Below are 234,957 nucleotides of genomic sequence, written 5' to 3'. Positions count from 1 at the left end.
AACATGATCATTTTAAACACACGGGCTGGGACTTACTCTTGGAAATATCCTGAGGCCACTTGCAGTATTTACAGCATCCCTCACATCTCTTTCATTCTTCATTGCTGCCCCAAAGGGTAAACTACACAATTTAACCAACACTTTGTGAATTTGCTACGCTCCCTGTCCCACTTCCTCCTCCTCCTCTTCCATAATCCATTACCATCTGGCTTTCATCTCCTGCTCTGCCACTGAACTTGAACATGCCAAGGATGCAAATATTGGCTTGCAGTGTTGCAGAATTGGATAGCTGACAAGCTTTTTTATGCGTACGGATATCATTTTTCATAAATGCATAAATGGGATCATACAATTTTTAAATAGAATGGTTTTATTTTTTACCTTTTTGCCTGACTTTCTCTTCTTCCCCATCACATCCTTCCCAATCCATGTTAATAACCTAGTATGTATCCCTACATATTAAAAATCTAATGAGGTGTAATTTACATTCAGTAAAACTAATTTATTGTAAGTGTACAGTTCAAGGAGTTTTGACAAATAGATTCAATCGTGTAACCAAGATAAGGAACATTTATTTCCCTCACCCCAAGAGAGTTCTCCTGTTTCCTTTTCAGTCAGCCCACTTCCCTTTCTGTGTAAATGGGATCTTGTGCTTGGTAATTTTCACTTAATATAATGGTTTCTGGATGCATCCACAGATGGATGACATTTTTGCCTATTACGAATAAAGAGAGTTTTTTTGAGTTCACACTTTTCTCTGGAAATTGAATTTCTGTTCTGTGGGGTTGACTTTTTCTGTTGATAATCTGCTACATGTGTGACAGAATTTCCCCTTATGTTGTTGTCCATCCTTGCAGTCTATGGTAGCTTGTATCATGTCCAAATTTTTAATTTTATTATGGACAACATGACTTTCTTAGCTTTCCTTAGGTAAGATGATGTCCTCTTGCTTTTGGGGCTATCTTGAAGGTTCATCAAACTTATGTCCTGAATTGCTCTCATCTGGTGCCTCCCATCAAGCTTCGTACCCTTCATTATTTCTTATTAGATAAATGCCGTCACCACTTAGCCACTTCTCGCTTGAGTCAGATACCTGAAGGAGAGCCAAAGCTTATATACTCTTTCCACTATACCACCCAGTCTCATAGAACGAGATGCATAGAAACGTGGGTGCGTGAAAATGTACGTTGAGTGAAAGCAACACACTTATTTACAAACACTTTTGTAGTAGTTTTCTTTTTCCCCAGGGGAAGATCTTTCACAGGGTACTTTGAGAATCTGATCTAAACTCTGGACCTTTTCCCCAGAAAAATAAGCATACATGTGAAATTTTGCACACTACTTCAGGAGGTTTATTGGAAGCCCATCATTGACCCCAGGTTAACTCTAGTATAGGATGAATGGAGGGGAGTAAGGTACCAGGCCGAAGGAAACATTAGGAATGGCTGAGTAAATACAGTCATAAAGTGTGGCTTTTCCTCAGTAGGAAAGTCAAGATGTTTTTAAGATTAGATTTTTAAATATTAAAAAAAAAACCTGTATCTGTGGTAAGCATAAAAATGGCCCCCAAAGATGTCCACAGCCTCATCTCCAGAACCTGGGAATATATTACCTTACATGACAGGAGAAACTGCATATGTGGTCAAAGTGAGAGACCTTGAGATGGGGAGATCCATGGTTATCTGTGAGGGTCCTAGAATCTACCAATCACGTGTATCCTTAAATGTGAGGGAGGGAGTACAGGAGTAGGTCAGAGATTCCGTGAGAGGTGGACTCAAACTGCCATTGCTGCCTTTGAAGAAGGAAGAAGAGAGCTACGAGCCCAGGAATGTGGGTGCTTCTGCACACTAGGAATGGCCCTCAGCTGACAGCCAGGTAGGAAAACGGGTTCTCAGTTCTACAACCACAAGAAACTGAATTTTGCCAACAACTCAAATGGGCAAGGAAATGGATTCTCCCCTGGGGCCTCCAGAAAGGAACAGAGCCCTGCCAATGGCTTGATTTTAGCGAGACCCCTATCAGACCCCTGACCTGTGGAACTGTAAGGTAATAAACTTGTTTAAGCCACTAAGTTTGTGATAATTTGTTATGGTAGCAATAGAAAACTAATACAAATTCTTTTACATTTAAACTGTAGAGATATATAAAGTTACCATATAGTTGTGCTATTTATGGTAACAGGAAATGCTTCACAAACTCAGGGTACAAGCACAGTTCTCTCTCTCTTATTTTTCCAATTAACTTTTTGAACACCCACCAGACTAATCAGCAGAAATCCAGACTCTCCCGCCTTTGAGGTCGTCTCCACTTCTAGAATTTTCCAAGAACTCTAGGGACTCAATGTAGTCCCCAAAAGTTTTGAGTTCAGCTTCCACACCCAACCTGCTGGAGTTACCACCTTGGTACGCTGTTGCATATGCTTCTCACTGCCACATGGTGTCGCTGTTGGAATGGATTCCACACAGCAAAACGGAAGATGCTGGTCTTCCCAGTGACGGCGACAAACTGGCCAAGACTCGTTCGTAGCTTTCCAGGATTCTTCAGTGGGTAGACTTCTTTCTTCCATGCCTACTTCATTTAAGGAAGCCTGCCAAGTTCATTTCCTAGTGCTCAACCCAACTGTCAATTGAGTTGTGAGAGTTTCCTATAAATTCTAGATAGCATGTTTTAAAATGAGATATGTATTTTGCAAGCATTTTCTCTCAGTCTGTGGCTTATTTTTCATTCTTTAAACATTGTCCTTTGGGGAACAGAAGCTTTTAATTTTGATGAAGTCTAATTCTTTTTTTTTCTTTTGTGGTTTGTGCTTTCTGTGTTTTGTCTAAGAAATTTTTGCCTAACTCAACATCCGTAAGATTTTCTAGAAATTTCACAGTTTTTTGGTTTTTTGTTTGTTTGCATTTTCTCCCCAAATCCCCACAGTACATAGTTGTGTATTTTAGTTGTGGGTCCTTCTAGTTGTGGCATGTGGGATGCCACCTCAGCATGGCCTGATGAGCAGTGCCATGTCCATGCCCAGGATCAGAACCGGTGAAACCTTGGACCGCCAAAGTGGAGCACGTGAACTTAACCAGTCAGCCACTGGGCTGGCCCCACAGTTTTTGGTTTTATGTTTAGGTGCATGATCATTTCAAATTATGTTTTGTGTATGGTGTGAGGTATGGGTCAAGGCTTTTTTTTTTTTTTTTTTTTTTTTTTGGCCATATGGCTGTTCAATTGCTCCAGCGCAATTTGTTGAAAAGACTAACTCCTACGTTGGATTGACTTGACATCTTTGTTGAAAATTGACTGACCCCGTATGTATGTATGGGTCTATTTCTGGACTCATGTGTTCTATGTATCTATCCTTTTTCTAATATCACACTGTCTTGATTCTTGTAACTTTATAGTAAGTCTGGAAATCAAGGAATGTGAGACAAAACTTTGTTAACTTTCTTAAAAAGTTTTTTTTGATAATTCTAGTTCCTTTGTTTTTTCCATATAAATTTTAGAATCACATGTTAATTTTTATATGAAAAAACCTGCTGTATTCTTTCTGTTGAGGTTGTGTCAAACCTTTAGATCAGTTTGGGGAGCACTGGCAGCTTAATGTTGAGTCTTCCCGTCCATGAAGAGGCCATTTCTCTCTGATTATTTAGGTCTTGCTTGATTTCTTTCATCAATATTTTATAGTTTTCAGTACACAGATCTTGCACATTTGGGGAGGGGCTTCATTCCTAAGTACTTCTTGTTTTTTGTTTCCGTTATAAATGGTACTGTTTAATTTCCAGTAGTTATTTTTAGTGTCTACAAATATAATTGATCTTTTACATTCCTTTTGTATCCTACAGCCATGTATTGATTCTAGTTGCTGATTGGTGTGATTCTTTGGGGTTTTTCTGTAGATAATCATTGTCATGTTTGTGCATAGGGACAATTTTACTTCTTCCATTCCAATCTGAATTACTTTTATTTATTTTTCTTATTCCTTACTAAATTGGCCTTATTAGTAATTGCCTTATTAAGTATAATGTAGAGTGGTAAGAGTGGATAGCCTAGGCTTGTTCCAGATCTTGGGGGGAAGGCATTCAGTCTTCACTATTAAGTATGATGTTATCTGTGGGTTTTTCTAAGATGCACTTTGAATTTTGTCAAATGCTTAGTTTCCATCTATTGAGATGATCACATGAATTTTCTTCATTAGTTTGTTGATATGGTGAATTACACTTACTGATTTCCAAATGTTAAACCAAACATTCCCCCCTCTTCTGTTTTCCAGAAGAGTTTATCTATAGTTGATGCTCTTTACACCATAAATGTGTGATAGAATTTGCCAGTAAAACCATCTGAGCCTTAAGTTTTCTTCATTGGAATGTCTTTAACTATAAATTAATTTTATTAATAGGTATGGGGCTATTCAGGTTATCTTTTTCTTCTTGTGTAAACCTTGGTAGTTTGTGCCTAAGGAATTTGTCCTTTTTTTTCTAAATTGTCAAATTTATTGGTATAATGTTATTAATACTCTTTCCTTATTATCTTTTTAAGATCTGTGGGATGTGTAGTGATGTGTCCTTTTTCATTCCTGATATTGGTAATTTGTGGTTTCTCACTTTCTTTCTTGATCAGTTGGGCTAGAAGTTCATCTCATTTATTGATCTTTTCAAAGAACCAGCTTTTGATTTCATTGATTTTTCTTTATTGTCTTTTTCTTCTGCTTTCAATTTTATTTGATTCTGCTTTTATGTTTAGATTTCCTGCCTTAAACTTGCTTTTGGTTTAATTTGCTCTTGGTTTTCTAGTTTCTTAAAGAGAAGCTTAGATCATTGATTTGAGGCCTCTCTTCTTTTCTAAAATAAGTGTTTAATGTGGTACCTTTTCCTGTATACACTCTCTATACGCTACTTTAATAGGGTCCCCAAATTTTGATATGTTGTTTTTATTTTCATTAAATTCAAAATATTTTATAATTTTCTTTTTAACTTCCTCCTTGGCTAATGAGTTAATTATAAGAATGTTGTTTAATTTCCAAATATTTAAGGATTTTCCAGATATATTTTTTGTGGTAAGAGCAATTAAGTTCTGGTCTCTTAGCAACTTTGTAGTTTATAATACAGTATTGTTGACTATGATCACTATGCTGTGCGTTTGATCTCCAGGACATTTTTATCTACTATTTGCAAGTTTTTACCCTTAAACAACATCTCTCCAAATCCACCACTCCCCAGCGCCTGGTGACCACTATTCTCTCTGATTTTTATTTTTTAATTTTGTTTTTGGTTATTTATTTTATCACTATAATTGACATGTAACATTGTGTTAGTTTAAGGTGTACAACATGTTGATCTGATATATTTATATATTGAACATGATTACTACCATAGCATTATTATGTAGCTATCACATCACATAATTATCATTTCTTTTTTGTGGTGGGAATAATTAAGATCTAGTCTCTCAGTAAGTTTGATGTTTATAATACAGTACTGTTTTCCATTATTACTATACCGTGAAAGTTCATTTTTTTAGATTCCACATATAAAGGATGTCATACAGTATTTGTCTTTCTCTGGCTGGCTTATCTCACTTAGCATAATGCCCTCAAGGTATTTCCAATTTCATGTTATTCATGTTATCCCCACTATTGACATATAAGTTATGCCTCTTCTTCAAAAAGTTTTGGTGGTTTGCTCTAGACTTTTCAATGTATACCTTTTTTTTCTGAGAAAGATTTGCCCTGAGCTAACATCTGTTGCCAATCTTCCTCCTTTTTTTTTTTTCTTTCCTCCCCAAAGCCTCAGTACATAAACATATATTGTAGTTGTAAGTCCTTCTAGTTCTTTTATGTGAGCCACCACCAGCACATGGCTACTGACAGATGGGTGGTGTGGTTCTACGCCCAGGGACTGAGCCCCAGCCCCAGAAACACAGTGCACTGAACGTTAACCACTAGGCCTTCAGGGCTGGCTCAATATATACTTGTAATTTATCACAGTCTACCTTTAAATAATATTATAGTTTTCTTACTTCACATAAACTAGCCTAATTACTTTGTGGTTGGAGAATATTCTCTGAATGATTGCAATCAATTTTATTATTTAGTTTTTTCTTTCTACTTCCTTTAGGCTTTATCAGCTTCCTGGGGTGAATGCTTAGCTTGCTCCTTGTCAGTCTTTCTTAGTTTCTAAGCATATCTAAAGTTATAAATTCCCCTGAAATTGTTCTTTTATCATCCCTCAAGTTTTATGCAGTGTTTTTATATCTTTTAAGTCTGAATATTTATAATTACCATTATGATTTCTTCATTAGTCAGTAAATTATTTTAAAAGTGTATTTCTAGTCTCCAAATGTGTGGGTTTTTTCACTTTATTGTTTTCTAATTAAGTTGTACCATGATGAAATATTTTGATGTAAATGACAAGTTCTTTGGGAATTGTTGAAAATTCGCTGGTTGCTTTTCTGTTCAATTTAACTGTTTCCTGTGAAAAGAAAAATACATTGTTTATTTGTTGCTTGCAAGGTTATATATCTCTGTGTCATCCATCTATCATCCATCATCATGTAGCTATAAAACAAAGCTTTCTAATTACATTATTAAATCTTCTCTATCCTTACCAATATTTCTATCCCCTTGATCTATTAATTTCTAAGAGAGGTGAATGTGGTATATTGATTACATTGATGGCCCTAAATAATGACCTCTGTGTAACCATGGATTTAACAATGTTACTTTGCAGCTCCTCCCATCAAGAGGTGAAATCCATTTTCCCATGTCTTGAGTTTGAGCTGGCCATCTGTCTTGCATTGGCCAAGAGAATACAGCAGAAGTAATGATGTACCTGCTCTGAGCCTAGATCACAGACGTATTGTGTGCTTCTGCCTTCTCTCTGGAATCTCTACCATGCCATGCAGACAAGCCATGGCTAGACTTCTAGAAGATGAGAAACTTTGTGGAGCAAAGATAAGTCATCCTAACTGTGCCTATCCTGCACTTGAACTAGTTAACTGATGAGTAGATTCATGAATCATAATCAATGACAATTATTTTAAGATGGAAAATTTGAGGGTAATTTTTATGGAGCAACAGCTAGCTGATACATAGCATTAAAACTTTGTACTGTAATTACGTGATTGTCAATTTGTCTTTATGATTTTGGCATTTTTACTTTTTTTATTTTGAGGCTATGACTTTAGGTGCATAATACATACATAGTGGTATATTCTAGTTATTCGTGCCTCTGGTTGTGCTATGTGGGATGCCACCTCAGCATGGCCTGATGAGCAGTGCCATGTCCGTGCCCAGGATCCAAACCGACGAAACCCTGGGCTGCCGAAGTGGAGCACACGAACTTAACGATTTGGCCACAGGGCCAGCCCCCACATCTACCTTCTTAATAATTTTTTTCTCTAACAAGTCTAAACTTGGAGTATCTCTATCCTTCTCCCAAATAAGCAAGGACTTAATGTTGTCTATGATTTTTTAATTCTAACCTTTCTAAACATATACAAATTGTGGTTGTTTTATATTTTTAAATTCTAATTTAGATTACCAATGTGCTTTCCTGGTGTCTACTTATTATTACTTTTTTACATACCGTTCCTTTCTGCTGGGTTCCTTTTCATTCATTCTTGTATCTCAAGTATATTTATGAGAAGTTAGTTTACGCAGGTTCTGTGTGTATCTAAAAATTTTTGTCTCAAATTGTTTGTATTCCACCTTCACTCTCGAAGTAGTAGGTGGATTATATAATTCTAGGTTCACAATACTTTTTCCTCAGAACTGTGCCACTCTTCCTAGCAAAGCACCAGACACCCAGAGATGAATGAATGAATGTACTTTACAGATATTAGGAGGGCAGAATAGTGAAAATAATCCTGGATTAGGACTCAGAAGAACTGCCCTTAGATGCCAGATCTTCTGCTTATTACAACTTGGCTTTGGCAAAGCCATTTATCATAACATCCTCACTTGAAAATGGGAATAATAATCTGTGCCCTAATTCACAGCATCCTGTGAATTTCAAAAGAAAAAGAAAAGAATGAATTTGAAAATTCTTTGTTAATTATAAAATCATACAATTTCTGAACGGTTAATTATTGTGAAATAATTAATATCAATTGAGAAACATTTCCAAAATACTGAATTAAATCTACATCCACTTATTGAGTTTGATAATGTGTCTTGTAAATGATTCCGAATTTTTGATAAGGTTGGTTTATTTTTCATTGCTAAGTGATAGAATCATTTTATTATGTTTCATAGCTGTAACTCTTACTTGTGGAATTTAATGATATCAATTAGTAAAAAGGACGAGTAAAAATAGATATTGTGTATTTGAAGATTCTCCTCCAGTGTGTCAATGTAGCACTTTCATTGTGATGATTTTTGAAGTAACTTTAAGTTGTTGTCAGTGCTGTCCAGTCAGTGCCAACTCCTGGTGGCCTGGGGTACAACAGAGTGGAACCCTGCTGGGTCTTTTTGCACCATCCTCTCACCTTCCAGCGCTGTATCAGACAATGCTCCACAGGTATCCATAGGGTTTTCATGGCCAATTTTTTGGAAGTGGGTGGCCAGGGCCTTCTTCCTAGTCTGTCTTAGTCTGGAAGCTCCACTGAAACTCATCCATCATGGGTGAACTTGCTGGTATTTGGAATACCAGTGGCATAGCTTTCAACATCACAGCAACACGCAGCCGCCATAGTATGACAACCAACAGATGGGTGGTGTGGGTCCCTGACCGGGAAAGAAACCCCAGCCAACGTAGTGAAAGCACCAAACCTTAACTGCTAACCACCAGGGCTGGCTTTAACTATAAATGGTTAATTGGAAAACTTGATATTCCTAGCAGTAATGTTTTCTTGACAGGAAATTATTTATTTGAGATTGTTTAAGGGAATTGATGAGATCTGTAGAGAAGATGACAGATGAAGCTTGGAATGAAGAATGACCCAGAATCTATAATGGTTAGAAAAGTTTTTCTCCTTTTGCATTGCAGTCAGTCACACACAGCATTTTATCCTCGCAGATAAGATTTTCAGAGAAACTACTAGAATCATGTTGAGGGAACAAGATGGATTACTTTTGGCTAAGGACGGAAGTAACTATTCCATGCCCTACCAGACACAAACACACACATATGTTTAAATAGCAGAGTAATCCAGTTAAATTATTCTTGTCTGCCTTGGGTGGTGTTTGCTAGGCTTACTTAGAGAAGCTGCTTTATTTACAGATGTCATGCCTGTCTCTTTTTCACTTTCTGAAATTGAGGAAAAATTATTTCTATTTTTGTCTAGCCAGACTCAGTTATGTTTGATGGGCCTCCTCAGAATTTAAATTGATCAGCCTCCTAATCCTTCACTTTGAAATAAATTACTCAGCCACGATTGGCTCTCAGTGTAGATATTAGAAATGCTTATTGGTCTGTAAAGTTTTCCTCCACACATTGGCACAAACACCTCATTTACCAAAGTGGTTATAATGGTGGAAATAAAAGCTGAAACATCAATTCGTAATGGGTGAAGGAGGTGGGGAGCAGCTGGGTTCAGCAGCTTGATTGCTATTTGTCCCCTTGGGCATTTCCCAGAAAGGCTTTCATATTTATTTCTTGTCATGTTCCAGAGGCAGGAGGCTATGGGATTGCCACTTAATGGTCCCAACTAAAGACCAATTTTCTTTGATACTCAATTGGAATGGACATAGGTACCACTTTACCCCTCAGGTTTTAGGTCTTAAACTATTAATAACCTGTTTATAGTTGCTTTTATATTTCTTGAGCTGATCCTGGCATGTTAAGAAGAGTTCCACCACCACCAGCACAGTGATTGGTATATTAGGGCACAGTAAATATTTATTACATGTAAAATGAATGAAAACTTTTATTTCTTCTTTTTTTAAAAAGAAAATTGAAATGTTATTGTTTAGGATCCAAGGTAAACTTTTAAGCATAAAACTGTTTAAGCTAAAAAGCAGTTAATTCTCTTAGGGCTTATGCGTCCCTAACAGCTTGTTAACCATTTTCGTGTCACGCTATCTGAATTTTAATCTATCCTATGAGTTACCTTGTGTGTCTTTTTTATTAACATTTTATTATTCTTTGATCCCAATGTTTCAGGATCTTTTAAAATTTTATCACTTCTTTTGTAGGCTTCTTTTTGGAATCACAACCTGATAGTTTAAAACTAAGGTTGCTGGCCAAGAACTTTTTAGTTAATTCTTTTATAAACATCCTGGTTTAAAATACCTGTTATCTAAACGGCAATCAATCAGGCAAAGAATAAAAACCCAATGAGATGAATTATCTCTTTGCCCAAACTCCAAATTGATATTCTTCAATTCTGATATTGGTTTTGTCTAATTATTTAAAGCTTTGGCAAAAGTTTTCATGAGTAAGAAAGTTGACGTTAAGTATTTCTTTCTTTCTTTTTTTTTTCCCCCCCGGCTGCAAAAAGCTTTATTATTTCCATTTGGTCCACGGCTTGGCCAAGGGCTCCAGGGTGGTTAAAAAGCTATCCAGCGGCTGCAGGGAGAGGCTCAGGCAGAAGCTCTGACACCGGGGGATGCCAGAGAGGCCCCTCAAAGGCCGCTGGACTCTGGAAGCTCCTAGTCATCCTTGAGGGTGAGCCTTTCAAAGAGATATTCGCCCAGCCCAGCTTGGGGGCCAACGAGCCCCTGGATGTTGGTCAGTGGTTGCCCACTTACTTGATAAGTTTCACTTCCTGGTCTAGGAAGTGGCTCTCCAAGAAGTCACAGAGATGGGGGGGTCTGCATGGGCAGAACCCAGGACATGCAGATCCAAAAGGGCCTGGTTCAGGCTCTTCTCGAGGACAGTGGTGGCTTTCATCGCCCCCAGGGTTGTACCCCACTCATCCTTGGACGGCTTCTGTAAGTCCTGAGAGAGCTGCTGCTGCTGCGCTGGTTTTGCATCTTCAAGAGATGCTTGGTGCCCTCGCGCTTCTCCTCCGCAAACTAGCGGGAAAAGTGGCATGTGCCCTCCAGAGCCACATCGCTGCAGTCGAAATAGAAGCCCAGAGAGAGGTAGGCGGAGGAGGGCCACAGATACAGGCTAACCAGGCAGCCTCCACTGGATGGCGACCTCCACTTCGGTAGAATAATTCTGACTGATCTGGGAGCTCGTGGTTGATTGGCTATAAGGAGCCGAGCTCAAAAAACAGTGTTGGTTGGTCCCGCCTGAGGGAGGGGATGGTTGAGAGGTCGGTCCGAAGGCTGCGACTGGAAAAGACGTTGGAGGGTGGTTGGAGGCTGGAAGAAGGGGAGTCCCAGGGGTCTGTTCTGTTCAAACAGTGTTGAAGCAAGAGACAGATCCCAGGGACGCCGAGTGTGCTGCCAACGTTAAGTATTTCTGTTCCTTCGTTCCTTCATTCCTTCGTTCCTTCCTTCCTTCTCTCTCTCTTTCTTCCTTCTTTCCTTCCTTCCTTGTTTTTATTTTCTGCATTTCACAGGGATTTTCAAGATTCATTCTCCCAATGTCACTTACTGCATCAAAATTTGGATGTGTTTTGTTGCATAAAATACCACCCATCTAAGATCGTTATATTTCCATTTAAAATGACCAGATGAAGGAGTGGTATGATTTAAAGTCCACATTCACTTTGAAATAAGAATTATGCCACTAGAGTAAAATGAAAAACTGTAAATAAGGTTTGGTACAATAACTATATCATCAGCCTGCCAAGGTCTGTTGGCAAGAGTGCTGGTATTCAGGAGCCTCTTCCAGTCCTGGCTCTTCCACCCGTCTAGCATTATTACTTCTTCAGCTTAAAGTCACCTCCTTGAGGTGAGAAACTTGATAATCTAAAGTCACTTTCTTCACGTCACCTAATTCCAATTCTCTACATAGCACTTATCACTCACTCTTGATATTTTCCTTGTTTGTTTCTTTTGAGTATCCTTCTAGAATTTAAGCTTCAGAGACTTTATCATTTCTGAATATCCAGCATCAGAGGTGAGCCAGGAATATGCTATATCTCATCAAATCTAAGATGACATCAATTGTAAGATACACCATCATTTTATGAGTAAAAAGTTAAAATTGACATCAATTTTAAGATACACCATCATTTTACTGTATGAAATAAAAAACACCACCATTTAAGCTATGGGATAATGCCTTGTCACTTTAGACTTTTTATTTCTATGTACTTAAGACCTCTTTTAGATTTATTTAGAAAGACCATAGATTTATCATATATCTTACTGTACACTCTAAAATTGAGAATGTAACCAAAATAAAATTGGTTAAGCTATTCCTGAAACAACTTCTCACTCAGAGTCAAACTCTTCAGATTAATTTTCAATGAAAAGTTGTCACTATGCCCTATTTTCCACACAATATCATTGAGCCATCAAGAGCATTGGTGAAGCAATATTTCTTAAAAGATTGCTGTGTGATTGTCTTTGAGATTTTATTCTTGGATGATGACATTCACTCTGCAAGTTTTGATGCTGAAGGGCAGTCAATGCTTAGTGGGCAACAGCTCTAAGACTCACCCTGATTACAGAGATGCCAAAATGCGAAAAAATTTTACATCTTAAAATTGCGAAAAAATAGAATTGTAGGTATTCAGTAAATAAATAACTTTTGAATATTTGAATAAACAACTGTTGTCAACTCTCTGTGTCCTTGGGCAAGCCAGTTTATTCCTTAAACCTTACTTTTCTCACTTAAAAATTTTAAAAAATTGTAGGTGCTTTGTAAGTGTCTGGAGTTGTATAAATGTAAGGCAATATAGTTTTAGTGAACTATTAAAAAAATATTCTGTCCAGCCTAGTCTTCAAGGATTCAAGGTTCCAGGTCAAACAATAAGAATCCTATCCAAACCTTGAGGGTATGATGTTAAATGAAATAAGCCAGACAGAGAAATGCATACTGCATGATTTCACTCATATGTGGAAGATAAACAAACACCTGGATAAAGAGAACGGATTAGTAGTTACCAGAGGGGAAGGGGGTTGTGGGTGGGCAAAAGGGACAAAGGGGCACATAAGTATGGTTATGGATAAAAATTAGACTACTGGGGGTGAGCATGATGAAGTGTATTCAGGAACTGATAAACAATAATGTACACCCGAAATTACGCAATGTTATAAACCATTATAATCCCAATAAAATTACTTAAAAAAGAGACTCTAAAAAAAAACCATCCAATTGTTGTCAGCGTCATGACAGAGCAAGCTCTTCCCTTAGACACTCCCTCCTAAGATACAACAAGAAGGACGTTCATAGACCAACAGAGGACATTCACACAACACAAAAGACATCTGAGAAACCCAGACAGCCATATGTCTGAAGGTGGAGGTGCTGGAGCCCCAGAGCAAGTGGAAGGAGGTAAGAAGATTGCCTCTCTCTCCTGAATGCCAGTGACCCAAGGTGTGGGACCAGGTGCAGCTCTGAGAAAAGAGGGGGGAAGGGTGGCTCTCTGCAGGAACACCTTGACTCTTAAAATTCCCTCATAGCCTATGAGAAAGCCTCACACAGAGGTGGCTAAGCTGTTGTGGGGGTGTCTTCATCAAGCCAGCACCCTGGGAGAGCAGATAGTGAGGGCAGAGCGAGAATGTCCCCAGGATCGTGCAGGCAAAAGAAAGCACCCCTCCCCCTGCCTGGTGCTTCAGCTCAGTTGGCCAGAGGGCCCACGCGTAGGTTAGAAAAGCAGCAGCTGTGAGAGAGCAAACTGGAAATCACAGATGGGACCTGTCAGCATAGATTTTAAGGACAGGCACAGATTCCAAAGATTGTGGTGGGCTAGGAATACACAGCTTTTGACTCCAGCAGATGGAAGCTGCAACCAGATGCTATCACTATGAGAAGACACAAATTCATGCCACCAAACGGTCTGAAGAAATATACTAATACTACAGACCAGAAGAAAAATGACAAGCACCCAGAAATCAATCCTGAAAGCACAGAAATTTACAATCTAAATGAAAGAGAATTCAAAAACCTATCATAAAAAAACTCGAGTTACAAGAAAATACAGATAGTTCAATGAAATCAGGAACAAAATTAATGAACAGAGGGAATTCTTCACAAAATAGATTGAAACTATAGAGAAAAACCAATCAGAAATGTTAGAGATGAAAGACGCAGTTGATGAGATAAAGAAAAATCTGCACTTTCTCAATAACAGAGTTGATATTATGGAGGGCAGAATTAGAAGTCTGGAGGATAGAAATGCTTCAGATGGAGGAGGAGAGAGAAGTAAGACTAAAAAGAAATGAAGAAATTCTCTGAGAAATATCTGACTCAATTAGGAAATGCAACATAAGAATTATGGGTATTCCAGAGGGAGAAGAGAAAGAGACTGGAGAAGAAAGCTTGTTCAAAGAAATAATAACTGAGAACTTCCCAAACCTGGGGAAGGAGTTGGAAATAGAAGTAAAAGAAGCTAATATAACTCCTAATTATATCAATGTAAAAGACCTTTTCCATGGCATGTAGTAGTAAAGCGAGGAAAAGTCAATGACAAGGAAAAAATGTTAAGGACAGCAAGGCAGAAGAAAATAACTTACAAAGGAACTCCTATCAGGCTTCAAGCAGAATTCTCAGCAGAACCCTTACAGTCTAGGAAAGAGTGGAATGATATATTCAAAATTCTGAAAGGCAAAAACTGTCAGCCCAGAATATTCTATCCAGCAAAAATATCCTTCAGATATGACAGAGAAATAAAAACTTCCCCGATAAACAAAAGCTAAGGGAGTTCATCTCCACAAGACTCCCCATACAAGAAATGCTCAAGAAGGCCCTCATACCTGAAACAAAAAAGAAAGAATTCATAAAACCTTGAGAAAAGAGATAAATAGGCAGACAAAATCGTAAAATTGCAGCTCTCTATCAGAACAGGTTAGAAAACATGTAGTTATAACATTAAAGATAAAGAGAAGGAAAATATCAAAAATAAATATAATCTCATAATTTTAACCTCAAACTCACAACACAAGATGGAATAACTTGCAACAACAGTAACTTAGAAGGGGAAGTGGAAAGGGATGGAATTGGCTTAGTCTAAGGAAATAAGAGGCTATCAGAAAATATAAGATTTTTGTACAAACCTCATGGTAACCACTAAACAAATATTCAGAACAGAGACACAAATGATGAATAAAGAGGAAACTGAGAAAACCTTCATAGAGAACTACCAAGCTGAATTGGCAATCCGAAATACATGGGACAAAAAACAAGGGAAATGCTGAACAACTGGAAAACGAGTGATAAAATGGTAGTATTAAGCCCTCATATATCAATAATCACTCCAAATGTAATTAGATTGAACTTTCTAATCAAAAGACACAGAGTGGTGGGATGGATTAAAAACAAGACCCAATAAGCTGCTGCCTAAAGGAAACAAATCTCAGCTCTAAAAACAAACAGTGGCTCAGAGTGAAGGGATGGAAACCATACTCCAAACTAATGGCAAACAAAAGAAAGCAGGTGTTGCCATACTTATATCAGACAACGTAGACTTGAAGATAAAACAGGTAATGAGAGACAAAGAGGAACAGTATGTAACGATAAAAGGGACACTCCACCAAGAAGACATAACACTTATAAATATATATGCACCCAACACAGGAGCACCAAAATACAGTAAACAACTATTAACAAACCAAAAAGGAGATATTAACAACAACATGGTAATAGCAGGGGACCTTAACACTCCATTACATGAATGGATAGATCATCAAGAGAGAGAGAGTCAACAGGGAAATAGTGGATTTAAATGAAAAACTAGACCAGATGGACTTAATAGATATATTAGAACACTCCACTCAAAAACAGCGGAATACACATTCTTCTCAAGTGCACATGGAACATTTTCAAAGATAGACCATATGTTGGGAAACAAGGCAAGCCTCAATAAATTTAAGAAGGTTGAAATCATATCAAGCATCTTTTCTGACCATAATGCTATGGAACTAGAAATCAACTACAAGACAAAAGCTGGGAAAGTGACAAACATGTGGAGACCAAATAACATGCTACTGAACAACCAAAGGATCATTTAATAAATTAAAGGAGAAGTAAAAAAATATCTGGGGAAAATGAGAATGAAAATACAGCATACCAACTCGTATAGGATGCAGCAAAAGTGGTACTAAGAGAGAAATTCATAGCAATACAGGCCCACCTTAACAAACAAGAAAAATCTCAAATAAGCAATCTTAAACTCAATCTAAGAGAATTACAAAAAGAAAAACAAAGCTCAGAGTCAGCAGAAGGAGGGAAATAATAAAAATTAGAGCAGGATTAAATGAAATTGAATAAAAAAACAGTAGAGAGGATCAATGAAGCAAAGAGCTGTTTTTTTGAGAAGATAAACAAAATTGACAAACCTCTAGCCAGACTCACTAAGAAAAAAAGGCAGAAGGCTCAAATAAATAAAATTAGAAATGAAAGAGGAAAAATTACAACAGATACCACAGAAGTACAAAGGATTATAAGAGAATACTACGAAAAACTATATGTCAACAAATTGGACAATCTAGAAGAAATGGATAAATTCTTAGACTCAGACAACCTCCCAAAACTGAATCAGGAATAAATAGAGATTTTGAATAGACCAATCACAAGCAAAGAGATTGAAACAGTAATCAAAAACCTCCCCCAAAATAAGTCTAGGACCAGATGGCTTCTCCAGAGAATTCTACCAAACATTCAAAGAAGATTTAATACCTATCTTTGTCAAACTATTCCAAAAAGTTGAAGAAGATGGAACACTTCCTGACATATTTTACGAGGTCAACATCACCCTAATCCCAAAGCCAGACAAAGGCAACATGAAGAAGGAAAATTACAGGCCAATATCACTGATGAACATAGATGCAAAAATCCTCAACAAAACATTGGCAAGGAAACCAGATACAGCAATACATTAAAAAAACATACACCATGATCAAGTGGGATTTATACCAGGCATGCAGGAATGGTTCAACATCTGCAAATCAAACAACGTGATACACCACATTAACAAAATGAGGAATAAAAATCACATGATCATCTCAATAGATGCAGAGAAAGCATTTGACAACACCCAACATCCATTTATGATAAAAGCTCTCAATGAAGTATTATAGAAGAAAAGTACCTCAACGTAATAAAGGCCATATATGACAAACCCACAGCCAACATCATACTCAACAGGGAAAAGCTGAAAGCCATCCCTCTGAGAATAGGAACAAGACAAGGGTGCCCTCTCTCACCACTCTTAATCAACATAATACTGGAGGTTTTGGCCAGAGCAATTAGACAAGAAAAAGAAAGGAAAGAAATTTGAATAGGCAATGAAGAAGTGAAACTCTTGCTGTTTGCACATGACATGATTTTATATATAGAAAACCTAAAGAATCCATCTATCAGAAAATGATTAGAAATAATCAACAATGACAGCAAAGTTGCAGAGTACAAAATCAATTTACAAAAATCAGTTGCATTTCTATACTCTAAAAATGAACTAACAGAAAGAGAACTTAAGAATGTAATCCCATTTACAATCACAACAAAAAGAATAAAATATCTAGGAATAAATTTAACCAAGGAGGTGAAAAAACTATACAATGAAAACTATAAGACATTATTGAAAGAAATCGATGATGGCCTAAAGAAATGGAAAGATATTCCATGCACATGGATTGGAAGAATAAATATAGTTAAAATGTCCATACTACCTAAAGCAATTTACAGATTCAACGCAATCCCAATCAGAATCCCAACTACACTCTTCATGGAAACAGAACAAAGAATCCTAAACTTCACACGGGGCAACAGAAGACCCCAAATAGCTAAAGCAATCCTGAGAAAAAAGAAAGCTGGAGGCATCACAATCCCTGACTTCAAAATATACAACAAAGCTATAGTAATCAAAACAGCATGGTACTGGTACAAAAACAGACACCCAGATCAGTGGAACATAATTGGAAGCCCAGAAATAAAATCACACACCTGCAGACAGCTAATCTTTGAAAAAGGAGCTAAGAACCTACAATGGAGAAAAGAAAGTCTCTTCAATAAATAGTGTTTGGAAAACTGGACAGCCACATGCAAAAGAATGAAAGGAAATCATTATCTTTTGCCATGCCCCAAAATTAACTCAAAATGGATCAAAAACTTGAAGGTAAGACCTGAAACCATGAAACTCCTAGAAGAAATCATAGGCAGCACACTCTTTGACATCGATCTTAAAAGGATCTTTTCAAATACCATGTCTACTCAGACAAGGGAAACGAAAGAAAAAATAAACAAGTGGGACTACATCAGACTAAAGAGCTTCTGCAAGGCAAAGGAAACCAGGAACAAAACAAAAAAACAACCCAGTAATTGGGAGAAAATATTTGCAAATCATATATCCGACAAGGGGTCAATCTCCAAAATATACACAGAACTCACACAACTCGACAACAAAAAAAACAACCCGATCAAAAAAATGGGCAGAGGATATGAACAGACATTTTTCCAAAGAAGATATACGGATGGCCAACAGACACATGAAAAGGTATTCAGCATTACTAATCATCAGGGAAATGTAAATCAAAACTACACTAAGATGTCACCTTACACCCGTTAGAATGGCTATAATTACAAAGACAAAAAATAACAAATGTTGGAGAGGATGTGGAGACAAGGGAATCCTCATACACAGCTGGTGGGAATGCAAACTGGTACAGCCACTATGGAAAACAGTATGGATATTTCTCAAAAAATTAAAAATAGAAATACCATACGACACAGCTTTCTCACTACCGGGTATTTGTCCAAAGAACTTGAAATCAACAATTTAAAGAGACTTGTGCACCCCTGTGTTCATTGCAGCATTATTCACAATGGCTAAGATGTGAAAGCAACCCAAGTGCCCATCAACTGATGCATGGATAAAGAAGATGTGGTATATATGTACAGTGGAATACTACTCAGCCATAAAAAAGACATAATCGTCCCATTTGCAACAACATGGATGGACCTTGAGGGTATTATGTTAAGCAAAATAAGCCAAACAGAGAAAGACAAACACTGCATGATTTCACTCATATGTGGAAGATAAACTAACACATGGACAAAGGGAACAGTTTAGTGGTTACCAGAGGGGAAGGAGGTTGGTTGACATAAAGGGTGAAGGGGCACATTTATATGGTATCTGATAAATAATAAGGTACAACTGAAATTTCACAATGTTATAAAGTATTATCACCTCAATAAAATAAAAGAATCCCACCCAGCTGCTCTTTCAGATAATTGATGAGAGGTATAAGAGCTTAGCTCAGAAGACATGTTATGTGAAGTGTGGGGATTTTTGCCAGACTTAGCTCGTTCCTTTCTCTCTCTCCCTCATTGTAACTGGTTAATATACAGCACACACAACACTGCTCTCAGAGAGAGAAAAACTAATCAATGAGAGAATTTACAAACAGGAAGAAATGTATGCCTAGCCTTTCTATGGCTCAGTTCCCAGGATGTAGGGAAGGGATGACCTCTGGACTCTGCCAGTATAGGAAATACCAGGCGGTGCCAAGCAGAGAACAGGCCTCTGATTGCAGCCATGGTGTACTTTGTAGCCAAAACAGGAATATCTGGCCTAGCTGCAGTGACCCAATGGGCAGAGGTTAAAAAATCTTGCTTTTCAAGATTTTTAAATGGTTGTCAAGCAAGATCTGTCTAGACACAGCCCTCAGGGTCCTACAGCTCGAGGTGTGGCTGAATTGACACTTTGTAAATACAGAATTGCTCCTTTATAAGCCTAAAGTCAATGCCTACAAATTTGGGGAGCAACTCCATGATCCACCAGATAACCCACATATATGCACACCATCCAGCTGAAAATCTCTTTAGGCTCAAATGTCGTATAGCCCGATATGGCTACCTACACCAATTAATCCCCATGGCCTTCAATTTGCTAAACATCTCCCTGTGTTTCTGGAGGCCCTATCTCGGATACAGTGAACTCCTGTTCATCACTGAAAGGACAGAAACTAGAATAAGGAAAATTGGGATTGGTTTCTACTTTGTTTCTTCTATGACTGAAAGTGTCTGACTTTATTGTAATTAATTGCTTCCTGCCTGTTTCTTTCTCTAGGTTATGAAATCCTCCCCAGAGAACTGAGAAGGAACAACGGAGTACATTATTAACTAAAATCAACACATTCCTTTTTTTTTTAACCATTCTAGAACAGATAATTTATCGCAGTTCAATGCCTCAGGAAACATTCCATTTTGGTTCTATGACACAGAGAGAAGCTGTCTTAAACTTCCCTCACAGACTTCTTCAGATACTTGGCATGATGCTAACGCTTCACACTGGTGTGAAAATCTTCTCTTCTCAGCATAATTTGAATTTCTACTTCTGGGTCAGAATCAAAGAAGGATTAAGAAGAAGTCCATTTCAATATTTAAAGACCACTTCCGAAATACTTATTGTATCCTGCCGGTTGTGAATGTATCACATTTACTAAAAATTGCTAAGTACCCTGCCAAATTTTTTGTTAATAGTATAATCAAAGGTACTTAGTTACTGGTATTTCTGCAGCTGCTGAAAATGCCATGCAATTATATGCAGAATATATTTTCTCCTTTGAAACTGCAAAGCCCCAGAGGTTCAGACTAATGGCCATGTGCTTCCAGATACATTATTCATCATAAACCAGCTTTCCAGAATCGTACATTATGGAAAACTAATTACCTGTCACATTTGAAACTGCATGTATGCTAATTTATATTATGTGCATTTTGACAATCTTTCACTCCTGGTCAACTGTTGTTTTAATGATAAAGGCACTGAACATTTTTTGGTAAAGCTTAAAAAATAACAAATTAGGGAAATTTGACTAACAAAGAATCTGAAACAATTCATTATTAGACACATGATAAACAGGTAAAACGGAAGATGGGTAAGAGATTTATGTGCTGGATCAACTGTTAGATGTGAGTCTTTATTGCTTGTGCTTCTGTATAGACGCCGGGCCTGAAATGGAGGTGATAAGAGATGTGTCTCCTGATTGAGGACATGAAGGATACCACTTATCAGTTGCAGGCAACAACTTTGAGAGGATCGGATGAGATGGTTTTACTAGGGGACCTGCTCTTCATGTATGGAAGTTTCCCAAAGGATAATAAATGGAATTCTATGCTTGGAGGGGGCTTTTAGGTCACCCAGATCAGTTTTCTGTCCATTAAGTTTATCCTTTGCTATAGTTTTTAGGGAAGGATATTCAAAACTAATCCCCCAAAACACATGTTCAAAAACCCTGCAAAGTCTTGAAATATTATCGTATACAGGAAGAAAATAGAGAAAGGTTAAACAACAACGACAACCCAGGTACAACTGTATTAGCAACATCTAGAGCACAGAGCTCTCCAGTCAAGCTCTCTCCATTAACTGCATCACTCTGCATGTAGACTACAATTAAAAGCCTGCGAGATTCTGTACAAATTGTCCCCTGCCACCCTCTCTGCCGTCAGCTCCTACCACTCTCCCGCAGCATTCCCGCCTTCCTCTGCTTCAACTACCAGAAAGTAACTACAATATCTCTCGTTCATCACTGCATCCCTCACATAGTAAAGGTTTGATAAATATTTACACAAGTCTGCAAAAAATGAAAAGTTATATATATATGCACATACATGTATGTAATTATTTAAATAGTGGTGCTTTCTAGTTTTCAAAGTACTTTTACTTTTTTTCTTTGATTTCTATCTTGTTTCCAGAAACTTTCTATCAGTTTTCTAAAAACTCCCATGTTCTTCATATCAGATTATGAGCACGTTAGCAGTTGTTAGAAGTAATTGATAAAATAAACGAGTCATCAATGTGGCTTGTTGGTGGCACTGAAAAAATAAATGAGTACAGAAATAGATGGGGAAAGTGTGTTTATTGCTGTCAGAAAATACATGAAAAAGTCAGTGGCTCCGGTTAGTGAAGTCAGCCTGAAAGTGAGAATTTTAGCACAGCCTTCCTGGAAGCAAGGTAACATAATGTCCAGACGCAGAATGGAGTGACTCAGCCAGCCAAGATTCAGTTAGTGTAAAGTAAAGAAGCTGCATTTAGGGAAAACCTTGTGAATCATAGACAAGAGCCCCAAACCAGAGCAAAAGGTCACTGTCCTTAGTTTGGAAAGTCTGTTGTGTCTTTAAGCCTCACTTGTATGAAGGTGGCGATAGCACTTTCCATCATGCCACCACTCAGTGAGAGTAGAAGCCCCGGGCTCCTGGGCCCTCTACAGGAAGGATAACTAACACGTGTGTTCAGATTCTGTTTCTGCTTCTGCCGTGAATGGAGGTCATTTTCTCGGTGGAATGAAAACAACCTCACCTGCCTCGTCCTAGCTCCAGTTCCAGCCTACAGCATGAGCTGGGTCTTGACCCATCGATGGTGCTCGCTTGCTCAGCTCTGAGCCTTCCACTCCCTCACTTGTAATATGACAAAAATAGACAGAGAGGACTTACATGTATTTTACACACCTCTGAGGTGGAGCTGTGAAATTAGACAGTTTGGTTTAAAAGCCAGACCACTGTTTGAAGAATGTCGAATGGAGGAGCGATAAGCAAACAGGAGGGGGACACACTCTTCTCCCTCCCCCACCAGGTTTTCATCAGCCAGCATTTAAAGGAGATACCGGCCCAGCTCACCCTGGGACTAATCTACCCTTGGTTACTGTGCGGCAGATTTTATTTTCCAAAACTGACACTGCCAGACACGTGCGAGAGGGGGTTTTCAGTTGATCCGAGCCCTCAGTTTGTTACACAGCAATTGACAACCAATACAGAGTTCATGCCCTTTGCTCATTCACTTTCATTTTGGAGGCTTGCCATAGCCAAATTCTACACGATTTGCCTTGGGCGTCTGCATATATCCTCCACTCCACTTGGAATGCTCTTCTCCTCTTCTTCTACACAAATACACATTCTTCATTTCTATTCTCTGAGGTAACTCAAAATCTCTCCTGCAGGGACTAACGCTTTTCTCTTTACTCTGCAGATCCCTACACACAATGAACTCCTTTATACTATATTTATTTTCATTCATGTGCATTTGGTTTTTCTTTCTCTTTGCTTTTTTCCACAGGGCCAATTCCTGAATGTTTGATTAGACCGTTAATGACTAGAATTTATCGGAGGAGCAGTGCCAGGCGGTGGATTAAGAGCATTGGTTCAAGGCCCAGACCATCCAGGTCAGGACAGTGGCTCTACCACTTATCAGCAGCATGCCCTCGAATAAGCCACTTCATGTCTATATCAGTCAGGGTCCTACCAGAGAAACAGAACCACTAGGAGATATATATGTATAGGTGTATATACCCACACACACATAAATACATACATACACATGCACCTATAAAGGGATTTATTTTAAGGAATTACACAATTGTGTGGTCTAGCTGGGCAAGTCTCAAATCTATTTTCTTTCCACATTAGCTGATAAGATGCAACCCTGGGCCACTCTAGCTGTCTACCCTTTTCTTGCTAATTGGTGCTGGAATAATCTCAGTTGGACAGTGACCAATACACAGTAGACCTCAGCCTGTCTCTCGTCTGCTCCCTCACCCCTTCGTCCCAGTAGCTATTTCCAACCCTATCTCTCTCCCTCTACTCCTTCCTCTTTCCTCAGCCTCGTCCCTGCACCTGGGTTTTAAGTTACAGCCTTGGAGTTTCTTCCTAAAATTCCTCCAAATTCTAGTCCATCTCTTTTATTTTCAAGCTTTCCTCTCTATTTGTTTTTCATCCCAACATGTAAATTTGTTCCCACTCTTCCCTTTGTCGGTCTTTAGTGACCTGGCCTTCCTTTGTCAAATAAAGTTCTTGAGAAAGTAGTATATTTTGCTCTCTTTTACATCTTCAGTTGCCATTCACTCTTCCATCCGCTGAAATCTAATTTCCACCTCAACCTTTCCACTGAAACTGCGCTCACAAGGTTGATGGCCTAAACCAAAGATCCGAGAGATGACTAAAAAGCATCTTTACTGATCTTGTTCAAATCTCAGAAGTTTTGGACACTGTTTACTACTCTTCTCTGCTGAACCCCTCCCTTTTCTTGGCTTCCATGGCACTGCTTTCTCATAACCCATATCTCCTTTAATATTTATAATAATTGCTCAGTCACCCATTTGCTCAAATTAGCAGGATTTCATGTATTTCTCTCCTCTCTAATCAAATGTGTAAGAACCTGAAGGCTTACTTGGTCCAAAGGGGCCAGTCCTGTATCCAAGTGGCAGGTGAAGAAGGAACTGAAGACTCTGATCAATCCACTGGGAGACATTTTTCGGATGCTATTACTTCTGTCTCCGCCACTCAGCATTACTATGGAAAACCTGTGAGACATACAGCCTTCCAGTCTCTTCCTTGAACAAGTAAAATGCTGGCTGAGTTGAAAAAGTGGATTCACCTCCAGAGAAAAGAAGCTGAGAACTTTAAATGTCCAGTTTTTAAAAATCCTGCCTAACTCTGCATCATCACGTTTCACACAGAAAACTTTGCAATTACATGAAAATATAAATATTTCTTAGAATTTAGTCATATCATGTAGTTTAGACATATAAAATATATATTATTTTGTATTTTGGGGGGAATCAAACTAGTTCTACTAGCATTAACTCCCTTGATTACTATTTATTGGTGCTGATTTGGACAGTTCCTGGCTTATACAGTGTTATTAGTATTAAATTTGTGGGCTGTAACCTTAGGGCATAAATTCTACAATACACCATCTGCTATGAAAGTATATGAGATGGATTTTAGGGCTGTCACACTATCAAGTGTAGGGCAGAGAAAGCTAAGGGGCCATATAACAATTGCCTCAAGTGGCTGATGGGTAGCTATAAAGAAAATGCAACCAACAAAAAGGGGACATGAATGCCTTGAGGTGACTAGAGTGAGTCAGTAGTTTTCCTGAAGACCAAGCAAGAAGAAATATTCTGAAATCATAATAGAAAGTAGGACACCAGCTCCATCTTTGCTATCCTTGGTTTCTACCGGAACAAACCACAACAAAAATAGCTGACGTTTCTATCACGCTTATTATATACAAATACTCTGAATGCTTTACATCTATTAACTTTTCAATCCTCACAACAATCCTATAAAGGAGGAATTTTATTCTCTTCATTTTTTATCTTATCTGCTCCATGAAACACAGAGAAGTGAATCGTTTTTCCCAAAGTCACACAGCTAGTACTGGCAAAACAATGCTTTTAATTTAAACTCTCTGAATTCATCATTGCAATAAAGACTCGACAAAGCTCTCTGGCTATATTTCATCAACATGAGTGACCACAGCTGCTTCTGTTTTAATTTTAATATCCTTTTATATTGCCACCTCTTTCGCCACAAGAAAAGGACAAAAAGGGCAAGTGATACTATAGAACAGAGAAGTTCTTCTCCCCGGGATATCTACTATATACCACAAAGACAACAAGAACAAGAAATTACTGGTGCTACTCCAGGGCCATCAAGGAGGTGATGGAGGAGAGAGAGGGGGCTGGCCTAGGAGCTGGGGGAGCGTTGGAGGGTTTTGAGGGCATCTTTCATTCTCCCAAGTCAGTGACATTTCAGATATTTATAATTCTTTCAAAAGAAAGATGCATATTGGTTTCTATTCCACTTTAGATCATTGGAAGCTGCTAAAATAGAAATTACTGTGACTGCTCAGCAGATGTGGAAAAAAAATCTTCTGATAACCTTTTTATTGGCTACATTTAAAGTAATGACTTGCTGATACTCCTTGTGGAAGCTGAGGTGCTTTGATATTTGTGTTGCTAAGGTTATAAAAATAAAGAAGTGGAAAAAATAAGTGAATGAACAAGAGTGCTTCCTAGTTATTGAATATATTTCCATTCTTAAGAGAAAAACTTCTTTTCAGTGATGTGATTTTTCTTCCCCAAATGCAAAGGACTTATTTTACCTTTTTGATCTTTTAGATTGAGATTCCACAAGACTGCAGATCTTGTAAAATGTAAATTAACAAGGAATCTATTTTCATATTTCAATAATAAGCCTCAACAGCCTGTTTAGATACCTCCTGTGACAAGAAACTTACAATTCACAAGGCAGATTATTCTGTTTGTAAAAATACAACTCAAAGTAACAGAACATTGAGAGACAACCCTGAAGACCTAGTGGTTAAGTTTGGCATGCTCCATTTGGGTGGCCCAGGTTCGGTTCCCAGGCACGGAATGATACCACTTGTCTGTCAGTAGCCATGCTGTGGTGGTGGCTCACATAGAAGAACCAGAGGAAATTACAATTATACACAGCTATGTACTGGGGCTTTCGGGGGCAAAAAAGGAAGAAAAAATGGAGGAAGATTGGAAACAGATGTCAGCTTAGGGTGAGTCTTCTCCTGCAAAGAAAAAGTTTCAGGACATTGATATCAGGTAATTGTCAGAAAATGTTTTGATAATACGTAAGCACAAAATATTTGTCATGGTTTGTGGCTAAGCAAATGCCCATCTGACAGAGGTGTAGTTAGGATGTCGTTTTGAATCTTTAAACTACCAGTTTAAGGGACTCTTCACATCCTCTCTCTCTCCCCATGCCCATGTTGGCCCTGTGGTTGCCCTAACATGAGTGCTCCTCCTCTGTGCTCATGTGAGACTGTGACCTGAAACTAGGGACACGCTTCAATACGGTCATGTACTCAATGACAATGCCCCATCGAGTTCTGGCATAGAGCAATTCTTCATGAAGAATGCTTAGAATAGCAAACCTCTATGACTATATTTCCTAATTTTCTGCTTGAGACAGTTTTTAGTTTTTCTGACCTTGAGAGTCAGAGTTCTAGCACAAAGAGCAGGCTTGTTTTGGAAATCCCATTGAAAAATCATACCAGTAAACAAGAAAACTTGCCCTTTTCATTGTAATACTGACATTGACAAGTTAAAATTCTATGACAAGGGCTGTCTCTTTTCTTTAAACATAAAATAGCCACATTGAAGTTCCCAGTGTGGCTCTAAGACAGTGGATCCTACTAAACACTCATGTGGGAAAAAGGGCCAGAGAAGTAATTACTGGAAGTTGATTGTGTAAGACTGGATTTGAAAGTCATCCAAGATGTTAGCATTGTGGTAGAAAGGAACATTATGATATCCCCAAACATCACAAAGTAATATTTGTTACAAGTGGTACTAGAAGAGTATGTGTGGGAAGGAAACATCATGAATATTTTTAGCAGTTTTCCCTCAAGAGTCAGAGTGTAACAGATATGCATTTGAAACAGTGAAGGGATGTACTTTCCTTCCCTCTAAATCATGATGGCCTAGAATTTCCACCTGATGACCCAGTGGGTTTCAGTGCTTCAGAGGAAGGACAGAACATGCTATTGATTGCACAGATGCATTTATGGCTCTTGTAAAAAGTGGCTCCTGAGACGCAAGGTTTGTTTAGAGAGAAAAGGATTTCTACATTTTCAAACTCCTTAAAGATTGGGATCTGGACTTCAAATTCTACTAGAGATTATAAGAAGAAGAAGAATACAGGCTGTGATGTAGGAAGGCTTCCGTTTGCATGGGGAAGAATGGGAGATCTGCAGGGGTGAGTGGAGAAGAGGAAAGAAAGACATGGTCAGATTTATGACTTCTTCCTTCCGCTTCACGTCAAGTGTTAAACACAACCAGATAAGGTTCAGGTATATGGGAGAATAGAGACTTTCTCCTCATTTTCTTGGACACAGGCTGGGATTTCAAGTCTCCTCAGAGAAGGAGGACAGCCAGGAAGGTGCATCCTAGGTGACAGGTTGGCATGGTTGAGAGGGTCCCTCGACAGAGGAGAGGAAGTGTCAGCTTCTCTTCTAACTAACCAAGGCCAAGCTCAGTCATCACGGAGGGACCAGCACAAGGATCTGATCATGAAAGAGGAAAGACTACAAGTTTCCCTTCCTGTGGATTTCAGTAGTCGATACCAGAAAAAATGCCCAATGTCCTGGCAGGATGAGAAACAGCCTCACAGACGTCAAGGAGGGTCAAGAGCACAGTGCAGGACACACCCCCATTGCCCCAGACCTCAGGACCCTTTTCTCCTCATCTCCACACCCAGACACCCTCTGATAAGAGAGACACTCTGAATGGCTGAGCAATTGCCTGAAATAAACAAGGTTAAACCCAAACAGACTTTTTAAAAAATAACATGAGTTACCTTTAATTGGCAAGTTTAATTCCCCTTTTGCTTCAAGCCTTTACAGGATAAGGGCCTCAGATCTAGATGAGAAAGCCTTCTTCATTTTCTGAAAAATAGAAAATGTTGTACCTTCTTTCTTATTTTTTTCCCATTTGACCGTATTTTAGAAATGCTGATTCTTCCACAAAAAACGAAACTCTAGATGTAATTGTTGATCTTATTTGGTCCAGGCACTAGCTCCCATTGAGTAAATTCTAGTTTGAAAAATAATTTCATATTTTCCATGATCACACCAGTACGATGGACTGTGGCAAGGACCTTGCTATATACTCCCCAAGCCCTGTTTCTTTGTTCTCCTGGGCACACAGTTATATTAAATTTAAATTACATGTTAGCCTCCCCAGGAGTAAGGTGGAATCATATGACTACATTCTAGTCAATGGAAGTGATATATGCCACTTCCAGGCCTGGCCCCTAGAACCTCCTATACAGTCCACGTTGGTCCTTCCCTCACCTGGCAGCTAGATGCTGAAGATCTAGGTCAGGACTCTTTAGCTGGAAGAGCCACTAGATAGAACATGCCTGGGTCCCTGAATGATTGTGTGGAACAGAGCCCCAAGCTCCAGCTGTCAAGAACTGTGACGGGTATAGGATTTTATCTTACTCACAAGATAACAAGTTAACCTGTTACTCTACCATGGATCCTGGCAGAAGACACAAAACTCCGGAGTCAGAGACAAAGGACTTATTATTCATGGCAAAAGTGGTAGCCACAGCTTGACATTGGTTTGTATCTGTTCTCCTTGTCTCCCACATTCCCTTCAGGCAACACAGGACACATGAGAGTTGTCTACACAGGCAGTGGGCTACACTACAGGAGAAGAGCACTGAACTTGGGGAACTTACCACTTTTATAGTAAGCAGAAGCAAGCCTGAACTTTGCCCATGGGCAAGATGTTATCTCATCTTTCAAGGTTGCTCACAGCAAGTATCACCCTGAGAATGGCTCTGGTAAAGAATGGTCAGAGTCTTGACATGACCAGCTAAAACTTTGGTGATGCTCCAGGCCCATGCAGGATAGGGCAGGAAATAAACCTCTACCAGGTTAAGCCGCTGAGATCTTGGGTTGCTATAGCAGTTAGCCAATCCTACCTGATTCTATGGACTCATCTGGGAAGAACCTTCCTTGTTCATCCCGGAAATCTAGCAGTAATTCCTCCTTCTCTTCTGCCTGCTTCCTTATGCTTCATTTTCTTTATCTACAGCTGATAAGCATCCAGGGGCTAGATTTTTAGACTAAAGAAAGTATCCATTTTTTCTAGGTCACTTTTTTCCTCAAAAATTGTGACTAGAATTTAAGTATCAAGGTTTCAATTTTATTAAATTCAGTGCTAACTTTTTTATTTAAGCATCTACCTTTGAAAAATTTGATTGGTTGTAATTCTGATAAATTGGCAAAGAGTTTCCAGGTTTCCCAATTAATGAGCTGTTGCTAAACATAATAAATAAATCCTATTACTTTTATTATACCAGTATAGGCTTGTAGTAATAGTTTTTATAGTATTGCTATTATTATTAACTTTTTAATAGGTTTTTTTTTACTCACAAAGGGAAAGTCAAGTGCTAAGAATATTATAATGACAAGTGTTATGGGAAAGAACTAACAGTATGCTGTTTTGCAGTATCTAGGGTAAGCTGGTAAGATCACTACAGTATGTTTCTTCTCCGTGAGCTACTATGGTGACTTCTTTTAACGTTTAATGCTAAACTAGGAAAATTTAAAATAGAACACAGTTTTCTATGGGAAATAGCGTGAGTTAAATTGTTACCAGGTCCCACGTGGTTAAAAAGTACTTTATCTCAAAAACAACAACAATCACATAGAGACAGAGATTGGATGGGTGGTTACCAGAGGGGAAGGAGGGAGGGAGGCAGGCGAAAGGGGTGATTAGGCACATGTGTGTGGTGATGGATTCTTATTAGTCTTTGGGTGGTGAACATGATGTAATCTACACAGAAATTGAAATATAATGATGCACACCTGAAATTTATGTAATGTTGTAAACCAATGTTACTGCAATAAGAAATTAAATTAAATTTTAAAAAACTGTTAAAAAAGTACTTTGCCTCATATCAAAAGTAAAACAATAGTTTACATTTCTTGAAATAATGTTTCACATTTTCCACCACTGATATGAGTTACAAGTACCTTCCGGGTTCTCCCTTTCATTTTAAAGAAAATTCTACTGCCTTGCCACCAGCAGAATAAGCCATTTGAGTAGCTTTCCAATAATAGAAATAGATTCATACATTCTCAGTGCTCCCCCCTTTTCTGTCCTCTTTAAGGGGAAATTGCACGATGCAGCCTGAAAACAAAGAAAATTGACCCACCCGGGGATTGAATACACAACTTTGACCTCATTCCTGGTACATCAGCACCATTTTCTACTCAAAGGAGCAACCCTGTCACAGATCCCAGGTCCCTGCCATCATAACAAGTATGTTCTTAATCAATTTTCTGTTTTCACAGGGTTCCACGCCCCTGCACTATGAGTGCACTACACTGAGTTATATTTCTGTTCAAATATAGAGGCATAGTATGGTTTTTCTTCTTTGAATTGATCATTCTGAGATCTTACGTTTTAGAAAAACAGGATTTTCCTATCTGGATTCCAGGATGACTTAATTTGTGACTATCCAACCAGCTTCAATGACTGATACCTCCTGTGGTGAAACTAGTGACAGTCCATGATATATGGATAGATGCTGTTTGCTGAAGTGATTTGTTGATGTTTGTTTCCCCAGCAGATTAATGTTGTCTATCAAGTCTTCTGCCACCATCTGGTACAATTAATGACTTGTGAAACTTGCCTCTTGTAGCACAAAATCCATTGCATGGCAGACAATGCAGATGGGCATTCCATGAAATGAGATGAGCCAAGATTTTGAAAACAATGGCTCCCTCAGCCAGCTGGAAGCAGATATATGACGAGCCCTTGCCACCTGGAATTTATTCTCCTTCCGCATTCATTGTCCCAGAACATAGAGCAGCAGCTAGAATTTGACTACGACTGAAACGGAAGCTTCAGTTAGCAACAGTGTGAGCCTAGACCAAACCTATGTCATCATCTGAATGTTGACTTTAGACTTCGTGGTTATTTGCCAGTGCCTTTGTTTTCTTGTTCTTCATTCACAGCTCTTTCCTTTTATCAGTACTCTGTTCTCCCTTTTATCTCTTCCCTAACCTGACAAATCACCAATTTTTTCTTTCACCTCTGTTTTTAGAAGCAATACATGCTCATGATAAAAACATTCAAATATTAGAAAAGTATTATAAAGCAAAAGTCTGATATCATGCAAAAGAAGTTAATTTTTACATTCTTAATGGGTTCTTTTGTTTCCTTGGATAATTTTCTATGCATATTACAGTGTAAATAATACATACATGTCTTTGCTTTACACAAATGGAATCATACTATACATACTATTTTGGATTTTTTTCCTACTTAAAATATGTTTCAACTTCTTTCTGAATCAGTACATATAATCTCATCCCATTTTTTATGCAATGAGGGACATTTATTATGTTATGAACAGGAAGTTCTGAGATAAGAAAGCTCTGAAGCTTTCCTCAGCTGTAATTGGCAAGTCAGCTTTCTCTTCCTGCTTATAAAATGGCTGTAGTAGTTGGAGGGACCATATTCTGACATGCCAAAGCACATTATTAAAAGAAGGACTGTCTTTTCTTGTCTCTAAGAGGAAAGAATCTTTTCCCAGAAGGCCTCTGGTAGGTTTTCCCTCACACGTCATTGACTAGATCACACCAAATGCCCACATCTAACCCTGTTACTGGCAAAGAGTGGGGCCACAATGATTGCCTGAGACCAGTTAGGATGTACTCTAGGAATGACATAGGAGTGGGGTGTTCCTTCAGTCACACAGAAGAGGTGAACACAGCTGGAGCTCTGTTAATAAGAATGGGGAAATAGTTGCTTTGTAGGCAGCTTACTATGTCTGTTATATTCTCTCCATGCTTCTTTCTTCTTTTTTTTTTTTTTGAGGAAGATTAGCTCTGAGCTAATATCCACCGCCAATCCTCCTCTTTTTGCTGAGGAAGATTGGCCCTGAGCTAACATCAGTCCCCATCTTCCTCCATTTTGTGTGTGGAACACCTGCCACAGCATAGTTTGATATGCAGTGCATAGGTCTGCACGTAGGATCTGAATTGGTGAACCCAGGCCGCCAAAACATTGTGTGAGCTTAACCGCTACAACACTGGGTCTGCCCCTCTCTATGCTTCTTTTTTTAATATTGTGTCCATTATCTTTAGACATTTATTCCTTCATCTAAATTTGGGAATCTAGTTGTCATATTCTCTTAAAGTCCACCTGGATTTTGATTGAAACCACAAAGAATTTCTAGATTATTTTTCTTTGTGTGTATCTGTGTGTGGAGAAAAATATCTTTACAATCTTATGTTTTTCAACCATGAACATGGTTATCTCTCCATTTATTAAGTTCCTCTTTTAAGTCCTTAATAGAGTTTAAAATTGTTCTTCACGAAATTCTATATATTCTTTGTTAGATTAGTTTCTAGATAATATATAGTTTTATTTCTACTGTTCAGGGTGTCATATTTCCTAGCATGCTTTCTGGTTGGCTGTTGCTGCTGTAGGGGAATGCTGATTTTTCTATGTTGATCTTGTATTAAACAAACTTACTGAATTCCCTCATTCTCTGTACCAATATTGGTTATTTTGTCTCTTTCCTTTCAATTCTTATGCTTATTATTTCTTTTTCTTGTCTCATTATGTTGGCCAAGACTTCTAATACTACTTTAAAGAATAAATGAGATAAATGGTGTCTTAGTCACAATTTTAAACAGAATGTATCTAAAGTTTCTTCTTGAAATCAGATGATTGCTGTGGCTTTGCAGTAGATAGTTTCTATTAAATTAAAGAAGTTCTTTTTCTTAGTTTTCTAAGAGAAGTACACTTTTTAATGGCTACTTAATATTCTTTTGCACCAGTACATCATAATTTATTTAAGTAATCTTGAAAAACATTTTGATTATTTTCTTTTTAATTTTTTTCCTTTTCTTTCTTCCCAAAGCCCCCCAGTACATAGCTGTATATTCTAGCAGTAGATCCTTCTGGTTGTGTTATGTGGGACACCACCTCAGCATGGCCTGATGAGAAGTGCCATGTCTGTGCCCAGGATCCGAACTGGCCAAACCCTGGGCTTCCCAAGCAGAGCGTGTGAACCCAACCACTCTGCCATGGGCCAGCCCTTATTTTGATTATTTTATTTTTTTTAATTGAGGTCACATTGGTTTATAACATTATATAAGTTTCAGGTGTACATCATAATATTTCAACTTCTATATAGACTGCATCATGTTCCCCACCAAAAGTCTAGTTGCTATTCATCACTGTATGTGGTTATTTTCAGAATTTTATTTTTTCTATTACAAAAAATGCTACAGTAAAAGTCTTTGTACATATCTCTTTCCACATTTGTTTAAGTACATATGCGGGAAAAATTTCTAGAAGCATAATTGCCGAGTAGGATGTGTTCCTTAAAATTTTTGATAAATATTATCAAAGAGAGAAATTAAGCACTTATTCACCTTGTGTTGTATGCTATTTCAAGCTGACTAAAGGGCCTTAGTTAATGAGAGTAAGCTGTTTTTACAGAAGAATTCCAGATGAAAATATCGGCAGAGCGATAGCATTATAAATGTACCATTTTGTGGCTTCTAAAGTAATAATTGATTAAACAGTGATCTTTGATGGATGCCGAAATCACCTAGAGGAAAGTTGACGATTATAAACAGAAGGCTCAGACACCATTGTTTCAACTTACTCGTTGGTCTTAACATCAACATAGCTAAACAATGAGAACTTATGAAGTACAAGCACAACATGTGAACTATTCTTGCAAAAAAATTTGAACCTGAATCTAAGCAAGGTTATAAATCTAACTTCCAGTTTAGTGGGAAGAGAGGCAAAGGGGAAAAGTTAAACGGGACCAGTGGGAAGCAATCAGACAACTCCAGAATGGGGAAATTCCACAGAATAACCATCTTACTTCAACCAAAAGTCAATGACACGAGTATAAAAGGGAGAAGTGACTGTTCTAAATTGACAGAAACTTAAGAAATGTAGCAATCAAATGGCATGTGCTGACCTCATTTTGTTCCTGTTTCAAATGAATCTGCAAGAGATATTTTTAAGACAATTGAGGAAATAGTACAAACCACGTATTAGATGATACTAAAGAATTATTATTAATTCTTTTGTTACAAAAGAAAATTGATTGTGATTATGTAAGAATATGCTCTATCTTTAAGTGAAATTTATAAAAGTACCTGATTTTTAAATGAAACCATACTAGGATTTTCTCAAAATACTATAGCACTAAACCCTCCTGCCCCAAACAAAACAAAACAAAACACAAGGAAGAAAAAAGAATACCTAAAACAAATATGGAAAAATGTTGTTAACGGTTTAATCTGGGCAATATGCAGGTCCGTTACACCGTTCCCTGTACTTTTGTGTATGCTTGACAACTTTCATCTCAACAAGTGCTTTTTTAAATTATTGCAAATTAGCTAAAGTCTGAAGGATTTAAAATCTGAAACCAAATTATTTTCCTTTTATGAGTTATAAAGCCAAAAAAGTTAAAAGTCCTAATCAAATTTTTTGGATCTTTGAATGTCCAGAGAAATTATAATTCAAATTTCTTAAATTAAGCTCCCAGATTCTAATTTCCCAATCACTTTTCCACTCAGTCTCAGCCAGATGACTCTCACGCCAATGCCTGTGTGGATTCAGTTTCCTTCACACAGTGATTCTAACTCTGATGTCCAGGCTCCTTCTCCAGAGTTTCTGATTTCATTAGCTTGAGATGAGCTGGGGCAGTGGTTCTCAAACTTTAGCGTGTCTTACAATTTCTTGGAAGGCTTAGTAAAACATGGATTGCTGGACCCTACTCCCACAGTTTGCATTTCTAACCAGTTCCCAGGGGATGTCGAAGGTTCTGGTTGTGGGGATCACAGTCTGATAATCACTGGGCTATGGAACTGACAGTTTTTAAAAACTAGAGCCACCGCTTGAAAATCTTCAGCAGGTACTGTCTTTAATGGATATGGGTGTGGTTCTTTCAGGATCTCAGAAAGTTAATTTAAACATGCCTCATCTTTCAATAACAGGCTACACAAGATAATCACAGTTTCAGACCCCCACACTTACCCCATCACAAAATTAAAAAAAAAAAAAAAATCCCAAGCTTCTAGAGAAGAGCTATCACAAGCAAAACGATGTTCCCAGAACCTAGTATTTGGTAAACTTCAAAGATGGGGACTCTGCAGTACGCGAGTGAAGGAGATAGAGGAAGAAGAGAAAGCCTTGATGTCAGGCTCATCAGGAGCACAAGCATGTTGTTTGGACTCCATGATCCGTGAATGTGAATTCACCAGAGGTAATTATGGTGCTGTTTATTTGCACACTAGGGGAAGGAAGAAACCCACCTGTGTATACTATTATCTCTCTCAAGAACACAGACCTTTCAGTGATGGCAGTCTCAGTCACCAGTCTTTCATGGATCTCTATTTTTGCCTCAACAAGAACATTCAAAACCTCTTCATTTCCATTTACTCTTTGAGTGTAGGCACTGCCTGGCAGCAGCTACCATACTTTTGTGAGCCAACAAGTTCAGTTCATGCCACAGCGGCCCCTGTGACTTCCTCTTGCTAGGGAAGTACCTACGCAACTCGCTTACTCTGGAAGATTTTCACTTCTGTCTAAACTGATGTTTCAACTGGAGAGTCAGCCTCAGCGGCTTCCTGAACTGAGGTTCTCCTTATTGGATCTCAAGGGTGTGCCTCTGGGGGAGTAAGATGGATCGATGCTTCGGTCATATGCTCCTCAAGACATGTTTCTCCCAGCATTTGTTTCAGGCTGGAGTAGCATTTCTTACTTCTCTATCTTTAATTTCCCAATTGTGGAACAGATCCCAAGTATTTCTTTCTCCTCTGCTCTTCCCCTACTTTTTTCAGAAAGGCTTGGCTGAGTCTCTCACATTTAAACTGCTTTTTAAATCATACCCTTTACTTCTCTACTGTAGAAAAATCATTTGTCTTTAATTCTTTTTTTCTTCCCAGCCCATGTGTTTGTTTTCTCATGTACTCCTCTAGAGTTTGTTTTGTGGGGTGTCCCACTGTAAGAGAGACGAGTCATTAAGTTATGGATCTACTAAAAGCATCCACTGTTGAAACAAACCTCATCCGTCTTCATTTTTTTAAATTGGTGAATCTGACACGGGAGGCATTTTTCCATTCAATAAACACCTAATGCAGGCCTGTGCTTGATCTATCGTCCTGCCTGGCTCCCTTTTATCTTGCCTCGTCTTGGCTGTGTCTTTCCTTAACAGTCCCAAATTCCATAAATTTCTTGGCATGTCCCTATGGGGCATGGCTAATGCTTGCCTTGTCCACTTACAATAAACTTTGTGTTACTTTGAAACTCACCCAATAATTCTTTTAATATTTTACTTTATTCTTGGATTCCCCCTCCCTCAAATCTGTCCAAATTTGATTTAGCAACTTTGCATGCCTTTCCCTTGGATAAAGGTAATTCCTACAATGGATCTCACTGTGGCTTCTCTGTACCTTTAATCCTGGCTCCTGTGGAGGACAAAGGGTAGGCCATTCCAGGTGACTGTCTGACACTTCACCTCTCTTCCTTTGTCATATGTATTTGAGTTCCAGTCTTCCTTTCTACTGTACAACTTGCACATCTCTCTCTTTTTCAATCCCTGGAAAGATCTCTTTTTCCATTTTATGTGTACCTATTCTGGCCTCTAACATCTCATGTTCTCTTTCATGTCTGTCTAGTTTTTCCTCTAGGCCACTTCCTAAGAAAATATATTTCTTCCATCCGTTTAATCAACTTGTTTTCTTTTATTTTGTTTTCATTTTTCTGCTGTTTCTATTCTGATAGTAAGTCAGTCACACGAGTGGTTTGAAATGTGTGTGTGGTGTTTGTACTAAGGAGATATCCATATATTCCTAATTTATTGAGTTTTGCAAATCAAGATTACAAAGTAAATTTACTGCTTTACTTTCTGAAAATTCTCAGTTCCTGTTATTTTATGCTTGCTTCTATTATTTCTAAAAATATTCGCTAATTCCCCCACCTAGTATCTGCTTTTCCTAGCTTCCTTTTTATTTTCAAGGAATCTTTCACTTTCTTCCTCTTTCATTACATTATTATGTAGTCCTTGCTCTCCATTTTCAATAGACGGTTTTACTTTCTTTGTCAACTATTTCCATTATGATGTTTTTAATTGGATTATGGCTCAGTTAAAAGCATATTTCTTTATTTCCAGACATGAAATTTTTCCCCATTATATTTTTGTTACTGACTTCTAGGTTAACTGAATCATGGTTGTAGTATATCATTAACATGACTTCAAACGTTTGAAATTAACTAAAAGTTATTTGGGAGCCAAGTCATTGTCAATTTTTGTAAATGATTCATATGTATTTGAAAGACTGTGGTTTGCAATGTTTGTGTGGTGCTCCATATCTATCATTAGGTCAGGTTTGTAGACTGCACCATTCAAATACTTTCCAGCCTCTTTTTTGGTCTGTATTCTGTCAGGTACTGAGGAAGATGTGTTAAAACTTTTCCATTCTGATTGTTGGTGTTAACTTTCCTTTAGGTACATAAAATTTTGCTCTATGTATTTTGTGGTTATGTAAATAGGAGCATATTCCTTTAAAATTGTTACAGTTTCTGATATATTAAACCTTTTATTTCTATGAATAAAATTTCTCTCTAGAATCTTCAGTGAAATGTTATATAGAAGTGGTAAGAATGGACATTCTTTTCTTGTTCATGATCTTAGGGGGCAGGCATTCAGTCTTTTATCATTAATTATATTAGCTGTGTGGTTTTTGTAGATAGCTTTTATTAGGTTGAGAAAGTTTCCTTTTATTCCTGGTTTATTGAATGCTTTATTATGAAAAGATGTTGGACTTTATCAAATGATTTTCTGGTGCCTTTGAGATGATTGTGTTGTTTTTGTCCTTTATTCCATCAATATAGCGTTTTACATTGATTGATTTTCATGTGTTAAGCCAACCTTGCATTCTGCAGGCAATTCCCACTTGGTCATGTTCTACAATGCTTTTTATATGTTTCTAGATTCAGTTTGGTAGTATTTTGTTGAAGATTTTTTGCATCTATATTTGTAGTGATATATTGGTCTGTAGTTTTCTTCTCCTGTAGTGTATTTGTCTGATTTTGTTACTAATATAATATTGGCCTCATGGAATGAGTTGAGAAGTGTCCTCTTCTATTCTAGTTTTTGGAAGAGTTTTTGAAGGATTGGTCTTAATTCTTCTCCAGTTGTTTGGTAGAATTCGCCAGTGAATCCATTTAGTCCTTGGCTTTTGTGGGAGTGGGGGTGGTGGGAGTTTTGTGATTAGTACTAAACCTTTTTTCTTGTGATATACCTATTCAGATTTTCTTTTCTTCTTGAATCTCTTTTAATAGTTTGTGTTTTTCTGGGAATTCATCCATCTCATTTAGACTACTTAATTTGTTGGCATATAATTATCATAGTGTTCTTTCAGAATTCTTTCTATTTTCGTAAGATCAGTAATGATGTCCCTACTTTCATTTCTGATTGTAGTAAATTGAGTCTTTTCTCTTTTCTTTCATCAGTCTAGCTAAAGATATGTCAATTTTGTTGATCTTTTCAAAGCATCCACTTTTGGTTTGGTTGATTTTTTTCTTTTGATTTTCTATTCTCTATTTCATTTATTTCCACTCTAGTCTTATTGTTTCCTTCGTTCTGCTTGTTTTTTGTTTACTCTTCTTTTCCTAGTTTCTTAAAATGGAAGGTTAGGTTATTAATTTGAGATTTTTCTTCTTTTTAAAATATAGGTGTTTAGGGGCTGGCCTGGTGATGTAGTGGTTAAGTTTCTTTGCTTGCTTTGGCGGCCCCAGATCCTGGGCACGGACCTATGTACCACATATCAAGGCTTGTGGTGGTGGGCATCCCACATATAAAATAGAGAAAGAGGGGCACAGATGTTAGTGCAGGGCCAAACTTCCTCAACAAAAAAGAGAAGGATTGGTGTCAAATGACAGCTCAGGGCTAATCTTCCCCCTACTCCCAAAAGTGTAGATGTTTATAGCTAATAATTTCCCTCTAAACACCGCTTTAACTGCATCTTGTAATTTTTGGTGCATTGTATTTTTGTTTTCAATTATTTAACAACATTTTCTAGTTTTCCTTGTAATTTATTGTTACAGACATTGGTTATTTAGTATTATGTTGTTGAATTTACACCTTTTTGGGTAAATTTACAAAATTTCCTTCTGTTACTGATTCCTAATTTCATTCCATTGTGGCCAGAAAATATACTTTGAATAGTTTAAATTCTTGTCCACTTACTGAGGCTTCTTTTATGGTCTAGCATGTGGTTTAAGGTGGAGAATGTTCCAAATACCCCTGAAACAAATGTTTATTCTGCTGTGGTTGGATGGAGTGTTCTACAGGTATCTGTTAAATCTAATTGGTTTATAGTGTTGTTCAAATCTTCTATTTCCTTGTTGATCTTCTGCCTTGTTCTTCTATCTAGTGTTGCAAGCGGGATTTTAACTTTCTCATTTTCATTATTGAATTGTCTATTTTTCCTTCAATTCTGTCAGTTTTTGCTTCATATATTTTGGGGCTCTGTTGTTAGCTGCTTATGTATTTATAGTTGTTATAGCTTACTAATGGATTCTTTCATCCCTAAAAATAAGCCCTTCTTTGTCTCTAGTAACAATTGTTATTTAAAGTCTGTTTTGTCTAATATTAGTGTAGTCACTCCAGCTTTCCTTTATTTACTGTTTTCATGGTGCATCTTTTTACATTCTTATACTTTCAATCTATTGTTTTTGAATCTAAAATTCTAGTGTTTTATATATACATATTTATATTTATATTTATATTTGTAGTTGAATTGTTTCCTCAGTGGTTGCCCTGGGAATTACAATTAACGTCTTAATTTAAAACTACCTAGTTGATATTAGTACCACTTAATTTCAATTGTATAAAAACTTTGACTCAATATAGTTCCATTTCCTCACTGCTTCTTTGTGCTACTATTGTCACAGAAATTACATCTTTATTCATTATAAGCCCTTCAAAACAGTTTTATAGTTATTGCTTTATGCAGTTGTCTTTTGAATCAGATAGGAGAATAAAAGAGTTACAAATAATAATAAATTTATAATGTCTATTATATTTCCAAATATAGTTACTTTAATTGATGCTTTTTATTTTTTTCTTATGGATTTGAGTTGCTATCTAGTGTCCTTTCATTTCAGCCTGGGGGATTCCTTTTAGTATCTCTTGTAGGGTGCATCTGCTAATGTTGGATTCTCTAAGTTTTTATTTATCTGGGAATGTTTTAATTTCCCATTTGTTTTAAAGAATGGTTTTGCTGGATATAGAACTCTCAGTAGACAGTCTATTTCTTTCAGCACTTTGAATATGCCATCCCATTGTTCTCTGACTCTGTGATTTCTGATGAAAAGTATCAAATGTGTGAATTTGTTAATCATCAGTTTTAAAATATTCTTTCCTCCTTTTTTCTCTCCTCTTCATCTGGTATGCCCATTATATGTATGTTTATATGCTTGATGGTTTCCCACAGGTCTCTGAGGCTCTGTTCATTTTGCTTATTCTCTTTGCTTTCTATTCCTAAGTGTTGATAATCTCAGTTAACCTAGGTTAAGTTTTCTGGTTTCAAATCTGCTTTTGAGATCCTCTAGTGAATTTTTCATTTCAATTATTCTTTGCAACTCCATAATTTCTTTTTGGTTCTTTTTCATCATTTCTGTCTCTTTTTTGATATTTTCTATTTGGTGACACATTGTTTGCATACTTCTCTTTAATTCTTTAGATACAGCTACTTTTATTTCTTTGAAAATATTTATAATAGCTTGTTTAAAGTCCTTGTCTAGTAAATCTGATTTCCGGGAATACCCAGGGATAAGTTCTATTGACTTTTTCCTTTGTGTGGGCCATAGTTGCCTATTTCTTTGCATGTCTCATAATTTTTTGTTTAAAACTGAGCATTCAGAATAATAAAGTGTAGGACCAGCCCCAAGGCTGAGTGGTTAAGGTCGTGTGCTCCTTGTGGTGGCCCCAGGTTCACCAGTTCAGATCCTGGGTGAGGACCTAGCACTGCTCATCAAGCCATGCTGTGGAGGAACCTCACATAGAAGAACTGGAAGAACCTACAACTAGGATACACAGCTATGTAGGGGGGGGCTTTGGGGTGAAAAAAAAGAGGAAGATTAGCAATAGATGTTAGCTCAAGCCATCTTCCTCACCAAAAATAAAATAAAATAAAAAAATAAAATAAAATGTATCATATTCCCCTTCTCCCTCCTAAGGTTAATTTTTGCTGCTTGTTGATATGATTGTTGTTGTTGTTTGTTTGTTTAGTGACTTTCCTGGATTAATTTTATAAAGTCTATATACTTTGTTGTGTGCAGTCACTGACATTTCTATTTAGTTAACTTACTGGTCAGGCAGTGATTCAACAGATATTTCCTTAAAGGCCTTGAACCATAAGAATCCCAGCCTTTGCTGAGGGGCTTTTTGTGTGTGTTGGGATATGATTGCTCTGCTATAGGAGGAACCTCACAACTCTGCCTTCGCCTTCTCTTTCTGCTTACACAGAGCTTCAAGATCTGTCAGGCATGAGAGACTAGGGCTTTGTCAGGTCTTCCTGGGTGTGTATACAGCCCTACACATGTGTGCAGCCTTCTAGAGTTCCGGGAATGTGTCAGAACTTTTCAATGCCCCCTATGCTCCTTCTTTTTAATTTTTCGGTCAGCTTCTTGTTAGCTCCAACTGTTATTACTACTTCAGCAACTGTGATGTTAAACAATTGCCACTGATTGTTTTCAAGAAAAAACTATCCTACCCTAGGATAGGGTAGTTTGCACAGATCAAGTCCTGAGTCAGGTAAAATAAAGATAAGCCTTGAGAGCAAAGCCATTTCAGGGAACTGATGGACAGTCAAATACTGACAATCCTCTGGGCATGGGGCTTTTGGGGAGCTCCAAACCTGTTCTGTCCCCTCTAGGGCTTCCAGGGTGCTGGTTTTCACAGCTGTAACAGTTGTGAGACTGTTGGCTTTCATGGCTACCACAGAGCTTGGAAGGTAGATGAGACAAGGGAAGTTGAAAGATCACAAGTCTCACTGCTGTTAATGAGATTCAATCGTTTTCCTTAAATGAATGCCCTTTGGATTCTTTTAAGCCAGTGGTTAACTTCCAGAGTTCTGAGAAAGTTGATTTTGACAATATTTGCTTTTATGGAGGAGCTGATTTTCAGAGATTCTTATTCCAGAATTCTGTAGGTAGTTCCCCCCCATGTTTCAAAAATCATTAAAAAAATATTTTAAATTTCTTCTTTTCATTGTGCATCTTTCTGGATAATTTCTTCTGACTTGTTTTGCACTTTACCAATTCTACTTTCAGCTCTATCTCATCTGATTTCTCAATGAGCTCTTATTTCAATGACTGTGTTTCTTTGAATCAATATTGCCTTGGATTGTGAGCAACCTCCCAACTTCAAGGAAGTAATAATGACAAAATAAGTGCATCTTACATTCAGGAAATTCATTGTTAAATCATTTTTCAATTCTAGAAGTTCTATTTGCACCTTTTCCAAATCTGTTGGTCATTCTTTATAGTTTTCTGATTCCTGCAGATACTTGCAAACTAGTCTTTTATGTTTTAAGCATAATAATTATAGAATTATATTTCTGTTCATTTCAATATATCTTCTCTTTTCATGTCTTTTTCTGTTATCTGTCATGTGTATTTCTGCTGTTTTTGCTCATGCCACCTTATTTCTTCCTGTTTCCAGTAATACTTGGGTGTGATCCATGCATTTGCCCCGTAAAACCATTTGTGGAAGTTCTTTGATGCCTGAGATGAAGATGAATCCCAACAGAAAGGATTTGTGTTTGCATGTTCCAGACTCCAGGCAATATTATAATCTAAGACAATTTTAAACGAACTTCTCAGTTTGAGGTGTTTTTCACAATCCAGGAAATATGAACATAATCTAATGATCCACGTGTGTGCTCACTGGTATTTCCAGCTTTTCAGGCTCATCCTCACTGCTGTCCTCTTCTATTCAATTGAGATGATGTTCATTGTCAGTGTTTCCTAGGTTTGGGCCAGTGGAGTGGGTTGACATTGTTTTTTACATTCATGGACTCAGAGTCTCTGTTCTTAGTCTTCTGAATTTGTCAGCATACTGCTCACAAACTGATGTAGCCAAAATCTGAGTGGCTTAAAAAAAATAAAAACTTATCATTTTGCTCATGTCACAGTCAGATGGAAGTCAGGTGGCTCTCCTGGGTTCATCTCCTTCAAAGTCTCTCTCAAGAAATCTTTCCCTTTGGCTAAGGAAGTTAAGGATCTTACGAATTACTTTAAAAGCCAGGCCTGGAAGTGGCATACATAAGTTTTGCACCTATTCCATTGTCCAAAACTAGACACGTGCCCCCAAAATAACTATAAGCAGGAGTAGAAAATGCAGGCTTGCCATGGGGCCAGGATGAAGAAACAGTATCTGTGACCACATAGCCAGTCTCTGCCTTACCTCTCCACCTGTGACCACACAGCCCTGGAGGCAGTGAAAACAAAATCCCAAGTTCTCTAGCTTCAGGAAATACTCTCAGAGCAAAATTAGCTTGGTGCTGGGGCTCTAGGTTCCTGCCTAGATTTATGCCTGGGAGTAGCTTACTATCTCCCCTTCTCTGTAATCTGTTTTAAGAAAAGATAAAAAAATATATATTGTATTCAGCAATTATGGTTATTTTCAGCTGTAGTGATGGTCCAGACTCAGCCAGCCTGAGTTCCAGAAATGGAAGTCATGAAAACATTTTCCATTGCCTGGGCTTTTTAGGGCTACCCCCATTTATGTGATTCCCAGGAGCTTAACTACCCTAAATTAATTATTTTTTGGAGCTGGTAATTGTTAGATTCTTGTTTTGCAAGTCTAAATAGCAGTAGTACTACTAAAGAGTAGATGGAGTAAATAACATTATAGAAGTTTTAAGTCATCTCACCTCGAAGCCTCATACCATCAATTTCGGAAAGGGATAGTTTGTCTTTCTAGGTGAAGGGAGAAGACCCTTGACCTCACACTCTATCTACCTGGGATGAGCTGCTTTTTCATGAGGCTGATCATTCTAGCCTGCATCAGCCTCTCTCACTCTTAGGCAGTGCTTTGCTTCTCCAGTTTTTCTCTGACATTTTCTTTTTAAATTGCTTCTGTCAGCTTGGCTGTGTCCAGGCTCCGCATGTGCAGGGATGGGGGAAACCCATTGTCTTGCTGGAGTTTGCGTACCACGCATCAGCTTCCAGTTTGAGGACCATCCTCTCACCTCTCCCTTCTTCCAGCCTCCTGGTATCTGAACTTCTGAAGCATGTTGACTAACTTCGATAACATATTTTATCTTTGATTAGTATCACCCATTTAACATTCCTCTCTCCTTTTGTGAAAGAATGTAGGAAAGCAGCCAGTCAAACCTCAACTTCTTTGCTACACAATTCAGAAGCCACAGAGGCTGTGGTCTCGCCGACATCTCACACTCACCATACCCCTCATTGCTTGAAACGTCAGGAGGTCTGGGTGAGACGCCAGATGGTTTCTCTCATAGCTTATGAAGACCACCCTTACCCAACCAGCTTTATATCTGAAATAGAAAAGTAATAGAATAGGAGTATTTAAAACCATAAAAGAGTAAAATAATAAATAGTAAAATACTAGAAACTTTTAACACTTTAGTTGCTTTGTCTCAGTGCTATTTTTTCATTTAGTAAAATAGATCTCCTTACAAATGGTGAAGCTTATAAATGTGTCAAAGAAATTTAATCCAAATCATATTCTATTTCACTTGGCCTAGATCATGTAAAAACAAAGGTTTAAAAAGAAATCTTCTGTACATTTTGGCAATGAAAGTTTCAGGAATCCATTTAATATCTAGTTCAAACAGAGAAATATTTCTAAGGCTCTATCTTTAAACAACAGATTTTTCTTTGAATTCAATGTGTTTGTGTAAATCTCGGTGACTCAGGCCAGGATTGTCACTAAGGAGAACGGTTTTAGTATATATTTAAAAAGGAGTTAGTTGAGAATATGATTTTATGAACCAGCATTGGAACAAAACTATTTTCTCCATAATTAATCTTTTTCCATTATTTTCAAAGACGCAATATGTGTTCATCATTTAATATCTTAAAGTAGAGAGATTATTTTTTTCATAGTAAGAGGCAATATGCCTTTTGGATGAACACTGTCTGGTGTGACCTGGCCCCCTTCTCCCCTTGGCATGTACACACCTTGGGCAAGTTGCTTAGCTTTCCTGTGCCTTGGTTTCCCCATCCACAAATTGGGTTAAATAATAGTAATCCATTTCGTAGAGTTGTTGTGTTGAGAGTTAGTATATGTAAAGCATTTAGAACAGCTCTTGGTGCATAGTAGGCATTGTGTTACCTGTTATAATTATTAACATAAATAGCATTTTATTAACCTTGTTGCTTTATCCCAGAAAGTTATTATTAATGTAATAAAAGTAATTTAAAAAATGCTATATTCCGAGGCCACCCTGGTGGCATAGCTGTGAAATTCACACGCTCTGCTTCGGCGGACCAGGATTCACTGGTTTGGATCTTCGGCTTGGACCTATGCACCGCTTATCAAGCCATGCTGTGGCAGGTGTCCCACATACCAGGTGGAGGAGGATGGGCACAGATGTTAGCTCAGGGCCAATCTTCCTCAGCATAGCAGAGAAGGATTGGCAGCAGATGTTAGCTCTGGGCTAATCTTCCTCAAAAAAAAAATTACTTTCACAGAGCCGCAGGTCCCAGCCTTTTTGGTGTAACAACTTCTCTGTCACCCACCCCTCCTTCAACCTGATTAAGCTCCTCAACTTCTCAATGTGTTAGCTTCTTTGTTCACAAGAATGAACGAAGTTCATCTCAGTAGTGCCCACTTACAAGGATGTTCTGAGGACCAGTTGAGTGAGCATGTCAAACACCCAGAAGAGGGTGTGGTGTATCGTAAGCACACAACAAATGTGAACCATCCCCACATCTTTGTCACCATCATTGTGAACGTCCTCAAGTCTCCTTCCATCTAAATTTTATCTCACTCTGATCTATTTGAATATTAAACAGAATTCAGTGATATATCTTATGTTTTATTTTCAACTCTGTAAATTTTTGTATTTGTGAAGTGCACTAATATAACAGAACACTTTACTAGAAGTAACTATATATTTCTTTTACAGTTGGGTAAAGTCAAAGATAAATTTTGAAAACTTTTGGTCAGTTTCCCTTCTGATTTTCAAGATTGGGTCTCTAAAATGTTAAGAAAACAAATAAAAAACAACAAAAAACCTTACCTCTTCTAGAGAAAGTGGAGGAAGTTTTCAATGTTTAAAGTAATATAATAATGCTATCCATCTTTCATATATTATTCCAAGGCCTTAAAAATGTTATCTTGTTCAATCCTCATAGAAACCCTATGGGGTAGATTCTATTGTTTTTCCCATTTATAAGTGAATAAACTGAGTCAGAGAATGGTAATTATATTAAATAATTTGCCCAAGGTGACAGCGCTATTAAAGTAGCTGAGTCACAGAAATTGAACCCAGGAAGTCTGGTTCTGGTTGTCAGACATAGGCTCTTAAACATAATGCTATGATTCAGAGGGATGAGGCCTTTATAATGGGCTAATTTAATCTTCTCTGACATGTACTTTCTCTCTGTGGGTTCTTTACTTTCTTATGACAACATAATCAGAGATCTAAAGTAGGGACAGAGGCTAAAGTGATATTTTATAAAGTGAGCTGTTTTCTGTGGGCATTCTTCATATATATAGAGGAATTCTCACTTTGTTCGTCAATAAATGTCTGTTTAATCCTTGATACAAACTTTTCCAAATATTCAAAAACTTGTTATACAACTATAAATAGAAACTTACATATGTAGCCAATTAAAATTTCTGAATATTTAAACATAGATTGTAATTCTAATGTTTTCGTAAGTCTAACACAGCAAATTTTCCTAAATATTTTAATGTCTTTTAAAAATGGACATGAAACAACACAGTGATTACAAAAAAAATTTCTTTTGATTCTTATGCCTAAATCAGTGTCTAAGGTATTAATACCATGGCTCAAAATTTAGCTTTATTTTTTCACCCGTGCAGAGAGAATTTGGTACATGCAAACCAGAGAATTTCTCAGCTTTGCTGTCAATTTCCCCTCCATTTGAACTCTTTTGTTCCAGTAAGAATTGTAATTATTTAGATTTTCTCAGCTTTAAAGAATAACAAGTTTTCTCTGACTTATTTCATATACAAATTATCTTTCTAATTAACAGGGTGAACCTAAATTTTGTACTTTCAGTGCCTCTCAGAGACGAACAATATTACTTGAGTCTAAAAATCCATTTAAAAGTAAATTTAATTTACTAACTTACTATTACCTCAGGTAAAGAAATGCCAATTTTCCAAGCTAGCTTCCTTTTTTCCTCCCTTTTTGTATTGTTTTTAAGAAGTGCCACAGAAATATTATTAATCCTCTAGTGAAGACCAGATGTGCCATCCTCAGAACCGTGGAAGTTTCTATTCCCAGTTACAGGGTCTATTCCTCTTCAGAGTTTATGCGGCTACGTAAATCATGGCTCTGCAGCTTGAGTCAGAAACTGACTGCAAATGGTCGATATTCCTGAGAACATCTTTCTAGGTCCCGAAAGAGTTTGCTCATGGATCCTGTGGTCTCTTATCTAGAACCAAGTTATGCTTATCAGAAAACCCCAAACATCCAAAACTGTAAAAACAAGTAGAAACCCCAGACAAGCGCTTGGTGTAAAAATAGATACAGATAAGGATGTAGATGCTGATTTAGATCAGAGTTTCGCAATCTTGGCATTCTTAATAGTTTGAACCAGATGATTCTTTGTTGTGGAAGGCAGTCTTGTGCATTGCAGAATATTAACAGCCTCCCTGTCCCTCGCCTCTACGCATTAGATGCTAGTCGCACCTTTCCCCTAGTTATCACAGCCAAAAACATTGCCCAGTGTCACGTGGAGAACAAAATCTCCTTGGTTGAAAACCACTGATAGATATATATCATAATCCAAATTCTGCTGCTGTATGGAGAGTCAGACCCAAGCAGAAGCTTCTTCAAAAGCTTCTTTTATCTTGATATTGTTGAGTAGAGATGAGGATGGAGGATTCTCCATGCTCTTGTTTCTTTCCCTACTAACTTTTGCAATTAACTCCCGCATCTACTGGCCCTTCACTCTTACCGCTGTTTTTTGTTTTGCTTTGTTTTTTGAAGAGCTTGAAGGATAAATGCCGAGAAAGACTAGTTTATAGGTTTTATTAGCCTGGATGCTTTCCATCGGATTTGGCAGAATTCTAACTCAAATGGTACTAGGACCAGAAGGGAAATTAGAGGCTGAGAAGGCAAAAAACTCAGATGTTCATGCTAAGTGGGGTCATTGGGAATGCCAGGAAGAAGATTCTGCAATCTTTCGGTTTATAGTTTGGAAAATGTACCACATGGTTCAAGACTCTTTTTATCAATTCATCCCAGCAGACAATATATTTCATGGAAATTCTCAGAATTTGACATGTCGTCTTGTCTTAGCTTTAATTTATAGGTGCTCTTGGCAGTCTCTATGTATTTTCGTTGGCATTTTATTGAATACAATTTGATTGGAAGGGTTTGGTGGGGTTTTTTTGGGTTTTTTTTCCCCTGCTTTTTTTTCTCCCCAAATCCCCCCAGTACATAGTTGTATATTTTAGTTGTGTGTCCTTCTAGTTGTGGCATGTGGGATGCCACCTCAACATGGCCTAGTGAGCGGTGCCATGTCCGCGCCCAGCATCCGAACCCTGGGCCACTGAAGCAGAGAGCATGAACTTAACCACTTGGCCAGGGGGCCAGCCAGGGGTTTGGTGTTTTATTTTAATGAAAGAGTTTATTTCAGTATGTCATGAAGACATCCACGCTATGTTATACTGTGGTGAATTCTAAAACACCACATAGCTTATTGATAACTTCATGGTAATCTTTATCTGGCTTATCAGTTGATTTCAATGTTGTTTTCAACTTAATATCTATGGAGAGAGCAGCTTTCCTACATTTAAGGCATATGAGAACCAGCATCAGACATACCCACAAGAGAGCATTTAGACAGTTGTATTTTCTGAGATAGATGGTGTATTCTATATGCCAAACCTAAGGGAAAATAATTGACAATATTTTTGCCAGGAAGAAGACTTTTAGCAATTTATTTCATTGTGAGAAAGTTAATTCAACTTAGCAAAAAGCAGTAACACTTAGTATCCAATTGTCTTTGTTTTTTTATGTCTACATTATGGGAAATATATTCTGCATATGAAAGATATAAAAATCTCACACACTCCTTATTTCTTCCGTTGTATTTTCTTCCCTCTTTATCTTGTCTTCCCTTTCCAACTCTACCTCTTTTTTTCTTTTTACACTGTATTCTTCTTCTATCCTGCCTTGTAGTTTTCCTTTCCTCTCTGTCTATTCCCTTTAGTTAATTTCTTTGTCTCTTAACAGTTTATTGAACAGCCTAGTTTCCATGTGGATGAGAAATTGCTACAATTGTTTTTTCATTCTACTACTTTCAAATTTTTAATCTTCTCATCATTTCTCTTTATGAGCCGTATAGAAAATGTTTTCACTAGCTCATAACCGCATGCAGAATTAAACTTTCTGTGGTGGAGACTAGTGGTTGTCCACAGAAGTTTCTTTTCCCCTTATAACAATTATTGGTACATACAAGGCTAAAGCACCACGGCATGATAGAAAGATGTGGAGACAAAATCTAACAACATTTTATTTTAATTATAATATTTTAATTTTACATACTGTTAAATTTACACTTTTGGGTATATAGTTCTATGAGTTATGAAACATGCATAGCATCACATAATCATCACAACCACAATCAAGATACATAACAGTTTTGGGGGCCGGCCCAGTGGTGTAGTGGTAGGTCCTGGCACTCCACTGCAGTAGCCCGGGGTTCGCAGGTTCGGATCCCAGGTCGGACCTAGCACTGCTCGCCAAGCCACACACTGGCAGCATCCCACATAAAACAGAGGAGGATTGGCACAGAGGTTAGCTCAGCAACAATCTTCCTCAAGCCAAAAGAGGAAGACTGGCAACAGATGTTAGCTCAGGGCCAATCTTCCTCACAAAAACAAACCAACAAAGAAAAGATACATAACAGTTTCCTCACCCAAAAAAGGTTTCTTAGCTACCCGATTGCAATCAAGCCCCCTCTTGTCGCAACCCCCCCGCAACCACTGATCTGTTCTCTATCCCTGTAGTTCCGTCTTTCCTACAACGTCATATATTTGGAATCATACAGTGTGTAGCCTCTTGAGTATCACTTTTTAAACTTAGGGTGATGCATTTGAGATTGCTTCCTGTTGTGTATCAATAGCTCTGTTTTTTAAACTGCTCAGTAATGTTCCTTTTTACGGATGTTGCAGTTTACCACCCACCAGTTAGATATTTGGATCATTTCTAGTTTTTGGCAATTATAAATTAAGCTGCTATAAATATCCATGTACAGATTTCTGAGTTACCATAAGTTTTTATTTCTCTTGGATAAGTATCTAGGAATGGGATTGCTGAATCATTAAGTACATATTTAGCTTTATAAGAAACTGCAAACCGGCTTCCCAAGTGGCAGTACCATTTTGCATTTCCATCAGTTATGTATGAAAGTTTTAGCTGCTTTGCGTTCTCACCGACATTCAGTATTGTTAATGGCTTTTAATTTAATTAATTAAGCTATTTTAATAGGTGTGTAGTGATATTCACTTTAGTTTTAAACAATTAATCATTATTCATAATGAGTAACGATGACAAGCATCTATTCAGGTGCTTATTTTCCATTTGTGTATCTGTTTTGTTAAAGTACCTATTGAAATCTTTTGTCCTTCTTTTTTTTTTTTCCCCTGAGCTATTAGTTTCCTTTTTTTTCTCCCTAAAGCCCCAGTACATAGCTGTATATCCTAGCTGTAAGTCTTTCCAGTTCTTCCATGTGGGTTGCCGCCACAGTATGGCTTGACAAGTGATGTGTAGGTCCACGCCCAGGATCCAAACTGGCGATCCCCAGGGATGCCAAAGCAGAGCCCATGAACCTAACTACTCAGCCATGGGGCCGGCCTCCAGAGCTTTTGGTTTTCTAAGTGCTGAGTTTTGAGATACTAGTCCTTTGTCAGTAATGTCCTCACTCAGTCCTGAGTGTCATTAATGTGATTTGTAAATATTTTCTGCAAGTCTGTGGCTTGGATTTTCATTTCATTCTCTTAATAGTGTCTTTCAGAGACCAAAATATTTTAAATATGATGAAATCCAGTTCTTCAACTATTTTTTTCTTTTTAATGGCTTGTACTTCTGCCGTTATAGCCAAGAAATCTTTGCTTAACTTGAGGTCACACAGATTTTCTCCTGTATTTTCTTCTAAAATTTTTATACTTTTATGTTTTACATTTAGGCCTAATTTGAGCTAAATTTTTTCTCATGGATAAGATATGTGTTGAGGTTTATTCTTTTTGCATATGGATGCTCAATTGTTCCAGTACCACTTGTTGGAGCAACTGTTTTTGCTCCATTAAATTTTCATTATACTTTGTAAAGAATCATTGTCTATATTTTTGTGGGTTTGTTTATGGGCTCCCTATTCTCTTCCATGATATACATGTCTATTCTTTCATCAATACCACACAGTTTTTATTACTGTAGCTTTACATTAGGTCTTGAAATCAGGTAGTATGAATCCCCAACTTTGCTCTTTTTCAATTTTTTTTGACTATTCTAATTCCTTTAACTTTCCATATAAATTTTAGAATCAGTTTGTCTATATTTATAAAAAATCTTACTGAGATTTTTTTGAGGATTGCTTTAAATCTATAGGTAAATTTTGGGAAAATTAGCACTGCAACAATATTGATTCTTACAGTCTATTGACTTAGTATATCTCTCCTTTTATTTAGGTCTTTTTTTATTTTTTCCATCAGTGTTTAATATTTTTCAGCATACTGATCCTGCACACATTTTGTTAGATTTATATGTATTTCATTTATTTTTTGGTGTTATTTTAAACAGTACTTTTTCCTTTTAATTTTGATTTCTAGTTGTTTATTGCTAGTGCATAGAAATAGAATTAAATTTTGTATATTGACCTTGTGTCTTACAACCTTACTAAACTCATTTATTAGTTCAAGGAGTTTTTTTATAATTTCTTTTTGGATTTTCTATGAAGATACTACATGTCATCTGTAAATAGAGACAGTTTTATTTCTTCCTTTTCAATCTGTAGGCTATTTATTCTTTTCTTGCTTTATTGCACTGGCTAGGACTTCCAGTATGATAGTGAACAGGAGAAGTGGAAGCAGACATCTTTGCCTCATTATAGATCTTAGCAGTAAAGTTTTCAATCTTTTATCAATGACGTAGAGTTTTGGGGGTATTTTTGTAGATGTTCAGTATTAGTGGCAAAGCATTCAACCTTTAACCATTAAGTGTGATGTAGGATGTAGGTTTTTGCAGAGGTCCTTTCGTAGGCTAATGATGTTTGCATTCCTAGTTTGCCAAAGATGTATCATAAATGGCTGTTGAATTTTGTAAATTGCTTTTGTTAGTGTCTATTGAGATGGCTATGTAGTTTTTCTTCTTTTAATATTATGAAATACATCGATTGATATTCTAATATTGAAACCTGTTAGGAAATGCCCACTTGTTTATGATGTATTATCTTTTTAACATGTCACAGGATTATATTTGCTAACATTTTGTTGAAAATTTTGTGTCCATATTCATGAAGGATAGTTTTCTACAGTTCTTATTTCTTGTAATATCTATGTCTGGTTTTGGTGTTAGAGGTAATGCTGGAATCATAAAATAGATTAAGAAGTGTTCCTTCCCATTCTACTTTATTCAAGAGGTTATGCAGAATTGGTGTTAATTTTTCTTTGAATGTTTGGCAGAATTTGTCAGACAAACACTCTAGGCACAGAGTTTTCATTTTGTCTGTTTCTTCTTAAGTGAATTTTAGTAGTTCCTTCAAAGAATTATTCAAATTCATTCAAAGAATTAGACCATTTTATCTACATTTTCTTATTATGGGTGTAGAAAAATTGGTAATGTCCTCTTATGACCTTTTCCATGTCTATACGGTCTGCAGTGACATCTCTTCTTACCTTCCTGATATTAGTAATGTATGTATTTGCTCTTTTTTTCCTCATCAAACTAGTGAGAGGTCTATTAATTTCATTAATCTAGTCAAATAATTGGCTTTTAGGTTCATTTATTTCCTCTATTTTTAAAATTTCTGTATCATTGATTTCTGCTCTTATGTTTGTTATTTTCTTCCTTCCATTTTTTGCTCTTGCTTCAATTTGTTCTTTTTTTTCTAGTTTCTTATGGTAGAATGTTTTTTTATTGAATTATAATTCACATACAATATTATACTGGTTCCAGGTGTACAACATAGTAATCTGATATTTTTATACGTTATGAAGTGATCACCACAATAAGTCTAGTTGCCATCTATCACCTTATAAAGTTATTATAATATTATTGACTATATTCTCTATGCTGTACATTATACCCACACGACATTTATTTTATAACTGGAAGTTTGTACTCCTTAATTCCCTTCCTGTTTTACCTGCCCCCCACCTCCCTACCCTCTGGCAACCACCAGTTTTTTCTCTGTATCTATGAGTCTGTTTCTGTTTTATTTTGCTTGTTTTGTTTTTCAGACTCCACATATAAGGAAAATCATACAATATTTATCTTTCTCTGTCTGAGTTATTTCACTTAGCTTAATACCCTCTAGGTCCATCCATGTTGTCACAAATGGCAAGATTTTATTCTTTTTTACGGCTCTGTAATATTCCATTGTATATATATACCACATCTTCTTTATCCATTTGTCTATCAATGAACACATAGGTTGCTTCCATATCTTGGCTATTGTAAATAATGCTACAAGGATCATAGGGGTGCATATATCTTTTCAAATTAATGTCTTCATTTTCTTCAAATGAATACCCAGAAGTGGAATTGATGGATCAGATGGTAGTTTAAGGTAGAATCTTAAATGATTGATTTGAAATCTTCTTTTTTAATGATATATATACCATTAAAATATATATATCTATCTACCTATCTATATCTATTTCCCCTGATCACTGATTTAGCTGCATGCTACAAATTTGGATATATTGCATTTTCATTTTTATTCAATTTAAATGACCTTATAACTTTCCCACAACTTCCTGTGTGATCCATGTGGTATTCAGTAGCAAGTCATTCAGTTTCCATTATTTGAGGATTTTCCATATATCTTTCTATTATTGACTTACAATTTAATTCTGTTATCTTCAGGGAACATGCTTTGTATAATATAACTTCTTCCAAGTATGTTAAGGATTGTTTTATGGCTAAATATATGGTTTGGCTTGGTGAATGCTCACATAAACTTGAAACAAATGTATACTCTACTTTTGTTAGATAGAATATTCCATATTCTATAAATGTCTATAGATGTCAACTAGGTCAAGTTGGTTGGTAGTATTGCTCAAAGCTTCTATATCCTTGTGATTTGACTGTCTTGCTCTTTGTTATTGTTTTTAGTACTATCAGGTGGATTCCAACTCCCAGTGACTCTGTGTACAGCAGAGCAGAAACTTGCCCAGTCTTTTTGTGCCATCCTTTTGTCATCTTCCAGGGCTGTTCACAGGATTTTCATGGCCAAATTTTTCAATTTTATTGAAAGTGGGTGGCCAGATCCTTCTTTCTAGTCTGTCTTAGTCTGGAAGCTTTGCTGAAACCTGTCCACCCCTGAAACTTGTCCACCTTGGGTGACCCTGCTGGTATTTGAAATACCGATGGTGGCATAGCTTGCAGTATCACAGCAACACACAGCTGCCACAGTATGACAACTGACGGATGAGTGGTGTGGTTCCCTGACTGAGAAATGAACCCAGGCCAAGGCAGCGAGAGTGCTGAATCTTAACCACTAGACCACTAGGGCTGGTTTCTGGGGCTGTGGCATGCCATGACTGTGTAGTGAGTAATACTCTCTGTTGTGGCTGCAGCAACCTTGGTTTGAATCTGAGTTACCGCACTATTGTCTTCTAGTTCCATCAGTAACTAAAAGAGAACTTTTGAAGTCTCCAAGTATAATTGTGCATTTGTTTATTTCTCCTTTAAGTTCTATCAGCGTTTAGTTCATATATTTTGAAACTTTTTGTTAGGTGCAAGCAAATTTAAGATTGCTATATATTTTTTGGAGAATTGACCCTTTATCATTATGTAATGGCCCTCTTTATCCATACTTACCTTCTTTATTATGAAATATGCTTTGTCCCATATTAATAATTCCAGTTTCCTGTGGATTAATAATTGCATGGTGTATGTTTCTCCATCCTTTACTTTTACCATATCTATATTATTATAGTTAAAGTGAATTTCTTGTAGACAGCATTTAGTTGGGCCTTATTTTTTTTTATCCAATTCAAAATTCTTTGTCTTTCAATTAATGGGCTTAGATTACTTACATTTGACATAAATATTAATATGCTTGGGGTTCAATCTGTCATTTTATTATCTGTCCTTCTGTTTCTCATTTTCTGCCTTCTTTTGGATTGTTGGATTTTTTAATATCCTCTTCATTTTATATTATTATTGGTTTATTGGATATATATCATGTGTGTGTGGTGTGCTCTAGAGATTACAATATACCAATTCAACCTTTCACAGTCTACTTAGGAGTTAACATTTTGCCACTTCAAACTAAGTTTAAAAACCTTCTTTTCATGATTTCCTTTTATGGCATAGTTGTCAAGTATTTTAAATATAAATAACTGAAAGCTCACGTTGGAAAATGCTATAATTTTTGCTTTCAATGGTTATATATATTTAAAGGACTTAGGAGGAGAAAATAATTTTTAAAATACTTGTGTAAGCAGATACCCATTTATGTTGCTCTTCCTTTTTCTCTGAAGTTACAAATGTTTCTCTGGTATCATTTTCCTTCAGCCGGAAGAACTTCTTTTCCTATTTATTTTAGAGCATATACGCTGACAACAAATTCTCTTAGTTTTCCTTCACTTAAGAGTATATTTATTTTGCTATCATTACTGAAAGACATTTTCACTGGACAGGTAATTGTGGGTTGACAGTTCTTTTCTTTTAGTACTTTAAAGATGTTGTTTCACTGTCTTCTGGCCTCACTAGTTTCTGAGGAGAAATCCACAGTCATTCAAATTGTTGTTCCCTTATACGCAATATGTCATTTTTTTAATGGATCCTTTCAAAGCTTTTCCTATGGTTTTCAGCAATTTTATTTTGATGTGTTTGGGCGTGGTTTTCTTTGAGTTTACCTTGATTTTGTTTGCTGAACTAATTAAATAGATAGATCTAGTCCTTTCTTCAAATGTGGGCACTTTTCAGTGTGATGTATTTAGATATTTTTTCTTTACTAATTGTTTCTCTTCTTCCTCTGTGATGCCAATATGAATATTAGACCATTTAATATTGTCTCACAAACTCTTAAGTCTCTGTTAATTGTTTTCTCTTTTCACCTCTGTTCTTCAAATTGAATAATTCCTATTAATCTGTCTTCTAAGTCACTCTTCCCTCTTTCATCGCCATTCTGCTATTGAGCTCATCCATTGATATTTTTATTCCCAACATTGTATTTTTTGGTTCTTAAGTTTTTATTTGGTTTATTTCTATAGTTTCTATTTCTCTGCTGAAAAATTCTATCTTTTCATTCAAGAATTTTCACCTTTACCTCATAAAGCATAGTCATGATGGTTACATTCATGTATTTTTCTGATAATGTCAATATCTGAGTCATCTCAGGGTTGTCATCTCTTGGCTGTCTTTCTCCTTGATAATTAGACACATTTTCATGGCTTTTGGTATTTTAAGTAATTTAAGATTGTATCCTGGACATTTTGAATATTATGACATGAAACAGGGAGTCCTGTTAAAATTCTCTGGAGAAAGTTAATTGTTTTGTTTTAAAAGATAATTAGGTTTCCTCTGGTTATAGGAAAAGATGGAGTAGACATATTTTTCCCTAGTCTTCCCAGTAAGTACAGCTAAAAATCCTGGACAATATATATTAAGCAAACATAGAAGACTTTGGAAGGTAGAGAAAAGGCAGAGAGACTAGGAACTTGTGACAGATGGAAAATCTGGCAGAGTTTCCTTTTGTCATTGTTGATTTATGTGCCCTGGACTGGATGCTGAAGGAGACAACCTGGAAACACAAAAAGCATAGACAAAAAAATGCCCCAAGGAAAACCAGCTCTTTCTAGCTAAAGGACCAGGAAAGCGACAGACTAAAAGAAAGAAATCTTTTAGACATTAATCACCATGATGCAACCATTACAACCTAGAATAAATGGTGGCCACATCCTCTTCAGCAAAGGCTGAGTGAGGACGCTAGAGTTCACCCTCATCCAGCTATAATGACAACCCCACCCCTCTGTGGTGTCAGCAGGGAACACAGGGGGAACCTGGACTTCCATCCCCACCTGAGAATAATGGAAAGTTCCCCTCTCTCCCAATGACATGATGTCAGAAAATATATTCTAAATCAGAAGATTTAAATATGAGTCATATAACAATATTCAAAATATTCAGGATACTATCAAAATTACTCATCGTACCAAGAATCAGGAAAATCTTAACTTGAATGAGAAAAGACAATTATGCCAATATTGAGATGATATAGATGTTGGGATTATCTGTCAAGGAACTTAAAGCATAAAAAGTCTTCAATACGCAATTACAAATATCTTTGAAAGAAATGAAAAAACAGAACATCTCAGAAAGAAATAGATGATATAAAGGCCTATTTTTTCTGGTCCTCTGGCAAGAAAAAGAGGATTTCTCTTTAAGTTTTTATCCGTGCCTGATATGCAGTGGGCCACCCTTGGGTCAAAGTAGGGTGATAAAGAAGGGAGAAAAAAATCAGAAAATTCAGTGCCCTACTGGTCATCCTCAAACTTTTGATTTCTCTTCCCAGTCTGCCTGCTACTGTTTAATTTTCAGAGCTCTCAGGTGGTTGCTTTTTGTATCTTGTTCAGAGTTGTAATTAGGCTACAGTAGACTTACCCCATCTTGGCCAGCATGGAAATCTAAGAACGTTTTGATACCAGAGTTGTTGCCAATCCACCCTAGCCTTGAAGTAGTGAAAGATCTGTGACAGACTACCAGGGACAAATCTTATCAATAGAATTTGGATGTTAAAACTTTGACTCTTGAGGAATTGGCAAAGGCACTTAGAACGAGAGGCAAAATGAGGAAGAAAGGGCCAGAAATACAATCCCTAGTTATAACAAACTGCTTTAGTGAAGTTTAAATCAATGATGGGGTTAGGGAAAAATAACGTCAGACTATGTAAAGTTCAAGCAGGTATTTGGAAACAAAAGAAAAATGTGCCGAATTTGCACATTGCCAGGTTGCACATTATTGCTAGCTGGGAGGAAGAAAAACTACTTCAGCCCAGGTGAGCACCTTGCTTAAAGGATCTTGTGAAATTCACTCTATTTATTCCAGCTGATGAATTTAAACCCAATGATACTGATGGAGAGTGGAAGAAGAGTGGGTCAGAGCTGGGTGCTGAGTTTACTCCATCCGCTAAGATGCTGAAAAAAAGATGATTAACTTGAATCCCACAGTGGGATTCAAGACTATGTACTATGTCTAGATTGAATAGCCTTGGGGTGATGGAATTAGAGCATATGAGTGAACAATGTACTACAATACCTGCTATATAGTAGTAGGAAATTTACAGGAGACCAAAAGCAAGTTTTTAGGGCGGTGGCAATGTTGTGACAAGTACCAGGATTGTGGCAAAACCATTGTTTGGAAAGTGAGAAAGTAAGAAACAACAACAGAAAAGGCAACAAAAACCCCCAAATGCAAAAACTTGCAGTGGCATCACCTATACCTGAGTGCGTAGTTGGAATAAAGCTGATTGTGAATGAAAGGCTTTGACACTGCTGCCAATTCTACCTTTTGCTTGATTTTGATTGGTCATATTAATTAGGAATTTGTAGAATTGCCTAAACTCTCCTCCATACGGAATAGTCAACAGTACCAAATCCCAGGAGGATCACAAGAAATTTCAGTTTTAATTTAAAAATATAGTTGAGGTAAGGATATGAGTTCTCAACAGCTTGCTCTACCACCATCCTCTCTAGCCTGCGAAAAAACATGGGTGACTCATGGAAACTGCTGTTTACTGTGCTTGAATCAAGAAGTTCCACTGATAACTCCCACTATGTTAGACAGGGGGGAAGCTGTTCAGGAAATCCAATAAGCTAAGATGACTAGGATGCTGTGATAGTCTTGGTTATGCTTTCCTTTTTGTCCCAATCATAGGAACAAGTCAAGCAAAATCCTTTTTCATGGCAATGGCTGCTACACAGTCACCATCTTCTCCTAAAGGTAGCTGAATTCTCCAGCGTGTTTTGACCACCTGGGGGAGGTGAGGTTTAGACTCCATCACGGTCAAATACAAGTTATTCTATGCATTACTGATAGCATGAAAGTTTCCCTCTCAGAGGAGGAAGCCCAGGAAGAGTTGAGAACACCACTGGTACATATGACTAGTTGAAGATGGTTAATCTGGCTAAAATACAGGGCTGAGTTCAATCAGCTAAATACTTGGGAATGACTTGGCTATGAGAGAGAGTCCTCACAAGGCAGGCAGTAAGCTGATGTATTTGCCAAGCCCCACCAATAAGAAAGAGACACAACTTGAGGGGCAGTGTGTGGTGTGAGGAGCACCATACACTGTTCCTGGGCAGTTTGTTAGCCCCAATATGTCAAGTGACAAGAAAAAAATCTGACTTTGAATGAGATACAGAACATAAACAGACTTTGAGAGTCTTCTAGAGGACAGTAACCCAAAATAGTGCCATGTGGGTTGGCCTAATGCACAAATTACTTTGAGGGCCTCCACTATCTAGATAGGCACAGAATGCAGTCTCTGGCAGAAGTCTTTAACACTATCCTCCCCTCCCCAGGAAGCAACTGCTAAAATATTGGATTCAAAGTTACCTGATGCTGAGAAGAGATACGGCCCCTTTGAGAGACTATTACTAGCCTTTTACTGGGCTTTAGTGGAGATTGCTCCCATCACTCAGGGATTTAAAATAATCTGAGATCCAAGATACTTTTATGTTTTAGGTAATGTCAGATTTATTCCCCTAAGGAAGGAGCAGCTCAGAAGAGCTCAGTGTTAATATGGAAATGTATGTATATATAGGAGCATCCCCACTGGCAGTGGCCCTGGGGATGTATATTGTATTTGTAACTATATTGCCACCCTGCCCTTAGGACCAACAACAGGAGCCCCCAGAACTTGTAACTCTTAGTGCTGAGTGGTTTGAATCATAGGTTTCTCTCCTTGTTAAAGCAAAGTTTCCTGGTTTGCTGATAGAAGTTCCCAAATTGAGAATGCAATGCAGTCTAGAAGTTCACCCTATTTAAACCTTGGCTGAAGAAGCAAAGGGTAAGTTTGAACAATGGTCAAAATTGAGGGTGGCGTATCCATAGTAAAGCAAGAACTTGACCTTGTATAGTCAGGCAACACTTTTTGGAGAACACAGCTATGGAGATACCTGTAGCAATTCTAAGGATGAATTGAAGTGGGCTGTGTAGTTGCCAAGCAGAAAAGCCCAGTTGGTGGCTCAGAAGGGAACTGGAATTCAGAGGCTGTCCTTGTCCAGCCCCTGGAAATAGCTACCTACGTACCTGAACTGACCAGCACGAAGATGCTCAAGTTATGAAACATTGAGTGGAAAAGTGATGGATTTCTTTGCCACCTACTGAAGCTTCTAATGAGGTGAAAGACTTTACAAAATGTCAAGAAGAAAAGAATCACCTGAAGATGGCTTTGGGTAAAAGTCTCTGAATTTAACAGCCAGCATTTAGCTGGCAAGTGGATACGCAGGACTCTCACTAGTGGCCCAAGCTGGCTTCAAATGGGTCCTACCTATAGTAGATATGTAATCTACTTTGGTCTGTACTTATGCAGAGACCTAAGCAATGGCTGAGAATACCACTTAAGGTATGAAACATCAGGCTGTGCATTAATTGGTGGTCCAGACCATGTTTCAGTGGAGAAAGGTATGCATTTAGCAGCTGGCAACATACAAAACTGTGCTAAGAGTACTAATGCATGGATAAATATCCCTGGCCACACACAGAGTAAAAGCTTGGCTGAGAACTGGGATGAACAATTAAAACACCTGTTAATAAACCCAGGGGATGATAAGGCAGCAAAAGATAGCTGACTCGCTTGGGTGAATGCATGTTTCATCTGATTAAATGGGTAATAAAAGAGAGACACATTTGGATAGGTTTTGGGAATGTGGAATTGAGAAGAAGAGTGGAGTCTGAAGCAACCACGACAATTCTGCATTCACCCTATCTCACAAAATTTTTCTTTGTTTTCCTGGATCCAAATGCGCTGGGTCTGAGACTGTCCTTCTGTGTCTGGAAGAGAGAGATAGTATTCTGAACACTGTTTTAATTCCTCTGAATTTGACTCAGTGTATTCTTAAGGGAACAGTGAACTGGACAGCATGTCATATGCCTAAACCAGGCCTGACTGTAAGTGCTATGTCACTGACTAGTGGTAGAAATAGTCTCATCATCCTTAACGTTTCTAACCCTAGTTCTGTTTCCTGGGCAAGGACAGAAGAGGAAACTTGACAAGGCTATGCCTACTGCCTGCCCTGTGGTTGTGCAGAGACTCCCACCCAGGAAGGCTGAAACAAGGTAATAAATGGAAACAAGTGAAAATTGTGGAAGATGAGAAGGGAATATGTAACTGGGTCATGATGCTAGCAAGGGGCACCATCCCCTCCCTCTTGAGAGAACATCTCAGAGCAAGAGAACCATACTTTTAGCTGTTTCAGATGTGGTGTTGAGTCATGGCCAATACTAGGCAAAGCCCCCAGATTTGTTTTCCCCTGAGAAGGAGAAGTGGATTGAAGCCATACTATAAGAAAAATATACTTGGGAAACTTAGAGAAAAGATATTAATCAGCATCCCTTTATGACTCACTTGAATAAGAGCAGGTTGCAATCGCCATTTAGGTAACGTTATGTTGGTTATGTTTATTGTATTGACCCTTGCAGTTTCTAGAGAAACTGTATCTTTGAGTTGGAGGATACATTGCAGATTCGGCATTTGTAGCTGATATTGTGCCTTGCTGTGAACCAAGATGACAGCCTGTTAAGGCAATTGGGTATGATGGGAGGTGATTTGCTACATTGGTGCCTGCCTTGTATGTGAGGGCCTACTTTGTTCTTTTGACAATACCAGATGTGAATGCAGATAGAATTCTATACAAGCTTGTCTGATGGAATCGGGGTGGTGCCCCAGAGTGTGAATATTGCCTTGGTATGATTATCATTATCACTGATAGTTCATTCTTGGAACTTCAAAAAAAAAATTAAACACAGAGGCAACATTTGTTGTGCCTTAACCAATACTGCCTCAATTTCCAGAGAGGGACCTGTGGGTCTTGGGACTTGGACTTGGTATGTGAAGACAGGTGGCCAGAGCTCTTCTGGAGCCTCACGATAGGAAAGACCTGTTAAGCCAGGTAAGGGTGACTAGTGGGACTGCTGCAGGCTTGGCACTTGGTCTGGAAAGATGATGAAGCAATATGAGAATGGACTTTACTTATCATTAAACTGATGGAGGATCAGGTTTGATCCCATCTCTGTGGGAGGCGTGAACCTTGACATGTGGCTTGCAATAGAAGCTGATATACAGCCGTCCCTCAGTATCCAGGCGGACTGGTTCTAGGATACCAAAATCTGAGGATGCTCAAGTCTCTTGTATAAAATGGCCTAGTATTTGCACGTAACCTACGCACATCCTCCTGCATACTTTAAATCATCTCTAGATTACTTATAATACCTAATACAGTATTGATTAGAGAATAGTGACAAGGAAAGAAAAAGTCTGTACTTGTTCAGTACAGACACAATTGTCATAGGCCTTTCAATCCAAGGTTGATTGAATCCAGCGGATGCGGAACCCATGGATACAAAGGGACAACTGTCTTAAAAGGGCAGTGCCCAGGTCTAATGTAGGCTCACTCTAGAAGGGTGCATTGTGGGAAAACTGTGGCCAGCCTAAACTATGATAAGATGTCACTGGTAAGTGTGATCTTTAGTTTAGTTCCATCACACCCACAATGCCTCAAATTAAAAAGGTATTTATATTCTCCATGGCACAAATTGGTTGGGTTTTGTCAAATTAAGGATCATTGCTTACCATGCAGAACAGCAGACCCCCACCCCAAATCTTCCGAATTGGAACCTGCGTTTTTAACAAGATCCCCAGGTGACTCATATGTATGTGAAGTCTGAGAGGCAGTGGAATAGGCTTTCTCTATCTTCCTCATGATGCAGGATTGCCTCTGTTTCTGTCAGTAGATCTGAAAGAATAATTAGGGACTTTTCCAGGTTTTGCTATTTACAAATATATTATCCTGTAAAAAAGAGATTTTTAAAATGCCAAATATTTACCTAGAATCACCAGGTTAAGTTGTTGTTACTCCATTTGCACCTAAGCATTTCTATTAGTAGATGGCTCACTGGTCCGTCTAGTAAGGACAATAGGAGCTACACCAAAGTCCCCATCCTGGCCCCTTTGATCTAGTCTTCCTCTATCTCATTTTCGTTTCACAACTGCTATTAGTTGGAATTCTCCAGAGAAACAGAACCAATAGGATATATGTATATAAACTGAGGAATTATATATACATATATATGTGGGAGGAATTGGTTCACGTGATTATGGAGCCTGAGAGACGTCCCATGGTCTGCCATCTGCAAGCTGGGGACCCAGGAAAGCTGGTGGTATAATTTCAGTCCAAGACTGAAGGCTTGAGAACCCAGGGAGCCGATGGTATTTTGGACTAGAATTTTCTAGTCCAAGAGCAGGGGAAGACCAATATTCCAGCTCAATCAGGCAGGCAGGACGAAAAAAAGGGCAAATTCCTCTTTCCTCTGCATCTTGTTCTATTCAGGCCCTGAGTGGATTGCATGATGCCCACCCACATTAGGAGGGCAATTTACTTTACTGAGTTCATCCATTCAAATGCTAACCTCATGCAGAAACAGCCTCACAGACACAGGCAGCAATATTGTTTCATCTGGGCACACTGTGGTGCAGTCAAGTTGACACAGAAAATTAACCATCATAGAACCAAAGAAATTTTTCTTTGTTTCTCATCCTACGTTTACCACTCTGATTCTAACTCTATGTGGTTATAGTTGTATAATTGTAGAATTCTATGACAAGAGGGACCTTCAAGATTATCAAGCATAATTCTCTGATTTTAGAAGAGAAAAACATGTGGCTCAGAAAGATTAGGTGACTTTGTGATCCATTGTGGGTGGAATTTGGTATAGTGTACATAGTGACATTTAGAAAAAAATGAATATATTGTGCCAGACGGAATGGGCATTTAGTCTCCACTGGGTCTCATAAAATAGATTACCTTACAAAGTACACAAAGAATTTGTTGGAACACGGCCCTATGATAAAACCACCCTAGGCCCTTGAAACATGATTCAATATGTTTGCTTCTGGATATTTTTACTGACAGGAGCAAAGGTATTTGGATGTGAAAGAGGAGAGAATTTCTTTGCTTTAGAATGTGAACTTAGAAATACAGATTTGTCTTGATAAACTTTTTTTTCATGTTCCATGGGCTCTTTGTATAACATAAACTCTGTAAATCCAATATGCAGATAAGAAACAAAGTGAAAATTTGAAAGAAAGAAAGAATGAAAGATCTTGTTGCAATGGGTCTAGCTAGAACTGTTAAAAAAGTTTTCTAGATATGGCATAAAATCACAAGGGGTGAGAGGACTGTGGCCTGAAATGATGTAGGGAAAAATAAACTTTCATGAAAAGGACGGGATTTGAAGATGGGTGAGATCTGTACAGGAAGAAGAAGTGAGCCAGCATTTCAAATGAAGGGGCTTACATAAATGAAGCAAGCACAAGAAAAGGAGGGACACAAAGTAGAATGACTTGGTTGGAGGCAATTGTTTGTATGGGGAAATAAGACTGAGAATAAGGATTCGTGAGATTGTGGTGCATCGTGCCTGACAGGCTATGGATTTTAGCTGAGCATAAATGTGGGTAGCTGAAAGTCCTTGTGGAACGTCAGGAGGATGTGATTCAAAGAGTTTCTAAGAAAGATAAACATGTCTGTGGTTCACAAGATAGGTGAGTGGAAGGATTGCAGGTAAGGAGGGAGAGAAAAGAAAGTCAGAAGCAGAATTGAGATGGTAGCAAAAAGGGCAGGTTGGATTCAACACACACGAAGAAAGAAATGGCAGAACTTAGTACTGGTTAGATGGGATAAATTCACTAATGATTCATTCTTTTTATCCATATCCCAGGGACCTAGGATTTCCTTAATTTAAAGTAAAGATGAATATTTACTGTACATAAGGTTAATCAATAACATGTTCTTTTTAGTGTGAAAATATTAACACACTTGTATTAAGCAATCTCTGAATACATGTGGAAAGAATAACATCCGAGCCCCTTCAGTTCGTTGCTTAGGGTCACTCCCTTAAAAAGCTACCCATTTTTAAAAAGTTTTTCTCAAGATATTTCTAGGCAGACTTTGAACAAGAATAAAACTGTATAAATTTTAAAGTTTCTATATGCCTCAAATCACTCCTTTGAAAACTAGGAATAACAGTATGTAGTACCTCACAGACTGTCGCGAGGATTTAATGAGTTCCATGTTCAGCGCCACACTTAGTGTCTTGGTAAGTGTTGGCTCCCCTCCTGCAGTTTTCTCCTTCTTATGTTTAATGCATCTCAATTGCCTTTTTGAAATCATGGAACTGTTGCTGTACAACAAAATGGCCATTTCCTCCCAAACATAGTTTGCTAAAACTATATAGTTTCAAAACGATTAGCTGTCAATTCACAAGAGTTTGATATTCCAACAAGGCCATGACCAGACTCCTTGGATCACCTCAAAAATACATACCACCTGAAAAGAAATATATTCTTTTTTTGTACACCGTTGATCATGTCTTCCTCCATGCAATACTTTATTCTCCTACCTTCTGTGGCACAATACTCTCTGGGTTTCCATTCCACCTCTTGGGCCACACCTTTTCTAACTCTTTTACACTCATTCTCTTCCATCTGGCCATCTGTATGCTGGGTATTCATAGCTCAATCCTGGGCAGTGTTCTCTCCGTCCTGTGTTTTCTTCTACTAAATAATTTCATCAATGTCACTATCTGCAGGTCTATGATTTCCAAATATGCATCATGCTCAAACCCCTCCTCTGAGCTCCAATACAAATAGATCCCTGCCTAGATGATGTTTCCACTTGGATGTCTCAAAGGCACTTCAAATCCGCATGCCCCCAACAAAACTCAGATCCTCAGACCCACCTTGTCCCTTGTCTAGTGTTTGCGGTCTTTTACGAATAGCACCTGGGGCTGCCCCGTGGCAGAGTGGTTAAGTTTGCATGCTCTGCTCCGGTGGCCCAGGGTTTCCCTGGTTTGGATCCTGGGTGTGGACATGGCACCGCTCATCAAGCCATGCTGAGGTGGCGTCCCACATGCCACAACTAGAAGGACCCACAACTAAAAATATACAACTATGTACTGGGAGACTTTAGGGAGAAAAAGGAAAAATAAAATCTTTTAAAAAAAGAAAAGCACCTTTTGTTATTTAGCCAGAAACCTATGAGTTACCCTCAACACTCACATCTCTCTCATGTCTGTTTTCAAATGCATTTCAACTCCCATCAATTTTATCTCCTAAGTGTTTCTCTAATCAACCCTTTGTTCTTAATCTCTACTGCAAGCACCCCAGGCTCAATGATCTTGAATATCCTTTGGCTACCCTCCCATTTCTTTTCTTCCTTTTTAAAATTACTTTTCATTTTGCAAAATGACTAAAAACACGTATTTTAAAAAGTCAGGTAGTAGCTTAAAACAGTAAATAAATAAGTAAACAAACAAAGAAACAAATAAATAGTGTTCCTTCCTCCATTCCTTATTCCCTCCTCCACAGAGGCAATGACTTTCAGCTCTTTTTGTTGTTTCTTTAGGCAGTTACTCCACAATTCTAAATAATGTACTTATTTTACCTTTTCTTAATCGTTTTTTAAAAAAATGTTATCTATTGTGTTCTTTCTAAGGAAGATAGGGATTTTATCTTACACCCCCATCTTACCCCACCTTTGCTTAATATCATTGTACCACATTTTTTGGTTAAATTAGTATTTATTCTTTACGTTATTAAGATTATGGATTGAATGTATCAAAATATTTCTTGCATAACTTTTTGTTTTATCTGGAGTTAGTTATTGCCTTATTTATACATTGGTTTAGTTTTATATATACCTTACTAGTATTTCAGTGCAAAACTAGCTAACACAAATGTCTATTCTCAACACATTCAAATATATCAAGAGGGCTCTCAGTTTCCTTTTCTTCTGGGAGAACTCCTTCATCAGGTCCTTGGTCTTCCTGCTCCAATATAGACTCTTTTTCAGCCCTATCTGAATGAATTCCCTCAGTTTTTGTGTATGAAAGTCTATTTCTCCTTCACTTTTGAAGGATACTTTCACTGGATATACAATCTTAGGTTGGTGATTTTTTCTCTCAACACTTTAAATATTTCACTCCATTATCATCTTGCTTGCATGAGTTCTGAGGAGAAGTCAGTCGTAATTCTTACCATTTTTCCTCAATAAACACAGTGATTTTTTTCCCACTGCTGTCTTTCAAAATTTTCTCTTTGTCTTTGGTTTCTGTAGTTTGAATATGATAAGCCCAGGTGTGGTTTTTTCGGTGTGTGTATTTGTCTTGTGTGGTGTTCTCTGAGCTTCCTGGATCTGTGATTGGTGTCTGTCTTTTCTTCTAGAAAATTCTCACCTATTATTACTTTAAATATCTCTCCTGTTCCTTTCTCTCTCAATTTTCTTTCTGGTATTCCAATTAAAAGTATTTAACACCTTTTGAATTAACTGTTAATTGTCCCACATTTTAGTTTGGGAAGTTTCTATTGACCTGTCTTCAAGCTTGCTGATTCTCTCCTCAGCCACATTCAGTCACTGATGAGCTCATCAAAGGCATTCTTCATTTCTGTTATAGTATTTTCGTTTTCTAGCATTTCCAATTGATTCTTTATAAGAGTTTCCATTTCTCTGCTTACCTTAGCCATCTGTTCTTCTATGTTATCTGCTTTTCTCATTAGAGCCTTTAACATCTTAATCTTAGTGATTTTAAATTCTCTGTCTGATAATCTCAACACCTGGGTCATACATTCTATTCCGTGTCTGCTTCCGTGCCCACACACCCACAATCACTTGAGGGCCCAGAACTTTCTCCATTCTGATAAATCAGTTATCACTGTTCAATTGCTTATCTGCTTGTGAACTTTTTGAAGTCATTTGTCTCTTTTTGTATCCCTTCCTTTCTCCTGTTCTTTTGAGTTTGTGCCTCTTTTTATTCCTTTACTGTCCTTTTAGTGTGGTTGCAAGAGGGAGTGGAGATAAGCAAATGCATTTATTCAGAGAAACTATATTCATAGCCTTTCTCATTCGACAATGCTGTTGGCTTTGGTGGTGTAACGGGTTGTGAAAAAGGCATGGTTTTATGCTTTGGTCTCTCATTCCAAGCCATTCTGACAAGAAGAACTTGAGAGGAGACTTAAGAAAGGATGACATTTTTGAATTTTTTTTATCTCAAATCATTGACAATTCTATTTAATCTTTTAAGGAGAGACTTCTCTGAGACTATTAATATTTGTCTTCACACCCATTAGCATCCAAGCTAGCTCGTAAATTGCATGTGTCCCATTCACTCTGATCATCTTTCTGCATCTTGATCTCTCTCAACTTTTCAATTAGATGAGCTCCTTTTCCTCTCTTCACCATGGCTTCACTCCTGTGGTGGTTCCTTCGCTTACACAGGCTTTCACTACAACTGTGATGTCACAAAAATGCCACCCATCAAGTTTACTTATAATATAAAGGAGCTTTGCACATCATGTTTATTGGTTCAGTAAATAAACATTTGTAGACTTTTAAAAGTTGTTTAGTCCCTGAGCAAACCGTGCTTGTGTACTCAGATGCAGAATTATAAAACAGTACCTAAACTACCTACTAAAAGTCGTATAAACCAATACCTAAATATCAGGTAAAATATTTCATTTAAAACATTAAACCATGGGGGTTTATACTTCTCCTTAAACAGTGCTGCCTTAGCAACAGTCTGAATAAATTTGAGGCCCTCAAATTTATCAAGCAAACAATCAAGCAACTATTATTTGTTGAGTACATAAGTGTTCGAGCCTGAGTTGGCACCTGGAGGAATATGAAGAAAATATAAAGTATTTTTTCTGTTCTCCCCCTAGACATGTAGGCATGTCACGTGGAGTCCTCATTTGGATCAAAAGCACAGGCCTGTCACATGATATATAAGACCAAATACTCCTGCTGCCCAGTTGCTGAGACAAAGTTACATAAGAAAAATGTTAGCAAGAAAAAACAACACACCTGTTTAATCACCTGTCAGAGCCAGCAAAGCCTACAGACCTTCAGAGCAAGAGGTCAAAGGGAATAGGAGCAGAAACCACAAACATTTGAGTTCCTACCCCAAGAAGCCTGTGTTTCAGGTGGTCTGGGAGCACAGAGGGAGAAATTCCTAGCTAGATGGATTGGCCTTGAATGATGCATTGGATTTGTATGGAGGGGGAAAAAAGACATCCCATGCAAGAGCAACAGGGACCCCAAAACACAGAGACAGAAGTGACGCCCGTGTGACTTGGAAGGGGGAGGGCAATGGCCTGACTAGATTCGTCGTTCACAATAAAGTAAAGCAGGAAATGAGGCTGGATTGTAGGGAGGGCAAAGGTCAACCAGGTTAAGAGAATCTTAGTTTTCAGAAGAAGGAAAACAGCACATTGCATCACAGAAGTTTCTCAATTTAAGGCATGACTTTGATGCATCTTCTTTTTTGTTTTTGTCTTGTTTTGTGGAAGATTTGCCCTAAGTTAACATCTGTGCCCATCTTCTACTTTGTATGTGGGATGCTGCCACAGCATGGCTTGACAAGCAGAAATGCGTTTTTATGATGTTAAATGAGGAAACATTTTCATACCTCCTTCATAACTGCAATAGATTTTATTTTTCGTTGTTGGCTTATTTATTTGTTATTTACTCCACAAATATCCCTTGGATTTGAGGAACAAAAGAGAAATTGAGATGACTTGTATTTTATTTAAATTATAAAAACAAAGCTAGGGCAACTGTGGGAAAGGTTGCCTCCCTCCCCACTTCTTTCCAGAACAGAAGAGGGTGGGCTGGTTACTTCGCAAGACTTCAGTGATCTTCATTTTCAAGAATCTTCATTCGGCTCCACTGGGCAAAGATATAACTCCAGGTTTCACGGTTTACTGTCTCTACTGATTTACCTAAGCAGAGGAGAATTCTGGGGCACCCTTGCCAGTGGAGGGCAGTGGGTCATTCTCCTAGGAGAGCATGGTAGTGTGTGGGAAGAATGAGATTACGGTGGTCGTTTGCTCATCTTTGGTAAACAACTTTCTATCAACTTCTCAAGTTCCACTTCTCAGTGGAGAAAGATGCTAGAGAAAGATACTAGGCCACGTAGCAGTCAGTCAGTGTCGGGTGCTCTGGGCCGCTGAGCGAACGAAACTACGGCCTTAGCTTTTTGTTTCCTGATGACTAAGCCGACCCGGTTAGTAGGCTGCCGGGCTTCTTCTTTGTCCTTGCACACTTTATGCTTGACGAGATGCTCAAGCAAATGGAATAGGCTGCCGCTAGGAGGGACCCGAGCTATGCGTCGGCCGCGAAGGCAAGCATGAAGGGCTAAGCGGCTCCCTAGGCTCCGCGGGTCCAAGAGGGTGGAGCTTTTTCAAGGTCGGCGGTGCGATCAGCCAGTCCGTGGAGCTGGAAAAACGTCTAAGAACAAACGGCCTTTTACTCTCCAAGGCGGAGGAGGCGAACGCTCCCTCAAAGCAAGGTCGCGTCCCGAAGTCTGCGTGCTTGGGCACCAGCTGCCGGCACAGCTGGATGCAGTAGCGCCGCTCCCTGCAGGGCGGAGGCGAGGCGGAGAACCCCGGCGTGCACGCCCCGCCTCGTGCGCGCGCCTGCGGGTCCCTGAGCGTCGGAGAGTGTATGTGTGCCTGTGTGCGTGCACGCGCGCGCGCGCGCACGACTGTCGGCTGGAGCCGCGGCTCCAGGACCGGGTAATGGGGAGGGGGCGCAGGGAGGAGTAAATCTGCGCCGGCCTCCTGGCGACTCGCTGCGCGTTAATAAGCAAGCAGTTACAGACGAGGGGAACGGCCGCAGGGTGACAGTCCCGGCACGGCGGCTGCGTGTCACAGGGTCAGGTTATCAGCCAGTCTCTGCCACACTCGGGGATTTATATATATATATTAGGGAGGGGGCGGTATTTTTTATTGTTTGCCTCTATCTCCAAAGGACAAGGGCGGGAGAGCGGGCCGCGCGCCCCAGCCGAGCGTCGCGGCTCTGAGCGGGTCGAAGGAGGCAATTTTGCGGGTGGAGGGAGGGGAGACCTTGATTTCCACCAATCCCGGGTCGCGTGTCTGCCAAGTCCGGGGCGCAGCGGAAGGCTGCGGCGCGCCGCTGAATTAACTGATGAGAGCGAGTTCTTTTCTTCTCCGGGAGGAGTGGGGAGCGAGGGTCCCGGCAGGCGAGGCGCAGCAGCCCGGGGCAGGATAGCGGTCCCGGGCCGCCGTGGAAATTTCCAAGGACTTGGCGCGGCGCGGAGAGCGCGTCTGGGGGGTGCCTGGCGGCGCAGCAGCGCGGGAGGCGGGGAGAGGCGGCGAAGGGCGCAGGAGCATCTCTCAGAAGGGGACGCCGCGGACCAAATGTCTGGGAGCGAGCCGAGCCTCTCCCCGGACCCAGGCCGAGGGCGACGGTGATGCTGCAGAACCCTCGGGAGCGACTCGCCGCCGCCGCTGTCTCGGAGACCCCAGCGCCCGCTTTCTGCCTGGGAAGCGACCATGGCCATAGCTCGTGACTGGCCCCCCTGCCACTTCTCCTAGAAAGAAATCCTTGAAAAAGTTGCATTTAAAAAAAATCCTTGCTTTGACCTTTCGGGCCGTGGCGGCCGAAGAACTGTGCGTGCAAGTGCAAGCAAGAAAGCGAAAGGTGTGTGTGCATGGGGGGCCGGCGGTGGGGGGACTTTCCGCTGCCACTTCGCCTAGCGTTGTGCTGAGGCTCTGGCCCTCGACACCCGGGACCCCGGGACTGCAATGAGCCCCTGCGGGCGGGCCCGGCGACACACATCCAGAGGGGCCATGGCAGTATTGGCGTGGAAGTTCCCGCGGACCCGGCTGCCGGTGGGAGCCAGTGCCCTCTGCGTCGTGGTCCTCTGTTGGCTCTACATCTTCCCTGTCTACCGGCTGCCCAACGAGAAGGAGATCGTGCAGGGGGTGCTGCAACAGGGCACAGCGTGGAGGAGGAACCAGACGGCGGCCAGAGTCTTCAGGTACTCCTGCCCTCGCGGCTCCTTCCCCCTCCTGTCCTTTCCTCGGGTTCCGCTGAGGACAGGGTCACTGGCGAGGACCACCTCGCAGAATCATCCTTTTCATCCAGTCTTTCTTGTCCTGCTCCCTTTCTTTTCCATTCCCAACTGGAGGCTAGTCAGGGACTCTTCCCCAGCCCCTTACCCCTAGATGTGCAGACACCTGCTTTGCCCGTGTAAAAGCCTGTAGGCATTTCTGCCCAAGCTTGAGTTGTGTTCAGCGATTTGCCGATAACCAGTGGGATGGAGAACCCAGGCTAACTTTGTCCTTTGCACTTAATGAGAATTTCTCTTGGGCCCTGCAGACATTTGAAGCTACAGAGAACTAGAAGCCGGTCCGAGGCGTCTTCCTGAGGTTAGATGAATGGTTGGTAACCTAAATCATTAATGAGGGAGTGATGAGTAAGTCTTGGGCAGCGAAAACATGGACACCCAGCCGCGATCCGGCTGTTTTGTGTAGTGTGCCCATAACACTAACTGGACACTGACTGATGCCCTACTAAGAGCTGGCTACTGTGTGATTTTTATGTTGGCATCTCAACAACTTTCTCATAGCAGAGTTATCCCTCTCTTTCCAACCATAAACGGAGTCTTCCGAAGGATGAGTTACTTCCCCAAGGTCATGTACCTTTGAGGTGTCAGAGCTGGAATTTTCATCACATAAAGCTTTAAAACTCCCAGCTCTTTTTCTTGGCTTAGACTGTGGATGCCTTCTGAAGGATGGGAGAGGTGCTTTAGGTAGGGACTTGAAATCAGAAAACAAACAGTAAAACCAGATTGGATAGAAGAACCCTGAGGATCACTCAGAGGTTGTAGTTTCCCTTCCTTTCTGGGAATTTCAGTATAAGTGTCTAAAAATAAGTTCTTGGCAGCAGGGGTTGTGTATAGATTGGAGGTAAGGCAGAGCTGGGCTTCCTCTCCGCTTTCCTGGGCATGTTGAGGGAAGACACAAGTGCTTCCACTGGTGCCCCTTTTGCCTTCAGTCCCTGGGGCTGAAGATGCTGCAGTGGGTCCTTCCTGTGCATTGTGATTGAAGTGGTCTGGGTGGGGAGTGCGTTCCTTTGCTCTGCATACGATCTTTCTAAGCAGTATGTGGGCAGGTGAGAGCCAACATAAACATTTTTCACCACCGTTAGTTACACATGTTCAGAAACATCTATAAATTTTTAAAAACTTTTAAAACATGTGGTTTTTCTCTCTGTCTCAGGCCTGCTCCTGGGAAGAAGGTCAAAGATAATAGCCAGTTCTTTCAAGGGAAGGCAGCTGAATTCTCCTCTAAACTGAGAGGGAAGACTTTTCTTCTCTCTCGTTTGTTTTGGAATTCTGCTATCCTGAAGTTAAAAAATAACCCTGCTGTCCTTAAAAGTATAGAAGGGCTAATTTTCTCTCACCTTCATGGTACTGATTGTTGGACTCAAAAGCGCCCCAAAAGCACAGCATCCAGCGATTCTTTTCTCTAAAGACAGAAAGTACTTTCATTTCAAGTAATATAAGGAAATGAGTGAAGAACTTCCCATTGGTTTGCAATGAAAGAGTCCATTTTTTGTGTAGGAGGAGGAATAATGAAGCTCTGTTAGAGAATAGATGTCTTTTGGAGGACATAATCGAGTGGAAAATCCTTCATATTCTGCGAAACACAGGCTGATGGTTTCTGAGATGCATTTGCCCCTTGCTGTCTGTAGCCTGGAGTAATCTTCAGTGTGTTTCGCTGTCATTTGGTTTAGTCTCTACGTGCGGAGAATTACTTATTAAGATCCGTACACTATAAAAACTGTCTACACACATATCCTGTAAAGTTAGTCCCTGTAAAACTGTGTAAGAGGCACCACTGCTTATTGAAAAGATTTGGGCTTCAGAGTAGAGTCCTGGATTTCTAGACTAAAACAGTAGAGCATCTTTGGCAAATTATGCTCTCTTTGAGTCTTAGTTTCCTTATTTATTAAAGGGGATAATAACGTCTACCTTGCAGGGTTGGTGTAAAGTTTAAATAAAAACATTGATGCCAAGTGAGTGGCACATTTATTCAGTCAATGGTGTTAATGTAATTGCTATAAATTACAATTTTCTGTATTTCTTATTACTTAGATAAGGACACCTGGCAAGCCCATGAGAATTTGGAACATCTCACCTGCCAAGTTTTTAGAGAAACATTATTGGTCCATGTCTTGTGGCCTCCCCCCTCCCCCCCCACACCCTTAAGTTAGTAAACAGGGATGAGGCGTTTTAAAGATAGTAAAAGCATCATGGTTTGTTGAGACAAAAAATCTTTTTACTCAGCATGTATAATAAAATCCATTGTTTTTTAACATCTGGATTGTTAGTTTGTGGGTAGTCTTGTATGTTTGTTAAATATTAGGTCAGCCAGAGGCCTTTATTATGTTAAGGAGACACAACTTTGGCAAAGATCTATCTGTGTTTTCCAGTCTGAAATATCTTATGCACGAATACAAATATATGTACACAAATACACAAGACACATTTGTGTGTGTGGATAGATGCACATTTATTCATAAACCAGGTAATAATGACATGTATATGCATAACTGTATATGTATATTCATATGTACACACGTTCAAATACTTGCAATGTCAATTGACCAATATTTAATGAGTGGCTCCTGTGCCCCAGATATGAGTTCGACCCTGGGGAATAGAAGTGAACAGGACGGATAGGTTGCTGCATCTGAGACAGCTCATCTCCTACTAGGAGGCGATTGACAAAAACAGAGTAAAGAAATGCGATGATTTAAAGTACTGTTAAATGCTATGAAGACAAAAGAAAGTGTTTCAGTATGTTTATAAGGACCAAAATTTCAGATTACCTTTTGCCCTCTGTGCTTCCATTTCCTTTTGTGATTTTCTTCTTCTAGCTCAGAACTTAAGTACTGACTTCTCAGAGGGGAACCTTGGCAAGTTACATAGGAGAAGGGAGCAAGAAAGTAACAACAATGCTGCAAGAGTTTTGAACTAAATAGAAAGTTTTCCTAACAACCACATGGTAATAGAAAGGCAATTGACCCTATCATAGAAACTTAAGAATGCTTCTATGCAACTCTTGCTGCTTCTGTTTGAGTACCCAAGAAGTGGGGGAAATGCCAAACCAGAATGGCATTTGTCTCTTTCATTAGATCCTTACCTATTTCATTTGCTTCTCAGAAATAAACTTCAGTTCAGAATTTATGTGCAAGGCTCTCTTCTTGGCGCCTGATATGGTAACAACAACAAAAATAACAAACCAACAAATTATCAGGCATTTATTATCTTCCTGGCACTATGCTAAGTGCTTTAAATGTATTCTGATTTAATTCTCCTAAGAACCTTGTATAAATGGATATGTTATTATCCACATTTATAAAGATGAACATGCCCTCATCCCTGCCATTAAGGGCTTTGCTGTAACCCCATGGGACAGGCATATATGTATATAATTAACCAACTGGAAGTAGAGCCATCAAAGAGAGGCAGGTGAACATAGCAGAGTGAAAAACGTATGGATTCTGGAACTGTCAGAATATAGTTAGAATTCTTCTGCATCCATTTCTGGTCGTGTGGTCATTGATAAAGACAAGTCTCAGAGGTTCAGTTTCCTCATTTGTAAAATGAAGTTTGGAATCATTCTTTGCAAGTTTGTAGTGAAAATTACATGATAGCACATGGAAAGCGCCTAGAATGATGCTCACCACGTACTTCTATGTAATACATGGTTGTTATAAGAATAGAAACACAATCAAAGTGCTGGGGTAGTTTGAAGAACATACCATTTAATTCTGCCAGAACGAGGGAAATCAGGGAGGAGGTGGTGTTTGTGCTAAGCCTCAAAGGATGGTGAGATGGGCGAATAGTGAGAGGTGAGGGCGTGTTGCAGGCAGAAGGAACAGCCAAGGCCAAGGCAGGGAGATGTGGAAGGTGCCCGGTGTGTTTCCTGTATGGAAAGTTAGTAAGCCGCCCAAGAGAACATAGCGGAAAGGCAGGTTGGGAGGTAGGTGGAAGCCAGGTCACAATCTGTGCATGGGCTTAAGATGTGGCTCATGAGAAATGAACAAACACCAGGTATCCAGGGGTACTGGCTGTGTGTCAACTGTCAGCAGAGATGCCTTGTCACTGTTACTGGTGGATTTGGGGATGGGAATTTGAGTTAGGCCAAAGTGCTTTGAAAATCCTATCTATTCGCTGGGTGGTACCCCTTACTCTAAGCAATCATGTTCCGGTTTCCTTTCCCAAATTCTAAATGGAGCACCATTCTAAGCAGTTCTAGCTTTATGTGGCTTCTTTTCTGTCTCTATTTTTGAATCTATGGATATGGATACCAGCAGCTTCAGATATTTCCACAGCTGCCCTGGTGGCCGCAGAAGGGCAGCAGGTGGGCGGGCGAGACACAGGTGCGGTTGTCTGTGTATATGCGATGTAAGTTTTATGTCTGTGAAGTAGGGGATTTGTAGAATTCACTTTAAAAGTAGTTTAGGAAAAAGATGGTTTAATAAGTTTTGGTGCTTGAGAAAATAAGCTGCAATTATGTTGTGCATTTACACCTGTGAAAAACCTTCATTAGCAATAACCACAATAGTAAAAGTAAATCATTAACATTTATTGGACACATAAATTGTGCCAGGCTTCCTAGTGGTTCTTAGTGCTCATTATATATGTTACCCTTGTCCTCATAGCGACTTTTCATAAAATAGATATCTGTATGTTCTTTGTTTCACAGATGAGGAAATGAGGCACAGAGAGTTTTATGAACAGAATGATGGGGTTGGCTTTCCAACCCAGAGCTATTTGATTCTTGTTGTTTGTTGATTTTGTTTTTTTATTGTGGTAACATTGGTTTATAACATTATATAAATTTCAGGTGTACCATCACTACATTTCGATTTCTTTGTAGATTACATCATGTTGGTCACCCAGAGACTAATTACAATCCATCCCTACGCACATGTACCTAATCACACCTTTCACCATCCTGCCTCCCGAGCTTCCCCTCTGGTAACCACCAATCCAATCTCTGTCTCTCTGTGATTGTTTGTGGTTGTTTTTATCTTCTACTTAAGAGTGAGACCATATGGTATTTGACTTTCTCTCTCTGACTCATTTTGCTTTGCATAATACCCTCAAGGTCCCTCCGTGATGTCACAAATGACCGGATTTCATCATTTTTTATGGCTGAGTAGTATTCCATTGTGTATATCTACTACATCTTCTTTATCTATTCATCTCTTGATGGGCATCCAAGTTACTTCTAAGTCTTGGCTATTGTCAGTAATGCTGCAGTGAACATAGGGGTGCCTATGTCTATACATTCGTGTTTCATGTACTTTGGATAAATACTCAGTGGTGGAATAGCTGGATTGTATGGTAGTTCTAGTCTTAATTTTTTGAGGAATACCCATACTGTTTTCCATAGTGGCTGTACCAGTTTGCACTCCCACTAAACAGTGTATGAGAGTTCCCTTCTCTTCATATCCTCTCCAACACTTGTTGTTTCCTGTCTTGTTAATTATAGCCATTCTGATGGGAGTGAAGTGATATCTCATTGTAGTTTTGGTTTGCGTTTCACTGATAGTTAATGATGTTGAACATCTTTTCATGTACCTGTTGCCCATCTGTATATATTCTTTGGAGAAATATCTGATCAGATGTTTTGCCCATTTTTTAATTGGTTTATTAGCTTTTTGTTGTTGAGATGTATGAGTTGTGTTTTTTTTTATATTAACCCTTATCAGATATATGATTTGTAAATATCTTCTCCCAATTGTTAGGTTGTCTTTTCATTTTGTTGATGGTTTCCTTTGCTGTGCAGAAGTTTTTTGGTTGATGTACTCCCATTTATTTATTTTTTTCTTTCGTTTCCCTTGCCTGGTCAGACATGGTACTTGAAAATATGCTGCTAAGACTGATGTCAAAGAGCATATGACATGTTTTCCTCTAGAAGTTTCGTGGTTTCAGATCTTACATTCAAGTCTTTAATCCATTTTGAGTTAATTTTTGTGTATGATGTAAGATAATGGTCTACTTTCATTCTTTTGTGTGTGGCTGTCCGGTTTTCCCCACACCATTTATTGAAGAGACTTCCTTTCCCAATTGTATGTTCTTGGCTCCTTTGTTGAAAATTACCTGTCCATAGATGTGTGGGTTTATTTCTGGGCTCTCAATTCTGTTCTATTCATCTGTGTGTCTGTTTTTGTGCCAGTACCATGCTGTTTTGGTTACCATAGCTTTGTAGTATATTTTGAAATCGGAGAGTATGATACCTCTAGCTTTATTCTTTTTTCTCAAGATTCCTTTGGCTATTCTGGGTCTTTTGTTGTTCCATATGAATTTTAGCATTCTTTGTTCTATTTCTGTGAAAAATGTCATTGGAACTTTGATAGGGATTGCATTGAATCTGTAGATTGCTTTAGGAAGGATGGACATTTTTACTATGTTAATTCTTCCAATTCAAGAGCACGGACTGTCTTTCCATTTCTTTATGTCTTTTTCAGTTTCTTTCAACAATGTTTTATAGTTTTCAGTGTACAGATCTTTCACCTCTTTGGTTAAGTTTACTCCTAGGTATTTTACTCTTTTTGTTGCAATTGTTAATGGGATTGTATCCTTAATTTCTCTTTCTGCTACTTCATTGTTAGTGTATAATGCAACTGATTTTTGTATGTTGATTTTGTATCCCATGACTTGACTGTATTCATTTACTGTTTCTAAAAGTTTTTTTAGTGGATTCTTTAGGGTTTTCTATATATAAAATCATGTCATCTGCAAAGAGTGACAATTTCACTTTTTCTTTTCCAATGTGGATCCATTTTATTTCTTTTTCTTGCCTGATTGCTCTGGCTAAAACTTTCAATACTATGTTAAATAAGGGTGGTGACAGTGGGCATTCTTGTCTGGTTCCTGTTCTTAGAGGGATAGCTTTCAGTTTTTTTCCATTGAGAATGATATTCTCTGTGGGTTTGTCATATATAGCCTTTATTATTTTGAGATATTTTCCTTCTATACCCATTTTATTTAGAGTTTTTATCATAAATGGATGCTGTATCTTGTCAAATGCTTCTCTGTATCTATTGAAATGATCATGTGATTTTTATTCTTCATTTTGTTAATGTGGTGTGTCACATTGATTGATTTGTGGATGTTAAACCATCCCTACCTCATTGGAATAAATACCCCTTGATCAAGATATATGATCTTTTTAATATATTGTCATATTCAATTTGCTATTATTTTGTTGAGGATTTTTGCATTGATCTTCATCAGTGATTTGGCCTGTATTTTTTTTGTGTTGTCCTTATCTGGTTTTGGTATCAGGATAATGTTGGCTTTGTAGAATGAGTTAGGAAACCTCCCCTCCTCTTCAATTTTTTGGAACAGTTTGAGAAGGATGGGTATTAAATCTTCTTTGGATGTTTGGTGGAATTCACCAGAGAAGCCGTCTAGTCCTGGATTTTTATTTTTTGGGGGATTTTTGATTACTGTTTCGATCTCTTTACTGGTGGTTGGTCTATTCAGATTCCCTACTTCTTCTTGATCCAGTTTTGGAAGGTTGTATGATCCTAAGAATGTATCCGTTTCTTCTAGATTATCTAATTTGTTGGCTTATAGCTTTTCATAGTATTCTCTTATCATCTTTTGTATTTCTGAGGTGTCCATTGTAATTTCTTCTCTTTCATTTCTGATTTTATTTATTTGAGTCTTCTCTCTTTTTTTCTTGGTTTGTCAATTTTGTTTATCTTTTCAAAGGACCAGCTCTTGGTTTCTTTAGTTTTTTCTATTTTTTTAATTCTCTATCTCATTTATTTCTGCTCTGATTTTTATTATTTCCTTCCTTCTGCTGATTTTGGCCTTTGTCGTTCTTTTCCAGTTGCTTTAGGTGTACTGTTAGATTGTTTATTTGGGATTTTTCTTCTTTGTTGAGGTGGGCCTGAATTTCTGTAAACTTCCCTCTTAAAACTGCTTTTGCTGTATCCCATAGATTTTAGCATGTCGTATTTTCATTTTCATGTGTATCCAGGTAATTTTTGATTTCTCCTTTGATTTCTTCATTGACCCAGTCATTGTTCAGTAGCATTTTATTTAATCTCCACGTTTTTGTGGCTTTTCTGATTTTCTTCCTATAGTTGATTTCTAGTTTCATATCTTTGTGGTCAGAAAAGATGCTTGGTATTATTTTGATCTTCTTACATTTATTGAACTTGTTTTGTGGGCTATATGTGATAAATCCTGGAGAATTTTCCATGTACATTTGAGAAGAATGTGTATTCTTGGTTTTTGGATGGAATGTTCTATATATAGCAACTAAGTCCATCTGGTCTAATGTGTCGTTTAAGGACAATGTTTCCTTATTGATCTTCTGTTTGGTTGATCTATCCATTGGTGTAAGTGGAGTGTTGAAGTCTCCTACTGTTGTTGTATTACTGTCTGTTTCTCCTTTTATGGCTGTCAATAATTGCTTTCTATATTTAGGTGCTCCTGTGTTGGGTGCATAGATATTTACAAGTGTTATATCCACTTGTTGGATTGTTCCCTTCATCACTATGGAGTGCCCTTCTTTGTCTCTTGTTACAGTTTTTGTTTTAAAGTCTATTTTGTCTGATATAAGTATTGCTACCCCAGCTTTCTTTTCTTTGCCATTTGCATGGAGTATCTTTCTCCATCCTTTTGCTTTCAGTTTGTGAGTGTCTTTAGGTCTGAAGTGTTTCTCTTGTATGCAGCATATATATGAATCTTGTTTTTTTATCCAATTAGCCACCCTATGCCTTTTTATTGGAGCATTTAGTCCATTGACATTTAAAGTAGTTATTGAGAAATATGTATTTATTGCCATTTTGTTACTTTTCTGGGTGTTTTAGTAGTTCTTATCTATTCCTTTCTTCTTCTCATGCTCTCTTCCCTTGTGGTTTGATGACTTTCTTTAGTAATATGTTTGATTTCTTTCCTCTTACTTATTTGTTTATTTATTATAGGTTTCTGGTTTGTGATTACCATGAGGTTCCTATATACTCTATGTATATAGCAATCTGTATTGAGTTGATAGTCTCTTTAGCTTGACTGCTTTCTAAAAGCTCTACTCTTTTACTCCTCTCCTCCCACATTTTATGTTTTTGAAATCGTATCTAATTTCTTGTTTCATGTATGTGTATCCATTATGCTCTTATCATTGAACTAGGTAATTTTAGTACTTTTGCCTTTTAACCTTCATATTATCTTCATAGGTGGTTGATCTGCTACCTTTACTATATTTTTGCCTTTACCAGTGATTTTATTGCTTTTTTTTTTTTTTTTTTTATAATTTTCTTATCCCTATTTGTGGTCTTCTCTTTTCCACTTAAATAAGTCCCTTCAGCATTTCTTGTAGAACTGGTTTCTTGGTGATAAACTCCTTTAATTTTTACTTGTCTGGGAGGTCTTTATCTCTCCTTCCATTCTGAATGATAACCTTTCTGGATAGAGTATTCTTGGCTGTGGAGTTTTTCCTTTCAGCACTTTAAATATGTCATGCTACTCTCTTCTCGCCTGTAGGGTTTCGGCTGAGAAGTCTGCTGATAGCCTTACAGGCTTTCCTTTGTATGTCACTTGTTGCTCTTCTGTTGCTGCTTTTAGGATTCTCTCTTAATCTTTAATTTTGGACATTTTAATTATAATGTGTTTTTGTGTGGGCCTCTTTGGGTTTATCTTGTTTGGTGCTCTCTATTTCCTGTACTTGGATGTCTGTTTCCTTCCTTAGGTTAGGAAAGTTTTCAGCTATTATTTCTTCAAATAGATTTTCTGCCCCTTTGTCTCTCTCTCCTCCTTCTGGGACACCTATAATATGAATGTTAGTGTGCTTGATATTATCCCAGAGTTCCCTTAGACTGTTTTCATTCTCTTTAATTCTTTTTTCTTTTATCTGTTCAACTTGGGTTATTTCCTCTAGTCTTTTGTCCAGTTCACTGAGCTGTTCTTCTGTATCATCTACTCTGCTATTGAGTCCCTCTAGTGAATTTTTCATTTCCAGTATTGTATTCTTCATTTCTGATTGGTGCTTTTTTATATTCTCCACTTCTTTGTTGATGTTCTCACTGTGTTCATCCAGTCTTCTCTCATTATCAGTGCACATCCTTATGAGTTTTTGTTTGAACTCTTTGTCAGGTAGATTGCTTATTTCTGTTTCATTTAGTTCTTTTTCTGGAGTTTTGTCCTGTTCCCTTGCTTAGAATGTATTTCTTTGTCTCCTCATTATGCCTCTTTCTCTGTGCTTATATCTGTCTATTAGGTGAGTCAGCTATGTTGGAAGTGGACTTATGTAAGAGATGCCTTTTGAGGCCCAGCAGTGTGCTTCCTTCTCATCACCAGTCCAAATGATCCAAGAGTGACCCCTGTGTGGGCTACTTGTGTCCTTCTGCTGTGGCAGGGTTGCTCTTACTGCAGGTACCCAGGGAGTCTGGTCTTTCCCTCTCTGGCTGGCTGTTTGTAAATCAGGTTTGGGGAGCCCCAGCAGAGTTGATTACAAGGTCTAATAGCACGCTCCTGTTGCAGTTTTTCTGTTAAGTGAGTAGGCCCCCAGTGTGGCTGGATGCTAGGCTCAGGGGCTTACAATTGCTGTAGGCCTCTGGCCTGCAAAGCTCTTGTCAGCTCTCTCAGGATTGCAGCTGAGTGGGGTTAGCCCAAGTCATGGGAGCACCCAACTGTTTCAGGCTTTGGAAGGTGGGGCTGATCTCCTGTGTGGCTCTTTGAGAAGCACAAGTCTTCTTCAGCTGACAAGCTCCACTGCCCACAGGGCCACATATACAGTCAATACAGTACTGCCCCATGTGTGTGCCCCGACCCCCTGAAGCTGATCTAGTTGCCCCACTGCAGAGGTCCCACACATTCCACTAACACCCCACACACTCCATCGGCTCCTTGTGCATGCCCTTCCCCACAGAGGTGGACAAACTGGCCCACTTGCAGAGGATCCAGGCATCCCACCTGTGCAGGCCCACAAGTTGCCTGAGGTCTTGCTGCTGGGTGGGGCCAGTTCCTTGGGTGGGCTGCCTGCCCTGGCTGAGCTGTATTAAATCAGTGCTCTAGTGGGTGGGGCAGTCCCTGGGCTCACAGCCCAGGGAAGACCTCCAATGGCATCTGCCAGTGTCTGTGTTAGCACACCTGTACTAGGTCACAGTAATGGTTGCTGCCAATGTCTCAGTCCCTGGAGAGATCTTACCTCTCACTGAGATGCGCCCAGAGCCTATCAGGTGAGTCCCTTTTCATCAAAGGACTGTGCATCTTTCTTTCTGGTGATTTTAGGTTGCTTTCTGAAATGGGTGAATTTGTGCATGGGCCCTTTAAGAACTGTCTTTTTTTCCCTAATGTCTAAGGGCTTTTCAGGGGATGTTCCCTGTTGTTAGTAGCCAGCAAAGCCAGATATTATGACACTCATCTTGGTTGTGCTGAGTCCAAAGGATGCTTATAGTGGTAATGCTCCCCTCTTCAGGTGTCCCACTCCTCCAGGGAAGGCTGCGTACCTTAGGATTGCTCCTGGCTGGCTATGAAGTGCCACAGCTAGAAGGTGTTTTTTTTTATCTCCAGAAAGGAATTTCTGCCTCTTCCACCTCGGTCAGCACTCACCTTGTTTCAGGAGTTGTTTCTATCCAGTTTTCAGTTCTCTCTCATGGGCAGTTGTTCTAAGAGTAGTTGTAAATTTCTTGTGTCCATGGGAGGAGGTGAATTCAGAGCCCATCTTGACACTAACCTGGAGAGCTATTTGATTCTAAGCCTTATGCTTGTTCCCTGATAGTCTTGGATAAATGAAGCATTGCTGTATATATCTCTTATGATTACTTCTCCAACATCATCTTTGATCAGTGTTTCTCCTTATGCTTTAGTAATATTGGTAAGAGTTTTAGTTCCTGAAATAAGCCAGGCTTTGTTGAAATGCTTTCAAAGCCACGTCTCCCACCCTTCACTTGGCCAATTCTTACCCATCTCTTGACAGTGCATTATAATGATTAAGAGCAAAGGTTCTGAAGTTAGCTGTGCTCAAGTCCTGATTCCACCATTTTCTGTAATCTTCAGTAAGTCAGCCTTCATCCTCCATTTCCTCATCTCTAAAATGTGGCTTCTTGTAGGTTTGTTGTGAGCATTAGAATAGATAATGCATAGAAAATGCTTAGAACTGTTTCTGGCATATAATTAGTGCTTAATCCATATTAGCTCTGCTCAAGGCAGCTTCCCTTACTCCTTCCTTCCTCTTCAGGCCATGTTAGAAGCTTCTCTCTATTTTTTTGCTACCTTGTGCATATTATTGCATTTCTTTCACTTATGCACAATATCTGCTACTATGTGTCTACTACTATTACCACAGAAGATGCTGGAACTGTAACAGTGAATGTAACAAAATTCTTGCTTTCTTGAAATTTATATGCTAATAAGGGAAGATATAATAAATCAATATACAAATATTTGGTAGTATAGGTGCGTTTTTCATGCTGTATTAAAAGTACCAGTTTATTTGTTTGCTTTTTCTGCTGACTCATTCATATTTGCATTCCCAGAGCTGAGCACAGTTCCTGGCACACTAATTTTTGTTGAGTTACTACATAAATGAACGTTTTAGAAAGATGTGGGATCACATAGTCAGTAAGTCACTCAACAAATATTTAATGAGGTCCAACATTCTGCTTGGCTGTGTGGGGATCAGAGGAATAAATGGCATCTTCTCTGTTCTCAAAGAATTCTTACTCTAGAGGAGAGTTTCCTAGCCTCAGCACTATTAACATTTTGGGTTGGATAATTCTTTGTGGTGGAGGGCTGTCCTGTACCTTGTAGAATGTTGGGCAACATCTATGACCTGTGTCGACCAGACGAAAAAAGCAGGTGTGTCTCTAGACTTAGCAAAATTTCTCCTGGGGGGCAGAATTGCCCCTGGTTGAGATCCATTGTTTTAGAGAAACAAAACCAACCAAGTTGACAGGATTTATGAAACCCAGATATTATTATGCAATTAAAAGCTAAATTTGGAAACTACAGACTATAAATGCTTCGATTACTGGAAGAGGAGTGAATGAATTGTGCTTTGATAGATGGCCGGGTCTTGGTTAGGAAAAGATAGGGAGAGGGGGATGCATTTTGGGAAGTTTACTATAAGCACAGTCTCTATTGAAAGCTTGTATGAGAGCTGGCTGAGGTTCTCAGTGGTGCCCTCTTTGGACCCTGACAACAGGAACCCATGCTCTATGTCCTATGGTCTGAGGGGGCCTCAATCTGGTCTTATCCCTCTCAATGGGACAGCGCATCCATGAAGCCTTTGTAGACACTGAAGTTCCCTACCCAAATGTCCCAAGCCCGCTTCCACAGCCTGCCTGCTTGCGTAGGGCATTCCCCCATCTCTCCTCCTGAGGGTGGCTTGCCCCACTGCTGTGTGCACTCCTAGGCCCCAGGGATGGCCAAGGAGCAGCTGTTTGTGGAAGGGAGAAGCTGCAGAAGGAACCTGGATATAGGACTGCAGGGTTCACATGTACACAAGGCAGGGGCTCTTCCTGTGTCACCATGTTCTAGTACCAAACTTCCTGGAATTTGAGGAGCCTAGATTTGAATCCGGCATTTCAGGTTCTTATGCAGTTATTTTTGTCCAGGGAAAAGGATAGGAGGCTAGAACATGTTTTTTATTGGTTTTTTGCTTTGATTATAACTTATAAATATTTAGATACTTTTGTAGTACTTGCTCCCTTGCAAATGGGGGTGGTTTTTTGTGACTGGGGAGCCTGTTAATGATCATTTTGGAGAGGCGTGTTTAGGAAGCTAATTGGATCAATTGAATAATTGTATATTTTAGTGTAGAGTTATGGCCAGTTTGTCTTTTGACAAAGTTGTGAATCATCTTAAAAGTGATGCTGAGTATGTATCATTAATGTAATTCCTTAAGACGGAGTTGATATCAATTAAAATACAGTACATTTTAGCTTTTCATTCTGTTTTGGCTCTTTTGGGAGCTGTGTGACCTTGGGCAAGCTGCTCAGCCTCTCTGTTCTTTTGTTTTGTCATATGAAAAATGGTGTAATATACTAACCTACTGCATAGGTTTATGATGATAATTAAATGAAATAATTAGTGTAGAATCCATAGCCATCCTCACCTGGTTGGTGAGATGAGAGGCTGCTTGTTCCCACCTAGAAAGGGTCTGGACTTTGGGGCCCCAGAGAATCAGGTTTTGATCCGGGTTCTGTCATTTATTAACTTGTGACCTTGAAAAATTTACTTGGCTTTCCCAAGCCTTAGCTGTAGGTGGCAGTACTTATCTTGAGAGGATTAGGTACTGAATAATAGCTAATTATTAAGCCATAATGATGAGAAAAGCTGCTTCTTGGGGCACATCCTATTACTGGTACCTTCAGTAATGGAATATATGAGAATTAAGTGTGACCTTAGGACACACCCTCTTCTTCCACAGTGTTAGTACTAAGGATGCTGTAAAATGGCCAGCAGAATTTTAAGGCACAGAGCAGAGCCATAAATCACCTATTCATTCATTCATTTGTCCACATTTACTAAATGCCTGTTATGTGTCTGTTAGGTGCTGGGGTGCAGTGATGAAAATAAGACATGGTTCCTGATTTTATAAAATTTACGGTCTAGTTTAGCATCATTAGTTAAGTCAGTAAGAAGTTGAGTAATGTGGTGTTCCAAGGGTTGTGGTTTGTCTGTTTCGGATAATTATGCTGTTTCAAAGCAATTGATTTTCTCCTTCTGTTGCACTGTCTTCCAGCTATGGCATTGTGTGAGAGGGAAGCAGCCAAGACCATAAGAGCTGTGTCACTCCTTTAATTAGGTGCCAGGAGGAAGCTGGAATGAATTCAGAGCTACGCGTTCTCCATTATTCAGGATTTAAATAAGGGAGTACACTACCAGAGATTTCCAAGTGAGGGTAATGAGAAAGGGCTCTTTTTGAACAAAGTGCTTGTTTCAATTATTGATGCAACAAATATATACATGATTTTATGTCTCCCATGCTTATTTAAAAAATTTATAGTGTTTATTATTTGTCTGACTTTGGAAGGAATAGATATAGAAGAATTTAAAATGTAGTAAAAAAAGAAAAAAAATCACTCATAATCGGCATCCCTCAGAAGTACTCACTGTGAACACTGGGTTTCTTTGGTGCACATTTGTTTGCACATGTGTGTGTTACTAAGTTGTGTGTATTTTGTATGTTTAGTTTTATATCCTCTTTTATTCACTCAATGTTAGATGTTTGACGTTTCCTCCTATAATTAAATAATTTTTAACTTTCAAGCGTGTGATAAAATGGCTTTATGATTTTCATTTTGGAAAAAAAATTATTTACCCTGAGTTTTTAAACAAAATGTTACCATATTGGAACAAATTACTTTCTTCAAAAGGATTTTTAAAAGGGATATTGAAATTTGCATATTAGCTATTTTAAAAAATTTCTTCGTATATATTTGGTAAATACCAAACTTGGGAAATCAAAAAGCCTCTTAAGAGTTCTGCTTCCTCAAAGTTGGCATTTAAATGATAAGGGCAATATTATTTTCATTTGTAAAAATGACGGACCTTTAATCACCCAGAGACAAACATTGCTAGTATTTTGGTATTGTTAAAAAACAAGGCTGGCCCAGGGGTGTAGTGGGTAAGTGCGCACGTTCCACTTCTCAGTGGCCCAGGGTTCGCCAGTTCAGATCCCGGGTGCGGACATGGCACTGCTTGGCAAGCCATGCTGTGGTAGGTGTCCCACATATAAAGTAGAGGAAGATGGGTATGGATGTTAGCTCAGGGCCAGTCTTCCTCAGCAAAAAGAGGAGGATTGGCAGTAGTTAGCTCAGGGCTAATCTTCCTCAAAAAAAAAAAAAATAAAACCAGGCAAACCCCCCAAAACACACAAAATTCAACTGAGTAAATTTTAAAGATCTTATTGGCTTTATTCAACAATTCATGAATTGGGCACCATCCCACCTAGCAAATAGAAAGGAGCTCCAAAGAACTGTACAAAGTGAAAGGCTTTTATAGGCAGAAAGGAGATGAGACAAGGAAGTTATTAGCAAAGGGTAGATTGTTTCAGGCAAGGTCACCTTCCTTTGGGAGATGGTAGGGTTCTATCAGGCAGATAGTGCTGACCTGGTAATTCTAGATGGACTGCTTTGAGATTCCACTCCTGGGACAGGTTGAAACTGTGATTAAGTTAGGTATTAAGTCTAGGTTTGGTGAGTGGGCTTAGCACAAGTGACTCCATTTTGGGCCTGTTGTCTCTTTTTTAACAATTTTCCCCTTTTGATCCCACTCTCAGCTTAACTGAGGAGTGTGATCCGAATTTAAGGCATTAGTGCCACTCCCAGCTACTGCCCTAAAGTTCTCGCAGGTTTTGTTGATCCGCTATTTGGTATTCATAGGTCATGATGCTTTTTGCCAAATCTCTGTGGCATCCACAGGTCATGACTTCAGGTTCCCATTTTTTAAGTTGGTCACTCTCTTCATTCCTTTTCTGATGCTCCAGTCTTAGGGAGAGCATTTGCTTGGTGGTTAGTGGCTGTGAACATGTCTGAAACTTTTGAGAGAATACAGCGTGGCAGGGAGACGACTGTGACTGTTATAAGCAGGATAATTCCTGGTGTCTGGGGTGCACCTTGGAGACATGGTTCCCAAGACCTAAACCAATCAAAGTCAAATAAGTCAAAGAAAGACTCCATTGAAGGAGTCACTGTCTTAAGCCAAGTGGCTTGTTTATTAATCTTATGTAGCTGAGTTTCAGCTTCCCCAGAAGTGTTAATCCAGGTGTGGCAAGTGGTGTTGGCCATAGCATAGACAGCTCTTTGTTTAAGTAAGAGACAATCAAGGGCTATCCTATTATCAAGAAGAACTTTGGCCAGAGAGTCTAAGAATTTTTGCTGAGTAGCTGTTGCTTTAGCAGCATATTCTGCAATGCTTTCAACAGTTAAGGAGAAATTCCTGACCATAGCCTTATTTGTATTTACTCCTAGCCAGGTCAGTAGGAATCTGCCAAAGGGAGCTAATTTTCGAATCATGAATGCCTCCTGGCAATTCCTGTTTGAGTCTGTGGCTCAGGGCTGGAAAGGTGACAGCCATAAGGCTAGTAAAATTTAGGGGTCTGTAGACCACACAGGCAGTTTATTTTGGTTACCCTTGTCTTGTGTCCATTTCTTTGTACAGAGCCTGGATGCAGCGTTCTCAAGGTTTGGGTTGTAAACTGGAGACAGGGAAATGGACCCCCTGGGTTAGAGAGCCTGACAGTATAGAGAGGGCATTGAGTTTGTTCCAGAGAAACTGAGGCATTGGAAATCAGAGAAGTTGTTGATGAGCCGAATTATAGGGTCACCAGCATCATGGCAAATCCAATAGTCATTTGGGGGTTGGATTACCCAACTTTACAATGGCCTGAGATATGTGAACAATGGCATTATCTTTCCAGGCCAGAGCAAGGCACAAGGTGGACAAAAGAGTCATAAAGACCTTGATGGCGTAAGAATTAGGCAAAGGATGGTCAGAGAGGGAAGGAGAAGATGGAAAGAAACGTTTTTGACCTGACGTCTTGGGAGGAAGCAGTCTACCTCGATGTCGGCTCCTTCTCTTCCTAGTCAATTTGAGTCTGAGGTCTCCAGTGTTTGCACAGGGCCAGGTGTCAGGTGTGGCCTTCTTTAGTTGTGAAACGTGCACCCGAGTTTCCAACCTTGTAATTTGGCAATAGTGGTCAGTAATGAGGGGTCCTTCCCATGAGTCTCATTTTTGCGAAAACATCAGAGTAAAACAATAATTGTCTGTAAATGACAGAAGACTTAAAAATGTTCATGGTTAAAGATCTGATGAGAGTTCCTTATATTGGAATTGACAAGGAGATCTGTTTATTTCTGTGACACACAACATTTTAAGATAGTAGCTGGAATTATGACCAGTAACGTTATACCAGGACATATCAGATTTCCAGGAATTTCGCACAATTTCTGGAACACTTATAACGTATACCTATACAAATACAGCATAAAGAAGGCTTAGTATTGTTTCTTATTTGACCATGCTTCCCACATAATTTAAGATCTCAAATAAGAGTCATTTAACATTCTCTTTTTATAAGGAGAGAGAACAAATCTTTTGAGACGTTCCAGGGAACCTATGGAAAATCCCCAAATTAGTTCAAGGTCAAAAAGACTTTATTTAGAATTTGATTTTTTGAGAAGTTTGTCAAAAATATCAAAAGGCATTAAAACACTTGGTCAAATAGGATCATGGGTCACTGTGAAACAACACTTAGTTATCCATTGAACCAAACTGACGATTAAAGACTTTGCACGTAAATACAGAAAGTTAAATAGTTGTTAAAAAACAGTTCTTTTATTAGGGAAGACTCAGTTCTCTTAAGTAATCAAAGACCTGACAAAGACAACATGAAACACAGGAAATTATCTTGATAAAGCAAAAAAATCTTTCTTTCTAGGCAGATTCCTCTAAAAGTAAAGACAAACCTTTCACGATCTCTTGTCAAGAACATACCAATAGTCCGAGTAAACTTTGTCCTTTTAACAGAGAGAAAACCAAATTCTAGTATTGCACTAGCTTACTTTTGATATTATAACTCATTTTTTTTACTCAAATTCATTTTAATCTTAGTCAGCTTGACCATGCATAAAATTCTTTTCCCCCAATTTTTTTTTTCATAAACTTCTACAACTATCTTTTTTATATTCAAATTTTGTCCTTTCTGTTTCCTCTTTCCTATTCTGAAATAACCTGCCTCACTTTAGGACAAATTACTTTCTTTTCCCTCAAAAAAAATGCATCTCCATTCCTCATTCCTTCTTTTACTGAAAACACATATCTTACTTTCCTTGAAGAGAAGATGTTTTCCTTATTATTTCTAGTGGCTTTAATCACATATATTAGAATTTTTAAGCCTTAAAAATCTTAATTTCTAGTGAAAATAAAGAAGTAAACAATTGTGAACTGTCTTTTACATTAGCATCTGTGGCTTCACAAATTTATAAATATGTTTCATAATTTTTAGAAACATAGCTTTTTTATAGTACAGACTTTTAATGTAGCTCAAGACATGTATACTAAAAGACCCAAATGTCTTTAGTTTCTCTTTAATAGAGCCAAAAAGTAGGTAAAACCTATATTCTGTAATTAATGTTTTAGTATTTTATGTTATTTGGAAATGATATAGATGTTTAATAACTATCCATCATTTAATTTAACTTAGGAAAACTTTAAGTTTTCAGGTTACCAAAAAGATTTGGGGAAACTGTTTAAAAAGTTTGCCTAAAAACTTTTGTTGCACTTACATCTATTTAATTCACTTGTTTTCAATAATTATGTTTAGATTACTTAAGAAAATTTCATCATACCAAGTTATTTTTCTTGCTGACAAATTTTGTAACGGAGAGAATGTGACTAATAAACTCAAGTAGAATAAAAGTTGTATGTCTGCATTGTATTTAGTGTTGATAACTCTAAAATGTGTCTACTTTTTGTTGTTGTTGAGGAAGATTAGCCCTGAGCTAACATCTGTGCCAGTCTTCCTCCACTTTATATGTGGGTCACTGCCACGGCATGGCTAGTGAGTGGTGTAGCTCTGCATCTGGATCTGAACCCATGAACCTGGGCCGCTGAAGTGGAGGGTGCTGAACTTAACCACTGTGCCATGGGGCCAGCCCCTAAAATGTGTGTATTTTAATTTAACCAACAAACTTAAACTAGCTTTAATACTGAATATTTTCCCAGATCATGTGAACCTGAAAAGCATTTGGGTTAGTTTCTATTATATTTCTGATAATTTTAGGTATACTTAATTCATATAAGCACTTAATTTTCTTAAAACCAATTAAATAAAGCTCTTTTACAAGTTAATTTTGGCAGTACTATTTGGAGGTAAAAAAATGTCACGTTTACAGCATACATTTATAGACACACATAAACACACAGACTGATGCAGAGACCTCATAGCTTTCCTTTCAAAATTTTAGTCAAGAATCAGGCACAACGATATGAAACTCACTAGTTATAAAAGAAGCTGGATGCAAACTGTGTTTCTGGCAGAGGAAATCAATTTAAGCTTACTTGCTCAGATAGCTAAAGTCTTTTACTAATATTTGTGGAGAAGACACTCAAGATTCTTCATTCGTCCAAGTTCTAAATAACCTTTCTCCCTTTTGTTTATCTTCTGATAAGAGTTATCTCCCTGAAGTTTGTATTTCAAAGAGATGGCCCAAATAAGAGATTCTGGAGAAGACCAGGGAGAATAATTACATCTTGAAGTCACAGGGAAAGAATGCAGATTCCTCTAAGGAGCACTTTTGTTTCCTAAGGTCAGAATTTTTATAATACTTAAAAACCTTTTGAGATAAATAGGCAAGGTTTTGAAACTGGTCAAAAGGATAGGATTTTGGGATAAATAGGCAAGGTTTTGGGATTGGTCAAAAGAATTGTTTCCAGAGTTGCATTTCAGATTTTGCAAAGATCTGTAAAATAAGAACAGTTGTTTTTAATTCCTTGCAGAATTGGGGTACAGCCTAAATGATATCAAAGAGCTGATCTGCCCATCCAACCACACTATCCCCAATCTGCCTCTTTGTATGGGGGAGAAGATTTTCAACCAAGATGGAAATTAAAAGATTCCCATGTTCTAGATTTAGAGCTTTGTCTTTGGAATATTTTTTATAAATCTTTCTACAAAGGCATGGGAAAGTTTTCTTTCTCTCTGGATGCATAGATTCATTTTATCTTTGTACAGAAGGCCAAAAGAAAAGTTCCTATCAGGTTGGGAATATCAGCCCTCCATTTGGCCAACTTCTGATCACAGAGCTACTTAAAAAAACCTTTTAAATATCTTGTCACTTTTCAGCCAGAGCAAACAGTAAATATTTTTGGCAGTATTGAACAACCCGTTGGACTCAGGAGGTGTCCTCAAAGAGGGTGCATAAGATATTTTATATTTCTCTCTCTACTGGGTACTGCAGACAGGGATCTGGGAGCGCTGACTCTGATAAGAATTCTCACCCTTAGCTTCTGCCGGTTTCCCCAGGATCCTATCTGTAGCTCTGAGTGGGGTATAAGGTAAGAGGGTGTAGCTCTGGCATCCACCAAAATTTGGCAAGGTTTCCCATTAATGTTAATTTTAGTTTCACTTGGCTGTTTAAGGGAATAATGTAGCAGTTTACTGGAAAACAACTCAGAGTCCCGTCAACCCTGGGAGGGGCCCTTATGGGGGCCCTCTTCTGAGGGTAGATATGGGGGCATCTGTAAGGTCACTAATTTGTTGGATTTTGTTTATATTCTTGTTCCAAAGTCCTTTCAAAATGCTCAGCTGTGGTCATGAGTTCACTCAGACCGGTAGCCTCCCATCCTATTTTCTGCCTTTTTATCAATCCACTAATATCAGGAGATAATCCATTTACAGAAACTTTTGAGCATCCTCCTTGGGTTTTGGAAATTCTTTAACTATGGCTCTTAGTTTAACCGTTGACCAAGGAGTGAAATATACTTGAAGAGGTTGGCCTGTAGCCTTGGGTGGTCTTATTTTAAAAGGTAACTGTTTAATTGTGTCTTCAGGGTGGAAAGGCAATGCAGACAGAGGATTACTGGAATGAGTACTCAAATAAAGGAGGATAGAGGGCAGTAGGACTTACATGAGCTTACAGTTTTTTGTTTTGGGTAGCTTGTATATCTTTAATTTTTGTTAGTCTTTTTCAGTGAATCTTTCAATGAGGCTATTTTGAAATTTTGAAACTTTTTGGGGGCTTCTGCATGCCAATTAAAAAAGGGATCTCGATCTGTTTGTTTGATTTTTGGAACCTTTGCTTTTAAGTGCCATTCTTAAATGATCTTATCTGATTGAAATGTTCCTCATAATGGCCACTGTACTTCTAGGTGGTAATTCCTCTGAGGGCTGGTAGAAGTTTGGTAGGACCCTTGCGGCAAATGGAGTTTAACCCACATTTCTGGCCAGCCATATTTAGCCACAAATGGGCTGCAACCCACATTTCTGACTGGCCATATTTAGGGGCCCCAAGCCTGAAAGTTACTAAGCCAAGTTCTCAGACACAAACTTTAGGAATATTTTGCCATTTTTGTAGATATTTATAGCTTCTGGGCCTATAGTTCTTAGACATAAAATAAGCAGGTGTGCTGAAAGGTGATGTGCTCAACTTTTTGGAATTTAAGGATTCCATTTTTTTTCTTTTTTTTTAGTTAAGCCTTTGGGTGTTTTGGAGTCAAACTACTACCTAAGGGGGTTGTGCCATGGGTTGTGGATTGTGCAGTGTTTTACAGTGTACCTCACTGCACAGAAATTTTCTTGAGGTTGGCAGGTGACCTGCTGTCAATTTAACCTATTCCACGAGCAACTTATCCTAACACCCGGATCTTAGAGTTAGGTGGCGAGTGCTCTAACAACTTTTAAGTGCTCGACCCGTGCCTACCAATTTTGTAGCTTTTTTTTTTTTTTTGGCTTTCGAGATTCCCGTTAGCAATAGCCTTTACTTACACAAAACAGGTAAAACAAAATTTTATTCACCTGAAGCCTCACACCGGACCCAGTCCAGCTTAACTTGGACCCAGTCTGGCTCTGGATCCAGTTCCCAATGTGGAATCTGGGGAGAGATTCCAAATAAATGGGAAACTGTGGAAAGCCAGTTAGATTGGGAGCTTGACATGAAGACAGCGGAGCTCAGAACTGAGAAGAACTTACCCACAGCCCTCGGAAATGGCAAGAAAGAGAACTGAAAGGAGTTTGCTGGTACCACACCTGTGTTTCTCCTTGTCCTCGAGGCCATCAGAAGTTTTCCTTCGGATCCCAACGCTGCCACCAACTCTGTTACAAAACAAAATTCAACTGAGTAAATTTTAAAGATCTTATTGGCTTTATTCAACAATTCATGAATTGGGCAGCATCCCATCCAGCAAATAGAAGGGAGCTCTGAAGAGCTGTACAAAATGAAAGGCTTTTATAGGCAGAAAGGGGGTGGGCCAAGGAAGTTATTAGCAAAGGGTGGATTGTTTCAGGCAAGGTCACCTTCTTTTGGGAGATGGCAGGGGTCTATCAGGCAGATTACCTCGCTAGTGCTGACGGGGTAATTCCAGATTGGCTGGTGTAAGATTCCACTCCTGGGAGAGATTTGACACCATAATTAAGTTAGGTGTTAAGTTTTGGCTTCTTGATGTGAGCTTAGCACAAGTGACTCCATTTTGGGCTTCTTGTCTCTTTTTTAGCAGTATATGTTCTTCCAGACCATTCAGTGCCTCTGTGTGTGTATAAAACAAAAATATAATGAACGTGACAGTACACTGTGAATATCTTTCTAGTAACAACATATGTAGATCTCCGTCATTCCTTTTTAGTGGCTGTAAAATTTTCCTGTGTCAGAATAGTTAATAATTTACTTAACCAGTCCACTGTTACTGGATATTCATGTTGTTACAATTTCTCACCTTTATAAATAATGCTGTGATGAATATCCTTGTGTACACATGTTAAACATTTATGTTTATTTTCTTAGTATACATTTCTAAAAGTAGTTTCTTGACAGTTTTTTTTTCTACTATCAGTTCTAATTATTGGTTTCTGTGGTTGTTTGTAGAAAATCTTTGATTTTGACTAAGGACAGATTTGAGGTTTCCTCCAGTTCAGTGTGGATAGTGATTGCATAAACAGCAGACATACAATATTGTTAACATTAAATGATGAAATTCCCCTTAGGGAATTTTTAAGAGGCCAAAGCAACTAAGAAAGATTCCTACGCAACTGGATATATACAGTGTCAGAGTTTCCCCTCATTGAGCATGGCGGGGACCTTGTTATGAGGAATTTATTTAGTGCACTGGAAAATGTGCCTTTATCTGTCATGGTTGTCCTCTCCATTAGCATGATGTTTCATCTACATTTAAAAAGCAATGCCTTTATGGGACCATTTGCATCATTTTTCTAGGACTTAACTAATTAAACAAAACTGTAATTTAAAAAGGAAAATGAACTTTTGCTTCACAATAAGGTAGAGATTTCAAGGAGAAAGAAAACTGTCTTAAATAAAATAATTGTGTTTTCTGACTCTGTTATTTTTTATTTCATTTATTTATTTTTTTGGTGAGGAAGATTGGTCCTGAGCTAACATCTGTTGCCAATCCTCCCCTTTTTGCTTGAGGAAGATTGTCACTGAGCTAACATCTGTGCAGGTCTTCCTCTCTTTTACATGGGATGCCGCCACAGCGTGGCTTGATGAGCAGTGCTAGGTCCGCGCCTGGGATCTGAACCTGTGAACCCAGGGCCGCGGAAGCAGAGTGTGCAAACTTAACCACCACGCCACTGGGTCAGCCCCCTGACTCTGTTATTTTGAGAGTCCTTTTCCTATTTATTAAAATTAAAAGTCTTGGGCTTAAATCTGGAGGACATCATACCCACCTGGGTGCAGGGTGAAGGTGTAGTAAAACGGTGCCAAAATCCCAGGATGATCTTTTGTTGGGTCAGCTCTTTGGAGGTTGAGTGTTAGTCATTGTGTTGACATTGGCCTATGTCATCCCTACCGTGTGTCGTTCTCCTTTGCACCTGTTTAAAGCAGCTGTATACGCTGTTGCTTTGGGGCGTTAGGGTCAAAGATTGAGCCTTGTTGATACTTGTCTGTTTTAGTTCCCTCATCACAGTCTTACTAAGTGTCTAATAAGTATTTGTTGTGTGAATAAAAACCTTAGATTGTCTGAAAGGCCTGTAGACAGCTGTCTGAATACCTTCAGGGTAGTTTCATTGATTGCCTAATACTGAGACGGTGCTATAAATAGACACTACCAACTCATTCATTCACTCCTTCATTCATTCCTTTGTTCAACAGATGTCTATTCAGTGCCTTCTGCGTGCCAGGCACTGTTGCTAGGTGCTGAGAATGAAGCCGTTAGCCAGGAGGACATGGGCCTTCCCTCATGGAACTCAGAAGCACACAGCGCACATTATTTATAGGAGCAGCTATTCTCCAAAATGTCTCTCAACTTCTTTTTTGGAGGAAAAACAATCACACGTTTAACTCAGTTTCAGAACTGAGCTATGCATGTCTGTATTTGGTACAGTCCAGAGAGGGCCAAAGTCTTTCCTCTGCTCCATTCAGTTTGGGGCCTGCATTGTGACTGTGAGGCCAGAGGCCTCCGTGCCGTTTAGTGGTATAACGTCTTTTGACTCTGGTTCGCCTGTGCAAACATTGCTAAAAGATACCTGAGTCTGTGGGAGAAAGCAGAGCTCCATTACTGGTAGAATAAATAAAAGAGAGGCAGGCCACCCTCGATGGGGATTGCTCGCTTTGTAAGCAACTCATCTCTGCTCAACCAGCCACCTGGCCAAAATAGAGAAAAGGGGAGAGAGCTCAGCAGGAAGGCGAGGGGTGCAAACTGCGATGTGGTTGTGGTAAAACCATAAAGTCATTTTATTTTTTCCCAGTAACTGCTGCACCTATGCCCAGTCAAATCTACTTTCTCACTCCCACCTCCCTGCTCCACTTTGCTGACTCTAATGGGTCCTGACCAAGTCGGCTGTTTTTATCCGTTTGTAGCCACCTTGATTACTGGGACCATCTTCCTCCGGTATTTCGCTCAGTTTTGTTGATTTTAAAGCACAGTGAAAACGTCTCCGCTTGCTTGGGCTCTGCCTGGTCCTCCAGCAGCTTGGAGTGGAGGTGTGAAGGACGTTCTCTGATGCAGAGCCCCACCCCGCCCCCTGCTAGGAGCGGCTGCTCCCCCATTGGGCAGGGAGGACCTGAATATTCCCAGTCCTTTCTCTTGGTGATTGCTGCTTCTCAGGTGAACCCTAACGGACTGCCCACGTCATGTAAGGGCAAATTGTCCCGGTTCCTTCACCTGGTGGTTAGCCTTCTTAAGGGGAGTTCCAGTAAATGCATCAACCACCAGCAGCTCCCCATCCTTGCCACACCAAAGGAATTTTCACCATCCATCCCATCTCAGCCTCACCATCTCTTTCCATTTCTGTTTCTAGAGAGTGCAGGGCCAGCGCAGCACACAGTCCGACAGTGAGAATGAAATGCCTGATGCTGTTTATTGCAGACCCTCGTGGTCTTTGTAAGTGATTCTTTTGGAACTTCCTCCGCGCCCTCTTCTTCCCTTGTTGTCAGAGAGGGGGAGCGCTTGTCTCCCCTCTCCGCGGGGGTGAAGAGGCAATAGCCTCACTGAAAAAACATGGCACTCCCAAGGCTGCTCCTTCCATGGGACGAATCAGCTGCCTGGTGGCGGCCCTGCTTCTCTGGGCTGGTGGCCCTAGAGAATCTGTAGAGAGGCGGCTGACACTGACTTCTGGCAACTTTCTGAGCTTAGCACATGTTGGTCTCTGTTTTGGGCCATGACGATAATTTCAAGATAAAAGGTACAGACCCTCATGTTTTGTTATAGTTATCCCCTCGATGAGTTTTTGTACCCTTGCAAAACTCAGTCATTGTACACTGTTTCTTAGAGGATCCCTGTGGGCCCCAGAAATAGTGAGATGCTCAACTGAGTCAGTTCACTTTCATCTTGAGCAGGTGATCCAGGTTTCTCATCACCAAAAGGCATCCAACCCCCCCATATTTTGAGGTTTACCGCAAATGTCTCCAACTGTCGCCTCGCCGTTTAGAGTCATTCTTCTACTGCTAATTCTTTCTCATTCCTTTTTCTTCCTACTTAAGAAGCTCGGAGGCAGACCAACAAGGCTGCTGGCTAAGCAGACTCTAGCAGGGGAATGATGTCCGTCTGGCCAGGTGCCCCCAGTCTTGATTCTCTGGAGTGCTCCCTCTCCTCCAGGGGAAGGAGGAATCCCCACTCCTCAACAGTTTCCTCTCCTCTCTACTTTCCTTTTTCATTGGCCAGGTTTGCCGGGTGGTCCTGGTGGGGGGGCTGGATTGCTAATCGTGCACCCCCCCCCCCCACCCCGCGAAGCCTTGCTTGGGGCTGGCCATGTATGAAGTGGCTGTCGCCACTCAGAATGTGGGGTACTTAGCAGCTGTGTCTCTGCTGTGGACTTAAACCACAATTCTAGCATAAAATCCCACTGAACATCCTGTTACGAAAGGAAAAAACCTATAAAGAAGCCAGAAGATTGCTCCTGGTGTATCAGATTTCAAGATTGATAACTTATAAGCTGTCCAAAAAAATTCTCTTTGGAATTTTAAAATAGAGATGCAGTATGGAAAATTAAGTTCACAGTTAATTAGCATTTATTGAGCACTAGTTATGTGCAAGCGCTGTGCTGGATGCTTTCCTGCATAATGTATCAATCTAACCCTAGATTTTAAAATCAGCTCCATTTTTCAGACAATAATGATGATATTTTTAGTAGTATACTTGTTATTTATTTTGTTTCTGCCATATGGTAGGCACTGTTTTAAGCACTTTACACAGTGTCATCATTTAACATTCACAAATATTCTATGGTGGAGAGATTATTATCCTTATTTTGCAGAGAAACAGGCTGTGAGTAATAATGTGTCTAAGGCCATTTAGATTGTGGGTGGTGCCGAGAGCTAGCATTTAATGAATGCTTACTGTGTGTCAGACCCTCTTTTGAATACTGTAGCTATGTTAACATCATCACAGCAGGCCTATCTTAGTCTCCCCACCCTGCAAAACAACACAGATTTATTATTTACATTTCTGTGGGTTAGAAGTCAGACATGCATCTCAATGGGTTAAAATCACAGTATCAGCATTCCTTTCTGGAATCTCCAGAGGAGGATTCATAGCTTTCCTCATCCAGGTTGTTGGCAAAATTCACTTCCTTGTGGTTGTATGATTGCGGTCGCCATTTCCTTGCTGGCTGCCAACTGAAGGCTGTCTCAGCTTCTAGAGGCCACCCCCGTTTTTTGGTTCATGTTTCCTTTCTTCCTTCTTGGAAGCTCCCAAGGGAAGGTTGGGTTCTTTATTTTTTTAGAGCAGTTTTAGGTTCATGGCAAAATTGAGATCAAGGTACGGAGATTTCCCATATAGCCCCTGCCCCACACAATCACACATGCGTGGCCTCCCCTATTATCAACCTCCCCCACCAGAGTGGTACATTGGTTACAGCTGATGAACCTGCACGGACATATCACAATCACCCCAAGTCCATAGTTTACCTTAGGGTTCACTCTTGATGTTATACATCCTGTGGGTTTGAACAAATGTATAATGACATGTATTCGTCATTATAGTATCATACAGAGTATTTTCAATGCCCTAAAAATCCTCTGTGCTCCGCCTCTTCATCTCTCCCCCTCCCTCAGCCTCTGGCAACCACTCATCTTTGTACTGTCTCCGTAGTTTTGCCTTTTCCATAACGTCATATAGTTGGAATCATGTAGTATGTAGCCTTTTCAGATTGGCTTCTTTCACTCAGCAATATGCATTTAAGTTTCTGCCTGTCTTTTCATGGCTTGGTAACTCATTTCTTTTTAACACTGAATACTATTCCATTATTGTATGAATGTACCACAGTTTATTTATCCACTCATCTATTGAAGGTCATCTTGGTTGCTTCTGAGTTTTGCAAATTATGAATAAAGCTGCTATAAATATGTGTGTGCAGGTTTTTGTGTGGACATAAGTTTTCACCTCTTTTAGCTAAATACCAAGGAGTATGATTGCTGGATTGTATGATGAGTATGTTTAATTTTGTAAGAAACTGCCAAACTGTCTTCCAAAGTGGGTGTACATTTTGCATTCCCACCAGCAATAAACGAGAGTCCCTGTTGTTCCCCATCCTTATCAGCATTTGGTGTTGTCAGTGTTTTGGATTTTGGCCATTCTAATAGGAATGTAGTGGTGTCTCGTTGTTTTAATTTGCATTTCCCTGATGACATATGATGTGGAGCATCTTTTCATATACTTATTTACCCTCTGGTGAGGTGTCTGTTAAAGTCTTGTCCCATTTTAAAAAAATTGAGGTATAATTGACATATAACATTATATTCGTTTCAGGGGTGCAACATAATGATTCAATATTTGTATATATTGGGAAATGATCACCACAATGAGTCTAGTTAATTTCTCCATCACCACATGTGGTTACAAAAATTTTTTTTTCTTGTGATGAGAACTTTTAGGAGGTGCTCTCTTAGCAACTTTCAAATATACAATACAGTCTTATTAACTATAGTCACTGAGCTGTACATTACATCCCCAGGACTTACTTATTTTATAATTGGAAGTTTGTACCTTTTGACCACCTTCACCCATTTCACTTATTCCCCACCCCCCACCTCTGACAACCACCAATCTGTTTTCTTGTATCTATAGTTTGGTTGTTTTTTTTTTCTTTGCCCATTTTCAAATTGGGTTGTTTGTTTCCTTATTGTTGAGTTTTAAGAGTTCCCTGTATATTTTGGATAAAAGTCCTCATCAGCTGTGTCTTTGAAGATATTTTCTCCCAGTCTGTGGCTTGTCTTCTCATTCTCTTGACATTGTCTTCACAAAGAAGTTTTTAAATTATTTTTTTTTTCTTTTTGGTGAGGAAGATTGACCCTGAGCTAACATCTGTGCCAGTCTTCCTCTATTTTCTGTGTGGGACGCCACCACAGCATGGCTTGATGAGCAGTGTGCAGGTCCATGTCAGGGATCCGAACCTACAAACCCTGGGCTGCCAAAGCATGTGAACTTAACCACTATGTAACCAGGCCAGCCCCGAGAAGTTTTTAATTTTAACAGAATCCAGCTTATCAATTATTTCTTTCATGGATTGTGCATTTGATGTTGTTTTTAAAGAGTCATCACCATACCCAAGATCGTCTAGGTTTTCTCATATGTTATTTTCTAGGAGTTTTATGGTTTTGCATTTTACATTTAGGTCTGTGATCCATTTTGAGTGAATCTTTGTGAGGATTGTGAGGTCTGTGTCTAGATTAACTTTTTTACATGTTCCTGCACCATTTGTTGAAAAGACTAAGATAGTCCTATTTTATTGATGGAGAAACTGAAACAAAAAGAATTAAGAATCTCACTCAGAGTTACGCAGTTAGTAAGTGGTCTGTCTGGCTCTCGGGCTCATAGGATCCAGGGCTCTAGGGCTCCTTACTCGGCTGGACTGACCCGTTGCAGTGGGACCAATATTGCCTTTCAGGCTTCAAGTTAAAGCCCATACCTCCTTATGTAACCAAGGGCCTAGGCCACAGAAAGCTTACTGAGGATTTGGTAAACAACTAGCAGAGACTGTCAGGTGTTTCTCAGACAAGGCTCTGGAGATACAGGAAAAACCCAGTCACAGAGACTGCTTCAAGATAGCTACTCCACCCTAGGTAAAAACAGCTCTAACTGCATGAATGTGACTTGCCCTCATTAACATCTTAAACTCTCCTTCTCTGGGAGGGGCAAAACAGCTATCTTTAGAACATGCGATGTGTGTAGTAGCCTGTACACATGCTCCGCATGCCCTTAAAAGAACATGGCTGTTAGGCAATAAACCCAATTTCCTGCCTTTTCATTAACTGAACATTCACAAGCTGTACTCTGATCTAACAATAAAAGGATGCTCCCAAACCCCTTTTCTGGGAGACACTGTTTTGGGAGTTATCTCTAGTGTTCTCCATTGCTTGTGAAAGTAATAAACTTTTCTTCACCTACTTCTGCCTTGGTTGTGCTTTTCAGCTCCACACTCACCAAGAGATGAACTCATTGAGTTTGGTTCCAAAATTTGGTGACCCAGATGGGACTACTCCTTTGACTCCTGAAATCCTTGTCACTTAGCTCCCGAAAGGAGAAGCATTGGGCTATGGCAGCATGTCTGGGCTAACTCTCCTAAGTTGCTAGTGACTTGGTGAAGGGAGCAAGGGGAGGTTCCTCTTGGTGCCTGACTTGCAGACCCTACACTGTTACTGCCTTGGATTAATTTAGCAGCCACACTGGAACATTTTCTTCAGAAGCTCTCCTGGAGTCGTGGGTAGTGCCAGACCTGCAAATTGGCTAAAGGAGTCTTTCAGATTGGGTGAAGAATGGTTCTGAGGGGTACCATGCAAACTACTGGTTCCTGGGGTAATTTTTATTCCATTACAAACTGTGAAAATCAGGGTGTTGACGTGGTAACGGTCCTGGGCTTGAGTGCCAGCAGGCTGCTGCCTAAGGCTCCAGGTTCAAGTCCCGACAGTCAAGGTTCTGGGTTCGAGTCCCAGCAGAGTCACCAAGTTCTAGTCTTGGCAGAGTTGCCCCTGAGGTCTGGGAGATTGTGAGACATCTCCAGCCTGGCTGGCAGGGAGGTTGGTTGGGTATGCCTGACTGAGGAAAACCTCCAAAATCAGTATCTTAGCATGAAGGAAAGAATCTCAAGTGGTAAAAGTTCAGTTAGTGAAGGTAAATTAACACTTGCCGTATTTCACTATGGTTAATATCCAGGGCTGTCTTTACCACCCACTCCTCGAGGATCCTGCAAATAAAGCAGTGGGCTCAATTCAGGGGGAGGGTGTCTCCTTCCTTCCTTTCTCTGCCTAACATCTCTGATTCATCCTAGTGGCTTGGTTTTACAGTTTTTTGCTCTCCTATCTAGCTGTTATAGTTCACTTGCTTAATTCCCATTTATACCTGTGAGATGAATGCTAAGAAATGATTACCACCTATGCTATGGTCAGAACTAAAACCTGTACGACTGTGAGAAACTGGAGTGGAACAGCCACTTGCATAGAGACTTTTTCTGTCACCTGAAAAGGGAAGTTATTCTTTCTCTCCACTCCATTGTTGAAATCCCCAGGCACTCTTCTTTCGGCATCAGTCACTGTCTCTGAAATAGAATCTCTGTGCTAGTATTTTGAGTTATTTTGAAAGATAGCCTGGAGATCTAATGTGTAATTTCTGATTTTTGAAAATTCTTTAAGGTAATGCATTTTTTATTGTAAAAGTTAAAATTTTATACAAGCGTGTGTTAAGCACACCAAAAAGTCTTCTCAGTCTCATTCTCTAGAGGTAACCAGTCTTAATGTTTTGATGTGTATCCTATCAGACGTTTTCCTATTCAGAATATAATTTATTATTCAAACTGGGATACTTGTGGTAAAATACTATCATTATTCTGGGACAATAGGCGTAAACTAGGACTATTTCAAACAGACTGGGATGTGTAGTCCCCCTACTGTATGTGAGTTTTTATATTTATGTCTATAGAATCATCTAGATACACGCCATATATACGTTATATATAATGATAGCCTCTAAGATGGCTCTCAGTGTTCCCTCCCTCCAGGTATTCAGGTATCATTCCCTCCCTTTGAGTGTAGGCTGGATTCAGGGACTCACTTCTAGAATAGAATAGAATACTACAGAAGTGATGGTCTGTCACTTCAGAGATTAGATTGTAAAGACTATGTCTTCCATTTTGGGTCCTCTCTTTCTCCCTCTATTGGTCACTTGCTCTGAGAGAAGCCAGTTGCCGTGTTATGATGACACTCGGGCAGTTTATGGAATTGAGCTAAGGAAGTGGTAAGGAACACATGGTAAGGGACTGAGGTGTCTGGTCAGCAGTGAACAAGGAACTGAGGTCACCAACAACCATGTAAGTGAACTGGCAAGTGGACCCTTCTGCTTTGCATAACTGTATCCTCAGCCAACAGTTTGACTGAATCTTCAAGAGACACCCTAAGCCAGGACAGTCCAGCTAAGACACTCCTGACCCTCAGAAACTATGTGAGAAAAGAAGTCTTTATTGTTTGAAGCTGCTGAGTTTTGGAGTAATTTGTTATATAGTAATAGATAACTAACACATATTTATTAAGTAATAATAAAATCATATAAAAAATTGTTTTTAACAATATTCTTTTTTTCCCACCCACAATGTATCTGTCAGTAGATACCATTTAGTATGTATAGCATGAAGCAATACTATCTCATAAAAAGAAAAAAGATGGAGAAAATATAAAATTCCATTTTAGGGCTGACCATGGTCCTTTGCTTTTCTTTTGTTTTTAAACCAAAAATGTGTAACAAACATCCTGGAAATAGGTTTTTCTGCTTCTGCAATTATCTCCACAGGATAGCATCTTAAAAAGAAAATTTCAGGGTCATGAAGCAACACATTTAATTTTAGATTGATATTTACGAATTGTCTTTCAGTTGAAGTCATCTCTTTGTGACCAAGAGCCTGTTGTTGGCCTTTCCGATACTGAATATTATTAACTTTAAAACATTTTGCTAACATATAGGTGAAAAATTATAATGGTAATGATTCATGAGCCTGAGCTTCATTTTACTTTTTTATTGTTATTATTCCTGAGGATTTCCTCTCCTGTGAAGGCTACTTGCCTGTCTTTTGCCTTTTTTCTTCCTGAGTTGTTCATCTCTTCTTTTTGGATACCCAAAATGTCCTTTGTTTCTTAAAGGAATGTAGCTCTTTGGCATATCTGTGGGAAATATTTTTCCCAATTTGTTTTTGACTTTGCTTATGTTTAAAGTTTTTTTTTTTCTGTAGAGACTTTAAAAATAATCAGGCAATCAACTTCATCAGTTTTTTCTTTTATGGCTTTTGAACCTTTGGGTTATGATTCCTGCAGCCCAAGACATTTTCATCTGATATTTTTACGATTAGCTTTTTGCATTTGAATTTTAAGTGCATCTGTGATTTATTTTAGTATAATGAGGTAGACATCCAGTATCTTCCCCATATGTTCTAGCATCATTACTCAAAAACAAAAACAGAAAACTTACCTCGCCCCACTGATTTGAAATGCCAACTTTATCCGTGCTGGATAATCCTAGATGTGTGGGTCTATTTTGAAAGTCCCACCTTTCTTCCACAGCTTTGTCTCATTAGTTCTGTTCTACAGCCTACAGCCTCTACTCTCAATTACTGTAGTAAAATTTAGTATCTCATATGGTCAGTCACTGTTTCTTTGTCAGAATTTTCTTCGTGATTCTTTTATATTTTTAGGTACAATTGAGATTGCTTTTCAAGTTCAGTTGATTCCTGTTGATATTTTTATTTGAATTTCATTAATTGTTATATTACAAAATTGGAACTTCCTGTCTAAGAATATGTATATATTCAGTCCTTATGTTATTTCCCTAAACAGAGTATTTAGTTCTTTTCTCTTAGATTCTGCAAATTTCTTATTGAGATTACTCCTAGGTATTTTATATTTTCAATGCTTCTATACCCAGTCACATCTTGTTTTCATAATTATTTCTGTGATTATTGTTTATGTATAGGAAAGGTCTTAATTTTTATTTATAGCAAGCCACTTTAAGTTTCTTAGTGTGTTTTTTTTTTTCCTTCAGTTTATCCTCTTGGGTTTTCTAGACATGTACTTATATATTTATGTATCTTATAAATAATATTTGTTCTCTTTTCTAGTATTTACTTCTTGTGTTTTGTGTTCTTTTAATGGGCATGCTTTTAGTGTTTCTTCAATGAATTCAATGCTGGATTTCTTTCTCCTTCCTCTCCTCTCTCTCTCTTTAGTTGAATCTTACTCGTCGTCAGTTTCTAGCTCTGTGGCCTTGGGCAAGTTACTAACATAGGAAGAAAGCAGAGTTTAGAGAGGTAGTGAGTGGCTGAGCCAGGATGCAAACTCAGGCGTATCTGACCTCAGGACTCATGCTCCAAGCATTAGCTCTTATGGCCTCAAACAATGATTTGGGAAGCTTGCTTGTTTCCAGTCTCTCTCTCCTCTTCCTCTCTCTTCCTTTCTTCCTTCCTTCTTTCCCTCTTTTTTTCTTTCTCCTTCTTTCCTCCCTCTCCCTCTCCTTCCTTCCCTTTCTCCTTCTTCCTTCCACTCGCCCTTCCTCCCCTCTGCTTATTATTTATGGATTCTCTAAATCTAGTCACCTAAACCTCATCCCAGAATGCATCCTGTTTGAATTGTTGTGGCAGAAATCTTTACTTGGTGTACTAAGCATCCAGATATACCATTATGGTGACTAGAAGCAAGGTATGATGGACCTCTGATTTTAAGAACGACAGATTTCATCATAGAGCATTGCCTCTCTGTGAGGGCACTTTTTTGGAGGGAGAGCTTCCTGAATTGGTTTGTTTGTTTTCCCTAACCACTTTTATCTTTTCCAGATTGTTCAAAGTCCTTAATTCCTTGACTACTTCAAGGACTCTTGCTGCACAATCTCCTCTTACCCTTCGCGACCATAAGGTTCTCAGTTTGACAGGAAACTCAGCTCACTGTGAGAGGCTTAAATCAAATGAATCTGGCTTCTGGAAATGTCATTATTTTAGGAGGGAGCCGAGAAGGGAGAGCAGGAAAATAGTTTAGATTTTTGTGGGGAAATGGAAAGCAAGAGGCCAAATAGAAGTTCTATTTAGAAGAGAGGAAATGGTGATAGGTTTTAAAAATTGGTATGTTGATTTTGCTGTATTTTCTCTGCGTGGATCTTACTTCAGAGAAAGATTGGCTGCTCTAAACCAAGTCTTCGTTAGTGAAGCACAGGCCCATTGTGGGAGATTTGGAGGGGGATGGATAAGGAGTGGGAAAAATGACAAAAATAGAAACTTCTTACTTGAGAATTTACAACTCTGCTTAGCGCGTCTCCTTTTATTCAAGAAATCACTGTTGAACTCCTACTATGATGGTAGCTTTGAGGGGGGATGCAAAGAAAGGGTAGGGCATTGTCCCTGACCTCCAGGTATTTGTAGCCATTGGGTCAGACAACTAAGTAATGGTACTTTGGAGTAGAGAAGAGTGCTGAACTTACTCCTGAATGAAAGGTGGGATTTGAATTGGCAGGGAAAAAAATAGTAATGGCACATTCTGAGCCTGGGAAAAAGCATGAGAAATGGTTTTTGGTTGCAAGTTAGTCCTGAATGGTTGGTTTGAGCAGAATTATGTGAGTGTGAGACATGAAAGAAAATCTTGGGCAGCTCGGATGTGGTTCAATAGGAGTTTGAGAGCCACTGTAAGTTCTTGGGTATGGGAGTAACTCGATAACTTTAATTAGGAGCAAAAATCTGGTAGTGATGTGGGAGGAGATTTACTGAGGCAGGGGTGTGTTTTAAGAGACAGTGATGCCAAGAGCCCCATCTGAAGTGTAGACAATGGGAATAGCATAGAATGGGCAGATCTAAGGGACTCAGCAAGAAACCCTCCAGATTAAAAAATGATTTACTAGAGTTCATGGAAGAGAAGAAAGATACACAGTAAATAAGGTTTAGCCTGAAGTGCTACTATTCAAAACTGGTCTAACAGGCAGACTCGATGTTATCTGTGTACTGCTGTGTCCTGGACTCTGGGCTGGCATTAAGTTTTCTTCTGCCAGTTGAGCCCGTCATCATTTCATTTTTTTTCTTTAAATGTTTTTCCAGTGGTTCAATGGGATTCTTGACATGTCGTCATAGCTCTTTCATCTGTTAGGTGTTGAATTGTCTTTAAGTGATCCTCCGGTAGATGCTCCAGTGAGTGAAAGTCAAAGCTATCTCCGTGACGGCATAAATAGAGGAGAAGGTTAAAAACCTCTGTTAGGAGAGGTACTGGCTGGCTTCCTTCTCTTTCTTTGATAGTATGGGATAACTGTATTTGAGAGCTCCTTGATGACTAAAGATCTACAATGAGTGCTAGTACCCATGAGCGTGGAGGAGGGAATGGGAGAGTGTAAGGCTAGACCAGTTTGACATTAGCCACTTTGTCAGTCCCTCTGTTCTGTGAAGTGGATGTTGATCTATCTGGAGGAGTTGAGCTAGTAGGGGTGTGGACTGATGGGAGGGGCAGACTCCTTGACACACTTATTCCCTTCTTTCATCCCTCCTCAGATAAACCACCTTAATGCTTTAATGATTACAAAGCACTTATTCCGAGTGTACCTCTTTCCCTGCGGCACACCTAACGTTGACACACTTGAGTGGAGCAAATTCCAGCAAAATATTTTTTCCATAGACAGACATTTAAAAAAAAATGAAAATCTCTAAATTTGCATTATGAGCGAATACCAAAGCGTAAATAGAACATATCTGCTGGTGCCAGGTATCTGACCACTGATTGGTCAGCCCAGATGGCCTGGGACATCTTCCTGCTGGCAACACATGCCCTTGGCTCCATAGCCATTCCTAGCATATTCCAAATATAAAAGCACCTGTGTGAAAAGTTAAAGTACTTACCATAAAACTGATAAATTGAGCTTATGCATAAATTCATCAATATTCATATAATTAAGTGTACATTCCGATGATTCTATTTTGTTGTTGAACTTCAGGGCTATCTGGCTTAGTGGTCTAGGTTCACTGAAATAGAGTGACATTTGTGGACAAGTGGTTCCCCAAGCCCCTTGGCACAAGCTGGAATCCTCTTGCTTCTCATTTTCGGCTCCCTTGGATGTTATCCCATTTTCTATCCTTGACGGCTTCTGTGTGGAAATAACTCCTCCAACATTTGTTCTGTGCTTTTCCTGTTTTCTTTGTCGACAAAACTCAGGTGTGTTTATTTGGTGGCTTTAATGCACTGAGTTTTCTTGTCTTTCTGTTTCACCTGTTTTTACTTTATGTTGAAAATGAATTCCAATAATAATAATAATAATAATAACAATAATAATAATAATAGCTAACTCTGAGAAATGTGACAGGTTCCATGCAAAGGGATTTATATGTGTGATCTTATTTAATGCTCTCAACTAACCTATGAGGTAGATACTATTTTGTTCCTATTTTCCGTTTGAGAAAACTGAGGCTTAGAGAGTTTATGGGACCTACTCAAGGTCTCCTATGTAGTAAGGAAGTAGGGCCAGACCTCACATTCAGAAGAGTTTGCTTCTAAGTCTGCTAACTAGGATCTCTATACCAGCACATTTATGGATGCTTCATATGTAAATAATACAGGTGTGTCTCTAAAGTTCAAAATTATAGCATAAAATATTGTCACTGTAAATACTCATCTCTACACACCAAAGGGTTACTTCAATATGTACGAGAAACTAAAGTTTTTTGCTGAATTAATCAAAAGTCTAATATGGTATACTTGGATTCGCAAAGTTTTTTGAATTTACCCATAACAACTACTTCAGTGCTTTTTAGCAGTTCAAGGATCAAATTATTTTGAAAAATGTGTTGTTTTTCTGCATTTCTGTGATGCACGTACTTCGTTGGCATATCCAAATACAAACATAGTCTGCCTTTTGGTTAAGCCAGCAATGACTAAAGTAATTTGTATTTACAAACAAGAGCAGTAGCAACTAGAAATCACAGCCAATTCCCCACAACACTGATGATGCCCTCATAAGACATGTCTTTTCTAACAATTGTGGGAATTTCAAAACTGCATGTGTCAGGCACAAAGAAGCATTGTTATATAGCCAAGTGTTGACGGCAGCCAGGCTTCTTTGTAGAATGTTGAATGAGAATCCTTGGTAAACTCTAAAAATGGGCTAATTCTACTATTTGAATACTAAATTTTAGTAACTTAAAAATTAACATAGTAGATTGTTAGTAGGTGGTGCTTTGTCACAAAGTAAAATCAAAATCTGTGAAGAGACATGTCATTCATCTATTAGAACTCAAAAAGTGTCATAATGTTTTGTCACTTCATGTCCTTTCACTAGCACCCGTTGGTCCAGTATCCTGGCCAAAAGTGATGGGGGAGGGGAGGAGAAGAGCAGGAGGGGAGATTTTAAAAGTTGGTTAGTTTATATATTAATTTAGAGGGGAGGAAGGATCTTCGTAATATTAACCCTTTACTTTTGGAGTACACACTGGAATTTATGGAGTATTTCCTCACCTCATCTTGATTTTGAGTTGAGCTCCCATAAGTCTGGTAGGTAGGGTGGTTCCCAGAATCAGCATTTTACAGACAAGCACCAGAGAAAGAAAATGACTTGCCCAACATCAAACTTGCTAATTCCTCACTCTTTTGAATGTCACTCCCCTCTTTTTTGCCTATGGGATAAAATCTAAACTTCTTAACCAGCCAATAAAGCCCTTCATAATCTGGTCCCTGCCTACTTTCCGGATTTAATCTCCTTTGTAAACAACTGCATATTTATTTGCCATGTGTATTTTGCCTTCTATGCATGTCAAGTACTAGTGGCTCTGTTAATCATGCTCAGGGTTCGCAAGTTTAGGATTTAATGGGTTAGAAAATTACCAAATAAATTAATAAATGGACAGTGTTGATAATTTTGTATTTTGGTAAGTAAGGAAATTCTAAAAGGTCACCATTTAGTTACAGACTTTACATGTTAACATCAAAATATAGAAGGGACATAATTTCAGAAAAAAAGCTGATTAAAATAAAATATGAAAACCTGACTCATTGCGTGTATTTTCCTCATTTTGTCAGAGGCTGTTGAAAAAATTGTTTTGAACTGGTACTGGCCCATGGTGTTTGAGAACTCTGTTTCCTTTGTATGTGCTATTTTTTCCATCAGGAATTCTCTCCTTTTCTCTTGCCTCTAGCCTTTGACCTGTCTGACTAAATCCTCTTAGTCCTTCAATGCTCAGTTTACACGGTGACCTTAGAAAACCTTTTCCCATCTCCCTCCACCTATCCTCTCCCACCTCACCCACCCTCCAGTTCTCTCTTCTTGGTGGTGTTCTGTGCATCCTCTTCCATGCATCAATTGACGGTTCTGGGGTTTTCTATTTGTCGCTCTTCCTTGCCATAAGACCATGAAATTCTACAGAACAGAAGCTGCATCTTATTCGTTCCCAAAGTTTAGCACATAGTCTTTTGCACACACTCAGTGCGTAATAAATATTTAGTAGATGAAAGAATGAATGAATCAATAAATACCAGGGTACCCTTCATGCCCTTTGTGTCTTGTACGTCTTCTGTGACCTGTACTTTCAAGCACAGAGGATTTATACAAACAAACACAAGCACTCATTGAACTGAATTAATTTATGGGTTTTGACCTCTTTGGTTCTTCTGTTTTTCTTTGTCAAGGAAAATTAATTATGTTTTCCATTATCAGAGTGTCTGGGAACAGCCTGCAGCTGCTGTCTGAAACACTTCCATAGGCTATGATGCTTCTCTCGGCTCTTCTGATCAGCTTATGTTTTTCTTTTAGTCTGTTCACTTTTGGTTTGCTGCGTTGATTATCACGTTGTTATGGCAAAAGGAATGTTAAGACATGCTATAGAGTACGTATAGAGAATATTCAGCATTTTTTGTGGTCTGATCTTTCTAAATCCACAGATGCTTATGAAACTTTGCCTTTTCGTTGTTGTTCCTTTCAAAAATATACACATTTCTTTTGCGGTTTAAAAAAATTTGTCAAAACATCCATCGAGGATAGCCACAGCTTCTCATAAGATTCACTGGTGATATGAGCACTCATTTGGGGACATATGATCTCCAGGCAATATGAGTTACTGGGTTCAGCGTTTTCCAGCTCATAAGATAACTGTGACAAGTTATTTCACTGACTCTTGCTCAGTCACAGGGGACCCGCTGCTTTGCCTTTTCACAGAGGTGCCCCCTGTAGATAGAGAATTGCTGAAAGCTTTTCTCTAAGGTTGTAGACACAAGAAGCCCATGCTTCAGTCTGGGCTTGGTTCTATGCCTTGGAAGAAAGTTAGCTCCTCTCCTTGAAACTCTCTCTTCCTGTGCTTCCCATAACGTTCATTCTCTTTTGTATTTTGTAGAAAATAACCTGTATTTATAGAGTCAGAATAATAATAACCACAACTACTTATGAGTACTTCCTGCGTACTAGGTACTTTATACACCTTATTTACAATGCTTTAATTTGTCAACTAATTTTGTCCGCATTTTATAAATGAGAAGGCTGAAAACCAGAGCATTCAGTGGTTCGGCCAAACCACACAGCACTAAGTGGCCAAATTAAAGCCGTGTGACAAAGCTTCTGATCTTTCCATTACACCATGCTGTCTTCCTCACCAGGTGACCTGCATCGTAGCTATGAGGTTTCGTGCTGCTGCTTAACTCCTGTGAGGAGAAATAAAGTACCTGACTTTCAGGATTGTGTTGAGAACTAAATGGGGTAATATATATATATGAAAGGACTTGGCATAGTGTCTTGTGCCTAGTAAGGACTGAGGGTTTTTCTTAATTCCTTCTTTTGCCTCTGCGTCTTTCTTTCTCCCTTGACCCAACCCTCCCCTCTCAGCTTTACACATCTCCTCTCCTGATGGTCCACCCTAGGTCTGTTCTCTTTTGTATCTCCCTTGGAGATATTATTACCTCCTTGGGGATGAGTATAAGGAATGTGACTGTGACTCAGTCTTTCATAATTATTAGAATAAAAAGTGCTGAGGAGCAAGGTTGGAGCCTTGTGACATAACCACATTGATGAGAGGAAGTGCTGTTTTGTCAGGAAAGAGAAAAAGCAAATAGAGAGGAGGGGGTTGGGCAGACTGGTACACTGCCCTGGATATCCAGGGCGGAGAAGCTTGTAAGAAGGAAAGAGTTGGTCAACAGTGTCATATGCCAGAGTAGTCAGGATGAGTAAGAAATGAGGAGAGGCCATTTGATTCGATTTGGTTGTTTGGATGTATTTGAAGACCTCGGAGTGGGCAGTTTCAGAAAAGGTGGTGGGTGGGAGGCAAGTGGAAAGGTTGAGGAAGAAATAGAGTCAGTAAGTGTTTTGAGAAGTTTGTTTTGTAAAAATCCTCAGAGAGATTTTAGCCTATCTTTAAGAGGTGGCCTATTTGAGGGGATTTTTCGTTAGCTTAGGACAAATATAAATATTTTTATGGGCAGAAGTGAGCATTTAGTTAACAAAGAGACTTTGCAGATGGCAGAGAGCAGGAATAATTGATTGGTAAATTTAAATCAATTTTGGAGAAAGCCTGTGAGTATAACATCAAGATCACAGGGAGAAAAAAATGTTAACAGTATTTTTTTTGTGTGGTTGTATTGTTTTTCAACTTGTAATTTCTTCTTTATCCTTTTTTCTATTTTCCAGATTTTCTATAACAAGCATCTGTTACTTTTAATTTTTAACAGATCTTAAAAATTAATTCAATTTAAAATGATAAAGTAATATGAATTCACAGCACTAAAAAGACATAGAAACATATAAGATGAAAACTGAAAGTCCCTACATACCCTAACACCCCGTTTCCATTTTTGTAAAGCAGCCACCATCAAAATATTTCTTGGTTACCTTTCAGTGTTATACGCACATTTTAAAATCAGAAAACATTATTAAAAATCACAGACAAAGAAGTTAAACTTGAAAAGGACAATACCACTTGATTTTCTGACCCCTCTTGAAAGAGTAATAAAATTTATAAAAGAGGAATATAAATAGGAATAAACTTGTAAGAATGAAGAGAATGGAAGAGGAGACAATAGCAGACAAAAGACGTCAACCAAATTTTAGGAGATGAAAAGCAGATGGCCCAGTGTTATCTGACTAGGAGAGTCAGAAATCTAACCCTTCAGCGCTTGCAGCAGGGGAAGCCAGCAAGAAGGAAGCCAGGTCATGTTGCAGAATTCCTGAAAGTCTCAGCAGTTAGAGGTGAGTGCTGATGACACGATAAACAGGAGGATTGGCTGGAAATGCTCCAGATCTCCCCTTAGCCACAGACCCAAGGAGTTGCCCTTGCCCACCTGTCAGAAGACTGTAGATGAAACAGAGACTCGGGACTTGGAACGTCAGCTGAAAACAGAGGAATTAAGAGAAAGGTTGTGTTCAGAAGAGTGAGATCTCAGCCACCCCTTTTCACTTAGCTCCCAGAATTTAATCAACTAGGCTTGTACCTTATCAAGAAATTGGAAGGTTCCTCTCTGGGGAAACTGACTAGTGCATAGAGAAGAGGCTATGAGTACTGACATTTGGGGATCCTCTTGTGAAATGCCTGGTCCCTGATGGATCACCCTCTGATGAGACCCAGCAGCTGGTGATCAGATTCAAGCATAAAGAGCTTGCATGCAGCTGTTTAGCACCTCATTCTTAAAAGTAATCAGACAGGTATGGATCTGTAAACATTTCTAGATAGCCTCTAATGTGAAAGACAGAGACCAGAACAAACCAATAAAAAACACACACGCAAAACAAGACAATGCAAGAAGCAAAAGAATATATAACAAATGATACAGTTATGATTCTCACCAAGAAAATATATTTCATTCACAAAGGTTAGGAAGTTATGAAAATAAAACTTTTTGAAGATAAGAAAGAACTTTTTGATGTTAAAAATATGGTAGTGGAGGGGCTGGCCCCGTGGCCGAGTGGTTAAGTTCGCGCGCTCCGCTGCAGGCGGCCCAGTGTTTCGTTAGTTCGAATCCTGGGCGCGGACATGGCACTGCTCATCAGACCACGCTGAGGCAGCGTCCCACATGCCACAACTAGAAGAACCCACAACGAAGAATACACAACTATGTACCGGGGGGGCTTTGGGGAGAAAAAGGAAAAAATAAAAAATCTTAAAAAAAAATATGGTAGTGGAAATTAAAAGATCAAAAGATGGATTTGTAAAATAATATCTAGGAAATCACTCCCCGAAGAGTAGAAAAGAAAAATAAAGAGGTGAAAATGGAAAAAAGGTGAGAAGTTTGGATAATAGGAATTCCAGAAAGAGAAATATAAAAGAAAGGGAGGATAGATGTTATTAAAGAAATAATAGAAGGCTCTTTCTAGAACTGAAGGCCTGTTTCCTGGTTGGAAGGGACCACAAAGTGTCCAGCACACTGAATACAAAAAGATGCATCCAAGGCATATCACTGTGAGATTTTAAAATCCCTAATTTAAGATCTTAAAAATCTTCAAAGATGAAAAATGATTACAATCAAATGATTAGATATAAGAATTATGCCAGATTTCTCAACAGAAACACTGGAAACTAGAAAACAATGGATAATGCCTTCAAAATCTGAGGAAAATTATTTCTAAATTAGAATTTTGTACCTGGCCAAAATAAGAAATGTTTTCAACATTCAAAGGCTCAAAAAATGTACTTTCCTTGCACCCTGTCTCGAGAAGGAAATAGGACATATGCTACACCAAAATGAGGATGTACCAAGCAAGAGAAAATTGGATAAAAGAAATTGGGTAATACAATACAGAAATGAGGTGAAGGCAGTTCCCAAGATGACTGGTGTTTTTGTGGTTAGAGAGAAAGCAGCCAGGATTAGAGCAGGAGGCTGCAAGGATCCAGAAGACATGTTTCCAAGAAACAAATTGAACTGATTGATTTTTTGTTTTTCTTTTTGAGGAAGATCAGCCCTGAGCTAACTGCTGCCAATCCTCCTCTGATTGATTTTTTGATGTGTTTGACCACATTGAGAAAATTTTACAGTTCTTTGAAGAATTAGAAGGGGAATTAGTGAAAGGTACATGATAAATGAACCAAATGAAAAAAGTTAGGCAATAACTAACTCCAGGAAGAGCAAATTTTAAAAAGCCTGCAAGAAAAGGAAATGCAGTGAGAATACACTGCAGGACTCAGCTATTAAATCGTACTTAGAGACTCATAATACTACAATAGTACTTCTTTAACTAAAAATTTCAATGTGATGCTGTAGGGAATATGGGGTAAGGAAAAGTACGTGCATGTCTGTGGGGGTAAGATTAGAAAGGGATATCTTCATCTTACCTAGTAGTAAGTCAATAGATAGTACAAAAATTTGGAAAATAAAAATAGCACTATTTGGATGATAACCAGAAATATGAAAACTATTGCCTTTTTGGTCTGAGGGTATGGGGGTGGGAAATATGAAAGGGAACTCTTGTTTTTGTTGCCTTATAGTAGTTTAAACTCCGTACATATTTTGCTTTCCTAAAAATAAAAATAAATCAAAGATGGTGTAACATTTTGTTTGAAGCAAGAGGAGCGCCACTGATATATACCCTCTAATTCAGCAAATACTTCTAAAAAATGTATCCCAGGAAAACAATCATGGATGTGTTCACAAATCTAAGCATGAGAATATTTACCAGAGTTTTTTGCAGCATCAATAAATTGTAAACAGACTAAATTGCCATTTTAAGAGGACAAGAACTAAGCCCATTTTGTTTACTCCTGTATCTTTGGTTTTTAGAATTGTATCTGACACATACTAGGTACTCAGAAAATATTTGTTGAATATTTACTGACTAAGGGAATAATTGAATTAATGCATAGGAAAAAGGCACACGAAACAATCTGTTAATAGTGGTTCTCTCTGTGTGGAGGGATTATCTGTGGTATTTATTTTTGCTTATTTTTCTAGTTTGTATTTTTGAAAATTTCTAAAATTAACATTTTAGAATTATAAATTTTTAAAATTTAAAAATACAGTACACACATTTTAAGGGCAACCATTAGTAAAGAAGAGAGGGATAGCAGTGTGGGGAATTGAGGCTGAGATAGTCTTATAACTGTACTGTATTTACTTCTGAACTTCCTGATGACTCAAACCAAAGGACTACTTAATGGGATCAAAATAATTCTCATTGTTTGATAAGTGGAAGCATACATTTTTATGTAATTAGAAAAAATTTTCCTGACACTAAATTCGAGGAAGAAGTTATTGTATAGATAAACAAGACCATGGATACATAATAGACATTATCTTTAGCTTCAATCTGATAGAAAATTGAATACTATTCTTTTTTGGTCTTTTTTTTATTGAGACAACATTGGTTTATAATATTATGTAAATTTCAGATGTACGTCGTGTTTCAATTTCTGTGTGGACTACATCATGTTCACCACCTGAAGACTAATTACTATCCATCGCTGAACACATGTGCCCTACCACCCCTTTCTCCCTCATCCCTCCTCCCTTGCCCTCTGGTAACCACTACCCTAATCTCTGTTATCTATGTGTTTGTTGTTTTTATCTTCTACTTATGAGTGAAATCATATTGTATTTGACTTTTTCCATCTGACTTATTCCACTTAGCATAATACCCTTAAGGTCTACCCATGTTGTTGCAACTGGTGAGATTTCATCTTTTTTTATAGCTGAGTAGTATCCTGTTGTGTATATATACCACATCTTTATATATTCATCCCTTGATGGACACTTAGATTGTTTCCAAGTCTTGGCTATTGTGAATAATGCTGCAATGAACATAGAGGTGCATATATCTTTATTCATTCGTATTGTGTTCTTTGGAAAAATACCCCAAAGTGGAATAGCTGGATCGTATGGTAGTTCTATTCTCAATTTTTTGAGGAATTGCTGTATTGTTTTCCATAGGGGCCAGTTTACATTCCCACCGTTGGTATATGAGAGTTCTCTTTTCTCTACATTCTCTCCAACACTTGTTATTGAATGCTATTTTTTTCTTTTTTGAGGAAGATTAGCCCTGAGCTGACATCTGCTACCAATCTTCCTCTTTTTTTGCTGAGGAAGACTGGCCCTGAGCTAACGTCCATGCCCATCTTCCTCTACTTTATATGTGGGACGCCTGCCACAGTGTGGCTTGATGAGCAGTGGGTAGGTCTGCACCCGGGATCTGAACTGGTGAACCCTGGGCCGCCAAAGTAGAGTGTGCGAACTTAACCACTGCGCCACCGGGCTGGCCCCTGACTGCTATTCTTGATGTAGCTGTTTCTTATACTGATCCTCAATAAAAGCAAAACTTTGTAGCGTAAATTGGTGAAGGCATTTCTACAGGATGGTTAGTTAATTCAGAGACTTTTCAACTTTTACATAGATTACCATTCCAAAACTTGTTTTTAAGTGCAAAATGATCAGGGAATTTTTAACTTTGCATTTCCCCATATATTTCCACCAAATAGAGGGTAAGTCTGTCCTTTGAAAGCATATTCTTCCGCTTTTTGTTTTATAGCCAATTAGGTACATTTTCTCCAAATGGTTAGGTTTTGTCTGCATCGAAGGATTTTGAGGCAACTAAGCACATTCCTTGATGATCTCCTCAGATGTTGTGAGGAATTCCTTAGCAGGTACTCCATAAACACTTGCCCCTGTCCCCTCTGATTGGCAGATTCAGAGTGGCCTTGGACATAGGGAAGCATCCATGGCTTCCTACACATTTTCATCAGGAGTACTGGCACAATCTTCTTTAAGTTTTTTCATGATGCCCTACCGTTATCCTGAATTATCATTGGGTTAATGACATTTGACATCTATGCTTTTTCCTTTTGCAAAAACCTCAAACATTTTTGTCCTTCTCCCAGTTGTGTACAGTCCTGTTCATCTCCAGGCACTGAGTACATCATAGTCGGTTTGTCTAGTCTCTAGTTTTCAGCCTCTGCTTATCCTTTATTGACAAACTGAAAATTTTTCCATTTCATCTATCATTTTCCTTCTCTTTTGCCAGTTGTTGTTTCTTTATTCACTCTTTGTCAAATGACTCATTCCATCTACACTTGTAATATCCTTTATTTTCTCAATGCTTTCAATTTTTAAAAATCATCTCTACTTTTGTTTCCATTTCCAAGCCTACACTTTTCCTAACTATTGCTGTCAACTCTCTCAATATCTCTGCACTTTTCTATTATGATAGGGTCAATGATATTCATAAGACAATTCACAACTAAGTGCAAAGGTAGTGAACATAGCAACAAGGCGAAGGATGATGGATGGATGAGATGAAAATGCCTACCTGAGTGTTTTCACAATATGTTGGTGGTAAGCTGAGTTGACATATTTGACCAGGAGAATAGCTCTGTGCACATCTATAAAAGTTTATAGGGTAGATGTTTAAAACTACTTTATGTAATGCAAATAGCTGACTTGCTCGTGATTTGACTTGCTACAGAGAAAGAACATAATAAAGAATCTAGCTCCTAGGAGAAAATCAGCGAACACCTTTCTTTGTCTCTCCCAAGTACCCGTTCCTTTAACCACACATTCAGTGAGAACTAGATGACAGTCAATTAAAGGTTGTTGACAACTTTAAATGCTAGTATTCTGTGCTGAGTCAAGAGAGAGACATATGTTTTAGACAAGCGGGTGACATTCTGTTAAGAGAATTGAGACTCCCCTGTGTGTGTTGTTACACCGAATTCCATCCTGTGGAAATGGGTCGTAGCACAAAGCCAGTTTTTCCCAGAAAATAATTTTGAATCTGTTCAAATACTGGAACAGTTAGTTACAGAAATACCAAGAGTATATGTCATAAATCATGAAAGAGACAATTATGATTTCAGGCCAAATGCTCTGGGCCTGCATCTGGTAGGCAGTAGAGTTGAGGTTAATCCAAGGAGCTTGACTCCTGGACGTCACCTTCTAGAATTTATCACTCCCCTGGTCATCTTAATGTTTGTTGGTTCAGTTCCCTAGTTTAGGAAAATTTGTATAATTTGGAAAACCCATAATGTAGTTTCTATCACTTATGTCTCCTCCTTTCCATTTGCTTCGCCTTCCACTAACTTCTGCTCATCTTTCACAGAAATAATCTCAGATCTAGTTGTCATTAGAATGAGAAAAGAAAAGATGTTTCTGAATAGAGTTTTTATATTTCATATGTAATGTCTGGGCCCTTAGTGCTATTCAGGAGCACCATTGACCGTGATTACGCAAAGAAATTCCTGCTGCACCCCACCCTGCTGTGTAAACCTGTACATTGGAGAAACAGCTGAACTGTAAATCAGTGTAATTTGTAATTGGAGCATCTGTTTTGTCATGATCCTGCAAATAGACCAACAGAGAAGTTATTTTATTCATAAAGATTAAACATATAACAGGAAAATTTTCTTTGTCTTTCAAATCCTTCCTTTCTCCAAAAGAGGAAAAAAGTCCAAAAAGAGTTTGTTTAATGAGTTTTCTCATACCTACATATGCTCATAAATGATTACGGGGGATGAGGGCTCAAAACTGGAGAGCCTAATGGAATGAAATTGCTCCGGATAAGAGAGATGTGATGGAGAGAATGTGGGATTGGGGGGTGGCTAGAGGAAATGGTGGAACTATGTGTAAGAGAGAGACAGGTCATCACTGGGAGACTGTGAAGTTCCTGCAGTGTGGTGAGCCCACCCCCTCCAACACAACTTCAGTAAAATCCAAATGTCTTTGGATGATTTTAGAGTTGGATTTGTTCTTGAGGGTTGGTGGATGATGCCACAAGAAGGCTGGTGGTGAGGGCAGATTCTCCTCCTTTCTCCAGACACAGCCCTACATGATCCTCTTCCCATGACATGCCTGCCTCGTCCTCTCTTTACTTCAGCTTCAGGTTTCCTCCATGTTCTTTGAACATACCAGATATGCTCCTGCCTTAACGCCTTTGCACTTGCTGTTTGCTCTGCCTGAATGCTCTTCTCCCAGATAGCCACATGGCTCACTTCATCATCTCTTTCTGGTCTTTACTCAAATGTCACTTCCATTGAGGACTTACTTAGCTCCCTGTTAGAAATTGCAACTCCCACCCTTCCCCACATACTTTATTTATCTTGTTTGTCTGGCTTCTCCATTCACATTCAAGAGAGTAAGGTATTCCTGCCCCCTACACACACACACACACACACACTGTCCCCTAGTGTCTAGAACAGCACTGGGCACGTAGAAAGTACTCAATAAATATTTGTTGAGTGAACCAAATGAGTGCTGTCCAAAGGAGCCGAGTCACTTCCAGATGCTAAAACAGCAAACAGGCGATTCTCAAAGGACAGTATTAGAGTCTTTCTAGTTATGTAGACAAGTAAGCATAAGTAAGAAGACTGAAGATAAGCATTCATTGAAATCTTTCATGGAAAAATTTATGTTCTTTAATTCAAATAATCATGTGTACTTAAGTACATTACAAAACAAATATGTATTAGGGAAAATTGGATCATCCTTGAAATAGTTCTGTTCCAAAAGTTCCTCCTTTAACTATGCTCTGCCTGTTTTAGAGAAATACAACTACACATGGCACTAATCTATGTTTCTTTGGAACCCTTCTCCTTTATTATGCAGTCATTTCAAATGTGAAGAGTAAAATGCTGCCAAATAAAAGATTACTTGCTGTCTTAAGAGCTGTTTTTCTCTATTTTGTAATCCTGGCAAATTATCCAGAAGAGTAATCTTTGAAAAGACTTTTTATTGTATTTGTAGAAAACATTATTTTATGCAGTAATCTAATGAAAGTATTTCTTCTCCACTCCGTTCAAGAGAATTTTGCAGAAAAATACAATGAATACACCTTTACCCTATATCGAGTGTGTTTATTGAATCTCTTAGGTCAATGATGTAAGCCATGGTAGGGGACTATACTGTGGACAGAAAGTATCGCCTTTGCCCCAGAGATGGGGCTGCCATCACTTGCTCCCACTCCCTGCTTCTCCTTCACTTCAGAGCAACTTCTGCAAATTCTTGTTCTAGATCCTGGGCCCTCAGTCAACAGTGACTCCTGAATTTTAAACTTGCTTCAAAACTGATTATTTAAGATAAAGATTCCTTTCAAGTCAGGAGGAAAAATAACTTTATGATGGCCCAAACCCGTCCTTCCGTAATCTCTGTGAAATCTACCATTTAAGTTATTTAGAATAGGAAACTTCTGTGATTTCACACTAGGCCACCAGATTCTTCACTTAAAGAAGAGCCTTCTTTTTCTGTTGCTGCATTATTTACAATATCCATGATATGGAAGCAACCTAAATGTCCATCCATAGGTGAACGGATAAACAAGATGTGGGGTATATATATATATGTCTATACAGTGGAATATTAGCCATAAAAAAGAATGATGAAATCTTGCCGTTTGTGACAGCATGGTTGGACCTAGAGGATATTATGGTAAACGAAATAAGTCAGACAGAGAAAGACAAATACCATATGATTTCACTTATATATGGAATCTGAAAAACAAAACAAATGAACAAACAAAACAAAACAAAAACAGACTCAGATACAGGGAACAAACTGGCAGTTGCCAGAGGGGAGGGAGATGGGAGATGGGTAAAATAGGTGAAGGGGATTAAGAGGTAGAAAATTTCAGTCATAAACAAGTCATGGGAATGTAATATACAGCATAGGGAATATGGTCAATAATGTTGTAATAACTTTATATGGTGACAGATAGTTACTAAACATATTGTCGTGATCATTTCATAATGTATAAAAATATTGAATCCCTGAAAGTAATATGATATTGTATGTCAATTGTACTTCAGTGAAAAAAAGAGAAAAGCCCTCTTTTATTGGCTGCCAACTGTTTAGTTTCTACAATAGAGTGAACATATAATTTATCATACAAATAGGGACTTATTGGAAATGGAAGGGTGGGTAACTATTAATAATTATATCTGGAATGCAGTTATAACATAGGATCGAAACCTTATTGAAACCGTGTAATATTCTAAGGGCTTTGTATATGTTACCTCAATTTCAAAACTAGCCTCTGATGTGGAACATGGGCGCGTTTTCAGCAATGCATCTGAGGCTCTGTGACATTAACCCAAGCAGTTAACGTATAATGGTCTAAAAGGAATTTTAGGAGCTCAACACAGGACGGTTTACAATAGGACTATTGATTTAGCTTCTGGAGGAAATGCATTAGGTGCACATTTTGGCCAAAAACCAAATGTTAAAATCAATAATTGACTGAAGGCAGATATCGCTAGAATAGAAAGAACTTTTTGGAGACAAGATTAAAGCTGAAACCTAATCAAACATTTTAAAAGTCAGATTTTAAAAGTTTGATGCTGTGGTGAAGGAAACAGGATTTATCAGCCCCATCAGCTCGTGGACTGTCCCTGTGCCACAGGTCTGCAGTCTTAAACGGGTGCTTGCTTTCATCAGATTAATGTTTAGTGCACAATATCAGCAACTTGGGATTCACCCTCAGAAAATCTCAAAAATCCTGGATCTGCTGCTACTGAAAATGTTTACCTGTCTATAGCAGTTATCTTGACAAGCTTTTGTTTTTTGGTCTCCATAGAATAAAACTATAAGGAACTGACTTCTTCAGTTTGAATTTTGATTAGTGAGAATGAAATGTGCACTGAGATTCTCTTGTTTCTCTAACATTACTTCTTTTCTTCCTCGTTATTCATTGAGTCAACATTTCTTAAGCACCTGCTCACTGTATTTCAGGAGAGGGGCATGCAGCACTGAACAGAAGACAAAAATCTTTCCCTTCATGGAGTTTATATTCTGGGACTCAGGGAGGCAGACAATAAACAAAACTGTAAATTAAGCTTATAGCATATAAATAGTGTTAGGTGCTGTAGAGAAGCATAAAGCAGGCAAGAGGGATAAGAATGAGGAATTCTCTGTTATGACTGGGGCATGAGGATTTCTCATGATGCTGTTTTTAGAGTTTTTCTTTCTCATAGAATTTTTAGGGCCAAATTTGGCATTTAACTATTAATTCCTCATAACAAGATATGAAGAGTTCTTGACTAGGACTTGTTTTCCTCCTGAACAACTCATTGTCTGAATGGAATTAAATAACTAAAAATTAAATATAGTTCTTAAAGTTTATTTTGTTCAATACTTTGAATGCTAGTACCTCAAATAAAAAGATTATTTTGTTCAATACTTTGTATGCTAGTACATCAAATAATTTACAAATATTTGAGTTACCATGTAATCTCAACTCTGTTGTTCTGTCTTATATTATTATTTAAAACTTTATAAATGTTTGTTGGCAGAAAAATGATGTTGTATCTTTCCTAAAGTTAACTTCCAAACACACTCTCTCTTAAAATTTCCTTTAACTGATGATATATTCTCCTATGTGGTCAATAATTCTTCATAATTTTTGTACATAAAATTTAATAACTTTCACAAGAAATTTTTTATTGCAGCATTTTCCTCTTGTAATATTAAAGATACATTTATGCTTCATCTGACTGATGGAATTTCAACCTATAAAGCACATAAAGAGATTTTCACTCCATTTGCTTCTAAATTGCTTATCAGAATTTCAAATTGCATATTCAGTTATAAACAATAAACTCTAATGACGCTCTGTTTGTGTTGCTCACATTGATACCCTCTTTAGATATGATAGTGACGTGCCTGGTCACACAAGCATTTGTCACATACACATTCAGGGATGCCAGAAATGGCATTGAATTGGATGTCTGGCAACTTAACTCTTCAGCCTTCCATTAGCTGAGTCTAAAGCTGAAGTGTAACAGCAAATTTTGGCCAAATACTGAGACCAAACTAGAGCTCTCTTTCACCCCTCCTTTTTCAAATTCACTCATTCCTCGGAAGGGGCACAATAGCGTCAGTGATTGGAGTGGCAGCCTCCCAACCTTCTTCATGTCTGGTGACCAAAGCGTTGAACATGGCATCCGAGAGAGTCTCAGCAAGGTTCATTCTGACACTGGGCATTATTAACTGAGGGGTTGAGTCTTCACCTTTCTTTGCCTGTTTAGTTTCCCCAGAACCTCAGTCTTCCTGGTCCATAGACACAATAAACAAATGCGGTCTTCTTGACTTAGTTGGTATACACGGCTTTCATTAGGAGGGGACAAGAACCTGAGTGAGTTTTTAGCAAGTGGCTTCCAGGCTTCCTCAGTTTTTACCTTCGTGATGCAATGATAGCATCATTTGATAGGAGCTCTCTGCTGAAGCTTGAATGTGAATAATAAAATGCATTTAAACTTTTACTCCAATTCTCAACTCACACTCAACTGAAACTTAATAATCTTCAAATTTAAACTTAAACATAAAAATGGAGTTACTTTTGCTTTGTTGACCCTGTGATTTTATTGTCTGCCACAAAGAGAAGCAGATAATAGCATCAGTGCAAAGCATGAGAAAGGGTATGGGAACCAAATTTGCTATAAATTCTAAAAGCTGGTATATATTTTCTTTTTAGGATCACCCGCAGGTTGGATGGAGGTGAAATGCATTATTCAACTCAACAATTTCTTAGAGATCACAGACTTAATATTTGTGTTGAGTACTCTGATGGAGTGCCTCTTGTCTCATGCCTCTCTAGCAGCTTGCCTGCCTGAAGTGACTTACCTCCTCCTTCTTCCTGCCAGTTCCTCCCAGGCTGCACATCTCAGAGCAGGAAATCCTTCCTGGAAGCCTGAGTGTGACTTCATGCCCTCGTCTTTCTGAGCAACCGCAGGCATCTGTGCACATCTGTCATGGTGCTGGTCACATCCTGCTGCACACATAAGTGGTGACTTGCTTGTTGGTTGCCCCATTCTTGAGCGTATTCTCTGAAGATAGGTCTGGTTTCTTGTTTAATTTTATATCTCAGGAACCCAGCACAGTGTTAGGTAAGAACTCAGTCAAAATCATGATGACTACTTCTAGACTGCTCTGACTACTATTCCATCAACTCCTTTTGGTGCTGCTGCTCTAGCCAGCATAGCTGGTGAGCTAGTGTGGGGTCCCACTCAGCACAGGGAATGTGCACACTTTCATGTTGTGGTCCTTTTAGACCACCCTCCAGAGATGGGCGTGGCAGAAGGAAGATGGGGAGGCATTCTGGATGGAGGAAAAAGTTGGAAAGATTAAGATAGGAAAACCACTCCCATATTGCAAATGGCGATATGGTGATCATGAATTCGCCATAACTCTTGTATTTTTAAAAATATTTGTATACATGTGACAGTTTCCATTTTTTGTTAAGTATTTGGTTTTCCCATTAAAGGTATGATTGCCGTGAACAGGGGGATGCTGTAGGAAGAGATGTGAATTTGAGTCCATCTAACACACGTCTTATCAATAATTAAGCAAACATTTTTTAACCTAATGAACTTGCTCTTGGCCTGAGCGCTTCATTGTCTGTAAGTTTAGGATAATATAATCAGCTCTATATTCTTCTTAGTTTTTTTGAGGATGAGAAGAGGAAACCGATGTTAACATGTTATGTAAGCTGCCAGGTACTAGACAAAATGAGGTGTTATTATGTGGCTGTAACAGATTTTTCTCCTGAATTTCCAGTAGCATTTTGTACTGAATGGCAAGTTTAGCTTGATTTGGAGGTGAGTGAAATGATCCGGTTGGAAGTAAGTACCAGACAGAAGATAAAAGGCCTGGGAGCAAAGCCACGTCCCACCACTTCACTAGTTATGTGACCCAAGATAAGTTACCGAAAAAAGAATCTTAAAGCTTTCTAGCTCCAAGGTCACTCCCTGTGAGAATTAAGTGGAAAAATATCTGTGAAAGCACTTGGTACATTGCAGGTGCTTGGCTGGTGTTTACAAAGCGTTCCTTCAGGAAAGAGAAAGTTAAGGTGAAGTGAAATGGTTCTGGGCAGGCAGCATGCAGAGAAGAAAAAGCCCAGACTCAGACTCCTGTGACCTGAGCAAGTCCTGTAATGGCTCTAATCCCACTTCCTCAGATGTGAACTGGGAGTCATAATAATAATAATTCCCTTAATTATCTCTTAGAGTTACTGGAAGGGCTACAAGTGGTAAGATGTCACCAGCCATGTCGTAGGGCTCAAAAGTTTAGTTTATTCACCCCCCAAAGTTTAGAGTCATGCCTGTGATAATTCTCCTCATTTTTAAAGATAGTCTTAAGCCATGTCCAGTTCTGTTTTATGATGACTATATAAAGTGCCTGGGATGCTCTTTAGACAAAGTGTAGGCAGTTCACTATAAAACTTTTCTACCTCTGTTCGCTGCTAAGAGTTAATGAAGATGGAGGAGGACTGAAAAGAGGCACAGCTGGTGAGAAATGGAAGGATGATGTGGGTGCAAGAAGTGACGCAAATTCTGGCAACTGTGATAAGATGAAGGCTTGCTGCCCGAGCCCCTCTTCCCTGTCCTTTGTACTGAAACCTTTGTGAAGGGGATGCCAACCAAAGAGCACCAGGGAAAGCACCGTAGGGTGGGAAGAGCGCCATGGTCTCAGGCTGAGGAGGCCCGTCCCAGACACTGACTGGGTTATTCATCTCTACAGTAAGCTTGGGGCTGTGTGATGACAATGACATGTATTGAACTTTTCCCAGGTGCTCCACTTGTAGGTTCTCAGTAAGTTCTCACTTTGACAGTTCTCTGAGGCCAGTTCTGAATCCCAGGAACATTCCCCAGTTATGGAGTTAGTAAGTGGCAAAGCCTGGATTTGAACCCACATCCTCCACATTACTGGCCCCTTTCAGCTCTAAGCTTCTGTACTGTGGATGGCTAAGATGTCTGAGCAAGCAGGTCTGTGCGGAGGCACTATTCAGAAGTGGTTTACATCAACAGTTTTGTTGGTCTTTCTAGAGGTGGGACTGAGGAATAAGATCTTTTACTTCTGAAAGTTCAGTGAGTAAATGCTTGGTTTCTGACAGGTTTTTAATTAGAGGAGAATATAAAAACTGGCCCGTAGAAATGTAACAGGGCTTCCATTTGAGGGGTAAGCAGAGGAGCAGCCTGTGAGCCAGCCCAAAAGGGTGAGGTGACCCAGGAGACCCTGGTGTTTCAGACACTAAGGGAGTGAGGAGACTTTCACAAAGGTCACAGTGTTCAACTGTGTCAAATACTACTCAGAGGTCAGACAAAATGAGAACTGAGAAGGCCCACGGGATTGACCAGTTAGAAGGCAGGTTGCTTCGCCAGTGTCTGAAATCACATCACTTCTCTCATTCTGTTTCTGTTTAAGAGTTTCCAGGGATTGTTCTTTAATCTCGTCCCCAGTTTGGAGCAGTGCACCCTCTTTGGGGCCACTCTGTGCACTCCCTGCTCCACACAGCTCACGTCAAGTCCCCCGTCACTGGACGTCCCCAGCTGATTGTGAAATCACCATAAAGATGCCTTTCTGCTGCAGCTGAGCAGCTCAAGAGTCTCCCAAGTTAGCCATCCAAGTCTTTTCTGGACCTGGATGTTGAAATCAATCAATCCATCTGCAATTATAATGATTGTTTTTGCCTTTGGACATATGTCAGTTGCATCTGAGAACTGATGTATTTTCTTAAACTTTTTTTTATTATGAAATATTCCAGTCATGCATGCTGATGGCTGGAAGAGTGAATTAATAGTAGTCTAATCACCGTGGAGACACAGATGCTTTTGTGAGCTGGCACTGAGGTAAGGCTGCACATCTCTGTGGGAATGACAAGTGAATGAGACTGCTGCTCACTTAACCTGCTGTTCTTTCTCTCTCTATTTTCTCTCCTAGGAAACAGATGGAGGACTGCTGTGACCCCGCTCATCTCTTTGCTATGACTAAAATGAATTCCCCCATGGGGAAGAGCATGTGGTATGATGGGGAGTTTTTATACTCATTCACCATTGACAATTCAACTTATTCTCTCTTCCCCCAGGTTAGTATAGAGTTTGTTGCCTTTCAATATAGTTTCTCCTGTGTCTTAATATCATAGGAAGGTGATAATTGAGTTGGCCTAACTCATCAGATCTCCCTCTTTTCATCTTCTTTTTTCTCTTCTTAACTATAAATGTTTTTCTTTATAGCTGTCATTTTTTGTGAAGAAATCCATCACATTTTGATGGAAGGGCAGAAGTAGGACATTACAGAGTAACAATTTTCCTAGCCCTTCTGATTTGAGTCCTATGTCTGAGACTTTAGGAGGCAAGCAGAGAAGAAAGCAAGGTCAGGGAGTTGTGGAATTCTAGTGTTTTGAGGTTGGCTGTGGAATGATCTTGAAGATTTGCAAAACTGGAATGTTTTCTTAGGCCTGATGTTGCTCTCCGGGAGTGGCGACCATATGGTCAGAAGTTTGCTTCTTAGAGCTCTTGAATCTTAACCCTGTGGTTAGACTACTGCTATGAAGTGGGGGAGTGGGTGGATATGGAGAGAAAGAATTTGGCCACCTTTGAAGTGGTCTGAATCAAGCTTTGCTTACTTAATCTTTTCCTTCGTGGTTTCCTGAGCATAGAAATCAAATGTTTTACTAAAATATAGCTATGCAGCAAGTGGGGGCAAAAGGGAATCTTTATTTGTGTGGAGCCCTAGTTGGAGAGGGGAGTGGATCTTAGATGAAATTGCCGTTAGGGAGAAATTGAGAAATGAATCATGGCTTCCCCAAGTCTTCAAGCCACTCTTGGTTTGGCCAGATGGTTGTGCAGAGAGAGAGTTTATAGACAGAGTTGGAAAACAGGACTGAAGCTTTCAAGTATCGGTATTAGTAGCAAAGAGCCTTCAAATGAGGGATCCTATAAAGTTGAGGCATCGGCCCTACCAGATCCAAAGTCACACTCTCCATGAAAGAGCCCATATTTGCTAGTTCATCCTTAGGTATTTTAGTCCAGTTTAATGGTTTTGGAGTTTAATGATAAGGTTTTTAAGTTTGTGTTTTAAAATAGAAAATAGAAGGTTTAATTCATTGCCAGCATCCATGTCCTTTCTCTTCTTCATTTGTCCCTGGGAGGCTTCCTAATGTCAAAGGAAATGACTGAGTCATAAAATGTGGGATTGAATTTCATCTCCATCTCTTATTAGCTAAATGCCTCGCTAAGTCACCTAACTCTTCTGAGACTCAACTTTCTCATCTGTACAAGGGAGAGAGCAGTACCTGTCCTACCACCTCAGAGGTGTGGTCAGGATCAATTTATATACTGCATGTCCACGCACTTTGTAAACCACAAAGCATTATGTAAATGTTTCATGTTAACGTTGTCCTGGTTCATATCTTGCATCTTCAGACCGAGGAATGAAGAGTATAATTCCATTAGTCAGCATTTAAGGCAAGGAACAGAAATCTTCCTAGGTATTTTTAGCAGAAAGAAAGTTCATATCAGGAATCAAACACTTCACAAAATCATTAGAAGAGTAGAGAAGTGGGAGTCAAGAGGTGGCTTCTGGAATTACTTAGTTCAAGAACCTCCTGCCATAACTGTGGTTTAGGGATTAGAGAGCCCCAGCTGCCATTGCCATTAGCATGGCCACAACTGCCTCCAACAGAAACACGGCCAGGAAGATGGGTTCCAACTCGCCTCCTGCTTCCAAGCCTCTCTCAAGTGCTTCTAATGGGTAAGATTAATTTACATCTGGAACTCGAGTTGCAAAGAGATCCAAGAGAGGCAGTTTTTAAAACGATCAAGCTTCAGCAGGAAGCTAGAAAAAGGTTGGAGTACAGGTTGAGTAAGCCAATCCGCGGTCTCCTCTTTGTACAAAAACTGATATCAACTCGCTATGAAACGAAGAAGATATAAGGAAGCAAATTCATTTAACAGCTCATCAAATGGAAAAATTTGAAAAGAAATCCAAAATAGGCTTTCTAGAGATGAGGGCTTTCAGTCGTACTAACTGACTTCTAACTTTGTGCTGGAAGATAGATTTGAAGAAAAGAGCTGATTAAAGAAATACAAACCAGCCTCCCATCTTATCTGTCAGTTGCAACAGTAGGACAGCAGGAAACATTTCCTTTTTAAAATGTGTGCACATGAATTCTGTGCCTCTTTGTGCCAGGTGTGAGACCGAGGAACTGGCCCTGAATAATAAAGGAAAAATGCTTTTTTCTTAGGAAGCAGAAGTCATTACATCATTGTGTGTGTACATAGTCATTACAAAGGGCTGAACCAAGTCAAGTACATTTTTTCAAAAAAGTTACATGTGTATATTTCTGCTGAGAGTCTTAAAGGATGAATGAATTTATAGAAATCCTGAAAAATCGGTTTGCATCAACCAAAAGGATGGTGTATACCCCCATCCCTGACAGCGTTCTTATTTCTTAGTGGAATATTTCTAGTTTGCTATCAGGAAGCCAAGTTGCTGGTTAATTGATATGCTTCGTTCATGTTCCCTGTGGGAAGAAAGTTGTGTGTGCTGATTAGGCAGAAATGCAGGTGGGTGGGCTAGGCTCAGTGTTGTCAGCTGAGCAAAGCATTCCTCCTTTGCCTGAGTTTCAGCAAAATAATGCCAAATCACCCATTCTCTAACTCAGATGTATAATTTTATATCACAGTTTTAATGATATATTTAATGTTTATTTTAATTACATGTTAAACTTTTCCCCTAAATGCTCAATATAGAATAGCCATCGTTATTATTGTTATTATTCCTTTGCCGAGTTTTATCCACTGGTTTTTTTTTTTTTTTTTGCTGTTGTTGTCAAGATGCAGGATAAGATTCTCTGTCTGTCGTGGAAAGTTAGCAGGTCCTGAATCGGGGCTGGAGGGTCCAGGAGAGTCCTGTTGAGATCTGTGTACTTTGAGATGCCACATTGAGTCTCCTTAATTACAGTCACTTCTTATTTGGACCTTCCATGACTTCCCATAGCTTCATTATCAAATTTGTTCAATTCTGCCTCATATACAGTTATCTACTTAACTATAGTCATGTGCTGCATGATGTTTCAGTCAACAATGGACCACATTTATGATGGTGGACCCGTAATGTCAGTACCATATAGCCTACGTGTGTAGTAGGCTCTGCCGTCTGAGTTTGTGTAAGTACACTCTATGATGTTTGCACAGTGTTGAAATCACCTAGCAACGCATTTCTCAGACTGTATCCCCATTGTTATGAAGCGACGAATGACTGTACATATCTACGTATTACAGTTTTCTAAAAGTTTTTGTCTGCTGATCTCAATGCCGTCTTGTGAGCTTTTGAGGAACAAGAACAGTTTTTCATTTTTGTGCCTGGGGCAGTGTTTCCCACTCTGTATAGATGTTCATTTCCGGCTGTTCATGTTGCCGAGGGCTCCCTGTCTATGTCCCACCTGTGCTGCACCATTGTGGTGCCCTTGCTTCAACTAGGGACCAAGCAGGTCATTTTGATGCAGCTGTTTCCAAATGGCTCTATAAAGATATTTTGCTGAAATATTTGTTGAATATTATTAGGCACGAAGGGCCAAATTTTAACCCTCACATAGGTTTTCTAGAGTATGCAGTGTGTCTGTGTGTGTGCGTGTGTGTGTGTGTGTGTGTGCATGCACAGGTGCGTGTGTTTGGAGGGGACAGTGTGAGGGTAAGTATTCCTTCCCACTTTGAGAACACCTCCATCTCCTCGGTTGGGATCAACACCTTGTTGCTTTGCCAAGGACCATCCCTTTTTTTGTTGTTTTGTTCTGTTTGTTTTTTTGGTTTTTTTTGTTTGTTTGGTTTTTTTTGAGGAAGATTAGCCCTCAGCTAACTACTGCCAGTCCTCCTCTTTTTGCTGAGGAAGCCTGGCCCTGAGCTAACATCCATGCCCATCTTCCTCTACTTTATATGTGGGACGCCTGCCACAGTGTGGCGTGCCAAGCGGTGCCATGTCCGCACCCGGGATCCGAACCAGCGAACCCCGGGCCGCCGAGAAGCGGAACGTGCGAACTTAACCGCTGCTCCACCGGGCCAGCCCCAGGACCATCCCTTTTAAGCCCGCATGGGCCCACATTTGTAGATATTACCCAGTAAATACTATTTTGGCCTAAAACATATTTGTGCTCAGAGAAAGCATAAATTTCCTTGGAGCAGGGAAGTAGCAGGAATGTTAGAAACCACAACTGTGCTGATATAATCTGAAAAATATTTCCTTTTGGTGTAATAAAAACATGGTCAGCTCACCATTCTCTTAAATTGTGTGAATAGTAATGTGACATCAATCGCAAACAAGGTGAGTCATTTTACCTCAGAATATCCACCCAAGGCCATATATAAAGAACCACAAAACATTATTAATGAACCCCAGACAGATACTCATTTTCAGCTCCCCTGATTACTATAAGCTCCCTGATGTGTTCCACTCAGCCTGGAGCCACAGTGCCCTGGGCCCATGGGAAATCCAGGAGGATATTTTGAACTAGTTTTGTCAAAATGGCTTTGTTAAAATAAAAATACTCATTTTTTTTTCTTCGCAGTAATGTGCTTGGATATCCCTGAGTCTCACAGGAACTTTTGTTTCTGCTAATGAAATTTGCATCGTACCATATAATCTCTAGCATTTGGTAGCTATTTTTTTAATTTATTTTTTATTTTTGGTAGCTACAAGCATTTGTAGCTTCTTTTTCTAACTTACGGGTATTATTGTAATCATTTTCCCATACACATACCTTTTTGACTGGAAGGAAACTAAGGGGACTAATGTTTGGTGGACATAGATCTTTGCCAAGCCTGTGTTAGCGTCATGTTGTCAGGCTTCATTTGCCTGCTTTATACAGAAACCTGACACAGGAGCTTAACCAAATAAATGCTTGTTTGTCTCAAACAATAGGGAATTAGGAGGTGAGTTGTTCAGGGCTGGATGATGGCTACACGGTACCATCAAGCTCCTGGGCTCCTGTCTTCCTGTTTGAACAGCTTTAGCTGATGGGCAAGGAAGCTTCCAGTTTTGATCCAGAATCCCAGTAGGAAGAAGCAGAAAACAGAAGAGTTAATATGGACAGACTCCTGCTGATGTGTCAGTGGTCAGGACTGAATTCCATGGGCATGTCTAGCTGCAAGAGAGGCTGGGAATTCCAGTATTTCAGCTCTAGGCAAATGCGCTATATGTGCTGACTGGTACTACCTGCCTCAGTTTCCCCACAGGTCGTCTTACTCTATCCTTACAGCAACTCTGTGTGGTTGTTATTACTGCCTTCATTTCATGGATGAAACTGAGACTGAGAAGGGTAAATAATTTGTTTAAGGTTCCAGAGCTGGTGAGTGGAAGGGCTGGGATGTGAAACCTGGCCTATCTGATTTCAAAAGTTTTATTGTTTATTATCTTGTTGGTTTTTTTGTTTACTTGTTTGCTTAAAAAGACGTGAGTTCTAGTGGATTAGTTGTTCATTTTTATTACTTAGTCACCTTGAAACCATTTTAAGGTTTCTCCCTTCCCTTGTATGAATACTCTTAGAAGGAGTGGAGAAATTTCTTTTACAGCCATTTGAGAAGTGTAGATACAGAGGCTGTAGGAGCCTCTACAATACTATGGTTTCTCTTTGAAGCTGGTTTCCTGTTCAGTATTGTAGTTTCTCTTCGACTTTGAGCTCCCTAGTAGCCTGCATTGAAAGGAGAAATAAGATCAGTTACATTATTTTGATTTCTGTTAAATGGATTCCTGGACCCAATTCCAGTGTGTGTGTGTGTGTGTGTAAGCTTCCTCACGCCACCAAGCAATTTTTGGACACCAGCTGCGTGTCTTACAATTCAACTCAATTCTGACACTCTCTATCCAGAGATAGTGTCAGATTCCATAGTAAAGGGCTCAGTCCCACAAGACCGCCCTCCACTTTAGATGCCAATCTCAAGCCAAGGTAGATTACCGATTTATTACAAAGGATGTTAAAGGATACCAATCAACAGCCAGGTGAGGAGATGCATAGGGTGAGGTTCCAAACAAATGTACTCCTGTTCTTGAGGAATTTAGGGCCTCACACGGTGTCCTGTGGAAGCATTCTGATTCCCCAACCTGGAAACTCTCTGAACCCCGTCCTTTTTGGGTTTTTATGGAGGCTTCATTATATAGGTATGATTGATTAACTCATTGGCCACTGCTGTTTGATTCGACCTCTAGCCCCTCACCCTTCCCCAAAGTTCCAACCCTCTATTCACGGTGAGTTCCCCTGGCAACCAGCCCCATCCTTACATGCTTTCCAGAAGTCACCTTCATTAGGTCAAGAGACCAAATATTATGACAAAAGATGCTCCCATTGCTCTTATCGCTCAGGAAATCCAAAGATTTGGGGAGCTGTGAGCCAAGAACTGTGGATTAAGACCAAATCTATATGAAAAATATATTTTGGTCCACTGAATGACCAAATATATGTATTTCTTCTAAATCACAATATCACATCTGTAATAGAGAAATCCAGGTTCTGGATTTTTCATTTGGGAAAAAAAAAGCACTAGAAAAGGGGTCAAATCAATTTTGCAAGCCAATGAGTGGTAAGAAGAGATAAATCTGTTGAGTCTGGGATTTAGGGAAATATAAAGCAGTAATGGAGAATGCTGCAGACTCTGCCAATTGTACATTTGTATCCTTGTAATTGGATAATAATTATGATGAACTGAAAGTGCAATGTGAGATAAATTAATTTCTAGGGAATTAAGATTGTGTATCTGAACGATGGATTCATATCCACTATTCCTCAAATTGCTCTGTAACTGAGAAGATGAGGAGAGTGGATCATCACAGGACTTCCAAGTATCTGTTATCTTCGTAGGAAAGGAAAGAAATAATTAGAAGTGAGAGAGTGCAATGGACTTCCTCCACAGAGTAGCTGAAGGTAAACTAAGACGGCTTGTCTTTCAAACTTAGAAATAATTGCAAATTAAAACCTCTCTCTAGTGAAAATTCACATTTTGTTCATGGTGGAGAGCAAAATGAAAATTAAATGTAAGGAATGTTCTATCGGGCTGTGATGTAGACCTCTCTAAAACATTTGACAGCGTGTAGAATTTAGTACAAAGACTGATTATGAGTCAGACTTGCAGCTTCTTGGGAACAGTTGAAAAGGATGCATGACACCAATTTCCACCGAGTCAAATCTCATCCAGTAGGTCTGATGTGGTCAGTTTTTTCAGGAGATGTTAAGGTTCCATGTAACATTTTCTTCTTAGGTTTGGTAACGTGACAGAGTGTTCTCCTGCAGAAAAAGCTGATATATCTTTTTTTTTCTTTAATTGGTTTTTTTTCATCTTGGTCCTTCTTCCTGGCCAAGGTCCAGGTGTAGAAAGGAATTTCCATCCTATTTTGATTCAGTTTTGAGTATTTATAGGTATACCAGGGGCCTCTGTTTCATTTCTGCTATTGATATGCTCATTTGTACTTCTTTCCTAGAGATCTCTTAAATGCATAAAGATAACATTCGATGGACTTGTAGAGAGACATTATATCAACACTGAATTTTCTCTGCCTTAATTAATTTGGTCATAATTAATTAATTTGGAATAAAAAGATACAAATAAGTACATAGAACTTTTCTTAGTGTTTGTATCTGTTCAAATCAGTTCACTCTCTTTCTGCTAATTGACCTGTAATCTTTAGATCACATGGGAAATAGCACAATTTTCTTGTCATCCTTCATGCCCCAACTAGTCATAGCCTGTTATCTATAGGGTCAGAACTTCTGGCTAGACTTGCCTAACAGGATGGGGAAGGAGGTGGCTGGAGATGGGACAAGAGAGTGAACTTAGCTGTGGAGGCTAAAAGAAAGTCCAGCCAGTAGCCAGAATGTGATATTTAGATTCTCACCAGAGGTACCTGTTGGCAGTAACCAGAAGGTAACATGATGTACCAATAGTGTGCAGAACTCAGATGTGAGGAATGTAGGAGGGTGGAGCTCTTCCCAGAGATTCAGATTCAGTAGCAATTGACTTGAAGTTCCCAGACACTGGGCCAGTGGTTTTGGCAACTGGCAGCCTCCAGGGAGGTACTGGCCAGAAGAAGGCAGGTCTCGCCCTTCTAGAGGCTTGGGTACCGATCATTTTATCAAGGCAGGGACTCAAGGAGACAAGGTGGTGGTCCCCAGCATTAGGGTCAAAATTAGGGACTGTTTTTGAGAGTAAGACTGAAGACTGAAGTTCTGGAACTGGGTACGAGCTGAGCACCAGGAATCTGGAAGGGCAGCCTGGGGCTATGTTTTGAAAATAAGACAGAAACCAAGTTACCAAAGCCGCACCTCAAAGCTAGGGTCATAAGAACGCAATATAACCTAACGGTGATTCCCACAGCTTTGGGTGACCACTCCCCAAATCATTATCCCAAAGCCACATTAACCCACAGTCCCCAGGGCTCAGGCTGAATCTGCAGTGGCCCCAGTTGTGGGTTCAGGTTGTATATAGAGGCTTAGAATTAGGCCTGATACAGCATAATTTTTTAGACAAAAACATTAGATTCCTTCCCTCTCCTATGTCTAGCTCTGTGGTGGCTGACAGTACGGAGGGAGCAGAAGCTAAGTGAAGGAGAGAATCTGGGCAAATTGTTTATTAAGACAATATGTTAGCAGCCTGTCAGAAAGGTGCTGATATATTGGTGAGGATAAGTGTGGTGGTGCAGTTTAGGTTAGATGGGGCGAGGGTCGAGGCCTGCTGACTGTAATGGAGACAGAAGTGCTTTTTGAGGATAACCAATGTTTTATACTCTGAAGACTATTATAATGGGATTTTTCTTAATTTTGTTTTACTTATCTACCCAGACTCAGAGTTTTAACTCTTTGCTGAGAAAAAAAGAGAAAAAGGCAATTGCAAATTAAATTCATTCAATAATCTCTTTACCCGAGGTGGTCTGCTACTAATAAAGCACTGGTTAACAGCGCCTTATAAAATATACATAATCTGATTATTTTGCTTAAATTTTTCTCTTCCTAGGGTTCAGTCTACTCTGATTTTGTATACATTTTGGGTCTAATATATTATTCAGATCATACCATGTTCACAAGTATTGTGCTTTCTGGAACCGTACTATACAAACTTCCTAAGTGTTTTTTCTTGTTGTGGTCCGACATAGACTGACTGTAACACACAAGGTCATTAAGAACAGAAGTAACTAGTTTGCAGGTGATTCCAGATGCCTGAGATGGGGATTGTTGGAGGACTTCCTCACACTTAAAGGCCAGTAATATTTATGGACGCAAGAAAAAATATAGTGCTTCTATATCATCCATCAAGTTTAGTTCAAATCGAGAATATACAAAATAAAATCAGCATCAAAATTAATTTAAAATAGAGGCCGGCCCGGTGGCACAGCGGTTAAGTGCGCACATTCCACTTTGGCAGCCCAGGGTTCGCCAGTTCGGATCCCAGGTGTAGACCTATGCACCGCTTGTCAAGCCATGCTGTGGCAGGCATCCCACATATAAAGTAGAGGAAGATGGGCATGGATGCTAGCTCATGGCCAGTCTTCCTCAGCAAAAAAAGGAGGATTGGCAGAAGATGTTAGCTCAGGGCCAGTCGTCCTCAAAAAAATTTTTTTTTTAAATAAGGCTTTGATGCATCAGAAATACCCTTTCACGTTTGTTGGACTTGTCACCTGGATGAATATGCCTTGCTGCCAGCAAAACTATGCTTTCTTAAAGTTTTAATGATTTTACATAAAATACATGTTCACTCATTCATTCTCCAAATATTTATTGAGCGACTACTCCTGTGTGCAAGGGACTATGCTAGTTCCTGGGGAAATAGTGGTGAGTAAAAACAGACCCAGTCCCCTCTCCCACTGGGTAGTGTCTTCACTGTCCCACAGGTTCCTCCTTGGTCACATGTTCAAAATTAAACTCCCTCCCTCCCCCTCTGCTTCTTTTCTCTATTCCCTGTCACAGGTAATGATACCATGACCTACTCAGTCACTTGAGCTGGACACCTGGGTCTCATGTTTGAGTCTATCCTCCATACTAACTACTCTGCAAATCCAATTTTATTTTGTCAATATCTCTTGAATCCGTCCCCTTTTTTACCTCTTTGCCACTGTGTTAGTTCAAGGTTTATCATCTATTATATGGACTAATTCCAGAACTTTCTAAAAAGTTTGCCTATTGTGAACTTGCCTCCCTGGAACGTCCTCTACCCTGCTGCCTGTGTTTCAGTATAAAATGCAAATCTGTTTATGTAACGTCTCCTAAGTCACTCCTCACTGCCTGCCATGCAAACAAGAGCAGGTGGCCAAACAGCACATTCACCGAGCCTGCTGAGCAGGGTTCGCGGAGAAACTCATGGAGAAGGACAAGTAGCAGCTAGTGGATACTCTGTTGCCTTTTTATGGTCAGAAATAATGAAATGCTAGATGTTATAGACTCCAGGAAAGGGATCCTGAAATTGGACTGGGCTTTTTAGTTGTGTAATCAGCAGGCACTAACCCCTCCCCTGGTGTGATTCAAAGGCTGTGTACTGAGATATGGCAAAGCCTTGGGTTTGGCCTGGTTTACCAGCTCCATGTCTGTGGGAATGGAGAGCCCCCTCTAGCCATGATTGGCAGCTAGAGGACAAGCTTTGCCGATGCAGGTGAGTGACATAACTTGCCAGAAAAGGGTTTATCCATCAGTTCATAGTTGGGCAAGAGCTAGCCTCTTCCAGGGCGTGATGGGAGAACTGAGATCCCAGCTTTGCTACTGGCCAGGATTGTGGGTCTTCAGCACTAGAGCACTGCTGGTTTCCATGGAACGTTAATGGGAGCCACTTCCTTTTCTGAACTGCAGAGGGTCAGTCTTGGACAAGTTAATCCTTCCTGATTACCACTTATAGGATGAAGTTCAAACTTCATAGGGTGGCACATGGCATTCAAGATCTGAACTCTCGGAGAATAAAAGATAATGTAAGCTTATTAATTGCCATCTACCTTCTTCCCCTGCTCATCATTACTTTATACTCTGTAATTACCCAAGTGACTTGCATTTCCAAAAACAAGTTATGCTTTTTCTTTTCCTCTTCACGTTTGCACATGCTGTTCCCCTCTCCAGAATGTTTTTCCTTTCCTTGTCTGATGAATTCTTGTTTACCTTTCAAGATCCAGCTAAAGCTTTTCGTGTCCGTGAAACCTTTCCAGTTCCCTCTCCCAAATCTGTGCTGCCCTGCCATGTTGATTAAAACTCTGTTCTGTTTCCCCTTCACATTTGTATATATCTCTGTTGCTGTACTGTTGGATAACAGTGATTTGTTCATATGCTTTCTGCTCACCAGACTCTGAGCCCCTTGAGGGCAACACCTAGACAGGGCCTGGCACAAAGCATGGCAGGTGGAAAATGAACATGTGCTGAAATCTATAGAATGGATGGCTATTCTTCCAAAGCCTTTGCAACCTCATGGCAGCAGCCTAATTCTTTTGGAAGCAGGTGCTAGAATGACCCAGAATCAGTCTCTTGCAAGCAACAGCACTGGACAAAGGAAAGAGTCTGGATGTTAACGACAAAGCGTGTTGTGTAGGGTGGCGTGTTGGTGCTCAGAACTTCATCCTAGCCTTGAGATGACAAGATCATATGATTTTAAAGTTGGGCCACAATATTGGTGCTGGGCATGTAGCTGCTATTTTGTTTTTGTTTGCTATGCTATTCTTATTCACTTTTAAAACAAATTATTCTTAAGAAATCGTATTGAGTAGGGCTGAAGGACATTTTGATGTTTGTGAAGATAATTTCTTTCTCTTTCTCCTGTCTGTTCATTATTTTCCACCGTTGCCACTACCATCTATTCCAGATGACAATGACTTCTTGCCTAGAATTCTGCAATAGTCTCTTATTGGCCATCTTGTATCTAATCTGGCCTCCGCTTCAGGCCACTGCTACATTGCAGTTTGAGTTATTGTTTTAAAATGCAAATCAGATTATGCCGTCACTTTGCTTAATGCCACGGATTAGTTTCCCATTGATTTCAGGATAAGATAAACCCTTTAGGGCCCTCATGGCTCTGCCTGGTCTGGTGCCTGCCTGCGGCTCCAGCATCAGTTTCCACAATGTTCCCTCTCACCCTTTACACTTTGCCTTACTGACCTACTTTCAGCTCCTGATAAATGATGTGCTCTCTTTCCACAGAGCTTTTTAACACACTGTTCCTTTTCCAGGAAGACTCTGGTCTCTTCTTACCAGCTCCTAATAAATGGTGTGCTCTCTCTTTCCATGAGCTTTTCAACACACTGTTCCTTTTCCTGGAAGACTCTGGTCTCTTCTTACCAAGTTCACTCATGTTAAGCCCTTAGATCCCATTTGAGCATCATTTCCTCAGAGGGGCCTTCCTCATAGCACCAGGTACCTCTCATTGCAGCTTTGTATTCAATTGTTTAAGTATTTAATTCAAGGTTTTTTCTCTCAGCAGCTGGGAAGCTCCCCAGGGGCAATGTTTAATTTGGGGTGATAGGGAGCTCTGGTTATCTCAGTTATTATTAGTATCATGCCTGGAACATAATAGAGATTCAGTAAATTTTAGTGGAATAAATGAATGAATGAATGGAGCTGCTTGGTTTTGCTGTATAAAATCACCAACGGTAATCCTGTAGACCCCAGAGCCTATGTTTTGGTATAAATATAAAGAGAGTTGAAGTTCATTATCAGAGTGGAGGGAAAATACTGACATTGGAAGCAGTCCCCTGCGAAACCTCCGAATGACTGTCTCAGACTGGAGCCTTCAAGAGAAGACTGTGGAGATGGCCAAACAGGGTTACAATAAGCCCCTTTTGTTACTGCAGCTATGTTTTGCCCTTGTGTGGTTATTTATCAATACAGGGGCTCAGATGTTGCAATGAAATCAATCTTACAAGAAACTACAATGGATAAATTACTGCTCTCTCTGAAGATTTAAAATCACTGATGTCAACTCGACCAGTCTGTCCTTTGCCGAACCACAGCTAAATGGCAGAAGCAACAGTGAAGCCAAAAGACGGGGTGGCTCGGGGCTGTCCTCCCTGCCGTGAGCTGGCATCCCCAGGCTCTAGGCCCCTGTGTTGAGCTAAGCCTTGGTGCTCTCTCTCTCTCCAGTCTTCTAACCGTGAGAGATTCGTGCACCAATTTTCCCACAGAATGAATGTGTGGGATTTGTATTTTGAAATCACAGCTCTTCTAATACCACCATCTTTTAAATTAACATACTGCTTCCCTGCTTGTTTTTCAGTTATTTTGGCTCAGCTGCTGGAGGAAAACATTTTTTCGTCTTTGTAACACTTTGGAGCCAATATGTTTAGGAAACCAGCCAGTCGATAAAGATCCCAAACAACCTCTTGCCAGAGACAGTCACAGTTTTTTAACCTCTTGGAACTCTAACCAGGAAAAAGATTTCAGCCAGATTATAGATACTAGATTAGTGTTTAATGTGGGCAGTTAGAACAATTATTCCTTGACTTGAAACTTTGTGACTTTTCTGGGAAATTAGTAAAGAATGTTAATTTAGTAATCCTCTAAGACTTCTTTTTGAGATTGTAATCATATTTCATGGAAATGGGCTTGTAACAGAAGTAGCAAAATGCTTGCCAATATTCAGGAGGAAGGTTGTAACAGGTCAAAAATTAAAAGTAAATTACAGTCATTAAATTCTTAGGGCTTTTTATAATTTCCTTGCTGACCTTTTCCATAATGAACGTATAGAGGCAGGGAAGGACTTAGAAGAAGGTTTGGGTTTAGGGAAATAAATAGTGATAAGGATTTATAAGATGTGAAGTGGATAAAGTGAGAGCTAAGAAACCTTGGGGGAGAAAGACAGACTATTATCATATTAATAAAAATAGTGGCAATGAAATGTCATAGATTGTCATTTCTTTTAAAAGAGACTGCCTGGGGGCTGGCCCCGTAGCCGAGTGGTTAAGTTTGCGTGCTCCGCTGCTGGCGGCCCAGTGTTTCGTTGTTTCGAATCCTGGGCGTGGACATGGCACTGCTCATCAAACCACGCTGAGGCAGCGTCCCACATACCACAACTAGAAGGACCCACAACGAAGAATATACAACTATGTACCAGAGGGGCTTTGGGGAGAAAAAGGAAAAAAATAAAATCTTGAAAAAAAAAAAAAAAGAGACTGCCTGAAGGAAACATAAATTTTGTATTATACCGTGGGAATCCTGGTATAGCAATCTCCTTTCATGTTTCCAGATGCTTGAGAGATGCTGTAAGCAGAACAGTGGAGGGGCGTGGAGCATGTGGGGACAAGAGGGGCAGATGTGGGGAAGAGGCCACGGGAAAAGTTAGGGAAAACAGGGAAGAGATCGGACTGATGTGGCGATTGGAGATTTCATACTTTAAGGATATTTATAACTAATATTTACTGAGTGATTTCTATGTGCCAGGCTTTGCACTTTTTATAATTATCATCTTACTTCTCTGAAGACCTCTGTGGAGGTGGTTTCTTATATTTCCCCCCATTGTATAGATGAGAGAGGTGAGGCTGAGAGCAGTTTAGTAACCCTCTCAAGGTCACATGGTTAGTACGTGGCAGAATCCTCTGACTCTATCATTTGTGTGACTAACAATGATCTTTTCCATGACTTGGGGGTCATATCCGTGACCTGGGCACTTAGAAGATGACTGATCAGTAATGTAGATCTATTACATTACGTGTATAAATGTTGAGTCTATATGTGTTATTTTCTATCTGTCTACAAAGTTTTCTTCGACTCAGATGTGCTTAAGAAGTGCTAAGGATTAAACTGGCCAACCCTGAACTTTCTCTTGCCGGTGCTTCTTTTAGGCTTGGCATTATGTAGTTTATTATTACACTTGAAAGGAAATCATTCTAGCCTCAAAAATCACATTTTTTCTCACTGAGTCAGTTAAGGGATATGGGAGCCAAATGGTCATCAGAGCCACTTCTGACAAAACAACAAGGTCTTCATTTACTTGAGAATTTTATTGGTAAGTGCAAAAGAGAAAAAGGAAATCTGTGTGTCTATGGGAAATGCAAACATCATGGACTGCCCTGCAGCACATGAAAGGCTGCCATCATTGCAAGAGAGACAGGGTGGCCACGAAGAGTGGATGTAAGTGAATACGGCCAAATAAATCAGAAAAAAGACATTTCAATAAAGTTTCAAAGATGTTTCAATTAATTATGACTCCGTGACAAGCACATATATAAATGAAGCGGTGACTATAAACAGCTTGCAGCTCCTACAAGTTTCTTAATCGAAATATTTCTATTTAGAAGAAAAATTATATTGGAATTATCTTGTTCAATGTTTTTATTTTAAATTAGGAATAATAGATGTTTATTTAAATTAATTGATTGAGCTACTAGAAATGTAACATTTGAGGTAAAATGTCTAAGAAATATTAATGACAATCAAATATATTAGAAAAAGTCTACTAAAAAGTGGGTTGATTATATTTTTATAATTTGATTAGGTTTTGTGGAGACCCTCTAGAGCTGGAGTTTGTGGAGGACTTACTATCTGCTGGGCTTTCTCCTAAGTGTTTGTGTGCTTTATCTGATAATCCCAACGTAAAAGCCCCATGTTCTGGTCTCCATTTTATGTGTAGAAACGGAGGCTGAGATGTTAAGTGGCCTGCCTAGGATCCCCGCCAGAAACTGGTTCCAGGATGTGATTCCAAGTCAGGGTTTGGACTCATACCTGTTAAAGCCAGACTCTGTGAATTTAACTATTTCAGCTGCACTGCCTCTCCTCTCAGATTAAGTCATGCACCATAGAATAAATACAACACAGTGAAGTCTGTCCACGGTACGTCTGAGATCGCACTTTGTCATAGTGAAAAACTGGAAACAACCTGAAGTATTCACAGTAAGGAATTGGTTAAATTATGAACCACCTATCCAGTCAAATAGTGTGCCGACATTAAAATGATGGAAAGATGTCCATAATATCTTGTTAAATAAACATGTATGTTGCAACTGTATGGATAAGATGATCTCGTGTTAGTTAGAAAACAAACTCTTGTTTAGAATGATAGGCCTCAGCACAAAGAGCTGAAAAATGACTGTGGGTGATACCTGAATATTCCTTAATGTTATTCTGCACAGAAATTAGGGAGACTTTTGGAATAGTCTTTGGCTGCTCTTTGTCTCTTAGAGTCGTGAATGTTGCACAAACTGCCTTGTAAAGCACCTGCTATTTCATTTGAGCCTGGGAAAGAGAAGACAGTCTTTTCCAATCTTTGTTTAAAAGTTCCCCAAAGTATATATTTTCATATATCTTTCTGAATAATTTAAGATTTGTACTCATCTCTAACCTCCTACTTTTTGAATAAATGTTAGTCTGCGAGGGCCCTGCTTGGGTTCTAGAATAGAATATCCAAACTTGGTACCTGCAAGCCAAATCTGGCTCTCAGAGGTGTTTTGTTTGACCTTTACTGTTGACAGAAAATAGTTTGAACTGTACTGCTAACATTTAAAAGCTAGGAGATTTCATATAAAAATCCGGAGTTTTACTAACACTTGGAAAAAAAATCAGAGTATCTGGCAGCACTGGGTCCCATGTCCATCAACAGGGTGTGAGCAGTTCCTGATCTTTTTGGATTGGTCACATATTCTCAGTTTACCACAGTCCCTAGCACTCCCTAGTGTCTTCCTGCCACTCCTTTATGCTACCTGCCTGGATTCTGTAGGCATTTAATTTTGCAGCTTGTGCTGGACTTCTTTTAGCTCAGCAGTGTATCATTTAGCAATCCCTTAACCTTTATACCTGTGGTCTGAGAAAGTTAACAGAGTTGCTTCATTTGCTTAGATTTCTGGGTAAATCAATCAATCAATGATAACATCAGTGTACCTACTGTGATAGGCTCTGAGGACATTAAGAGTTACAAGTCATGGTTTATACTCTTGAGTGGTTTATTTTCCATTTGTGGAGGATGGGCATATACACAAAACAGTGGCGAGCAAATTGTACCACATGCTAAGTGTCTAGTGTCTAGTTAGAGGGAGTGATAATCAGTGCTATAGGTTTTTTTGTGGCAGTGGACAAGATTGTGGATGCCGATCCCAGAAGACAAGATTGGTCAGGGAAAGTTCTGGAGAAAGAAGACCTTAGGTTGTATTTCAGAGTCGGTAGGATCTGGTGGGTCACAAACTTTATTGTGCACATGAATTGTGTAGGAGAACTTCAGCTTTCCAAACTCTACCCAGAGAACATGTGCAAGAGAGTTGAAGTGGGACCAAGAATGTGCATCTTTAATATGCATTCCAGGTGATTCTAATATACCTGGGCCACACGATGAGAAAAGGGGAGAAGATGGCCCAAGTAGGTAGGATGAAATCAGCAGAGGCAGAAGTGTGAGTGGGGAATTTGGAGGCTGTGAAATTGAGCTGACTGGAGGCTGGTATGGGGGAGTCCTTGGAGATGATTAAGGGAGCAATGCTGGGAAGAAGGGATGCTCTAGAAACAACTTGTTTTGCCTTTTCTCACAAGAAAGGATGACAGATACTTTTTGTAAAGTTGGGGGAAAAAAGCAGCAGGAGCCAGTTATTCTCGAAGAGAATTTTCTCTGCTTGATTTCTTCACTTTTTAATGGAGTAGTCATATATGAGACAATACTGGGTTTGCTTTTTTTAAACAATTTAATTATTAATTTAATAGTTAAGCAGACGGTTGATCCTGGTCCTGCTAGTTCAAGTGCTTAATCAGTTAAATTGGAGTAACAGTTTAGCAATCTGCTACGTTACTAACTGCACACTACATTTAGTTGAAAACAGAATAGACGTCTTAATTCACACCACGTTTTGATGAAACAGACGTTAAGCTGGGCATCACCTCATATAGTGACTGATATGTCGTTGGTTGGCACTCAATAAATACTTGCCAAATGTCCGTACCTGAAATTTGCTTGATGTTTGTAGTTCTTCATTTCTGAAAAAATGGACTTTGATTAGATTAGTGGGTTTCTGCACCATCAAATTCCTTGGGGGTGTCTAAGGGTCACTTTCAGAAATAAGAGAGAGACCAAGGGATTAACGAGGGGTACCCACCTTGACCTCAAACAGCATCTTCTCTTTTTTCTATTTTTGCTTTTTAATGGTTTTCTCCCGCACATGATCTTGTTTGAAAAACAACACAGAAGACTTCCACTGTGAAACAAACAAAATAACAGCGTCAACAATAATAAGTTTGAGTCTCTGAAGCATTGAAGAAATGATTTGATTCAATTCCACATATATTTATGAGCCACTGTGCACAGCTTTAATACGTAATTCTCATGACTCATTGAGCGTAAGTGAATTCTAATGTGCCTCTGATCTGCTTCAGTTTTTGAGCATTCTGTGAACTTGTAGGGAACCTTATTGGGCACGAATCCTGCAGAGACTTCACAGATCTCAACAGTGAAAAATAACGTGGTAGGTAGATAACACAGTGGGGAAAGTAGGAGGAGGAAGGGGAGGACGCATTGTAGCAGCCTCAACAAAGTAGGGAGTCAAGAAATTCAGGCTGTGTTGTAGGAAACTCAGATAAATAAAGTGGTGTAGAGGAAATATTTTGTGTGAGTCTAGAAGATGTGGTGGACGAAAAGAATGAACGGGGAGTTGGGGCTATTGGTGGGTCCTGAGTGCCTCAATGTAGATCTCAAATGTTTCTGTCTGAACAAAGGGCAAACATGGTACATTTTGTACATTTTTTGTAGGGGAGCAATTTGCACGAGGCTTTCTTTCAAGATTTATTGAGGGATAATTGATATACAAAGAACTGCACATATTTAACAAGTATAATTTCATGCTTTTGGATATATTCAAACACCTGTGGTACCATCACCTTTGTTTTAGAAGAATAGCTAGTATATAGAGTGAAGGATGGATGATGGACACGAACTAGAAGATGACTAATAGTAATAAGCCACTTTTTAAAAAATATTTACAATGAGGGTGGAAAGAGGAGAAGAATAGAAGAACCTGTGCAGAGGCAGGTGTTAGGGTGATATCAAGAGGTGAGCAAAAATGACTCCATAAGCTCTGGGCTGTGTTGCTAAGAAAATATTAGTCCATTAAAAATAAAAACGGTTCTTGATTACTTACCTTGTGCCAGACAGAACTCGTTTAATCCTCACAAAGCCATAGGAGGTGGGTATCCTTATTAGAAATGAGAAGGCACTAAGGTTCAATTACTTGCCAGTGGTCATAGAGGAAACATTAAGTCAGGACTTGGATGCAGGCAGGCAGGCTCCAGGGCGATGCTTATCAACAGGAAGATGCACTGTCTGTATTTGCAGAAAAAGAATCTTTCGGTGGTCCTTCTGCCTCGGGCGTTGAGAATGTAGGGTCTAGCACTGGCATGAGGCTTAGTTCCTGCTGCTGCTATTTTCTGCTCCACTGCTAAGAATCACCAGCCGCTACCTTTGACACGTTGTGTATGCTCTTCATATTTCCTTTCCTTTCCACCTTAAAAAAAAAAACAAAAACCGGTTTTGAGAACTTTTGAAACGTGGCCAACCTCAGGCTTACAATATAGGCACAGCCTGGGCCAGTCCACTGGCATAGTGGTTAAGTTTGCGAGCTCTGTTTCAGTGGCCTGGGGTTTGTGGGTTTGGATCCTGGGCACGGACCTACACACTGCCCATCAAACCATGCTGTGGCAGCATCCCGCATACCAAATAGTGGAAGACTGGCACAGATGTTAACTCAGGGCTAATCTTCCTCACCAAAAAAAAAAAAAAAAAGTGTATAGGCACAACCTTCCTTGCTGCTTTGGCATTCAGAAATTCAGGTCAGAAACACTGTCAGTAACAAGTTTCAGTTAACCAGGAATTGATTATGAAATGTTTACTAAATCTACTGAATGGTCACATGAACTGATGTTATATTTGGTTTCCAGAGGTTATATCCAGAATAATATTATATGTGAAAAATACGTAGTACTCCTTGGAATGCTTAAGTGTTATTTTTATAATGGATTGAGTCAAAGATTTTAATAGGGAAATAGTAGCCAATATATAAATATTCACATTATTCAATTTCCAGAGATGCGTCCTGTGTAGAAAGAATATTAATAGTGAATTTATCCTTTTAAAATCACAATTTTGTTAGTGGAATGGGGAATACAAATCTTAGCAGCAGTTTTTTTTTATATAATTAACACAGACTTCCTTGAATGATAGAGATGTGCAGATATTCTATAATTAGTACTTATAAATATATATCCCCAGGCAAAGTTTTTGGTAATGTTTTCTAAGGGTTCAGTAATTAAATATCTGTAATGAGAAGCATTTGTCTCTGAAATAAATCAACTAATTACTAGATATTTGCATCATAAAAATGCTTACACATGTAAAGTAAGAAAACAGCTGAAATTTTAATTTGTACTTCAAGGGACTAGTTAAATGGCTGAAAAAGCAAATATATACTCGTTTTTTTACGGGAAAGAAACAAAGCTCTTTTGATTCAGCTGCATCTTGTCATTATTTTGCCCATTTAGCCGGGTGCCATGCTTGCTAGGGACTCGCTTGTGGGATATTGCCAATCCTTACTTGAAATAATAAAATAGAGTACAGAGGTAAAGAGATGTGCATCTGAAGGGTATTGTTGGAGGGTTGGGGGCTTAACTGAAACACTGGTTAGAATGTAATTAGGTCCTTGAGCAGGGCAGTGCAATTAAATATGTCAAGGAGGGCATAATTAGATGGGTGGCTGAATAGTGTAATTACATTCATAAGAGGGGGCTGTAATTAGATGTGAGGCAGGGGGTGTATTTAGATGCCTAGGTTGAGGATATAATTAACATATGGGCGAGAAATTAAATTATGTGTGTGGGTGAAGCATAATTATGTGGGGGAGCCCATGTGGATATGTGGGTGAGGGTACATAGAAATGAATGGCTTGGACTGCAATTAGATGTCTGAGCTCATGTTCTTATGGACAGAAACTTGAGATTTTCATTAGTATGAGCAAGCATATGTTTTGACATCATGACTAATAGCAGCTGGCATATAGTGACAGCTTTTCAGGCCACTCTGAAGGGCTACAAATCAAAATCTCTGCTTTCCTATTAAGACTTGAGACCCACATCTAACATTGACATTGATGCCTCTTCTTAATAGTGGCACTTGGTGGTGTTCTAAATGCTGAATGACTTGGTAATTTTTCTAGCTTTAAAACACAACTGCATGACAAAGAAGACCCACTCCCTTTGCCTATCAAAGAGAAGAGTTTGGAGGAAATAGTAGGGCAAAACAAACAAACAATTTTCCTTTCAGTTGTGAAGTGTGAAATTAAAAGTGCCAAATCTTTTAGCTAAGAGTATCAGCGTAAAGCTACATGGGTAACAAAATCAGTAAAATTTAGCTTGACAGCCTCACTTTTTTTGTTTGTTTTAGTTATGAAACGAAGTTTATTCAGAAATATTTATGGCATTTCTCTCCTTCCCCCAAATATGAAAGCAATAAGGCAAGAAGTGTAAATTCCTTTTAAAAATAGGAACCGGGAGTGATAGAGGGAAGCTAGAGGAAGAAGAATTTAGAGCAAGGTAGGTGCAGAAATTATTTGGTGCATCTGAGAAACTCACATTGAAGCAGTGAAGTATGGTGAGAGTTATAATAATAATCTGACAATATAAAATAGTGGAGTCTTTTGTTGTCATCTTCAAAAGCAAGAGAGCACTTAAAAATACAACTTCCTTGCTTAGGTAAGTTCTTGAAGTTAAAGGTATTTAATGAGGTTAGGTGTCAGGGCTATTTAAGAAGAGACCCAGGCAACATCTGCCATGGACAATGAGAAAAATAAAGGATATCTCAGAAGCAACGTTCCAAATGGCTTTACTAAACAGCTTGTATTTAGAGAGTGGTAGGGCTCATGTTTGTTTTTCAGTGTTTGGAGATTAAATCATATATCCATTATGACATTAAGGAAATGCCACTTTATGTCAGGTACTGCTGAAAATAGATGCTCAATAAAAATCTGCTGGTTAAATGATTAACTTATTGAACAAATTGTTGATCATTCAGTCTGTCCTTAGTCTGGATATAGAGTGTTGAGTAAAAAAAGATGTGATATCTGCAATGATTCACACAAACTATACATTTAAAATTCTTTGATGGATAGAAGTAGTAGATATACCCTCAAAGGGTCAGTGATCAAAATATGTTGTTCAAAATCTACGTAAATCTCTGAAATTGGAAGTATCTCACACAAAAATAAATTACATATTATGGTGGTCTAGCAATATAATGATAGTTTTTCCCCAGAGATTTTAACTTTTCTAGCATATAATAATGTACTAATATATATTTATATAGGACTTCAGAGTTTCCTGATGACATTCAACACCTCACTTTGTTTTAATTCTCTTAATTGTACTGGGAGATAGACAGAGTGGTTAGTTATGATCATTCCTCACTTCCACTGAGGCACTGAGAGCTTGAGAAGCCTAGCAAACCAGAATCTGAATCCGGATTGTTAATAGCGTATAGTCATTAAGAAGATGGCCATTAACAGATGGGACAGTGATAGGTGAAAAAACTTGAACAAAGATTCATAAAATGAATTAGAGGTTGAGTAATATTTTGAGCTCGTTGCTATAGTCAATCTGGCTAATTCATTTTTTCATTTACAGTGGTATTTTTTAAGTTTAGCAGCAGAAGTGTTATAGTGGACTATGATATTTTCTTGCATGGGTGCAAGGAGATACATTTGAAAAGAAAGAATATAATGCCCTAATAAAAATACTTCTTGCCAAAATCATCATATTCATGTGAAAATGGGTCATCAAGAGTTCTTTCTATGTAGTACACCCAAAAAGGAGAACGCCTTGTTCATACATCATTCTGATGAGTGTTGACGATTGCCAAGTTGAACTATTTTGTGTCTAAAATGGAATAACAGTATTGTTTCAGTTAGTTAAACAAAATATTCCACAGTATTTTCTTGGTTAAGTGTTTCCTCTCTGTAAAGCTGTGGTGAGCTGTTAGTAGTCACTCATATATTACCAATGCCCAGAAGGGTGTGCTCAGGGACTCAGGAAATAGTTACTGAAATGAAATGAAATTACTTGCGTTAGGGCTAGCAGTTGACAAAATGAAGAAGTGGGAAGCAAACATTACCAGAAAAAAGTCAGAAATGGCTTTTTTCTCCCCAGACTGTTGTTCAAGGGCTTTAAAATTTTTTTTATAGTACATGGATATAATAGTTAAACTTTCCACTAATAAAATTATTCTAGTTGTTAGGATAGAGTTAGATAAATCACTGTTTTACCGTGTTCCCCCAAAACTGATGGAATCTAGCTATTTTGTGGCTTGAATAAGTCAGCGGACTTTGTTAGGAGGTGGGAAGGGATGAAAGAAGGGCGGGAAGAGGAGTAACCACCATGCCCATGGCTCGGCAAGGTACTTGACCTATATCATCTCATGTAATCTCAGTAAATCCTGTGCAATATTATCCCTCTTTAGCCACAGGAAGTGGAACCCCGAGGGGTCTGACAGCCTGCTCTGCAATTCCCCAATCTGGGAGTTAGGAGGTAGTGTTTGTACCCAGGTTTATGCTGCTGCTACTGCTGCTCCCGCTGCCCAGATCTGCTTGTTCTGGACCCAGATTCTTGGCCTGAAAACTTGGGATTGCCGGTCGAACGGAGTGGGGTTTAAGCTGGCTTTCACAAAGTAAACTAAATATTGGTTGAGGATGAGTGAACCCACACTTTTCAAATAAACCATATGCAAATAGATATGCAAATGTATGTGTATAACTCACTGAACTCAGCTGAGGCTTCTATCTTCACTACTGAGCCAAGTCTGTCCTTGTTAAGGTTACTAGTCACCTCCATGTTGCTAAATCCAGTAGCAATTTTCAGCTGTTATTTTACTTAATCTATCGGTAGCATTTGATGCAATTTTTTTCCCTTCCCTCTTGAGACACTTTCTATTTACTTGGCTTCTAGAACATCACACTCCTGTTTTTTCTCCCATCCGTTGGCCACCCCTTCTTAGTCTCCTTTACTGATTTCTCCTCAGTCTCCTGAGGAATGCCTCAGGATTCAGGTCTTAGATCTCTTCCCTTTTTTGTCTACACTCGTTCACCACCAAAATCTCTAGTCTGTTGTTACAGGAGACTCCTAGCTGGTCTGTTTCTTTCTGCCCATGATGTCTTACAGCCTATTCACACAGCAGCAGAGTGATTGCTCATCCTTTATTGACTTGATTCTCATCTTAGAATAAAACCCAAAGTCTTTACCATACCCGCCAAGGCCCTACAGATTTTGTTCCCCCATCTCCCACCAGTTAACTCTCTGATCTCCTCTCTTACTTCTCTGCCCCTTGCTTACTCATGTCCAGACACAATAGGCTCTTTGCTCTTCCTTTCACACCCCGGGAATGTTCCCTCCTCTAGGTCCGCACCAGTGGTTCCCACGATATCTGTAAGGCTCACTATCTCATCTCCTTCATGGATTTGCTTATGCGTCTCCTTTGAGTTCTTCCCCGACCTCCCTATTTAAATGGCAGTTCCTCTTCAAAAGCATTTCCTGATCCTCTCGTGCTGATAATTTGTTTGTTTCCACAGCCCCTGTTACCATCTGACATACTGTTCCTTTTGCTCATTTATGTTTATTTATTTCCCAATTAGAATGTAAACTCTGGGGGAACAGGGGTTATTACTTAGGTTCTATCACCCAGGACAGTGCCTGGAACATAGTAGGCACTTAGTAAATAGCTGTGGAATAAATGAATTGCTAATGAGTGTGAATACTTAAGTCTACTTCTGGTAAATGATAGATCTAGCTAATGTGTTTCTAGTGTTGATTTCAAACCCTCCTCTCTGGAGTGACTGAGGAAAATGCCATGAGTGATCCTGGATCCTCCTGGACATGTTAGAGTGCTGGCCTTGGCCTGTCCCTCTTCTCTGTATCTGGAGTTCTCTGGACCCTTCTCTGTTGTCATGCAGACAGTTCTTAACTCTCTGCTGCCAAATGCTTAGACTTTACATCTTAAGTACTGTATCTTTATCAACTCTATTTTCATAGCTCTGGCTGTTCCTTTTACATACTAGAAATCAAGGAAGTGAAATTCTCTGCTTGTGCAGCCTTAAATGCCCACCTCAGCTACCAATGACCACACAGACTCTTGGAATTGGTTTTTTCCGGTTTCATTATTCTGGGCCCATGAAAACCCTTACGGTATATATTCACGCATTTGTTCCATTTATCCTTTTGGTATAATCCATATTATTTGCTTCAGATTCATCCGAGATGGCCTATTTAATATCAGTGTATTTATTTTATGTACCAGTTATGTCTATCTAAGTTCTCCCCTCAAAGAACTCCAACCATCAGACATTGCTTCAGCAAGCAGGAAATTCTGTACATGGTGGTTCTTGCTGACCCAGCTAAAAGAGACCGAATGACGCATTTCACTTTCAGGGGCTATTGCTGGGTTTTGATATTCCCTGGTACTATAAATAGCAGTTCAGGTACACAGAACATTTTCTTTGCAGTCCACTTCAGTGTTTGCAGAAAGAAGGTCACATGCTCTCTGGTTCAGCACAAGTCACTTGCCCCTTGTGCCTCCTAAGTTCTCGGCAGACCGCCCCCCCCCCCCCCGAGTGTTCATTTGCTCATAAACACAGCATTTGCTCTCAGCATACTTTTGTGCCTTTGTTTATGCTGCTTTCTCTGCCTGGCAGAATCCTACTCGTTCTTTACGATTCATCTCAAATGAGAAAGCTTCCCTGAGTCGGCTTGGCAGAAATGCCTTCTTGTTCTTCTATGGGATTCTCCACGGCATTTGGAGCCTCCCTTTTCTAGAGCGATTTCGGCATTACATTAGAGTCTGTTATATAAGTCTATATCTTCACATACTCCTTATGTCCCAAATTGTGAATCCTGAGGCCTGCGACTTCTGTATCTTTGTCTTTATCCCCAGCAGTCAGCATAGGAAACTCTCAACAACATTTGTTGAGTGAATGGCTGATTGTATGAATGAATGAAATTGCGTTCAAATAGGGGAATAGAATTCGTTTGAATTTGTTTCCAGCTTAATACCTTTAAAACTAATCCTATAAGTTTAGGTTGGAGTTTTCTATTTTCCCTAGCAGACACCCTCTACTATGTGCATGACCATTTTGATACAGAAAAAAAGTTATATTTAAATACACTTCAGGGAGCGTAAAACAATTTTTTTTTAATTTCAAAAGAAAGACTAGTTTGTTCCTTGCAAACTCCTCAGCATCTTTCTTTCCACATGCTCTTTTTGCTCTGCCCAGTCTTCAATCAAATTCCTCCAAAGGGTCTGCTGTAAACAATGATTTTGTGAGCGGTTGTGTGTTCTCTGCAGTGAAAACCCGCCTTGTTTTCTGTTGCTAGGCAACCCCATTCCAGCTGCCCTTGAAGAAATGCGCGGTGGTGGGAAATGGTGGGATTCTGAAGAAGAGTGGCTGTGGCCGTCACATAGATGAAGCAGATTTTGTCATGCGGTAAGAGAGCACCCACAGCGCGGCCTCTGCCTTCTCTCTTTTTCCCCACCCCTCCCACAAGCCCGGGGCCTTTCAGAACTAGTCACTTGTGATTAATCAGTTGTAGCTGCTCTTCAGCTTCCCTTCAAGTTCATATACAAGTGAGTTTAGGAGAGGGCCGGGGGAGCACGGGAACAAGCCCCAAGAAAGAACAAAGCTGAGAAAGGCTCAGAGGTCATGGGGAGACAGTCTGCTGTGAATAAAGGCAGCCGGGAAAAGTGGAGACACTCAGATTTTATTTTAGATTGTGCAGTTGAGTGATGAAAACTAAAAATTTTTCTTAAGACTAACTCTATGAATAAACATTTTCATTTATTCATTCTATACCCTTTTCTTCTTCTTTTTTCACCAAAGCATTTGTGAGTAGCAAGTGGGATTGGAAGAGAGATTTGATCTGTGCATGACTAGGAAAACTGGAAGGAAGGAGGGGGAATATATTTCGAGCAAGGAGGAAGCTTGGTAAAGGAACTGAGCAGAGTGATGTCATGTACATCAGTTCCAGCAGAAAACAGGAGGCTTCTGTGGGGGCATGCAAAAGAGCTGCTAAGACACATCCAGCCAAGGGTAGAGACCGTCATACTGTAGTGGTAGCAACCTGCACTGTTGGGTGATTTTGACCACAACTGAAGACAGCAAGTGATTGGATTGATATAGGTTTGGTATGATTTGGGTGAGACGAAAGAAGGACAGTGAGGAAAACACCGAGGGTCCTGGCTAGAAAGAGTGTGAAGTGTCACACCTTGAGTCTGGACTGGATAGGCAGTGAGTCCTGAGAAGCTGAGGGGGAAAGGAAAGGACCAAATGGGGCCAAGTGATGTGGTCATTCAGAGCCTGGAGGGGGAAAGTGGTGGGAAAGATGAGGGAGGGATGGGATAATAAGACAAAGAATGGCACACCGGAGTTCACAGTTTCAGAGCTTAGCTTCTCTGGGGACGATCAGATGTGTTGTAGAAAAAGAAGTGTAGAAAGTTTGAAGCTAGACTGTGGAGGGTTTTTCAGGTGGGCCCCAAAGCCTCACTGAAGTAGAAATGACTACGAACCAGGTGCCAGAAGGCTGCGGGGCCAGGAAGGCTGAGGTCTGAGCAACGCAGAGGGAATAACACTGGCAAAAGAGGAGGGGACGTTTTGGGTTTTGTTTTCATCTTTAAGGATAAATAGATAATGGTCTACAGGTGGCAAAAGGCAGCTGAGAAATCACTAAACCACCTCCGAGCTCTGAGCTAAATGGAGCTGGGGAGAGTAAAGACTCTGAGACTGTTCCGGGGAAGCCACGTACTTGGGGGAGGGCCACGTTCCCTCTCAGAGAAGGAGAGTTGGGCTCCTTGAGAGACTTCTTATCTCACTGATGAAGCCTGCAGCAGAGTGAGGAGATCCTTCTATAGCTGTCTTTCCTTCAAGGACCTGCCCTGCCATAATATTTTCAATGTATGACTGTGTTTTCCTTTCCATTGCAGTTATGATTATTTTTTGGCAATATAAACAAACAATGGGAAAATGGAGAAAATGAAAATGTAGTTCTCTTCATTCAGGTCAATACAACATCTGTTTATTGAGCACCTTCACTGTATTGGGGCTTAGTGGTGTCTGGAAATGGTAGGTTGAACAGTGCTGTCGTGGACTTGGAACCTGGAGATGTGCTAGTGCTATGATTTGGGTAGCTCAGAAACAGACAATGGGGGAGTGAGGAGCTTCTGAGGAAAAGTGGTGTGTATCCTGAGCCCTCGCTTCATTCTACCTGGGCACAGGAACAACTTTTGCAAGGCTCTAATGTGGTAAAGACACCAAGTGCTGTCTCAGTGTTGTGAGCCACGGGGAGAGTGCTGTGAGATGGGGCTGGAGAGGTACTTAAGCTATAGGAGTGGATATAATCGCCTAGGGAGCACAGGTAGATGAGAAGAGCAGAAGCCCTGGACCAGTTCAGGTGCCCACCCCAATCTAGTAGCATTAGGTGGAGGTTGAGGGGCCAGCAAAGAAGTAGGTAGGAGGGCAAGCCCTTGCCACTAACTAGCTCTGTGACCTACAATGTGTCATTTGGCCTTTGCTGGGGCTCAGCTTTCTCATCTCTGTAAGGAAGTGGGAGCAGACAATTCCTCAAGCCTTTCTGTTGTGGAAACTGATTCTGTGATTGTACGAATGCTATAGAAGTGTAACACAGTTCATGTAGTCTAGTTTAAATTTTCAGATTCGTCTCAAATGTCGGTTTATTCTCTCTTTCCAAAAACTATGTAAAGAAGAAAGAATGGATAATATTATAGACTCAGTTTCACGGAAGTGAAGTGATTTCAAGAGGTCTTAATACATTGTGGAAGGAGGCAGTACAATAATGTAGTTTTATATTATTTCTGGGTGCGTATGTGTGTGTGTGACTACATTGAGGAAGAGGGATATTTTGAACTTAACATGTAGGAAACTAGGCCTAAGCATTGTAGGGGTTATCTAGTGGGGTCATATCTTTCTCAACTAAACCAGACTAACTTTGCTTTGTATACAGTCAATGCTGATATATTCAAGTTCAGAATTAATGAGTTCCTGTGATTAGAGTGCCCAGCACATTATTAAGCATAATGTTCATGGAATGATGAAAGAGGTGAGGATTGAAGAGAATTCAAAGAAGGTAGGATCGTAGCTAGAGCTATGTGTGCATCTGCCTTAGATTTAATTTTAAGAATAGTGCCATTTTCATAACACATTTGAATTTTTAAAAAGCTTTATTTATGGTTTACAATATGAGGGTAACTAATTGTTGATAAATTGTTTATAAATTTATTTTTATTTGACCATTTATGGATCTATTTATAAATAGTTGCTTAATACACATTTGGGGGGGCATCCTTAGAAAATTGAGATAGTATCATATATTCTAACATTAAACCTTGGGTGAGTAAATATGGTTAGAAAGCATGTAGTGTGTCTGGTCCTAGTCTATAGGGCGCAGGGACAGTTACATTGAAAGAGGAGATCCCAAAATAACCTTACCCATACATCATTACAGATCAAAATGTCTTCCAGAACTAGGATATAACAATGCTGTAACTTTTTATGCTTAGACATTTTCAAATACATCTCCCAATGCTGAAAATCAGTTTCCTGTTTTTCAAAGTAAACATTTGCTCTATAGCCAAAAACAACACTTCAAAAAATAATATTATTGAGTAAAATTTATCTGGAAGGTCTGCAAGACAGAGGGAAAATTGGGTGGCTCAGGGATACAGGGGAGGGCAAAATAATTTTGGTACCATTGGATTATGCTCAAATATGTGTTTTACATACATAAGTATATACAAAAGCAGTAATTTTAAGATCTTTTCTATTTAAGGATTCCTTTCCACCAAGCCCATTCCCTACCCACCTCTACTCCCCAATGTGAAGAATGTTCATTTCTCATCAATTCTGTCATCACATGTTTTAGGATTACACTGAGCACAGTTACTAAGACATTTTAGCCATTAATACTGTTAATTGTACCAACAAGGGATAATGCAAAGTTTGAAACACTTTTATACAATTATATCTTGTTAGAAACAATTTGACTGTATTAAATGGGCCTTTTATGTACGTCTATGTAATTATCAATTTAAGAGTTGAGGAGCTAAAATTATAGTGTGCTTTTTCTAAGAAAAGAGCTACAAGGAGGTGTCACAGACATTTGCACTTGAAGAGAAAGTTTACTCAGAAGAGCTTAAAGACAGATTTTTACACCAAAATACAATATCATTATTTTCCCGAAATGCATTTATAAAATATTACTTTATTGTTTTAAGCATTTCTCTCTGTTGTAGGATTTGGTAGTCAACATCCAGAAGTTTTTCTTGAGTTAATCTTAGGAAAATTTAATAGTTGGGGAATGGCAGAGACCTTAATATTTGCAAGTTCCCTTTCGTACAAAGAAACTATGTGTTAGTCTGTTTTCAGAGTAAAAACTCTGTGGTGGGAGGTATGAAAGGACCCAGACATTTGAGCCAGGGATCACCCTACAAGGAACACACAGAAAAACAAAGTATTTATTCATGAAAACCAACTTGTTTAGTTTAATAATGACAAAACAGGTTGACCGCACTTCCTAGCAATATTCAGAGTTTACAGTTTTAGTATATCATGGTTGATTCTCACATGTTAATGAAAGACTATCAAGATCAAAGCTTTTTTAAGAGACAGCCAAATTTTAGCCTGTGTTTTATCCTGGAAGTCTTCTTTGTCTTTGCAAAGATCAGTTAAATCACAAGACTACAGTCATCACCACTGCCAGAGGAGCTTGGTTGTTAATACGTGTATAAGTTCACTGCCTCACAAGTGTCCTCAGAAATCACGTAGGATATGGTGCGCCCACTACACTGTAGACGCCTTAAGAGTCAGCTCTGCAACTTGGCTTCCCCCGGGCTCCCCACAGTGCCCATTGTGTTCATTCTCAATGGGCACTCAGCAAAAGTCACCGACTGGCTGACGAATTAATCTGTGGGTAGCTGTCAGAAGAACCAGTGTCTCATTATCAAAGAGCAGATGAAAGGAAGATTCCAAAGCAACTGAGACAAGTTTCCACCTAGGATGCCCTGACGTGGTAAGAGGCACAGGGTAAATACAAGACAGCATCAAGGAACTTGAGCTGATCAGCTGAGTGGGCACATGGACAATTCCATGACCTGGGAGAAATTTGTAGGGAAAATTTAACAGTTGGGGAATGGCAGAGACCTTAATATTTGTAAGTTCCCTTTCTTACAAATAAACTATGCTTTAATTTGTTGAAGTAATAAAAAGTTAGAGGTGCCCTGATGTGGTGGGAGTCAAGTTAGAGGTGTGGGTGGAGAGGAGAAAGTAGGACACAGTAATAAAAGAAAACCTAATGGAAACTGTAGACTCATTTGGGTTTTCATAAATAATAAATAAATATTTAATTATCTTTACATTTTATTTCTGATATGTGATATTTTTGAGCTTTTAGTACGTGTGAGTCATCAAGGTGGGGCCCTTTTATACATTTCTTTCTTTAATCATTACAACAACTGTATTAGAAAGGAAAAGTCATTATGCTCATTTTGTCATGGGGAAACTGAGGCCAGGCAGATGAATTAACTTGCCTCATGTCCCACTGGCAGGAAGCCATGGGATTTGGATTTGCAGTTGCTGTATTTTCCATTGTAAACATTCGTAAGACATTGTGGCCAGGAAAGTAACGGGGTCTGGGGTGGTGTGTGTGTGTGAGGGAGGGGAAGCTATTTCTGTCACCAGGAAAACATCACCTGTACTCTTCCCCTTGGCTGAACTGGCATGGTGGAGAGTCATTGCATTTCTTTAGATGACAGATCATTTTGCCTTCCCCAGTAGTCAACCCATCCATTGGTCATGTACCCAAAAGTCAGACATGCATTGATTTAGATGGCAGAGTTTGCCCTGAATGTGCTATTATACTTTAGAATTGGGGAAAAGAACGAAAAACACAAGCAAATACAATTCTCCCCTGTCTCTTGAGGTTTGTGGGTATGCAGAGAGCACTGTAGATCTTGTGTCTGTAACAGTACCACATCCTCCTGCACTCTAAGTTCAAGTCTGATACTCTTTCCTACCACTTCAAACATATTTTGAATGGAATAAATTCATTCTAGTTACTTCTCTTTCCTATCATGGATCACTTACCTCTCTAGCTGACATTTTCTTTCTTCTAAAACAGGACTAGTTTTTATGACAGCATTTTGAAGATGCTGATAGTTAGTCATCTAATGTCTATTGAAAGGGAGAGGTGATAAAAACAGTTATTTGTGAATTGAGCTAGACTTAGTAAAATTCCTATTTGTCACAACTGACTTGATTTAAAAGTATGTAAATTGTTCTAAAATGTTTGCTCTTGTTTCTCTAGATGCAATCTTCCTCCGTTATCAAGTGAATACACTAAAGACGTTGGATCCAAAAGTCATTTAGTGACAGCTAACCCCAGCATAATTCGGCAAAGGTAAGAGTTTATGGCATCTGTCTGTGAGGAACTCAAGAGGAAAGCTTTTGAAGTATTTAACATTTTAAAGGCAGTGAACATAATTCAGTTTGAGAAACAAAGAAGAAAACCATCTGGACAGGCAGGAAGGATGAAGGAGGGAATTGTAAATAAACTAGGCAGGATTATGGGAATCCAAACACTATTTCGTGCTTCCCCTGAGATTCTGTTTCTTGCCATTAGAGATGGTAGAAATAACATGAAAATCTTTTGTTTTGCTCAAAGAAGCAATGTAGTATCCTGCTTACTCCTTACTACTACTTTCTGATTTGCCGACTTCAGTCCCAACTCATTGATTGGCATTGATTGGTGAGCTGAATTAATATCAATTTTATTAAAGGATAAAAACAAGGAAATGGCCAATCTACTATACTATATGCATGCATGAAAATAGCAGTATTCTTGGAATGTGCAGGAATGTATGATTATGTGATATAATAATATATTACATTACATTCAATCAGCTTTGGAAACGCAGACAGAAAATTCTTGCTCTAGTTTCCATTCCAGATATCTTCACAGCTGCTGTGGGAGCTTCTGGGGGTCAGTCTCTAGCTGATGAAGGCCATCAGTAAGCTATCAGCTGTTTCTCCAAGGTCTGGTCATTGTAGAGAATGACTCAGTCTTTGGGAAAAGAGGAGTCAAACGTTGCCTTTATATTCTCCCGTGCAGCTACCCATTAGGAGTGAAATACCCTGACATTGCGGACTCAGGCGCTTGTCATCTTATGAAGTCCTGGTCAAGTGAACAGCATTGGTGTGTCACTTTATAAACAATGCCGTTCTACTTGTTTTGGTTTGTAAGTAAGCGTTCCTGTAAAATAGATGTCCAGAAACACAACCAAACAATTTTTAATTTTGACAGATATTGCAAAATTACCCTTCCAAAATGTAGTATTTACTTTCTCTTCAGAATGGATAAGACTGCCTGTTTCCCAGTACTGAAAACAACATTATGTCCTATTAATCTTGTAAATGTCTGTCAGTTTGTTGGGTGAAAAATGATATGTTATTTTTTACTCCATATGCATTCTTTTCTGAATACAAGAAGGGCTGAGTGGGTATTGACTATTAGTATTTCTTCTATATTTTGTATTTTTTGTTCATTTTGTGCTTTCTGTGTGCGAGTGTGAGGAAGATTGGCCCTGAGTTAACATCTGTTGCCAATCTTCCTCTTTCTGCTTGAGGAAGATGGTCCCTGAGCTAACATCAGTGCCAATCTTCCTCTATTTTATATATGGGATGCCGCCACAGCATGGCTTGATGAGCAGTGTGTAGGTCTGTGCCCAGGATCTGAACCTGCAAACCCGGGCCAGTGAGGTAGAGCATGTGAACTTGACCACTACACCACTGGGCTGGTCCCTGTACTTTTTTCCTTTTAAAAAAAATTTTCCTGTTGATTTATAGGAACTGTTTATATTCTACATATTAAATCTTTATTTGCCATATTTGAAGCGAATATTTCCTTCTAATCTGTCACATATCTTTTAGCTTATGTTCAATCAGAATTTAACATTTTTTATATAATGAAATTTGTTAGTCTTTTCTTTTATGGCTTCTTTTTTTAAAAAAAATCTTTGTTTGGATAATCTTCCTTATCTACATCCCCTTCAATGAGAAAATGTCATCTTGTATTTCTCTAGTGCATTTATAGTTTCATTTTTCATATTCAAGAAATTTAATCCAGGGGCCGGCCCCATGGCGGAGTGGTTAAGTTTGAGTGCTCTGTTTTGGCAGCCCAGGGTTTCACTGGTTCGGATCCTGAGCGTGGACATGGCACCACTCGTCAGGCCACGCTGAGGTGGCGTCCCACATGCCACCACTTAGAAGGACCCACAACAAAAGAATATACACATATGTACTGGGAGGATTTGGGGAGAAAAAGTGGAAAAAAAAAGATTGGCAACAATTGTTAGCTCAGGTGCCAATCTTTAAAAAAAAAAAAGAAAGAAATTTATTCCATGTGAATATGTTTATTTTTATAACAATAATTTTGCTTTTCAACAAAATATTTTTTATTATAAGGAATTAAAACAAAAGAGAAAAGTACAAACAAGGTAAAAAAATCACCCCAAACCTCACTATTTGTAAATAACCATAATTAACCATAATTTGGTAAAGTTTTTCCAGATATTCGTATATTCTTCAGAACTTTGAAGCTATTGTTTCATTAACTTCTTCCACCCAATCTTGTCAATCAGAAGTCTAATGGAAATCTATTTTTTGTTCTAAGAAGGGAAACCTGTTTTTCCTATCTCCACTAAAAGCTTTTACAATTTCTTTTTATCATTTAAATTCAGAAAGTTTACCAAGATCTATCTTAGAGTGGGTCTTTTCTCATTCATGTTTCTCGGCACGTTAATGAGAAGTTCTTTTAGTTGGAAGACTTGAGGGTTTAGTGGTTAAGAGTCTGTACTCTGCACAAGATGACTTGGATTTTACTCTCTGCTCGCCCACTTACCAGCTGTGTGAACTTGGCTAAGTTATTTAACACTTCCTCCTTTTGTTTCTTCATCTGTAAAGCAGGGACAATAATACCTACATAATAGATTTGTTATAATGAATTAAACTACATATGGATGTACATGTACATATGTGTATAAACACATGTGTATATCTATGTAGATTATAATTACATATAACGCTTAGAACAGTGCCTGGTTCTAAGCACCATGTAAGTGTTAGCTGTCATAACATTCTCTTGCTTATGTGCCTGATTATTTCCTCTTCTCGACTGTATTTGCTCTCTCTTTTCTAGTCTTACTATATGGATGTCAGAACTTCTAGCTCTATTATCTATGACTTCTAACTCTTTTCTTATACCATATAGCTGTGTGTGTGTGTGTTTGTGTGTGTGTGTGGTGTGTTGTATCCCAGGAATAACCCCTTTCAACTCACTAAATAGTATTTTAGTTGTGTTCATTCTTCTATATAGTCTCCCACTTTCACTTTTTAAAATTGTGTTTTTGTTTTCTGTGAGCCTAATTATTTCTTTTTCAAAGCAGCACGTTCTTTTTTTTTACAGATGTGATGTCCTCTTAAGTTTCATCAAGAGCCTATATTAATGCACTTAAAAGTTTTTGTTTATTTGTGCATTTCAGATTATTTCCTTTATTTTTTGATTTAATGCTACATATGTGATTTGACTTTTTCAAAAGTTTGAATGTTTTTTGTTCATTTTTGTATGATGTCTGTTTGCTGCCAGTAAATATAGGTATATTGCTGACATAGTCAACAATTAGTTTTTAAAATGTCACTGAAAACCAAAAATGCCTGTCAAATGTGTAAGTCGGTAAATTAAATGAATGACTAAAAATCAGTGCTTAAAATTTAATTTTTACTGGTGTTTGTCGATGTAGCTAATGTAGCATAGCAAGGAGTTGGGAAGAAAGAGAGAACAAAACATACTCTCTCGTAGTTTAGTTATTGGCTCTCACTCAATTCTTGTTTTTTGTTTTGTTTTTTTGGGAGGGTGAAGGTCTGATCAGGAATATGGCAGAAAATCTCGAATGATGATGGTGTCTTTAATTCAGTTAAGTGGGTTGATGTTTTGGGAATTCTAGGAATACAGTTTGTATGCCTTCTTGGAGAATTCTCATTCAACAGAATGAGCAAAGGGGCAAGAGAACACTTACAGAAATTTTTCTTTGATTATTTAAAAACTTTTTATTTTTAAATAGTTACAGGTTCACAAGAAGTTGTAAAATAGTGCAGAAAGCTCCTATGAACTTTGTCTCCAGTTTCCCCCAGTGGTAACATCTTGCATAACCATAGGATAATATTATAACTATTATTTGACCTGGGAACAAAATAACTTTTAAGGAGAAATAAATGTTCTTGTGGAGGAGACTTGAAACGTTCAGTGTATTACATTCAAGAGTGAAAGATTCTGTTTTCCTACCTGATTATGTGGAGCTGGTGGTACGATTTTAAAAGGAATGTGAAAAAGAATGTTTAAACCAAGATTTAGAGCAAGATGAGAGATAGAGATATTGAGATTGTACTTTTGAGAAAAATTGTAGTAACTACAGAAGAAGAGAGGAAAGGGTCAAAAATTAAGTATTTATGAGGAAAAGTAAACCTGCCGGTTACGACTTAAGTTCACTATAAAGAATTAATGTAAGGCAAACAAGAATCATTATTATTAATATTGGTCAACTTTTAGTCAACATTTCTATGTGCCAGGTTCTGTGTTCTTTATATGCATTTCCTCACTTAATCCTCAAAACAGCTCTAATAGGTAGAAAGCATTTTAATTTGTGTATTTACAGAAACTTTAGTCACCTGCTCATACTCATAGCTGCTACTAATCTGAGACTTGACCTAGATATGTCTCAATGACCCAGACCCATAGCTTGTGCTCTTAACCAGTGACCATCGCATCTCTCAGTCTTTCCGGGTGATCCGTGTATTGTACAAAGAGAATAAATGGAGTTTCACAAGTGATAAATCATTTTGGAAAAGTGAATGAAAGTTCTCTCCTTTAAAAAAATGTATTCTAAATATAGCAAGATTTTTTGACACAAAATCAAAATTCATACAGCAATTCTGTTTTGAGAAATAAAGAAAAAATATACCATTTACAATAGCATCAAATAATATACTTAACAATTAAACAAAAAACCAAACCCTCTATGGAAAAATTAGGGCATTTTATTGAGAGACATTTCGTACAACCTGACTAAATGTACTGATTTACCACGTCCGTGATTGAAGGACTCGGTATTGGAAAGGCGTCAGTTCTACCACATTGATCTATAGATTCACTGAAGTTCCGATAAAGTAACATAGGCCTTGTGATTTCTTAAACACTCTTTAAATAACACTAATTATAAGGGAAAAGACTGATAAGTTTGATTTATTAAATTAGGAACTTTTATTCATAAAAAAGTTTTTTTATAAAAGTAGAGCAACTATAGTCACATTGTAGAAGATGACAACTAGCAAAGGACTCATATCCAGAATATATGAATAACTCCTTCATATTTAATTTAGAAATAAATTAATTTAATATGAAAAACAGAAAATCCAATAGGAAAATAAGTCAGAGTTGAACCATGCTTCAGAGAACAAGTCCAAATAACCAATAAATGAATGAATATATGCTCTACCTTGCTAGTAATCAGAAAAATACAGATAAAAATCCTAATGAGATATCATTACACATCCATATAGTTGGCAGAAATTACTTCAACTCCTGGTGAGGATGTATAGCAACTGAAAATACCCTCTATGCTATTCGGAGTGAATATAGTTATAACCACTTTAGAATGCATTTTGACATTATCTGTTAGAGTTGAAGATGCATATTTCCCATGCGCTAGCAGTTCCATTCCTAGGTAAATACCAAAGAGAAAAACAGCATTAATATAAAGAAGAAATGTTTGAAAATTGTTTATAATAACTAAAAACTAAAACAGTTGGTTATGCATCAGTGTTGGATGAATACATAAATTGGGATATGCTCACATAATGGAATGCTTTACAGCAATGAACTATACCCACAATAAAATGGATGAACCTCACAAACTTAATGTTGAGAAAAAGAAGTGTCATAAAAAATGTAGTAGGAAGTCAGCCCTGATGGCCTAGTGGTTAAAGTTCGGCACTCACCACTTTGGTGGCCTGGGTTCACTTCCCAGTTGCAGAACCACACCACCCATCTGTCAGTTGCCATGCTGTGGCAGTGGCTCACATGGAAGAACTGGAATGACTTACAGCTAGGATATACCACCATGTATTGGGGCTTTGGGGAAGCAGGGGAAAAAAGAGGAAAATTGACAACATATATTAACTCTGGGTGAAGCTTTCCCTAAAGAAAAGGAAAAAATACAGTAGGATCCCATATAAAATTAAAAGCAAAACTAATTAACAATATGTCTTAGGGACACCTACATAGTAAGTAAAACTGTAAATAACAGCAAGTGGTCTCTTCTTAGGAGAGGGAAAATTTTGGATTCGGGAATGGGAAATACACATAGGAGATATCTGGATTATTGGCAGCGTTCTCTTTCTTGATCTGGCTGGTGATAATATGGATATACACCACATAATTATTCTTTAAGCTGCACATATAAATTCGGTGCATTCTTCTGTATATGTTTTACAAAAAAGTATCATAAGTGTTGGAAGACTATAAAATGTATAGTTAATTTTAGAGACTCTTTGCTTTTTTGACAAAATAGAGTTCCAAAGAAGTATACTAGGTGATAAGTTATGTATAAAAAGGATCAGTGTCTGGAAAATAAGAAGTCATAAAAAGATTTGAATGGAAGCATATCAAAGCTTTATTAGCACCACTATCAGTGATTTGAGGGTCTATGTTAAAATTGCAACACAGACAATGTTTTAACCTAGGAATTACTGACTTTTCATTTTATAGAAAGAATCAAACAGATATCAAGTGCTGGAAACCTTTAGTTGGTTCACTATAGCTTATAGTATATTCATAGCATCTTCTTCAAGTGGCTAGCAGTATATGCAAATAGGATGGTTTATAAAATGCAAACACATTAAAATATAGATGATGGTGTTACACTATACTGGAACACTAAAATGGAAGAAATAAAATTGAAGTGGGAAAGGCAGTGTGTATTTTTATTTTAGGAGCTTATCCTGTTTATATTAGATATTTTATTCATATCTTATAGTCTTCTCCCAAGGCTATGCAAACCCAGGACATTGGCAGTGTCTTGTACTTTCAAGTGATTAAAAATTAAAGGCATTGGGCAAAGATGTGCAGTGAACATGTTAAGTACTACTAATTTTCATAGCTGTCCTCCAAAACCTTGATTCTGATAAAAATAATCTGTTGAGAGTTATAAGCACTGTGAGTTTTCACTTCAAAATTCTCTTAGAAAATACCAGCATCAAGATGAAACAGATTTGAGAAAAATTAAGTATATATATGGGAGACATATAATTATGATAGCAAAAATAAAGTTAGAAAAAGTAATATTTTTTAAGATATTTAAAAGAAATTCTCAGTAAGAAGGAGCTTTGCTACAGCCTATATCAGGTTATGTTGTTTAGAGTGCATTCTTATTTTTTTAAAAGCATCTTTGTTGAGGTGTAATTGATACACAAAAAAACTGCACATATTTAAGGTATGCAGTTTGATGAGTTTGGGGATATGCATACACCTGTGATACTATCAGCATAATCAAGGTACTAAACGTATCTGTCATCTCCAAAATTTCCTTATGTCCTTGTTTTTGTGATGTGTGGTAAGAATGCTTAACATGAGAGCTACCCTCTTAACAAATTGTTGTTCAATGGTTGTAAAGTGCATTCTTCGTGACAGCACCCACAACTAGAAGATTAGTTGGGGTATCTGGGTCACAAGATTAGAAAGGGCTTTGCCCAGTAACATTTATCCTCGGATTGAGTTTTTATGGGCTGGGAGAAGACAGATTGTTCTAATTAATGCAGCAGAGTCTGCTGGATCTTCACATCCATTGCTATGGTCTTCTTCCTTTCTTTGTTGTCTTTCATAGGTGGGTGGCAGCAAGGATCCGTTCATGGGGTACCCTTCATCAACACACTGCCTCTAACCCATTGGCCCTCAAACATTTTTGTTCAAATACCCTTCAAGAGAATTTTTTAAATCCATCACTATTACCTTGATCATTTTTAAGTTACCTAATTTTTTTGGCATGAGGTTAAATTGTTGCCATTATGTACTCTGAGTGCATTCCTCATTGTGCATATGCTTTAAATATGTATTGCCAAAATCTCAGAAGTGCAGAGTTGGCTCTTTTGATGTTACATGTCCTCCTAGGAAAGTCAGTGCTCTTTGTCAAAGTAATTCCCTAAGTTGAGTTGACATCCTGTCAGAAAAACGCTTTTAATTCAAGGAAGTGTTAAAATGTAACCCCATATAATCATTTCATTTCTGAATTCTAATTATTCAACATACAAATAAGGTATGGGAATTGCCAAGAGTTTGTCCCCTGAATAAAATAAGGCACAGCCTCTTTGTATTTCTTAAAAAGATCTTTTTGCTTTTTCTCGGGGGATACTCCCTCAGAAGCTGTGTATCTTGGAAATCTTTCTTTGTTTGATGGCCTGGTGTTTTTACACACTGGGGGAATGCATCCTTGTAATATTTGGGATAATAGGAGGTATGTCTTTCTTTTGTGAAGTGGAAAGGGGCAAATTATGAAAGTAGGGTTTGGAAAGGAGAACTGCCTAGACTCATCAGCCTTGAGCAAATAAGTTTTGGAAAAGTATATATGTGAAAGTTGAAGATTTGGAAATTCATAGGGAAAGAAGGAGATTAAAATGGGAGCTTAGGGGCTGGCCTGATGGGGCAGTGGTTAAGTTCACACGTTCTGCTTCACTGGCCCAGAGTTCGCTGGTTTGGATCCTGGGTGCGGACCTACGCACTGCTTGTCGAGCCATGCTGTGGCAGGCGTCCCACATATAAAGTAGAGGAAGATGGGCACGGATGTTAGCTCAGGGCCAGTCTTCCTCAGCAAAAAAGAGGAGTATAGGTGGCAGATGTTAGCTCAGGGCTAATCTTCCTCAAAAAAAAAAAAAGGGAGCTTTACAAGAACAGAGTTGCTGAGACATTCATTCAACAAAGATTTTTTGAAATTTGCTCTGGGACAAGGAATACAAAATTGAATGAGACATGACTCATACCCTGAAGTTGCTCACAGTCAGCAGACATTCCTATGGTCTCAGGGTCTATGGAAGGGCTTTAGGGGGTCCCTTAACCCCTTCTAAAATTTATACAAAATTCCCATGTATGTGCAGGTATGTATTTTTTATCAGATTTTCTAAGGGTTCCATTACTCACAAAAGCTTTAAAATTCACTAACCTAGACTGAGCCATTCTATGATAGCATGATGTAAAAGTAGAGATTAGAGTTCTCAAAGCTTGTTTCTCAGTTGTTCAATAGAGTTGAAAACTCAGTTAGCCATTTTGCCATAACAAGAATTCAGTATATATTTGGGCAAATGATTGTTAAAGAGAAAAACGAATTTAATTGATTATCTTATTATGACATTAAGGATTCATTTTTAAACTTTGAGGCTCCGGCTTGAGAAATGATTGTTATTTCCAGACACTAAAAAAGAGCAGCAGGATTCTGAGTGTGTGTGTGTGTTTCCATGTAGGCATATTAGAGACGATAGTAAAGATCTGAGCAGGTTGGGGTCAAGAATCTTTTATCTCTGCTCTTGAGACCCCTGCATATTGTTTGGCATACAGAACATACACCATAGTGTTTATAGAATGAATGATTAAGTGAATAAATATATTTTAAAATCTCTTCCAAACTGAATTTCTGGTTTAAATTGTCTTGTAAAAGGAAATGTAATGAAGTTTTTGGTGTCAGCTAAAATGCTTTTATGATCCTAAGCTGAGGAGATGAATTTTTTAGTAACAGATATTTCAAAACAGTATTAGTGGAATGCTTAGCTGGTAAAACTCTTTTTTTAAAAAGTTGACATGAATTAGGAAGCAAAAATCTTTTCTTAGAACAACTGAAGTATAAATCATGATGGCGTGAACTTTTGAAGATTTGTAAGTGTATAGCTTTTGATTCACTGATAGAACTTGATATGAGACCCCAGTATTTATCTTGGGGTTCCTAGTATCAGGTAGAGCCTGGGTAATCTCTTCCTATACTAGAAAAAGAGACTTTATCCAGTGGTTTTGCCTCTAATTTTACTAAAGGCAGTTGGGAGTGTGGAGATGTTAACAAAAAGAACAATTGGTTATTTTATTTATGTACTTTTAAAAAAATAATTTGAGCATTGAGGAAAATAACTTGGGTCCAAAGAGGATTATAGCAATTTCTTTAAAATTCTATATGACTCACGTCTCAGATTGTGTTCCTAAAACTTCCGTATCTGTTCTGCCAGCTGACTTCTTTCTCCTTTCCTCTCCAAACTCAGAGCAGCTTCTCAGTGTTTGCATGAAGGCTTGACAGTCATTGGTAGCCATTCAGTCTAATGTCTGCCATGATGTAAGGGAATTAAAACACAGATGCTAAAACTGGAACTAGAGAGAGCAAGCAGAACATAGAGAAGAGATGCCTCTAATAGGGTCTAGATCTGTATGGACTTCGTGTCTGAGAGGCGGTATCACATAGTGGTGAAGAACACAAGTTTTGGTTTTAAACTGATTTGTATTCCAATTCTGGTGCCAGTTTTAGTAAATGCTTCTACTTACTAGCTATGTAACACTAGTTACTTAACCTCCCACCTGCCAATTGAGAATAAAACTATTTGTCTTGAGGATTGTTGAGTGATGTAAATGGGATAATATAGCCGCTTCTAGTAGAAGCTATTCTGACTGATATCCAGAATAGCTACTCAAGAGGACTCTCCTGTTGAAATACATTTTTTTCTTGGATAAAACATATTTTTAAATGTATTATTGAGCTCATCAATTTATGGAATCTCCAAAGGTATTTGCATACTTTTCCCCCCAAACAAACAAAAAACCACAAAACAAAATTAGGGAACTAAAATCAACCAAGCACTGTGAACTATAAAATTCTGATATCAAAGCTGAGAACAAGAGACTAAGTCCTGGACTTAGTATGTTAATGTGTGTCGTATATTAAGCCCTGATAAGGGATCTAATGTGGTCCTAGGTCATTAGCAGCCCCTTGCTTCCAATAGAAGCAAACATAAATTTCTTCTGGAGGAAACTCTCAGAATTCCCATATATAATTTTCAAACAAATAGAGGCTAATAAGCAAATACTAAAATGCACACACGCCATCAATATTGAGAGTCCTCAGAGACAAAAAGCAAACAAAAAATTATAGATATATAGGCCTGACAATCTATTAGAATTGTCAGATGCAATATATAACTAAATATGAAGTCTTCATGGAAAAAAAAATGTCAAAAAGGGAATATCAAAATTAACAAGGTAGCCTTGAAAAAGAACAAATAGAACTTTTACAAATGAAAAATATAATTGTTTAAATCAACACACATCAGATTAGACATAACTGAAGAGAGACTTGATGAACTGGAAGACAGAGCAAATAATTTTCCAGATAAGACAATGTAGAAAATATGAAAGCAAGACAACAAAGCATGGAGGATAGAATGCGAAGGACTACGTTAAAGTGGACTTATAAAACAGAGGTAAAGGTTGCAACTTTTTCAGAATTAAAGATTAGTGTAATTTGTAAATACAGGAAACAAAAGTATCAAACAATCAATTAAATCTTTAAAAAATGCTCACCTGGACCATTTTAGTAAAGCTGAACATAAGGTACTAAGAAACAGTTTAAAGCATCCAAAGAGAAAAGACAGATTACCTGCAAAAGAATGACAGACTAAAAGCAGACTTCTTCCAACAGTAAAGATGGAAGTGGGAAAGCAGTGGAAAAATGTCTTTTAAGTGCTGAGAGAAGAAACTATCAACACAGAAATGTGTACTCAGCAAATTATTTTTCAAAATTAAAAACATTTTCTGAAAAACAGACATAGAGATTACTTACCACCCATAGACCTTCACTGAAAGAAATTCTAAAGAATGTATCTCAGGAGCAAAGAATGTTACTTCAGAAGGAAAATCTGAGATGCAAAGAAATTGGTAAGCATATAAACAAATCTAAACAAACTTCATCTGTGTAAAATAATTATACATTCTCTTTGCATATGATTTGTAGTGTCAAAACAAGAGGCACAATTAAAATACTGGAAAATAACATCACATAAATTGGGAGGGGGAGTTTGGAATTGAAGTGTTTTAAAGCTCTTGTTTCAGTTATTTATTGCTCAATAACAAATCACTCTTTGTGGCTTAAACAACTATCATTTTAGTGTCTTTCATGGTTCTGTGGGTCAGGAATTCAGGAAGGACTAGGCTGAGCAGATGTGGCTCATGATATCTCACCTGGTGGCTGGAGTTGAAATGGCAAAGGGTTGGGCATCTCTATTTCTCCATGTAATCTCAGGGCTCACCTTGTGGTCTCTCCTTGTGGGCCAATTTGGGCTCCCTCACAGCATGACAGCCTCAGAACAATGGGACTGTTTACCTGGTAGCTGACTTCCACCAAAGCTAGCGTCCAAAGACAACAAAGCAGAAGTTCATGGCATTCTTATAACCTCATATTGGAAGTGACAGCATCAGCTCCATCATACTCTGTTGGTTGAAGCAGTCACAAAGGCCCACCCAGGTTCAAGGGGGAAGAGTCCTGGCATAGATCCAGCACATGTTGCGAGGAGTATCCAAGTCACATTGTTAGAAGAGGCTGTATGATAGGACATGTTGTGGTCATCTTTGGAAAATATAATCTGCCACTCTGCCCTTAGGCCAGACAGTTCATATCCCTCTCACATTCAAAATAAACTCAGACTTCCCCAAAGACCCCCAAGACTTATCCCATGACAGCATCAACTTAAAGTCCTAGGATCTCCAAAAAGTTGAAAGAAGGAACAACAACAAAAACCCAGAGAACAATAACCTAAAAACAAAATACAACAGAGAGGATTCAAAAAGGCAATGTTGATCCTTTGAAATGTCTAAGTTGATTCTTTGAAAAGTTGATAAATGGGAATTGTTTTGAAATAGACTTTTCATTATTTTCCTACAAATCCATCCTAAAAACAAAGAAAAAACTTCCAGTGTATACGGATATATATACACACACATATTATATATCATATTATGGATAATTTGAAAACATTGACACTCTTTAAATGTATAAAATTACATAAATGATTTAAGTTGTAACTTATGATATGTCTGTATTGTTAGAATAATATGCAGTGATATTTTGGAATAATCTTCATGAATAAATGGTAAAATGCTCGCTTTATAATATTAAGTGAAAAAATAAGTATATAACTGTGTATGCTTCAACATATAAAATTATGTGCATAGAAAATCTCTAAGGCAATAAATCAACATTTTCCAAATTTGCTGCAAAATTTTATACTAGGAAAAATCATTAAAAAGCGAGCTGTGTTATATTTTCTCCTAATAGTAACTCACTTTGACAATATAGCAGCCCTGTAAGTTAGAGGGGCAGACAATGTGAATAAAGCCCCAATTTTGCGTGTGGGTTCCTCACCCTCCAGATCTAAGTGAGATTAGCTTGGACCCCAGATGTTATGTACTGAATTCAGAAAGTCAGAACATTCTCTGCATCTTTCTACTAACGTTGTCCTGGGAGCAGTGAAAGCGAGTGTGGCATTAAGAACCTGACTCCTGACACAGAATAGTTATTGCATCAATGTCCATGTGTTTCCTTGCTTTCTCTTTCCCTTTGTGACCTTCTAATCCTCAACATTAAACAGCAGATCAGATCAAATGTAACCAATGTATCTATAATTAGTAAATAGATACTGGAATAGCCTAAATTCCCATGGTACCTTCATGCAGGTCCATTGAGAGTGGATTGCACCCCAGCGATAAAACATTAGGGGGTAGACTCAGCAAGGGTACCAGGTTAAGAATTTATGCAGGATTTATATTAACATGCAACATATTGAGACCAGCAGACTAATAATTTGTACCTGCTTTCCGAGACCCACGTCTCCTTAGCCTTCTTTTTAATGTTTACTTCAGTTGTATATTTTTTCTGATCAGCAGAATGTCAGTGAGTTGCAACTTCACTGGAAGGAAAAATGTGCAGGAGGATTTCTGGAAACCTGTAGGACAGCATTGGCTGTGTTATCTAAGATAAATTACTTAACAGCTCCCTGCACGTAACATGGTAGAAAAAGAATTGTTAACAGATGGCATCAGAATTCTGTTTAGAAAGTGTGCTGTGTGTGGAAGTATTCTTTGGCTAATTTCAAGGGGTCAGGAAGAGACTCAAGGGCCTGGTGTGGGTTCCAAGGTTGGATCTGAGTAATAGAAGGCTGTAGAACTGTTGCAGTGAGCCAAAAGAGAGGCGATAAGAAGAGAGAAGGGCTAGAGAAGGGAAGACGGTGAAGGAGCAGGAGTTTCTAGCCAATTTAGGTAAGTTGGCTAGGTGAATTGGCCAGAAAAGAACTGAAATATCTCCAATCACTTGTAAATTGTTTTTCAGAAACTATATGTTCTGAGATTATTTCCCCTTGACCTCCCTCTCACCTTTTCTTACTCTTCAGAATTCTAATATATCCATGCAGTTTTGTATATGATATGTGTGTGTGTGTGCATGTGGATATGTGTAAATGATGAAGGGACTGTTTCATCTTTGATCAACGTGGTTTGTGCTCTGAATGATGGCACTTAGAGGGCAGAGAGGACCTTGAAAATGTAATCCTCCTAGGAATGTTTAGATTGGAATCCTGGGAGGTGCTGCATTTATATTGACCGTGTGTCCCTTTTGGAATATAGAGACACTCTTGACTCACAAAGATATTTTGTTACAGCCAAGGCATTTGTGCCCCAGCTTAACTGTGGGAGGTAACCTTAAATGTAAAGTCTGAAACTGGCTAATTATCTTACCAAAGTCCATATGTGCTAAGAGCTTCTTTGGGCAAGATGGTAGGGGTCCATCTGTGAATAATTCCATTTCACAGAGTTCATTCTGTATTCAGTGATTTCAGATTGTTCAGCTATTAATGAACTTTCCTAATTACCTTCATAAAAAAGGATAACATAGTAATAATTACTTATTATGTATGTGAATATTTCTGTAGTCTGTGAAAATTACTTTATTGTTAAATTTACATATGTAATTAATTTTACTGGAGAATATGACTCACGTGGATTAAATGGAATATAGTTTTAGTAATTAGTAATTGTAATTGTATTTGATTATATATTAAATGAATGTTATATATTCTTATAAAAACTATTTGCTTTCCAACTTGAATTATAAGAACATGTGTCTATACATTTCTATTACTAATTAATTTGTTTCATAGAAAGTTTTTTTTTAAATATCAGAGCTTTAGTGTTTGGTTAGATCTTTTCCTGTTTAAACTATTTTATTGAGGTCACATTGGTTTATAACCTTATGTAAATTTCAGGTGTACATCATTGTATTTTGGCTTCTGTATAGGCTGCATTGTGTTCACCACCAAAAGTCTAGTTTTTAATCCATCACCATAGATATGTGCCCTTTACCCTTTTCACCATCCCTCCACCCCCTTCCCCTCTGGTAACCACCAATCTATTCTCCTTATCTATGTGTTTTTTTAATCTTACGAATGTGAGTAAAATCATTTGGTATTTGTCTTTGTCTGACTTATTTCACTTAGCATAATACCCTCAAGGTCCATCTATATTGTTGCAAATGGCATGATTTCATCTTTTTTTATGGCTGACTAGTATTCCGTTGTGTGTGTGTGTATATACATACACATACATATATATGTATATACCACATCTTCTTTATCCATTGATGGGCACTTGGATTGTTTCCAAGTCTTGGTTATTGTGAATAATGCTGCAGTGAACATAGGGGAGCATATATCTTTTCAAATTAGTGTTTTCATGTTCTTTGGATAAATGGTCAGAAGTGGAATAGCTGGATCATATGGTATTTCTACTTTTAATTTTTTAGGAAATCTCCACACTGTTTTCCATAGTGGCTGCACCATTTTGCATTCCTACCAGCAGTGTGTGAGGGTTCCCTTTTCTCCACATCCTCTCCAACACTTATTTCTTGCCTTTTTAATAATAGCCGTTCTGAGGGGTGTGAGGTAATATCTCGTAGTTTTGATTTGCATTTCCCTAATAATTAGCAATGTTGAACATCTTTTCATGTGGGTGTTGGCCATCTGTATTGCTTCTTTGGAAAATGTCTATTCATATCCTCTGCCCATTTTTTTAATGAGTTCGTTTTTCAGTTGTTGAGTTGTATGAGTTCTTGATCTATTTTGGAAATTAACTCCTTGTGTGATATATGATTTGCAAATATTTTCTCCCATTGGTGGGTTGTCTTTTTATTTTGTTCATGGTTTCCTTTGTCTTGCAGAAGCTTTTTATTCTGATGTAGTCCCAATTGTTTATTTTTTCTTTTGTTTCCCATGCCGGGGGAGACATGATATTTGAAAAGATACTGCTAAGACTGATGTCAAAGAGCATACTGCCTATGCTTTCTTCTAGGAGTTTTTTGATTTCATGTCTTACAGTCACGTCTTTAATCCATTTTGAGTTAACTTTTGTGTATGGTGTAAGATGATGGTCTATTTTGGGTTTTTTGCATGTGGGCTGGCCGGTTTTCCCAACACCATTTATTGAAGAGACTTTCCTTTCTCCATTGCATGTTCTTGGCTCCCTTGTTGAACATTAGCTGTCCATAGATGTGTGGTTTTATTTCTGGGTTCTCAATTCTGTTCCATTGATCTGTGTGTCTCTTTTCCTTCCAGTAGCATTCTGTTTTGATTACTATAGCTTTGTAGTATATTTTGAATTTAGGGAATGTGATGCCTCCAGCTTTGTTCTTTTTTCTCTGAATTACTTTGGTTATTCAGGGTCTTTTGTTGCTCCTTATAAATTTTAGGATTCTCTATTCTGTTTCCATGAAAAATGTCATTGGGATTCTGATTGGGATTGCATTAAGTCTGTAGATTGCTTTAGGTAATATGGACACTTTAACTATGTCTATTCTTCCAATCTACGAGCATGGAATACCTTTCCTTTCCTTTGTGTCTTCTTCAGTTTGTTTCAATAATGTGTTTAGTTTTCAGTGTATAGGTCTTTCACCTCCTTGGTTGGATTTATTTGTAAGTATTTTATTCTTTTTGTTGCGATTATAAAAGGATTGTATTCTTGATTTCTCTTGCTGCTAGCTCATTGTTAGTGTATAGAAATACAACTGATTTTTTATGATGATTTTTGTACCCTGCAACTCTACTGTATTCATTAATTATTTCTAATAGTTTTTGGTGGATTCTTTAGGGTTTTCTATATAGAGAATCATATCATCCGCCAATAGTGACAGTATTTGCAGATGACATGATTCTATATATGATTGGATCTATAAATCGTGATATGCATTTTAACTTGTTTCCACTATTAGCTTTTGTATCTGGATCTCTCTATGACACACACCTGTACACACAACCGCCACCACCAGGGTGGAAATAAGCTTCTTAAAAATCAGTCTTGATGTAACTTATTGGCAAGGGCAGAATGTAAATTGGTGGGACAGATAGTGTATTTGATAAATACTATTGCAAGTACTAATGAAGGGAAAGGCAGAAGGAATGGATGCCCACAAGATAATATTACATAGTTTATTGATTATGAGATGTACAGTTTTTTGTATTTAGCATCTGTGAGACTGAGCTTCCTTTTACAGTCTCTGTTGACCAGGTAGAAGCTGAGGCATAGTTGACAACCTTGGTCATAGCTGCTCCTATGCTGTCATCTCAGTTGAGTTTGTGCATTGTTGATACTGCACATATTGAGTTTGATTGGCATTTAAAATATCTCTAAAAAAAGGGATATATGTTTTATATAAAAAAGACACGGAGACAGACAGAACAATGGGGTGCCAATTTGATTTATAAGCAAATTATTATTTCAGAAAAATGATGGGAGAAATTCTATATTTTCTTGTAAAGCAGCAAAATAAAAAAGAAGGAAGAAAATACCCACAAGCAGATGAAGCTGTGTTAGAAACAGTTACTAAAATGGGTGCAAAATGATTATCTCTGTATCAGGTGCCAAACAATGCAAATGAAAGCAGGAAAAATCTCTCAGTTCCTTAGAGTGGAAGAAAGCAATGTCAAAGCAAGAAAAGGCTGGTGCAGGACTATCCACAGTACTATTGTAAAAATACTCAGTCATGGTTTTATTGGAAGTGTTCTTTTTTTCTGTATTATTGATAAATAATATTATAGCATCTTAGATTTGATGAAATTTAATTTCTGTTAAATAAACAACACTGCCAGTTACTCAGAAATAAATATGATTAGATAGAAAAGAATGAATATTTGGAGGAACAGTTGACACATTAAAGAAAGATAACACTAAGCATTGCATCACCATTAGGTACGTGGAACTGACACAAGGAGAGGCAAGTAATGCAGGTAATAGTATTATCCTGATTTTCTTTTTTGCAAGTAATGCAGATAATAGTATTATCCTGATTTTTAAGTGAAAATATTTGTGACAGACAGGTGGTATACTTCAGTTGGATATTAAGTGACAGAATTGGCTTGAACCTAGGTTTTTGGACTCTCTTTTATTTTCTTGGGAAGTAACTGGAGAGATACCACATAAGGGTTTATAGTTGGTACCACAGCTTAGCTAAGTCTCACTGGGAGAGCAGAGAAAACTCCAAGAGGCCAAAAATGGGTATACTACTTAGAAGGGGAAGGGAGGATTTATTGATTTAGAGATAATTGGGTAAAACTCCTGGGAAGGCAAAAAAGAGTGATTTATGACTTTGTAATGCTATATTACAAAGATTCTGACAGCATCAGGAGATATGAAAGAACGAAAGAATACATGTTCAATAAATGTTAAAAAAAAATACCAGAGGAGGCACAAGATTACTACTCAAACACAATGAACCAGTAGGAAAAAGACCACGGGACACTACAAAGTAATACAGGAAGCCTTTTTATTAAGGTGTAATTCACAATATCTCCTATTTCCAGTTGTTTTTTGGAGCTGTTAAAAACTGACACATTCCAGGGCCAGCCTGGTGGCATAGTGGTTAAGTTTGCATGCTCCACTTCAGTGGCCTGGGGTTTGCTGGTTCGGATCCCGGGCACCGACCTAGCACTGCTCATTATGCCATGCTGTGGTGGCATCCCACATAAAATAGAGGAAGATTGGCACAGATGTTCGCTCAGGGCCAATCTTCCTCACAAAAAACCCCGCAAAAAACAAAAAAAACCCAGAAGCATTCCTTCACAAAATAATCGATTGTAGTGGTAGCTTTAAACTCACCATTAACCATTTCCCATCTGGATAAAAGGTGATTATTCATTTCCAGGATAAATGTGATTACTCCTTACCAGGTTCTCTGCTTCTATTATCATCTGTTTTTACAATCAATTCTCACAGCTAAATAATCTTGTGATATTTTAACTGTTAGGCCCTTTTCTTTAAATTCTTCAGATTAATTCCTTCAAATAAGGTGGAGTCATCATTCTCTCTTTCAAGCCACTTATCCAGTGTGCTTTGTAGCAATACTCTTCCACTGGGCCTCTTCGCCTTGAGACATATGGAAGCCTCTAGACCACTCCTGCCATTTCTCCACTAGAGTTGACCTCCACTCTTCCTAGTGACGACACAAGGCTTACAAGCCACACTCTCTGCTTTGTGTCTTTTTTCTCATATTGAAATAGTTTCTGCTCTTTATTGCTGCCATCAACTTCCAATTAGCTGCATTAAGATGGTGGTCAGCTAGTTCTTTCATATAGTGCCAAGAATTGGTAGGTAGTCCCATAGACTTTCTCAAGTCCATTCACTCTTCTACTTTTAAATGACTATACCATATCTTCTCCTTTGTCAAACCTCTGACACCTCCTCCTCATCCTCCTCCTCCCAGGTCATAACCTTGCTTTCTACTGCCCTGAGAAAACAGAAGGGATAAGAAGGCACCATGTTCTCACCCTAGGATTCCAACCCCTCTTGCCTGAAGTTAATACACGTCTTGTTTTTTCTTTTGTTTCCTTTTATTTAAATGTAGCTCTTGGTAGTACAACTTCCCAAATCTTAGCCAGTTATTTAAATGGCATTCAGCAGTATCAACAATCAATTTCAGCTTTTTAAAGAATGAGTCCTGGAATCTTCTTACATGTTCTAATATCTACCTGATGCAAAGTTGTTATCCTGGAATCTCCCTTCACCATCATCATAGGGACTCTCTTCACCTTTTACCTGTATTGGATTTCCTACTTCACATAACCTGTATCATCTCTTTCTTGGATTATTTTTTCTTTTTGGTGGTGCACATTCTTTAGTAGCTTCCCAAGAAAAGGTACGGGGAAGTAAAGGTTTTGAAGCCTTGCGTGTCTGAAATTATCTTTATTATATTTAAATCTTTATTTAAAGATTTTATTTTTCCCTTTTCTCCTAAAGCCCCTCGGTACATAGTTGTGTATTTTTAGTTGTGGGTCCTTCTAGTTGTGGCATGTGGGATGCCGCCTCAGCATGGCTTGATGAGTGGTGCCGTGTCTGCGCCCAGGATTCAAACTGGCGAAACCCTGGGCTGCCAAAGCAGAGCACGTGAATTTAACCGCTCTGCCACGGGGCCGGCCCCTATGAAATTATCTTTATTCTTCTCTCATACTTGATTGATATTTTTGCTAGGATTTTATTTCTAGTTTAGAAATTCTTTTCTTTTACCATTTTGAAGACATTCCTCCCGTGGTTTTCTAGACTGCAGTGCGGCTTTTGAGAAAACTGACGTCATTCTGATTCCTGACCATTTGGATATGACCTGGATTTCAATTTCTCCCTGTATTCCAATCTGGTCTTTTTGACTCCTGCTCCACTCCGCCTGCCACACTCTCAGTAGATTATGTGCCTTCTTACTGGCCTGCTTTCATTCATTGTGCTGGCACTCAGTGGACCTTTTCAATCTGGAAGCTCATGGGCTTCCATATTGGAAAATTTTCTTGAGTTATTTCTCTCACTCCAGATTGCCAATTGCAATGGTCAGTTGTCAGTTCTCGTCTTACTTGACCTGTTAGGACCCCGTGATGCATTTGAGCCTTCTCTCTTTCTTAATTTGCTGTCTTCATTTTGCTTCCAAGTCAGCACTCTCTTTTGATTCTCCTGCTATTTCAAATGCCACTACTTTTTAGTAGCTTTTGCTAGCTTCTTCTCATCTCCTATACCTGTAAACATTACGATGGTACAGGAATCTCTCCTCTAACTTTCTTTTCTCTGTTTATCCATTTCCTACAGGATTTGTTTCCATCTCCTGCCTATAAATACTATCTGTATTCTGATGACTCCTAAATTTCAACTGTATCTAGGACCTATTCCTTTATCTCCAGACTCACATACCTAACTTCCAGCTTGGTGAATTTATTTGGCTATTTAATATGAATATAAAACTTAAAATAATCAGTGTAGAACTTCTAGTCACCTCCCGCCCCCCCCCCCCAAAAAAAAATCTATGTTCTGCAATCTTTCCATCTCAAAAAAAATGGAAACTCCGTTTTTCCAGTTGCTCAGTTAAAAAACCTTGAAGTCCTCCATGGCTTCTCTCTCTCTCTCACAAATCACATTTGGTTAAATCCACTGCCAAATGATTATGAACCTACTTTCAAGCATTGTAACCATTTCTCACCATCTCCCCTGCCACTGCCACTACCCTGGTCAAAGCCATTGTCATGTCTCTCCTGAATTCAAATTTTTGTGCTTTCCCCCTTCCCACTTGTGCCATTAGTAGGTTATTGTCTCTCAGCTACAAAAGCACTTTCCTATACTCTATTTTGTGATGCAGGAACTAGGACTTTACAGATCACATTTTTCCTTTGCCAGCTGGTTCCCTGTCAGGCTTTCCAACAGGGGACACTAGATAGAAGCTGGAGGAGGAAGAAGGGCCTTTCTCCTTCCTGTTGGCATCCTGTGGGTTTCCTCTCTGAGTCCTTGGGTTTTCTGTCTCCTTGTGGTTCCTATGAGCATCACCCTAGCAACAGTTCCTTTCCACAGCAGTAACTCAATCCAATTGGCAGTTTTTCCCAACGCTTTTAAACCAGTCAACAGACAGATAAGAAATTCTTGCTCTTGTCTTCTAATAATTTGGCATTTGTAAAGCCACAACAACCCAGTTTAAGCAGTAGAACCTGTTGCATTAACATAGAATAGACAGGTTAGTCTACACTTGGCCATCCCAAAGTCTTATTCTTCCTCTTTCAGGCATTTTCTTCCCACATGAGCTGGTTTTTCTGCTTTGAATTTTTGCTTCAACTTATAACAATTATTTTCTGTGATGCTCTTCAGCTCAGAAGAAAAAATGGCTTATGTTAACTAACTTGATCAGTTGTTTGCCTCTTACCTGTCTTGGAGTGAAGGTGTCAGCGACAGGGGTGGTGATCGTGGAGCAGCTGGAATATCCAGTTGGGATCTCCAGCATGGTATGGGTCTTTGGAAGAGCATATGTAGTATTATAATAAAATTATGTATTTAAATACTTATATTTGGAAGATTTAAGAAAATTCCGTATTATTTTCACTATTCGAATTACAGGAAGTCAAGCTCGGCAACATTTTTTTCAGTTGTTTGAGATTTACAGAAGATTTGTGATTCTTAGGAAAAGTCACAATCCCCTTGGGAAGTACATCAAAATCTGGAGAGGCCGTCTCCCAAGAAATCTTAATGTTTATTAAAAAAGAATTTGATTTAAAAAATGTCTGAGGAACTCTGCTTTACATTGTCCCTTTTCCTCATTTTGGTATCCTTCCTCCCTTCCCCAGTGACATGGTGTTCCTTGGTTACAAGAGCCCTGTCCCCGAGTCGGGGCCCTATGATTCAAATCTTCTCAATGCCAGTCCCTACTCTTTTCTTCTTAAGATGATAGCAAATCATTTGATAAATAGATCTTTGTTGAAATATTAATGGTTGATAGTGGGTTAATGTTTTACTCCTCTCAGTATTTGTATTGGAACCCCTTGGAGGAAACTAAGTGCTTTAGCAAATTAAAATAATTCTCTAACTAGAAGAATTGCAAACACCTCAACCGTCTTCGGGGTGGGGCCTGGGGAGGTATTTTAGGCACAGGATTGGAAAGGAATCTTTGGGGTTGTTTATATCACACCATTTGCGTGACTAGTTATTCCTAGGGCTGATCCTGCTGCCACAAGATTAATGATGGCTTTTGGAGAAATAATGGGAAACAGACTACTTTGCTGTATTACAAAGCCTCATAGAGGGCAGGATTCAGTCTACTACCAGAGGCCTTAGAACGTTGTCTCTTTCTTGGCTTACATCTCACGCCAACAAATTCTGTGAGACAAGAAGGCTGCATTTTTCACATATTTGCTAGATAGTAACCTCTGCCTGATATCATTAAAAAACCCAGAAGGCAAAGATTTCATGACATAAATTCTCTTTAGATTAGAAGCGTTTGTCTTATTGTGCAAGAGCTTTCATTTGTTCGAACATGGTTCTTACTATTAAATAAATGTTTGGAAATAGAGATTTAAAGCTCTAGGAGGTTGAAACTAGTGATTATTAGTATTTATATATTACTTGACCTCTGCTGCACTTAACGCTGCTGTTTTCTGCTTCCCTGACATTCTTTTCTGCTTGAGTCCCAACACTCCTCTTTCTTCTGTTTTTCGTTAACTTCCTTTGCTGTTTTTTCTTTCATCTACCCCCTGAATGTGGGTGTTCCCCAGTGTTGCCTTTCAGCTCTCTTTTTTTCTCACTATATTTGCCCTCCCTTGGGGAAAAAATCCATGACCTTCACACTCAGCCAAAACCACCATGGTGCAGGTCTTTCCCAGTCCTTGTTTCTCCTCTGTGCTTCAGACAGCTGTGTGTCTGCTGTCTCCATTTAGAAGCCCCACTGGCACCTCACATTCAGTAGGTCCCCCAAGCGAATCAACTCTCTTTCCCATCAAACCTTCTTGTCCCTGTAGACCCTATCATAGTTACTAGCACCATCCATCTGGTCACCAAGGTGGCTAACCTTTAAGTCATCCTTGTACCTCCTCACTTCATCAGCCACTTCTACTCAACTATAAAGTCCTGTCAATATGACTTTCACTTTATTTATTAATTTTGTACTATCTCATTATGCCCACTGCTATTGCCTTTGTTCAGGCTATAACAGTCCCTTGCCAGAGCGCAAATAGTGTCCTAATATCTTTCTTCAATCCATTTTTTTTCCTATTATACAGATTTGTCTTCCAAAATCCAAAATTAAAATTCATCACTGGCTCACCATTACTTTGTAGATGAAGTCTCAGCTTAGCATCCCACACCACACTCTCCCATTTGCCTTAGACTCCAGCACCACTCTTCACTCCCCAAAGACCATGCTTCCCAGCATCTCTGCACACGTTGAGTGTCCTCTGCTAGACTATCCTCCTCAGTGTCCCTCACAAGGCTTAGCTCTGCAAAGACAAAGACTCTGTGTTTTTATCTTTTTATTCCCCATGCCCAGCAGCGTGTTTGACACAGACTGAGTCTTCAACAAGTAACTGGGTTAATTGGTGCCCTTCTGGTGGCATGCTTTATTCCGTCTTTTTAATTAAATCACCATAAATAGGTAAATGGACCAAAAATCTATAAGAGAACTGAAAAGCAAATCAAATGCTAGAATCTTTGGGGAATTTCCACTAACTGCAGTGAGGAGGGTGTTGAGTTGAGCGTCATAATCCTAAACTAAGCCTGCTGAACCAGAATAGCACAGAAATCTGGGAAGAAGATGGGAAAAGACTATGACTCAACCCCACTCTATCCACTGGCAAAGAAACACAGACAATCCCAAAGCCATGTGAACTCTTCTTAGCTTGATAGAGTCATGCCTTTCCTTCTCCTCATCAGTTCTTCACTTTCTTTGTCTGCTTGGAGACCATTCTCCACAATACATGACGCTGCCATGGATAGAGAGTGACAGGTAGAGACAGCAGCACTTTGCAGACTGAGATGTGTAAAAGCTTCAGGAAAATGTTCAAGGAGGAAAGATGAAGAGGAGAGGAAGAGCCCTAAGAATAGTGTAGCTGGAGATATAATTTTTACTCTTGTCACTAACTGAAGAACTGAAGCCTGCATGTAACTCCATAGTAGGCAGACAACTGGCCAGTTGAAGTAGAAGATCCTTGCTCAGTGCAGCAGAAACATGAGGTGAATGCTTGCAAGACACATAACCAGGCTCAGGGCCCATTACTTTAACATTCTCTCTCGGTCTAGATCCAAAAAAGAAAATGTGCAAACACCTAAATGATCAGTAACTGTGGGTAAGAGAGCACCATGGGCCTATTCTGTAGCCAAATATTGTTCTGAATCAGGTTTCGTGATTGTGTGTGTTTACTATTTAAGAAAAATAATAATAATAAAAAATTTGGTATAGATCCTCCAAAACATTCTGTAACACAAAGGGAAGTGACTTCAGATTCAGTGGAAAAACACAAATAAAAATTCTTTTCCAGAGAGAATAGAACAAAAACTTTCAAAGTCTTACTTTGATGTACTTACTAAGAATTGACCCATTGGGTGCAAGGAGTGTTGGGAGAACAGAGAACGAGCTGAAAGTGGAGATGAAAAGGGATATGACCAAGAGCAGGCAGAATTGCAGAGAAAGAAAGAAATTTCACATTGAATGCAGCAAAGAACACAGTTTGAGCACAGAATGTAATGTCTGTAATGTTTCAACTTCAAGAAGGTAGAGGGCAAAAAAACCCCAGAGATATACATGACAAGAAGTAAGATGGAGGAAAAGAAAGAGGATCCAACCTATAGGTTGCAGGTTTTCTGAAGAAGAATCAAGAAAAAATTAAAAATACGCAATCCTCAGACTCAATAAGAAAAATAAGTTCGTAAACTTTCCTGAAACAGAACTTGATCCACAGATTAGAAGCACTTACCACGTTCCAGATCAAATTAATGGGAAAAGATCCATGTTAGACATATTCTGACAATGTTTTTACGTTTCAAGGATAAAGAGAAAAATTCTACAAGCATCCAGTCAGAAAAACATGGTTTACTTATAAAGGAGTAAGAATCAAGGTGGCTTCAGACATTTGCATATCATTAAATTTCAGGAGAAATGTCACAGTTGGTACAGAGATTTGAAGACCAGAATTCTTTATCCAGCCAGGTTATCATTCATATATAATACAAGAGTTCAGAAAATATATTTCTCAAATACCCTTCTTGAATTGCTTGAATATATAATATATTCCATGTATATATGTATTACAACTGAAAGCCAAATACTCAATAATAAGAAATTTGCATTAGGTACTAATAGTAAAATTTAAAAGCAATTAAAAGTGCAGAGACTGTGGGTCTGGCCCCGTGGCCAAGTGGTTAAGTTCACGCGCTCCGCTGCGGGCGGCCCAGGGTTTCGTTGGTTCGAATCCTGGGCGCAGACATGGCACTGCTCATCAAACCACATGCCACAACTAGAAGGACCCACAACGAAGAATATACAACTATGTACCAGGGGGCTTTGGGGAGAAAAAGGAAAAAATAAAAAAAATCTTTAAAAACAAAAAAAAAAGTGCGGAGACTGCAACAGTGGTGTGCAGGCAAATGTTTTAAAACCAGCTCAGGGATGGGGAGGAAAGACCCGGTTTGTAGAGTTTGCTGACTTCTGTGGTTTAAATATGGCCACCCCGGCCGATTTCAAGCTACCAGTGTGATGTCAATGCGGAGTTGGGAAGAAATGTCTTCAATTGATTCTCACATGCCTTTAGGAGCTGGCTTCAGCTGGACCAACTAGTTCACAAATCGAGAAAAAAAAAATTTAAAAATTTCATCTCAAAGCCTATACCAAAATCAATTTGTGTACACATTGTTTTAATTTCTTAGGGCTGCTATAACAAATTACCGCAATCTGGGTGGCTTAAACCAACAGGAGAGTCTCTTAAAGCTCTGGATGCTGGCAGTCTGAAATCAAGATCTCGGCAAGGTCATGCTCTCTCCAGTTCTCCAGGGGAGACTCGTTCCTCGCCTCTTCCCAGCTTCTGGCGGTGGCCAGCAGTCTTTGTCGTCCCTTGGCTTGTAGACTCATCATTCCAGTCTCTCTGCCTCTGTCATCACATGGCATGCTCCCTGTGTGTGCCTGTGTATCTGTGTCTCTGTTTTCTCTTCTTCTGAGGACACCAGTCATTGGATTAGGGCCCATCGTAATCTGCTATGACCAACCTAATTTTAACTAATTACATCGCGAAGACCTTATTTCCAAATAAGGTCAAATTCTGAAGTTTGGGCTGGACATGGATTTGAGGGAGACGCTATTCAGCTTAGTATAAGGATTAACACATAGAATATAAGAAACAAGCTACACAAAAAGTAGCATTAATATGAATACTTATTTGTTCTGAGCATGGAATACTTTCTGCAGGAAGAAATCATGGCAGGATGCTTTATCCATTTGACTCCCTCAATTTAAAATTTGTTGTCAAAACATGAACAAAATTTAAAATTCAACGATAATTTGGAAAAAGATCTCATCAGATATAAAAATAAAAAGGGTAAATCTATTTCATATGTGAAGATGGTGTGTATATCGATGTGAAAAATATTACAGTCTCAAGAGAAAATTGGATATAGGGGTGGAAAAGTCACAAAGAAGTAAATACAGATGGCACATGAAATTAATAAGTATTAAACCATATTAATACTTTAATACATTTACATTAAAACAGCAGCAATCTATTTTTAGCTATCACAGCAGCAAAAGTAAAAAAGATAACAATGATGGTGTATATTCGTATGGGAGGATAACGGGAGAATAAATTAGTGGAGCCTTTCTTCTAGAAAAACAAAAGAATTGACATGGATCAAGAACCTTTAAAATGTTCCTACATTTTGAATTAGTAATAACGTTTCTAAATGTCAATCCCAAAGTAGTAATCTTGAAATTTACAAAGCCTAAAGAAGTAGAAAGCTTCGAAAGAAGGTATCACAGAATTAAGTATTATTTTGAACAATTAGAAACACTCTATTGTTGAGGATTTATTGCAGAGAATGTAATCCATTCTAGCTAGTTTAAGCCTAAAGGGATTTATTTAAACGGATTTGAGAGTTTTCAGAGGGTGATGAAACGTGGAGGGAACAGAGAACAACTCCCAAAGCCACAGTGCAGAGTGTGCTGCAATCAATAGAGTGCAGAATCTGGGAGCCACCTGCCGCATTGCGAAGCCACTACTTCAGCTGCTGGCTAGACTGATGCCACTTTAGTCAGAATCTGACTTAAAAATGGACCCCGTCTCTCTCCTATTTAACTCAGTTCAGAATTCAAGACACACAGGTGCATCTTATTAGCTAAACCTACAACACAGCTGGAACCCTGGCTGTAAAGAAGTCTAGGAAACGCAGTTGTTCGCTTCCAAGTTTCTGTGTAGAAGGCACAGAAGGAGGTTGGAATGGATTTTGTGCGATCCCATCCATATATTTGCCACACCCTAGACATCCAAAATATAGGAAACGCATTCAATAGCTTTAAATGACTTTGGAAATACTTTTAATTTAACATTTTTTAAAAAACATGAAATAGAAGCATATATAGTGTATGATCTCAGCTATGTGAAAAATATATAGAAGACAGAACACTCTAAAGAAATATGCCAATGCATTGACTATGGGAGTTTTCCTTTTTCTTTTCTTTTCTTTTTTTGGTGAGGAAGATTGGCCCTGAGCTAACATCTGTTGTTCGTCTTCCTCCTTTTGCTTGAGAAAAATTGTCCCTGAGCTGACATCCATGCCAGTCTTCCTCTATTTTGTATGTGGGATGCTACCACAGCATGGCTTGATGAGCAGTGTGTAGACCTGTGCCCAGGATCTGAACCTGCAAACCCCAGGCTGCTGAAGCTGAGCGTGTGAATTTAACCACTTTGCCACAGGGCTGGCCCTGATTTTCTTTTTCTTAAGTAGACCTTTTACCTTTTCTACAGTGATCATAAGTTAATTTTATGATCCTCATTCCCCATCAAAGCAAGGAAATAAATGTTTGTTAAGTAAATGCAGAAATTAGTGACATGAGTGAACAGAAAATAAATATTCATTGCTATTTGTTTTGCTGTTTTAGGATTTAAAGAAATCCAAAAAATGCTTGTTAATTTCCTCTAAACTTGGCTTTTTCACAGCAGCTGTAAGATATGACTGTTGATAGAATATTATAGGTAACATAGTTTAGCCATTTAGATATAAATTTAAGGGTGTGTGTGTATGCATATGTTTGTCTTAGGGAATACATAGTTGTATGTATGTGTGTGTATGTATATATATAATATTTATGTTAAAGGATATGACTATTCTGTTAGTCAGGGTTCTCCAGAGAAACAACCAATAGGATACACACACACATATATATACACATACATACATACGGTTGTGCCACATAACGATGTTTTGGTCAACAACGGACTGCATATAAGTCTCAACGCTTGTATGATGCCCGCCCACATTGGGGAGGGCTGTCTGCTTTACTCAGTACTCCAGTTCAAGTGCTAATCTCATCTGGAAACACTCTCATGACATACCAGAAATAATATTTAGCCAAATATCTGGGCACCCTGTGACTCAGTCAGTTTTTTAAAATTTGTTTGTTTGTTTGTTTTTGAGGAAGATTAGCTTTGAGCTAACATCTACTGCCAATCCTCCTCTTTTTGCTGAGGAAGACTGGCCCTGAGCTAACATCTGTGCCCATCTTCCTTTATTTTATGTGGGACGCCTACCACAGCATGGCTTGACAAGCGGTACATAGGTCCACACCCAGGATCTGAACCGGGAACCCTGGGCTGCTGAAGCAGGATGTGCAAACTTAACTGCTCTGCCACTGGCTATCCCCTCAGTCAGTTTTTTAACACATAAAATTAGCCATCACAACTATATAGAATCTTATTTAATATTAATATAAAAACTAATTTTATTTATCAATCATAAACAAGTTAATGAATACAATAATTGCTTGCAAAGAAAAATAAAGCCCAGAAATACAGCACGTATATGGTCTTTTCCTAGTTAACGAGCAATGATATTACTTATTTTCTTTCATATAGAGTGCTACCTTTAGTTAAAATTCCGTTAGTATTTTGAAGGAATAATTTTTACTAACCATGGCAAAAATCGTAAGTTCTTCAGTATCTTTTCTCTCTCTTCTTTGAACATTAGAGGTTTTTCTTTTTGAAAAATTAGAGATATTCTAGTGTAAATCAATTCCTGAAAAAAAACTACCCAAGTAGAGCGAAAAGGTGTTTTCCTATGATTCTCCGTTGTGAGGCAGCTTCTCTCACTGAACACCTGTCTGGACCATGCTGTCCATCTTAGCGTATGACCCAGCACAAGACTTTCCTCCGAGATTCTCAAGGGGGACATAGCTGCCCCGCCTCATTACAAGAAACCCCTTCAGGGGGATGCTAACAGGTGTGGACTAACATGTTAAAATAAAATTAACCCAATAACAGTAAATGAATGAACTTTTTTTTTTCAAATTCATCCTTAATATATAAATATATTTGGTCTTCTATCCTAACACATGATTGCAGGGTGTGCTATTAAGAAGATTCCAATACATGTGCTCTTCTGTTTTTTACTTACTTTTCCATTTTTGGACAGTGGACAAAGAATGGTGGTATTAACCATATTTTAGAGTGATAGGAGAATGACTGCTGTGTATACATAACACATACAATTTGTTACTCAAAGTACTTTTTAGCATAGGGAGGCAGTGACTGAGGACAGACAGAAATGGATGGAATTGCTGTTTGCCCTGCAGCTAATAGAGGTGTAAGTAGAGAAAACGGTTTCCTTGAAAAGCTGATGTAATCCACTAACACTTGAATCACAAGATGAAATGAAAATAGATGTTCTGTTTTCAACAACTATAATATAATTAACTCTTCGGCTCTGTTTTTACCTAGCCACGGAATCAACCGTTGTCAGTCTCCTGAGGTTTGTTTGGGGCTGTTCGCAGTTTATGATTTGAAAGACCTGGAAGTGAGATGGAATGAGTGTATAATTAGTCCTTGAAATTGAAGGGAGCAAGTGAAACCCACCTTCTCACCTCCTCTTCTTTGTTATTTTCTTCACTGCTGTTTCCCTCTCCATCTTTGTTCAACGTGGCAGATAAACAATGGGATCAGTGACAGGGAGGGAAGTGATTTTTGTTCCTTTTCTCTTTTTGTGTCTCAAACTCTATATCACACAAGCCTCTGATTGCCTGATTTTTATCTTTCCATTTCTTTTTGGTGATATGGTTATATTTTTTCTTCACTTCCTCTTCCTCTTGTCCTTTTGTTTCCTGTTCTTCTGTTCTCTATCTCTTTTTCCTTTCTTCCCTGTCTGTCCTCAGTTCTCCTCTTCTTTTTTCCAGGTGATAGTATAAAGGAGAGAGTTAGGGTAGTAGTAATGTGGATGAGCAGGCTGTGTGTCTGAAGGGCTGTGTGCCTCTCCAAGAAGACTGGCAGTACTGGGGGAGTCCATCTTGTTGCTGGGAGGTAAATTGAAAATGGCCGAAGAGAGTGCCCACGGGTAGGCTTGAGGTGATATCTCCAGTTCTCTAGAGCCTGCATGGGCTACTTTGGGAATCATGACATTTCCACACTTCCAGTAGGGAGACATAAAGCACTAAAAGTACCGATGGAGAAGAAGGGGCCCCAGATTAGGAAAAGCTAGCCATGGATTCCTGGGGCAACAGAGGGAGCTGCAGACTTGGGTAGTGGTGGCCAGCTTGATGTCCAGAAGTACCAGAGGTACCAGCTACACCTCACAGACCCCAGTGCTGGACCCCTAACACAAGACAAGATCAACCACACCTCATTAGAGACAGCCTAAGGAGCCACCATTTCTATGAGGATCCAGAAGGGTGGTGAGGAGGAGAGACCTCGTGAGAGGGGAAACCAGCTTTGAAGGAGTTTTGCATTTTAAGTGGATGAACTATTTACCCCAAAGATAGCTTTACTTCAAAAGATACTGGATTACTTTTAATTGATAAACTTGAGGTTTTCTCCTGCCATTAAGAATGGGAGCACCAGAAGAAGATGAAGGGAACTGCAAGGGAAAAAAAGCTAGACTTTGCCACACATGAGTTGTGTGTAAATTTTAATCTTGCTATTACAGGTGTGTGTGTAAGATGGAAATCAGCATGTTAATAGAGGTCTACTCTGAATGGTGAAATTGTGATTTTTGTTTTGTTTTGTTTTTCCTTCTCTCTCTCATTCAGCATAGATCTATTGAACATTTACTATATACCAAACATGCTTCTTTGTGCTTATCTTTACTTCTTAATTTCTCTACAATTAGACAATTTTACTGTTTTGTTTTGGTAAAGTGGAAAAAATAATTACGTGCTATTTAAAAATAAATTTATCCAATTCACTCATTGTGGTATTTGAATGATACATGTCCCACTATGTGAGTTGTGAACTAGGCCTTGGAGCTGTTCCCGAGGTTATACTTTTGGAGTTGATTAATTGTAAATTCCAAGCTTTTCAGGAATCATTCTGTAGGGCTTATACAGAGCTTAATTCCCATGCAAACCTTTTCATTCACAGTTTGAGACCTACCATGTTGTGATTATAGACAAACCAGCGTTCTGTTTTGATCCTTAGAAGTAGAACAAGTTTGCCAGGTAGCATAATTCCCTAAAACTCAAGTGATCATACCCAAAATGGATTAGAAAGGTTATGTGAAATCAGGTCTGGTCGTGGATTCTGTTTTTGAGATAATGATCTCTCTCTATGGGGGAGGTATTTACCACACCAACTACAACGGGCACTCTGCAGATGAGTCATGGACACCCTGATATATCTTGTGGCAGCCCCCAAAGTACCTTTGCAAGGTCCAGGTGGCACATGGCAGTGAGCTGTTTCCATCTGCTTGCCCATAGTTGTCCACTACACTCTGTAGTGGCTTTGGGGATTTGCAAATGATTAGTTAATGATGATTTCACTTAAAAAAATTCTCATCAAGAAATATTCTCAAATTAGTTTTATCTTTTGGCTTGCAATAGCCAGCATTCAGCCTGCTAAGTCACCCAGCCAAGGGCAGCCTGGGGGACGTTAAGTCCTCTTTCGTTCATTTGGGTTTAGTCGGGGGGCTGCGCAGTGACGTCAAGTGCCCTCACCGTCAACTCTGTGCTGGCTCTTAAGTGCGGCTGACCACCCCTCTCGCTCCCCCAGATAGAGGGAGAGGAGCTCTCCTTCACATCCTTCCTAGATTTTCGGTTTGAATTGAGTTTGTGTCACAAAAGAGAAATTCAGGTTATTTTCTAACTTTTCAATCGAGAAATAATAAAAACAAAATAGACTGTAGCTCTAGAAATATAATAAAATTAAAACACTGATTTAGATTTATGATAAAGATTTTAATGGCAACATTTTTTAATTAAATAGTAATGGAATAGTGGAAAACATCATTTATTAAATAAATGAGATGCCTAGAATAAATGTGCAGTATATTGAAAATGTTCATGCAAATGCAAATAGTTCCATTAATTGCCTTAAATTACATTACGGAGAACATAGATAACTTCTTCGTGATAAAATAGATCTGAGGCATTTTATAATATTTTGGCGAGATCTCATTCTTTTATAAAACTTTGCTTATATTTAGCTTTTTTAGTTTTGATTATAGAAAAGAGATTCTTTGATATTCTCTTTCTGCTCTAAATAAATCTCTGACAAACTATGAAATTTGCCGTTTTGACTGATCCCCATGCTTGTTCTTTCCTTGCTATTTCTAAATGTTCACTGACAGTTTGGAATATCAGTTACATATTTAATTTTTTTCACAAAATAATGAAAAATGGCAAATGAACATACAGTTATGCTCACCTCCATATTCCTGTAACGCCTGTATAAACACGTGCCTGCCATCTCCTAGGAAGTGGTTTTTCTGTTAATTTATAACTTTCTTCCTTGGAGATAATGTTTATTTCTCTAGAGTTCTTTAAGTATCAGTTTCTCATCACTTGTTCTTGCAGAGAGGAGAGGAAGAATGATGATGGTGATGAAAGCTAAAAATTGTAAGATTTCTTATGTGCTGGGCACTATTCTAAGTGCATCACACATATGAACTCACATAGTCCTTACAGCGACCCTTTAACTAGGTGCTCTTATTATCTCCATTTTTTTTTCAGATGAGGAAATTAAGGCATAAAGAGATGAAGTAACTTTCTTAAGGTTGCACAATTGCATGCAGAAGAGGCTGAGCATGTAGTGTTCTCAAAGGACCTTCTCCATAATTGGAAACCACATTTGAGACCATCATCTATATTAGAAATTTTTGTAAGATACAAATATGGCAAAATCAGTGGGCTTCTAAAATGCAATCTCTTTCCTTAAATACAAGATTATTGCTTTGTGTCAACATTACCATTTTTTTTTTACTTAAATTGTGATATTTCTCAGGGTAGAATATACCTCACTTAATTTTCTGTCTCAAAATGAATCAATACCTGTTTTTAAAGTTTAGTATGGGGGTCAGCCTGGTGATGTAGTGGTTAAGTTCCCACGCTCCGCTTCAGTGGCCTGGGGTTCGCCAGTTCAGATCCCAGATGCAGACCTACGCACTGCTTGTCAAGCCTTGCTGTGGCAGGGGTCCCACATATAAAGTAGAGGAAGATGGGCACGGATGTTAGCTCAGGGCCAGCAGATGTTAGCTGAGGGCTGATCTTCCTCAAAATAAACAAGTAAAGAAATAAAGTTTAGTATGGCTTTAATTTCATATTTAAATTGAGAGAAATAAATATAATTGCTTTTGTGAGAGCTACAAAAGGGAAAAACTGTAGGAGAAGAACACCTATGGCCAGAAAAACAACAAGCACAATTTTATTTGTCCTGGAAAAAATGAGATTTTTCCAAATGATTCCTGAGATTAAAAACTATTACATGGGGGCCAGCTCCGTGGCCAAGTGGTTAAGTTCGTGCGCTCCGCTGCGACGGCCCAGGGTTCAGATCCTGGGCACAGACATGGCACCGCTCATCAGGCCACGTTGAGGCGGCGTCCCACATCCCACAACTAGAAGGACCTGCAACTAAGATATACAACTGTGTACAGGGGGAGTTTGGGGAGATAAAGCAGAAAAAAAAAAAAAAGATTGGCAACAGTTGTTAGCCCAGGTGCCAATCTTTAAAAAACACCAAACTATTACATGATTCTTGGAGGGCTTGATGTTTGTCAGAAATTGCTTCATTCTGTTTACAAGAAAATGAACTAGTGTCTATGAGAGATTTGTATTTAAGAGTGCTGTTCAGGGGCTGGCCCCGTGGCCGAGTGGTTAAGTTCACGTGCCCCACTGCAGGCGGCCCAGGGTTTTGTTGGTTCGAATCCTGGGCGCGGACATGGCACTGCTCATCAAACCACGCTGAGGCAGCGTCCCACATGCCACAACTAGAAGGACTCACAACGAAGAATATACAACTGTGTACCGGGGGGCTTTGGGGAGAAAGAGGAAAAAAATAAAATCTTTAAAAAAAAAAAAAGAGTGCTGTTCAGTTTCTACTTACTCATTTTCTGGATTAAGGCAGGGGAATAGTTTGCATAAAAACCAGCGAGAGAAAATGTTGCCTGGCACATGTGAAGGTGACCGAAAGTATCTCTTATATTATCTTAGTATTCCTGAAAAACAAAACAGAAGCATTTTGCAGTATTTTTTGGAACAAATTAAATATTTTTTTGTGACAAAGATGCAAAAATGCTTAGAAATTCACTTATTCCCTTATGCATTTATTCATTCAACAGTGAATGCCTTCACCATGTCAGGCATAGTATTAAGGTTAGAGAATGTAAAGATAAAGGACATTAACCTTTTCTGAAGGAATTCAGTAAAGGAGCCATACAAATGAAAGAGAGAATTACATAACGAGGTGATAAGTACCTTGATAAAAATAAAGTGCAAAGAGAGCACAAAGTTAGATACCTAATCCAGACTTGGGGTCACGGAAAACTTTCTATAGCAGATGGCGTGACTTGAGTCCTGAAAGATTAGTAGGAATTAGCAGAGCAAAAGGAGCCTTCACTTTAGACAGAAGGAGTAGCATATGCAGTGGCATAGAGGCGTGAGCGGGTATGGCCCATTTGAGGAACGTCAGTAATTGGGTGGGGCAAGGGTAGAGAGTGCTGACGAGCACTGGTAAGAAGAGAGGCTGGAGATGTAGGCAGGGATGTAAGCACAAAGGTTTGGAATATCCAGATTGCTTGGACTTTATCTGAAGATGAAGAAAAGCCACTGAAGAAGTCCACCTTGATGGGGAGTGCCATGGTCAAATTGGGGCTTGGGACAGTGACTTGGGGAACCTTGAGAAGTATGTATTGGCAACTGAGAGATCATTTTGGATGCTGTTGTTGTGATACAGAGGCGGACTGATGATGATCTGAACTAAAACTGAGGATATTCAGTGGTTAGGGTGGGCCAACTGCTGTAGCAGACTACCCCGAACCTTCATGGCTTGATACAATGCAGTATTTTTTTCTCCCTCATATATGATTTGAGGATGCATGGGGAAGGAGAAGAGTTCGCTCCACGCTGTTATTTATGGATCCAAACTTCTTCTGTCCAGTGATTCTACCAGTCTCCTAGGGCCATAGAATCCTTCCCTGGATCTTCTTTATTCTGTGTTGCTGACAGAGGAAGGACTAGTGCAAATATTGGATACTGAGGGGAGATTTTAGGGTCCAGCGCTGGAAGTGTCATACAGCAGTTCTGTCCAGAACTTAGTCACATGACTCTGCTTAACCACCAGAGAGTCTCGAAAGTAGTCCTTCTGCATGCCCTGGAAGAAAACAGAATAGACTGGTGAGCACATGCCAATATTCAACTGTGTTTGTCCTATTGAGGGGCCATTTCAGGTGGCTCAACCTATAAATAATAAGTAGACAGAGATGGGAAATAGACTCAAGAGATGTTGTAAAGGGGCAACTTAGTGACCAACCAAGTATAGAAGCTGCAAGAAAGGGAAGAATGTATATTTGTAGCTGGGTTGAACTATTGGTAGATGGTTGTGCCATTTGTTCAGACAAGGAATATGGTTGTTGCAGTAAAATTTGGAGGAAAGATGCTGAGTTTGAGATTCTTCCCAAAGATCTCCCCAGGACTAGCTCCCTCATTTTCTTCAGACTTCTGCTAAAATGTCATTCTAATAAAATAGCAACACCCCTGCCCTCTCTTTTCCTATTACTCTGTTTTCGTTATTCTCCTCATGGCACTCCCTACATATTGTTCTTGTTTTTGTTTATTAGCTGTCTCTCCTCACTCAGATGGAAGCTCCATGAGGGCAGAGACTTGGTCTATATTGCTCACTGCTCTATCCTGTAGTGTATAGAACAGTGCTTGGCACATAATAGAGTCTCAATAAATAATTGTTGAGTGTGTGAGTGAATCCACATGGAAATGGCCAGTGTCTGTTGGTTCTAATAATAAACACTATTATTTATTGACTGCTTACTGTGGGACAGATACTGTTCTAAATATTTGCAAGCATTAATTCGTGTAATAAAGCATCCCTGTGAGCTGGATACACTAATAGCACTGTTTTACAGATAAGGAGACTGTACAGTTTAAGAAACTTGACCAAACTCACAACATTCGTAAATATTAGAGATGAGATTCAAATCTAGGTATTAGGGCTTCAGAGTTCACACTGGTAACCATTGGGCTATGCTGCCATGTACTTTTGGACTGTTAGAGAGCTGGACTGGAGACAGAGATTAGGAAGTCATTAGTATGAATTTAGATGTGAGCAGAAGTCAGCCTGTCTCTTGAGGATTTTTCAAATTGACTTAGAACTCCTATCCTGTATCTGCTAGAGTTCAACGCTTTCTCCAATATTTTGGAAATTTCCATAAGCTTAAATTTACATGGTCATTGTTTATTCCAATTACCTGTTTCTTTTAATTACCTTTAGTTTGCTTGTCTCCTCATCGTATCTCCTATCACTGCTCCCCTCTCTCTGCTCCACATCAATGCAGACATGGATTAAAACTTCCTTTCCTTGATTTTTCTAGAATACCATTTCCAAAGGCATTATGTATATATAGCAAAATTTATAAAAGACCTGAGGTGACAGAGGGGAAGCACTGAAAAACTATCAAGCTAAGAACATGAAAATGGAACATCAGACATCTCTGTTCTTAAAGCCACCCTGTCACTGAGAATGTGCTTCTTGTATGTTACATCTAGTCTCCAGCCTCCCAGGATGTTGTTACTTCTCTCTTTTCTCACTTTCTCCTTTCACCTCATCCTTTGGCTTTCCCTGCCCCCAAATTCCTGTTAGCCCACCTCTCCTGCATAAGTAGTTATTACTTATTTCCCTTTCTGCTCCCAAGACACACTCTTAGGATTTCACCTTCAACACCCAAAACATCCATTACATCTAAACACAGAGGATTCTCTTTCCACAAAGATCTCTGGTGTCTGTTGTTAAAATAATGTCTTCCACTCCATAACTGGTTTGAGTCCTGCTTTAGGTAATGAAAGTGAATGAAATCTCCCAGAGAGTACAGATAACTGAAGATAATAAGAAATCAATTAGGGATGGAAGGAAAGAGATCAGGAAGTAGCTAGAGAAAGATGTACTTTTGAGGAACTTTTTGTTTGTTGTTAGTTTTCAGTTAGGGAGACTTGGGCAAGATCCCATATGGGGGAAAGGACCAATGATAGGGACTGGATGGAAATAAAGACAATAAAGAGGATAAGATGGGTCAGATCCTTGAGAAGATGAGAAGGGGTGGAGCCCAGATCATAGGTGATTGAATTCATACTGGACAGGAAGGATGCATCTTCCCTTCAGGGAAGAGCTACACAGTATAATTGAAAGAGTGTTGAATCAAGAGTCGGTTGAGTTGACTTGGAATCCAGAGTCCACTATATTCCTGTTCTGAGACTTTGTTAGAGTGCTTAACAGCTCTGATCCTCAATTTCTTCAACAGCAGAAAAGGGATAATGCCCTCTTCATAGAGCTACTAACCAGGCTTAAATAAGATATGTGTTAAGCAAGGATCTTAGAATTTCTTGATTGTTTCTGTAATTTGATTATTGGTTTTTCAATTTTTATCCCAGGCTATCACTAGCATAAGAAATAAACAAGAGACCATATATAACTACTTTTTGTCACCTGCTCCAAAGGGATTTGCGATTCCGTGGTCTCATTGTCGTTTGGAATTTTGAATAAGTTTTGAGGGTTGACATCAAACTTGTTGCCAAACCTGTGTAATTGTTTTGCTTCGCTACTACTTTTTTTTCTTTTTAATTTGAAATCCTTTAGTTGGGACATGTACATTGCATTTCCAGATCCACTCCCTCTTGTCTTATACTTGGCTGCTTCACATATTTTCCTAACCTGCTTGGCCCCCATACACAGTTGAGTTTTCAGCTCTTGGTCTAGATTGTATTTTACTGAAATAGCTCATGCCACTAAAACTTTGATGTTGCTAAATCTCCAAGTAGCATATTCTGTCTTTATTTCACTTGTTCTCTCCTCAGCATTTACCACTGTTGAGAAACTTCTGAAACAATTTTCTCCTTCTGTTGTTGAACACTCTCCTGGTATCCTCTCACATCTCTGCCTGTCTACCCCTTGCACTAACTCTCCCCCCTTTGCCCACCATTTAATGCTATAATTTGGCAGGGTTTTGTATGTTGGCCCACTGTTCTTCTGAGTGATCTCATGTCCATGGGTGGCCCAACATGTCCAAAACTGGGTAATAATCTTTCCCTTCAAACCACCTTCTCCTACTGTGCTGCGTATCATGATGAAAGGAGCCACCAGAACTCCAAGCCACCCAACTTCCCAAACGGAAACTGCCCTCACATTTAGGAAGGACACATATTTAACAACTGGAACAGAATTGATACTAAATCAGAAAGGACACTTCTCCATATACCTCACCATTGCTTCCCAGCTGAACATTAGTCCTGCTCCTCCCAGTCACCGAAGTCGGCTTCTCCTTCCTCGTCTACAACCCCTCTGGCAAGACCTTCATCATTTCCCCCACAGACTAGTGCATGCTAACTAGTCTCCATTTTTCCTTATGGGTAAAATCTCAACCTTGATTGGCAGTTGGTCCTTCTTCCACTCTGTCCTGTGCACCAGGCTAGTCTCATCTCTAGCTACTCCCAAGGCTCTAAAGCTTTACCATATTAAATTGTTTGCATTTCCCTGAACACCTTCCTCTCTCACCTCCATGCCCTTGCCCACACTGCTCTCTCAGCCAAGAATGCTCTTTCTCCTCAACTCTCTTTACATAGCTAACGTCTACTCATTCTTCAACATTCAGTTCAGATACATCCATCTCTGAAAGGCCTGTTCTAAATTTCTCTCCTCTTAGCAACATCGTCAGTCTAGGTGTGGAGCCCCCACTCTGCAAATATTTTAAAAGTTTGCATTCTGGGGGCATATTTTAATATGTACTATGTACAAATGGAAGAGCTTGGTATGATGTGTTGTTTGCCAGCTGGTAAAATATTTTCCCGTGGAAGAGACACCTCCATAAGATAAGAAGGTAGGGAGGAGGAAGTGTTGTAAATCAACACAAAATTAATGTTCATTGGCAGAGGAAAAGGAAGCACCAGCTGGGTAAACAAACAGCTGCACAAAAAGAAAGAAAAATGACAGTGAGCCTCTGTGAACACAGCAAATGGTCCCAAATATTAGAAAAGCAAGTAAATAATATGAGGAAATGAGTTAACCCACTGGAAAATTGCTGAAACATTTGAACAGAAAGTAAATAATAAGGAAAGTGTTCAAAGAGAAGTTATCATAGAGAAAAAAATTAGAACAAATATCCTTTTGGAGAAGAAGTGAACTTTTAAAATGAAATATGCTTAAGATATAAATTAACTTAAACATTTGTGATTTTTTTGTGTGTTTTATATGGTACAGACAATATTATAATAATATTAAAAAATTAAAAATAGTAAAATTACACCATAGTCCTCAATAATTGTTCTGTTGAAAAGAGTAAGCTAGAAACCCACAATTGTTTCACTTTGCATTTGTGTAGCTATTAAGGTGCCTGACCTTTCAAAGGGAAATATTTAATACCACAAGTTGACACATAAATGGTTCACCTTCTAAAGAAAGAAAACATTCGAGATGACGCTAAAGTTCCCATTGACCTTCTACCTGCACCCACATACCACTGCGCTCCCCAGAGGTAACCTTTATTTTCAGCCTAGTGTGTATCTTTCCAACATTTTCCCATGCATTTACATACGTATGTGTAACTATCGAAAATACATATCTTTATCCTGTGTAATAATCCACTTTACAAATGGCGGAAGTAATTCTGTAACTTCTTTGTTTTTTGCGTAACATTTTTTCTTGGAACTATTTCCATTTCAGTATAAACAGAGCTGTCGTTAAAAGAATGGCCTTTTATCCATAGTATGTTTTGCCATTCCCTTCATGATGGACATTTAGGTTGTTTCTAATTTTCTCCATACTTCAGCCAACATTCATGAGTATTTACTTAGTGCCATGAGCCAGGCACCCTTCTTGGTGCTGTGCATTTAGCAGTAAACAAAACAAGGTCCTCCTCATCTACATTCAAGAAGACACAAACAATAAACAAAGACATACATATATAATAAAATCTCACGTAGTGATAGGTTTTATGAAGAAATGCAACAAATGTGAGAGATGAGGTGGTCAGGAAAGGCTCCTTTGAGGTGCTTTCATTTGGGCCAAGACCTAAGAGAAGTGAAGGAGGATGTTCTGGAAATATCAGCGGTACCAGCTGAGAAGTGGAAGTGCTCGGTCAGTAGGTGTGCAGGTTGAAAATGCCCCGTCACCTTCTGAAATGTCTAACAATTCTGACTCCCATTTGAAGCATAGAAGTCCTCGTTTTTCACACTCTTTATAATACTTCTTATTATCTTGTTCCTTAATTTTTACCGATTGGATATGTGGGAAACTGTTATTTCACTGTAGTTTTAATTGGCATAATAAAACTTGATATAAATTTATAATTGTAATGCTAGTGAGGTTGTACATGTTTTAATATGTCCATTGGCCCTTTGAGTGTCTTCATCTCAGACTTGACAGTTCTGTATCATTGTCTCTTCTTCTGTTGTGTCATTTGCATGTCACTGATTTTTATTGTTTGTATTCTGGATACAATCCATTGTTATATATATTGTAAACATTTTCTCTCAGTCTCAATCCATATACCTCACCATTGCTTCCCAGCTGAAGATGAGTCTTTTGTTGTTCTTGTTGTTTTGTCATTGTTTTTATCTTCTACTTATGAGTGAGATCATATGGTATCTAACTTTCTCCCTCTGACTTATTTCACTCAGCATAATACCCTCAAGGTCCATCCATGTTGTCACAAATGGCTGGATTTCGTTGTTTCTTATGGCTGAGTAGTAGTCCATCGTGTATAAATATCACATCTTCTTTATCCATTCGTCCCTTGATGGGCATCTAGGTTGCTTCCGTGTCTTGGCTATTGTGTATAATGATGCAATGAACATAGGGGTGCAAGTATCTTTATGCCTTTGCGTTTTCAAGTTCTTTGGATAAATACCCAGCAGTGGGATAGCTGGATCATATCGTAGATCTATCCTTAATTTTCTGAGGATACTCCATACTGCTTTCCATAGTGGCTGCACCATTTTGCACTGCCACCAGCAGTGAACAAGGGTTCCCTTCTCTCCACATCCTCTCCAAAGTTTGTTGTTTCCTGTCTTGTTAATTATAGCCATTCTGACCAGAGTGAGGTGATACCTCATTGTAGTTTTGATTTGCATTTCCCTGATAGCTAATGATGTTGAGCATCTTTTCATATGCCTGTTGGCCATCTGTATATCTTCTTTGGAGAAATCTCTGTTCAGATCTTTTGCCCACTTTCTAATTGGATTGTTGGCTTTTTGGTGTTGAGCTGTATTAGTTCTTTGTATATTTTGCATATTAACCCCTTATCTGATACATGGTTTGCAAATATCTTCTCCCAATTATTAGGTTGTCTTTTCATCTGTTGATGGCTTCCTTTGCTGTGCAGAAGCTTTTTAGTTTGATGTAGTCCCATTTGTTCATTTTTTCTTTTGTTTCCCTTGCCCGGTCAGATGTGGGACTTGAAAATATGCTGCTCTGACCAATGTCAAAGAGCATACTGCCCATGTTTTCCTCTAGAAGTCTCACGGTTTCAGGTCTTAAATTCAAGTCTTTAATCCATTTTGAGTTGATTTTTGTGCATAGTGTAAGGGAATGGTCTACTTTCATTCTTTTGCATGTGGCTGTCCAGTTTTCCCAGCACCATTTATTGAAGAGACTCTCCTTTCACCATCGTATGCTCTTGGCTCCCTTGTCGAATATTAGCTGTCCATAAATGTGTGGGTTTACTTCTGGGCTCTCAATTCTGTTCCATTCATCTGTGTGTCTGTTTTTGTGCCAGTACCATGCTGTTTTGGTACTATGGCTTTGTAGTATAATTTGAGTTCAGGGAGTGTGATGCCTCCAGCTTTGTTCTTTTTTCTCAGGAATCCTTTGGCTATTTGGGGTCTTTTGTTGTTCCATATAAATTTTAGGATTCTTTGTTCTATTTCTGTGAAAAATGTTGTTTGAACTTTGATAGGGATGATGTTGAATCTATAGATTGCTTTAGGAAGTATGGACATTTTAACAATCTTACTTCTTCCAATCCAAGTGCGCAGAATATCTTTCCATTTCTTTGTGTCTTCTTCGATTTCTTTCAAGAATGTTTTATAGTTTTTGGTGTACAGATCTTTCACCTCTTTGGTTAAGTTTATTCCTAGGTATTTTATTCTTTTTGTTGCAATTGTAAATGGGATTGTATTCTTAATTTCTCTCTCTGCTACTTCATTGTTAGTGTATAGAAACACAACCGATTTTTGTACGTTGATTTTGTATCCCACGACTTGAATGTATTCATTTATTATTTCTAAAAGTTTTTTAGTAGAATCTTTAGGGTTTTCTAGATATAAAATCATGTCGTCTGCAAAGAGTGACAGTTTCACTTCTTCTTTTCCAGTGTGGATCCTTTTTATTTCTTTTTCTTGCCTGATTGCTCTGGCCAGGACTTCCAATACTATGTTAAATAAGAGTGGTGACAGTGGGCATCCTTGTCTGGTTCCTGTTCTTAGAGGGATAGCTTTCAGTTTTTCTCCATTGAGAATGATATTTGCTGTGGGTTTGTCATATATGGCCTTTATTATGTTGATGTATTTTCTTTCTATACCCTTTTATTTAGAATTTTTATCATAAGTGGATGCTGTATCTTGTCAAATGCTTTCTTTGCATCTATTGAGATGATCATGTGGTTTTTAGTCTTCATTTTGTTAATGTGGTATATCATGTTGATAGCTTTGCAGATGTTGAACCATCCCTGCATCCCTGAAATGAAACCCACTTGATCATGATCTTTTTTTTTTTTTTTTTAAAGATTTTATTTTTTCCTTTTTCTCCCCAAAGCCCCCCGGTACATAGTTGTGTATTCTTCGTTGTGGGTTCTTCTAGTTGTGGCATGTGGGACGCTGCCTCAGTGTGGTCTGATGAGCAGTGCCATGTCCGCGCCCAGGATTCGAACCAACGAAACACTGGGCCGCCTGCAGCGGAGCGCGCGAACTTAACCACTCGGCCATGGGGCCAGCCCCTTGATCATGATCTTTTTAATGTATTGTTGTATTTGATTTGCTAGTGTTTTGTTGAGGATTTTTCCATCGATGTTCATCAGTGATATTGGCCTGTAATTTTCTTTTTTTGTGTTGTCCTTATCTGGTTTTGGTATCAGGATGATGTTGGCTTCACAGAAGGCATTAGGAAGCCTCCCCTCCTCTTCAATTTTTTGGAAGAGTTTGAGAAGGATAGATATTAAGTCTTCTTTGAATGTTTGGTAGAATTCACCAGGGAAGCCATCTGGTCCTGGACTTTTATTTTTTGGGAGGTTTTTGATTGCTGTTTCAATCTCCTTACTGATGATCAGTCTATGCAAATTTTCTACATCTTCTTGGTCCAGTTTTGGAAGGTTGTATGATTCTAAGAATTTATCCATTTCTTCTAGGTTATCCAATTTGTTGGCATATAGCTTTTCATAGTATTCTCTTATTATCTTTTGTATTTCTGAGGTGTCCGTTGTAATCTCTCCTCTTTCATTTTTGATTTTATTTTTTGAGCCTTCTCTCTTTTTTTCTTGGTGAGTCTAGCTAAGGGTTTGTCAATTTTGTTTATGTTTTCGAAGAACCAGCTCTTGGTTTCATTAATTTTTTCTATTGTTTTTTTTAGTCTCTATTTCATTTATTTCTGCTCTGATTTTTATTATTTCCTTCATTTTGCTGATTTTGGGCTTCGTTTGCTGTTCTTTTTCCAGTACCTTTAGGTGCACTTTTAGATTGTCTGTTTGGGATTTTTCTTCTTTGTTGAGGTCGGCCTGAATTGCTATAAACTTCCCTCGTAGAACCGCTTTTGCTGTATCCCAAGGATTTTGGCATGTTGTGTTTTCATTTTCATTTTTCTCCAGGAATTTTTTGATTTCTTCATTGACTCAATCGTTGCTGAGTAGCATTTTGTTCAATCTCCACATTTTTGTGTCTTTTCTGTTTTTCTTTCTGTAGTTGATTTCCAGTTTCATACCTTTGTGGTCAGAAAAGAGGCATAGTTATTATTTCGATCTTCTTAAATTTATTGAGACTTGTTTTGTGGCCTAATATGTGATCAATCCTGGAGAATGTTCCATGGGCATTTGAAAAGAATGTGTATTCTTTGGTTTTTGGATGGAATGTTCTGTATATATCTACTAAGTCCATCTGGTCTAATGTTTCCTTCAAGGCCAATGTTTCCTTATTGATCTTCTGTTTGGATGATCTATCCATTGGTGTAAGTGGAGTGTTAAAGTCCCCTACTATTATTGCATTACTGTCTATTTCTCCTCTTATATCTGTTAATAATTGCTTTATATATTTAGGTGCTCCTATGTTGGGTGCATAGATATCTACAAGTGTTGTATTTTCCTGTTGGATTGTTCCCTTTATCATTATGTAGTGCCCATCTTTGTCTCTTATTACAGTTTTTGTTTTAAAGTCTTTTTTGTCTAAGTATTGCTACCCTCGCTTTCTTTTCTTTGCCATTTGCATGGAATATCTTTTTCCACCCTCTCACTTTCAGTTTGTGAGTGTCTGTAGGTCGGAAGTGTGTCTCTTGTACGCAGCATGTACATGGGTCTTGTTTTTTTATCCAATTGGCCACCCTATGGCATTTGATTGGAGCATTTAGTCCATTGACATTTAAAATAGCTATTGATAAATATGTATTTATTGCCATTTGTCACTTTTTTTTCCTGGGTATTTTAGTAGTTCTTCTCTGTTCCTTTGTTTTTCTCTTGCTCTCTTCCCTTGTGGTTTGATGGCTATCTTTAGTAATATGTTTGATTTCTTTTGTCTTACTCTTTTTCCTGCTTGTCATAGGTTTCTGATTTGTGGTTACCATGAAGATCCTATTTAATATACTATGCATATAACAGTCTATATTGAGTAGATAGACTCTAGCTTGACCTCTTTCTAAAAGCTCTATTTTTCACTCCCCTCCTCCCACCTTATATGTCTTTCACATCATATATAGTCTCTTGTTTAGTGTGTCTCTATTCATTACGCTCTTATCATTAAAATAGGTGATTTTAGTACATTTGTCTTTTAACCTTCATATTATCTTCACAGGTAGTTGATCTGCTGCCTTTACTATATTTTTACCTTACAAGTGATTTTATTGCCTGGTTTGTTGTTGTTGTTGTTTTGTGGGGTTTTTTGATAATTTTTTTTATCTGTGTTTGTGATCATTGCTTTCCCACTTAAATAAGTCCCTTCAGCATTTCTTGCAGAACTGGTTTCTTGGTGATAAACTCCTCTAATTTTTGCTTGTCTGAGAAGCTCTTTCTCTCTCCTTGCATTCTGAATGACAACCTTGGTGAATGCAGTATTCTTGGCTGTAGGTTTTCTCCTTTTAGCACTTTAAATATGTCGTGCCATTCTCTTCTCGCCTGTAGGGTCTCGACTGAGAAATCCGCTGATAGCCTGATGGGCTTCCCTTTATATGTCACTTGTGGCCTTTCTCTTGCTGCTTTTAGGATTCTCTCTTTGTCTTTAGTTTTGGACATTTTGATTATTATATGTCTTGGTGTGGGCCTTTTTGAGCTTCTCTTATTTGGACTCTCTGTGCTTCCTGAACTTGGATGTCTGTTTCCTTCCTCAGGTTAGGAAAATTTTCCTCTATTATTTCTACAAATAAATTTTCTACCCCTTTGTCTCTCTCTTCGCCTTCTGGGACCCCTATAATCCGAATGTTAGCACGTTTGATATTGACCCAGAGTTCCCTTACACTGTTCTCATTCTGTCTAATTCTTTTTTCTCCTTTCTGTTCTGCTTGGGTGATTTCCTCTAGTCTTTTGTCTAGCTCGCTGATCTGTTCTTCTGCTTCCTCCACTCTGCTATTGAGTCCCTCTAGTGAATTTGTCATTTCGAGTATGGTATTCTTCATTTCTGATTGGTTTTTTTTCATATCTTCCAGTTCTTTGCTGATGTGCTCACTGTGTTCATCAATTCTTCTCCACATATCTGTGAGCATCCTCATGATATTTTGTTTGAACTCTTTGTCAAGTATGTCGCTAGTTTCTGTTTCACTTAGTCCTTTTTCTGGGGTTTTGTACTGTTCCCTTGCTTGGAAAGTATTCCTTTGCTTCCTTATTATGACTCTTTCTCTGTGCTATTTTCTTTGTAGTAGTCTCCTGATCTTGGAGAAGTGGCGTTATGTATGAGATGCCTTATGAGGCCCAGCAGTGTGCTTCCCTCTGGTCAACAGTCCACAAGAGCCAAGAGTGACCCCTTTGTGGGCTACTTGTTTCCTTCTGCTGTGGCAGGGTTGCTCCCACTGCAGGTACCCAGGGAGTCTGATCTTTCCTTCCCTGGCCAGCTATTTGTAAATCCCGTTTGGGAAGCCTCAGCTCTGTTGGCTACAAAGTCTATCAACACTCTCTTATTGCAGTTTCCTGTTAATTGGGTTGGTACCCAGTGTAGCTGGTTGCTAGGCTCAGGGGCTTATAGTTGTGATAGGCCTCAGGCCAACAAGGCTGTTGTCAGTTCTCTTAGGAGTACAGCTGAGTGGGGCTAGCCCTTGGCATGGGGCCACTCAGTTGTTTCAGGCTTTGGAAGGTGGGGCTGATCCTTTTTATGGCTATTTGTGAAGCACAAGTCTTCTGGTGCTGGTAAGCCTCACTCACCACAGAACCACATACACTGTCAACACAGTCCTGGTCCATGCACCCTTCTCAGCCCCCTGGAGCATACCCCGATGCCACACTGCAGGGGCCCCCACCTCTCCACCATTGCCCCCCACAGTTCACCTGGTCTTCACACAGGCCCTGCCCGACAGAGGCAGACACCCTTGCCGGCCTGTAGAGGATCAAGGCACCCAATCAATGCAGGCTAAAAAGTAGCCTGAGGGCTTGCTGTTAAGTGGGGCCAGTCCCTGGGGTGGTTGCCTGCCCTGGCTGAACTGGATTAAATCTGTGCTCTAGTGGGCATGGCAGACCCCTGAGCTAACAGCCCAGGGGATGAACTTCAATGGCCCCCACTGGTGTGTCCTATCAGCACGCCTGGACCAGCTCAGAACAATGGCCCCCACCAATGTCTCAGTCTCCAGAGAAGTCCCTGCTCTCACCAAGATGCCCCCAGAGCCCACCCAGTGAGTCTCGTTTCACCAAAGGACTGTCAGCCTTCTCTCTGGTGATTTTAGGTTGCTGCAATGAGTGAGTTTGTGTGTGGGCCCTTTAAGACCCAGGTCTTTTCGGCTTTCGGCAGATAGCTTTTCTGGGGGTGTCCCCGCTGCAGTCAATAGCCAGTAAAGCCAGACAGTAAGACCGCCGTCTCAGTTTGGCTGAGTCCAAAGGATGCTTATAGCAGCATTGCCCCCGCTCCAGACCTCACTCCTCCAGGGAGGGCTGCGTACCTTAGGGCGCTCCCTCCTGGCCAACTGAGAAGCTCTGCTGCTCCCAAAGTGGCTTTTTTCCTCTCCAGCAGTAATTACTGCCTCTTTTGCCTTCGTCAGGACTGTCCCTTGTCGTGGGGGTTCTTCTTATCCAGTTTTCAGTTTTCAATCCAGGGTAATTCTTCCAGAAATTGTTGTAACCTGGTTGTGTTCATGGGAGGAGACGAGTTCAACGTCTGCTCACACTGCCATCTTTAATCCACTCTGAAGATGAGTCTATTACTGCTTGTCTCTTTAGTGATATAACTTTTGTCTTGTAGAAGTCTTTAATTTTGAAGCAGTCATGGTTATCAATCTTTTCCTTTATGGATTTTGCTTTTAGTGCCTTATTAACAAAGCTTTTTTATCCCAAGGTCTTAAAAATATGTTCTTCTATTTTCTTCTAATTTTATAGTCTATCTTTATTTCATCTGGAACTTAATTTTCTGAACAGTGTGAGGTAGGAATTGGTCTTAGTTTTTATTATTTGGCTAGCCAGTGGACTCACTGTAATTTATGGAATAGTTGATTTTTTATGAATTGGTTTGAAATGTGACTTTTATCATATAGGAAATTCCCAAATATACCTAGTTCTGTTTCTGGATTCTATATTTTCAGTTCTTGCATGAGCTCTGTTGTATTTTTATTACTATAGTTTTATAATCAGTTTTGATGTTTGGTAAGTTAAATTCTCTCTCTGTCATTCTTTCATTTAAAATTGCCTTGAGTATATATACTGATTTACCTTTTATCTGGCTTTCAGAATCATCATATCAAATTTTATTTTAAAATAATATTGGAATTTTGGTTGAGATTGCATTGAACCTATAAATTTATTTGGGGAGACACCTTTCTATATTCATTATTGGCTTTATAAAAATGTTGTATATTTATTTTTAGGTTTATTTCAAGGTGTTTGGGGGCATTGTTACTATTACAAGTGAAATCTTTGTTTTATTATATTTTTCTAATATGTGATTGTTGTTGTGTAGGGAAGCTGTGGGGTTTTTTTAAGGCTGTTTTTTAAGAGCAGTTTTAGATTTGCAGCAAAATTGGGAGGAAAGTACAAGGATTTCCCATATACCCCCTATCCTACACATGCGTATCCTCTCCCATGATCAACATCCCCCACCAGAGTAGTACATTTGTCACAATTGATGAACCTACATTGATACCTTATAATCACCCAAAGTCCACAATTTATATTACAGTTCACTCTTGGTCTTGTGCATTCCCTGGGTTTGGACAAATTGGATAATGACATGTATCCACCATTATGTATCATACAGAGTATTTTCACTGCCTTAAAAATCCTCTGTGCTCTACCTATTCATCGTTCTCTCCCCTTCCCACCCCTGGCAGCCACTCATCTTTTTACTGTCTCCATAGTTTTGCCTTTTCCAGAATGTCATATAGTTGAAATCATATAGTATGTGGTCTTTTCAAATTGGCTTCTTTCACTTAATAATATGCACTTAAGGATCCTCCCTGTCTTTTCATGGCTTGATAGCTCATTTCTTTTTAGTGCTGAATCATATGCCATTGTATGGGTATAATACAGTTTCTTTATCCATTCACCTACTGAGTGACATCTTGGTTGCTTCCAAGTTTTAGCAATTATGAATAAAGCTGCTATAAACATATCTGTGCAAGTTTTTGTGTGGGCATAAGTTTTTTGTTAACTGAGGTTATGACAGGTTACAACATTGTGAAATTTCAGTTGTACATTATTATTTGCCAGTCATCTTATAGGTGCTCCCCTTCACCCTTTGTGCCCACACCCCACCCCTCTTACCCCTGGTAACCACTAATCTGTTCTCTTTGTCCATATGTTTGTTTATCCTCCACATATGAGTGAAATCATACAGTGTTTGTCCTTCTATATCTGGCTTATTTCACTTAACATAATACCCTCAAGATCTGTCCATGTTGTTGTGAATGGTATGATTTTATCATTTTTTATGGCTGAGTAGTATTACATTGTATATATATACCACATCTTCTCTATCCAGTCATCAGTCAGTGGGCACTTAGATTGCTTCCACGTCTTGGCTATTGTGAATAATGCTGCAGTGAACATAGGGGTGCATGAGTCTCTTTGAATTGCTGACTTCAAGTTCTTTGGATAGATACCCAGTAGTGGGATGGTTGGGTCATATGGTATTTCTCTTTTTAATTTGTTGAGAATCTCCATGCTGTTTTCCATAGTGCCTGCACCAGTTTACATTCCCACCAGCAGTGTATGAAAGTTCCTTTTTCTCCACAACCTCTCCAACATTTGTTATTTTTTGTCTTGGTTCTTATAGCCATTCTAGCGCAAGTAGGGTTATATCTTAGTGTAGTTTTTATTTGCATTTCCCTGGTCATCAATGATGATGAACATCTTTTCATGTGCCTATTGCCTATCCATATATCTTCTTTGGAGAAATGTCTGTTTATATCCCCTGCTCATTTTTTATCGGGTTGTTTGATTTTTTGTTGTTGAGTTGTGTGAGATCTTTACATATTATGAAGATTAACCCTTTGTTGGATATATGATTTGCAAATATTTTTTCCCAGTTGTTGAGTTGTCTTCATTTCAATCCTGTTTTCCCTTGCCCTGTAGAAGGTCTTTAGTCTGATGAAGTCCCACTTATTTATTCTTTCTATTGTTTCCCTTGTCTGAGAAGACATGGTGTCTGAAAAGGTTTTTTTAAGACTCATGTTAAAGAGTGTACTGCCTATATTTTCTTCCAGAAATATTATGGTTTCTGGTCTTACTTTTAAGTCTTTGATCCATTTTGAGTTTATTTTTGTGAATGGTGTAAGAGAATGGTCTACTTTGATTCTTTTGCATGTGGCTGTCCAGTTTTCCCAGCACCATTTGTTGAAGAGACTTTCTTTTCTCCATTGTATATTCTCAGATCCTTTGTTGAAGATTAGCTGTCCATAGATGCGTGGTTTTATTTCTGGGCTTTCAGTTCTGTTGCATTGATCTGTGTGCCTGTTTTTGTACCAGTACCATGGGGTTTTGATTACTATGGCTTTGTAGTATATTTTGAAGTCAGGGAATTTGATGCCTCCAGCTTTCTTCTTTTTTCTCAGAATTGCTTTAACAATGCGGGGTCTTTTATTGCCCCATAGATTCTTTGTTCTATTTCTGTGAATAACGTCATTGGGTTTCTGATTGGGATTGCATTGAATCTGTAGATTGCTTTAGATAGTATGGACATTTTAGCAACGTTTATTTTTCCAATCCATGTGGCATGGAATGTCTTTATGTCATCATCAGTTTCTTTCAGGAAAGCCTTATAGTTTTCATTGTATAGGTCTTTCACTTCCTTGGTTAAATTTATTCCAAGATATTTTATTCTTTTTGTTGCAATTGGGAATGGGATTGTATCCTTGAGTTCTTTCTGTTAGTTAGTGATTAGAGTATGGAAATGCAACTGATTTATGTAAGTTGACTTTGGACATAAGTTTTTAACACCTTTGGGTAAATACTAAGGAGCATGATTGCTGGATGATATGGTAAAAGTATGTTTAATTTTGTAAGAAACCAAGCTGTTTTCAAAGTGGCTGTACCATTTTGCATTCCCACCAGCAATGAATGAAAGTTTCTGTTGCTCCACATCCTCTCAGGCATTCAGTGTTGTTAGTATTTTGGATTTTGGCCATTCTGTAGGTGTGTAGCGGCATCTTGTTGTTTTAATTTGTGTTTCTCTGATGACAGATGATGTGGAGCATCTTTTCATATGCTTATTTGCCATCTGGTAAGGTGTCTGTTAGTTTTTGGTTCATTTTTAATCAAGTTATTTGTTTTTTATTGTTGAGTTTTAAAGAGTTCTTTGTATATTTTGGATAACAGTTCATCAGCTGTGTCTTTTGCACATATTTTCACCTAAGCTGTGGCTTGTCTTCTCATTCTTTTGACATTGTCTTTCACAGAGCAAAAGTTTTTAATTTTAAAGAAGTCCAGCTTATTAATTATTTCTTTCATAGACTGAGCCTTTGAATGTTGTATCTAAAAACTCATTGCCATAGCCAAGGTCATCTAGGTTTTCTCCTGTGATCTTCTAGAAGTTTTATAGGTTTGCCTTTTGCATTTAGATCTATGCTCCATTTTGAGTTAATTTTTGTGAAGAATATAAGGTCTGTGTCTAGATTGATTTTTTTGCATGTGGCCGTCCATTTGTTCTAGCATCACTTGTTGAAATGACTATCTTTGCTCCATTGTATTGCCTTTGCTCCTTTGTCAAAGATCCACTGTATTTATATGTGTCTACTTCTGGGCTCTCTATTCTGTTCTACTGATCTATTTGTCTATTATTTTGTCAATTCCATGCTCTCTTGTTTGCTGTAGCTTTACAGTAAGTCTTGAAGTCAGATATTGTCAGTCATGCAACTTTGTTCTTCTCCTTCAATATTGTATTGGCTATTCTTAGTCTTTTCCTTCTCCATATGAATTTTAAAATCAGTTTGTTGTTATACATGAAATAACTTGCTGAGATTTTGATTGAGGTTGCATTGAATCTATAGATGAAGTTGGGAAGAACTGACATCTTGACAATATTGAATCTTCCTATCCATGAACATTCAATATCTCTCCATTTATTTAGCTCCTTGATTTCAATCATCAGAGTTTTGTATTCTTCACATGGGTCTTGTACATATTTTATTAGATTTATGCCTAAGTATTTCATTTTTGTGTATGTAATGTAAATTTTATTGTGTTTTTTATTTCAAATTCCACTTGTTTACTGCTGGTATATAGGAAAGCAATTGACTTTTGTATATTAGTCTTCTATCTTGCAACCTTGCTATAATTACTTATTAGTTCCAGGAGTATTTTTATCACTTCTTTCAGATTTTCTATGTTGTGTCGTCTGCAAAGACAGTTTTATTTATTTCTTCCCAGTCTGATACCATTTATTTTCTTTTCTCATCTAATTTTATTAGCATTGAATTCCAGTATAGGGTTGAAAAGCAGTGGTGAGATCCTTGACTTAGAGACCCCTTGACTTGTTACTGATCTTAGTGGGAAAGCTTCAAGTTTGTCACCATAAAGTATAACGTTAGGTGTAGGTTTTTGTAGATATTCTCTATCAAGTTGAAGAAGTTCTCCTCTACTCCTAGTTTAGCTGTGGATTTTTACAAGTTGATCTTGTCTAAGTCTTTCGTGGTTCCAGTAAATAATTTTTCATTTGGTTCTCTTGTATATTTTAGATAGGTAAGTATAACATCTGCAAATACTGAGAGATTTCCCACCCATTACAAACACACTTAAAATATGTTTTTTAAAAAAATTCCAGTTCAGTGTGTCTATTTTCATGTTGTTGACTTCTCATTTTATTACGTTTTTGATCAGATGATATTACCCACATGATGTTAGTTGTGTTAATATATTCAATATATTAAATAATTATTAATAAATATAACTATTATATTTATATATTATAATTATTAATTATAATATAGAAATTATATTATGTAACATTGTAATGTATTAATCATATTATATAAATTATATTATATAATTATTAATTATGTTAATTATTAATTTAATTAATTAAATAATAGTTAAGTAATATACATATATTAAATATTTAATATATTAAATAATATATTTAATTATAATATATCATATATTTTCTTTTGTGACATAATGTGTGGTCATTCTTAGAAATTTTCTAGCTCTGTTTAAAAATAATAGGTATTTTTAAATTGAAGACTCTCGCTATGGTTGTGGGTTTGTGATATCTATCTATTTGAATTTTAATCAGTTTTTTGCTATATATATTTTAAAACTGTCTTGTTAGGGGCATAATGTTTCTTAACTATTATATTTTTTTGGTGGTATTCATTTGATCAATATACATTGCTTTATCTTTTTATGATTTAAAAATTTTAATTTCCATTTTTGCCAACATAATATGTGTGCGTAGTTTTCAAAATCAAATAGTATGACAAAGCGTAAAATGGAAAGCAGCAATCTCCCATCTCATACTCGCCCAAGTAATGTTCCAAGACTTTCAACTTCTCCAGCTGATTTTTCTCGTTAGATTTTAAAGCAGCATGCCTCATTACAATTTTAAAGTTTTCCATTGATCTATTGATTTCTTACAGAAAAATAAAGATTTGTCTCTCTTAAAGAGTTCCTCACAACACCCCCCTCGATACACACTTATGCTTTCTTGACCTCTCAATGCAGATATATCACAACCAAGTAATTAGTCAGTGCTTACCTTAGTGTCTACATAAATACTGTTCACATCTGAGTGAAAAAGCCTATTATGAGTGTTTAATATCCTGTTCAACTTTTAATTTTTCCCCAGAGTAAATAAAGTCTTTCCATGCAGCAGTCACTAGCTCATCTCCAGACTCACATTAGAGCTGCAGATCTGCTTCCTTACTGCCATGTTAATCTATCAGGGACACTTTTTTGTTGTCGTTGAGACATCCTTTCAGGAACTGTCTTTTTCTCTCACTAGAATCTGATTAATGGCTTTCTAGGCATGCTGTGTAGCTGTTTTCCTGGAACCTTCCTTTACCAGAATCTGTTTGCTTTTTTCATTGACCATAACTCTTTCTTATTACCTAAATGTTCCTTTCTTTCTTGTAGCATCTCAGTCTTACTTCATGGATGCAATAATTATCAGTATTTCTAAACAGGCTAATGAGAGATTTTTAAGAGTTTTCTTCTGCCCTTTGAATGACCTTGGTTTCCTCTGAGTTCTTTTCTTCTTCCATTGTGTCCTCTGAGTCTTGTGTTGGAGGCTTTCCGTCGGCATCTTCTGATCTTGGTTATCTCTTGTTTGGTAACTGGAAGCTCTGTGCAGAGGCTGGACCTGTTGCAGGTGGGCTTCACTCTTGGTTGAGAAGGTGGCAAGGTGGCTTTCTCTTGGGTGACTCCCAAATGTCATTATCTATATGTCTTTTATCTTGGGCCGGTCAATGTCAATATTCTAGTTGGGAACTATAAGCCTGGCTGCCAATATTTTATGAGCTGAAAAGAATCCCCAGTTTCCCATGGGCTTGGCCAGGTCTGGGCACATAGCCACTGATCCTCCCGAGAGGCTGACACCCCTCCCCCCGACAGACACACAGTGATAACTGACCAGTGCAGGATTTTAGGGTTCAACCCACCTGGATGTCCCTGCTGCCCCATGATCTGAACAATAACCTGTTGATCGTTCCAAGACACCCACCTTCTCCGGGATCTCCTGCCTTTGGGCCTCGGGCACTGCTACCTTTTAGAGCAATGCCCGGCAAGTTAGTTTATCCTCTGGTTTCCTTCTGTAAGCTGTCTGTTTTCAGAGGTAGCTCAGATTTGGGGATTCACTGAGAATTTACCTTCTTTTCTTTTTTGAGGCTGGATGTAGATTTTTAAATACATCTTTTCTCTCATTTCTAGAGATTTGCTATAGGAGGGAAAAGCTAGACCGTTACCTGTCCTGATTCTATTCAGTTTGCATCTTAACTAGCAACCTGAAACTGAACATTTTAACAATTTTATTAATTGCAATTTCTTGTAGATTGTGTTTTTGTCATATTTCATATCAATATATTTAGACTCTATGATGTTATCAATATTAATCTTCTATTTGTCATATTTCCTGAAAATATTTTTCAGAGTCATTCCCTTTTTATTTTAGCTTAATTATTTTTCATGGTAATGAAATTTCACGTCTTGACACGATCAATTTTGTCAATACTTTCCTTCATAGAAAGATATTTTGCAAATGTCTAAGTTCACACACTCATTTTGTTTAGTTTTTCTTGTAATGCAGAATGTAAATATTTATCTTACTTATCTTGAAATTATTTTGTAATTTTCTTGTCAAGTATGAATCTATTCCCCTTTAAATTTCCAAATTGTTAACTAGTTATCTTGATATCATTTATTAACTAATTTTTAAAATTTCATCAGTTTTCTCTATATTGTTATGTTTGGAATTAATTTGTAAAATGTGCTGTATTTCTGTGCTTTCTGCCCTTTCTATTGATATATTCTTTCTATTTCATGTCTATATTCATTATATATTAATCATTTCTATTTTCTTTCTTTTTTTTTTTGAGGAAGATTAGTCCTGAGCTACACTGTGCCCATCTTCCTCTACTTTATATGCAGGACACCTACCACAGCATGGCCTGATAAGTGGTGCGCAGGTCCATACCTGGGATCTGAACCTGGAACCCCGGGCCACTGAAGGAGAGTGCGTGAAGTTAACCACTATGCCAACAGGCCAGCCCAGTCATTTCTATTTTTAATAATTCATGGGCTCTTCTGTTTTCATTTTTCTTCTTTTTCAATTATTATTTAATAGTTTTCCATTCATATGGTATACAACTATTCTGAGCTAGGTTATAAAAATTAAAAGATAAATAAGACTTGTCCCTTGTCTTCAAGAAGTACACGGTCTTGGAGAGTATGATCAGTTCATGTTGAGGAGTTCCAAGAAGACTCTTTTGAAAGCTTAAGTTGGAAAGAAGGAATAAGCTTTAGAAGGACAAGCTTAAGTTGAGTCTGGATGTATCGGCAGGACTTCACCAGAGCAATGAAGGGATGAGCAAAAAGGAAACTATATATGCTGAAGGATGTGGACAGGTGCACACACAGAAATGGCTGGAGCATAGGATGAGGGCAATAGAGAGTAGCTGAGTATGAAGCTGGGGAGATATACTGGAGAGATAAGCTGGATCCGCCTCTCTTTTATAATTCCAGTTGCATTTTGTAATAATTTAGTAAAATTCAAAACCACTCCTATTAAACTCTTGATCAGGATAACATTAGAGATATTAGATATGCCATGAATATTATTGAATTGAATTGAGTTCTTAAGTAATGTCATTTGTTGAAGAATAGGATAGATAAAAATAGTAAAATGTAATATATTGGCTGGTTCTTTAACAGTGTTAATAAAATTAAGACTATAGTAAATTCAAGATGTGTGTTCCTTTTCGAAGTTAAAACTCAAGAAAGGAAGACTACCTCCTTTCAAGAATAATCAGTCAGCTTTAAGACAGAGAACACAAAATCGGTGGCCCTGATTTTATTGGACTTGTCTGTAATTCTCATTAGTATGTAGTTCACTACAGAAATGGAGATACGTTCCATCAGCCAGCAGAGCCCTGTGGAACAGGAGCTATTGTGCACAGCAATAAGAAGGGAATGGAAGCAAGAGAGGAGAGCAGTAGAAGTATACCACTTAGGAGCTGGCCGGGTGGCATAGTGGTTAAGTTCCCACACTCCATGTCAGCGGCCCTGGGGTTCATGGGTTCAGATCCCAGGTGTGGATCTACACACCACTCATCAAGCCATTCTGTGGCAGCATCCCACATACAAAAAAACAGAGGAAGATTGGCACAGATGTTAGCTCAGGGATAATACTCCTTTGGAAAAAGAGAAAGATTGGCAACAGATGTTGGCTCTGGGCCAATCTTCCTCACCCCAAAAGAAAAAAAAAGTATGCAAATTAGACTCTAGAAGTTGATGGTGAAATGAAAGAACTAGAATGTAACTTTTGGAACAATATGAGCATATGATGAATTTTCTCTTATTAAGTTCTAACCACGTTTAAAAGACAGAAGGGAATAATTCAGTGGAGATGGCGAGGTTGAATGTTTTAAAGAGGAGAGACCCACTTTAGAACATGAGTTCTTTAGAAAACGTGAAACAGCGTGTTCCAAGACACAGAGGAGAGGAGGGAGCACTTCTTCCTCTTAGGATGGCAGCAAGAATAAAATAAGAAGATACAAAGAAAGAGATGTTGAGGGATAGACGCAGAGAGGCAGATAGCTGTGATCTTCCGCATAAGTATATCTCCTGGACATCTGCATTAGAGTCACCAGCGAGTACTGGATAAGAATTCAGCTCCTGGATTACTCTCATCAGAACCCAGGAACCTGTGATATCAGGTTACTCTGACCGAAGTTTGAGAACCACGGTTCACATGAAGTGGGAGCTTATCTGTAGGGTGTGTGTACGTGGTTGCAAAAGCATTAGTGCATTAGGAAGAGAGCAGAAGATATGGGTGGGCAAGGAAGAGAATAAAAGAATACCAAGCAGATCTTATTGAAGTTGGGAAGCAGGAATTTGTGTTGGAGAGGCCGGCCCAGCTCCAGAATATGGTGAAATGTGCTTCCATGGCTTCTCCTAGGATAGTGATTCTACCTGAAAACCTTGTTTTATCGCTTCTCGATTTGTCGGGGCCCAGAGGAAATTGCTAAGTCAGGCTGATAGATCAAGGACATGAAAAAGAACTTGAGATTTCCCTTCCTTTGGGCTTGAGAAAGACCCCTTTCTTGGCAGGCAGAGTTAATAACACTGATTGCTGCATAAAATCCTCTGGCTTTGTTTATTCAGAATTTTAGTTTCGCATGTTTATAATGAGCCCTGCCAACATGTCAGGCCAGACTTCCCTCTGCTGGTTGTGGCTCAGTTCCATTCTTAGATGCTGCTACCTCACCTGCATATAACCTGAGATGGGCAGCTCCTATTGTGTGAAAGAACACAAAGTTGTAAAGCACTAGTCTTTTTCTCTCTCTCTCTTTTTTTTTTCCTGAGGAAGATTGGCCCTGAGCTAACATCCGTGCCCATCTTCCTCTGTTTTATGTGTGGGACGCCTACCACAGCATGGCTTGCCAAGTGGTGCCGTGTCCACACCCGGGATCTGAACCGGCAAATCCCTGGCCGCAGAAGCAGAACATGCGCACTTAACCGCTGCACCACCAGGCTGGCCCCTTTTTCCCTTTTTCACTTGAGCTATGTCAGCAACTTCTTAACTTCTCTAGATCACCTTCTAAACTACCAGAGTTCCCTTTTTTGACACAAACTGACAACTAAACAAGTGATCAAATATTTGTAATCCAAATAGTAAGTACTCTAAGTACTGCTGTGCAGGTTCCCCGTCACCACAGAGAGAAGTCCAAACAAATTAGAGACATAGAAGGTTTTTCATAGCACGCTTCGTCTTCGAACACTGCCTCCACCATTCCCTCCTCGCACATCCCAGCGACAATGAATCCTCGTTGTTTCTGCACGCTGTGCACCCTCGCCTATGACCAGTGATCCTTCTAGATTAGTTGCTGTCTTTCCTGTTGTTCCCCTAACAAGGTGTGTTTAAATGTCATCCCCTCTTTGTCACTTTCTTGGATCCCACTCCCTCTCCCAAGGCAGAATTACTTACTTTTTTTCATCTGTATTCCATAGTGCTTTACGCAAATATCAATTGTTGCATTTAGAACATTACGTTGTACTTGTTTATATTTTTGTTTTCACAATTGGACTTGAATTTTTTGAGATGAAAAATTGGGCCATTAAATTTTTAAATTCCCCATGCCTGACACATAGGATGTATACCATAAATTTGAGTTGAATACCTTTGAACTAGAGAGCCTCTCTTTATGTAACCCAAACTGCAAGAACATAGAAAAGTAGAGTTCTTTGGAGCAAGCAGTATGGGCAATTCTCAGCATCATCTTATAATGGTAACAAGTCTTTCTTTTTCAATGTAATATTATAGTGATAATATAGCGTTGATTAATCGGAATACTTAGAGAATCGTGGAATTTCCATGGGAAGAAGTATTTTAGAAGTGGTTCCTTTCATTTGCAGTTGAGGAAATCTGTCTTGAGCTTAGGTCAGACTGCAAAAGTAATGTTTATCAAAATCTTTTCCAAAAACCAACAACCTCGTGATTTAATGACTATTAAACCATTTTCACATTCCAGGCAAATAACTTCTGCAAGAGAACAAAATGTCCAGAGCACTTCAGTTCATAGGGAATCCCATTAGGGAATCTTAACCTGAGTTTAAGATATTGGGATGGGGGGAAGCCAGGCTACTTGGATGAGAGATAATTGGTAAATTCAAAGAATATTGTCAATACAAGTGTTCTTCATGTTTTTTGATGAAATGATGTCAGCTATCAGGGCCGTCAGAACAGTAGAGTGAGTTTTGATGAATTTCTTTTCTCCAGGTTTAATTGAGCCCCTTTTTCTCTTTAATAGGTTTCAGAACTTGCTGTGGTCCAGAAAGACGTTTGTGGACAACATGAAAATCTATAACCACAGTTATATCTACATGCCTGCCTTTTCTATGAAGACGGGAACAGAGCCATCCCTCCGGGTGTATTATACACTGTCAGATGTCGGTGCCAATCAAACGGTGCTCTTTGCAAACCCCAACTTTCTGCGTAGCATTGGAAAGTTCTGGAAAAGTAGGGGAATCCATGCCAAGCGCCTGTCCACAGGACTCTTTCTGGTGAGCGCAGCCCTGGGCCTCTGTGAAGACGTGGCCATCTATGGCTTCTGGCCCTTCTCTGTGAATATGCATGAGCAGCCGATCAGCCACCACTACTACGACAACGTCTTGCCCTTTTCTGGCTTCCATGCTATGCCAGAGGAATTTCTCCAACTCTGGTATCTTCATAAAATTGGTGCACTGAGAATGCAGCTAGACCCGTGTGAGGATCCCCCACTCCAGCCCACTTCCTAGGGGCAAATGCAAACAGAAAGAACTGAGCCAGGGTATTTTTGTTAGGTTTTCTACGTGACTCCAAAAGGAAATGGTCAAGTCATTTCATGGATTTGCATGGGCCACTTGGAGAAAACAGAACAAAACAGAGGAAATTCTACTTTTAATGTTGGCTTGGAGAACAAATAAGAAATGAAACGTCCTATGAAATATTTTTAGCACACTGTGGATTTGCAACTAGGAACATGCTGATGAAAAGATGTTGGTAAAGCACATTTACATGGTTCAAATCTAGAAGGTGCAGTTCAAAAATAAGATGGAACTCAAATCACTGAAGCTGAGGAACTAATCAAAGTACGATAAGGACATGATGCCAGGTCAAGTGTCAGTGACTATCAACACAAACTGGCTTCATTAGAAAACCTATCTTACTAAGACTGACATTAGAACCATAGGTTTTAAAAAAAATTATTATTTATTTTTGCCCTATTTAGGGGCAGTGAGTGGGTGATGAGGTAGATAAAAAAAATCCCTGACTGAGTAATAAGGATACAAAACGCTCCAGCTGATTATTGTGATTTGTTGAACCAAGTCTATGTTAACTATAGTCCCCCTCATTTTTTAAATGTCAAATAAGAATGGTTTCCTCCCCTTTTGTCAAGTCTACGTAGACAGTGTGAAGCATTGTTGAATTTAGACTGTGTTGATTCATAGTCCAGCTAACACGAGCCGCTCTCCCTCCTCCCGAGAATGTAGGGCATAAACCTATTTTTAGGTCTGCATCATGAAAGCTTGTGTTTGCATTATTATTATATTTGAGTGCAAAAAGACTGCAAATGTGAGTGCATTATTTATTTGCAAATTGGCATAATGGTCATCATAACAATGTTCAGAGATGAAGTAAAGCACAATGTCTAAATGAAATTGAATATGGAGGTTATTAAAGAAATCAGCAGTTAAAATGTGACTGGTTGACGTAATAGATTATATCGGTGCTTTGAAAGTTAAGAAATCGAGAGTGTCGATTCTGTGCAGAACTGATTCGCTATTTTGATCCCATCTAGCAGCAAAAATGTAATGAGAATGTACTATGAGTGAGTTACGTTAAATATTCACAGTATGTACTACCCTAAATATATTTCCTCTTTTGAGCTATTTTATTATTTAATAATTACCTAAAAAGAACGCATTTTTACCTATACACTTCATCAGAAATGTGAAAGGGCTAACAAAAAACACAAACAACTATTGTTAAAATATGTGCCACTCACATTAGTACCCTGTTAAAATGTAATTAATGAGCCCCATAAAACCCATGTATCAAGTTCTATTGAAAATGCTATCTGGAAATTTTACATCTTGTTATGATTTCTGGTCTAGATTTATGCAATAGATTTGTACAATGTTTAGTCTGTAAATTGGTGGCTTCTGAAAGACAGAACAGAAATGGCCCCAACTAATAATATTTCATATGACCAGGGCTTCTCGAGTGAGGTGATCCTGGTGGCATTTGGCAGTGTCTGGAGACACTTTTGATTGTCACGATTCGGAGGGTGCTATTGGCATCTACTGAGTCGAGGTCAGGGGTCCTGCTGAACATCCCACAATGCACGGGTCAGCCCCTGCACAACAAAATTATCCAGTCTAAAATGTCAGTGGTGCCAAGGTTAAGAAACCCTGGACTAGACCAAAATGAAATTTTGATTGTTCCCCCATTGTCTTCATTTAAGGATACACATACATGCTCACGTCGTTATGAGTATGACTACAATTTAATGAGAATGTTTTCTTAGAGCAGATTATAGTTTGACATTATTTTGTAGTGACAACTCACAGGTGTGCCATACATACTCCCTTTTCTGTGGTTACACAGATGGTGTGTGTGTACGTGTGTCGCATGAAGTTATCCATCTTTATTCTTATTGAAATATATGTGTTCCTAAGTTAGGATCTCTCTAGAATTGTCTTGCAGAGTACTCTGGACTACACTGTTACTATAAAGAAGTTGAATTCCAAACTCCCATTATTTTATTTTATCTGAAAAGACCTGAGAATTGGGCCTCATACTTTGCCAAATTTAATATTACTGACCCTTAAGATTCAGCTCAGATGATATTCAGGTTGTGGTAGACACATTGAATAAGAAGATATTTCATCACTTTCAATGCATCTGCCAAGAGAGGGCATCACACTCTAACATCAGTCTAATTTTTCTTTTTCTTTTTCTTTTTTTTTTTTGGTGAAGCAGATTGGCCCTGAGCTAACATCTATTGCCAGTCTTCCTCTTTTTGCTTGAGGAAGATTGTTGCTGAGCTAACATCTTTGCCAATCTTCCTCTATCTTGTATGTGGGACACTGCCACAGCATAGTTTGATGAGTGGTGTGTAGGTCTGCACCTGGGATCCGAACCTGCAAACCCCAGGTTGCTGAAGTAGAGCACTCAAACTTAACAACTACACCACTGGGCTGGCCCCTGGTGTAATTTTTAAATTGCTTTTTAGTAACAAAAATTAGATTGCTCCGTGGGGCAAAACAGGGGGTGAAGAGACTGAAAATGAGTACCTGATGCAACTTTTTATTTTTATTGGCTCCAGTTTGAGAATTGCATTGATGCTAAAGATCATGAATAAGGATGGCGCCTGTTTAATTTTAATTACACTTCAGTAAAATTAAGATGGGTGAAGGATTAAGTCATTCTATAAGAAAGAAAAGAAATTTTTTATATGGAAGATTTTTATATGGAAGAGAACACTAGACCCATACGCTTTGTATAGAGCATTTGACCAACAGTTTATACAGCGTTGTGCATCTAAACTGCAGTTAACACAAGACGTTAAAGAGCACTGTCTGGATGTTATTTCTGTTTAGTTCCCTTTTAGCTATTTTAACAAAGGTAGGAAGTAAATGACCCAAAATGACAGATGTTCAGACGGTACACTGTGTTTGGCTTTGTGATGTCTCATACCCTTCTCTTGGCTAAAAACATTGCTTAGGTTAGATATAAATTGTACCTGAAGTGGTGGACAGCATGGCTTAAAAACCTGCATGGAAAATAACTGAAGAAATCCTAGGATTCTAAATTTACCAAAAATATTCTTCAATTAGTCAAAAGCTTTCCAGGAGGGTTATAGATGATTCCAAATGGAAAGGATATCCATAATATTTCTTCTTGTTGGCAACTATGGTAGTTTCATAATTTTATTATATATAACCTCTTATTTCTTTGGTAGGAAAATCAGCCATCTATAGTTTTAATTTTTGTGTTTAAAAATACTGACTTTGTGAAATTTTTAACTGACAAATTCTAGTTTGGAGGGACTTAGAAAAAAAAGTTATAGTCCACTGAAAACTTTAGGAAATTCTTATTGTGTTGTATAAAAACTTTCTGAAATCAGGCAATATCTGCTGAGTTTGTGGCGTTCCAAAGATCAAAGCTGTAAGGACTTTGCTGGGCGCTTGAGGACAAGTACGTGGAGGAACAAGGACTGAGAGCGGTACTGTGCTTTGTATTTCCTCATCGTCCCAGTGTAGAGGTCGCCTCTCAGGTTATATGACTTCTGATGGGCACACCTCAAAGATGGGTAAACAACCCCGAGGCACCAGCAACTTAGGTCAAGCCTGTAACAAAGTCAGCAGTAACTGTAACTAAATATGACTAGCAATTTTGGCAACTTCAATCCACTGTGTGCTAGGGAGAGGATGAGGCAAGTGGAAAAGAGGAGATAACCCTTCTCTCAAACTCTCAGCATGCGAACGGTCAAAGACTTCTCTGCCCTCGCCATTGACTTTCCAGCGCTACCTATCTCTGCCCCCTACCAGGGAAGCTGGCCTGGTTCTAGGGTTGGACCAGTAGCCTTGTGACTAGAGAGCTGGTGTGGAAATTTGCTGAGAAGCTTAAAATTTTACACTGCCTTAAACAGGTTTTTTTTTTTCCTTGGCTTTGACTAGTGCTCTCTGAATTTGGGCGTCTTGTGTGAGAGTTCTGGTCACTCTGAACTAATTATGTCCCTAACAAAAGTGGAGCTTTTTTTCCATTCAAATGGATTTTCTGAGTCCTTGAAGCAAGGGAGATATCAAATATTCCCCTACTTCCTCTATAGCCTCTTTGAACGCTCTGGAGACAAACCCAAAGGAATTCTGAAGCCTAGCGTGTCTGTTTATAAATTCCTAAATGTGAGGCCACAGTGTTTAGGCTGAGAAAGTGGAAGGAGATGTAGAGTCATGGGCCACATAACAATGTTTTCAGTCAATGATGGACCGCCTATGTGACGGTGGTCCCATAAGATTAGTACCATATAGCCTAGCTGCGTAGTAGGCTATACCATCTAGGTTTGTGTGAGTACACACTATGATGTTCCCACAATGACGAAGTTGCCTAAACGATGCATTTTTCAGAACGTGCGCCCGTCGTTAAGCGACGCATGACTGTATATGAATCTACAATTGCTGTAGTCTTTTTTCTTCCTATAAGAAAATGGATGCTATCAACTTTATCCTCAGCTTAGTCTTATCTTTTGAATGTTTTTACATGCATCCTAGAGGTGAGAGATTGAAACAAGCACATGAATGGAAATCTCATTCAAACATAACACGACCTCCGCTTGTCATTGCAATAAGGATAAAATATATGCTTCTGTTTATTTCTTCTGATTTTCTTCTTTCTGGTGCCAGCATTTCTGATTTCTTTTATTTCTAACAAATAAGGAGTAAATAACTTATTTTAAATTGACTTATAATAACTGTGAGCATTTGTATGATAGCCAAAGCCCATAACTGTAACTTTTTAAAAGTCCTACAAAAGAGGAATTATATTTTGCTTACGGTCACTCATGTACCTACCTCCTCTGTGTTCTTCTTGGTCTCTGCACTGTGTGAAAATCCTTTCTGATTTTGCTTTCCCGTTGAAGCTGCGAGACATCAATGATACAAAGCTATCTGGGAGTTTTACGGAATAGTATTCAAATAGATTGATCATGTTTCTTTCTGTGTCTATGTAATTAGATTTTCTCCAGATATTTGTCATTTTAAAAGCATATGTTTCACAAGATACCGGTAAACATCTAAGAAATGTCATTTTATTCAGGGCAGAGAAAATTAGGAGTCAGATACGTCTGTATTTCTCTGCACAGTAAGAGAAATGGAGAAGTGTAATAAAAAAGGGTTTAATGAAAATGAAGAAGAGAAAGATAAACTCGGGTTTGAATTGTGAAGCACCATTGGGAGGGATCTCCATATGCAGCTAAGCAGAGGGCACAGAGGCGGTCCCAAGAACAGAACCTTTTTGAAGCATTTTATAGGAAATATATTGTCACACAGTCATTATGGCTGATGATGAAAAGACACTAGAGGAAGTGTGAGAGCCAGACTGTGAGACATTTAGGGACAGAAACAGAAGGGGGGCACCTGTTTACCTCCTTCAACCCTCACTGTCTAAATGCTTCTGCCCTTGCTCCCCTTCTGCAATTTGTGATTTCCTTGGTGTCTGAGCCTGGCTGTGCAAACACTGCCATTTTCATATCCGTTCTTTGTCTCTGCTTTGACACATACTTCCAAAATGAGATGATTATTTAGATCTCCTGTCATGATGAGGCAACAATAGTAGGAAGTGTCCCCTTGAACTTGACCCTTCAAAACATGTTCAACATATGCTATGCATAGTAAGCTTTGGAAAGCTTTAGTCCCCTGATGTCACAATTGCTTCAGGGTAAGGCTTTTATCTTCATTATTATTTAAGCAGACTTAGATGCGTCTTCTTCCCTATGTTCTAGTGTAAACACACACGCACACCCCTTGCATTATTTATGTCCGTTGAAAAGAGAAAGATGGCTGACCTGGTGGGGAGTAGCAGAGGGTGCCTTAACATTTTCAGGCTTGGCTCCCACTTCCTTATGTATTTCCTTCATGTCCCTGTCACTTCAGAGGTGTAACCGTGTCTGTTCCAAGTTGTATCTTTATCATCAGCAAGAACTCTTATAAATGTAGTGAATGTGACTATTTTGTATAAATGCACAATAGTATATAGGCCTTGGAGACGTCTGATAACAGTATGTAAATATCCTTTGTTGAAGGAGTAGAACCTTCTCATAGCGAGCTGCTTACGTGACAGCTACAGGAGGATGCATAGATTTAACATGTTGATTTCTCTAGCGAATTCTAGCATTCACGAATGCAAGGAAACAATTTGTTTCTGTTTCTCATTTATTCTTAAGCACCAATCCTTTGGGCTTTCTTGTTGATGGGTTACTATAGACATCCCTTTCATAACGTACAGGATTCATAATTTGTGACGATTGGATGGCCACTGGGGTACATCAGGATCAGAGACTCTAGAGGGAAGGAGAGAGAAGGATAGCTCCATTGAAAAGCTTGCCTAATTTTTGAAAAGTCTGAGACATTTCTAGAACTCTAGTTGCCATACAGCATGGTTGGTCTGAAAAGCTTCGAAAAAGAAAGTTTCTCTTTGATCTCTTTAACTTGACCATTGCACATTATATCTTATTCCACAGGTGCACAAGCTGTTTTTCAAAAGCAAATTTGCAGAGACTGGAGGTAAGAGTAAAACAGAAAAATTCAAATATTCTTTCTCATACAGTATAGTCTGACTACCCATCCATGGATGCAGTAATTCTGGAAAACATTTTAGATTAGACTATAAAATTGAATTCACCTTTGAACTGTACATGGAATTAATTCTTCCCAATAAAGCCAAACTCCATTGGTAGGAAATGTGGGGAAAATCAATGCTATTCATTTCTTCTTCTTCTTCTTCTTTTTTTGTTTCATATACAATGTAGAAGATAAGAAAAAACTTTGGTACTTTTTATGTTGTGACTGGAAAAAAATCCCTCTCTATTGGTTCTGCTGAGTTGTTTCTTTCCACAGAATCTAAATGCAACATCATAGGAGGAGGTTTGCTGTAAAAACATGTCTTTCTTTGGTTTGTTCATTGTAATTATGGCTGGTAGTGAGAAGGTTCAGTAAGTCTCAATTTCTCTACCTCCCTTACTTGGAGAAAATTTGGAAATGTACCCTGTGAATAAAATGATTTTTTTATAGCTTGTGAAGTCTTTTTATTTCCCAGAGCGTATGGGTAATTCTGTTTCTTTTTCTGTTCTTCCTTTGTTCTGTATCCACATAAGCTACACTGATTTTTTTTCTTCTCGATGAAAACTCATCCTGCTTAGTGAGAAAATTATTTTAGAAATACAGAATTATAAATGCTATAAATAGAATAGAAGAACACTATTGGTACCTCTTATGCAGGTTAAAGACACTATCTATTGGGCGAAGTAAAGTAGAAAGAAAAGTGAACATTTGTTTCATATGATTAATGCACATGAGCCTACTTTTCCCAGCGATGAAATGTTTCCTTTGTATAATGAGTCAATATCAGTAAGCGTGTCCTAGATATAATTTAACAAATCCTAACAAGATTCAAAATATTTAGATTGCCCTTCTGCTTGTGGGTGACTTTGACAAGGCTAAGTGTGTCTTCTTGTCTGAATTATTTAGATAATTGCCTCAAACTCCCATTTCCCTTGGGATCTAGTGGCCCCGTTCTGCCACTTTCTCAGAGGGAAGGACACCAGGAAAAGTGACCTGGGTCCATCCTTTAGCATACATTTCTCCTCAGAAACTGATCAAGGTGCTTTGTGCAGATCTCCTTATTCATTCTCTGACGTCGTTCTCACATAACAGCCTTTTGGGCTACAGCTATTTTAGGAAAGGGCATTGTATTACCTAAGGTTCAATCTTCATGGTGTTTAGCTGAATCATTTGGGAAGGGAAAAAGGCAGAACTCTGATAGAAATGTGGGTTACTCTATCCTATCCTCAGACCATATGAGGAAAACATTTAACTTGTTTTCACCAACTATCATTAAGTAAGAAAATCTAGATATTACGGAGTCCTGCTGTTCTACTTTGTTTCAATTTAAGCATTCAAAAACAGATATTAAGAATCCAAGGGCTTTAATTACTCAAGAATTCCTCGACCTAAAAGGAGGGTAATTACAACTCACAGACTATATTTTTGCTTGAAAACTTCTTATTTTGGATATACAGTCAGATTCTTGGTGACAGGAAGAACTAAAGATTTAGGATGATTGAATTGAATCTCGTGAATTTCATTGTGAATGATCAGGAGATCATAGGATGAAATTGAGGATATATCTAATTATGCTTAACATTTATAATTCTAAACCATATTATCTAGTTTCTGGGATTTGGAAAATAAGAAAAAACAACCCCTTTGTTATTTCTTTTATATAGATAGAGTGAAAATTATTTCTTTCGTCTACAAGAGTCATGTTTTCCAGGCATGAATTCAAAAATCAGCCTCAGTGTTTGGAAACTTTTTCATGATGATGAAATCAAAAGTTAGACTACAAAGCGATCAAGAGTTTCTTGGTCTCAAGATAGACTTCCATCAAGAAGATCGCAGTCTTTGTGTGTGGAGGAAGAGAGGGCGGTAAGAATGGAGTATGAGTGTTCGTTCCGTGGTCCACCATCATCAACTTCCCACCAGGTGGATTACTGATCTCTTGGGAAATGGTTTTCTACTGAGGGTTTAACATTGGCCTTTGCTCTTATTGCTTGGGCACTCAGCTGTGGTGGAAGCCAAATTATTGATTCCCTGCTTAATCTACATACTTGCCACCAAAACCACTTTATATAGAAGCCCGTTGGGAAAGTAGTGGGGTACTGAGAAAAGAGATGAACTGATATCCATTCAACATACTGTTTTGTCTAGACCTCTTACAAAAGTTGAGACTGAGATAGGGCAGTTAATGCCTTGAGAGGTCAAGAGAGGTTATCAATGCTTTCCATGATGACTATGTGGCAATTTGTTCTCCCTGAAATAGACATTTATTCTGGATTGGCCTTTCCTGTCCTCAGTGCTTCTGTCAGCACCACTATTTATGAACTTACAGAATGACTTATTTACCCTATTGGTATCACATACAACATGCAACATCCTTGTGACCAAGGGACACATTTCACAGCAAAAGAAGTGTAGAAAGGAGTTTATGCCTATGGAATTAGTGAGTATTACTCCTTACCATATCATGTGGAACAGTCATTCTCAATGGGAGTGATATTGCCTCCACAAGAAGGGAAAGTTCTGAGAGACAAAAATCATCTTAGATATTATAATCATTAGGGGAAAAAAAAATCTCAAAAGTTTCCTTGGAGATAAACAAATACACGGACATAGAGAACAGATTAGTGGTTACTAGAGGGGAAGAGGGTTGAGAGGTGGGCATAAGGGGTAAAGGGGCACATATATATGGTGACTGACAAATAATAATGTACAATGGAAATTTTATAATGTTATCGATTATTATGACATCAATGTAAAATAATTTTCCTTGGGGTCAGGGGTGGGAGGATAATGAAAAAGGTAAGAGAAACGATGATCTGGAAGCAATTGTCTTACAGAAAGTTGGCAGGGCCTAAAAGAGATTCAACTTCAGGACCATCTGAGAAGACGATGTCTTAGGAGGTAGTGGTACCATCTTACAAGATGTGGTATATGTTTTGGACAGTGACCACTTTCTCCCATATTTAGATATTTGGATCTGGGGATCAAGGGATGGAAGCAGAAGAGGCTCCCAGAAATCGTGGTATGTTGTGCTTTTATTATTGTTTAATTCAAAGTATTTTCTAATCACCTTGTGATTCTTCTTTAACCCATGTGTTTTTAGAAGTTTATGTTTTAATTTCCAAATATGTTGGGAATTATTAGTATCTTTTTATCTCTTTCTAATTTAATTCTGTCATGATCAGAAAATATACTACATATGATTTTGATTTTTTGAAATTTATTGAGACTTGTTTTATGGCCCAGCTTCTGTGAGTACTTCAAAAGGGTGTACATTCTACAGGTATTGGCAGGAGTGTACTCAAAGTGTTTATTAGGTCAGGTATATCCTCACTGACGTTTTATCTATTTGCTGTTTAAATTACAGGAGAAGAAGTGTTAATGTCTCCAAGCATGATATGCCCGTTTCTCCTTTAGTTCTATAAATTTTAGCTTTATGTATTTTGCAATTCTGTTATCAACTACATGTACTGAGGAGTCTGACTCCTGGCCAGACAACTATGTGTAGTCCTTCATGCCCAACCATATGCAATTACAAGGCTTTGCCTGGCAAGCCTCATGGGGTGAAGCTGTCCCACACGCACCAGATTTGTACACAGCCCATGCATTGTTTTTCTGGAGTGAATAGGACCCCCTGGGACAGCCATTCTTATACACATGCCTGCGTTCCTAGCCCAACACATCCATTTAAAGACCTACTTATCAGGGGTTTAGGCTGAGGCACTTTCTTCACTTTGACTCAGTACCTTTCCACTCTCAGCCCTTGCCTCTCTCTTTCCTCCTGGACCAGGGGTCCAAAAGAGGGAGTAGCCTTTTGTTTAGGACTCCTTGGCAGTGAGATGATTCTTCCATCTGTACTGCATCCACCTGACTCTTGCTCAGTGCCAATTCCATGAGGAAAAATGAAACCCTTAGGAACTGATGCCTGTTTCTGCCTCTTGTTTGTGATGTCACAGTAAATAAATAAAGGCTTATTACTTTCAATTTGGCTCATTGTCCTAATTTACCACCTCAACACCTGAATGCCTGAAATACACATTTAAGACTGTTATATTTTCTTCATGAACTGACCCTTCATTATGAACATTTATAACAATATAAATGTTATAATATGAATAAATATCAAGGTAAATATACAAAATTTCTTTCTTCTGGTAATACTCCTTGTTTTTAAGTCCACTTTTTCTGACATTAATAAAGCCTCTTCTGAGATTTCTTGTGATTAATATTTTTATGGTATATCTTTATCCTTTTACTTTCACTTTATTATTGTATTTATTTTTTAAAATGCATCTCTTGTAAACAACATATAGTTGGGTCTTGTTTAGTTTTGTATCTATTTTGACAATCTCTATCCTTTAATTGGAATGTTTAACCCCTTTATATTTAACACAATTGTGGATATAACTGGGTTTAAGTCTGTTATCTTACTATTTGTTTTCTATTGGTTCACTCTGTTCCTTTTTCCTTTCATGTTGCTTTCATTTAGATTAATCATGTATTTTCTTAGTATCTCATTTTATCTCATTTACTGGCTTTTAATCTATGCTTTTATTTTAGTTGTTGCTCTAGGGATTATAATATGAATCTTTAATCACAGTATAGCTTGAATTAATATTACACCACTTCGCATATAATAAAAGAAAGTTACAATAGGATGTCACTTTACTTTGCCCCTCCGGTCCTTTTTCCTATTGTCATATGTTATGGACTGAATGTTTATATCCCCCCCCAAAATTTATGTGTGATGGTATTAGGAGGTGAGGCTTTTGAGAGATTATTAGGATTAGATGATCTGATGAGAGTGGAGCCCTCATGAATGGGATTAGTGCTCCTATGAGAGTTACCAGAGAGCTATCTTCCTCTCTCTGCTCTCTACCATGTGAGGATACAAGAAGTCAGAAGTCTGAAACCTGGAAGAGTGTCCTCACCAGAACTCGACCATGCTGGCACCCTGATTTCAGACTCTTAGCCTATATATATATATGAAATAAATTTCTGTTGTTTGTAAGCCACCCAGTCTTTGTTATAGCTGCCCAAACTGACATGAAGGCATCATGTATATTACTACCATATATTTTATAAATCCCCAAATATAATATTGTTGTTTTTGCTTTAATTAAAGGCAGATATCTTTCAGAGAAATTAGGATATTGAAAAATATTTTTGCATATTTACCCCTATGTACTAATTTCATGCTTTATAATCCTTCCTGTAGAACTGGTATCATTTCTCAACAGTCTGGTGAAATTCCTGTAGCTTTTCTCATAGTGCTAGCAGTAAATTCTCTCATATTTTGTTCTTTTGGAAATG

The 234,957-nt window shown here is 38.7% G+C and overlaps 1 protein-coding gene and 1 pseudogene across 1 annotated transcript; one reads left to right on the top strand and one right to left on the bottom strand.

Annotated features, from left to right (window-relative positions):
- Positions 1-10,553: 10,553 nt before the first annotated feature.
- LOC103563844 (ferritin light chain pseudogene) lies at positions 10,554-66,505 on the bottom strand (annotated as a pseudogene).
- A 4,798-nt stretch (positions 66,506-71,303) lies between these two features.
- On the top strand, positions 71,304-230,096 carry ST8SIA1 (ST8 alpha-N-acetyl-neuraminide alpha-2,8-sialyltransferase 1). Its single transcript, XM_070619266.1, has 5 exons — positions 71,304-72,831; positions 129,600-129,744; positions 155,974-156,083; positions 161,971-162,063; positions 222,576-230,096. The coding sequence occupies exons 1-5, from the start codon at positions 72,596-72,598 to the stop codon at positions 223,060-223,062; spliced, it is 1,071 nt and encodes a 356-aa protein (XP_070475367.1). The 5' UTR covers positions 71,304-72,595; the 3' UTR covers positions 223,063-230,096.
- Positions 230,097-234,957: the final 4,861 nt, after the last annotated feature.

This window comes from Equus przewalskii, chromosome 5 (assembly GCF_037783145.1).
Source record: "Equus przewalskii isolate Varuska chromosome 5, EquPr2, whole genome shotgun sequence".
NCBI lineage: Eukaryota > Metazoa > Chordata > Mammalia > Perissodactyla > Equidae > Equus > Equus przewalskii.
This window is presented reverse-complemented; position numbering and strand designations above follow the sequence as displayed.

Bases quoted from the DNA above. Each gene is read 5' to 3' on its own strand.
- ST8SIA1 (XM_070619266.1), top strand. From the start codon at position 72,596: ATGAGCCCCTGCGGGCGGGCCCGGCGACACACATCCAGAGGGGCCATG. The intron at 72,832-129,599 runs GTACTCCTGCCC...TTTCTCTCCTAG, and splicing joins ACGGCGGCCAGAGTCTTCAG to GAAACAGATGGAGGACTGCT. The intron at 156,084-161,970 runs GTAAGAGAGCAC...TTGTTTCTCTAG, and splicing joins GAAGCAGATTTTGTCATGCG to ATGCAATCTTCCTCCGTTAT.